Below are 280,000 nucleotides of genomic sequence, written 5' to 3' on the forward strand. Positions count from 1 at the left end.
CCAACACACACTCACACTCACACACACACTCCATCACACCCCCTGCAATCTTTACTTGGCTCTCCAGTTGTCTTCTGCCCCCCTATATATAGCTGCTTTCACCCCCAACTGCCACAGAGCAGAAAGACATTTTAGTAAACGTCATATCTAGGTCTGCTACTACATGCACATAGGATCCATAAAACCCAGCGATTAACAGCCTTCTTGAGAATCACATTACCCCTGTGAAGTCATGTATGTAATGTATGTATGGCCCATTTTATTCTCTATTATATGTGACACATCGTCATGGACCACTTACAATGCAACACCTCCACGCCTAGTTAGACAATATGATGGAAGGGGGGGGGGGGGGCGGGGCAAAGAAGGAAAGCTTGCTAACCACTTCCACTATTTTCAGTTTGCGCTGAATTGACATTGCTTTAAAAAATAAAAAATAAATAAACAATCAACTCTTATTTTTATCTCCCTCCATTTGAGATGTTTAGACTACTTTCTTTTAGTGCATGGGAAGTGACGTAGCATGTTTCAGACAGAGGCCGCAAGACGCAGACACATTCCTTTAAAACAAACAGCTTCCCGCTGGGCATGCCAAGACAAATAAATAATTTCCCCCTCACCAGATTACAACAATTGTCCCCCAGTGAATGGGGGGTCCGCCGGGGCAGGCGAGGACTGGGGGGCTGCTGAATGAGCACTTTATTGGGGGGAGTAAAAGCAGCTGAAAGGCCTCAAAGCGCCTGTTGTGGTGGAACTCCTCACAGGGCCTGGGAGAGAGACCGAGAGAGACCGAGAGAGAGAGAGAGAGAGAGAGAGATGCTGTGGGATTGTCTAACTTTGCTTTTCCTTTGGAGAGGCCCTTGATGGTGAGGAGGGTGATCTGAGAGCGCCTGCATCTAGGGGAATGTCAGCTGTAGGCAGCGCGGCCGTAAAAGGTCAAATCAATACAGCTGAGAGGAGGCCGATGGCAACAACACTGTAATGGTGTGTGTGTGTGTGTGTGTGTGTGTGTGTGTGTGTGTGTGTGTGTGTGTGTGTGTGTGTGTGTGGGGGCGTGTGTGTGTGTGTGTGTGTGTGTGTGTGTGTGTGTGTGTGGGTGTGTGTGTGGGGGCGTGAGGAAAATCATCAGACACGGAGCCGCATCTGAAAAAAGTGGTAGAAGGTGTTTGGGGTGAAGAGGAAAAGAGTCGCAAACCCCCCCAACCACCACCACCACCACCACCACCACCACACGATATATCTGGACCTGTGGTCACTTCAGGAGGAGGGAATGGTTTCGAAAGTGTATGTCTGGAATGTCACCGAACATTCTGTACGCGGAAAGGTCCTGGAGACCTTCTGGGAGAAAGTGACCCCTGAAGACCCAGCCGTTCCGCTGCTCTGCTCGAGACCCAGATAGGCCCACTGGGGGAGATGTCCACAACTCACCCCAACCCGCCAGTGACCTATAGCCCGTCGCGCATTCTTTATGTACCCATGAAAGTGACCTGCCAGCCCCTCCAGCTCTGCTGCTATCTCACCCAGGCACTCTGGGGAGTATGAAATGGCTGCACTATAAACACCGAGCCTTTACATCTCACTGGCCACAACGGCAGCAAAACTAAATGAATTATGCGATAGGACAAGATGAGATACATACAGTATACAGTTTACACACGGGCATTCCTCTACAGGCCATGGCTACGCATCTGGGTTTCTGTCTTTCCTTACTGTTTTGAGGAGAGATGCCTCTGCATTCTGTCTGCTATCGTGACCACACAGCCCATTCACTAAACCATTCCAAGACTATGGCTATGGGATATAGTATCCTTCCATCTTAACATCCGTATGTGAATCTTTACACAGCTTACACGGCTTCATACCTGTGTCATTAGCAATGTAAATACTGTGGAGAATAAACGAGCGCTGTGGCTGGCTGGTCCCAGCCCAGGATAGTGCAAGCTTCAACAGTCATTGCATATGGCTGATGCAGGTGGCCCTTCAGACATACAAATCCAGACTAGAATGTGGTGAAATAAATAAACCATCTGTCTGTAGGGACCCTCAGACCTTACATCACCATATGTGATTTTAATGCCCCTCTAAGACCAGCTCCAAATATTTGCATTCAGCCTGTATAATACAGCTACTGTGCCCAACTAATGTTCTACCTTCATTTTCAGACTTAAATGTCTTTGTTTGTTCTCTTGTATGCCTGTCTTAACTCTATTTGCCCATTATCTTGTCTTATTTTACTATTATCTTGCTTTAAAGGTCAAGTATGTTATTAACATCACATTATCACATTAGTGCCTCTTTATTATCTCACCAGAAAGGCACAGTAGTATTATCATCATGTACTATCATCATGTTCATTTTGAGCTAATCTTAACTTGGCCCTGTGCTAACTCCCAGCAGGGAGAGTTTTTTTTCTCTGGAGCTTGTAAGAGCTAATGGCAGCTCAAGCTGTCTAGCGGCTGGACTGATGATATACGGATGTGACACAGGTAAGGCAGAGCTTCGGCTCATTCTGTGTGTGTGTGTGTGTGTGTGTGTGTGTGTGTGTGTGTGTGTGTGTGTGTGTGTGACAGGAGGGGGGTTTACAGTATTTCAGCCATGATTAACATGTCCTCCCGCGCCTCCCACGCAATCCGCCCGCTCCATGTGTGTGTGATGGCGAATGGCACAACACCAGGGATGAGGTGAGTGCACTCTGTAAAGCTTTATGAAAGTCTATGAGACAAGTCTGAGCTCTGGAACCCATCCACTGGCATATGGTAGCAGCATCGTCCACACCATGTTTCTTTTTTTCCTACTCTCTCTTTCTTTCTCTCTCTTTCTCTCTCTCTTTCTCTCTCTCTCATTCAACAAGTTCAGTGGTGAGGGAGTAACGAGTCTGGGCAAATTACAACCCTCCTTAGCATTATTCATCGAATCCGACTTGAGCGCAGTGGAAGGATACGGTCATGACGTCCCCCGGCTATCCATTACATCATGGCCCAGATTACGGAGGGGAGGCGAGGAGGCCACGACTTCCTCGAGAGGCTCGCTCCCCGAAGACGGCGGGGGATTTTTTTTTGTGGCCCCTCGCTGGACTCACTGCGGTCACCCCCCTCTCGTCTCCCTCTCCCTCTGCCGTCTCCGTGTCTGAGCTGTGGCTCTGCGCTCGCCCCGCACTGTGCGCCCTTTTGTCTCCAGCTCTGAGCGAGCATCCAAAGGGGGGATGGGGGGGGGGGGGGGTGTGAGAGTATGGAGAGGAGGAGGATGGGTGTGTGTGTGTGTGTGTGTGTGTGTGTGTGTGTGTGTGAAGTGTGTGTGTGTGGGGGGGGGGGGGGGGGGGGCGGTGAACAAAGGACAAATCAGGGGTCTATTCCAGGGACAAATAAGCTCAGTGGAGGTGACGGGAGCCAGCATGAAAGTGGAAGGCTGTTTGAGAAACAGAGACAGAGGGGGGGAGAGAGAGAGAGAGAGAGAGAGAGAGAGAGAGAGAGAGAGAAGGGAGAGAGAGAGAGGGAGAGAGAGAAAGAGAGAGAGGGAGAGAGAAAGAGAGGAAGCGAGAGAGAGCAAAATAACTAAGGGAAAGCGAGAGAGCAAGAAAGAGAGAGGGAGAGAGAGCGAGGGAGAGAGAGAGCAAGAGAGCGAGAGAGAAAGCAAGCAATGGAGAGAAAGAGAGAGAAAGAGCGAGGGAGAGAAAGAGAGAGAGAGAGACACACTGGTGCTCTTGCCTGGGTCAGTCAAAGAGGCTATGAGTCAGTCAGAGAGGCCAACCTGCTTCCTTCCCACAAGATGTGTCCAATCCAAATACAAAGTTCATCAATGTGAGCCACTGTGGGTCTCCTCTCCTGTGCAGTGGAAGGAGCTGATGGAGCCAGCCAGAGAAGAGCCACCTGGCAACTCCCCTCCCCTGACCCGCTGATGGTGTTCTGTTCCACACAGTGACCTTATGCCTTAAGCTGCTGCAAAAGAAGGCTGTTGTTTTGATGAAATATAATTGAATTTGAATATATATATATATATATTTTTTTTTAGATCGACTTTTAATGTCTAGGTCAGTCTTCTATCCAGATTGTATTGTGTGTGGGTTGGGGAATGGAACGCATTGTATGTGTGAAGCAATTTACTTTGCATGCGGTCTGCAAAATCAATACAACCTTCAAAACAAGAAACAAAACAGACCAGCGTTCTTGGAGACAGAAATCCCTCCATACTCATTCACACACATCAACCCTCACCTTCGATTGCATCTAGTCCTCAGCCTCTTTCAATTTAATCTACATTTCCGCCAAATGTCAGCTCCTGTCTATATTGCCATTTGGAATTCACAGACATTTGCTGCTCTCTCTCTCTCTTTCACCCTCTCTCTTTCTTGCCCGGTCCTCATTCAGATGTGATATTTCATTCCCTGGCAAAGCGCAAAGACCCCCACACCCAAGTCCCCAGCCCCCCAGCCAGTATACCCCAGCCCTCCACTCTACCCCTCTCTCTCTCTCTCTCTCTCATTTCCTCCTGTCTCTCTCTGCCTCTTATCACGACTGGCTTTCATCTGCACATCCCCAGCCCTTGTGTCAGTAATCCAGCGGGGTGCTAAACAGGGGACAAGTCACGCTTCAGTGACACCAGCAAGCCCTGTCAACTCCTCTTCCTGAAAAAACACACACAGCCACACATACACACACACAGGGAAATACACGCATGTGTGCGCTAACATACACACTCACACACACACACACACGCATACGCATACAGATCATGCAAATCTCTTCGGGCTAGATATCAGTCACAGGAAAGGGAACTTGGCAAGCTTAGTTAAGCCTCGTTAGAAGTATTCCACTGATACGCTGCCCTTAGCTGCCTTTGAACATCATACACCAAGGAAGCTATAAACACATAGAAGCTAATATATTTACTTAACCTATTTCTTTTTCTCAGACTGGAGCATACTGTGCATTCCTCATCCCCCCAGCCAAGAGACGGAGAAGTTGATACAGGATATCACCCAATGCATGCATATACAAGTCAGTCGAGAGAGAAAACAGCTCATAACACCCTGTGTGTGCAAGGCAACACACATCTGCCACTTGACTGAGTGCACAGTGCCAGCTCCACTGAACACCTTGGCTAGAGGCAGTTCACGCATCAAACTCATTTGCAAGTCTCCACCTGTGAGAGAGACGCATGGATGCTTTCATGAGCGAAATCACAGTAGTAGCATGATATCAGTGACACACACACACACACACACTCGCAGTTTTCCCCGAGTGGAGACATGGAGGATATGAAGATGGATGGTTGATTGGAAAGACAGATCGAGGAAGCAGCAGCATCAGCAGCAGCAGTAGCAGCAGCAGTGCATGTCAGGTTGGAGACTGGACATGGTCTATCTGCAGCCTCAGTCTCTGTCCCACTGGAGACTCAGAAAGGCCTGCAGTGGTTTGTTCCAGCTACTTGCAAAAATTATTTCTCCATGTGATGAGTCGCTAAAATCAAATCTATCTTTGTCTTTCTGTGTTGTTGAATAAGCACAGCACAACTGACGGGTCTGTCTGACAAGAAATCAAGGTGGACACAAATTTGAGGATGTCACCAGCTCAGTGATGTTCAAGGCTCTGGAGTCCATTTCTGCATGAAAGAATGGGAGCACTGTGAGGAGCACTCTGGGGTTAGAGAGGCCAGAGAGACATCTGAGGATGGTCTCCATTTTCCCCCTCTCTTTCCATCAGGAATGCCTCGCCCTGACGCCGGAAACAGCGGGACATCCTGACGCCTGATTGATGACCGAGACAGGTCGGATGGACAGCGCGTTCCTTCCCCCCCCACAGACATTCTCCCAGCTCGAAACGTGTCGCAGGACTGCATCCATCCATCGCCACCCAGGGCAGCATTCATCATGTGACCCCCTCCACTGACAGCGTGTCAAGCGATCAGTAATGCATGTCTCATGCGTGGACGTCCGTGCTGTCACACGACACCTATCCCCCATACATCTCTAAAAACGGTGCTGGCGACACTTAACCAGGCATTGACCTTTGACCCCTGCCTACCCGTACACATGGAAGAAAAACAGATTACCTAAAACACAATTCAACTCCCCACACTGGCACACTCCGCTTAGGCCCATTATTGATGGCTGGACTTTGCCGGCAACATATTGCCTTTTAAACTCGACTGTCACTGTGAATGAATGATTTGGTTCATTTCTAAAAGAAATCGTCTCCTCCACCATCTCCATGGTAACACAAAAACACAACGCCCCGCACGGTACAGTGCCAGTTTACGACACACCAACTTGTGCCCCGAAAAACAAACACAAATTCTGTTGGGGCCAATGCCACAGCCTTCCAAAATCTCTGGTTAAAATTAGAGAGTTCAGGTGCAGGTCTGGACCATTCCATTTCTGACCCCTTTCCCCTCCCACTATTCTCTGGCTGTAACTCTTTTACAGATCACCACCCCTGACCAGTGTGACCAAAGGGCTGGTCCATTGTGAGTCGTGTGAGAGACCCACAACCCCCCCCCCCCCCCCCCCCCCCACAGAGACACCCTCTCACCGGAGACCTGCTGCTACGGCCACAGGCGACACTAAATCACCTGCTGCCGAACAGGGAGAAAATCTGCTCCGATCGGGCCTCATTCATCATACGGATGCAGCTACAGGCCAAGGGTCGAAGGTCAACCAGGCTGGTCAGCTGGCAAGCAGGAGGAGACCAGCCAGCCTGCATCTGAGAGCCAGAACAAGAGAAAGCTGGGAGAGTGAGAGTGTGAGTCCAATCAAATCGAAAGGACACAAAGCTCTGAATGGACATTTAAGTGATGCTATGATTTGTCCATTACACCAGTGTTTCTTAACAGGTGGGTCGGGTCCCAAAAGTGGGTCACGGAACCATTCTGGGTGGGTCGTGGAGCTTGTGGGTAAAAAAAATAAATAAATAATCACCCATTTTAAGTGCTACTTTGTCAGATCTACAGTACTATCTATATATGTACTATAATGGCAAACATCAGCATGTTCTAAACAAGTAGGCCTACAGGCACTTTGCGTGTCTTACCATGTTAGCTCACCTTATCTGTTGGCTTGAACACTAAAAAAAAAAATATATGGGTCGCGACTTAATGAACATGGGAAATTGTGGGTCCCAAAGCCAGACCAGTTAAGAACTACTGCATTACACCACTTCAGTTCGCCTAAGCAGATGCGCTATTAGAGTGTTTGAGATCTGGAGGAGATCCATTTGCCATTGCGAAATAAATTACAATGCCATTACATTTAATGCACCTGCACGAAACACACAGTGCAATCATCCATGAGGATGAATATGTGTTTGTGGGAAGGTGCAGGGGGAAAGTACTTGGCTCAATGGCTCCCTCAAGATCACTGTCTGAGTTAGTCAGACACAAAAGAAAATCAGGAAACTTTCTTCACCGAAGTTGAGTCAAGGTAAGAGAGCATTATGTAGCCACCACTGAGAGTTGCATTCTCACACAGCTCTGACTAGAGCTGCTCTATTCATGTTCTCCTCCTCTTCAGATCTTCTCTTTTTTTTCTTTCAATACTTTGCCTTGATTTGAGACAACAGGCGGCCGCGTTTGTGGAAAAGAAGATCCTTGATGAGTCTGTCTGAGCGCTGAGCCGAGAGCGCAAGAAGAGCAAACATCTGCGGGGGAGAGCAACGGCAAGGCCTCCTGACCGCACACCACGCAGCACAGCCAGGACTAAGACACAGCGCCGTGCCGTGAGCTGAAAGTAAACAATACGCCAATCACCGCATATTCTCCTCCCATATCCTGGTGTCAATCACAAGTTCAGGTATCCCGCATTATCTCAGAGGACGTATTTGGCATAGGAACAACAGGGATCAATCCCAGGATTAATCCTCCTAAGAGGTCTTTGCATTTTGAGACACCAAATGGACCATTGTTCAGAACCCGCAATGCAAACCAGAACCTCCAACTACCTCTTAGTGTCAGTGTCTTAAGCACAATAGTTTTAGTTTGCATCCCTCTGCTCAGAAGGGGGGAAAAAATCTCTTCAAAGCCCTATTTTACGATTTACTGTTCCTTCCATTGCTGTTTTTCATTTTGGCTCCTGAGGGGGTTGAAGATATCGTTATGTGTTTCCATACAATAAACTAGCTAGTGGCAGCCCTGCAGGCTCAGCCGCTCCCTGGGGGCTTTGTGCCTGCTGCATATTTTCATAACCCATGCATGGTGCTTAAACACATAAATACAAACACTTATTCTTTATTAAGTGCATGCTGTGAATATGTACATGGGCACAAGAAAAGGGTTAAACTAAGAACACATATGGTCCAATGTGCGTACTTAACCACTCTGTTGTTGGAGGAGAAAAAACAACCTCTTCAGAAGAAAGGAAATGAAAAAAATGAATCTTGTTTGTCTTCTGTATTCAAATGTATTTTTATCTACTGCAGCTTGATATCTCAGGTCCATTTATCATAATCAATCAATAATCCACATATTTGCTAAAGGGAGATATATGACATGAATTACACCATCACCGATGTGTTCTATATACATTACAGTGCTGCATATTTTAGCACTCAGTCTATACCTGCCCATGAATAACCTATTTGTTTCCATGGAAACATTCACCGTATGGATGGGAAGCATGAGAAATTGAAACGTGTCTGAGGTATTGACTTCCTGTGGCAGTGGCTGCAAAAATATGAAACGGTATTAGCACACTGTAGCTGAGAGAGAGGAAACTGGAGGTGAGGGTGTGTTCTTACTCTCCACTCATTTTAGTGTTCGTGTTTATATGTAAATTGTTGAACATAAACATACAGTAGTACTGAGAATCTTTTTTTCTTAATCTTTTCGGTGTGCAGCCATACTGGTAGTATAATGAAAATAATACAACTAAAGCTTTTGTAAACTCCAATATGATTTTATTGTTTTGACCTAATTTCCCTTTAAGAGGAACACATGCTCCACGTTGTATGTATGTACCACATAAAATTTGCTGGCTCCAGTATAGTACATATGTTCCTGTATGTTCCTGTTAAAGCACCGCTCTTGTTCCATGCTCTCAGGCTAATGAGCTTTATCCACCCCCCCCCCCCACACACACCCTCCTATGGAACTCTCCACCACACAGATCTGGGCAGCAGCCAACCGAGGCGGAGGTGGGGGGAGACAGACGTGCGGTGGGCTTCCTGGTGCTGACAGATGCGCACAGAGTTGTCTAACGCAGCCCTCATCAGCGATGAGATTAGAGAGCTGAGACAGTGTGCATAATTATCACTACATGAACCAGCGCAAATGAGCTGGGAGATGTCAAAAGTGACCACAAAACTGACATGTTATGGAGAGTGTTGTGTAGAGATCTTTTTTTCTCGCTTCTTTTCCATCCTCGTATATTTTGCACTTTCAAAAGTTATTTTTGTGGAAATATTAGAAGCAAATGAAATTGCTACGTGGCAAGTTTGAATGGCAAGGCATATATTTACTCGCAGACACCTAGAGACAGTGTCAGGCCGACCTGTGCAGACATTTTCATTTTCATTCCGCACTTCTGAGGAGACAAAAAAAAAACCTCGACCTGTTCTGCAGCTGACTAAGGCTTTCTGCAGCTGCGGCTCCCACACATCTGTAAATGTTACCGGTCCAACATGATCCCCACTGCTAGCAGTGTGAGCACATTCAAGCCCACATTTGAGGGCACTTGTAAGAGAAGACCTCGGAAAAATCCACAGGGTTGGCTGTAGATCCTTCCTGCTCCACACAATTACCATAAAATCACAACAAAGTTTCGAAAAGAAACCCCCCACAAAGCTCAACAGAAACTGGCCCATGGTGTTGGCCTCCATTTCATTCATTTATTAAACAACAGGCCTCTGAAATTGTTTCAGTGTCTCTCTCTCTCTCTCTCTTGTAACATACTGCAAGGGCCAGTTCTTGAGCTGCTGCCACTCCATTACAAAGCTACCATCCCTGCGCCTCTCTCCACCTGGTGCGTAATTCCCACAAAGGGATGCCTATGCTATGTGCGCGTGTGTAAGAGCCGAGGCAGGCGGCAGCGGCAGGCCCGAGGGTGGCTCTCTCTCTGTAATTACAGTAGCAGCTCTCCTGCAATGGTAAGACGCCAGAGCAATTTCCCCTCTGCTCCTCCGTAGGAAGCGAGGCCCCTTAAAGGCCGCTGCATATTTGAAGCGGCACACAGAGAGCGAGCCTTCCAGAGACTCTCACTTGTGCCAAAGACCCACGCTGTGAAGGTTAGAGTTGCATAATGCATGTAAAGGAGAGAAATGGGGGAGAGAAAACCCCTGTCTCATTCACCGCCAGTTCTACATGGGAAATCATATCCCATTTAATTGACTACCACTGGCATCTTTGCAGCTCCGTGCTTTGAAAATCTCTTTTTTTTTGGTCGCTCACTGTTCTTCTTTAGAAAATATACACCCATCAATCTAATGCATGGGGGGAACTAAATTATAATGTAGAGTTTGGCTGACTTGACAGTGCGAGACTTTATAGACATGAAGTGCTGACAAAAGGTGGCAATGGAGGGCATCGGTCCCTCTCGTGTTGTCCATCTTCAAAGCAGTCAAGACAGTGAATCACCGGGGGTGACGACGCACACCCCACACAGACATGCAGAGTGTAAACCTAGAACCTGAGGTCTGCGCGGGCCAGCAAGAGGCTAAAGCCTTGTCCGGGAAGGGGCTGGCAAATTTATTGTGCCCTAACTACCCCCCCACCCCCTCAGACATACACACACACAAGTTAATATATGGTCACCTCTTGTGGCCAGGAGGAATGCATTCTGCCAAATGCTATGCCTCATTTAAAAAGGACAAAGACAAACTTGTGAGCCAGCCCAAGAACAATCTGCAGCCTATTTATTTACCACTGAAGCCTGTATAGACTGCATGGTCGCATTACGGATTGGTGAGCCGAGTTGTTTTTGCAACTTGGCTCACCATGCACGCCAGTGTTTTAATGTCGACAACATGTAATCTTCTCTGATTATGAAGCATTACACTATAACACTGCGTTTCATGAAGATTTACCAAAATGATAAGGCAACAATGATAAAAAAAAATTTTTGCTCTCTCGCAACCAGGCTCAGTGAACATGCACAGTTGTTCAGCACTGAGAAAGTGGAGAGCGTTTGCAGTATTCTTAAGCACTAAGCTTTTTGAAAATGTGATCCATCCCCTTGTGCAATAAGTGGTCACTGCATGATTGTAATGGTGGAATTGTTTGTGCTACCAGGGTAACAACAGTAAAACTTTTTCCACAAAATGTGGAGAAGACAAAACAAAAAGTTATATGATATTAAATCTACACAAATAATATTTCTTCCTGGTGAAGTTTCTTCTTTTCCCAGAATGTTTACCAAGACACACCATGACAAGTAATACCTCATAAATTCAATTTTCCACTTCTGATAGAATAATTCACGAGTTAATGCTCTCCCAGGCGAAGCACAAATTAAAATTTATTGAGAAAAACCTCAGCCAAGATATTTTATTCAGGAAAATGCTTATGTGCCACTAATAGAATTACAGTGTGGAATATCACCTTCTGCAGTTACTATGACGACACCATATTGCTTTTGCGCTCGAGCTTATTAAAGGATGACAGCTGCGAATCAGACTTGTCTGTATGTGCTATTGATTTCTGCACTCAAAGATAAGCATCGTTATCATCATCAGATCTGAAAGAAATGAAACAGTGTTGAAGTTAGGAAAGAAATACAAGTAGCAAGACTAAATGAAATCTAGTTTCTGTTCATTTCATGCATGAGATTCTCAGTTATTGCACCTGATCTTAAATGGTGCCCTGGAGTGAGGGGAGAGTGTGTGGGAGGCGGGTGAGGTGGGACTGCTGGATTGTATGAAAGTGCTCCCAGGTGAAATCAGATCTGTTTAATTGACCTTCGAGGTCGGCGCTGGAATGCCTTAGTCGAAGACTCAGTGGGCGATGTCAGCGCCAATTAGCCGTAGAACAAGCAAACACGGCGAAGTGGAAGTTCGACACGGGGACATCTGACTATAGAGCTCGGCCATTCAGCGTGAGCGGATGAAGCCCTGTGGTCTTGTTCCCGATGTCCATCCTTCACAATGCAGGCAGTCTCTCAAGGAGAGAATAAGGCACCGGGAGATGCTTACCATCCCCGTCTCATGGCAACAGCCTGAATCCGGGCCTGTCAAAATAGCCAGCTCTTAGAGCCACTCAGTAATTTAGCCTTTTAACTGCACAGCTGAGGTTTGGTCCGTGATGAAGGAAACTTCATGGTGGCGAGCAGGAACTAAAACATGGAAACCTACAGACCATTACTTTGTGTATCCCGCCACGCCGCAAAGCTGCGTTCACACAGACCACGGCTTTCAGGCTGCAGGGAGGAGGGCTGGGAGTCAGGGGGAGGCTTAGAGATGGCGCACATGTTGCACAATCTCCCTCTCTCGCTCCAGAGCGGCCTCAAATATGTACAGAGGCTACGCTATTCAAACTGCTCGTTTCAGGGGCCGTCCTGCCAATGACAACAGAACGGTGTAAATGGAAGACACATACTGTATGTGAATGTGAGTTGGCTAAAACTTCATTGTCAAAACAAGAGATGTTTGACAGGTCAAAAGGATGCAGCTTTTTTAGAGGAAAAGGGCCATCATTTAAAATATACAATAAGGGTACACAATTTAGCATTAGTTAAGTTTTAGTGAAGCATTAACAAACACTTAATTCATCAATATTAAGTATGTTTTCAACATTACTTAACGATTAACAAATATCCTTTTCCTCATTAATAGAGTCTTATTTAGTATGTGTTATCAGTGTTTTCCTTCGTTATAAATAATGAGTTCCTAATGTACACATACTGAACTCATGATGAATTCATAAGGTACAAGCCGTAAACTAACTTATAATTCTTAATGTTTACATACATGATGAATTCATAATGAACTAGAGATTATATGTTATTTTAGGTGAATACCTCATTTATTTCATTGGCAATTCAATGTTATTCAGACTTCATCAATGCTCGAATTATGTGGGAGCCAGAGGGAGCCGAGCTCCCATAGAGTGAGGACTGGCTCCCATGAAAGCAACAAAGTCAAAAATCTGAGGGGATCTCTCATATCTGAAGGTGTCTGGCATTGTAATTTAATCTTAAACAACCACTCATTATCCATCCCTGTGCGATCTCTTACCATTAAAGACGTGAAATTAAAATATAGGCTAGGGACGTAGACCTACAGTACCGTACGCTCTTGAACGCAGCATGACTGCATTTCACCACCACACCACTAGACTATATGAGCAAACCGTATACGATCGATTTGACAGCACTCGCAAGTCTGAAGAAGTCACCCTGCTTTGATGCGAGTGTTTTTGTCTATTTACATAGGTGTTAATTGGGCTAGCCTACATGGTTTGATACGTGCTGAAAAGTCCTGTTTGCTGTTGAACTTGCGCTTCACCTCCACCTTTTATGTTGATTGACAAAGCCATAAATTATGGCCCATAATGCAGTCTACTTCAATGATTGTGTGAACTGATCTGTAGCTATCCTCTGCCTTTAAGAGCTCCGGAAAGCAGTGTTGGGAAAGTTCACTTTCTACGTGAACTAGTTCAAAGTTCAGTTCACACATTTTAAAATTAACTAGTTCAGTTCATAGTTCATAATTCAAAACTCCGGGTTCGCTAACTACGTTGTTGGTGCTTTGTTTTATGTGTAGGGACCCTGAGCAAGCTACTGACGAGTTTTCATGCTGTTTTGAGGGAAGTATTTCGCTCAAGGCCCTTAGCTAATCCACTATTTGCTATTTGGGGCGATAGCATATACCAGAGCAAGCTCTGATCATGAAAAAATACAGTCTCCACGGCTTATTTGATGTGTTTTAATGCAGAAAAACACCCCTTGGGTCAATTTTTGCTGGAATTACAGTACACTTTAAGTAATGTTGAAAAGTGAATTGTAATAATGAAATAAGTGTTTGTTAATGCTTAACTAATACTTAACTAATGTTAAATTGTGTACCCTTATTGTAAAATTGTCGGAATAAAAAAGACTACCACTACCAGCATCTGTATCTGTTAGTGTTTACACACTGAATAGTTGGAAAAGAAACAGAACATGGTATTTCCTCTTTATTTACCTTTGCAAACCTACAAAATAACTCCAAGATGCACTGACTCTCATGGCTTTCAAGGAGAACATTTAGCGGCAGTAAATTTGTGGTTCTATCGCCAGGACTTCAAGGCTTTGCTGCTCATTGAGGACATCTCTGAGAGGCACTAAAACAAGGTCTCTTCAAGTTGAATCCTGCTGGAAGCAGGACAGCGAGCGTGGTGCCTCTGCTTTGTGTGTGTGTGTGTGTGTGTTAGGCTGGAGTGGAGTAAGGGGGGGCACCGTGGAGCCGCTGAGATAAGAATGCACGGCACGGCAGCGATGGACTCACCTCGCCTGTCATCGCACAGCCCCCCTGTCTCGGCTAAGGCCCATCTGACCGCTCTGACTTTCAATTATTTTCCCACCGTCCACTGCATCTCTCCTTGGGCCTGCCAATCAACCCAGTCTGGGGTGAATGCCTGGGCATTGCGCTTTTTGCTAACTTTCTCCCCCCCCTCATCCTGTCTCAGATTCTGTAGATCTCACGTCATCTCAGAATCAAAGCAAAAGCCTCACGTGGTCAACATTGTGTCTGGGAGAGATAATCGTAGCAGAGCTTGGGAGGTCACCAAGGGCCACGATCTTACCTTTGTGAATTGCATCAAGAGATTTAGCCAAGCGAGCTCGCCTGAGATTAAGTCTTTGTGTACCACGGGGCAGCACGACTTTCATCACCTCGCACGTTCATTTTACGCAGTCGCCAACAATGGCTTCTCTATATTCTGAGCTGTTTACCCTCGGGCTGAGAAAGTGTGGCGAGAATTTATCAGGTATCCTTTTTAGATCCATTTATCTCCTCAGCTCCCCCCTTCCCCGCAAAATAAAAGCCAGACAGAGGAAGACGGCTTTACCGGAGTCATCCGTGTGTAACTGACAAGTACAACAGTCCCCCCTGATCCCATCGCTGGCTGATTCGGAGACGCCTGCTAAGTCCATTAGAGTTCCAGACTGCGCCATTGACATGCCGGCCAGGTATTGTGAGAGAGATGAATAGGGATGGTGGTCGACTTGTTTCTTCTTTTTATTTCCGCCGTAACATCTAGAAAGTGAGGCCCGGTGAGACCCTCACAAAGGGCCCAGTGTCAGGGTGCCAGACGAGAGCAGGAAAGGGAGCGCGCACACAGACACGCACACACACACACACACACACACACACACACACACACACACACAGACACACACACACACACACACACACACACACACACACACACACACACACACAGACACGCACACACACACACGCACACACACACACACACACACAGACACGCACACACACACACGCACACACACACACACGCACACACACACACACACGCACACACACACACGCACACACACACACACACACACATGCGCGCACACACACGCACACACACACACACATGCGCACACACACACATGCGCACACACACATACGCAGGCAGGCATGTCGAATGAACGCACAGGCCAGACACATCTGGAGCCACACGCTTGCCAAGGCTCCTTTCCTCATCAGCTCATTTACTCAACACATTACATACAACAACAGCAACAACAAGGCATTACATTGCATAAAGCAAGTTTAAAGTATAATTAAGAATCACTCATTCAATCGTCAATTCATATCAATTAGATTAAACAATCATCATTCAAGTCAAACAGTCCATCAAAACTTGGTTAAAGGTAAACTATTATGTCATTCTTGTTGATGGCTTCATTTATATAGTTTAGTGACAGAATTTGAAACCAGGCTTTTCCTAATGGGCTCGTTTCAGAATGACCTTTGACCCTGCACTATGAGGCTCACTGTCACTCCACACGGCCTCCAGTCAGCCGAGGAAGAGGTGAGAAACTGATATTTATGGTTTCCCCTTCACTTACAATCAACTCCATGTGGGGACTGGCAGTGCTTTTTTTTCTTCATCGTTCTCTCTCACTCTCTTTCTCCTACCCTCTCTTTATCTCTCTCTCTCTCCCTCCCTCTCTTTATCTGTAGAGTACCAGGAGCTTTGCAATCAAGAGTGGCTCGTCATGAGCGTGGAGGAGCATGCTCTGATTGAGAAGCTCCAGACCATCATTCCTGCCTTATCCTGTTCCGGAGATGACATGTAATACAGATCAGATGGATCACCGTGGGCCTCCGCGGTCCCACGCGTCAAATAACCGTCATCGCCTGTGTCCCGAGATATCCCTCGCCAAACAATCACCTGCCTTGCAAAAGCGTTTATGCCCCTTGGAAATGCACTATAAATCACAATGCTGAAGATATGATTCTCCGACATGCATTTCGAGCCACCTTTACAGCGACACCATGCCCCCTCTCATCTTCTCCTCACTATCTTTTTATGAGCAGCGGGGGAGGGGGGCGGGGTTTCTATAAGGGTCGGCCAGACTCATTTATGAGGAAACAGTGCCTGACATATACAGCAAAGCCAGAATACAAGCCAACAGTCTGCAGTGTGCTACGATAAGGGCGCTTGAACTCACTGCTTACTATCAGGTACTATCAGAAGCGACCACATTTCCTATGACAATTAAGTCGGCTTGCTCTTATTTCCTGTTTATCTGGGTTACTGTTACACATCCATGATGTGGTGAGGGGGAGGACTGAGACAGTGAGAGGGAACAATGAAGCGCAACAGAGAAGGCAGAGCGAGAGTCTTCACATTATTCATGCCATCCGTTCACATATTTATGACTAGGGGGCTTTTTTAAATAATCAAAATTACAGCAAGTAGTAACTGTGACACTAAAGAGAGGGAAAACATTAGCTGATAAGCTACATATTGAACAGCACAGTTCTTCTGCACATAGTTTTCAACACCCACTCGGTTGGCCTGCTATCAGCTGTCCTTGAGTTGTCCTTTTACAATGAAAAATGCAGACTTATTATATCACTTCAAATGTCTTCTCTCGGCAGCTACAGGGCCTTCATGTCTCTCCTACCGTGTAATGTAACCGAGAGTTCTGTAAATATTTTGCCAGGGGAATGATAAAAGAGCACCCGGGAGAAAAGGTCAATTTCTCTCCCTTTAATTCACACCGTGCCATTACCTAGTCTCTGTAGCTATTTCTGAGTTTTCACACTGTTTGTGCAAATGAAGCAGCTTACCTTGACATCTCAAGGGAACCGTCTTCACTGTTTTGAATTACAAAGCTCTTTTTTTCCCCATCTCGCCTGTGAGCGCTTAGGCTTCTTTTCTGATCTTCACTATGGGCCTGTTCGACCAGCATCCAATTAGCCCACTGAATAGGAGCCAGTCACATATGGAGAAGAGTATTGTGCTCAGGCAACGTACTGTATGTTCTACGCTTTACATTGTTGTGAAGGAATTTGTCCTGGTTGGTTGCAACTGCTTATACTAAAGTTGCTGGGGTACATGAAGGACACATCCCTCTGATGTAGCGTCACTGTGGACGAGTTCCATAGAAATCCATCCAGTCTCTCACGACAGTTTTCGCATGGTACACCATTTTGTTTGACTTTTTTTTTTTTTTTTTACTGTCGTTCAATGACGTGCCTGCCAACTACCTTCAGAGAGGACGCTGACAAGACAATAGGCAATTACTCGAACACAGTTGAGACATTAGTCTGTAATGTTCCCCACAAATCACTCCACGCGGAGGAAATAAGCGGAGAGCAAGCGCAGATGTGATATACCACCGTGCCGTGCCACGCCGTCTCTCTGCTGTTTGAGAAAATCCGTAATTTGTTTACGGACTTCATCATGAGTCTGTTTACACCACAGGGCTTGGCATCGCAATCGCAAGGATCGCACAGGTATACAACCCTCAGGGAGGTAAACATAAAGCTGTGCTTATTTGACCAAGATGAAAAGCAGCCTCTGCTTTTGAATCCCTCCCTCAGTTGCTCAAGTGTGTGGAGGTATGGAATTAACATGTCTTCGGGCTACCTCTGACATTGACTACCCCATTCAGTGGGGACGCATTATAGCGGCAGGAAGAAAGTTCCTTTAGGCAAGTCATTTAATAGGACACTTGATTGTTGAAACCATTACCAGTTGAAGTCTAGTCTAGAGAAGCTTGGAAACTCTCTGGTGGCTCTGTGCAGTCGATTGCAATTACCAGAGTGACCTCGCGCCTTAACAATGTGAGATTCCCCGAGATTTATGTGTATACTTAAGAAAGTGGGTGGAAAGTTCTGCCTGGGTGAGCAGTGATAAGAATCTCAGTCAGCTCCACACTTGTCAACATATATCCAGTCACCCTTGATCTGCAAGACATATATCACTCACACGCACACAGTGTCTGACGATGGCCGTTTCAGAAGATATTTAGATGGTCCATTTTTAAAGTTACTACATGCCTGTAGATATAGGCAACCAGACATGACATGCAGCATTACAAGCAGGTCAAACTGGTGTTTTAACCTTCTCAAAAAATAAATATAAGAAAAACAAATAGTTGAGTTCATTCATAAAAATACCAAAGTGGAAAGGGATGGTCGTTTTTGGCTGCAGCACATGCTAGTCCATTGGCAAATGCTCATCTATTCACATCCAGATAAAGGAGAGCTGGCCAATTTTAAAATTAGTCCATGTCTGCCAAAAACAAGAGGTGAGGGGGTGGTGAGAGGTGAAGACTTTCCTGTTGTTATGGCGAAGGCAAGAATCCATGTCTTGGCTAAATCTTATTTGGTCTGTGACCACCGCTACCCCTACCACTCGGGCCTTAAAGGTTGCAAGTGAGAGGCTCTTCCTCTCCGGGTTAACGGCACCAGACACCACAAGGCCACACCGGGCTGCCAGCAACATGCTGGGATGCGAGCAATGAAGCTGGTCTGCCCTCTATGCGTCATCGCCTGGTCATTAAACCCGAGACCAAACACAGTTCCGCAGCTTGCACAGTCATTTAGGACAAGTGCTGCCCCAAGCCAAATATGTCATGCGATCCAATTACGCCAGAGTGTGTGCAGGATAACATCTGAGGACTGGGGGGGGGGGGGGGGGGGGGCTCCACTCGTGCTGACAGACACCTACCATCTCGGCACATTAACTGGCCCTCTTTCATTTTTAATTGCAGTTACCTGGCTGCCATAAAGTACAAAGACCCCATGAGTGAGGGGAGCTACGGCAGGCAACGTAACCGAGACAGTAGCCATGATTTACAATGCTCTGCCTTGCCATGTTTACTTCCTCAGTGCTGGATCCTCTAATGTTTACAGCTAACAGTGTCTAAAATGTTTATGTGATATCTAGGTGTTTTGAACAGAGGATGATGTCAGAATTCTGAACAATGGAATGCAGTCTTTCCAGTGCTGTTTGTCTTAGCCGCACGCTAGGCTACACAATGCTAATGATTGTTCGGTGGAATGAAAAGAAGCTGGCGCTCTGTGGCATTAAGCTGGCACTTGATTCTGTGGCAGAGTGCCACACTTCTAAAGAGAGAAGGGGGGGGAGTCTCAGGCAAACTCTGGTAGCCTACAACAAACTGGCAAGGGAAGGGAGCATGCTCGCTTGCATACTTTCCTGTCCAAAGTCACCGGTCGATAAGAGAATGGGAGGGTAGGGAGATTAATTGAACTGCGCTATCGTCGGAGGATGATTCCTATTCTTCTTGGATGCTGAGGGAGGGCTGCGGGACAAGGTGGTTTATACACTTCTCTTCCCAGTAATTGGCTGCCAGAAGTGCTCGATTCTGCTACGTTGAAGCTCCTGTTCGCTGGCTCACATAACTTTGGCCCGTGCCAGATCACAGTAGCACGCGTTCAGGCAGTCATTGGTATTCAGTGTCATTAGACTGCTGTCATGGGTCAGATACACAAACGCTGGCTGGTTTTCTTACTCGCTCTATCCAAGTCCTTGACTTTGGAAAAGCAAATTCGAAAATCATTTTCTCTCAACTATATTGCTTACTTATGAACTGAGATCTCACAGAGCAGCCAAAAGCCAGGTGCTTGGCTGCTCTGCTCGGCATTGTTTACTGAAGAGACCAGGAGCGAAAATAGCTCCTCAGCTTACTGAGCCTGAAATTCGGGTGTCTCCACCTTGACCTGTTCTGTCAATAACTCTCGTTGTCTGTGATCCACATAGTTGACCCCTGATGACATAGCAGTGGAGACACCACCGCTTGGAGACACCACCCGCTTTTGTTTATGGAAAACTTTTTTCTTCCACATGGGACCCTCTGCAGACAGACAGCCATCACATTTTTTTGTCTTTTAACAGTGTTTATTCTCCTGACCCCAGCGGTTTTTGGCCATTCCATTAGGATCAGCTTACAGAGACTGGGCCAAGGCCGCCAGTGGAGAGCTTGACTTTAAAGTCCAGGAGGTGAGGGATCAATTCCTGCGGCTAAAACAGACTATCAGTCAATCAGGCGACACTGTAATGCTCCTGAGAGGAGAAAAAAATGTCTTTAGGGGTCAAAAACACACACCTTCATTAAATATCCTTTTGACAATGCCAAATATCCAGGTTTTGCAAGCAAAAAAATTGGAATGCAATGTTTTACATCACGGAACGGAGACTTGAGTGATATAAAGTTGCCTATATATCTTCACGTCCTTTGAGTCGACTTTGAGACACACATATATAATAGATTGTGCCAGAGTTCTCCCATTTAACATAATAATGAGGTGCAGCTGAAAGGAACAAGTGTCTCTGTGCATTAACCTTTCCATGCTTCAGCAACTTAATGGATGTTCATTATTGTGCTATAAGCTATGTCCAGTCAATCTCAATCTCCAACAGCTAACCCTCCTCCCTCTCTCTTTTTCTTTCACTCTCTCTCTCTCTCTCTCTCTATCTCTGCCTCTCTGCTTCAGTGCAACCTATTATTAAATGCTTCTTTCCCTGATTTCCATGGAAACTCCAGAGTAATGCATCATCCAATTTAGAGGAACGACGAAGGACGCTATTTCTCCTGTTTGAGATTCAAGTTTGTGCCTCTAAATGTACTTACAGCGGCCAGGGACAACAAAAGGAGAGTTGAAGTAAAGAGTTATGATGACTTCACCAACATCCTGCACCTCCTATCAGATGATGGTTAAATATTCATCTCTTAGTAGGAGACAGTGGCACACCGCTGTGGCACAAAGACTTAGGTTACAAACAGCTCTTTCACAAATGTCTTGACAAAGCACTGAGACTGTCTCACATTCCAGTCGTAGTTCTCAGTGCTAGTTCATCTCCCAGCCTGAGACATGTTTTTAATGAGTCTGAAGAATGGACTTGAGTTCAACTATGGAGATGAGAGGAATACTTACATGTATTACTTACTTATGGATAACCTATGGAGGAACAGCTGAGTGTGCAGAGTGCTGGTTAAAGATGTAAAAAGGAAGCTCCAGGGCTTCTATATAAGGTTTTTGAAAACCAGGACAAATGAATGTATATTTACACATACGCAAATCTGTGTGTGTGGGTGTATGGACGTGTGTATGAGTGTATTTGCGTGTGAGATGATGTGTGTAAGTAAGATTTCATACGTCTTAAATATATTCATACAGACTACAAAATAAAGGAAAATATAACATCATAATACCATCCTCCCCCCAGACTACTTTGGATATTCCCAGCCCCCCCCCCCCCCCCCCCCCCCATCCTTCAACTGTGGAGTGTAACCTGCAGGCTTGCCAAGGTAATTCAGGGTAATTCTGCAATGGAATACCTCTGAGTGCCTCCCCCCTCTCCACAGCAGCCTCTGAGGCCCATTGTTCCACATGTTATCTTAGGAAGCCCATAGGATAAGGGGCTGTCCATGGGTTTCCTCTCTGAATTTCACCCGTGCGTCTCATAGCTGGCGTTCAACGTTAAGCTCATTAAGAATTAAAAGGAAAACTAAATCTCCAACATATCTGGTTGCCGGAGGGACGCTGTGGAGAGGGGAGTGTGACCCCCTTCCCCTTCCCCCACCTCTTCTTCCTCCTCCTCCTTTTTCATAGCACACTTTTCCTTGACAGCTCGTTTTCTCGTTTAATCTTTACTTTTTTTTTTGCACGCACCCCCCTTCAATGCCTCTTCAACTCTTCTCACTCTTTGAGTGGCTGTTCTCCTAAGCTGGTTAAATATTTGCCCACTTAGCTGTGTGATTGGGCAGCAGTCAATGTTCGTTAAGTCGCTGGTCACATGAATGAAATGATTTCACTAAAGGTTAACCATGCACCTCCATCAACAGTGACAGGGCCAGTTTTGCTACTTACTAAACATTAAATAAAACCAAAAAGAGGAAAACACATTTTAAAAGGGAAAATTAATGAATATCTAAAGCAAACTTGTTCAAAATCAGACAAAGGTATGGCTAACAAAAAGTTCTCCATAGTATTTTATCAAAAGCACAGTGACAGTATGTGAGTGGGATAAAAATGACCCAGAAACTGCTCATGTCACCAAGAGATGACAGAACAGAACAGATGACAGAGGACAGAATGTCAATGGGGAGGTTTCTGTTGCTGTCCACATGTCAGTTAACCTTGCAATCAACATTTGGAGGATAAATTGTGAGGTTCAATACATTATAGAGGTTGGCTTGGACTCGACACACATCTATCTTCACCATTGTTTAACAAATGTTAGAGGTTTCTTCCTAATTTCAACCAAACCCATATACAAATGTTAAAGGAATCATCTAAAAACCACATAATTATATCTTTCCATTCATTTTGCCATTGACTCGGCTTGGCCTCAGCAATCGTATAGCCATCATCCCATCCCATCCCATCAATCAAGGCTTCATTGAGGTTTAATGGCGCTCGGCACGATAAAGCGACGGAGGATAGGGATGACATGCTCGCCTTGCAACGCTGGCCCCCACTTACAGAAGGCATGGGGATCATGGACGTTCCATCTCTCTGCACGTAAAGACCCAGAAGCTGTTGAGCTGTCTAAAAACCTTCATCTCCTCACTCGACCACCCACCCCCCACCCCACCCTAATCCCAACTCCAGACAGGCTCACGCCAGCTCAGCAACTGCCCCTGCCCGAATTCAGCCCTGCAGCCGAAAATAAACCTGGACTCGCGTGGAATGGACCTTCCTCAAATTCATGTGTGTCAGTGGGTGAGGTAGAAAATGGAATGAACGTTCTCCAGTGTCCAAACACCAACAGAACATGAGAGCCTCACTTCAACAAAGAGCAATATCTCACTTGACATTTCCATCTTGTCGTTTTTTTTTCGCCCCCCACTTCACCCCAGCACAACTGAGATAGACTACAGTTTGTGACTTCAAAAGACTGCTATCATCCGAGCAGGCCGATACACCACTGAACCCGACAAAAAAAGAGAGAGCCCACAAATGCCTACGAGGCCCCACAAATCAGGCGAACAGGATCCATTAACATGTCTACATGCTCCCAGTGCTCCCCGCTTCACTACATTTTACACACGAGCCCCAGAAGTCCGTCTGGGAGAGGCGCTGGCTAGCGGTGACCTTTCTGGTGCTCGTTTTCCAATTAAAAAAAAGAAAGCCGCCGTTCAATTCCCACTGTTTACACTGCATGCAGAAGTGGCTCGGCACAAGCCCCAAGCTCCATCTTCTGCAGCGCCGCGGCCCCTGGCCAGATTAAATGGATAAGGCTACAAGTCTGTTTATTTGCCATAGATTTTTATTTACAGGCCACGCTTAGCCCCGGATTCAATATAGCTGGGGCTTCATGCTCGGAATCCTTATGAGCCTGGTCCCGGCAGCAGCTACTCTTCGGCTTTGGCTGCGACTGATTGGGCCCCTCACAGAAACACAAGGCTACACGGATCCGTGCCTTGATCTGCGTCTAAACATCACTAAACAACGTTCTGGCGCTATCTGCCCATTCTTTTCAGGATTTCGAGGTCCACTGCTTAAATGTGCCATCACAAGCTTTTGTTGTATTTCATATTCAGAAAAAAAAGTCTTACCAGTTTAAAGAGATTAAACATCTACAATATTTGACCTAGGTCTGGACATTATCCTGCCGCTCCACATGTCACCAGATCCTCCACATGGCATATATTAAGCTGTGTGCTCATCTCGGCATCCTCGCACGCCATAATGCCACGGCCATTCATCCGCACTATCACTACTGTCACTGCCACATTGCGTGCGCAGGGCCAAACCAAAGTCTTCACAAAGCCACAGAGCACTGGGTGCACTGCGGAAAAAAAGTTGAACATCAGAATTCTTTTGTACTGCATGTAAACCTAAACTGGAACAAGGTATTTGACTTGAAGGACTTTTACCAAAACTAACAGCTGAGATTTTGAGGTGAGTTTAGATTTAATTGTATTGTAGATTTGACTGTACATTATTAAAACATAGAATTAAGTCAAATATTATTTTACGGTGAATTCAAACCATTATTTTTTTTATAAACGCAAAAGTCGGAATTGGGGTCACTGTACACAGCAACAAATGCAGCAGTTCAGATTTAAGACAATTCTTTTTTTTCTATTCAATTTCCTCAATTCAGTTGCAGCAGAGACACAAATTACCCCTTCACCTCCAATTGCACACAACATTCGTCATCCCACCCCACCCAAAAAAAAAAAATCAATACAGGATATTAAAGTCACGTGCGTCGGCAGCGTTGACCCGACCTTAATGAAAATGTACCTTTTTATATGCAGATGAGGCTCATCAGCGCGCTCGTGGGTCGGCTGGCAGCTCTGGCCGTGCAGACTGGGTGCTGCTTCCCCTGAGAACTGAGGCAGATGTCACGGGAGGCACCTGCTTGGGCTAAGTCTCCTCTCAGCTTTAGACCCACGGGGTCATCCAACCCCCTTTACCCCAAAATAAACTGCAGACGCGGCCCCCGCATCCTGTGCTCTCGTGCCAAATGGGTGCTTGTTTGGTGCTGGAGGAGTGCCACAGAGAAAGAGAGAAAAAGAGAGAGAGGGAGAGAGAGAGATAGAAAAAGAGAGAGATGAAGATGGTAGATTGCTTTGTGGCTGGTCAATTGTAATTCGAATGCGGCGAGTGCATCTGTGTTGTACAAATTAAAGCTGCAGGGGCTTAAACGAAGACCCTGATTCCACAGTGACAAATTCTGGCGTATTTAGTGAGATGTAGTTAAGAAATCTAAGGAGCTTACTGTATCTAACAAACAGTTTATGTGGGGGGGCGGGGGCGGAGAGGGGGGGGGTTCTGGTGGTGAATGGCATTGCTTTCTGAAGACACCATGGCAAGCCATCTGTCTGGAAGTTTCCCGGCGGGCTGGAATCTGCTGGTGCTGGGGTTGAGTGACAGCTCCGTAATCCAATCCCTGCTGTTCCCGTGGCGGGGTGCGCACATCCCGTTGGTGGAGCTGGGGGAAATTACCCGGCTCATCACCTTGAGGGTCGTCTCACCCCTAGCATGACAAGGGCATGATGCTGGCAGGCCTGCTCTCCACAGTGGCTCTTTAATTGAGGGAGTGAATAAAACAGAGGGCAGAGGTTCAGCCCTTAATGAAAATCAGCAGCTTTAGGATACAGCTTTTCAGCAAAGCTTAGAGAGTAGTGGAGCTTTATTCTTTCTCTCTCTCTCTTTCTCTCTTGCCACAGATTTATCCACAATGACCTTCATCTTTTTGTACTCAGTGGAGGGGAAAGAAATGGGGTGAATTTTCGGACAAACTCAGAACTACTGGACACTCTTTATTTTTTGCTTACCAAGCACATATAGTTTAGAGATGTTTTAGCGCACAATGCTGTCTGTAAGTTCCAATTTGCGGTTTTAAATCATTCATCTCTGATTTCCCGGAATTGTTTCTTCCTTTTGTCTCTCAGCTTTTTTGCTTAGTGGTGGTGGTGTGTGTGTGCTGCCAGATTTTTGATGCTTCCGCTGTTTATGAATTATAATTTGTGACCACAAGGCAAAGCAAGGCATAAACCATCCAATCTGCTCCACCACAAACAAAACAAAAAAAACCCATTCAAATGATAAAACATCAAGCTCAGTCATTCATAAACCTCAGCTTTGATTTCTGCTTTTTGGAGGCAAAGCAACAGAGTGAGCACTGATTCAGTCAATAACTCTGAAGGATGTTGACTTTCGGTTATCCTGCATGCTAGAGGGAACATATCCCCAGCGTCTGAACACACACTGATATAGTCAGTTAAGTGAGCTACGATGGCCTCACTCAACACAATCCACCATTTCCTCTCTCCACACCGTAGAGTCGACTGTGGAAAAAAAATTCACAGTCCCAGAAGCCCGGGCAGTAAGAGGAGAAGGCACACCATGTTCCACGGCGGAGTTTCCACAGAGCAACTGAGGCACTTCATTTGAAAGAGGCATGTCATGTTTCTCAGCTAGCGCACGCAGCAGCAGCCGGTACTCCTCGGTAATTTCTTTCACAGGAACCAACACTGTCCCAATAGGAGGAGGTCTGGAATCATGACCAAGTAATAATTATTTTAACTTCAGGTCCTGCCACGATGTTAGGAACATAGAGGGAGTGGAACTATCATGTTAGATGGAGTCATATGCATTAAGATGTTTCAGAAACTGAACATAAGCTGTTGTGCCGATGGCTGAACTATGTAAATAAAAGAGCAGAAACAGGAAGATCAATGCAACAATTCTCTGCAACCTCCCTCATAATAAACCATGCAAAATCTTCTCACTCCTTGACAGCGTTTTCGGTTCGAGATTCAGGTCAGGTATGTGTCTAGATAGCAGCCATCGCTACAATCTGGCCCAGCAGATGGCAATTTGTTGAGACAAATAAACTGCCGAGACCCCTGCCTATATGGGGAAGGGGAAGCATGACAAACAAGCCACATCAAAGTGTTATGCAATTGATGTCCCTCTTAGGGCTGATAATGACTAGACCTGGGCCTCCTGCACTCTCCCATGTTTCCTGAAGCGCTCATCTGTGATCACGCCCAGTGATGGATGGCCTTGCCCCCCCCATCAAACAAGCTCACCTCTAGCTCTTAAAGTTGTACTATAAATCCGTTCAAGAATGCGGGAGAGACTGTCTTCATTTCCTTGGCAGTTATTCAGCCATGTTCTGTTTGTGAGTTTACTAATGCAACTAGCCATACTGACTCTGCAAGGTTATTGTTATTTTTTTTATCTGATATAAAATAACCCAAGCGGTATTAAACTATTTCTTTCCATGTGGAGTGGGTTGAGAAGAGAACTCTGTGGGGGTCCCCCCCCCCCCGATTACACAACACACACCTACTCTTCACACTAAACGCCAGTAAAAGTCTGTATGTATATATAGGCCTCTTTCATTTTGTGCAAGAAGCAGGGCTGAGCGCACCCCGGGGCGCCAGACATACTGCGCCTCTGTCTGAACGCTCTCCTCAGGGCATGACTATGTCATCCCGCTGTCTGACTCACCCCAGCTCAGAGACGGTGCCACTGATGTGGGAAACAACACAACAGGCATCCCACAGGCAAGGGCTTGAGTAAACTTCTCCATCTGATACAGTTGACAGTTTGTTTTTACTCAGCAGCTACTGGTGATTCCCCAAGATTCTCAAGTTCAATCACACCATCATCATCCTTAATTACTGTACATTGAATACTGCTACTTGTGCATTTTCTCTTTATTACTCTACAAATCGTCTGAGCCAAGCAATTTGTTGTTCAATGGTCCCTTTATTCCCTCACCCATTAATTATCAGCAATTACACATGATTTATATTTTATTTTATCTTCAGGTTTGTTTCTATTTTTCTCATGCGGTCATTATCAGGCCTGGCGATCGCGTCCATCAGTTCATAGGGAGCCACACGTCAGCACTTTTTCTTCTTTTCTTTCCAAGGAGAGCGGCTGAATTCTAATAAAGCGCTATCGCGGAGCCACAGGGGGAGTTTGTTATCTGAAGGAGCCCAGCTTGTAGAGCTGCCAGGGGTTCCTTTCTCTCCGCAGCGGCAAGCACACCGCACCGGATTTGCGTCTTTGTTCGGAGGTGTCCATCCAAGACTCATAAAAAAGACTTCCATTGGGTGTATCTCTCTCTCTCTCGCTCTCTCAAGCGATCGTAAGATTTAATATTAGGTTGCCACAGGAACAGAAGACACCACAAGCTTTGTAGGTTAGGGGTTATTGCACATTAAATTGGAGGTAACCCTATGAATCCAAATCAGAAGGTACTGGTTATTATTTTAATGTGACAAACACGTTGGTAATAACTATCCTTGTCGCTTTGGGGTCGTCTCTGGGTCAGATTGACACCAGATCACCAGATCAACCTGCTTTTTTTTTGTGGGGGGGGGGGGGTTGCAATCGAGACTCGAGAAATCAACCGTGACAGCTGCAATGAGTAAGGCCTGTTCCTTGGCCTCATTAAAATGAATGAGTCTCTAAAATGTGGTTATCTGTAGGCCTAGGAAGGCTAAATTGATTGCGGGTGATTAAGAAATGAAAGGTACAAATGACGAGACTGGCATGTGTGGCAGTGACGGACAGACAGAAGGGAGTTTTTCGGAACCTCAGGGGACCGCTGCAGATTTGCGACAATTCTGCTCCATGATTGCCTGAGTACAATGGGTAAAAAGGGTGGCAGCAATTCAATTTTGACCAATTTAAGGTCTTGGCTGACATGATACGGGGTGACTGTCTTTTATTCAGGCGCTGCATGGTCGGAGGGCAGCCATGTCAAATGGATTGTGCTTCCTTTGTCTGAAGACGTTTTCATCACACAGCGTCCGTCATATACCCGTCTTACAATGGTGTCGGTCCCTCCAGCTCTCTCCCCTTATTTATAGCCCATGCACAGAGCCACCACCCCGCCACACTGGGCAATCCTTCAACCGTCGTCCGAGAGACGTTAACAGGCTTATAAGGGTTTTATGGCCTCTGTCACATCATTAAGTTTTTAATCACACACCACATTCTGGCAATCAGTCATTCACGCGACCATACATTTAGTGATGTCTTCATAAGGCCAAATTATTATATAGGGTATGCATGTTCTCAAATACTGATTTATGACCCTTTGCCTGAGAGTAAATTAGAATAAATATGACTATTCCTTGCAGGTACCTTGCAGGTTTCTTGAATTTCCCCTTGGGGATCAATAAAGTATCTATCTATCTATCTATCTATCTAGGTACTGTTACATAGGAAGAAACCTTAGAACTGGAACCTATGACATGGTATGGTACACTTCCATGTTCCACTTACATTCAGATACTTGAGATAAAACATGATAGGGCTGTCTACTCTAAATCACTGCAAACTCTAAAACCCAAAAGCATACTTGATTTAAAGAATAAAAATGGATTAAACATTTACAGTCCAAACACAGCAGGTTGCCAGCTGATAACAGGACTTGAGGGATTATTCCATCTGTACACATCTTCCAATTGCATCTGTCAAGTAAATCTGAGTGTCTGGAGAAGCCTGCTTTGTGGTGATTATGAAGCACAAAAAATGTAACAGCTCCATCTTGTTTTGGTTTAACAGAGTTAGATCATTCAAAAAGACATGACAATCCATGAGTCAGACAAAACTGATATATTATTACAAAGCATCAAAGTAAGCCATTTGTCTAAGTTATGAGTTTGGTGGCAGCTTTTCAATCATTTATCTCTAGTTTTTTACCCACACGACTGGGAACAAATCATGCCCAAAATGGTACGCTTTCTATCTAAAATCCATTGAGTATAAACTATCGTTCCGCTCAACTGGAAGTATATTCTGGCCATAATTAGTCTGTCTGGAAACAATTTACAGGTTGCTGTAACACTGCCACAGCACTCTCTGCAGACGTGAAATAACTGAAAATAAGATAATGGTGTAAGTGGCTTGCGGTAATCCATTTCAGCACCTCCTGTGCAGTTCATTCTCTCCTTGGTGTGGGCAGACTGTACGTGGATGTGTTCCCAACATTGCAGGTTAAAACCCATTAATTTCCTGTTTGGTAGTTAAACTAAGAGAAAACTACACACAACACTTAGCTGTTAAGAGCCAAAAATAAATCTGCTCAGGTAATGATATTTAGTCTAGTAGTCTGTTGTATCTTGTGTTTTGTATCACAAACAGTATTAGAAAGAGGCTTCTTGTAATCTGTGGCCTCTACAGTAATACTTAAAGACTTTCTATTATACACACAGGCAGCATGTTTTTTACCCGTATGCAGTAAAAGTACTAAATTTAGAAATCTTGGAGGAAACTGATTAAGGCCTCTGATCAGAACATTCTTCAGACAGCCTCCATCATGGAAACAAACCAGAGACTCTGGCAAATAAGCAAAGTCCAAGACACAGAGTGAAACTCTTACAGTAATCTGTGTGTATGGTTTGTGTGAGTCAGACTTTTCCACAAAGCCGAATTCAGGGCAGTACAGGCTGCGCCCGTGAACTCTTAACTGCTTCTACACATTTCTGTTCCTCTGAAGCCTCTTCCCTTTTTTGATTTTGCCTTGTCATGAGGCACCCTTACCTCCTCCTGGTCATCCGTGTGGAGTTAGCTGGTTTCTACATTAACACACACATGTTCGCCCACAGAGCTTCGAGGACCCGTGAAGGAAGCCAAAGCTCCCCATGGGGATAGCCCTCATCCCCAGATTTCCTCTCAGGTCACAGCCTGAAGATCACTCTTCACCCCAACACATGCTGATTAAGGACTAATGGACTTCAGGAAGGGGATGCCCCAACACACTGTCGACCTAAGCATCCAACACGCAACAGTGGAAATGTAACTGATCCCTGCATACCTTTGCTTTGATTCATTACACAGATTACTCATCTGCTTGAACCCTCAAGAGAATGCCCTACTTTGGGGAGGTGGTTATCTGGGAGGCAAAGAGAGGCAAAGAGAGACAGCAGGCAAAGAGGGACCGCAGCGTGCCAGGGAGCTTGGCCAGGGACTGTTACACCTGCATTTGCACTCAGTACTCTTGCACGACTGTGACCAATCAGAGTGAGTATCATGAGGTTGATGGGGTGTGAGAGAGGAAGCAGGTGCCACAGATACCAGGCTCAGTTGACCTCCAGTCAGATAACTCCAAGATACTCTCACTGGCAGGAGCACAGCAAGAGCATGACAGACATGGACAAGGAGAGCATTCCGTGACTCCCACTACAAATACGACGACCAAATGGCAACAACATTTAAATGATAGAACAATACCAAGTGCAAGGTTTGCCAAAGGGTTTTTGACTCATTCAGACTGTAATCATTGACATTTCCTCAAACAGCCAGGAGAAATGCACCTAACTATAAAACAAATCTGAAAGTGCAACAGTCTCTGTGCTCCACAGAATGCTAATGTAAAGTAAGCAGCTACAAAATCAGATATGGGCTTAAAATTAGATCTTTAAAGCAACACTGTGGAAAAAAAATAATATGCCCCCATGCCCCTTGGCATCAATATTCAATGCCTTTTAGTACAACAACGGTACCCAGTTAGTCAAAAATCGACTGAAAGGTTCATGATCCAACCCAATCAACAATGTTACATAGTGCAATATTGTGCATTGGCAATGTGTTACTTATCCATATCCTAAGTCTATGTAGCATCAGTTACTTTTTAAGTAAAAGAACTGCATTGTGCTTTAAAGTTCCAAGCGGAGGGTCCACCGGAGAGAGAGAGGGTTGTTGGCACGAGGTGAGTCATGGTGCTTTATCTGAATGGAGCTACTGTGTGGACGCCGAGTCTCGTCCTGCAGATGTGGAAGTAGGCTTTCCCACAGGGCATCCAGCCCATTTTCCAGTCAAGGTCCTCCAGAGAGGAAGGGCCGACTGGTGCCCTCTTCACATCGAGGCCCTTATCGCCGTCTGATCGCTGTCTGAGCCCAGCGTGACAGTCAGGCAAATTGGCTGCGCCACTGTTGTTTTCCATATATCACTCTCAGTACTGAACCAGTCATTCATCATTCAAGATCATCATCTGATACTGAAATGAGCAATGTGGATTATTTATTTTAGCTGTCAGGTAATCATCACCCTTACAGGACATACACTCAAATGATCTATTTATAGATAGCCCTTCCAGAAACTGAAATCCATAGTTGAGGAAAACGTGTCCCAAATATCTCTTTGTCTGGCATTTTTGGAAATTGTCTAAGACTGATGAGATAAAAGGTTTGTAATCTGCAGTCTATTGCAATTCAATATTCAAATATACAGGAACGGGAGATTAATGTAACCTGATTTCTGGATTGTCCTACATACATAGACCATTTAAATATCTGTAATGTCATGAGGTTTTCTGGCTACATACTCCATAACTTTCTCTCAAAGCACAATTATGCAACTTCTAATTCTTGCATAATTGACAAGCTTTATTATGCAACATGATCATATCCTGACCACGACTTCTATGTACTATGTATATGCACAACTCCAGGAAAATTAAATCAAAGGAGTTGCTGTTATGCATACAAACTAACTAAACACATCTGATTCAATACAAATGAAAGAAGTTGAAGATCTTTGAAAAAGTGTTCAATTGTAGGTTACATAAACTGTTCCCAGGCAAGGGTGGTAAAGACTGATATAAGGTACAGGTTTTTTGTATAATCAGTTTTTCATTTGTGTATTACAGTGACAGCTCTATGAAAAAGATGGAAATGTCTGTCATTCAGTGCCAATGGAGAATAGAGAGAATGTTCCTTGTCTTCAGCGCACACTGAAGTCATTCACTGTGAAAGTGCATCTGCAGGCTGTTTCACATTCAGGCCTTTCTCTGTCCCAGCATGCAAAGGGGGGACTATTTTGATTAGTGCCCACTGTTACGCTTCCATCAGGAATGTGACATTGGACGGATGAATGAGGAGGAAGTGCCGACGCGGGCTTAATCCCAGCGCAGTGGCTACTTCCCCACTCCACCAAAGCCAGGGTCAAGGGGGATACAAAAACCAGATGGCCCACTGTGTCTCAGGCATTCCAGGTGGGGGAGTATGGTCAAAGCCCTCCCCTCCCTACCCAACGCCTCCTCTCCTCTCCCCTGCCTCCCCATGTTCAATTAGCAGGGCCACCATGCCGTGCAGCTGTGCAGACACTATTTCATTCATCAACAGGACACTCCGCGGGCCAATTTCCCACTGTACAGCTCATTAAAAGCACAGGGTTAATATGATGGGCAAGGGAGTGGGCAGCTAACGAACAAAATGACCAGACTGAGAGTCAATGATCTCTTTTCCCCCCTTTCTCCGAAATTGGAATCTAAATGGTGTGATATTGAAAAAAGAGAGGGGTCACTCTCACACAAAAAAAGGAGTGTGCAGCTACTGGCACCAAAGACGCTACTGCAGCTGGTTGAAGACCAAGACCCCGCCTGACTGCACTTTAAAGCAATTCTATAAAAAAAGGTGATAATTATGATGCATGATCCAGTGGGCCTCAGAAGCACTCTTGCGGGCATTCAGATCCTTGGCTGGGGTCAGCGCTGTGGGAAAATTGTTCGGCAGCATGTGAAAATGGCAGGATAATGATGTAAATAATTGGGCAAAGGTGGGCAACACGAGAGGGCTTTTTCAATTTGGCTGGTGATCTGCCGCAGCTGGACTCCTGAGAAGCAGCCCCTCATCATTTCCAGCCTGGCCAGGCTGCGCTCCGCGTGAGGGGTTGGGGTGCCGGTGGGAGCAGCGGGCAGATTATGGCGTTTGCCTCATAATTATATATTGAACTCGCCCCAGGGAATGACCCAGTTTCATTGTAGTTTACAGTGAGGCTCTGGGTCTCCAGTACTGAGTGAGTACCCCCCCGCCCCACACCCCTCTCCTCCTTCTAGTCCCTCCGCACACCCAGAGCAGCAGCTGCCTGTGGCGTGGGTCTGGCCCAGTCGTGGCCCAGGTGTGGCAGATTCAGCCCAGATCAGGGCCACGTCCCCCCACCCGCCTGCACACTGCTTTTGGAGCCATTCGTCCATCACTACTACACGCAGCTCACACAAAAGCATGGCTCGCAGGGCACATTATATCCCCCGAAGGCTTCCAAGTGGCCCGTGGCGTGCCACTGGGGTCCATCATGTTAGGCGTTGAGGAGGTGCTAAGAGCGCAAGCTTGGGTCAGTCGCTGGGAATGACCTGGTTCCAGTGTCCAGGGCAGAGCTGTGATTGAGTGAGCGCTGATTTCGCTAAGTGCCTTCCTTCAAGACAGGCTCATAATATCAATGCACATGTACAAGTAATCACCGACCCCATACAGAGAAGAACATATGCAAGGGCACAGACTCAGCAGACTTTAATACAATACTTTAATACACAGACTCAGTAGCAATTAATACAAACCTGCTACCGTAAATAGTGGGGCTTCTTTACAAGTGTGTGCCAGCAGATTGGGCTGAACTGTTGGCTAGTCAGGGTAGTAGGCTGTGAGGCCTTAGTATCAGTAGCAGTGAAAGACAGATTGCTTTGGGGGAATAGCACATAGGCAAGGGGGGAAGCCTCCAGAGCATGTCTGGGAGGTTAAAGGCCTGGACAAATGGGTCCCATGGCAAGAGCTGCTTGTGGGCTGCTAGATGTCTGTTTGTTTGAGTAAGAGAATTTCCACATGTGGCACCTCTAAGACCTGCACCCAAACCACTGAGGAGACCTGCCTCCCAAGGGCATAAGGACCAAGGCGGTAGAGGACCAAGGCGGTAGAAGGCCGAGGCAGTAGTGGGCGGAGGCAATGGAGAGTTTCATTCTATAAACATTTTGAGCTATTTTATACTGCCTAATGAAAATGTCACAATGCATACTTCAGTCGGTGAATTGCATGGTGTGAAAGTTCAATTTTCAAAACTTAACAGTCATAAAGTAGCATAAAGGTCTTTCCAAATGTTAAGTCTTTCTTCTTTTTTTCCCTTCATTTGCCAGCAATCCATCACATCTGTGTGGAGAGCAGGATAAGTTGGGATTTCTTGAGCATGCTGAAAAGTGATATTCTTTGTTGACAGTGTCTGGAAAAATGACAGCACCCACGCTCTCTCTCTCCCATTTCCCAATGCTCCAGGCATGAATCAAGCCTGTGATGTACCCCACACTTACACGGTACCACACCAAGGGAAAAATAATGTAATTGTTCCAATATGGTCCAACAAGGAGCTCTCAAAGAAGGATGGGAGAACAAAGAAAGACATTCTCACTGGAACCAAGCCAGAGCAATGAGTATGTGGTACACGTCTTCGGAAAAAAGCGAACAATTTGCAAAGGCCAGAACAACGCTCTGCGATAGCTCAAATCCTATTAGCCATGGGTCCATGACTTACAATTGGAGGGGGTCATGTTATTCTTTCCTCTGATCAAGGTCAACGTCTGTCAACACTATTGTTCCACAGATGGTACTGCCCTCTGCTGCATTAGAGCTGACAGTGACAGGACAACACTTTGCTGGATCGCTGATGACCGTGGAGAGGAGAGTGGCTACTGTAGCAGATTAGCTGGAGGAAGAGTGTGCATATAATGGGCTTTGTGCACTAGCTTACTTGAAGTCGGCAAACTAGTTTCCTGTTCGTTGACATGGCTGCCAACAAGCACCATAAAGAGGAGTGCTTCACTTGTACCCCAACGTGAGCTCACCGAAAATCCTTCCCTCCTTATTTTGTGCAGCCACTGCACGTAGGCTGGTGTTTTTAGTAAAAAGGTGGAAGCTAAAATCGCTTTTATAATGACAGAGGCACACAGCAATGCTCCTTAGAGCCGCGCACTAAAAAAAAACTCACATACATTGTATTTCTTACGTTTTGGTACAATTAAAGCATTCATCTTCAGGTGCTTGTTGACAGTCATGTCGAAGAACAGGAAACTGGTTTGCCGACTTCAAGTAAGCTAGTGAACAGAGCCCATAGCAATGTTAATGGAGAGGATTGGGACATGTACACATGGGGTACTTCTGCGATACATCCTGTGTCCGCACAGGAGAATCAGTGTGTTATGGTGCTCTAAATATTTCCCCAAAGTATGCATGACTGATGATCTGGTTTTCCTCATTTCTGACTTAATCTGGAAAGTACTATATTCATCTTAATTTCATATTATGAAAAATATATATTTCTCATCTTAATCTAATTAATCATATATAAAAAAGGAATAATTAAAATGAAGAATTGCAAAGGCATGCAATTAGTTGTTTGCTCTAAAGAAACAAGTGTCTTCATGGAAATACTTCATAGCCATGACGTGGAAGGCTGTCCCAAAGGCACGCTAAATCAAGGTTCACCTTTACGCTGAATATAACCGGAACAATTTTTGGTTGTGGAAGTAGCGTCTTCTTCCAACTCTCATGTATCTCGTACCATGCATTGACACAGGCTCCTTGTTCCTTGACACTGATTCTTTGTTCCTTGACTATATTTTTAAGTTCTGCCAAAGCTCCAAGCAGACTTAGAATAAAGCACGCACGCACAAATGCAAACTTTTCTGAAACATAAACGTCGATGATACATGATGTCCTCTGCTGTCCAAACGCTTGGAGAACCTTTTACCCTAAGAACTTTTCTGATGTGTTCTATTACTCAGTGTTTCACTTTTGAAGACTTTTACATAACATGTGAGAGTGCATGAGTGCCACAGGGTGGCTTGGGACTAGGGTCAACTGTTTTCCTCATTCCCAGACCAGGCCCAAAACTGTAGATTAATGCCTGGACTGTTCCCTTACAGCGCACACACTCCACACATGAGGTGCACCCATGTAGTGCAACCGGAGTTAGAACCTAGGCACTAAGTGTATCTGTGTGTGTGTGTGTGTGTGTCTGGTGCGCTGGCGGGAGTGGGAGAGGGAGGCCAGGTGATTTACTCAGCTCCCCAGTCTCCAGGCTGATGGCTCCAACAGACCTCCGCTGGGCATGACTCCAGTCGTCCACCCACACATTCCCCAAGAGCAGCGACAAGCAGCAGACTCTGACCAGGACTTTCGCTTACAGTGGCCAAGAACAAAGAATCTGTGTGTGGGGGTCTCTCTCTCTGTATGTATGTGTGTGTGTGTGTGTGTGTGTGTTTCTATATATATGCTGTACACATCTGTAAGAGTGGATAAATTGTCTAAGCCAAATTGTCCCCGTAACAAGACACGCGATATCTATCAGCAAGTGAAGACACACACTCCATATAAATGGGATGATTCTTCACTTTCATACCTCCACAAAACATTAAACACAGAAAGGACATATTGCCTATAAAAATCTATATAGACTCCCAACATCTCATATGGCTGATGACGTACCGTCTACCAATGCAATGTAGGGTCATTCGAACAAGTCCTGCTGTCTGGTGTCCGCTGCAAGATAATGACCCAATCCCCAACTGCCCTTGCGGTTCCATCAGGTTGTGCGTATGGTGTCACTGAGACCGAGAGGGTTCATTCCAGACACCAGCCCTCTCCATGACCCCCGACAGCCCCCAACCCTACCCCTCAAAAAAACACCCCCAGCTGACCAGCTCCGGCTTTGTCTCACGTTCACGAGGTCAGGACATCCCATCGCCCACACACACACACACACACACACACACAAAACATCCCCACACAGCTGCTTGTGGAAGCGTTCCAACAGAGGCACCCCCACTCCCATTGCTGGAACACAGAGACAAAAGACGGCGGCTCCCACACGCCAGCATCTGGTGGACGGAGCGAAGGTGCCCCGAACACAGACACGTGGCGTCCATGCTCCCCGGATGAATTACAACACCAGCTTGCTTTTTTTCTCTCTCTCTCAGCTTTTGAGCCATCACTCCGCTGGCTCCTCATCAGTCAATACGGTGACCACACGCTGTAATTACACAGCAGTAATGTCAATGCGCCTCGCCTGGCCACGTTCATTTCAATCACCTACTCACACATGCATAAATCTATTTGATTATTAACACTTGACTTTCTTGACTGTTCAGTTGTTTGATGCACATTTAAATTATGTCTACATGAACAACCTCAATTTTTGCCCTAACTAGATAAATGGCTTGTCTTGGCTTCTTTTCTTTTTTTCTTTTCTTTTTTTTTTGAGGAAGAGGAAGGGTAGCATGGCAACAACAAAGTGACCCAGCTGGAGTGTTCCATGCTCCAGATTTGTAAAGCTTTTAAAGGAGCCACCCTGGAGCTATAGCCCACTGCTCAGACAAAAGAGCACAGGACAGGGGGAGAAAAAAGCCAGGCGAGGTTCAGAAGCCATTTCGCTCAAGCGTGCGCAGCACAGCCGACAGTCTCGCGGCTAACACTAATGAATGCCGCAGGTCTGGGGAAGGTTGGAGTTCCCTGCTGTTAAAGGAAATGCAACTGCAAAAGAATCTAATGACTCATTTGGTGCATAGAAAACTTTGCATGAAATCAAGTGCCCTCTCTTAACTGGACCAGAGAAGCTGACATCTTTTTAAAACTACCAGTAAACCTCCAAAAAACCAGGATGTACACAAAAAAATTCAATAAAAAGAGTTAGGGTCAAGGTTTCTTTCTTTGTGACCATGCTCAGGTTGTCTGGCTTGAGATGTATATAACATTACAGCTAACTTAGGAAAAAGCAAAACCACTGGTTGTTTCAGTGAAACCCCCTAAGGGCTTCATAATCAGAGAACAGATCTCTTTTCTTTACGTATCCATACTGAACCCAAAATATTAGACACACAAGCTGAAATGAATGCTGTGGAATATTACAATTAGTTATTACACGTATTACATTACAATCCCAACAACTATACACTTAGTAAGAGTCTAATATAATATCTACTACTGAATATAAATTTGTAGTTGAACAAGGCAAGGATTCTCATTTTTTTCCGATTGTTGAGATCATGAAGCCCATGTGTAATGTAATGTGGGGTGCACCTTTATGAAGCCAGTAGCTTCATGCTCATGCATGTATTTTGAATACAAACACTGCTGAGAGGAACATAAGGGTGTCATTAGAGTTGAATTGCATTTGCAGCTCAGTTGAACCTCTCCGTGTGGACTTAGCCAACCAGACGGCTATTAACCTACCAGCCTCACCTTTCCTTGAAGAAACTGGGGCAGATATTAGATATCATTTCACCCAACGATGGATCATGTTCAGGCCTCGGGTGGAATACGCACACACACACACACACACAGCACTGACCCCACAGGCTATGAAAACACATGACTTCATTCTTTATTTGCATGCCTAGGGGTCATTAAAACACTTATCTGATCATAACGACCTGGGTGAAATATCTTCCGAATAGAGCAATGGCAATTTCTCCCAATTTAGGAGTGCTGCTGGGCTACTGGATGGCAGCACCCCAGCCATGCCGGATGATAAAGACTGTTTCCAGACGCAGCACCACATCGAGAAAAAGGGGGTGCAGCCATGATAAATGGATCCAATTAAATAAATTATGTGATTTAGATTTATGGATGCAAAACCAGGAGGTTCCGAGCACAGAGGCAAGGTTTTTCTGCAGACAGAACTTCAAACAGTCTCTAGGAGGGAAAGGGGGGGGGGCAGATTAATCTGACGTCGACTAACCCCACTCTGCAAACGTTTCTCCCATGACCTAACTTCGCATCGAGATCAGAGAACAAGGCCAAAACGCAGCAGTTGAAAGCCCATTTCAGTCCAGGCGGAACACTGATGCTGCAGACATCAGACCCATTTACCCACTTAACATTCTGATACACCACCAACCAAATAGGAAGGGAGACATATCAGTAATTTGCAGGAGTACAACATAATGAACATGACAAGCTACAACTAAAATATTCTCTCCTTACTGATTATATCATAAATAGGATGGGAAATAGTCCATGTGTGAAAGCCATTCAAGTCAGTGAACTTTTTCTTCCCTGCTTTAACTTGAGTCTGATTAAAAAAACAGAGCACCATTGGACGAGTCATGGACAGCTGTGAGGTCATACGCATCTTTTGCAAAGCGGATGCGGTATTTCAGTCCCGTCGGGACTCCCAGGGGTAAAAAAAAAGAATGCGGGTTAAAGAGTGAGTCGGAGCAGGGGATCCATCACGTCGCTTTGGGCCAACCCTCCCCCAAAACAGAAGCCCCCCATTGTAACGGATGACTGCATGTGGCACCAATTTAGAGTTAAACAGGAGAAGCCAGGAGAGAGGGAAGTGGATGGGGAGGGGGGTGTTGGTGAAGGATGGCATGGCCATGTGTGAATGAGGAGACCACGGATGAACACCACTTCTGAAAACAACTTGGACACAGAGAATCCCTCAATGTGTTTGTCTGTGCTGTGACCATTGCTGTAGATTTGGACAAAGTGTGGCTTGAGGCTACTCTACACTATACTGTATGACTGAATCCCACTGACTGACCTTCCGCGCAGCCTTCATCGTAATATGTCAACGACACCTGTTTAGGAGAAAGCCACATTGACTGTGGTCGTCTGGGACACAAACACTAAACTTGAACCCAGGTGACTTTAGGATTTGAATTTCATGAAGACTCCTCCGGATTTTTCTTTGTAATTGATATTAATGGCACAATGTTTACTGATTCTGAACATAAGCCCTCAGATAATAACAAATCCACCCAGAGCGAGCAGATGCTGATGAAAGCACAAATTACACCCTCTCAAAATGAAAAATAAACCACACTGATTAATGGTGGACTTTTTGGTATACTGCCGTACTTTTTCTCCCAGCATTATTTTTTCTGCCAACTTGACTTGTAATTGTTCCCAGATACTCAGTTATCAAACCTGGTTTGCTTTCCACAATGGGACTTTATGGCTCTTCTGACCAAAAGCCTCCCACTCACGCTGGCCAGCTGATACAGAGGCCCTTTCAGAGGGCCCTCAGGGATATGCCATTAGTTATCATAGTTGCTCCACGCTACACAAGGGTTTTTTGGAGAAGAATGTCTTTTGGTTTTGTTGACATGGCCAAAATGTGTCCAGACGAAGCCAAAATGCAGTTAGTGCCGCTGTTTTGGGTCACCGCAAGGGATTTCCAAACACAATGCATGCATCCCATCCACTGCATTTGGAATGGATCAAATGATCAAAACGATAGCTTTTCCTAAATCCTTCACTATGTGGAGTGCGTATGTTTAAGAAAAGTTAAACACATGGCAGTCTTGACCTCTGCGATCTGAAGCTTGCCACAGGGATCACACAGATGAGAACTGATGACATAACAGTTGGTGACCCCTGACAAGCACTGTATGTTTTCACAGGGCTATGTGCCAGGCCAGAGTCATTTCATTAGCTTGCTAGCTATTCATCACAGCTCCCTCTCCACCTCACAGTGATCTCTGCAGCGTGTCAGAATAAATTCACTAGAAATTAAAGGAAGAGGAAAATTAAAGATCACTGTTATGACGTTTGCATTACCAGTCACAAGTGACTGAGAGAAACAAATATCAAATGTGACTATAAAGTTTGGCACTGTCCTGTTTTATTTAAAAAAAAAAAAAAAAACAGCTGGCAAGTAGCCCGACATAATTAATTTCTTCAGAACTAAAAAGAACTAACTTAGTACTATTTTTTAGCCATGTGAGATCTATACGGACACATCACTCCAACATACACTACATGCATCCTCACTCATGTATTCTCAGCTGCTGGAAAATGAGCTGCTAAAAATAGAGTAAAATTTGCCATTTGATGGTAACAAAGCACAGGAACAAAGTTTGCACAATCATATGTTTTTGTCGTCCGGCTCTTCTACTGCTCATGTTTTTTTTCCTCTGCACCATCTCTCTTATCCCTCCCTTTCCTCTCTTTAGTAAGAGAGAAGGGGATTAGGGATGTCATGTCTACATTTGTTCTCTATTTCTCAATTTATTTCTTCTTTCATTCCCCAACCACACCTCAAAAATCCCCTCCTACATGTCTGAATGGTATAAATGGTGCTAATAAAAAGTTGATCCTAAAAAACAAAATCCCTTCCTGCTTCAGCCTCCCACTCTTCAGGAGCTGACAGTAGGAGCACTCACGTCTCCCACCACAACCCAGTTTTACGCCAAGCTTCGCTTACGTCATGTGATGGTGTGCTCAGGTGTGTTCTCATCAGTCGAACATCCACCCTTCAATACTGCCATAAGTGCCATAACAATAACTATAATCTTCACTGCTTGCAAAACAGTCATCCTGTAAACTATTAAAGACGACCAGTTCTGAGCTTTGAGCTTCTTTCAGCATGGACATTAATAATACCATCAAAAGCAAAAGAAGTATTCAGTTGCGTTATTTTTTTTTTTTTTCTGTTGAGAATATCTGAAAATTCTACTAGGAAAGCCAAGACATTCATCAAAAAGAATGGACCACAAGCCACAGCAGTGAAGCACACGTCTCAACAATGAAAAACTTCAGCATACTTCTTTTTTTATAGGTATATACTACTGTACTCTCAGCAGCCACAGTGACATCATCTTTGGCACGACTGACACAATCATTCTGATTCAGTGATGAAATCTGGCCTTTATCAAACCTGTGTTGGTCCGCCAGATCATTCACTATGTCCAGCCATACATCACTACCATACCAAAGGATGCCTAGGAGGAATCCTGGGGCAATGAAGGTACTTCCCCCCTTTGTCTAGCCACATGGAAAAATCTACATGTACCCCTCAAAAATCTACTTTGGCTCCATTCAAAAGGAACAGGCTTGTATCTATCTCATGAGACAAACTCACATACATACAGTATCCTTCTACAACTTATCTTACGACCTCAAATATCATTAACCAGTTAAGTAAATACAGCATGTCCAGGAATAACATAAAACAGAGATTATCTCTACACAATAGTTCCCATAGGGAAGATACAGAGTGTACTATAGCAGGTAACTGATCCCCTGAAACGGCATTCACATACTTATACATCATACTCAACCATAAAGCACCAACATCTGCGCTACAGAGCTGGCTACCCAAGCCAGGCCGAACCAGACATGTCATAAAATAATGTTGAATATGCGCCATAATGAAAACCATATTACAGTTTCTCGTGCACGCGCACGCACGCGCGCACACACACACGCGCACGCACGCACACACACACACACACACACACACACACACGCGCACGCACACGCACACACACACACACACACACACGTATAAGTGCTCTGAATAAATGACTCCCCCCATACACCTTTTGTGCCAATGATGGAATTGGGGAGGGTGGGGATGTGTGTGTGTGTGTGTGGGGGGGGGGGGGGTTTTCTGTTAATTTAGAGTCAGACATTTTGCGCCTGTCCACATCAGGGCTGCTCCATCAGCGAGAACATAAGCCCTCGAAAGAAAACAGTAGCGGCTGACAAGAAAAACACGGCCCCGGCCTGCTTCCTCACAGGAGCACACTGGACCTGGAAAGAAAATAAAGCCTCCATCTCCACTGTATGTTTGTGTGTGTGTGGGGGTGGGGGTGGGGGTGGGGGGGGGGGGGGGGGGGGGGGGGGGGGCTCTTTCTACATCCAACTACACAGACCCACTGACAGAAAGTACAGAAAGCTGTTATGGTTAGGACGCTCAGGCCTCTCTTACAACTGTGAAGATTGTAGAGAACAACCCTTGCATTGGTCAGTTCAAGGCCAGACACTCTTAGTCTTATATCCATCGTCTCCATGACGCATGATTATGTAGGTCTATTTCGTTCACCTGAAAATAAATTGTGTGTTCAGGTACATATGTCTCTGAATGGCAGAGTAATTCATGTAAGGATAAGAGGCCTTAAGCAGGGTTCCCACTGTAAGTCAAATGTAAAATTTCATGACTTTTCCCTGACTTTCACTGACAAAAAAAATCTGAATTTCCTGACCTGTAATGAATGGTACAATATATTGACCAAAGATTTCAGAGCAGTCGCGTAGCGTTCAACAATCTCTTACTTTTTTAGAGCAGAAGATAAATAAACAAAGTTGGGCTAACCACAGCCACTCAAGCAAGCAGTAAAGCTAACACCCAGGCAGATACGCACCAATTATGCAGAGAAAAATATTTGTATTACCGCTATTAAACTGCTACAACAGAATTCCCTGATATTTGCCCTAAATATGATAAAAGTCTTCCCTGACTTTCCTTGTCTGGAATAGACTTTATCAAAATTCCATGGTATTCCAAAAAATTCCATGTCCCGTGGGAACCCTGCTTAAGGTAACCAACAGCTCAAAAAGGGGAGATAAGTGAAGGCTTTTTCTTCTTTTACAAGGCAGCTTTGACCTTTAATTAAGGTCAAAGGCCACTACAGGTGAAGCATCTCAAAACATGTACAGGTACAGACCACGTCTTAGCTTGACAACTTGTGAAACTGTGAAAAAAGGCAGACACCGACATTAAACTTGTCCCTTCACTTCTTCTGGGCATATGCACTTAGGCGGTCATCTTCTTTGTGTTCCTTCCCATGTCATCATCTGTCACATGTTTTGTCCCCTGTAATAATGCTGCTGACTACACTTGTATTTGTGACAAAAATACATACATTCTGACAATATTAAACTCCATAAACTCGATAAACTCCAATACTTCATTGTTTTATTAAATTCACATTTCCCTGTATTCCTTTCTAAGGATTCTGATTCACAAAACTCCAAGATGATAAATGGGACATCTTTTGCCAGGAGAACCATAAAAGCCATTCTTTCACTGCTCGATTCTAAAACTGCTCAAATTGATTCTAAATTTAAATGCATTGTACTCTTGTACAAAAAAAAAACTCATACATATGAATCTCCTGCATTTCCCTTTTGAGCAGAATTGTTCTGTGCCATGTTCCTGGACACCTGGAGAAGAGCAGGGAATGGGAGGCGAGATAGCAGATTTATTCTCTGGGGAATGAAGCTGGAATCAGCTCGGCTGACATATTACCTGCAACCTGAAGAGACATGAAAGAATGGGACTCACAGAGGACACACCAGTTCTGCTACCGGGAAGAGGGGCCAAGCTGGTATCCACTTTGCCTACAGTACATCTGGTTTTAATCTGTGACCAGTCATCATGATGCCCGTGGTCCGACAGAAGGCAACACGGTACAAAGAGCTATACTATGACAGCTCATGGAAATAAGCCAGGTAGATATTAAATGTCATCAGAGACACAACTGTGTCAAAATCTCTCAGACTGCTGAATGCTGTTTTTCCTTGCCCTTGTTGGTGCCCCCCCAATCCCAATCTCCCCCCACCTTTCTTATGCAGCCCTTGCCACTTAATCTACTAAACCCCTCTTCTACTGCACTTTTTACCTCCCCCCCCCCCCCATAAATGCACAAATAGGCTGACACCAGACATAATTTCACTGCATTTCTTACTTCCAGTAACTATATGCATGTGACAATAAACTTCCTTGTATCCTTGTATCCTTGTATGTATAAGCCAGCACAGCATTTCCTTTTTGGTGACAGAACAACCACAATAACCATGAGTGTCATTAAATGCAGCAGTAAAAAAACTCTAGTCTTAAGTTAAGTTAGATGCTTAACAAACATGCAAACAATATTTAAAACAATAACATAGTTGGTGCTGATCAAACCTAACTGACATCTTTTGGTGATATGGTATTGGATTGGATTATCATGCTAAAGGGCCGTTCATACCAAGAACGATAACGATAACGGCAAAAAAAACTATATTTCTAGCTAATATGAATGACTACGTCCACACATAAACTATAACAATAACAATATGAAGAACAATATTGTTGGTCATCACTTTCAGAGAACTATACGAAAGCGAACGAAAAGCTGACAGCCAATCAGAATCCATCAAATTTTAGCCATTACATTCATTAACACGAGGAGAGACTTTCCTTATCGTTGATCAGTGTGGAAGCTTTTATCATTATGTTCTTTTTTATGTATTTCCTAATTTATTTTAACTGTAGCCCTTTTTGTTTTGTGCCTTTCTGTATTTATTTATTGCACTTTATTGTGAAGCACTTTGGTGCGGCTAAGCCGTCTGTAAATGCGCTATATAAGTAAAATTGACATTGACATTGACATTATAGCTATAACTATCTTCATAGTTATCGTTCCTGGAGTGAATGACCCTTAATAAATGCTTTTTGCTCAGCAACCTGTCCCTGACTACTGGACTACACAGCGCACAGCCTGCACAGATAGTGGGAGATAATATATACTGGTAATGGCAGATGTCCTTCACATTGCCACATATCATCAATATGAATTTGAAGAGTACACCCAACTAGTTGCCTATTTAAATAGAACTCAAAAAGCAGTGTGTTTATGTATAGTGTGAGCATAATCATCAACGGATTTGTTTGACAGTTTGACACAAAACTGCACAAATAAGTCTCCTCACCTGCCAGTCATCCTTCCTCAAATACACATGCCCTGGCTGGCTAGAGATGCCTCCCTATCTGACTGGAAGGATACGTGTTGTCCACAACATTTGGTTTGTTTTTGCTGAAATACAAAGCCTTGGCAATCATTGGGGGATTTAGTTTCACCAGAGCATAAATGGTAATGATAGGTGTCTAAAAGTGGGGAGAATTCAACCATATTACAAATGTACAATCAACGTATTGTAAGTGTAAGGGATCTTGCCATTGCTGAATTGTCTTACAGTTTTGAAAGGTTAATAGGGAACACAGTTAAAGAGTACATTTGTACAGTTTATTTTTTCTGCACCATGGGCCTATACAGAGTGTAATGGCTAATTGCAATGGTGAGGAATTGGGGGGTTTCCTTCCTTGGAAAATTAGTGTGTAAAGACCTATTCATACTTTACAGCTAAATTGTAGAAAAACATTCCTGCTACGTCCAACCACCCCAGTTAACACATTTTGAGTATATTTCAATAAATCATTTTCGAAGTCTATACCCAAATGGGATAAGCTGGTCTAGACGTCACATGCAATGTGCCACGTGTCAACACCTCCAAAGCGATTTCTAAATATACCCACAATGTGAGGAATGTCTTGACTTTGGATATTCTCGGAGGAAAGTTGAATGATTGTCATAATGGTTTCCTAGTTTATAGAAGCACACCAGATTATCATTGTTTATTTATAGAGCAACATACTGTACAGTGAGCCAGCAATTAAAGCTGTCAGTTTAAGTTCACAAGTTCTCTTTGTTCTCATGTCGGAATGTCTTCACATGGTTTCTTTTCACTGGTGACAAGCCAGTATGTCCTTAATGTCATCTTTTACAACTCTCATATATCTGGGTTTCAACTGGACTAAAGGATGTTCCCAAAGACCTGCCTCCTTATCTTTTCATTAACAGCATCCCAATTACTGTCAGAACATTTTTTACAGTCCGCCTCACACCTAATGCCTTGCCATTTACAGTGATCAGATCACTTCACTTATATCCCTTTGGTCTCATAGCTGTTCTGGTTCAAGTTCTGCCTGTGAAAAGAAAGAATCAAAGAAATCCCAACTAAAGCACAGTCCTCATGAATCGTAACTCCTCAGCAATGTTCCATAGTCTTGAGAGGCATGCTGCAATATATTGCCGCAGGGCTAAAAATACTGCTACACAGCATAAAGTAGGAAATCTAGCCCAACAACGACACCAAATCCCTTGCTCAGTTCCATGAATTGTGGTGCAACACATCAAAACTGTCCCATGATTCACTTTTTTTTCCTCCCAGAGTTGCATGACAACTTTTTCCAAGCAAAACAAGAAAACGCTGGTGTCATGCAGCCGATCTCACACCCATAGTAGACACTACCAGATGGGGTTTCAAAAACATGAGCTGTTTCCCTGCCTCTGAAAGCAACTCCATAAATTGGGCCTTACGCAAAGTTTAACGGCCAACAACTTTACGAACCACCATGAATTTGATTCAAATCCCAATTCGTGTGATTGATGTTCCCTTTAAGAAGTCTCATCCACTTCTGCTGTGTCCACACATGAAAAGACCCATGCTGCTAAGGGCAAGCCATGGGATGACCACAAAGTCATTACACAGGGCACAAGTCACGGCTCATGTGTGCAAGTTACGCAAGATATGTTGTGCAAAGCAAATAATCAGAAAAAACAGATCAGAAACCACAAAAACGTAACATGTTAACAGTGAAGAAAAAGTTTCTTAATTGGTGAATTATTTCACATCTCTGCTGCTCTCACAGAAGAAAGACAGTATCATAGGCAGATACTTTTTAAAGCACTGGCTCCTGCAGGATATTTCCCCAGAGACGGACTACATATGGAGCGGAGACTAGTAGCTGGCACCTCTACCATCAATCAACTTCTGGCCTATGCTGGTCCTTTCCCCTGAGCAGAGCTCACCCAGCAGGAGTCCAGCTCTCGCGGCTCAGCGTTCAGCTCTCCTCATCTCACACCAACACCACCCACCACCACCTGCCCTCCCCAATTATGAGAGAGAGAGAGAGAGAGAAAGTGAAGAAGGTGATGATAGAAAAAGTTGTTTTGAAGTGAGCCTCCTTCCACCACTGCTGGGGAGTCACGGGGTGGATAACCAGAATGGATGAAGCCGGTGTGTGGCCACGGATGTTCTACCTTTAAAGCTCCAAACATGCCCTGGTGAATAAAGAACTGAAGAAGGTATATTTCTAATAGCTGTATTTCTAATAGTGGACACAAAGTATCTCCCTTATAGAAAAAGTGAGGCCTCAAAAATAGTAGATCAAGTAAGAGCAATGGACTTTATGCCAAGCATCACAAAGCTAAACCGGAAAACAGGTCTAATCACATCCACTTGTCAAGCAATAAAAAGACTGTATAAATAAGCGATATACAATAGGTGTATAGGCTTCAAACAATGGTATCTGTTTGGATCACTCTTTAAAGGAACCGTATGTAAGAAATGTATTTCAATTAATCATAAAATGGCCCTGAAATGTCACTAGACATTAAGAAACCATGTTCATTTCAAATACTTATATCACTGACAACAGTAGTCCGGCCAGGATATTGTCATTTAAAAAGTGAAGTTGCAGCCCTCAACTGATGTTGATGTTGTGTTTTGTCATGTCATGTTGTGTTTTGGCCTGATGCGCCACCCTCCACCTATCTACTAATCACGAAGACAGTAGTGTTTCGGCATCCGGGTTGGTAACCTCAAGTCAGGGGGGAGGGAGAGGGGATACACCACTCTACAGTACTTTGAAAGTGATTGCAGTACCAGTTTTGGCCACAATCTTACATATGGTTCCTTTAAGTAGGATACTCAAATTAGTTTTGTTTTGTAAGTTTTGTAGTTTTGTAACTCTTTATGTGATTTTGTACAAAACAATAACATACAGATGATAAAAAGGAATTTGTCAGAATCAGCGTTATCACTCGACAAGCAGATACAATTAGACCTGTTTTCTGGTTTAGCCTTGATCCACTGTTTTTGAGGCCTCACTTTTTCTGTAAGGGAGATACTTTGTGTGTGTGTGTGTGTGAGTGTGAGAGAGAGAGAGAGAGAGAGAGAGAGAGAGAGAGAGAGAGAGAGAGAACTGCCTCAATAAAATCTCAATACTTAAAAGGCATCCTGGAGTGAAATATATAGCCCAGTGTCAGAAAGCTCAGTTTCAGTCCCTGGTCAAAGGTCACCCAACAGGATACCGACCCAATCACACAGCTAAAAGAACCCAAGAATTGGTGAGGAACAAATTGGACTATTCTGAAGCGCCCTTCTATGAGTCCAGACCTAAATCTCACCAACTAAAAAAGCTAAAACATACAGTCTGCCTTCAAATTTGAGACAGCTGGAGTTGTTCACTCAGGTAGAGTGGACAAAACGATCTGCTAACAGATGCAGACATCTCATTCAGAGCAACAGAAAGCATTTGCTGGAAGTGATTTGAATTGAGCATTTGTTGGAAGGTTGTGCAACACACTATGAGGCAAAGGGTACATTTTTGTCAATGCCATTTTCATTTGTAATATACCGTAATTTAAAATATTCTGTTGAATGAAGAGTCAAAACATGGATAAACATTGACGAATGGCAATTAGCATACTTTTGTCAGTTCCAAATCACTTCAAAGAATCTAGCAGGAAACATACATATTCCTCAAATATATCATTAAATCCTCAAATCAAACTACACACCGTAAACACCGTAAAGTGTTCATATTACAGTCATTCTAAACTTTATTAAGTGAGAGAAGACTGTGTTAATACAACTTATAGCAGCATCAGATTCGCTCAATATGTCGTTCTAGACTCACCATCAAACACTCCTTTATTATCACAAAATACAACATTAATAAAGCTTAATTTTTGCATCAGCCCCCCCCCCCCCCCCCCCCACCATCTCTGACCCTTGGCTAACCTCTAACCAGCTGCTCCGATTGGCCAAGAAATGTGTTGACAAATCATTTATTGACCTTTAAATCAGAGGCAAAGCACAGCAGGGCAAGCCAGCCCAGTGCTCCTCTCATTTCCGTCTCTGAGGAAGCGACGAGTGCACACTCCGCACTCAAACAGGTCTGCCGGCTTTACAACTCATCCCTCATGAGTTCACTGCATTACAGTGTGCACACAGCACAAGCGCAGACAGTCTGGCCAGTGTGTCTTCATCAGTTTGCTCCACACATGGGAGCAGAGAAGATGCATTGTGCTGTTTTTCCATGCGTGCATTCCTGCAGTGAGCATCATACCTTCCTGTACATTTAAGCTTTTTGCTACACTTCAAACAGCATGCAAGACTCTCCCACTGAACGCAATTCCATTAAAGCGTGTGGCATGGTTCCATGACTCTGTCAAGCACACAGCGTGTGAAGTGCAACATTGCTCCTTCAGTGCTCTGGCTGAGAGCTCAGCCTTCAGGACTTGATGCAAGCTCCTCCAAGTGGCGATAGCAAGAGTTGCAGTCCATTTTACAATCTATAGCACAGCAGTAAAGAAACAGGCCCTTTCCGAAACTAGTCATTCCGCCCTCTCCCTAGCCAATTGCACTCCATTTACACGTTTACGTGGAGGATCCGCCATACCAAGGGCCATCCGAAACTAATAACTGTTAAGTGGTAGTTTGTTATAAACCCTCCTGAGTCGAGTGAACACCGATGGTGACTTGTCGAAGGTGTGCATCATTTAATGCGGTACATCATGGAGAATGCTTCATACAAATTTGAGTTCCATGTGAGTACACCTGTAAAGAAATCCATGGTTACATCAGAACTCTGGTTCCGCAAGGCAGAATGAAGTTCATCCCAAAGCTGAGTGCGGTATGCCCTACGCGCTAATCAAGGGAACTTCATTTAGCTGTGAGGGTTATTCCCACCCGAGTGCATTCTGTCACTGAGGGGGAGTGTTTCGGAAACAAACCCACAGTTTAAAAGCGCTCTGTTAACCTCAAGGCTCTCTGGCAGTGAATCAGTGATTAGTTCTGTGATGATCGACCTGAGATGTGGTGAAGTGGGGCGGTAGGAAGACACTGGAGTGGTCATGGGAATCGGTTCCCCTTTTGACCTTAGTAGGTATGTTCAGGGTGTGCTGTGTAGGCTTTAACAGGCAGCCGCAAATGGCTCACAATGGTCAAACCTAATCATGGAGGAACATCCATCGCCCAGTTTTCATCATGTTCTGATGAGTGCCATCCTACACTCTGCCACAGTGACAGACTGAATGTTAGTAGGATGGAGGCAGTGGCAGTGCAATCATGAGTGGGAACCTCCAGGTCTGGCCACCCCAACCCCCCCTCCCCACACACACACACACACACTCCCCCTAATGAGGACCCAGACGCTTGAGTCACCACATGTGCACAGCGACCACATAAGATTATGGCCCCAAAACTTCTCTGGGAAACACAGGCAGGAGGAACTTTAATGTGCTTCGAGGAACCACATTAAAATTACTTAATGGCCTCTGCAGAGGATGTACGCTTTTACCAGCATGAGTCATTATCTCTTCAGAATCCTCCTAATGGAATGAGAATCCTCTCAATGGAAACTACAGACAAGATGGCCAGCTACAACAGACAATCTATGTTCTTATTCTAACGCCAATGGGTGATTATTAATTTTGTCATCTTGTACTATTGATTTAACAGATCAACTTATGAAAACAAACTTTATATTACTCTTGTTGCCACATAACTATTGCTACAAGTACAACAAAGCAACATCCTGAATAACGTGTATCATGCTGATATTCATATTCTTCTAGTCCTTACAGAGGTGTATGGTCATACATAGTCACTTCATGTATTGACAGTAAATTGCAACAGGAATGTTGTTTCATTCATTTGAATGGAGAATTTCATTCCTCTAGTTGTCCTAAAAAAACACACACACACGTTTGTGCAGAACCCTGGCTCTGTAAATGGGAAACACAGTGGCTCAAATCGATCCATAAACTATTCCAGCCAACAAATCTTTTGCCAGTCATGGACTGCATCTTTAAAGCCAGCTGTGAACCAGGGAGCAGCCAGTGTCCAGTCAGACCGGTAATCACTTGACTTAGAATGGGAAATGCACTGGCCATGAAACTGGACCACTCACTGGCTACATTCAGTGTCTGGCGCACAGTGATTACCTAGAACATCAGGCCATGGTTCACAACACCTTTCAAGTTAGAGCTGTACAGAGGGGGGGTTTAGTTTCCAAGGAAGGCTGTTATTTGCCTCTTGTTTTGTCACCAACACCATTAAGCTGTGATCAAAGTAGCCATGGAAAGCAGAGCTTGTAAACACACTGGACTCCCACAGTGTGTGTGACGTGCAGCATTTCGGCTATGCTCTCGGTGGGCCCAGTTTCCCCCTACACAGCGCCATTTCGACTCTACACTCACAGTTTCCCACACGTCTGGTAGGTCGACTTAAGTGCTTACGGAAACCATTTAGAGCACTGGCGGCATTGAGAGTATGCTCATCCTCGGTCCCGCGGAACGCTGAGAAACACTGAGGAACACTGACGCAGACAATGTCGATCCTCCATCCAAGACAAACTTTTTGAATGGGAACTTGGGACCGGAGCTGCTGCCAGCAGACTCATGGCGGCCCCCGCAGCTCGACAAATCTGCCTCTCCGGCTGGCGAAATAAATCTGCTTGTCTGTCCTCCTGGGGGGGTGGGGGGGGGGGGGGGGGCGATGTGTTTACACTGGGCGAGAGATGGGAGGCGTAGATGGACAGGGGTGTAGTTGTGTGCCCCCACGAAGGAAACCCGAGAACACCCCTTCGTGAGGGCGGCATCGTAGGGGGCTCAGAGGCCGGGAGGAAGTGGGAGCGTGACTGGGACGAGAGGCGCCAAGCACAGAGGAAGTGAGACGGGGACCTCCGTAGATAATCAAGCCAAGGTTATGCTGGTTCATCTGATCCACATGAACCTAATTCATTACCTTTAAACTGGACAAAAAGCAGAACACAGGAGCTATTAAATCCATTACGGGTCAGTGGTAGACACTCTTAAGTTTCACTCATGAGTAACTGACTTGTTGGCCAAAACTTGGTATCATGGTTTTGCGTAAATATACACGCCACTTCAAAAAAAGCCAACTGGCGTGTTATGTGCACGCATTTTGAGCTATGTCAACGCCGCGTAAACATACATGCCACTTATCGTCTCACTTCTGCGTGTCTGTTAACGCCAAGTTTATGGCGCCCTCTAGGGTTAGGGTTATGGTTAGGGTATGGCGTTGATAAACACGGCAAAATGCTATTATGCGTTAGATAACACGCTAGTGGCCACTGGCGTGTCATACATACGCAGTTCATGATATCAGTCTGTGTTGGCTAATGATTCAATACAAATAATTATCGGTAATCATGATCATCATTTCACAGAATGGTCAGGGTGGTCTTGGTTTGGCCACTTACAAGGTGGCACATGCAGATGCATATCCATAAAATATGTCTAGTTATAGCCTCACTAGATGTCTGCCATGCCAGTATCTCAAAGACAAACATTAATAGGTTTAGTGTGCTTAAAATGCACTTTGCAGGATACTTCAACAGATTACTCCATTTAGTATAAATGTTTTGGGAAAGGAACGGTCACCTCTCAACTTTCACCTACTCCAAGAGGGCACCTCCATTCAAAGTGACTTTGATCAAATCAATGTTAACAACAGCGTCACTATGTGCAGACAACAGGGAATACCTACATTGTTCTAGAGGGAGAGGCCCAGAATGTAAAGAGTGAACCCTCACCCTTTTCTCAACTGGATAATTATGGTTGATTTGGACAACAATACCTTTACTGTACACCACCGGCACATTCCCATGAATTCTGAATACATTGCCATGACACATCAAGCACAAGCAATGTCATCATTGAAATGAAATACTTTTGCTCCACTATATCATGGCCAAAACTATAGTCACATAAAGGACACTAAGTATAAGTATAAGTACTGTATACTCTTTTGATCCCGTGAGGGAAATTTGTTCTCTGCATTTATCCCAATCCGTGAATTAGTGAAACACACTCAGCACATAGTGCACACACTAATCCTGGCGCAGTGAGCTGCCTGCAACAACAGCGGCACTCGGGGAGCAGTGAGGGGTTAGGTGCCTTGCTCAAGGTCACTTCAGCCGTGCCTACTGGTCAGGGTTCAAACCGGCAACCCTCCGGTTACAAGTCCAAAGCGCTAACCAGTAGGCCACGGCTGCCCCACTACATTAACTTCACAGTGGGGTGTTTGGAAAGATGTGGTTATCCATCAACCACCCCCCCCCCAAAAAAGTCTCTGGTCTCATACAGCACTGTGCTGTTGTTTTCCACCACACCCTACTGAAAAGCCTTTTAACTGCTCCACACAAAGCTGCAAATTTCCTTCTCATGTGGTGAACACACCTGACTGCACTTACCGACAATCCCTTAGAGTCTCCCATTGTTGTCAGCTAAAATCACTGCCCAAGGCGCATGACATAATCTTCCCCTCCAAAAAAAGAAGATGAAGGGAAAGCAAGAACGGCCGGGACATGGAACGGGGCTCAAACGAGGACAGGTGAAATATGGCCATCTTCGTCTCGCAAGATGAGAAACCTGCACTTTGTTTGGGAGGTTTGAATTATAACTCCCAAAACATTTGGATAGCGTTGGTGGATGCGGAACCCAAAACACAGCAATGAAATATCGCCTGCAAAGTGGATAAGAAGCCTTGTCTCACACTACTACTGCCACATAGATTATGGTCATATATCAGAGAACATCAATCCTTCTTATACTTCAAGCAGATCACTATCCTTAGCTATCCCTCTTTTCACAGTGTATTGAGGACACAGACCATTGCTGTCTGTGTATGTGTGTGTGTGTGTGTGTTCGTCCAAACAGCGGCCCCTTTTTCTCAGCAGAAGACCCTCTACTCCCACACAGGCGCTCCAGTACTCTCTAATAGGACGGCACACACTGGGGGAAGCCCTCTGGAGGAACAACTCTTCCCTTTTGTTAATCCGTTGAATTAGACGCTGTCTGTCCGCTGCGATACACGGCTCCTGCAATCTGCCCCGGAGGAAGAAACCCTCTGACCACGAGCCAGACGTGAATACAGGGGCCCTGTGGCCTGTTCTCTTACGCCCCTTATCTCCGCAGCAACCCTGCCCCTCCCATTCAATTTAGGCCTTTTATCATCAAGCTCAAATCTGCAGAGGCTATGTGCTTCGGGGCAAAGCGCATTGTTGGCACAAGAACAAATTATCTGACACACTTTTAAGAGTTTTAAGAGCATTCGTACAAATGACTGCTTGTTTCTAAAAGAACAAAAAAAGTGTACAATTTACTTGACTTAAACCCTTTTGCTCTTTAGGGAGCATAGGTCATTAATGAACTTCATCCAGGTGGTTCGGTGTTGGGCGATCTTCTCTGCTTCCTTCCAAGATGATGTTGCTTTCTTGAGTTCTGCCTCAACAGACCTTTTCTAGCGGTTTCTTGGTCTTCCTGGGTTTCTTTTCCCTTGTGGGCTCCAGGTGTCAATTTGTTCTTGTTGTGTGGTTTGCCAGAGCTCTTCATGGTGTGATGGTGTTTGGCCAATACATTTCCACGATGTGTTGTAAACGTGTCGTAACTATGTGTCGTAACTACATCTGTTAGTTTGGAGCTTGTGTTTGATGATGCTTTTGTGGTTCTCCAAGTGTCTGCCCCATATAATAAAACTGATTTAACATTGGAGTTGAAGATGCAGAGTTTTGTATTTGTGGTGATATATTTTGCGTTCCATATTGGCTTCAGTATTAGAAAGGCTGACCTTGCCTTCCCTACTCCTGCTTTTATGTCTGTCACTACCTCCATCCTTCCCAACAACACTTCCTAACAGTGGCGCAAAAAGTGGGTATGTGCTATATGCGGCGCATAGGGGCGAACAGGTAGGCCTACGAGTAGTGAGTTGCCGTCTATGGAAAAAGATGGATACAGCAAAAAAAGCTGTTGGCGGCTAAAAATAGAAAAAGAAAGAGGGAAAAGGAGATGGCATGTCAAGGGATGCGACAGCAGTTAAATAAGTGGATGTTGAAAGGCAACAGGTAGGGTTTAAAGTGTGACGTTTGTGCTTGGAGGCTTGCAAATATTCATATTATCAGACTAACTAGCGTTTGCTAAGCATATGCCGATTGAAACATAGCCTATTCCGTTCAGATAGCTACTTGGCTACCATGCTCATTCTGCACTTTTAACCACAAACTGCAAACAGAAATGTCACACGAGCAACAACTCAATTCTTCATCAAGTTAAAACATCAAATTGGCAGCATTTATTTAAAAAAAATAAAATATATATATTTTGGGGGGGGGGGGGGGGGGGGCACCAAAATTGTTGTTGCATACATTTTATTTTATTGATGTGTCCTGTGGTGGCTGCAATTCTGGCAAGTTTTGTGAGTTTGGTCTGCATTTCTGTTTCGGTGTGTAAAGAGGACTATGTCGTCGGCGAAATCCAGATCTTCTACAGTAAGTGGGGCCACATTGTCCACTGAATAGGTTTTGTTCAGATTTGGTTGTCGTAAGTAGTACAATTTACAGCTAAGCTAAATTCTTCAACAAGATTCCTTTTTATGTAAAACACAGGGTGGTCCAGTGTAATTGTTGGTGCAGGTGGAGTTAACTGAAAGCCCTTCTTCTTGGAGGTATCCCTAGCGTAGCTAAACCATTTTCCTCCCACTGTTTTCCGTGCCAGTGCTTAAGAAAGCAGAGCCAGGGCTATTCTGGTCACTTATTGAAGTGGTCGTACAAAGCGCTCTTACAGCGGGCTTATGCAGAATTACCTACTATACCTTCATAGATGTGAGGTCATGAGCTACCATTCTGAGACTCTTCTGAGAAGAGGTTTTCTCATCTGAGCCTCATCTGTGCTTGTCATTGGCTCTCTCCTGACAGACCTCCCTTGAAACATAAAGAGTTTGTGTCTACTTTAAGTGAATACAATATGCACAGAGACCGTCATTATTATCTCACTGTATCGACAGGTCAATAATAAGGTCAGTCAGTTTTTAGTCAGACACCATTACTCATCTCTTCCCATAGAACCCAAGTTACCATGAAACATTAACATTAACAACCATTTGTAAAGTCATCTTTTTACCATAAGCAGGCTCATTTGGAAGTTGCATAACTGCCCCCCCCCCCTATTTTCCAGATATTATTCATCAAAATCAAACAGTCCATTTGGGAGAAATTTTATTTCCATTCCGAAGTAGATGTCTTTAGAGACTCTGTGATTCAGGTGGGCGGACAGACAGACAGGCTTCTGCAGAGGACGGATGCCCCGAGGCAAAGCTGACCCATAGTGTAAGTAATGTAGAAAAATGGGAAATCTTAGTCCATTAAGGGTGAAGTCAACAAGAGAGCCTTTTAGGTTGAGATGATTTCAAATATGTTTTACGCCACTACTTTCCCTGAAGAGATCACAAACACACACACACACACACACACAAAGGGAAAGGGGAGACACACAAGAGACACAAGAGACACACAAGAGACAGGGGCCACACACTCTTTCTCTCTCTATTCCTCTCTTTCTGCAGGTTTCTGTAATAGCCATCATGTCAGGATTATGAGGAGGAGCCTTCCAAGGCCACCCTTTGTTTCCTGAGAGGCAAGGCCAGGAAGGGAGCACCACTGTGTGGGCATACGAGGAAGAGCAGAGATGCTCAGATTAAAGGAGGAAGACACGAGGAGGAAGTGCTCTTGTGGGAGTTTGTGTCTGTACTGTGGATTTGTGTGCAGGCAGTGATTTGATGAAATGAGCAGATGACAAATCTGAGCATATCTAAAACTGATCGGCTGATTGGAGAAGGGATGTGTGTGTGTGTGAGAGAGAGAAAGCGAGAGAAAAGAGAGAGCAAGAGAGAAAAGACAGCGAGCGACCAATATTGCCATCATTTCACTTACAACAAGAATACAATGCTCATTTCCACACCCATTTTCTTTCAGAGACAGAGAGAGAGCACCCCCTTGTGGTGGTTTTGAATGTGGTCAAATTCTGCAATGACATTCTATCTGTGAACAGCACACATAAGAGGGAGACACTGATTTACCTTTAACATAACTTCTTTAATTGTTTTGCATCCACTTGCCACTTGTCATTGTACATTTCTAATAATGGATTGGAACAAGAACATTTCAATATTTCAAAGCCAAATGTATAAATGGTTCTTGATGAATCCACTTGGTCAAAAACAGATTTGCTTAAAAAAACTTTAAAGAAGAAATTTCTGTAGATGACAAGTTATTACAATCACAATGACAAAGTTAGTAGCTCACATACATTACTTTGATAGTCCATCAAATGTTACTGGCTTTTCCCCAAAAACTATATAGCAACAATGAACAGGACAATCTGCAGAATGGTAGCCAAGTTACAGATGGGCTGGTACTGAGCAATAGAACTGGAAGAAGTCGTATTTTGTCTCATGTCAGCAGTCAGATACTGTAAACCCCTCTGGTGAAAACTGTCCACAAATCTCAAATGCAACAGCCTAGTTTTGAATCTGGAATAAGTCATTAAGTGAAGAGATGTAAGCAGGTGTCATGTAGTTGTTAGCAGACCTGAAGAATGTTAAAGGGATACTAAGAATACTATGACACATGCTAATGCAAAGTTGAATGTACGCTAAATAACTGATTAGCAATATTCCTATACAAAAACTGCAAGCCAGCTAGCATTGTACTATGGGTGAGTGTATTCAATATGGGGTGAAAGAAACTCAGGAATGGTCAAGCTGCAAAACATCCTGTCTCATTTGTTAAACCTCAGCATATAAACCATATGAAATCTCTTTTACTCTGTCCTAACACACCAGAGAGACAGATGCCACACAGGAGAAGAGGAAGGTCACTTTAAAATAGTATAAATATCTGAAATGGCATATCATACAGTGTCTAAGTGTATCTAAGAGGCAAATTATGTGCCCCAAGCTGAAGAGTGGCCTATACCAAATTAAGGGTTTAGGTTTATTACAACAGCTACTTATGAGAGGCAAACAAGTCGTGTCTACATGCAAAAAAGGCTAACCTGCAACAACTTCCAAGCATCTAGCCTAGCCTTGCTAGCATCACCAAAAGGTTCACATCAGGTTCACAACTCAGTGGCTAACTGTATTTACAAAAGACTGCTTTCGGAATCTCATTAGGGCAAAATAATAAAGCTGTTTGACATAGGAAGTTGTTTTTCTCTCTCAATCCATTAAACCAGAACGCACTCAAATAAATCTGGAGCATGAGAGGAAGAAGACAACAGAGACACATTTATCTATAAAAACGTAGTGTTGGATTATGCAATAGGGAATGTGCTAGAAAATGTTCACTGAAGCCCAAACATATTTTGAAACCATCCCAACTTGATATATGTATGCATTATTTAGTCATAGAATCTATAATTACATTATAGATATATATAAAATTCATATTTATGTTATACTCACAGCTCACACCAAAAACTGTGTGACTGCATAATATTTATATTTATACATAAATGAGCAATATAAACACACACACGCACACACTAATACTGCCATATCTATACTGCAATCAGTAATAAAAAAATTAAAAAAAAGGAATAAAAAAAATAATCAAATGTATGGTCTACACAAGTAAACCAATTATTTACAATATGCAATTCCTACTGAAACTTCTCATGCACAGAGAGATTTCAATATCCATCGAGACTGGTTTGAAAATAGGCTGGGTCAACATGTACTGTATAAGGTTAATCTCAAAAAGTGTATGGAATGCCAAGATGAGCACAACCTCCGGAAAACAAACAAGTGAAACAAAATGTCCCAGTATGGAAGACAGTTCAGCCCTTTTGAGAAATGGCTTGTTGCTCATTATGGAGGTTGTCCCAAAATTCTACAGATTACACTGGCTATGTACTGCCATGTACAAGGTCACACAATATTCACACCTCTAAATCTATTGTGATCCCAAAGATATGTCTTCATGCTTCTCAAGAGGGGAAAAAATGTTTTTTTTTTCTTTTACACTGCAAAAAACCAAGAGCAGTACTTCTTCACGGTTTCACGGAACACTACATCTGAAGGGATATCTCTTTTACGTTCGCAGGAAAACATTCATAGATTATAGTATAACCACTTGCGACTAAAATTCAGGAGTCTATTAGTCCAAAAATAGATCAAACTTTCTTTTTTTTTCTTTCTTGTTTTTCTGGAGTGACGTCTATGAGAAGGCCCAAGCAGCACAACAGCAGCAGAACACCCAAAACAGGAGAACATCACACACAACTAATCACTGGCCCTTAAACAGCGGCAGAAAAACAATCACGCTTAATACCAATGTCCCTCACAAATTTAAACTAATAAAGAACCATACCCATCAACATATATATTCCTTCTGTCAAAACCTGACTGTCTTGCCATCGTAAATGTCCATGTTTTTGTCTGACTGGCAGGGAGCTGAATAATGGATTTAAGACACAGAGAAGTTTAAGTCAACAGTTGATGTGTGTGAACTTTCTCTTGAGGCAGTTGTCTTTTGTCTTGAGCAGAAACAAACATAGAGACAACCAACTCCCCCATTCAGGTCAGTGAGGAACCCTGATCTGCTGCTAACTAGAATGTATCTTCCACAGATCCAATATGCAAACCAAGCAAAAAGGGCACCCGAAAAACAACTGGTACTGTAATACAGAGAAGCCAAAAAGAGCTCACACAGACGCAGACACGCATGTACACATCACATTCTCCCTAACTTTTTTATATACCTAAAATGTCTGCACTCGGGACCTTATGGAATTCAAGCAATGTCCACCACTACATATAATAATAACCAATAAACACAGGAGTCCAGATCATAGGCACACAAAGCTAAGGAGGAATGTCAGAAGACTTCAATGCATACAGTTTGCCACAGACTAGCAGTTAAGATTATGTAGCAGATTAGAGGTGCGAAAGGCCAATCATGGGCAACCGCTTATTGTTATTGTAACTCCACGTCTGTCTATGCAAAAATGCACTCAGGTTAAAGAAAATTTAAATGTAGCATGGCTACAGAAGCCAAGATATTGAAGACACTAAATAGAGGAGTGGGGGGGGTACTGCAGTCTGCTGAAGGAAAGTCTTCAAATTCCGTAAAAGGCAGTGTGCCTCTCAAACATGGCACAGGCGATAAGGAAAGTTCTGTACATTACAATCACAGCTGACAGCTAGCCACCTCTACGAGCGTGCAGAGGAGAGGGTCCCTTATGGCGGCCGGCCTTCTGGAGTCGGAGAGACCCGTACTCACCCTGACCAGAGCGGGGAAAAAAAAAAAAAAAAAGTAAAACGCACCATTTGTGGGGCCACATTTCGGCTACCACTTCAGAGCACGGATTAGCAGTGTCCAAATTTACTCTTCTTTTTACTGTTCGTGACGATCTGCTGAACAGCGCCAAACTCCAAGGGGCATTGGCCCGCCCCAATGCTCGAAAGATCAGACGGGAACTCCGACCGCGTGTGGAATGGCTGAAAGCTCAGGCAAAGCTTCTGGAATCGAGGCACCAGGATAGAGAAGGAAGGAAGTGGGTGGTAGTGGTCAGTGGGGGAGTGTTTGGGTGCTACACCTACAGACCAGTCAGGTCCACTATGGCCTTGATGAAGATGGTGTCGTCGCGGATGTAGGAGTTCTTGGAGTCGAGCTTCGAGAGGGGGCAGAAAAGCGGGCAGCCACTGGCGATGTTCATGTCGCTGACGGGGCGCTGGAAGGACGAGGAGGAGATGTCGGGCCGGAAGGCGTCGATGATATGCTCGCGGTTGTTCTGGTCCAGCAGCATGAGCGTCACCTGGGAGGTAGACCAACAACAGGCTTTGAGATTTGAGATCCGGAAGACGTTTATGTTTATTCATTTAGCAGACGCTTTTATCCAAAGCGAGTTACACATGTCAATTATATTACAAGGGCCATTTTCCCCAGAGCAACTCAGGATTAGATGCCTTGCTCAAGGGCACAATGGTGGAAGTCGGGAATTGAGCCCACTGCTCAGGCTACTGCATGCCAGTCCAGCTTCTTAGCTACTACACTACCACCGCCTCATCTGAGAACATCGGAGATCTCAGGGCACTCACCTAGTTCGGTGACCTCACATAGCCAAGGACATACAAGCAACACCCAAAATATACAGTATCCACCTAAGACTAAAAATGACTGTGCTTCCCATTGGCCCTTGTGCAGTTGTAGCTTCGCTTTCGTTTTGCTGTGAGACACCGCCGAATGTGGGTAACCAAGTCTCTTAATACTGATCTTGGTGCAGCAGTGTCAAGGAAGGCTTGGCACTTACTAGGACAGTCACTTTTTTCAAAAGTCAAGTTTGAATGGAATCAAACAAACAACCCCGATCGGGCTTGCAATGAACAGACATTTTTGCAATTTATGAAATTCTGCAGTGTTTGAGGAATAGGAGTGTCATGATTTCGTTTTTAATTTTTGTGACTTTTATTTTTAAATTACATCTCAATCACGAACTTCGAACTCAAAGGTAGAATCGGCGATGTAGCCACACCCCCAATGTCACATCCAGCATGTGTGCCAAGACGCCAAGACGTAAAAACACACACACACACACACACACACACACACACACACACACACACACAGAACTGCGGGGTCAACACTCCTCTAATTTTAGGCTGCAGGCAGTTAAAAATATACATCAACCGACCGAAATCGAAGCCCCTCTTGCTGCTCTGAAATCACCGGTGTGGAAGTATTTTGCCGTTCATTCACGTCAATTAACACTAACTTAGCCTACTCAACTTAGCAAGTAAAAAGATTATCTAGTTACGGTCCAAAATTACTTCAAGGCTTAAAATGCACATTGATAAGTACATATTCCATGAACACTAACCTTGGGTCTCGTCGGAGTGTGCTGAATCAAATTATCATTCAGTGTTGTTTCATTTCACTATGTTCATGTCTTAATGTTCTGCTGTTCGGGGGGGGGGCTTGCTTAAATTTGTGAATTAAAAAGTTTTAAAAAATGTTATCCGGTGTGTTTCGTGTCTTTTGTTGGGAAAACTATGTGTTTATTTGTTCTGACAGTCATTCAGCTATTTGTATCATGTCAATGAAGAATGGAGAAATGGAGAATTACACAAAGTTATTCATAACTAACAAAGTATAACAAACAATAACAGCTAAACAGCTACATTGAATTGTTTTTACCTGGATTTTCAACGTTTTTATTACCTCTATAGCTATATTTAATTATTGTTAACTTAACTCATGAGAGCATCATGTTTAGTTGATACTAGTCAGTGTTTCCCACAGAACTGAATTCTATTTGTGGTGGTAGGTTTGCAGAATTAACTTGAATGCAACAGTTGTTAGCAAATTAGCGCAGCATGGTTATGATGCTAACCAGATTTAAGTACAATTTAGTACAACCTGGAAAATCATTGTGTGGTGGTCAATGTTTATATTGTGGTGGGCCGTCACAAATAAGTCAATGTATGGGAAACACTGCTAGTAGATGGTTTAGCTCGAAGAGGCCTATTTTGCCTGTAGAAGTTATTGAGACAACTAATTGAAGACAGCTGACATATCAAATTTGTAAATTAAATAGTTTTAAAAATTAAAAATGTAAAAATGTATTTTGTTGAGAAAACTATGTGTTTATTTAGTATGTGTCATTCAACAAAAGTAAAGTTAAGTAATAAACAAATAAACAATAAACAAAAGTAAAGTTAAGTACTAAAGCAAACAAACCCCCAGAGGTGGAAGTTTTACAGCATTTAGTTTTCCCCCATGTTTGAAATAGTAGAAATATAAATAAAAAAAAAAAAGTGTGCATACTTAATTTTAGTAGTTCATGTCAGAATCTACATTTTCGGTGTCCCTTAAACTTCCCATTTCTCTGTCTTTAGAATATATCATAAACAAATGCAGTCATAAAACTATTACCAGTATCATTTATGTGAAGATGCAAACTACTGTCCACCATGTGACAGACTCTGATTTTCTAATGTGCTCATGTACAGTTATGGCTTACTTACTTTCTGGTTGAAGGGCCACTTAAGCAGGGCATCACTGTGTCCCCTCATCACCACGAAGAACAAAGACAAGTGAGTGCCACGTCCCGTTCCGTCCCCATTCAGGTAGATGCGGAGACACATCTTGTAGCCATATTTACTAGTGTAGAAGGCTGAAAAACAACAAACAAACACAAACATGCTCAGAGGGGTATTTCACAAAACCTAGATAAGGGATTAAGCTGGGATTTTTAGGTTATCCTGGATGAATTTAGCCCTGACTTGGTTTCACAAAAGAGATGGCACATAAGTTACCATGGCCAGGCTAACAGCCAAGGTAAGTTAATTCTAATGGTAATTATGTCGTCTTATTGGTTCTGCTAGCTGTCATTCACATCAGACCTCCATGCTAATTTTTAAGGAGCTTTATTCCATTTATAAACTATTTGCTAAATGTATTTGCTCGCAAAACAAAACAGATTGTCTGCCTACTACCATATGGTTATTATTTTAATTGTGATAGCCTTATAATTATTAACATAGGTTATAGGTACTCATTGTTTGCTTATTTTATTGATAGACATTTGATGAATAGCCTAGGGCCTACTGTAGTTGATTGGGAGTGGAGGGGCAAGTTTTCGAAGGTATTTTCAACTACAATATTAATATTGGTATATCATATATGTGCATATTTGCAGTGGCAAGCGCTTTCTTATTGACGTTGCGTTCCGAGACAAGGAAGCACTCACACGTGGGTGCATACGTAAATTTACATTCAGTTGGTCTACCACGCCTACTCCTGCTGTTGTACAGAAATAGCCATGATTCCCCATTCCAAAAAGGACAACTTTACTTAATTGTTAGTCTGTCAAAAGCCATTGTTCACTTTGTGTGAATGACGCTATTTTCCGCGTCTTTTTTATTCCAACCGTGGGCACTTTGGAGCAGAAACGAGAACGCGCACACATCCTGAATTACTTACACCTGGCTTGACATAGTCGCTCCTACTCATCCTGGATTGGCATTAGTGAAACGAGTTGAGCTAGGATGACCAGACAACGCTATGTCAAACCTCGCTTTATCACTTATCTTGGATGTCTTAATTCTGCCTTTGTGAAACAGAACCTGTTTCTGCTAAATATTACACAAACAGTCAAGGAATAGGCCGATCTTATCTATAGTATATCTCATCTAATTGGCTATTACGTTATCTATTCAAACAGAAAACAGCAAAGGTGACTGGAGCTTTTGTTGTGCAAGTTTTGGGTTGGGTTTTCTGAAGCGCATCCACACTCAGTGGAATTCTACTCAAGCTATTTACCCATGAAGTCTCTGTTACGACCCCCTGTACCCCTTCAGGCCTGACATGGCCATTGCATGGGCAATGCAGCCCTAGCTTGCCCAAATTAGCTAATCATACACACCTGGTGAAGGTGTGTGGGTATTTAAGGGGTTGTTCTCTCTTGATTTGGGCACTTTTCTGTTAGGCACATTCTGTTGCAGGCACCTCTGGGTTATCGCTCTCCCACTAGCACTTTCTTTCTATCTTGGAACATCATACTGACTTTGGCATACACGCACCCACATTAACACACTTGCATACATGCTTTTACTTTCCCCTAGACATTTTTTGGTAATGGTTATTTATTGCTTTTGGTTACTTTTAAATAAATACTTTATTGGTTAAAGTTATCGCTGTTGTCCCGACTCCCTCTTTACTGTATGTTGCGGCTTAGAGCCGGGTCGTAACATCTCTTAGACCCTTTAGTCCCGTCAAAAGGTGCTACAATCGTTTAAATAATTCATTATGGGGACAACTTGTCAGGGAAACTCACCGGGGGAGAACATTGCAGGAGCTCTGCCGGCCACAGCATCGGCCCTTTTCTTACTGAAGTCCGAGATCTTCCACACAAAGACGCCGTCATAAGTGGCCGCCGACATTTCCTTCATCTTTCCCTCCATCTCCACGATGGAGAGATCCCTCAGACCCACCGTCCGCTCCAACTGACGCACCTGGGGAAAACCAAAACATGGCATTTCAAGCCAACAGCAGAGAGCTTGAAAAGTTAGCCTGGTCCATCCATAGGGTCCATCTAATAGCACTACAGGTAACAAAGAAGCACTTATGTATGTAAGAGATAATGAGGAAAGGAAAGGAAAGTCGTTAAGATGCAGGTTCAATGAGATAATAAAAATAACATTAAAAAGGTTTACATGGACATTAAAACGTGCAAAAGCTACATTTAGTGTTTTTAATATCAAAATGACAGGAGGCAGATTTCCAAGGCAAAAAATGAAATTGAAGATGAAGTGGGAGCAGTTAACATGGGAATGGATGACCTTGTAAATGTTGAACTTCCTTCCACTGACACACGTGGTCTGTTCACCTTGTTGCTGAGTATCTCAATCTTGTCCTGGTCCAGGCGGTGCTGGCGGTTGTAGGCCTCCATGGTGGCGGACGAGCGCTCCATCTCACGGTTGAGCACACACACGATGTTCTCGAACGTGCCCACCTTCAGTTCCAGCTCCTGGCAGCGGCGCCCGAGCTCGGCCACCTTGGTCTTCTCGTTGTGCAGCTGCAGCTCCAGTGCGGCGCCCACGCCGGTGGGCAGTGGCGTGAAGGAGGTGGACAGCGTGGGCGTGGGAAGAGGGAGGGTTAGGGGTGCGCAGGCGCCCTGCACGGGAGCCCCCGCACCCAGCTGGCCCATCTTCTGCTCCAGGTCCTGCAGCGCCTGGTGCAGCTCGTGGATCTTGTGGCTGGCCAGCTCCAGGCTCTGGGGCTGCAAACTCTCCAAGTTCACCTTGATGCCCATGATGAAGTGCAGCAGCAGGTTCAGGTGCTCGTAGGAGCAGGCGCGCTCGTGTTCCTGGATCTTCTCTTTCTCCACCTGATAGGGGACGGGCGCACAGACACGCACACACGCATGCAAACACACACAAACCAGGCATTAACTTATACAAAACATGATAAGAATGCAGACCCCCCCTAAACACTACTGAGACACAAGCAATGACACACTAAGGGCGTTTTCACACAGACAGCCTTTAGTTTGTTTTAAACAAACTCGAGTATGTTTGAGCCTTTGTTTCAGTTTGTTTGTGTTGGTCGGAATGCAACAATCGCACTCGGGTGTGCACCAAATTGATCAGTCCGAGACCTCCAAAAAGAGGTGGTCTCGGTCCGCACCATCTAACGAACTCTGGTGCGGTCCTGCTGGTGAGAAAGCCAACCTAAAACAAACAGGTCCAACGGTCTAGTTGTAGTGAATTATGGGAGTTAAGATCACTGGGTCGTTGGTAAAATTAGGTACATTTAATTTCCTATTCACTTCCTAAATAAATGGCATGCACAATTGGTCCTAACAACGTGAAACATGGGACAAACGTGGATGCATGAGGAGATACAAACAATGCTTCATACATGTATGGTCGGCTGAGTAAATCAGATTATTTTCTAGCTGCAGTCACGACTCATTTCCAAACTCCACAATTTGCCAAGTCACAGATGCCAACAATGAGCCAAGATCACCCCGCAAAACTGTCACTCCAGTGTGTAGCTTGAAATAGCCGGAAGAAAAAACTGAGGAAGCTGTCTGCTCAATTCCCACACAGTTTGGTCCGCCTAGAAACAATGCGTGTGTGAAACCGAACCGGACCAAAGTTTGTTTGCAACATCGTACCAATTTATTGCCTGCTGCGGACCAAACAACCGAACTATAGGTCTGAAAATGCCCTAAATGTGGTGTGTTCGCCTTGTTGCTGTACTGCAATGTGATACAAACATACCTTTAAACAAATTGCAAGTAATGCAATTTGAAAATCGAATGAAATATGCATGTGTTGCTACCCTTAACATTTTAACATAACTAGACATGTGTTAAATTGTACAGCATACAGTGCATCCATTTAAGAAACAAAACAAGAATCTGGAAAAAATCACTCACTGACATATCGCAGCCCACCACATGAAATCTGCAGGGTGCTCTAAATTTAGTACAGAGCTTGATGTGGTCCACATACTGTCAGGAGAAGGGAAAATGAAAAAGACTAAAACATCAAACAATGCACATGTCATTCCAAGACCAGCCAATGAGGCGAAAAGCACTTTTAAATCACACACATAAAAAAAAAATACATTATTACTTAAGCAAAGCTAATTACGTAGCCAAATTCCCGCTCAATAATGCACTTGACTTCCTTGAAATGGAGAATGGGGGGGGGGGGGGGGGGGGGGGGGGAGATGCATGCAACCAGCCTTGAATTTCCAGTTGTAATCCTTCACATTTCCATCAAGCTGGTAGAGGCACTGGGCGTTATGCTGGCCATCTGCTGAGCCACTTTCTGCCCTGGCAGCATTGCTACCTCTGGCACAATGCATTGTCTCATCTACTTAAGTACTGCGAGAGCTTAAATACACCACTCTGATTAGGCATCTTAAAAGCTAGCTAATTTAAGGACAGCACATCCATGTACCTTCTGTTCTGTCAATGATGCAGATCAACAGTGGAGGGGGGGGGGGGGTAGACTTCAACTTACTGACCTTTTCTCTGGGAATTTTTTTCTTGGCACATCCTTCACATATCATTGGGTATTTTGGACATATTTCATCATGAGCCTACAAATATCAAGACAGAAACAAGTGATTGATTATGCTATGTGTCTGTACAATTATCTATTTAGTTTATTCAACAGAATATAATAACACATATTATTCATTGTGGCTTCAAGTAGAAACGTATGGTAAATACTGGTTGAGTTCAAGAAATACTCTGATTAAATGCATGCTCGTACATTTTGAACAAATGGCCATTACCTTGATATCTTTAAACTGAAAAGGTTCTTTGCAGTATTTGCAATTCAATGTTCTTTCCGGGCATTCTCGTTCATTGTGCCGTTCCAACTCATTAGCCCGGAGAAGTTCTTTACAGGAGGGACATGAGATGATCATATAGTCACACTTTCCTTCGTGGGTAAGCTACAAAAATACAAATTGACAAAGAAATCTTCAAACTTTATTTACAATATTTTAAGACTGCAATATAATATAGTGGATAAACCATATCTAAGACAGATTAGAGGTTCATAGTTGTTCTACCTACATTTAGTATACCCTTAACATAATATTCAGTTGTTAAAACTGCAGTTGGCAAGTCTGACAGATTGAGGGGACTTAGCCAAAATGTTGAATGTCCCTCCCCCACTACCACCAAGCACCCTCTCATCGAGTTTGTGCTCGTCAGTGCGCACCAGACTGCACCAGACTTGACAGTCAGATCTCACACACCCCTGCTCTGACTGGACCAGAAGAACCGGGAGCTGTGGATTTTTGCAAAACAAATAACAGGCTCTAGGTGGAGGTAGAAGTGTGGGTTTTTTCTAAAACCGGCTGATTTATGTTGTTCTGTCGGAGCATAATGTCGGTTTCAGTGAATATGATCAAAAAAACTTGCCAACTGCAGCTTTAAGATGACTTTTTATGTTAAATTAACATACAAGTGAAGTGTTAAATTAAGCGTTAGAAACTAAGCTGTTAAAAGAGCAATGAAGAGAAATTCAGAAATTCAAGGATCAATAGGTAAAGAAGGAAATATCTGCTGGAATATAATATTCCATTATTATATTATTATTTCAAATGTCAATAACAGCTCATGAAAAAGCTCTTTACCTCGTATTCTTTAATGCTGCCCGTCCAAGAACAGCCTTCATTAGGACAAACAGCTGCTAGAGCCTCTACCTCTCTTCTTGCTGCGTTGTCAGGAAAAGCCTGAGATTAAAAATAAAACAAAACAAACAAAAAACATATTGCTTATTCTTAAAGACATTCAATGTGGCTTCACTGTGATTGACTACATAGTTAGTCGACAAATTCCTCCATTAATATGTTATCTAAAATACATTGAGTGAATTACTTAACTACTGGTTAAAAAGCAACAACAATGTCAGTAATAATTAGGCTACTGTAACAATTTATCCCAACATTTTAGGAAGTCACCAAAACTGATCCATGTAATACATACTATTAAAGTCAGCTGAAGCATACGACAAGTTGATGAGTGAGTGAACTGAAATCGAGTTAACGTTACTTACACAGCCTTGTTTTAGAATGGATGTTGGTTCCTCAAATATCTCTTCTTTAATACAAGCACTGCATTTCTGTGGTCCAGAACTGTGAAGTCAGACATAACCACAGTCAGCCTCTTTAAAATTACTGACTAACACTAGCATTAAATCCGCCGATATAATTGCATCATGACTTACTAATAGTCAAGGACATGATTTATATTTCCACTGCCTTCATCATGTAGATGTAATACAGTTGCATTACGGCAACAGTGAGAATTGCATCGGGTCACACACCAAAGGGTAGCAATAAGGCAAGAAGGCTGGATAGCAACACATGACAGATTTCAGCCAACAAGCACGCACTGATTTCATTCGTTGGGATCTGGTGTCTTTTGAAACTGAAAGGAAAATTGAAGCAGTACACAAAGGAAAGGGATGCATTCGGAAAATACAGATTGTTTCTTTGCCTGTTCAGATCAAATATGTTGTCCTCGACGTGTAATGCCAACGCAGCTTCATTATATGTAAAGCTAAATGATAACCAGCTAACAAATGTTAGCCAACAGGCTTGGGTTAGCCCGTAAATACTAGCCCACTAGCTAGTAACATTAGCTAATAGCATCTTGCCTCAGGAACGGCGCTTACCTCACAGTTTTGTTAAAACAGTATGAACAGAAACGATGACCACATTGGGCTTGGAAAGGCCTTCTTAAAATTTTCTGACAAATATTACACAAATGTTTGTCCTCAAGCTTGTTGGCCAGTATTTTCTTAGGGAATCCGGGTTTGTTGCCTTCTAATGAAGATGGTGGTGATGGTTCCTGTGCAGCCATTATTCCCGCACGGACATGTGACCTGGCTTTCTGCTATGGATAAGGGCGAGTGATTGAAGCTTTATCCATAGCTTTCACTTATTCTGAAGTGAACAGCAGTTGGAAGAAGGAACAAATCTGCAAGGGGAAAAGACACAGTTTTATATTAAATGTGATTAGGGTTTTATGAGACAAGAAGTAGGTTACCAGCCCTTTCAGTCAGTAGAGTCACTACAAAAACATGTCAACAGTGTTTACAAGTTTATACACTGATTCAGAGCCATAGAAAAATATTTTTTTATCTACCGCGCTGCACTGATTATATTCCCTCTACATTTCAAAGAAATATACCAATCAAATGCCAGTTGTCATTCTCACGTTCATTCAATGGAGTGTAAAGTGCATCATTATAATACGCCCACACTAATAAACACGACACTATCTACTGTAAGATGTGGACTACTTTATAATACCTGACTGTTAGCCATAATAATGTCTATCTGTAGGCCTACCTATCAAGACTAATGTCTTGTGCATCATAAAGTTAAGGTGTGAAGCTGCAACAAGTAGGCCTAAGCCAAGGGACAATTTGTCCCAATTTTCCTCTCATTCAAAATAAGACAATATCCAATATCAGACATTTAGGCCTAGGCTACTTGGGGGGCTGTTAATTGCCATTACACAACACTGTAAAGGAAGGGTGAAACATAAAGCCTCAAAACCCCACCAGCCAAAATTAACTTCTTGCCATCAATTTCCTGAGTTTGTCCACCTTTTCAGTCACATGATCCTATTTGTCAATTAACTCTAAAGTAGTTTTTTTTTTTTTTTTAAAGAGAAATGCTTGCAATTTAAGGATTTTGTGAGACAAACAATACAGAGAAATGAAAGGACGCATCCGTCCTCTTATCTGGAATGCTGAAATTACTTCTTTAAAGAATGACTATTATAATAAATTCTTAACCTGTCCTCTGATTAAAAGCACAGAATCAGCAACACACTTTCTTTTTCCTGTACCTTGTTAGTCACATTATATTGCGCATGTTATATTTTCAAACCAAATAAGTAAAGTCCGCTTATTATCATATCCACAAATTGTGATTCTCAAGGACTCACTCACATTCCTCTAACTTCAGCAAAGATTGTTAAGGCGGAGCAAGATACTTCGTCGTAGTTCATGTCTATGGGCGCGAAATGGGGATCGAATCCTGTCTGCATAAAGAGGCGTGTCGATGACGTATTGACGAGCGTACGTTGCAACCGGCCAACAGCAGCTGCATAAATAACCGGCGCACACCTGATATAAGGTTGATTTTCTCCAGACTGGAATGCTCAAAAATGCTACAAATGTACCTGAAATGTTCAGAAGGGTTTGAGGATCATGAAAACGTGCCCGAAATTCACATTCCTAACTCTATAGAACCAAGACCTTAGCATATGTGGTGAAATTCTGAGCTATGCCCATAGACTTCAATGGAGCAGTCGCTGCCTCTGCTCTGCATAAAGGGGGATTTTGACCCCCCCCTCGTGCGATCCGGGTTCCCGGAAGTGGCTCCTGATGAAACATCTTGCTCCGCCTTAACAATCTTTGACTTCAGGACACTGACAGCTGCAGACCCTGCCATGCCCCCACTCCCCAAGGGCTACCAAAAAAACACACAATAAACACAAAATTAAATGAAATCTACTCTGAATAGTGGAAAAGTACAGTTGATTTAGAACTTTGCCATATATAAAATACTGTGTGGCGGCCCACTATCCGACTGTGACTGTATGGACCAGGTGAAATCAGAGTAGGCAAAAGTTGCTGTGCGTCCAGAAAAAGGAAATGTGGGCGGGGTTTACTTATCCTCGCGGAAGTTGTCAGCTGTTCTCGCGGTAACTGTAGAGAACGCGCCAAATTCCGACTTCTTTGCATGAGGACTGTCAACAACAAGTGAACTGAAAATGGATATAACATTTGGGGATTTTATTTAGCCACAGAAAACAGTGGGCTTTTTGCAAATATGTTCTTCGGAAATAGGGAGCAGTCATTCAAAACAGTTCCCACAACGCAAAGCAAAAACCGAAACGAGGTTTAAACGGTTTTCTTTTGTGCTGTTGTCGCAAGAAAGTTGACCACCACAGGTAACTTAGAGCTAGCTTAGCTATTTAACTTTAACGTTACTGTCAAAAGTGTGATATCTACCTCACGTTATCTTCCCTACGTTACCTACCAATTTAGATAGTAATTGTTCTGTCGGATAGATAGAATTATAATAGTACTTATCTAGGAGTCGACTTCGCCTAAGTTTCTCCAAGATGGTTCTACAAAACAGTGGAAGATTCAAAGCTGACAGAGGAGGAGGAGGGGACCAGGAAAACCAACAGTAAGTTCCCTTGCCAGTTACTGCTGATAATGTTACCCTTTGTTGATATTTTTGTTGTAATAATGACCATGAACCATTTGTAATCGTACATTGTTCCTTGTGTCTCCAAGGGATGACATGTCCGGGCAGTCAGCGGCCAAGCGGCTGGAGCGCAGTCAGTTCACTGATGAGATGGATGCACGCTTCGGCTTCGAAAGGATGAAAGATCCCGGGGAGAAAACGGGCTGGTTGATGAATATGCACCCGGTATGTATGTGCTCATTTCATGCGCAGCCCGATGTTTCCTCTATGTAATCATTTATGATGTCCTTGTGCTGGATATATACCGTAGGCCTACTACAAATAAGCATTATGAAAGGGCTCAGTGTATTGACCTCTGATGTTCATGGGGTTGTCTGTGATCATATAGACAGAAATACTGGATGATGACAAAAGGCTGATAAGTGCTGTGGACTATTACTTCATCCAGGACGATGGAAGAAGGTTTAAGGTGAGTCTATTGATGTTAAGTCCGTGCTTAGTGAGTATCCTGGAAGATATTAAAACACAAATCCTGTTTTGATATAAGCATCATATAACCAAACATTACTCCTCCTTGCAGGTGGCACTTCCATTTAAGCCATACTTCTATGTTGCTACCAGAAAGGTATGTCTGGAAATCAACAAAATATTTTGTCAGTGCATCACCCTGAACTGGTATGATGATAGGTTTGTGATTTTTGTTGCAGAATTGTGAGCGAGAGGTCATTTCATTCCTGTCAAAGAAGTTTCAGGGGAAAGTGGCTAAGCTGGAAGTCTGCCCCAAAGAAGACCTGGACCTGGTAAGATAGTCACAGTATTAGTACTCATAGTAGTCATAGCACTCATAGTTGTCATAGTACTCATCGGCGTATTGGGAGTTATTAGGGTAAAAGGGTGTAAAATTCTGATAATGTTGCACAATATGCATTTCTGTTTCAAAGCTGTTTTAATAGTTTGACAATCTCTTCCCATTGTTTTCCTGTAACTATAACATATATAACTATTTCTTTATTTCATATATATGAATGCCTTGTAATTAACAGGCTTCTCATTAATACTCATTGTCCATGTCCTGTAGTACCACTTCACATGCAGTAATAAGATCTCTTTGATTTTGTTTGTTGCACTTTGTAGGCAAACCATCTGGTTGGACTTAAAAGAAATTATGTCAAGCTGTCCTTCAACACAGTAGACGATCTGATCAAGGTCAAACGAGAGATTGCCCCAGCTGTTCGTAAGAACCGAGAAAGAGAGAAGTCCAATGAGACCTATACAAGCATGCTGTCCAGGTAGGCTACAGTTAATACTTTTTCATACCACTGTTCAGGGGCCGTATTCACAAAGAATTTTAAGGCTAAAAGTAGCTCCTAAGTGGCGAATTTAGGAGCAACTCCTAAAAATAATGGGCGTGTCACTCCTAACTTTAGGACTCCTAATTTTTTTCACTAAAAGTAATTCACGAAGAATTTTAGACCTACTGTAAAAGTAGCACTTAAGTCTGGGACAGCTTAAAAGAAGTCGAGAGGACTCCTAACTCACTAAGACCTATTCACAAACAGCTTTTTGTGGCATTTCACGTTGCGATGTTTTGAAATGCGTCGCCTATGCGGCAACAGGAGCTTCCAATCGCGAGGGAACAATTTTGCATTCATAAAAGGGATGCAATAACCCCACTAACAACAACCAAAACTACTCATTGTTAACATGTAAATTAAATGTAACGTTTCATTGTTAATCAAATTAAAATGGTCTCCTCTTTGCAAACCTAGGCATAGCCTATGGTGACAGATTCATTTAATAATGTTGCAAAGGTACTGCATCAATCCTTAGGCCTATGTTTCATTAGGCTACTAGGCTATTTGTTTTCCCTTACTCTTTATTCATTTAGGCTAGGCCTTTTTATTCAGTTATTCATCATCTTCCGTCCTTCGCACTAGGCCTACTTGTGTAGCGCACGCATTCTCAGACCTGTCACCTGTCACTCATCATCGTAAGGGAGGTGTTTGGAATCATTCCTGCGTTACAATCATCAGCCAATCAAGGTGGCCACTTCAGTGAAGCTCGTGCATGAGTAATGACGTCATCCATAGCAACGAAGACTCACTCTTAGTTTAGGAGTTGTCATTTTTCCTTACTAAGAGTAGGTCTGAAATGCTTTGTGAATAACTTTTAAGAGAAAACTCCTAGCTAAAATCTTTTAGTGTGATTTAGGAGTACTCCTAGTGGGAAGATAAAAGGCTTTGTGAATACGGTCCCAGGAATGCTGTTTTAGCTACTAGTGACTTAAGCGGTTTGAAGGCTCAATAGACATCATTCACTGAAGACAGAAACTGACAGCTTAAATCTTTGGCCATGGACAGTTAAACATTCTGCTTACTTCTTTCTATGCTTTTGTCCATATACGTTTGGAAGTTTAGAGGAGCTTTTCTTTTGATGGTCTGTAATTTGCCAGTTATGTATCTGGGAAAAGTGATATTGGTATGTTTCTTTTGATTGTCAGTGCATTGGTTGGAGGAAATGTCACAGCAGGGGATGAGGACGGACCGTCCAAGAAGATGGCAGATCAGTTGGATAACATAGTGGACATGAGAGAATATGACGTGCCCTACCATGTCCGCTTGTCCATTGACCTGCAAATCCATGTGGTAAAGACTTCAGTACATTTACTGCAAAGTGAGTTGTACTGTAATCATGTGTTATATTACTGATGCCCTCTAATTGCCATTTCTGTTTTTGTCCCAAGGCTCACTGGTACAACGTCCGATATCGTGGCAGTGCCTATCCTCCTGAGATTGTACGAAGGGATGACCTTGTGGAGCGACCGGTGAGTAGGAATAATTACCCGCTCTTTCCCCCCTGTTGGCATAAGTTGGTGTCATTCGCAAACATAACTGCAAACATAAAACTGAGTTGTAGTCAACACTTTTTGACATTTCCCATTTTATCCAGTTAGAAGTTTTGCACTGCTGTGAATTCACACATTGAGTTGTTTTATGCAGGATCCAGTTGTGCTGGCTTTTGATATAGAGACGACCAAGCTGCCCCTCAAGTTCCCTGATGCAGAGTCGGACCAAATCATGATGATCTCATATATGATTGATGGACAGGTTAGCGCATTGTTTTTACATGCTTATGTTGGATGTGACATGATGCTGACTGATGTGATTTTTCACATAGATTGTTGTTTCTCGAGGTCACCGAGTACTGTCAGTACAAAACAGCCAACAGCTAGAGAAGCCAGGTAGCTGCAGTGCTACATTCTGGGAGCATGATTTTAAAGATGCCTCCGGAGTGTACCACTGTAGCTAGACTCCAGCTGGAGTTCTCTTTAATGATTTCACTGTTAACCATGTCCTCTCACTTTTTAGGGCTTTCTCATTACAAACAGAGAAATTGTCTCTGAGGACATTGAGGATTTTGAGTTTACCCCCAAACCAGAGTACGAGGGACCGTTTACAGTGTTCAATGAGCCAGATGAGGTAAGTTGTTGAGGTGTGCCTTTTGGACCTGTGCGGCTCTTTGAGGTAAACGCTGACTAAAAGCTGTCTTTGAGCTTTGGTCTAAAAGCAGCTGATCTTTGTTTCAGGCTTCGCTTATCCAGAGGTGGTTTGAACACGTCCACGAGACGCAGCCCAACATCTTTGTCACATACAATGGGGACTTCTTTGACTGGTGAGCCGGACATGCCCACCTTGTTTTGTACATTGTTTTGATGGGTTTTTTTTTTCTCTCTTTTCTATAATGTTAATTTCTGATTTTTGCCTCTGAATACTTTCAGGCCCTTTGTGGAGACACGGGCGGCGCAGCATGGCCTGAGCATGCACAAGGAGATTGGCTTTCAGAAGGACAGCCAGGGGGAGTACAAGTCCAGTCAGGCCATTCACATGGACTGTCTCAGGTGAGCGATCCCACATATAAGCCATTTGTCATCTTTGGATCCCTCAATGCAGGGCTGTACAGTGCTACATGTAGCACATGCTACAGAAAATATCAGTCTGTGCTATGGATGATTCACTAGATAAGTGTAAAGGTTGTATCAGCGATTGCAGGCCCAAAAAAGGCCCAAATATACAGTAAATGATCACATTCTTTCCTAACGATCCGCTAGCTGCCTACCCCATAAGCAGGTCGTCAAAAAAATGCGTCTCTGTAGGCAGCCTAGGCTTGGCAACCACTCAAAAGCAAAATAAAGTGTTTCAACCAATAACCGATGAGATGCGCGTTTAGGAGTGTTTCAATTGCACTGGAGGGAGGGGGAGGGAGTAGCGAGCTAGCTCTCTGTTTTGTTTGAACATCAACAGAAGTGACGTTACCCCGCTATCGCTGATACAACCTTTAATGGGAACTTAATGGAATGCATTTTTGTATTTTTGTGTTCATATCTATGGTAGCACACATAAAGGCTTTTTGGTTTAAGTAATCCATGCAAGATTTGTTTTTCCCCATATCAGAAACCAGTCAGTCTTGAACATGAGATTCACACATTCTGAAGTGTAAACAATCCCTCTGCGCTCTACTCAGGTGGGTGAAGAGAGACAGCTACCTGCCAGTGGGGAGTCACAACCTGAAGGCAGCGGCAAAGGCCAAGCTGAGCTACGACCCGGTGGAGCTGGACCCAGAGGAGATGTGTCGCATGGCCACGGAGGAGCCACAGGTGTGCTGACCGCGCCCTCACAAAATCACACAATGAGAGCGCTTGCTGCAAAACATACACAAGCAAAACCTGAATTTCCATTATCATAATAATGTTACGTATGATTAAAACGTTTTCTGGAAAGACAAGCTGTGAGCGTATCCTGGAAAATTCTGTAATAGTGCAGTACAAGGTCTGCTTCGACTCTGTTATACTCTGAGGTATTTTGAAGTTTAATAAGCTTAAAGCAACACCAAAGAGTTTTTTTATATCTTAAAATAATGTTTCCAAAATCGTTTCAGTGGTTCATCAACTCGTAACAGGGTGAACGGCAATTCTGCATTCGCTTAGTGGCCCTCTATCGGCTATAACCGCACTATGTTTGCCAGATTGGGTAGCGGATCTGTAGTTCGATGGAATGAGACCTAATTAGAAACTACAAATTTGACTTGCATCTGATGTCGCAATACATCGTACTTTTATAAGTCATGCAAAATATTCTACCTTGTCTGTGGACATTGTTATTTGCAAAGCCGGTGCTGGATAAACAAATAGCGTGCGTGCGACAGAGGGAAAGTTCTTTGGTGTTGCTTTAATGCAGTTTACACTGACTGATATTTACATGGACAGATATTTACATTGGTTGGTCGGTCGGTCGGTTGGTTGGTTGGTTGATTGATTTATTTATTTACAATTTAACACTACAAAGACTGGAAACCACATGAGTTCTAAAATGAAGTAAATCCTTCTTCCCACAGACCCTGGCCACTTACTCGGTGTCCGACGCCGTGGCCACATATTACCTCTACATGAAGTACGTCCATCCCTTCATCTTCGCTTTGTGCACCATCATTCCAATGGAGCCGGACGAGGTAACCAGGACACACTGCCTGACTAAGCACTCCCTTAACTGAAGCCCCCCCCCCCCCCCCCCCACACACACACACACACACACACACACACACATACACAGAGAGAGCATAATCCAGTTAAGTGCCACAGACAGCATTTTTTTAAACACCAGTGAGTAATTTAATTGATATAACCCATATGGGGAGAATGCATCAGTGTTGAGTGTCCATTAGCATGTCTGGGTGAGTTCCATTTGTCTTTTGAATCAAGAGGGTGTAATTCACACAATCATTGACTGTCTTGACTGTGTGTGTGTGTGTGTGTGTGTGTGTGTGTGTGTGTTTACAGGTTTTACGTAAAGGCTCTGGCACGTTGTGTGAGGCTCTACTGATGGTCCAGGCCTTCCATGCCAACATAGTCTTCCCCAACAAGCAGGAGCAGGTGTTTAACAAGATGACCAGTGATGGTCACGTGATGGACTCTGAGACCTATGTGGGCGGCCACGTGGAGGCCCTGGAGTCCGGGGTCTTCCGCAGTGACATCCCCTGCCGCTTCAAAATGGTACGGCCCACATAGTTTTTGCAAGACAGATTTTCCTACATGATTTCATGCTGTGGTCATATATGTGTTTTTAATGTAGTTCATTTTACAAAATTTGTCTAATTTTTATCTTTGTTGCTTTCTTTTGGTTTTTATTATTTTTGTTTTTTTCAAATGGACAGAACCCTGCAGCATTTGACTTCCTCCTTCAGAGGGTTGAGAGAACTATGCGTCATGCCATTGAGGAAGAGGAGAATATTCCGCTGGAACAAGTCACTAACTTCAATGAGGTCACACATGCTACCTTGATCACCTCATAGTTGACTTGATCTTCTGTTCTGATCCTCTAATCACTGATATTTAAACTGTGACCATTATCTTTATTCCATTTATGGCCACAGTAACAGTCATACATATTGCTGCTGGTTATAACATGCAATATGGTCTTTAGAGGACTAAAAGCAATGTAGTAGTGGATGTTATTCGTACATTACTGGTGCATTACTTTAACAGTGAAGAAGATATTAATCCCCTGGCTTCTACAGGTGTGTGATGAGATCAAAAAGAAGCTGATCTCGCTGAAGGAGGTGCCCAACAGGATTGAATGTCCTCTCATCTACCATCTTGACGTGGGGGCTATGTACCCCAACATCATCCTGACAAATCGCCTGCAGGTTAGCACCACAGTCATAAACTTTGCAGTCATAAACAAATTAGAAAAAGCACAAATCATCATATGAAAGTTTTTAATGTGGCTTGAGAACTTTGCTTTTCTGCGATGGTGTCTGAGTTAATATGAGTGTGTGTTAATATGAGTGAGTGTGTGTGTTAATATGAGTGTGTGTTAATATCACGGAGTTAAGATCAGTGTGTGTGTATTTGTTTCTCTTGTTTCTTTTCTCTTTACTCCTCCTCTCCATCAGCCCTCTGCCATGGTGGATGAGGCCATCTGCGCTGCCTGTGACTTTAACAAACCAGGGGCTAACTGCCAGAGGAGGATGACCTGGCACTGGAGAGGGGAGATCAGTGAGTGATTTATGTCCAGGCAGACCCAGACCCAGACCCATGTTAATAACCACTGGAAAATGAGTTTTGAATTATTGAGATCTCCTAAAGGGTTTAATGATTTAGGACTGCTGCCTTATCCAATGGTTGGTATGATTGTGTAAAGGCGGCAATGCTCTGTAGGGACTGAAGACTTGCACGGGCGTCATTGAGTGATGATTACATGTGCAAAACAATGTATTAAGTGCAACAGATCAGGTTTTGATGATTATGCGTTCAATGTGTTTACGACGTACAGGTAAATCATTTGTTAGATGAGAAACTGAAGGTCTTCGTCAGCCTTTCTCAAACTGACCTGAGGCCCAGTCATGGCAGACTTTGGGGTCATAGGGCCCACCTACACAAACCCAATGAACATGAACACAATTATTATTGTTATGCTATATCGTTATACATGCACTTCAAAGCTGTCAATATTTAAAGTGTTAACATTGTTCACAAAAAGTTTGTGAAAACATGCACATCAGAGGACTGCTTTACTAATGTAAAATATAATTACTAAAATAAATTATTATTTTTATGAGAATTAGTTCTCAAAACAACAGCAATTATATGGGTGCCATTGTTTTGGGATTTTTCCCTAATGCAAGCATCATACATGGTAGGCAAATGGAATAAATAGAATATTGACATGCTTTTTAATGAAATTTCATTCGAAGGCATGAATGTACAGTAAGGATTCAGGAAACGCAATACCAGCTATTGTGTATGGTAAATGGCGGAGCAGATAGGCGTAAATCACTGATCTGGAGATCTTTAACAGGAAGACTAATTATGCTAATTAACAAAATTGACTAATTATGCTAATAAACAAAATTGTCTATACAATACTTAATGCTAGACAGACTATTATATTGTCTCTGCTCTGTTTTTATGAAAGTTGCAAGAATCCACATTATTCTATTAAATGTTACATAATTAAATAGCCTTCCAACAGGTTGACGCGGAGCTTTGATACCAACATCGAGTGGTTTCAGTTTCTCTCGCGCAGACACGTACACGCATGCATTGAATGAGCGCTCATACCACCGCTTAACTGTATGCCTCTATGGTTGGCGACACCAAATTAGCAAGTCTTTCCCATAGTTTGAGAAACGCTTGTCTACGTGAATCTGTTTTCAGATTTGAGATTTTTCAAAGTACATTATTTGACCATCTCAAATTGCTTAGCAGTCCACCAAATACGAAGGAGCCCTAACCTTCTTATTCATGACCTGGGATGTGCAAATGTGGGTCTTATCAGACCTTACTAGACAGTTTCTGTAACAAGTTTTCCTTTCACCAACTACTTAGGTGTAGACATAGTCCTTTCTTGGTGTTTCAGCTGGGGGGGAAAATCAGCTCCTACGTTTTTGCTTGTTTTGTTCAGTGCCAGCGAGTCGCAGTGAGTTTCATCGCATCCAGCAGCAGCTGGAGTCCGAGAAGTTTCCTCCTTTCTTCCCCAACGGTCGCCCGCGGGCCTTCCACCAGCTCGACCGAGAGGAACAGGCTCGTCACGAGAAGAAACGTCTTGCCGGTGAGTAGCGCATCTCACACTTCCTTTGTACTCTTCTCCACTGTTCCAACTCCGTGGTACATCCAAGGCTGATTAAGTGATTAAGCGCTGCTATTAGTGTTAATAATACATGGCGTATGTCTCCTCCTCATGTCATCTTTGCTTCTATTATTGCTCACATGTGGAAGGTGATCAAGTCAGGCAGTTGGAGTTGAATAGATGGAGATTGTTTCGATTCGAAACGTGATTGTAAATAAATGTTCTAGATGCACGTGTGCATGATTGATTTGTCCTTGTCTGCGGTTTGTCTCTAGATTACTGTAGGAAGGCTTATAAGAAGGTGCATGTCACAAAGCTGGAGGCAAGAGTCACCACAATCTGCCAGAGGGAGAACTCTTTCTATGTGGACACTGTCCGAGCCTTCAGAGATCGCCGTTATGAGTTCAAGGGCTTACACAAGGTAGCCTTTATTACAGCACATCTGGGTTGACCGTGAAGCCTTTTCATGCGTAAGACTATCAGGTCTTTGCTCTCATCCTTGCAGACACCATACTGCTTTCAAAACAGATATACTCTTAAGATCTAAGTTGTTAAACACTTAACAAGTTATTCTCAAATTGTTTTTGTCTTCTCTGCATTGTCATACAAGATAATTAATGGTATTGATGGGGAACATTGTAGCTCAGTCATCCTCATCAGATGTTAAGCTGTCACTTGTCTCTCATGACTCTCTTTCTAGGTGTGGAAGAAGAAGCTGTCTCAGGCTCAGGACGCAGGCGATGCCGCCGAGGTGAAGCGCTGTAAGAACATGGAGATCCTGTACGAGTCTCTGCAGCTGGCCCACAAGTGCATCCTCAACTCCTTCTATGGCTATGTCATGAGGAAAGGGTATGAATGAATGAACGCACACACACACAAACACACACACACACACATATATACACATGCACATCTACAGACACAGACACAGATATGTATATGTATATGTATATGTATGTGTGTGTGTGTGTGTGTGTGTGTGTGTGTGTGTGTATATATATATATATATATATATATATATATATATATATATATATATATATATATATATATATATATATATATATATATATATATATATATATATATACACATATACATATACATATACATACACACATACATATACATTCACATGCTGTGAATTATAACACGGCCTCAGTTTCATGCGTGTCTGTAACCAATAGAATCTCATGACTTGGTCCTCTGTGCTCTCTAGAGCTCGCTGGTACTCCATGGAAATGGCAGGAATTGTGTGCTATACTGGGGCCAACATCATCACCCAAGCCAGGGAGCTCATTGAACAAATTGGGTAAGATGTTGGTCCAATGTGGCTCAAGAGCACCATGCTCAGGATGCTCAGTGGTCCTAAAATACTTACTTTACGGCCCGTTTCCCGCTCATTGTTGTCTTGACATCTTGACACTCCGTTCTGCTTGGTTCTGCAGGAGGCCTTTGGAGTTGGACACGGATGGAATTTGGTGTGTTCTACCCAACTCTTTTCCTGAGAACTTTGTCATCAAATCAACCCATGAGAAGAAGCCCAAAGTCACCATCTCCTACCCGGGAGCCATGCTTAACATCATGGTTAAGGTAACCTGACCTATATCATCGATAATGTTTTGGTTTGACAAAGCAGAGACTTTTGTTTTGAGTTTTATTAGTACTACAGGTGTTAATGTTTTTGTAATGATTGTTTTTGTTTTGTTTTGTTTTGTTTAATATAGGAGGGCTTTACCAATCACCAGTACCAGGAGCTGGTGGATCCGGCCAACCTGACCTACGAGACGCGCGCTGAGAACAGCATCTTCTTTGAGGTGGACGGGCCTTACCTGGCCATGATACTGCCCGCCTCCAAAGAAGAGGGCAAGAAACTGAAGAAGAGGTAAGACTGAAGAAATAAACAAAATTAATTTAGTGTTTATATACAGGCTATCCCATGAGCCTCCGCATGGATGGCAAAGTGTTATTAACACCTAGCGATATCAATGGCTGTCCATACAGTAACTCTGGTTAGATGGTGTTCCCATTTATTGCGTATTTTAGTCTTGACATAAAACAAACCCGGTGCTGGTGGTGATATTAAATAGTGCTGTATTGCTGTAAGTGCGTGCTGTAGTGTGATGGCGGCATATTGTTGGCAGTGACTACGGTAATAACCGTATCTCCCCGCCATCCACACCTTCTGCAATTAACCTTCCAGCACTGTTCATATACGCGTGTTAACCCACATGACCAACACCCAGTGCATTACACCCCCCAGGCTAAAAGAAGTAAAACCAATAAACCCACAAATAAAGGTGACTATATATATGTCCTACAGTTTATTATGATAGGGATTCATGTTACTACCTGTCACTGTGTCTGTTTGTGTAGAGGGATCTCTTAAAATGTGAAGTGATCCATTTCTCATCAGATAAACTCAAGTGACAAACTTCTTGGCAAATAAACTTGGCACACCTTACATGTTCTTTCAGTAGAGTTCCTCCTTGAGCTGACGTCTCCCTGTATTCCAGGATAACGGGGTGTTAAGCCCCCTACTGCTTTAGGGAATCAGAGATGCTTGCCATGAAATCGTGCCTTTAACAGCTCATGCTGCATCACCTGCATCTCTCCTCCACAGGTACGCTGTGTTTAATGAGGACGGCTCTCTGGCTGAGCTGAAGGGCTTTGAGGTGAAGCGTAGGGGAGAGCTGCAGCTCATCAAGATCTTCCAGTCCTCTGTGTTCGAGGCCTTCCTCAAGGGCACCACGCTGGAGGAGGTCTACGCCTCAGTGGCCAAAGTGGCCGACTACTGGCTGGACGTTCTCTACAGCAAGGTGCGTTTTCTACGCTTTACTATCATATGGTGTTTGGTGGTGAATTATCATAATATTCAGTGTTTCCCACAGAATTAAATTCTATTTGTGGTTGTAGGTTTGCAGAATTAACTTGAATGCAACAGTTTTTCACACATTAGCGCAGTGTGGTTATGATGCTAACCAGATTTAAGCACAATTTAGTAGAACCAGTAAAAATCATTGTGTGGTGGTCAGTGTTGATATTGTGGTGGGCCGTCACAAATAAGTCAATGTATGGGAAACACTGATATTATTCATAATGTCTCCACAATTCTTAATATGCTGTTCTCTCATTAATACATGATTGTAGTCTTCCTTGTCCTAGATAGATGCAGTGATGAATCATGTTAGTTCCTCATTCATCAGTATGCCCCTGTGGTCCTTACCCCTGCCCTCCTGTAGGCTGCCAACATGCCGGACACTGAGCTGTTCGAGCTGATCGCTGAGAACCGCTCCATGTCTCGTAAGCTGGAGGACTACGGCGAGCAGAAGTCCACCTCCATCAGCACGGCCAAGCGCCTGGCGGAGTTTCTGGGGGACCAAATGGTGAAGGACGCGGGGCTGAGTTGCCGCTACGTTATCTCACGCAAACCCGAAGGCTCGCCCGTCACTGAGAGGTAGATGAAACCTCTGGTTAACAGACTGGATTATTCCAACAACGAACTGAAAACACACACGCATTATGATTAATTAAATAATTACACCAAGGCTACACTGGGTGCGCAGCTGAAGCGCTCCGTTTGCAGGGCATAAAAATAGTTTTAGAAGGCTAAAGGTCTCATTTTTTTTGAACGTACGTGCCACCATCACGTATGGTGTAGCCAGTTCCATTGATTACAGTGGAAGCTAATTGTTGCAGCAGACAAAACCCAAACGGAACGCTTCAGTTACGTGCCCGGTGGAACCTCCCTGTTTAATCTTCTTTGAAACATTACAGAAACTGAGTTCAGCTGCGATCTGCGATCAGACAGGACGTGGTTTTTACCGCTTTTTTTTTTTTTTATTGTTTCGTATTGGCAGCAAGCGGTTTGCGCACTGCTAATTCACCCAGACCACTTCACGTTCTTTTTGCCTGCTGTACCTCGCGTTTTTATGAAAACATAGTGCGCCTCGCGATTTATAAGCGGCAAAGCGTGTCCTGTCTGATCGCCCCCTTAGATAGTCTTTTTTTTTTTTTTTTTTCAGACTACGAACTGTTCTGCAATTCTTTCTTCTGTCTTTTCCTGCAGGGCCATACCTTTGGCTATCTTCCAGGCAGAACCTTCAGTCAAAAAGCATTTCCTGCGCAAATGGCTGAAGATGCCCAGTCTTCACGAACTGGACATCAGAACAGTGAGTTATGGCATATCTTCCACAAGTTACTAGTCTAGGCTGTCTGCAAAGCTACAAGACAAAAATGTGATTATGTTAACAAACTAGTATAAGTAAAGTTGGAACATTGTATATGTACAGTATATGTATATATATCCTGTAGCAATCAGTTCAGATATATAGCTTTATGGAAGGTACAGTGGGCAGTGCTTCGAATTGGCCAGCTTCACTCGCGGTCCGCGCGTGGGATCACGCGGTATCACGCGACTTTAATTTGTATTTTTCCAGTGAGACGCTGCAACAACCCAAACAACCGGTAGATGGCTCAAGTGAGCAGGGTGTCTCGTAAAAAGAAATGGAGCCTGGAAAACCCTACACAGACTTCACTACAGACTTTAGCAGACTGGTTTAGAAATAATGTAATAGCCAGAAATATGCCTGCCCTAATAAAGAAATATTTGGTTAACTGCGAGTGAATCCCGTTTGCAGCCGTAGAGACGCAGGACAAATTAAACATTCTGGTTTTCTCCGAGTGCAACGATGATAGACAGACATCATTTGGACAAAATATAGAGTATTAACCTCTGTTGCTCAGCCAAATGCCTTCCTGTTACGTCCTGTTATCACGGAGTTAGGCCTACAGGTGATAAACGATTTTTGATGGTCACAAGTTTACTTCATTAGGGACTGTTCGTTATTTATTTAAGGGGCTACCGGAGGAGTTTGGGGAGCATTAGTCCAAAAAGACGTGACCCTCCCTCGCCAGCAATACATTTTTCTATGACCCTCCAAAGTGATTATGAAAAAATCACTGTCAACTTTTTCCGGGTTTATCGCCTACTGTATTTTAACGTTTTCTCATATTTGGCCATGAGCCGTTTATCATAGGCTATCACGAAACCAAACTACAAAGGCGAACACTTTAACAGGGGGAATTAATTGGGCATGAATCATGCTGAACGCTATTTCGCTACCTTAGAATAATAAGGTTCTATCTGCGTTTTGAGTAGGTACAACCGGGACGATTGAAACGGGGACGAATGAAACATTCCGGTTTTCTCCGAGTGCAACGATGATAGACAGTCATCATTTGGACAAAACATGGAGCATATTAACCTCCGTTGCTCAGCCAAATGCCTTCCTGTTACGTCCTGGTATCACGGAGTTACGAGCGATAAACGATTTTTGATGGTCACAAGTTTACTTCATTAGCGGTTTATTTTTTTGGATTATTAAATAGTGTTTTTCATTTAAAGGTTTGACTTCGTGCTTATTCAGTAGAGCATTTAGTGCTCTCCCCAATCCCAGACGTTCACATTGCATGTTTGTTTGTAATGGATGCAACCGCGAGATAGGCTATGCGTTTGACAATAAGTTGTTAACAGAACCAAGACATATAGCCCAGCAGCAATCTAGGGACTGATCGTTATTTATTGAAGGGGCCACCGGAGGAATTTTGAGTGCTTCAGTTGGAAGTTGCATGACCCTCACTTGCCTGCTAGAAATTGTTCAATGACCCTCCGACAGAATTGTTAAAAAAAGACATGACCCTCCCCTGCCAATTGTCTTCCGCCCGCGCCACAACCACACACTTTGTGATAACATTCTTAAATCAATCTTTCCCGTGAGCTTGCATGCTACCAGTCCTTCCTTTTCAAATGTCTTGCGCTTGTTTGCACAATTTCACAAATAATCATATGTGAATAATAGTATGACAAATAATCCCTGTGCACGGGGACCGAAACAATGCATGGCAACTTTTTCCGTGTTTATCACGTATTTTAACTTTCCCCGCTGTCTTGCCGTTTTAATGTTTTCCCGAAGAATATCCTATATTTTAATACTCTCATAACAGCCCTGCCATCGGGCCTGTCTCTGTGTTGCCCTGTTGCTACCCCTTGCCCTTCCAACGAAACAGATGTCTTCAAATCATCGTTTTCCTTGCTTGAAGGCGAACTTAGAGTGATGTTAACCTATTTAAGTTTAACGGCGCATTGCCGTGAGAGCACGATTCATTGGCGCTTGCATGTTCGGCCTTATGTCTACGTGCGCACCTGAGGCTACTCAGCTGCAAGAGAAATAATTTCCCCTCTTTGTATGTTCACTGCAAGTTGGCCTACCATAACTTACCAACTCTGCACTGTAGACTGGCTATTTATATTTTTCTGTGAAATAAGCAAATGTATTTGTTCAACCTTATGAAGCAGAATTACGCATAGGCTACTTGGAACATAATACATTTGACAAAGGACAGATGAATGTTGCTAGTGACAAAATATTAACTTTCAGTGTTTTACGATGTCTTTGTCATGGGGAAGTGTTTTTCCCCATGCATTTATTCTAGGTTACTGTCAGTGACTGCCGTGAGAGAAGCGGGTTCTGTGTTTCGTTCATGTCAGTGACTGACGCGAGAGAAGCGGGGTCTGTGTTGTGTTGCGTTGCGTTAATTTATTTTCATTGGGCATACCGTGCCGTGCCGTCCACAGCTCTTCAGTTCTGACAAAGCCAAAATTACTCCTTTTGAAACAATGAGTGCAGAAAGGGGGGGGGGGGGGGTCCCAAGCAGCTTTCAGCCATAAGGCTACTTTGAGAACATTTCAATTCACCCGACACTAATATTCAAAATGTTGAAAACTATTTCGGCATAGCCTATAAAGCAGTTTAATTACATGGAATGTTAGTTGTAAACAAACGAGCTACTTGGTGAGGCTTGGCCTCACAGATGCGCTCGTGCCTTAGATGGCAGGAAAAATCTTCACGATAGGCCTATTAACTAACCACCCGATTCACGTTGGCTGGGGGGAAGGGGGCCATCAGACAATTGTGCCCAGTTAATCCGCCCCTGCCCCCAAAAAATCACACCTTCCCACCTCTGGCAGCTTAAAAGAAGTCAAGAGGACTCCTTACTCACAGACCTATTCACAAACCTGCGGTTTTGAAATCCTATGCAGCTACAGGAGCTTCCAATCGCGAGGAAGCAATTTTGCATTGTAGGCATAACTAACATGCAATAACGCCGCCAACAACAACCAAAACTAGGCTAATCATTGTCAACATGTAAATTAAATGTAACATTATTGTGAATCAAATTAAAATGTTCTCTTTTGCAAACGTAGGCATAGTAACAGAATAATTTAATAATGTTACAAGATACTACATCAATCCGTATGTTTCATTGGGCTACTAGGCTATGTGTTTTGCCTTGATTCATTTAGGCTAGGCCTTTTTATTCAGGGGCCATATTCACAAATAATTTTAAGGCTAAAAGTAGCTCCTAACTGGCGAATTTAGGAGCAACTCCTAAAAATAATGGGCGTGTCACTCCTAACTTTAGGACTCCTAATTTTTTCACAAAAAGTAATTCACAAAGCATTTTAGACCTAAAAGTAGCACCTAAGTCTGGGACAGCTTAAGTCGAGAGGACTCCTAACTCACTAAGACCTATTCATAAACAGCTTTTTTGTGGCATTTTACGTTGCGATGTTTTGAAATAGCCTATGCGCAACAGGAGCTTCCAATTGCGAGGGAACAATTTTGCATTCATAAAAGGGATGCAATAACGCCACCACCAACAACACAAACTACTCATTGTTAACATGGAAATGAAATGTAACGTTTCATTGTGAATCAAATTAAAATGTTCTCCTCTTTGCAAATGTAGCCTAGGGATATGGTGACCGATTCATTTAATAATGTTGCAAAGGTAGGCTACTGCATCAATCCATAGGCCTATGTTTCATTAGGCTACTAAGCTATTTGTTTTGCCTTACTCTTTATTCATTTAGGCTAGGCCTTTTTATTCAGTTATTAATCATCTTCCGTCCTTCACACTACTTGTGTAGCGCACGCATTCTCCGACCTGTCACCTGTCAGTCATCATCGGAAGAGAGGTGTTTGGAATTCCCGCGTTACAATCGTCAGCCAATCAAGGTGGTCACTTCAGTCAAGCTCGTGCATGAGTAATGACGTCATCCATAGCCACGAAGACTCACTCCTAGTTTAGGAGTTGTCTGAAAGGCTTTGTGAATAACTTTTAAGAGAAAACTCCAATCTAAAATCTTTAAGTGCGATTTAGGAGTAGCCTACTCCTAGTAGTAAGATAAAAGCCTTTGTGAATAGCCTACGGCCCCAGTTATTCATCATCTTCCGTCCTTGTGTAGCGCACGCATTCTGAGACCTGTCACTCATCATCGTAAGGGAGGTGTTTGGAATCATGCCCGCGTTACAATCATCAGCCAATCAGCCAATCAAGGTGGTCACGCTTGCCCATTTACCCAAATGAATGGTCGAATATTACTGATGATCATTGTTATTTAAGAACATGCAGTGTGCGTAGGGTACCAAAAACATCTTGCTCGTAAAAAAGCATCATAACGCACATTCTGGCGGGTCTGTTATATACTGTAGGCTGCGCAAACCACATGACTTTATTTTGGGCAAGCCTGCATTCATTCATTCATTCAACCTTTATTTATTCTCGGAGGGTCATTGAGGGAAGCCCTCATTTTCAATGAAGCCGAAATTACAGAAGCGAAGCAAAGCGCTCCACAAACAAGACAACATTCGAGGCCTTCTGTTGAAGAATTTTATATAAAGCCTGCGCTGACAGTAATCCTCCTGCCCCTGATAGGCCTACCACAGCTGTGGATAGTGTGGAATGTTCAAGTAATAACACAATCCAATGTGTGTCTCAATTGTCCCCCGCTGACCACCTCACACATTTCTCTAGATTTTGCAACGAACTTACATGACATAATGCCATAAAATATGCCAGTTTTAGGACACAGAATAATGTTTGTAATGATACCAGGTAGGCCAGGTATTGTCGAAGGTGCATGGTGAAGTGAGATTCTTACTTTGGAAAACAAACATTTGCCGATATCATCGCCGATCATCAGAATATTGCAATAGATTCTGTGTTCTGGACTGCAGGTAACTTGTTAAGCCAGTGGTTATCAAACTTTTATTTCATTCCCCACTTTGATCAAGGGGCATGACTGATGATAGTGGAGATAACGTGTTATCCCGAGGCTTTTGCAAGTCAGCATCTTCGACGGTAGTCTATTAAAAATTTAAAAAAAAGTTTTCGATGTCCCAAACGGAGAGCCGTACTTTATTGTTTTTAACGATCTCTATGCTACTCACAAAAATGTAGGCATGGGGACATGATGAAGTAGGTTATCCAACTGTCGTGTGTTAAATTATTGTGATTACGAGCCAGTGGTTTTCAAACATTATGTGTGACTCAGACATCTAACTAAATGCAACAGGCTCATATCGTCCTCGCATTCGCAAAATGAGGACCAGTGTTTTGTCAAATTGCAAATAGCTATTCGTTTTAACTATTTTTTTTTTATGATAGTATAAAGTGCTTTTTGTATAGGCTACTATCTTAATATTGGAATATGGGGAGGGAAGTGGCGCGTCTGCAGTCAGCCAAATATGAATGTAATTCTGCGGCATAAAGCAGATGTAATTGTTTATCGTACAGAAAAATAAAAATGACATGTCAAGCAGTCAATTGACTACATTGCAGTCAAGAAGTAGGGCAAATTAATTTACGAAACCAAAACGTGGGTCATAGTTGTCTAAGCCTCTATTGCGTAGCCTGTTAAAAACGTCGCCAGATAGTATTAAATCGGCAACAACATTGTTTTCTGCAGAAGCCTACCTAAGGCTACAGATTAATTCTGAACAGTTATTTCTCTACTGGCTCAATTATCACACCACTGTTTTGATTTGCGTAGTTGCGTTAACCCCAACACTGACAATAATGTAGACAGCAAATTTCGATTTCGATTTTCGTGTAGTCAAGCCTTAAGCCATACCCAAGTAGCCTAAATCGAGGTAATGTTTAATTATGCATGATTTATTTTGTTATTGAATTCGTAGGCTGGGATTACTCTCGGCAACAATTATGTAAGGGACGGCAGGCAGAGCGATGTACAGTGGCAGAGCGACGCACAGTGGCTGAAAGTGGTACTAAAGCTTCTCGCAGCTTCACGCCGCGTAATGCGCGAATGAAGTGGTCATTTGAAAGCGATGCCCACTGTATGTGCTTTTAACTACATACATACACTTTTTTGAAAGGATGTCTTTGCATTAATACCCACAGAACAACCGTGCCTTTGTAACCTTCCCCTTGCGTCTCCTAATCGCTCGCAGATCCTTGACTGGAACTACTACATTGAGCGTCTGGGCAGTGCCATCCAGAAGATCATCACCATCCCGGCGGCACTGCAGCAGGTGAAGAATCCGGTGCCCAGGGTGCGCCACCCCGACTGGCTGCACAAGAAGCTGCTGGAGAAGAACGACATCTTCAAGCAGAAGAAGATCAGCGAGCTCTTCACCAGCGAGGGAAAGAGACAGGTACCCAATCAGTGCTTATCTCTCATTTGTGTCACACAAATGCACAATCATTTTTATTTATTTATTTATTGCTCTAGAGAAGTGGTTCTTAACTGGTCTGGCTTTGGGACCCACAATTTCCCGTGTTCATTAAGTCACGACCCATATATCTTTTTACTGATCAAGCCATAGACTGTATACAGTATATAGAGCAGTCTATGGATCAAGCCAACAGATGCGGTGAGCGAAATGCCTGTATGCCTACTTGTTTGGAACATGCTGATGTTTGGCATTACATTTGTGAAGTACTTGACAGGTTTGTCAGGTTGACAGGTGTTCTTTGTTATGAGGCATTTTCTCAAGTTTCCAGCAATTGTGAACATGGCACACTGGGGTTTCTGCACCATTTTGTCTCAATTAAGTCTATTTGAAATGGGCGATCTCGTCTTTTTTTTTTTACCACAAGCTCCGTGACCCACTTTTGGGTCCCAACCCACCAGTTAAGAACCACTGCTCTAGAGGGGTCGCCAAAAGTTTTAGAGGGACAACATATGATTTGCAAAGGCTGCCATTGACCTAATTCCTTTGGTGTTTACACAGCCTACCTATAAGAGAAGACATTTTCTGCCTTTGCTTACAATGCCCATCTCACAACATTTCAAAACCAAATTCCGCCGATTAGAGAGAAGGAGGTCGCGAGACTTGGCCCATGTTTTGTGGGGGGTCGCCAGACAAAAAGCTGCTCTTGAGCATACCACTGCTCTAGAGCATACATCTGTTTGTTATGAGGCCCTGACCACTCCCTCCCCCACACCCTGCTGTCTCAGGTGGCCCAGACGCTGGAGGCCGGGGAGGCCGCTGACATTGAGGACTTTGGGAAGCCCCCGCGACCGCTGCAGCCGGCCATCCTCATCAGCACCAAGCGCAAGCGCGTGTCCCAGGGGGAGGAGAGCCAGGCCGAATCCCAGGAGCTGGAGCTCACGCAGTCCTGGAGGGAGATCCTCGGCCCGCCGCCCCCCAAGGGACCATCAAAGGTGAGGGGGACACCCATGTGGTGAACAGGCTGCTTCCCAGCACCCTGGGCCATCTCGTGTGTATGTAGCATGCAGATAAGATGTATATCAGTATACCGGTATTAGAGTGTTTGCCTTTGTTGTGGATTGCTTTTGTTACTTTGGGAAACTCTTGTCTAAATACATATTCCAGCCTTACTGAAATCAATGCCATTTTGGTCCCCAGTGAAAGTTTATACTCGCTTTCATCCACAAATGGGCCCTGTTGTTTTTAGATCAGAGGTTTCCTTTAAGATTACAGATTCTTGGAGTTCTGATAGGAAATCAGAGAGTTGTTATGCCTCCAATGTAATACACTCGTCACAGTGATGTTAGTGTGAAGTTGTCTGTCAGTCTATTCTACCATTGAGAATAGTGTAAAATTGTGGCAGAATGCTGGTTGCTTGATTGTGTCTGTGTGTGTGTGTGTGTGTGTGTGTGTGTGTGTGTGTGTGTGTGTGTGTGATGATTCAGGAGGAGCTGCTGGTGTGGCTGCGCTACCATAAGAAGAAGTGGGAGCTGCAGCTGCGCCAGAGGAAGGAGCGGCGTAAGAAGCGGCGCCTGGTGGACGGCGAGGCCCAGCCTGCAGGGGGCGGCGTGATCCGCGACGGCCCCACCACCGCGCTGGGCAACTTCCTGCGCAAGACGGCCCGCAGCATGCTGGACATGCCCTGGCAGATCATACAGGTCAGACAGAGCAGTCATGCATGCATACATACAGTACATACACACACACACACACACACACACACACACACACACACACACACACACACACACACACACACACACACACAACCAGTCAAAAGTTTGGGGTCACTTAGAAATTTCCATTCCATTATAGACAGAATATCAGTTAAATTGTTTTTTAAATCAGGACAGCAGTTTTCAGATTACAATATGTCCTTACATAATTGCAAAAGGGTTCTCAATTGTTGTAGAAAGAAATGGATGATCTTTAATACAATATCTACATTGCCCATTATCAGCAACCATTCATCCAATGGTCCAAAGGCATATTCTGTTTACTAATCTGAAATCATTTTAAAAGGCTAACTGAAAAAACATTGGAGAACTGTTTTACAATTATGTAAACATCTGTGTTTTCTCTCCTTTTAGATTGCAGAGACCAGTCACCCAGGCCTGTTTAAGCTGTGGGCAGTGATAGGCAGTGACCTCCACTGCATGAAGCTCACCATCCCCAGAGTCTTCTATGTCAACCAGAAGATCCCAAAGCAAGACGAGGGACCCACATACAGAAAGGTTTGCCTTCCCTTAAAGCTGGAATAAATAAATGTAGCCTCTGTGTATGGATAAGCAAAAGATGGTGTATCCATTGTGAAAATAAAAAATAAGTGAATGTTCGTGAACTGTTTCTGAACTGCCGTTTTGCAGGTGAACCGAATTCTCCCCCGCTCCAATGTGGTGTACTACCTCTACCAGTACACAGTCCCTGAGGACATGTACCAAGAGCACATCAACGAGATCAACGCCGACCTCTCCGCTCCTGACATCGAGGGAGTGTATGAGACTCAGGTACAGTGCTCTGTACTGTTGTGCAGATGAGTAGAGAGAGGCACGTCGGTTCAGATTATACAGCTACATGGACCGGTGGGCACACTGGAACCTCAGCTGGGCTAGTCATTTGTAAACTTGTAGACAGGCTCTAAACCAGTGGTCTCCAGCAGATAGTGTAGGTAGGCAGCGTGTGTGTGTGTGTGCTTGTGTTTTTGTGTGTGTGTGCTTGTGTGTGTGTGTGTGTGATCTGCGGTGCAAGCCTATCAGTCGGTAAAAGATGCAATGCCATTTTCCACAGCAGTCTACAAACAGAGAAGGTAAATTACCTTAAAGTTCAGTCTGCTGCTTTTGGGTGGAAATCAGCTATCTGAAGACATGCTGCTACTCCTATAAATATACAGTATATACATTGGTAGCTCTCGGCCACGTTCATTTAGTCAAAGTAGCTCACAGAGGAAATATGGTTGGACACCCCTGCTCTAGACATTGTAATGTTAAAATAATACCAGCTTTACATGCGTTGTTTAATCTGTCATGTGGTAATTGTGGACAGTATGTGAGCCATGTAGACCTGTCACCTTGTCAGTGACTCTTCCCACAGTATTTGGATCTTGTTTTCCTTGCCTGCCTTTCGAATCCAAATAAAAGCATTTAAATGTGGACAGTTGGTTTTGCTTTAGTCTGACCGTTTCCGTTCCTCAGGTTCCTCTGCTGTTCCGAGCGCTGGTGCAGCTGGGCTGTATGTGCATGGTCAACAAGCAGGCCGTGCGTGACCTTGCCGGCCGAGAGGCTGACACTTTTGACCTTGAGCACCTGGAGATGAGATCACTGGCTCAGTTCAGCTACCTGGAACCTGGTAAGGGATTGCACACAGTCGTATTGTATTGTTAGCACATTTTGTGAAATTGCTTTCTTGACTGTTCGATGTGAAATACTTCCAAGTTTATTATTACTTTTATCTTGCTTACATGCTTTTTGTTGTTGTTCTGAAGTGTTTTTCCTCTGTGGATTATTTTGCAAGGAGTATTGTAAAGTACTAGCTGTAAAGGAGTATTGTAAAGTACTAGCTGTAAAGGAGTATTGTAAAGTGCTAAATGTAAAGGAGTATTGTAAAGTACTAGCTGTAAAGGAGTATTGTAAAGTGCTAAATGTAAAGGAGTATTGTAAAGTACTAGATGTATTTGCTGAAATGGCCTCTCTGCTGATATGTGCTCCTCTAGGCAGTGTGCGTCACATCTACCTGTATCACCACAGCCAAGGACACAAGGCGCTGTTTGGCCTCTTTATTCCGTCTCAGCGCAAGGCCAGCGTGTTTGTGCTCGACACGGTGAGGGGACATCTCTCTTCTGCTCTCTCTCTCTCCCTGAGCTTCACAAAGCCACGCAAAACAAGTGTCTCAAACGTTCTGTCTCAAAAGTGTCTTTACAGGGTGTACTGAATGTTATGTAGCTGACAACAATAAGTTGAAAAGAAGGTTTCTTTTTATTAGATAAGTTTGTTTCTTTATATCTCAACAACAGCAGCTTAATCCTACTTAACATCTTGAAGGTTGGAGATTTCTTCAGTGATTTGGTGTGGTAATATGATGTGCTTGGTGGGAGCACCTTTATGCATTTTGAATTCCTACCATTTTTTCTGGAGGTCCAGTTTTTCTTCTCTATTTGGCACGGAAAATTTGCGTTTACATGCATTGCAGAGAGTCTGCACCCCTGAAGATGCATTTCCTGATAGGATATCTGTCTTTTACTCATCTCTGTCTGTGTCCACTCCTCGGCTCGTCGGCTCCAGGTGCGCAGTAACCAGATGCCCAACCTGAGCACCCTGTACGGGGCAGAGCGCACAGCTTTGCTGGAGAAGACCAGCGAGGACCTGCTGCCCCCCGAGAAGCACCAGTTTGAGGTGCGGGCCGAGAACGACGCCAAGGCCATTTACAGAGCTGTGCAGCGCATCCTCCTCAACTACAAGGTACCCACCATCACTCTTATGCTTTTCCTAATATACTGTATATACAACATATGATGTACATAGATATTATTCCTGTCGGACCTGACTATTGATATAAAAGCATAGAGAGTGGGATAAAAATAAAGGATTCATTTTTGGATGCTGGAACACTGTCTGTGTGTGTGTGTTCGTGTGTGCGCGTGTGTGTGTGTGTTCGTGTGTTCGTGTGTGTGTAGGAGGAGCGCCGTGGCCCCACTCTGATCGCGGTGCAGTCCAACTGGGAGCTGCGGCGTCTGGCGGCAGGCATGGCGGTGCTGGAGGAGTTTCCGGTGGTGCCGGTGCACGTGGTGGACGAGATCAACTACAGCGTGCTGGACTGGCAGCGCCACGGTGCCCGCCGCATGGTCCGACACTACCTCAACCTGGACAGCTGCCTCTCGCAGGCCTTCGACATGGCCAGGTGGGCACCCCCTCCGCCCTCGTCCTAACGTTATGCTGGCTTTGTGTCATGCCTCTTTCACTTTCACTTTCAGCCATGCAGTTTTGTAGCCAACCAGATGTAGGGCAGTCGTTTGGGAAATACATATACATTTATTCATTTAGCAGACGCTTTTATGCAAAGCGACTTACATATGTCAATTACATTATAAGATCCATTGTGCCCAGAGTGTCTTGCTCAAGGAAGCTGGGAATTGAACCCACAACTTTTCTGGCTACTGCATGCTAGCCCAGGTCCTTAACCACTAGGCTACCACCGCCCAAAATACTTACAGAATGATCGTGATGTACTTCTGGTATGAGAAATGGTTGTTTATGTGCAATCAGAGCAGGTCTAGTGCCTGCTCCCTAATTCTGAACACAGTGACAGCTTCACAGTAAATATCACGAAGTTCTTAAAGGCAACTTGCAAATATCATGAAAAGGCAAGTTGCAACTTCTCAATTAAAGCACATTTGTTTATCTGTATGCTTCCCACCAACTTACCTGAGTCTTATTCTCCCTTCTCCAGGTACTACCACCTGCCTGTAGGTAACCTGCCTCAGGACGTGTCCATCTTCGGCTCGGACCTGTTCCTGGCGCGCCACCTGCGCAAGCACAACCACCTGCTGTGGCTCTCACCCACTGCCAGGCCCGACCTGGGGGGCAAGGAGGCGGACGACAGCAGGCTGGTGATGGAGAGCGATGACCGCGCTTCGGTGGAGATCAACAGCCAGGGCTGCTACTCCACAGGTGACCCACAGGGCTACTGTTTATACTGTTTCATGCACTACATGCGGCCCTTTTCATTTAGAGGCAGGCTGTAGGCAGAGCTAGTGTCTTAGATATTCAAATAGCCACTTAATAGCTTCTTTGGTTATATGGTTCCACTTGTGTTTTTGTAGAAAGGGTCTGTGGACATCTTTTCTTGTTTAGCTGAAATCGAAGAATTAAAATGTTTGTAAAAAATGAAAGTTGAAATGACTGAATCGGCATCAATTGTAATTGGGACACATATTCTCCCTGTTGGAGCACTTGTATTTGTTTGGCCACTGAGTGGGAAAGGCCCTCTTACACTCCTAATTCTAAGCTAACTTCAAATTGCCCATGATCTCCAACAGTGTGTGTGGAGCTAGACATCCAGAGTCTGGCGGTCAACACCATTCTGCAGTCCCAACACGTCAACGACATGGAGGGCGGCGCCAGCATGGGCGTCAGCTTTGACGTCATCCAGCACGCCTCCCTGGAGGAGATGATGACGGGCAACCAGGCCGCCACCGCTGTGGCCAGCTACGACGAGACGGCGCTCTGCTCCAACACATTCAGGTTGCCCCCCTCCCCCCCCCCCCCATGAGCTCATTCTCTCATTCTCATTCATTTATATTGTTACTTTTGCAGTGATCGTTTCATATTGGGCCCTCTAAATGGGCTACGGTCTGTCTCTCTTTGGTGTCTTCCAAACGTTGACAGGATCCTGAAGAGCATGGTTGTTGGCTGGGTGCGCGAGATCACACAGTACCACAACGTCTACGCCGATAACCAGGTGATGCACTTCTACCGCTGGCTGCGATCACCCAGCTCTCTGCTCTACGACCCAGCCCTGCACCGCACCCTGAACAATATGATGAAGAAGATCTTCTTGCAGTGAGTGCACACACAGTCTAATCCAGAACCTTCCCAACTTATAACACAATTCATTTTCATGCTGTCCCATCCTGTCCACTCTCCTGGAAAGTTCATGGAAGAAGGTGACGTAACATTTGCTAAAATGCAGTGATGACTAATACTGATAAAAAGCACTATGAAGGTATCTATCGTGCTGTTAGTGTGCCTGTGTGAATTTATCTCCAGGATGGGTTTGTAAGAAACTGTAACTGGCACTGTTCTTCTGTAGATTGGTTGCTGAGTTTAAACGGCTTGGCTCCTCTGTCGTCTACGGGAACTTCAATCGAATCATCCTCTGCACCAAAAAACGACGCATTGACGACGCAATCGCTTATGTCGAGTACATCACTAACAGGTCTGAAGTCCCAACAGCCCATTTCTAGATCTTTGTGGTGTAAAAAGAGGTAAAGATGTTAGGAGTTAAATGTGTTGCTCTGTTTCTCTGGCCCGTCTGAAACGTCAGCATCCACTCCCGGGAGATCTTCCACTCCCTCTCGCTCACCTTCTCACGCTGCTGGGAGTTCCTGCTGTGGATGGACCCAGCCAATCACGGAGGGGTGAAGGGCAAGCTGCCCTCCAGCATCCTCTGTGGAGAGGTAGATATTCACACTCCAAATGTTGCATCTACACAAGCAAACATAGGACTGTGTAGTCTATTAGATAGATAGAGATAGAGAGATAGATAGATACTTGCACCTCAGTGGTGTTATGTGAACTACCATCCAAACGTGTGTGTGTGTGTGTGTGTGTGTGTCTTTGCAGAATGATGGTGGTAAGAAGAAAAAGGAAAAGGGCGAGGGGTCAGAGGAGGAAGGCAGTGAGGATGAGGATGAGGACGAAGAAGAGGTGGGTGATGGTGAAGAGGATGTTGAAGACCTGATTGAGAGCAACTGGAACATCATGCAGTATCTCCCCCAAACGGCGTCCTGTCAGAAGTACTACCTGATGATCATCTCGGGTAATGTCTCAACTCTCACTGCTGTTGACAAGAATTTAATTTCACGCTCTTCTCATCTTTGGCTTTGATCTTTCATTTAGCCAATCCAAGTGTCCGTTATTCGTAACTGTGCATTTTAGAATACGTAAAGAATTTAGTGAGCTTGACCTTGTAAAAAATGTAATTGATCTTGTAAATGACCATGAAATAGTTTTTTAAGTAACAACATTTACGGTTGGTTGGTTCAGTTAACTTTTCAGTTTTTGTTCATTTGTCATTTTTTTGTGTAGGTTTCTCTATCCCTGATATGTAATAAACAATTTGGCCTTTTACACTGATTTGTGATTTGTTCTCTGTAGCCTATATTGCAGCTGTCTATCACAGCATGAGGGAGGAGCTACGGCGCAATGCTCCAGGAGCCACGCCCATCAAGAGGCGGGGCGGAAGCCAGGCCTCTCAGCAGGCAGCAGGGGACAGCAACTCCCTACCTGGTCAGTCAGGGTCCTCATCATTCACCAATACTTTACATATGGTCCATACTCATACACACATTTAATTTGATCAGAGCACCTAGATTTAGACACAGCATAAAACTTAACAAGTATTTTCTTTTTATTTGTTGGTGAACAGTACAATTTGATATTTCTATAACTGATGTATGTATGAATTGATATAGGAAGTGTTAGTGTATGTATGTATGTATGTATGTATGTATGTATGTATGTATGTATGTATGTATGTATGTATGTATGTATGTATGTATGTATGTATGTATGTATGTATGTATGTATGTATGTATGTATGTATGTATGTATGTATGTATGTATGTATGTATGTATGTATGTATGTATGTATGTATGTATGTATGTATGTATGTATGTATGTATGTATGTATGTATGTATGTATGTATGTATGTATGTATGTATGTATGTATGTATGTATGTATGTAGCAAGTCAGTGCGTGATGGTGAAAGTTGGTGTTAATTAAGCCTGTAATAATCCCTCTCTCTGAACTCCCCCCACAGGCATGATCAGCTTCTCTCAAGAGTACGTCTCAGGCGAGCTGACCCAGAACTTCTTCACCATCACCCAGAAGATCCAGAAGAAGGTGATGGGCACGCGCAACATGACCCTGCCCTCCGAGATGTTCCCCGCCCTGCCCGGCTCCCACCTGCCCCTCAACAACCCTGCTCTGGAGTTCATCAAATACGTCTGCCAGGTGAGCACCTGACATGTAAACATACTGCATGCATACATGTACGTCATACACCTATAATGGGGACAGTGGTAGCATAGCAGCTAAGGAGCTGGGCTAGCAAGCAGTAGCCTGAAAAGTTGAGGGTACAATTCCTGGTTGCCATAGTTATGCCCTTGGGTCAGGCACTTAACCTTGAGTTGCTCTGGGGAAACCAGCCCTTGTAAGAATTGACATGTCCATGTCAAGTCGCTTTGGATAAAAGAGTCGGCCAAAATGAGGAAGTAAAAGTAAGTACATCCTCTGAGGATGCACCTCTGAAGAGATCCAGCCCCTTTTTTACAGTAATGCCGTAGGAATTTTAGGATGGGACTAAAGTTGCAAATCCACAAGCAGCCAGGCAGCTACAATGCTACACTCTGGGGGCATGAACATGGGGGCTCATGAACATGCCCAAGAGTGTAGAGCTGTACCTTGAGTAACAGAGATCTATGTGAAAAATGGCAGGATTTCCCCTTTAAATATGTCTAAAACAGGAGTGAAGATGCTGTTTTTAAGCATAAAGAGTAAGCATCTTATATCTGGTGCTCAGGTGATAGATGCTCTAAGAGTATGATGTTTCTGTGGGCGTGGCTCTGGGTTATACTGAAGTGCGTTGTCCTCTCAGGTGCTGTCGTTGGATGGCAACATCGTGAACCAGGTGAACAAGCTGAAGCGAGACCTGCTGAGGCTGGTGGACGTGGGCGAGTTCTCAGACGACGCCCAGTTCCGTGACCCATGCCACTCGTACGTCCTGCCAGAGGTCATCTGCCACCACTGCAACTTCTGCCGTGACCTTGACCTGTGCAAGGACCCTTCCATGGCACAGGTCAGTATATTGTGTGTTTTGCCCTTTACTCTGTTTAAGGTACAGAAAACTACCACCAGGAATAACTGAAAGGTGGGACAGTCTTTGAAGGCCAAGCAGAAAATATACCTACATAGAAACAAAATGAATTTTGTGTGTGTGGGGGGGTGTTTTTATAAGACAGGTGACATTAGTTCACTGTCACAAACCTGTAACATATGCAGCCAAATGCATATGTTTGCCACAAGGAGTCCCCAAACCTCAGAGACTGAATGTAAATATTACTGAAATCTGGAAAATACTACCATTTCAGAGAAAGCCCATCTCAGTAGCCACCAATTTCAGAACAGTGAAAGTTGGTGAGCTTTGGAAGAGCGACATGCAAACAGCATGATGAATTTGAACACTATTTAATGGGAAGGGCAGCAATACAGAAACTGCATCTGTTTAATCATATTAGTCATATTTTTAGAGTTTTTTTATGAGCAGGTATTTGTATTTGAGGACTTTTAGATGTTGTTGCAGTTGTTTATGGAGTTCTTCCATGGTAAAAAGGCAGTCTGGAGTGTCTTTGGGAGTGTTATCGATCGTTTCCATACCATAAAGGGAAAAAATCTATCTAACTAATCCTACTGCATCTAAAAATCTATCTAACTAATCCTACTGTATCTAAAAATCTAATTTCCACTCTGTAGGATGGCACTGTTCTGCCACAGTGGTTCTGCTCCAACTGCCAGGCCCAGTACGAGACGGACTCCATAGAGATGGAGCTGGTGGAGGCCCTACAGAAGAAACTGATGAGCTTCACCCTGCAGGACCTGGTAAGAGACTCACACAGACGATGCCCAATATGATCTCCGCACACTGCTGTCTCTACTTATAACCACAGTGTCCAATTCCCAATGATCACTCTCTCAACCTCTGTCTTTTTATCAGGAGTGTGCTAAATGCAAAGGAGTGAAGGAGGCCAACATGCCTCTGTACTGTCGCTGTGCTGGCGATTTCAACCTGACTTTCACAACCAAGGTCAGTGGCATAATGCATCAAACATCTAGAACTTAAAACGTATCCAACGTCTTAAGTGCGTCTAACATCTAACACTTAAGGCGTCTACCATTTTATCATCAAAAATCTCCCACATTCTTTGGCTGTCTTGTTGATTCCTTTGCTTCCTCCCCATCTAGAGCTTGTCCGAGCAGATAAGAGTGTTCCGGAACATTGCGGGTTATTACAAGATGGGCTTCCTGCAGGAGACCATCGACTGGCTGCTTCTCATGAGCCCCCAGTTGGCCTAATGTGACAAAATCCCTATTAATAGAAACTGATGGTGATGGATGTCTGGGTGTGCACGTCGGTGTTCTGCAGATGTTATTGTTCCGCAGGCTGTAAATATCACAACATGGAGAAATTGTACATAATGCATGACCGAGGGAAGCATTGAAAAGCATTTGAAGTTAAAACATGAAAACACTTTTATTATGAGGATCTCTAAAATGAATAATGGACATTTTTGCAAGGTGTGTTTTGGTAATAAATTGTTTTATATTTATAAGCATGTACAGTGACAATCTCTTCCCACTGGTGTTGTCGTCTTGTATGTCTGCAAAACCGTAATACATTTTGATTGTCTTATTGATCGCCTGGTGAGTGGTCCCCATTAGCAGCAACAAGACAAAATTACGGGTAATTGGTCTCTAATGTTCCTCTGTAGTCTCCTGAATCAGCAGCTGGCAGTTTTTATAAGGTCATCGGTGCTCTTGTTAGGTTTGTTGCTTATTGCTTAATCATCAGCATACAATCTGTTTGGACCAACACATTTTTCCCAATTGCAGCACAGCAGTTGATGTGATCATAGACTGATTACCTAGCCCTCACAGACCACATATGTCTGTCTACTTTAGTCCCTCAAAAGCTTGTTACAGTGCCTATAAAAAGTATCCCCCCCCCCCCCCCCCCCCACAGGATATTTTCCATTTCATTGCTTTTATTTAAATGGACAAGATTTTTGGACAAGAAGACCCTCTTTCATATTCAAGTGAAAATAGATTTCTGCAAGTAATGTCAATTAATCTTATGTAAAATAAGTGGTTGCATAAATATTCCCCCCCCCCCCCCCCCCCTTAAAGTGACTAACATAATTCAACAGTGGTTCAAGTGATTGCAGTTTAAGGACACCTAGGCTAGGTCCAGTAACTGGTTAATCAGTATTGCTGGCTACAATTAGACAAAAGAACACTTGTAGTAACTCTGAGAAAAGGTTATTGAAAAGTATAAGTTTGGACGGATACAAAAAAAAAATTCCCCTGGAGTTCAGTGAAATCCATTATTAAGAAATGGAAGCAATGTGGCATGTGTAAATCTGCTTAGCCCTTAAAGGTGTGGGTTTTTAAACATTCTAACATAAAATTCAATTCTGCAACAATTGACGGTTCTAAAATTCTATGTTGAATTCAATGAACTCAGATATTCTTTAGAACCTTCATTTTCCAACATTCCTTAAAGCAGACTGCCCCACAAACTGAGTGACTGTAAGAAGACTATTGAGGGAGGCCACCAAGACACCTATGGTAACTCTGAAAGAGTTAAAAGCCTCAGCAGCTGAGATGGGAGAGACTGCTTACAACAACTTTTGCCAGCGTTCTTCACAGTCAAAGCTTCATGGGAGAATGGCAAAGCTCTCCAAAGTCAAAAGGAAGGTTCTTTGGTCTGATTAGACCAAAATGTAACTTTTCATGCCATCAGACTAGATGCAATGTTTAACGGACACCAAACAATGCACATAACTGCAAACACCCCAACCCTACTGTGAAGCGTGATTGTGGTAGCAGCAGGCCCTGGAAGGCTTGTCAAGGTAAAGACTGAAATGACTGCAGCAAAATATATGGAAATTCTGGAGGACAATCTGATTCAGTCTGCAAGAGAACTACAACTTGGGAGAAGATTTATTTTCCAGCAAGACAATGACCTGAGGCGTGAAGGCTACTCAGAAATGGTTTAAAGGCAACCAGATGAATGTTCTTGAGTGCCCAAGACCTCGATCCAATAGAGAATTTGTGTCTGGACTTGAAAAGGGTTGATCATGTTCAATCGCCGTGCAATGTGACAGAGTTTGAGCAGTTTTGCAAAGAAGAATGGGAGTAAAATTGCAGTATCCAGATGTGCAAGCCTAATTAAGACCTATCCACAGGCTCCTTGCTGTGATTGTGACCAAAGGTGTGTCTACTAAATACTGACTTGAAGGGGGTGAATATTTATGCAATCACTTATTATGCATTATATATTTTTAATTAATTAAAATTAATTACTTTGTAGAAATCTGGTTTCACTTTCACATTTTTTGTAAATTTGTCAAAAAAGCCAAATTATATTGACCAGGATTCCATTTATAAAAGCAATAAAAGGGGAAATATCCAAGGGGGTGAATACTTTTTTATAGACACAGTATATCATTGGATCCTGGAAGTGCAGATCACTGATAATGGGAACGCCGAGCATTTCAACATACATCCTCGCTGAACGTGGCTGGTTAAAGGCAACCCCGTCCTGAGTCCATCTCCTCTCATTACACTAACCTCATTATCCCACCCACAGCTGGACCCATCCTCTGATTCATAAGGCTCCTGGTCGACTGATGTGTCTTCCTGTGGCCTCATAATACAATTTCACTCCTTGAAGTTTACGGGTTAATTCGATCAAGTGCTTCGGAAAGTCAGGCTTGACTTACTTTCCCGATCACAGCATCATTTAGTTGTTCCTGTTAAGTTCTGTTTGTCATTGAGCGCCCATGCTGGTCACATCAATTTCCCGGACAGTGTTCTTTTCAGTTCCAGACAATTATTAATCTGTAACTGACAAGTGGATTTTTCCTCCCAATCACCAAAAGGATAGATCCATTAAATTTAAAAAAAATTGGTGTCAGGTTGCTGTCTGAAGTGCTTCATCCATTGTGTCAGAGAAGAAGGTTGAGTGTGAACCTGCTAGCACTCTTCCCCACAATCTTGTTATGGAAGCTATTTTGTGGGGAGAATAATGACCACATTGTATTTGTTAGATGGAGCCCTTCTCCCCTGGGAACCCTCACTCCTGTCTTCCAGCAAAATTACATCAATTGGTATCGGAGATGGAATGGTTCTTGGAAATGATGAGATGTATAATTGTTACAACCACACTTTAACTTTTGGTTTGCACATGCATGTGAATCGGCTACAGAGATAAACCAGAACATATACAAATCAACCTCAACCAATGAAAAGAAACTACAGTTTGGACACAAAACAATAGAATTCACACTCTGTACTGTAATATGTATATTACTATGTTATATGCGGAGCTATGTTTGCATCACTGACAAGCAGAGCCAGCAGTAATACTGAATAATTCTGCTTCTGTTTTTTTTCCCCCTGCCAAATATCAAAGACATTGAATACAGACTTGACTAAAGTAAGCTATCTATAGACCCTTTCAACAATAAAAACAAAAACAATGCTTGAACGTTCTATTTGGTTCCCAATCTACTTCTTCTGCATTAAAGGTCCAGTATGTAGGAAATAATGGAAAATAAACTGTAACCATTCCAAAAATGATCACCATTATGTTGTCAGAGAGTGAGGAAACACGATGAATTGAAGTAATGGCTTATTTGACAACATTACTCTAACCCGTGAAACCCCGTAAAACCCATGAAATAAAATCAGTTACGGGGCGGAATCTCTTGGAATTTTCGTTTATGTTTTGAACGATTAATTCTAGAATAGCGTATTAATTAATGGGCTAGCGCGTCCTCCTATTTGGGTTGCCAAATTAGCAAAGGCCAACTGTCAACAGCTGTCAGTTGTAGTCATGAACGCCTACAAGAGGCAGGCAAATTTCCAAAATTAAAACAAGAAACAAATTAAGTGGACATCGGAGGAGCTTCCTGAAATGGTGACGTCTTCGTCAAACGAAGAATATCAAGTCTGACGCAGAGCTGGCCATATTTCTCCACAACAGGTAGCCTATGCTAAACTTCATCTGCATCGCTAACTTCAGCTACATATGTTACGTTGGTTAGAGAGGTATTTTTTGTTTTCACTGTTTCCGTAATGTGTAGCTGGGTCATGGTTGGAGAAACGTTAAAGCAGCTGCAGGTCAACTAACGTTAGCTAAGTCTTCATTACATCTGGCAACCCAGAAGAGGCTCGCGTCTGGTAGTCTTGAGAACGTTCACCAGTGTTTTGATTTTGGCCAACAGAACGTTAGGTAACAATCCTACAAATTGCACCTTTAAGATAACATATGGAATGTTAAAACGGAAGTCTTGTGGGGCCAACTATGATGCTGATAATGGAACTCTCTTGAAAGGGTCTATACTTAAAGCTTGGTATGTGCACTGCAGTTAGGGAATTTGTCTCTTGAAGGCTTCTAGTTAAGGTTGAGGTTACAGATTTGTCCATTGGAGTGATGGTTGTATTCCCTGTCTCAGACCCTATGGCTATATGTGGCTTGACATTTCTTCACTTCTGAAGCAAGAGTGCCACCAATTCGAGCACAGTCACTGTCCTGCTCTAAGGCTGAGTGCTTTCCTGTAGTGTGCTTGTGGCCAAGGGGTGAGAGAGTGAGCCGTCCATCATAGTGGCACCCCATCTGAGAGGTCTGAGTGCGTAGAGCCATAACTTGTGAGGGTGAGGTCTGTAACAATGATGTGTTCGACGGGCTCATCAGAGGACTGAAAAAAATAACAAAGTAAAAATGACAATCACATCGTAGGTTAATTAAAAAGCAGCACAACATAGAGAAGTGATGGTATCTTTCAACATAATCTCATTCAGCATTTTCAACTTTACGTTGTCAAATTTCCTCTCGCTGTAAATCTCATTTTTGTCAATGAAGGTCAGCATGATCCAGTCACAGATGATGGAACACTGAAGGAAAAAAAACGTATTTAAAAGTTTAATTGATTATTATTCTAATAGGATGCTTGATTAGAAATTCGATTAGAACTCATGTGCCACTTACAATTCCAACTGATGTCATGGCCGTTACTGCGTTGATGATGGTTGGGACAATGTTGAATTTTCCAGCCTATGAAGCATATCAGTTAAAAGTTGTTTTTTGTCTGTCTGTACGGACTAAAATCAAAGTTTTACCTGGTACTACTCACATGTCCATGGACAATGATGTCCAGTCGAATCCCGAAGGCCTTGATGAGTGTTCTGTACTCTTCACCATTCTTGCTGTAATACTTGGCAAATCTGGGGAGCATTCACATCCAGATAGCATCCAGACAGAGCACATTGCATCCTAACGTGTGCATTACAGCTAATGTACCGGTATGTAAATTCAACACTTGCAAGTCAAATAAAATGTCTACACTGATGAGACCACATTATGTGACCATTTTTGTACATTTATGGTATTGGTTCATTTTCATTATTGATGGTTGATATTTGGTATTGACATTATTGTTATTATTACTATCCTTAATGTAGCCTCACCAACTTTCTATAACTGAAGAAGCCTCTAAACGCCACTAATTCAAATAATTTTGCTTCAAAATCCTCTTAGTACCATTTTCTTCGTGGTCTGAAATATTGATTTGTAGGCAAAAACCTATAATGCCTGATAAAAAATGCTCATTTAAAAGAAAAGCGGTCAGATACAGTAGATTTAGAGGGTTTTGCATCTGAACTCTTCAACTGTTACCTGTTACTTTTAACTACTGTTTTGAAATATTTGTAAATCGCTTTGGACAAAAGTGTCTGTTAAATTACATAACGTAAACATAAACACATAAACATTTTCCATTATTTTCATTCTGAACTTGAACCCTGTGGTCCAGTATTCAGTCCAGTTTAGAAGAAGAATGGGCAGTGGTGTGGTCTGCTAGTAAACACTCACCTATAATTGTAGCCTGAGTGCAGGCTCTTGCGCGTGTCCAGTCTCCTGAATGAGTAAGTGGGCACACACGCTAAAGGGTCCACATCAAAATTACATTTCCAGTTAATGAAGACTCCAATCACGCCTCCCTGGCAGGGCAAAAAAAAGTTATGTTCTGGTCATGTGTTCAATAATAAATTAGATGTACCATAACAATGTTTTGTTACAATATGTATTACAATATGAATTACAACGTGATACACTATATTACAATATGTATTACAGTATGTGTTAGCACAAAGAAACACTTACGGTTCTGCATAATTCACTGAATTTCTCCCTGATTTGCTCTGCGATGTAACCCAGCCGGAAGACCGGGCAGTAGCGGTGAGTCTCTTCGTTGTAATGGCACCGGGGCATGTATTTCACCTTTCTCCCAGGTCTGGTGTTTCCCCTAACCAGGAAAATGAAAATAAATGTTATTTATCTATCGTCATCTTCTGTAAGGTTAAGTTCATATTCAAAAATGGAAATGGGTGACCTTAACACTTTGAATTTCGGAAAGTGTATGGTATTTTTGATATATATTGAAAAGTTGACAGCTTCTGCCAATGGTGGTTCTCTGTTGAGAAGAGAAACACAATTAGAATGTCAGTGAAAGCACTCAGCAATATGAGTCCACTACAAAAAGCATCAGCTGACTGACTCTCAGTGCACAAGAGAAATCAAATAAGTTCTACACATCACCTAACAGCCGCAAAGGCTTCAATAGGACACCAAGACTGGATCTCACATGTCTTGAAGGTGTGATTGTAGTACTGCACACAACGTCCGGTTTGCTGTCCTTCAGGAACACAGTCAGTCAACAAAGAATTCAGAACAGTATTAAATGCCAGTTTTATTTAGCAGTTAGCAACCTTTCACCTACCATTGCCATCAAGGTTTATTTCCCCAGCAACACAGTCAGAATCTTTTGTGCAATTTGCTTTGAAAACGCGGTAGTCCTGTAGATGGAAAAAATAGAATGGGGTATAAAACAGAACTTAAGGGGCATTCTGCAAGCTATAAGCTCTGAAATGTGTAACATCCTTTACCAGTATTATTCCCCTTGATAATGCTGTAGAATGTGCTATTAAATTCAGGCATTTATAGCTACAAAATATACAGTATTTTAGTGTACAATAGCATAATTGTCTGTACTAAACTATTGTATAGTTTAAGTTATTCATGATGAAAATATCAGAATATTACAGTAGTGCATTGATACTAATTCATGTTCAATTCATTTTGTCAACCAACCAATTCATACTATTTTTCCTGAAATTTAAGATGTTGGGGAATATGAAATGAAACCATTTATTCTCTATAGTCATACTAATCAAATGTTTACCTCTGCACACGTGCCCTGTTTCTGGTCATGAGTGACCTCACGCCTCAAGATGGTGCTAATAACATCTCCACCCTGCAAAAAATCAACCAGCCAAATCAACCACATGCCCAGTACGGACATTTATCATTTCTCCATCACTTTTCTCACCTCACCAACACTTTTCCATCCCGTTTCCATATTAGAAGCACATTTATTATAATAACATTGGCTTTTGGATTTCCATATCGGTAATTGTAACCAGAGCAACAGTGGCACATTAATAAACCATAAAATCGTGAAGCCATTTTACACTTCAGTCATTGCTGTATGTGACACACCTCAAAGATGTAGTAGATCTGTACATTTCATAGAGATTATTTGATGTAGTGTATGTGCCCATTCAGATGGGCATAATGGTTGCACTTCTACTATGGAAATAAAGGCAACTGCAAATGGCTCTCCTTCAGATACATATTGTTTACCTCAGAAGGATGGACATATTCCACCATGTCCAGCACATTGTCCCCCTGCAGGGCCACGCCTCTCATCATGGTGTAGATGGAGCTCTCAGGTCTGGTCTCAATGTCCTGGTACGCCTTCTGACTTATGAACACATACCTGAGGGGACATTACACCCAGTGCACACAATAATAATAATAATAATAATAATAATAATACAATTATTTAAACAAAGTTTAAAAAAAGATTCATGACATGTCTCCATTTTCTCACTCTGAACTCATCATCAGCCAAACATCAAAATACTTTCCTGTATGTTTCATCAAATCTATTCGGTTAATTTTTTCACTTAATGTATGGCAGTATTGGTGACCAGACCCATGTTATGTTCCGGACTTTTCTGGCACATCCATGCATTTCCTTCACCTGACTTTCCCCCATTATTTTTTAGCCTTTTTTGCACAATTAGGAAAATACAAATTGTATCCATTTATCATAATACACAATAAGAAAAATGATGATCACAGTGATCAAGATTAGCCTGATATTGAACATTCCATTTACCATCCAAGACAATATGGTCACATATTTTGTTCACAATCATTGCATAATTCTCTGCTCAGTATTTTACAATCAATTGAATTCGTAGTCAGTCTCCGTTCAAAAACCCATTTCTCAGTCAACTGCAATATGTAGGCCTAATGTAATGTAGGTAATGTACACCACAAATTAAACCAAGTGCATTGTCAAAAGAGCATCATACACATTTAGCTGAAAACTGTTATCATGTGAAGGAAATACCTATAGCCTTATTTGTTTGTTTGTGTGTAAGTTTGCCAATTTTGATATGAAAAAATAAATAAATACAAGTAGGCTATTATTACATATAGCCTGTACTGTAGATGAGAGGCATCTTGTTGCAATGACTTTGGCCAATGATGGAAGAAATCTGTTATAAAGTTATAAAAGCCATAGATGAAGTTACATTTGCTCCGATATATTTTCAATCATTTTGCAAGAATAACTTACCAAATGAAGTATGTGATCACTAGAAACTGGACTCCTCGGTATATAACTCCAAGTTTTCTGTTTCTCACCACCATTACCTTAGGTGTCTCATAGTCCCAGAAGCCAAGAAAATATTCCTTGAGGAAGTCTTTGACACCCATTTTAATTTATATTTCAGTCTTCCCTGAAGGATGCACTGTCTTGTGGATGAAAATTAATCGGACACTGACATCTCACTCTCTCTATCTCCCACATACACGCGCAAACGCGCGCAAGCACGCACTCGCACTCATCATCACTTGATCTAAATCCAAAATGTAACTTTATATCCAAATTAAATGTAACTGAATTCTACATGTGCTACAATGTAATGGAGATTTTAATGACATGAAAACGATTCAGAACATGTATATACAATCGTTCACCAAAATAAAACATTTTATCAGGCATATATGCGGCCACCGCGCAGAAAACTGAGGTCCTATTACGTAGGACACAACAGACACGTGTGTTGCTTACTCTTGAGCAAGCAAGTGGACATGCACCTTTGCCTGTTCGTGGATTTTACACTTTTTTGATTGAAATCCCCTGGTTTGACATCTGACAATGGGTGGATTGCAAAAGAAAAAGGTAGTAGAACAACCCATATACATCAGACAACGAATGCAACCTATAAGAAATTGGATTTATGTTGTACACCAACCTTAGCATGGATGCTACTGTAAATTAGACTGCTAAACTAACGCTAGCTAGTCGAACTTTTTTAGCGTAGTTGGATAAAAATCTTGAAATCTTGGCCTTTTTTTGCACAACCAGAAGGTCCACACTGTTATGTTTATAATATGCACTGCTAATTTGAGTAACATTTATGTTAGTCGTTGACAATCCAATCCTAGTCCATTTCGAATTTTGACTTTCTTTACTACGTAATTTAGCATGGTTTCTGCTAGCTCTAGTTAGTTGTTTACTACTACAATCGATAGTCACTTGTTACTACCTGTTTTTTTTATTACATTACTTCACACTTTTTCCACTGTGTAAATTACTCATTATAATGATCTTTCGACAACAGAGTTATGTTACTTACTTGGTAAATTGGCAGGACCACAAGTTTTATTAGCCATGTGACATGGTGTGTAGCAGTTACATGCACTCACTTAAGCTGTCTAGTCTAGTGTACCTTACTCTAATGAGTGCAACAGGAGCATCCAAAGTATTTTTTTGTCATTTGATTTTTATTTATCAAACTAATACAAATGAAGACTTTTCAGTAACATTTGTACTTGACTTAGTATTATTATGTGCTATTCTAGTAGGCTAAAAACTGCCCTTTGTCATTTATAAAAAAAGTTGTTGCTTGATATTTAAGGCAGTAGATATGGTCCTGTTTGATCTGTGATATGTATTTTTTTTGTGTGTGGCTAAGCATAATTTATTTTGACTTATACAGTACGAGAGTGGGTCAGCCACAAATTACATCACCAGAAACAAGGCCCGAAAGAAGCTACAGCTGAGCCTGGCAGATTTCAGGTAGTGAAACCATTCCTGGGATAACTGTTTCTTGCATGAATTTGACAACCTGCTCAAAATTATCCGTAGTTATTTTAACCATATCCGTGTGAACACTGTTCTTGTCACAGATGAAGCTCCTGTTTAAACAGGAGACTACTTTATAGTTCAGTGTCTAAAGGACTGAAATAGTTTGTTTACCCTATCTGCAGGCGTTTGTGCATTTTGAAAGGAATCTACCCTCATGAACCAAAACACAAGAAGAAGGTCAACAAGGGTTCCACAGCCCCTCGGACCTTCTATCTTCTGAAAGACATCCGCTTTCTCCTGCATGAGCCCATTGTGGGGAGATTCAGAGAGTATAAGGTAGGTTCCTCATCCATTTCAGTATGTAATAGTTCATTACATGTACTGCAATACTCTGTCAGCAGGGAGAATGAAAGTGCATTAACTCTGGCTTTGTGCCTTGGTCAGATTGAGTATTTCTAATGTTAGCCAACTCCGCTTATTTTCCTGATGAAAAGGAACACTTGCTTTGACATAGAGCTCAGGCTCTAGCATCTCGACTTAATGGATTTCATCACCTTGAAATTAGATACATTAAGTTTATGTATTTTTGAATGCAACTGGAATAATGTAATTGGCACTATTTTGTTGCAGCGTTTCATCTGTCTACAGTATTAAATGGGAATGTGTTTGGCCCATTGCATGAGTTTTTCATGCTCCATAGGAGAATGGGAGCATAAATAGAAAGTGCTGTAAATAACACAAAGTTGGTCGTCTGTGTGTCGTGCAGGTGTTTGTACGGAAGCTCCGCAAAGCTTACGGAAAAGCAGAATGGACTGGGGTGCAGAGGTTAAGGGACAACAAGCCAAGCTACAAATTGGACCACATTGTGAAGGAGAGGTGAGAACCGGGTGCATTTTCACTATTCCTCCAGTAGATGGCGAGGTATAGCTCCAAATAATATCACTGACGTCTGTTCACACCTCCGGTCTCAGGTACCCCACGTTCATTGATGCTGTGCGCGATGTTGACGATGCCCTTGCCATGTGCTTCCTCTTCTCCACCTTTGCCCGCACGGGCAAATGCCATGTCCAGACCATCCAGCTGTGCCGGCGCCTGACCGTGGAGTGGATGAACTACATCATCACCTCTCGCGCTCTGCGGAAGGTAGGAGACACACACAGCTGGTTTGAGGTTGCTAGGCTACGAAAGCCCAGGAAGTACTAAAAGTGCCTACTGCCATTCTGCTGCTGTTATGATTGTAGTTTTGAACAGCTTGGTCTCAGACTGCTCTAGATACTCTGAAATAAGTCTTGTGTCTGCCCATCAGGTCTTTCTCTCCATCAAGGGGATTTACTACCAGGCTGAGGTTCTGGGACAGACGGTGACCTGGCTCGTGCCCTATCAGTTTGCTCATGACGTAAGTATGGCATCGTCTGTCATGTCGACTTCTAGCAGCGCAGCTTTTAACATAATCAGTGAGATCATGTTTCGTATCTAATGTGTTTTCTCTGTTTACAGTAGAATATGGTGTTATACTTTCAATTGAAATGTCATTATGCAGAAGACCCTTTGTCCAGTGTTTTTCATTTGTTGAGTTTACAGTTGTCAGTGCAATTTGATGTTGAGAGCGGAATGTGTTGAGTGCAGAATCTGTGTTCCAGAATCACTTCCAAGTGTTTTGAATCTCAATGCTGCCTTGCACATGCACGCATGGAAAGTTCTGGACAGCATGGATGTTTAGTTTTTCTTATTATAATACTTTCTAGTCCACTGCATTAACAGTTGGTGCCCTTCTGTTGTAGTGGTCAGAAAAGGATTCCTGATGGTGATATGTACATCACTCTGGCCCTTGCCTACTAGTGGATGCATAATGTGTAACATTTGCCTATGCATAGTAAATATTCCTTCTGCAACCTAAAGACATGTTTGTTAATTATGTGGGTGACGATACTGGAGAAATATTGCTGATATTTGAACTCAACAGCCAAACAAATAGACCCTCCCTTCAGTGCCCCATGGGTTGGGGGTGCTAACTAATGGTACCTGTGTCTGATTGGCTGCAATAGTATTGTGCATATACTTCGTTTGTTTTCAGATTACAGAGCCAAGGTTGTGTAGGACAACCAGAGTTTTTTGCAGTGTTCCCACAGAACCACTCTCCAGCAGATTGCGAGGAGATAATTGTTCAATTTGGCAAATAGTGTATTGGCTAAGAATCACTTACTTAGTCCTTAAAGTCTATTAGCCCATGTATAATTCACATATTACGGAGAACTGCCTTTACAGTCCAGTCCTTGTGGCTATTAGCAAAGCTGACCTGCTGAAATAATGGCAGCATTGATTGCATTGTGTGCAACCCCAGTGGATCTGTGCCGTGTGCATACATAAATATGGAGTGCAGGTAAAGTATGTGTGGCAGCTTGTTTTGGCTTAACCAATGCTGAGTTAGAGATAATTGAGTCGATGTGCGATCTTGACTGACATGTTGACAGAAGGTTATCTTTTCAGATTAGACTTTTTTTGGGGGGGGGCCAACAAATAGGGGTACTTATCTTCTTTGAAAAGGAAGATATCTTTCTACCTCAGCGGGTTGGTAAATGGTTAAGAGAAGATTTGTTTGCGTGGTGGTTAAAAAGTTTTAAGCAGGGCCTTACGCTGTGAGCTGGAGCAGATAACAATACATCTAGGTTCATTGGCCACTGCCTGCTCGATTCCCAGAGAAAGTAAGCCAGTAAGTATAAAACTGTGGCCTCGAAAGGCGTTTGATTATGATGTTGAAATGCATAGCGTTTTATTAGAACACCTACTCCTCTTCCATTAGGTTGGAGGTTTGATCTGTTAGCGGGTGCAAGTTGCATTGTGCGGTCAGCATTGATCTCAAGTCTGAGACTTACTGCAGTGCTGATAGAAATAATGGGATAAGGAATCTAGTGCTAATAACCAATTAATTTGCTCTTGTTTGACTTCATTTTTGCAGCACCCCACTGATGTGGACTACAGAGTAATGGCCACCTTCACAGAGCTTTACACAACCATCATGGGCTTTGTCAACTACCGTCTATACCAGACTCTCAATCTTACATACCCTCCCAAGGTACCTACTCAACTTAAGCTTTTCCTCTTGACACAACATACTGTATTGTCGTATTACAGCAGTAGAATATTGTGGCAGCGATTGAATTGCTTTGCTTTCAACAGCTGGACATTAAATCTGAAGCAGGCCTGAAAGCAGAGCACGAGGAAGGCTATGCCATGGACTCTGAAAGCTATATGGAGGTATACATCAGTCTTTCTCTGAACACATTTATCTCATAATGTCCCATAAACATTTCTTTGAGTGAAGGAGACTGTATTGTACGTTACTTTTGTTGCTCTTGCCATACTCTAATGCTAGTGTTGTTATCCATGATGTAGAGGGCACCTTGATTGTGGACGAAACATTAAGTATTCATTGGAAGATGTGGTGTGTGTCAAATTCATAGTTGGTGTTGTAACCAGAGGGCGGGATCAGACGTGACTAGCTCCTTATAATATCGGAGCACCTCTCAGGTAATCAGACAACAACTGCAGTGAGTTGGGAGAGAGAAAGCAAGAACACATAGGCTACTACTGGCCAAATCCTCTCCAATTGTTAGAATTGGACTCTGGGCGTTTGGGAACAGCTGAGGGAGGAGGCTACTTGAAACTGTGAGTTTCGGTCGGTGTGAGCGAGCGGACTTTCAGTTGACAGTAATTAACACCCTTTTGAACAATCTAAGCTGTGCGAACGTCAGAGGGCGGTCTACGCTGATGCATCATTAGTGAGACAGGAGGACAGCTGCAGGCAATTCCTAGCAGAATAAAAATAGTGGCGTCTGCTGAAGCGGCAGCATAAGCGGCAGCCCTCGTTGTAGCCAGCCACGGTTAAGACGGACACGGTCAAGACAAGCAAGTTTACCTGTGCAAGTTCACCGAGCACAGGCACCGACAAAGGCAAAAATGTGCCGTTCCACCATATCTGTTATCACCGGCCATCGCAGAAAACGGCATCATGCCAAAAGGGGCAGAAATCGCCTTCACCTCCAGCAACTTAAACGGTCCCCACCTACAGAAACCTCCTTCTCCATGGGCTTGTGGAACTGTCAATCCGCAGTCAACAAAACCGACTTCATAGCTGGCTATGCCAACCACCTTTCATTGGAACTCCTTGCTCTCACTGAGACTTGGATCAAACCAGAGAACACTGCCACCCCGGCTGCACTCTCCACTAACCTTACACTATCCCACACCCCTCGCCTATCTGGACGAGGGGGCGGGACGGACCTGCTGATCTCCAACAAATGGAAATTCACCCCGCTACTGCCTTCAAACAAATATGTCTCATTCGAATTCCATGCCATCACAGTGATCGCCCCAGCAAAACTCTACGTGCTGGTCATCTACCGCCCTCCAGGCCAACTACGCGACTTTATTGACGAACTTGACACTCTGCTATCCTCCATCCCTGAGCATGACTGTCCGCTTCTTGTTCTCGGTGATATGAACATCCACTTAGATGCCCCAGGCTCAGCGGACTTTTTGGCCCTGGTCCATTCCTTTGACCTCGAACTGGTTCAAAGCCCACCGACTCACAAAGCTGGCAAAGAGCTTGACTTGATCTTCACTCGGAACTGCAGCACAGACACCCTCATGGTGACGCCTCTCCATCTTTCTGACCACTTCTTCATCCAGTTCAACGTCAGCCTGTCAGAACAGCCTCCGGCTCCTCAGCCGATGGTCACGTTCCGCCGCAACATCCGGAACCTGTCTCCAACGCACTTCTCCTCTGTGGTTGCCTCCGGTCTACCTCCACTCAACACCTTCTCCTCTCTGGAGGTTAATGAAGCCACTGACTCGCTCTGCTCCACACTGACCTCGTGTCTAGACGAGCTGTGCCCTCTTACCACAAGGCCAGCTCGATCTAAACATTCTCATCCATGGCTAAATGATACCCTCCGATCGCAGCGCACCAAACTCAGAGCCGCGGAGAGGAAATGGCACAAATCCAAACTAGCTGACGACCTCAAAAACTACCAGACACTCCTGACCTCCTTCTCAGCCAGCATCACTGCTGCTAAGACTGCTTTCTACAATGACAAAATCAACAGCGCTACAGACACTCGAAAACTTTTCTCAACCTTCAAATCGCTACTCAACCCTCAGCTGCCTCCTCCTCCATCCAGCCTTACTGCAGATACCCTCGCCTCATTTTTTACAAACAAAGTGGCGGCAATCAGCAGTCAATTCTCTACATGCCCACTCAACGCATCTGACTCAGATACCGCACTCCTACAACCTCTAGGGACTGCTGGAACATCTTTTTCAGCATTCATGCCTCTCTCCGAGAGTGAAGTGTCCAGACTCCTGACATGCAGCCGTCCTACCACATGCTCGCTGGACCCTATACCTACGAGCCTACTTCAGTCCATCAGCCCGACCATCGCTCCAGCTATCACACATGTGATCAATGCCTCGCTAACCTCCGGCACATTTCCAACAGCGTTCAAAATGGCCCGGGTAACACCGTTACTTAAGAAAGCTTCTCTCAACCCTGCTCAAGTCGAGAACTACCGCCCTGTCTCACTACTGCCTTTCCTATCCAAAGGCATTGAACGAGCAGTCTCCAAACAGGTCTCTGACTTCCTTTCACAGAACAACCTTCTGGATCCAAATCAGTCTGGGTTCAAAAGCGGCCACTCTACCGAAACGGCTCTGCTGTCTGTAACAGAAGCCTTAAAAGAAGCCAGGGCGACCGCTCTGTCATCAGTACTCATTCTGCTTGACTTATCGGCTGCCTTTGACACGGTTAATCACCGTATCCTTCTCTCTATACTCGCTGACATGGGAATCTCCGGTTCTGCTCTCTCCTGGTTTGAATCCTACCTCACAGGACGCTCGTTTAACGTATCATGGCTTGGTCAGCTATCCGCACCTCACCATCTCACCACAGGGGTCCCCCAGGGCTCAGTGCTGGGCCCCCTCCTCTTTGCTATCTACACCACCTCCTTGGGACAGATTATCCGTTCGCACGGCTTCTCATACCACTGACGACCCCCTGGTTTCAGCACGGATCTCGGATTGCCTTTCAGACATAGCTACATGGATGAAGGCACACCACCTCCAGCTGAACCTCTCAAAGACTGAACTGCTGGTCATCCCAGCTAAACCTACCATACACCACGACATCAACATCAAATTTGACTCCCTGTCTGTTTCACCGACCAGGACTGCAAGAAATCTAGGAGTTGTTCTTGACAACCAACTAAACTTCTCAGATCATGTTGCCACAGTCGCCCGGTCATGCCGTTTTGCACTCTACAACATACGGAAAATCAGGACTTACTTGACTCAAGATGCTACCCAACTTCTGGTTCAGGCAATAGTCATCTCACGACTCGACTACTGCAATGCCCTCCTGACAGGTCTCCCAGCCTGCGCAGTGAAACCACTTCAGATGATCCAGAACGCGGCGGCGCGCCTGGTCTACAACCAACCCAAAAGGGCACATGTTACCCCGCTGCTCATCCAGCTACACTGGCTACCTATGGCGGCCCGCATCAAATTCAAGTCTCTAACGCTTGCCTACAAAGTAGTCTCCGGTTCTGCTCCCACCTACTTGAATGCCCTCATACAGACTTACACTACCTCCAGACCGCTGCGCTCCTCTGACGAACGACGTCTAGCTCTACCACCGGTACGCTCAAGCCAATCCAAACTTTTCTCATCTGTTGTTCCTCGTTGGTGGAACACACTGCCAGTTCCTACAAGGGCAGGGACATCCTTTTCCACTTTCAAAAAACTCCTGAAGACCCAGCTCTTTAGAGAACATCTACTCTCATAGCAACACTTACAACAAGTCTTACTGATCCTAGCACTCACCAGCCGTTTTAAACTGACAAGTAACTGTTAAAAACAGCACTCACCGACGCACTTATTCTTACTGTACTCTAATGTTTTTTTTAAACTGTCCTAAAATTGTGAGAATTGTTCAAAAAACGTACTGTTTACCATGTTGTTAGTCGCTTTGGTTAAAAAGCGTCAGCCAAATGTAATGTAATGTAATGTAACCAGACAGCTGTTATGTTCTCATTTGAATGAGTCACTAATACAATGTCTGGAATCAACACACATAGAAAACCTTGTTCTAAACTTGCTGTGTTATTAATTTATAGGTAAGCGAAGGCATTAGATGGATCAGAAATATCCTGTCTTGGCGTGAACTTTGAGTGTAAACGTTTGTTCCGTTTTGTCCTCAGAAACTGTCGGCCTTGAGTGCCAGCTTGGCTCGAGTGGTCAACACGGCAGAGGAAGAAGAAGCTGAGGCTGACCACTTTCCTGCGGAAGGGGTAAATATTCACATAACTTTCACACAGTAGACTACATGAAGAGTTCAGATGCAAAACCCTCTAAATCAATCTTTTACTTTTAAATGAGCATTTTTTAAATCAGGCTCCTATAGGTTTTTGCCTACAAATCAATATTTCAGACTAGGAAGAGAGTGGTATTTAGGGGGTTTTGAAGCTAAATTATTTGATAAACGTATACTGTGTGTGGAGAGCATTCACTCACCATTGTTATCTCATTTTTGACGGAGGTGGCGTTAAAAGGCTTTTGCATCTGAACTCTTCATATGCAATCACATACAGTTAAGCCTCTAATTATGTATACCTATACCGCATTTGTATTTGATACCATTTTTTTTCACCATTCACCAAGAAAGCAAAGAAATGCTTCCCCCCTTTATATCTCCAGCACAATCTTTATGTTGATATTCTTAGCATGGCCATATTTTTATTCTCAACGGTAACCAGCTGGTATGATAGCTGTGCAATATGTGTGTTAAGAAAAAACTCCCTCCTGGTGACTTAAGAGGCGTGCTGGTAAGGGATACTAGCATCCATGAGCTCTAGCTCCCTTGCTAGTGCACTCACGTCCCAATCCCAAGGCGCTACAAATCACGAGACGGCTGCAGAGGTGAGCCGGTCAAACATAATGCAATTACATATAGATTGAAGTGTTTGAGGATATGACTTGATGTGTAATTTGTAAACATTAAAATAGTCTTCAATTAGGTTTTTTTTTTTTTTTTTTTAAAGTATATTTTTTGGGCTTTTTATGCCTTTAATTAGATAGGATAGTGGAGATTGACAGGAAGTGAATGGGAGAGAGAGTTGGGGTGGGATCCGGAAAGGACCACGGGGCGGGAATCGAACCCGGGTCGCCGGTGTACGGTGCAGGTGCCCCAGCCAGTCGCGCCACAGCTGGGGCCTACAATTAGGTTTGAGGCAATGTTGGATCCAAAGTGTGTTTACTTATGGGAAGAAAGTTTGTTTTGTGATAGTTTGTGTGGGTTGTAAGGTGTGTACAGGGTTACAGCAATAGAATACAATAGGTACATTCCATCATAATTTGGCTCATTCTCAATCTAGTCAAGTTTATTTATATTGCGCATTTCATACACAGAAGTCATTCAATGTGCTTAACATAAAAAAAAGCAAACAGTAATAACAAATAAAAGCATAGAAGGGCAATATAGTCAAAGAATAGTTAAAAAGGTAAAGATTATAATAAAAATAAAACATAAAACGCACAAGTTAAAATAATTTAAAAATGAAGAATAATTAATAACACAAAAAAAAGCAAAAGCATTAAAAAAAGTAACACAAAACAAGGCAGATTCAGAATTTGTAACTCAGCGCAGTTAGCGGAAAGCATCTGAGAACAGTTTGGTCTTCAGCCTAGATTTAAAACCTTTTTAATGTCATCCGAAAGTTGGTTCCAGAGCTGAGCCGCATACTAGCAGCTAAAAGCTGCTTCACCGTGTTTAGTTCTAACAGCAGGTTTTACTAACAGGTTTTTCAGCTGGGACCTGAGAGGACGAGAAGGTGTGTACTGCTGAAGCATATCTGATAGGTATTTAGGTCCTGCTCCATTTACTGATTTATAAACAAGCAGTAGTGCTTTAAAGTCAATTCTGTGAGTTACTGGAAGCCAGTGCAGGGACTTAAGAATTGGAGTAATATGGTCAGTTCATTTAGTTTTTGTGAGAATCCTAGCTGCTGCATTTTGTAATACCTGAAGCTGTTTGATAGTCTTTTTAGGAAAGCCTGTGAACAGTCCATTGCAATAATCAACCCTGCTGGAGATAAATGCATAAATGAGTTTTTCTGAATCATGTTTTGACATCAGCCCTCTAAGTTTGGCAACATTTTTGAGGTGGTAAAAAGCTGATTTAGTTATCGCTTTCATGTGGCTGTTGAAATTTAGATCACCAAGATTTTTAACAGTATCCTTTGCTTTCAACCCTTTTGTGTCAAGAAGAGTGGCAACCCCAAGTATTTCCTCCTTTTTACGAAATATAATTACTTCAGTTTTTTCTTTGTTCAGCTGAAAACAATTTTGAGACATCCAGGTGTTGATTTGTTCTATACACTGACACATAGATCAAAGAGGACAATAGTCATATGGTGACAGAGCTAAGTAAATTTATGTGTCATCTGCATAGCTATGATATGAAATCAAATTATTTTGGATGATTTGTCCAAGTGGGTAGCCTGACGTCACCATTCGCAGTGATCAGTCCAAGGGCTTTCCCTCTGCATGCAATAGGATATCACTACAACTCATGAGTCCCATGCATTTTCCAACCAGCGGAGCTAGTTGGCTAGTTCAAACTTAAAAAAAGCTTAACTTGTCACGCTGTTCGCCAACAGCAACATCCATCTTCTTTGTTTTCAAGTAGAAGGGAATTCACGCTGAACCGTTGCAACTCTGACATCAATCATTATGTTAAGCCTGCCTACAGACTCTCTACACGATGTGATTGGCCTTATCGAAGTTTAATTTTTCAGACCGAAGTAATCAAAATACCCATTTGATGCTAGGAAGGTGGTTAGTTGTAGCCTAGAAATCTAGACGCACCCTAGCGACGGCAAATTAATTTGCTCAGCCTGTACGTCTAGTATCAAACCATAGGGATTTCTATTGGTTGACGCCGTGGACGTTATCCAATCACAGCGCTCTATTTTGTTAGAGAGTCTTAAGGCGGGCTTAACAGGATAACGACAGTCCTGCGACGGTGAACAACAAGGAAGGTGGCTATGGCAAAAGAAGAGCGGTTGTTTGAATCGCCGTTGGCGTCAACTTTGGAGGAGTTGGACTTCTTTTTTTTTTTTTTTGAAAGTTGAGCAACACAATGCACTTAAGTCATTCCTTTCGAAGAAGGATGTATTTGCCGTTTTGCCGACCGGATACAGATATGGTCGTAGCGCTGGCCTATTGCATGCCTAGGTAGTTTGAAAGACAATTCTCTGCCCGCCCCTTGGATTAAGCGAGGTGAATGGTTCGATTCCAGACTATACATTTCAATGATATAGGATGGCCCGCCAGGCTAGGTTAGTTGATGAAAGACTACTTTTTCAATAATTTTGCCAATACAAAGTAGATTGGATATGGGCCTGTAATTGTTTAGCATGGACATATCTGGTACAAATACTCCTGAGTGCTGACTTTTTGGAATGTAGCACAAGTTGCTTGAATTTCTTGTAATTTTGATAAAGTGACAGTCTGGCAGCAGATTTGAAGACCTATTGAGAGAGCATTGGTAAAGGCCGGAGACTGGTGTACAGCTTCTCGTATAGAAGATTTAATGATGCACTCCAGCCATTGATAAACCCTAAACACTCATCATAGTTCAAGAAAGATACATATTCACTTTTGTTTTTGTTTGCAAAAAGATTCCATCATGGCCTTGAAACAACTTGCATGCATCTCTACTCCGTCTGCCTTCTCTCTGATCTCTGATGTGAGACGTCTGGCGTTGTCATTCACACTGTCCGCTTATTGGTCCACCATCTTGGTGGCTGAATGAACTGTAATACGAGTGGGGTTTCCATACTGTATTCTCAGAGAGAAAATTAATGGAAAGGAACCAGGTCATTAGTTTTGCCCTCTCTGGGGGAATAATTCAGAGCTTACCATGCTTCATTCAGTAATAGGCATTGCCATTCAAAATATTATTTGCATAACACAGACAGGCACATTATTTATACAGGGCACTCACTGGAGTTAGAGGTCAGCAAAGTTCAGATCAAACAAGACTTGGTTGTTCTACTTGGTAAATGTGTGGACGATGACGGTACCCTCTAATTGCCTCCACCAGTGTATCAGTAGGTAACAAACAAGCTCTTTGCCAACAGTTTGACACCTTATGAGAGGTGTGTTGAACAAGAGGGTGCGTTGTCATGGTTTCCCGTTGAAGGTGTGAAGCAAACAGTGTGATGCAAGCAGGCGGGGTGTCATACCCTCACCTCTCTGGCTCTGCTTTACCTTTCTTTCCTTTCATGTGAATGTGTTGTTAAATCTCCATGCTGTTTGTTTCCAGGAGGACGTGGCTGACTTGGAGGCTCGGGAGAAGGAGCAGAAGGAGCAGGATGCCCAGAAGCGTCTCTTCGAGGGGCTGAAGTTCTACCTCAACAGGGAGGTGCCCCGCGAGTCCTTGGCCTTTGTCATCAGGTGAGCTGGGTGTCTGCACGGAGACTAGCGACTATGGGGCTAGACCAGTGTCTCAGTCCTGTCTCTTCCTAAGGCACACGTCATCTAAATCTGTACATCTTCCCACACACAACTGCAGATCTCCACTGGAAATAAAAATATATGATCTGAATAATTATCATTCCATCGGTTAAAGGTTTTGTAAATGTAAAATGTAAAAATGTACAGTAAATGTAAAATGGCGGTTCCTGGTATGCTTCATAAAAATGCTCCTTCCTTAAAGAACTTGGATATTTACAGAGCAAATATAGTGAAGTGGTTTCTTATCTAGTTTTGCTCAGATTAAGGAACTTTGTTCCTCGCTCCCTAACCCTAACCTCCAAATGTTCATTCATATTGTTGGCTGTGTTGACCCATCATGAGTCAGTTTCCCAGTGAGCGGTGGAACACATAGATTGTGCATAGTAGTGCTAATTAGCGCTTCTGTCATCCCCCCCCTCTCTCAGGTGTTTCGGTGGCCAGGTGTCATGGGACAAGTCTCTGTGTATCGGTGGCACGTATGAGGTCACAGACGAGACCATAACGCATCACATCGTGGACAGGCCAAGCATAGATAAACAGTACATCAACAGGTAAGTGGCGACTACTCTCCTCCTGCTGCTCTGGAATGATGTACGGAACAAGCACTGTGTTTGTGGCTCTTGTTTTTAGCTTGCTGTTATGTCTTCATGATGTCTGCTTGCGGTTATGCCTCTATGACGACATTGAAATGGCTTTAGGCGTTCAAAGTTTTGTTGGAATGTCTGTTCTGTGTGCTGCTTAACGCTGCTCGTGTCTGCAGATGTTCCAATAGTTTTCTTGTTCTTGGGGTTGCTGGGGGGGTGGGGGGGGGGGGTGGTTGTGTCTTGTTTTCTGCCCCACTTTGCTCAGAGGGGTGACCAGGCCAACAGTGGCCTTCTGTGAGACACCCAAGTCTCAATGGCCCCCTATTATGGTGGGCTTCCTGTGGGAGGAGGTGCGTGTGGGCGGAGGTGGGGGAGGGTGATGCCGGCAGACACACATGATGGATCCTCAGCCCCCCCCTCTCTCTCTAGCTCTGCTTTACATAGCAGTGGGACAGAACAGCCTTTATTCCAATAGAAACCACCCCCACACTGACATGCATGTGTAACTATATACAGCATTCACCTGCACATGTAAATGTTGTTTTCACAAAGCTATTATTTCTCTACCTGCATGTATTCTGCGAGCAGTTCATGTGCAAAGCTTAAGATATTAATTCTGAAAATGCTTAATTGTGTCTTTAGTGTGGAGGAGTCTATACTAAAATGCATACAACTCTCATTGGCAGTTAAGGGAAGTTCCACTATCTTCATACAAGTCCTGAGCTCACCAGGTCAAAACTTTCTCTGTCGACAGGTACTACATCCAGCCCCAGTGGGTGTACGACTCCATCAATGGCAAAGTTAAACTCCCGGTTGAGGACTACTTCCTGGGAGTCAACCTGCCCCCTCACCTCTCCCCCTTCGTGGAGGAGAAGGAGGGTGACTACGTCCCTCCAGAGAAACTGAAACTCATGGCTCTTCAGCGCGGGGAGCAACCAGGTAACATCCACCCTTCTACTCCTCCCCAGACTCAGAGATCTGTTGTTGTTGTTGTTGTTGTTGTTGTTGTTATTATTATTATTATTATTATTATTATTATTATTATTATTATTATTATTATGGTGAAATTATTAACCACTGAAAGCTTAGATCGGCTCAGTTAGTGCAGATTTCTTGATTTGTTTTTAACACACTAACTCTATTTGTACCCTGTACTGGCAGAAGGGGAGGAAGAAGAGGATGAGGATGACGAGGAGGATGATGAAGACGACGACGAAGAAGAAGAAGAAGAAGAAGAAATGGATGAGGAGGAGGCTGAAGAGGAGAGCAACCTGAAGAAAATAGAACATCAGCGTGGCCAGGGCAAGGTAAGAGATGACCCTCCCTGCTGGTCCTTGGACTCATTGAAGCATTCATAATCTGAATGCTTGTAAGTCGGCTTGTCTGCCCTTGCGTAACTGCTGTTAGGTGTTAACGTGTGCCTGTCCTCACCAGGTGCCCTCCGTGAAGGTGACCCCTGGCAAGGTCAAGCATGAGGACAGGAAGCGCACGGAGCAGGAGGAGCAGGCCGAGGAGAAGCGACTGGCCATCATGATGATGAAGAAGAAGGAGAAGTACCTCTACGACAAGATCATGTTCGGCAAGAAGAGGAAAGTCAGAGAGGTGAGTGCAGTAGCATCCTGCGATTACCAACTGAGGTGTGGTGGCACCTTTTCAAATGGATCAAAAACACAAAATAGACAGTGCATAACATGGTGTTCTTCTCCTCAAGAAGCTACAGTGGCTTGCAAAAGTACCCAACCCCCTTGAAATGCATCACCAGAACAGTATTTATTCCTACAGAAGCCACCCCACACTGATATGCATGTTTAACTATCTACAGCACTCACTGTTGTCTGACTTTATATACAGCACATGTAAATGTTGTTGTTTTCACTAAGTTATTATTTCACAACTTGCAAATGTTCTGTGAGTAGTGCATCTGCACAGCTTAAATCCAACTAAGAGGCTATGGGGCAACAGTGCAGGATCATTATCCATCAACCAAGTTGATGAATTGGGCGAAACACTTTAAAACAGTGTGCAAAGCTGATAATGTCTGGCATCAAATCCCTGCTGAAAAAAACAGCCTGACCAGCTTAACACTTTGAGTGCCAAAAACACAATATTGCATTTTTTGTTCCCATGCGTTGAGTGCCAAAAACGCAATATTGACGGTTGCCGCTGTGGGTCGAATCAGTGACTCATGCACGTCAGGTCAAAACCAGGCCATTTTCGTGGGTTTATCACTAGGTGGCAGTATCGCTAGGTCACTTCCCGGAAACTTTACACTTCAGGCAACACTTCATATTCATGAAAGACGCTATATCTCCATTTCTAGAAAGAAAAAAACAGGGAATTTGATGAAAACTAGCCACTGTTTAGGTTGGGATTTCTTAGGAACAAGGCATGTTGAAATAACAGGCATATAGAAATAAATGGTACTAAATTGTACCCACTGAGAGCTTAAAGTATCACCTTTCAAACGAGCCATAGTATGTGTCCATAGCTATTACATAGAATACGCTGTGGCTCTACAAAAATCTAGATTGCTGGCACTCTGAGCCAAAGCAGCGCGGCATTCAAAGTGTTAATTAAGGTGCTTTGCTGGTTGACCAGCTTGTTTTACCAGCCTATGATGGTTTTCAGCAGCTTAATTCAACTGCTTAATTCATATGAATTTTTGCAACAGACAATAATTGCAACAGACAAGCAAGTTTTAGCCTTCAGAAATGTACTAAGTAATAAATGTTTACAATGAAAACTCTGATTGGGCAAATATTTTTAGAAACTGTGATGATTTGCAGAGGGTTTGAATACTTTTGCAAGACACTTTATATTTAAATGCTCTTAAATTGTTTGCTTTTGGTAAATTCTGAATTGGCTACAATTTTTGCTTCCCTCCAGGCGAACAAACTGACTGCGAAGAGGAAGGCCCACGACGATGCCACCAAAACAGACAAAAAGCAGAAGAAAGCAAAAAAGACGCAGTGAGCACACACTGACACCATCACTAAGGACTGGTTTTATTTGTATTAAAAAATATGTTGCCAGAAGCAATGTTACAATTGTTTGATCTGTCATTATATGACTGATTCATTGAAAGAATCAGTGAGGAAGTTATCCACTTCATTCAAATCCCTATCATCATGTCAGTCTGATCGGATGTTTGACCAGCAGTAAAATACATGCCTTTGCTCTCAGTACCATTATATTATGACATTTAATCCAATGTTGTAGATTGTGATCTATATGTGAAGTAAAGTTTTTTTGTCAACTTTTTGTCTGTGCACGGTTATTAGAATTCAATGTTATGGGAGTTTTGTACAATGAAATACCAAAAATAAAGAGCAATTTTATTGTTAATCATGCATTAGATTTCAAGTGGGACCTTTACTGACTGCTTTTACAGTTAAATAATTGACCAGCTTTGGAGTGGGGCCAAGCTTCTTTTTCCCCTACAACAGAAAGGCCCCAGGCCCGAGTTTCTCACGCACACTGGTTTAGTAGATTGAAATGGACGAGATCGACCACTAAGGTTTCACTTCCCTCGCCCCAAGCCAACTGACACCCTTCAGTCCTTCATCTGGCTGCGGTGTCTAGTAGACCGGGACACACCGCCCACCCGTTGGCTGCTTTGCATCTTTAATGCCCCCCCCCCCCGAACTCCGCTGTAGTAGCCCTGGGTTCTCTTCTCACTGCCGCACAAGCTCTTGGCATTTAAAAGGCCACCCAGAGTGGACAGGGCGTTGGAGCTTCGGCACAGGAAGGGTGTGATGTTCAGCTGAGTGGGCAGCCGTGACGAGTTTTCCACTGAGCACGTGTGTGTGTGTGTGTGTGGACATGAACGGCCGTGACCCCTACGGGGTAGGTGGTCGTGACGAGTGTCCGTCCTTCGCCCCTGGCTGCTTCTGATCTCTGGTGGGCAGGGGGCCAGGCGAGTCATGCCCCGAGCGGCTCAATCTCCTCTTTCACGGGCCGCCGCGGCCGATCAGCATTCTTCTCGTGCCCGCCCCAGTCCTCGGCTCGGCCTGGCACTGCGCGCTAGAGGCAGCGGGGTGAGTCCCGACCAACAAAGAACCGAGTGTTGGGCACGCAGGGCACTGCAGGGAAGGGTGGGAGGAAGAGCATAATCCATTACTTGATACCTCCGTGCCCGAGGAGACTAGAGCTAGAGGCCCAGAGAAACTGTCTGGAGCAAAGGCTGCTCAGCAGCAAACAACAGATGTATGCAGCTTTGCCTCCGACTTGTCTTAGTGCTTTGTTTACCGAGTTAGTGAGCCTCACTCAACGACTTGAACCACTTCAAAAATCACATCATTTTAATTTGCAGCGCAATAGGAATGGCATGATGGTATTCTATTATAGTATAGATTTTATATGGTATGTCAATATGGTATGCTTTTTATGCTCTCTCGGAGAACCCATATGTGAGACTTAAAATGGACACATATTGACATTGGAAATTATTTCTCCCAGCTTCCTTGATATTTTAATTTTTAGAAACTTTTTGAACTAGTATGCTTTCCAGCCCTGTAATGTAACAGTACAGTGCATATCAAGTGTACAGTCAGCGTGAGGCTATTGGGGGAAGTGCAGAGCCCAGTCCAAACGACACAATCCCAGCCTTTGTTTGCTGTGTTCCCCAAGACATTATGCACTTGCATTATACCCATTTACAGTCCCCATCTATCGACTTTCAGCCTATCTCTGCTCAATGGATGTCTGTGTGTGGAGATCTGTACAAAACAGGCTATGCCTTCACTCTCTCCCTCCCTCCCTCCCTCCCTCTTTACTTCTCACTTTCTCTCCATCTCGCTCATGCTCCCTCCCGTTGTAGTCCAAGTCACACCCACTTGTAGGCTGCCTGGTGCTTTGTCTCATCGAGGCTGCTGCTTGACGTCAGCGATGACAGAGCGAGCCTCTGTTTCTGCTTGGTTGTCTTTTCCAGAGTGTGCACCCTTGCTGCTCGGAGAGGCGGGGGTTTTGAAGGCATCAGGTGAGCTGAGCGGGAGAGAGAGAGAGAGAGAGAGGAGTAGAAGGAGGGAGGGAGGGAGAGAAACCCATCGTGGACACAGCAGAGTTGGGCTGCAGGAATACCATAGATAAGGGCTTGGCTAGTCCTTCTGGCATTGGGGTCAGGTCAGTGGCATGGCAATCAAGGATGTGATGATGGTCTGGGATGGTCAGAGTGAGAGCCTCTGTGAAGCCGGAAGGGAAGCTAAACATTTGGACTGATCTAAAGCAATCATGCCCCTCTGATAACAAACTCAACAGGAAGCGGCCAGTCTGCAGAGCCCTCCGCCTAATCCGCAGAAGAAGATCTGCTGATCTATGCAAAAGGTAAAGTATACTACACTACAGTACTTCATTGTATTATCTATTATGATTAGGACTTTTTTTCATTATCTAGTGGATAATACAAATGCACTGAAAGTGGATCTCTAATCTCTCTTAGGCCATAAGGCAGCATATCAAATATATATATATATATATATATATATATATATATATATATATATATATATATATATATGTATATATATATATATCACATTACATCTGAAAGATTATTTAGAATGTAAAAAAGATTTTACAGGTGCATCTCAAAAGATTAGAAAATGGAGGAAAAATCCATTGCTTTTACCAGACTAAGGAAACCATTGCCAGTGTTTTGACTTAATTAGTGGATTAGAACTCTTCTCAGGTCGACATTTTCTGTATCATAAATTCTTTATTCTTTTTTTGGACCTGCATATAATGATTGTTTTTAACTAGATACATATGGATATGTGAATATGTTATTTTAATTATTTGAAAATCAAATTTGACATATGGGGTGAGGTTTTATCCTGTAGTCATAATTTTAAAAGAGGATAAAGTTATTAATGTATTTAGAATTTTAATATGATGTTTAACACATTTAATGGCCTAAAATCTTATAGCTAAAGGGCTTTTATTTGCAAAAAAAAGTTCCAGTCTTTCAATGGTTTATAGGATCAAAGAAGATACTCTTTTTTACGGTGGAGTGTTACTGTACACTGCCTTGTCAAAAGTCACGCACGCTAATACTGTATATCTTTGGACCACCTTTAGGTTTTTATTGTAATGCCATTTCCTGTGGCATTTTTTCGACAACTTTACACAATGGCACAACAATCATTTCCACCCAGAGCTGTGTTCATTTTTTCCAAGATCTTATATTGACAACAGGGTCAAATCACTCCATCTTCTCCAGCATGTCCCACTTAGGTTTAGGATCCTGTGGTGGCCATTTCATGCATAAAATGACTCTATGCATCCTGAACTGCAATTTTACATGGTCACAGTTTTAACCCGAATAATCCTGCACTGTCATCCTTGAATATGCCTGTGCCATCAGGGAGATTAATTGATGGAATAAACTGGCCATTCAGTACATTCAGATAGTCCGCTATCTTCATCCTTTTTGCTGTAAATTACTTAGCCTAGACCTGATCAGTTAAAGCCACCACATATCATTTGCTTATTCCATTCCAAATAGCAGGAATAATCAGAGTGTAGAATCAGATGGTGTAGTGGAAAGATCTTGGTTTTGTGTGCTCATCTTCATACAGTTTACTACAGGATCACAGCGTTATTATTTTTCCCCCTCAATGTTTGAGAGCTGCAACAATATAATTTACAACCTGACACTTTAGTGTACTTTGTGAACAATGAAATGTTCTCTCACTCAAGTGAACAATGAAATGTTCTCTCAAGTTCATAGTTCAAGCTTTAATATGCTTGTGTCAAAGCCTGGTGTCTTGCAAAAATCTGAGAAAATTGACTTGATTCATCTGTTGCCAACACACTTCTATCTCCTTGGAGTGCATTTGAAAAGCACCGTCATCGGGCGCCTACGGAAATGACCAGGCTCTAATCAGCAAACCTAAGGGAACCCTCAAGTTCCACAGCTCATGTTGTGCTCCTCTCAGGAGGATAGGCAACCAAATCTTATCTGATGAGGCACAGTCAGAAACAACACAGCTCAGACAGTGCAAGATTTTACCACATTCATATGTACACATCATATTGCACATTTCAGATAAGATCTGTATAAGGCCTACAGCAAATCAAAAGCATATTTTACTTTTGTATCTCTATGATAAAAATTCCCAAATGAAAATATGTATCTATAACATAATAACAAATAAAACAAACATGACAGGCGCCAAATCTAGATTGGACATAGGTTTAAAGAGAATAAAATAAAATGGCTGTTGAAATAAAAACACAATAAAAGAACAACATCGGAATTGCAGTGAACCTGACCAAAAAACCTCTTGGTCAGTTAAACATTTGATTTGGTTATGTTATTTCCAATCCAGTATTTTACAGTCAAAGATCAAAAGAGACAGTAAATGGTCATGACCAGTGCAGCAGATACATTGGTGGCATGTAATGATAAAATGACCACAATATATAACATGATATTGCATGTTATATCCTTGACCATTAAAATATTTTTTTATCTGTGCTGTCACGTTTGGAGATATGATGCAAAATACCTAATTTGATTATATGGCAGAAAGTGAAATGGCTGCCATTGGGCACCACAAGACGTATAGTTGTTTTATACTGTGCTATTGTGACATTAATCTATGACCTAGGGGTAGACATTACTTTTGGCATAAGAGGCATCATGCAAAATAAATATTCAGCTATGGAGGAAAGTTGAATGGCTGGTTTGGCCATCATGAGAGGTTTTTGCAATGGCTCCATTTCTGAAAATGTTTGGGGCCCCAAAGTGTACACATCTACTCACAAGTATTCCAATGTATACTGGACGTGAAGATTTATCTCAAATGTGGCGCATAGGCCTTTTAAAAGTTTAAGGAAGTGCTAATGTGCTACCTTACTTGAATTGACGCCCTTTGTCAATAGACCACAACACCAACAAAGAGTTGTAATTACATTTCAAAAGGATACTCTTTGGGACAATCTAAAGGCATATATAAATATGGATAGTGTGCATTCCAGTTCCAGATATAGCTACAGAGAAGAAAGACTTCAAACAAACGTGTCATATACAAATATAAATATCATTTTCGTAAAGGGCACACATATCATCTCATAATAACATAATGCAATTCTTGGTGTCTTGGGTCTTCTTGTATATTGCAGCATCCTGATAGAAGAGCCAGAGGTGGATTTAAATTTTACAACATCCTCATCAGGAACATGATAGTCAGTCAGATATGCTCTTGAGTTGTGATGGAGATGGTTAACTATACTGCATGACTTTTTTATGCTAAATCAGCTATCAGCTCTCCTGCTGTGGGTTTCTGATTACAGACAGCTGGGGGCACCGGCTGAGTTCAAACAGGATCACTTGCAGTGGTGATGCATTATTCATCCCATGAACAGACATGTGATGTTTCCAGGCATAGTTTCACCATATCATGAGATAAGATTAGAGTAGATAGCATTAGCATTTAACTCATATCCCTAGATGAATGGGTGCTGACATTTCAGGTGTTTGGTTAGCAAACTGAATTGTGTCCAAAGATCCATATGCAGCTATCTCTTACCAGGCGACTTAAAGTGTTACATATCACCTTCCTGAAAGGATTCATAAAAATACCTTCAGAGCTTTTCGGCTCAGACCATGCAATGGCAGTGAAAAAAGTAGAGATGCCATTGACATGATGTGAAGAGGCAGGTGTACACATCAATCCAAACCCCTGTTGGAGATTCACATGACAGCACAGCAGTCTCAGTAATTGGGCACAAGAGGAAATGATGACGTTAATGTATTATAATGATGAAGAATGCCATGCAGCACTTGCTTGCTCATCCTTGCACAAACATGAAACTATGAGGTCAGTGTTACACTAGCTAAACAAAGCTGGACTGAGTAGTAGAGTCAAGGACTTATGGGAGGACCTAGGCTGCTCAATATTTTCCATAATGTCTGCATTGTTCTCACTGATCTATAAAGTGTTCTTTGATCAGTGATTGTTCTGGTAATTATGATGTCAGAAATCTTAAGCGAAAACAAATCCTTATTTAGAACATTGGAACCTCTTCAATAAACTGCTTTAACAAACTGCAACAAAGCTGGTTGTGATTATGATTTGTAGGCTACAACAAATAAAAATAAAAGTTACTTGGGAACAACAGCTTGTATTATGGTTACGGAAAACTGCATTTGTAAGTACCGGTATGCTACATGTATTATACAAGCGCAGCTTCATCCTCAACCATTTTTTTAAATGTATATCCACAGTTTGTGGAATTATTGTAAAACATCTTTATCTCTTTTTCTCAGCTACCTCCTTTGATGATACCATGGTTGTCAAGCAGGGGAGGCAGTGGAGGTCTATTTGCAAAGGCCTTGTACTGGGTACCCTCCTAACCAGCTGCATGATCCTGTTCTACTGTCTGTCATCACCGCAGATTCAGTTCAACCTACCTGAGTGAGTCTGACCTTGTAAGAACAAAGGCAATGTTAAACTGGCAGCCAAATCAGATTACTTTCTCAAATCAAATCCTTTAAAATGAATGACTGTATACTCTCAGTTATTTGAGCCAGACTATCACCAATCTGTGTCAGTTGCTAACATTGTATACTATAGGCGTGAGTATTAAAGCAATGAATCAATCCGCATTTTTCATCAAAAGTCAGATTTAATGTAGTTCTCACTGTCAAGACTTTCAAAATAACCTGTATGGGTTGGCAACCTGAACAAGGCCTAATATTTTAGATGCTAATTTGATAGCATTTAAAATAAAAAATAAAAAATGTTTTTGTTGTGTTTCTTATTATAATGGAATATACAATAGTAATATTGTTTAACATACCTATTTAAAAATGAGGGAAATATAGGTCTACATTAATCAAATACAGTTTATATGCACCAGTTTATATTTGAGCATTTGTTGAAGGAATTTAATTCTTTTTTTTTTTTTGCAGACTGCCTGTGCCTTATTCTTGTGCACACCGTCCAGCACACACTGCTTCCAACACAAACACCTCTGAGCATGGCCAGGACCAGACACCCTGTGTTCCCAAGGTGGACATCATGTTCATGAAGACTCACAAGACAGCCAGTAGCACATTCCTCAACATCCTCTTCCGTTTTGGCGAGAAACATCGGCTCAAGTTTGCCTTCCCAAGTAGCAGGAACGACTTCTCCTACCCGTCCTCCTTCCATCGCTCCCAGGTGAAGGACTACAGGCCGGGCATGTGCTTTAACATCATGTGCAACCACATGCGTTTCAATGCGACCGAGGTGGCCAAGGTACTGCCCTCTGACACCATGTACATCACAATCCTGCGAGATCCAGCAGAACTTTTTGAGTCCTCATTTCACTACTTCCACAACTTGGTGCCTCTGACCTGGAAGATCCCAGGGGAGGACAAGTTTGCTGAATTCCTCAAAGACCCGAAATACTACTATGACTCGAATGGCTACAACTCATTCTACCTCAAGAACTTGCTGTTCTTCGACTTAGGACAGGACAACAATTTGGAGCCGAGTGACCCGAGGATTGAGGTGAGCATCCAGGCCATCGCCAAGCGCTTCCGGCTGGTGATGCTGGTGGAGCACTTTGAGGAGTCCCTCATCTTGCTTAAGGATGCCCTCTGCTGGGAGATGGATGATCTGCTCTTTTTCAAACTGAACGCCCGCAAAGACTCGACCGTGTCGAAGATGACTAGAGAGCTGAGAGCCAGGGCTCTTGAGTGGAACGCCGCCGACTGGAAGCTGTATCAGCACTTCAATACCACCTTTTGGAGGAAGGTCGATGCCTACGGGCAGGAGCAGATGGCACGAGACGTGGCTGAGCTCCGGCGGCGGAACGCAGAGATGGCGGGCATTTGTATCGAGGGTGGCCAGGCCGTGGATGCAGGGAGCATCGAGGAGACCGCAATGCAGCCCTGGCAGCCCATTGGTGAGAAGTCCATCATGGGTTACAATCTGAAAAAAAATATGGGCAAAATACATCGCAAACTGTGTCGCAAGATGCTCACGCCAGAGCTGCAGTACCTCTCTGACCTAGGGGTGAACCTGTGGATCACCAAACTGTGGGGTTACATAAGGGAAGTCATTAACTGGTGAATCGCACTAGTCCTTAAAGAAGGGACTAAAAGTCACCAAAGAGGACAAGTCATGGTTTATTTAATAAGTAAGTCCGTAATACTGGCATATGGTGCTCTTTTTGTCTGTTCCACTAGCTCATTAGTTCTAATGCTCTGTTTCTTTGAGTTTATAGGCCTGAAACAGACCATTTTAAATATTTAGATGCAAAATGTCATTTATTTTGTATCACTAAAAAGCACATTCCTGTTTGTGTTATCTGATGTAAGGGATAGTTTCACACACTGATGGTGGAGGCCAGTTTGCAATTTGGAATTTGAGATGAATCGGTGTGTGAGGTAAGTACATCATCATGATTACAAAGACAAATTCATATATTCATTTACAGAAAACCATGAATCATGAATCACTAACAAAATGGACACTTGTCAAGGTTTTTAATGAGTCAAAATTGTTCTGGACTATTTGGTTCATTTCCAATTGTCACTGTGGAAAAGCTTTCAAACTTAGTGAGATAAGTACTGCAACGGCAGCCTACTACTGGAAAGCAAAAGCATTACAGCCTACGTGTGGTTGAGGACCAACATATGATTCACCAGGTGTACTTCACCAAGTTTGTCCTGTTTGATGTATTCTTTACCTATGATAAAATAAACTCATCTGTTCTGTGTTGTTTTACTCTTGGTAAGATTGTCATCAACATTAACTGATTTGGGACGCTTTAGATGGCATTGTTTGACATACTTCTTAGAACTGAGTTACAACCAAAGAATGTCATTACAGGCAACATTATGCTACTGGTGGGATTAAGTACCATAAAGACAACCAAGGCCTTTGGCTGCATGGACATCCTCATTTGACATTCCCAGATACACCAGTTAGTTGTTCCGACCGTAGAGGTGTGCAATGCTCGTCAAAAGTCAAACGAGTAAATGTATTAAAATATATTTTTGTCAGTCTACACTGAACATTTCAGTGAAGCGCAAGTTTTGGGAGAGATGTGTCAAGACAACACAGTTCGGCCTCAGCAGTCTTGAGCTTGGGAACCTCGGATTTAGATAATGCACAGACTGCACAAACAGTCCTTTCTGTACCCTTGTAAAGTTGAAAAGTAGTGATTAACTTTGACATAGCGAGCTTGCCCCCAAGGCTATTGCCATATGTTATTTCTTTGTAAATGCCTATTCTGTTCTTACTCGTTACTTACATTCGTTATTTTGGTCCATATGTTTACACTCGTTATCACCCAAAAATAGACCCTAGGTTGTTCTTAGAACAGACTTGTCCGTTAACAGTGAGAAAAGATAGGTTGTCTGATGGAAACTCACCATCTCAGAATCAGGATGAAGATCTGGAACGAATACCAACAGTTTGTTCAGATTAACCCCTCACCTGAAGAGCAGACATTGTCTAAAGTTTGACAGTTTTTTAAACTTTTAAAGTACAGTTTAAACCTTTTTTTTTTTTTTTATCTCAAAACTGCAGCTAGGTGCCACATTTCTGCTTGTGTCATTGGATAGATCATATGGGTGCTCTACCACTTCAGCCAACTGATGGTGATGTTGACCTTTGACCCCCATGAGCACCCAAACAGTGCATTTAGCCTATGTAGTCAGGGGCGCCTGCAGGAATTAATGCTATGGTACGCACACCCATCACCCCCCCCCCCAAAAAAAAAAAAAAAAAACGTTCACGCGTGGACAGTATTTTTCCTTTAGGTTTGTGCATACATAGCATAACAACATCCACATGCAATAATGCAACAACGTCTACAATTACCTATTCATTTGGGCAACTTTATACATCCCTATACAGGCTCAAGCTACCTTTAGTTGTGTTATAGCTACTGTAACGTCTGGCTTTAAACAGCTGTAATGCAGTCGTTCTGACAAGCACACCATTTGCTTAGCCAACCTTGTTCTTGCCCATCTTGAATAGCTCCTCTAGCTTTGCTGCCTCCATCCTTTCTGTTTTTGTTGTTTAAACTTGTGATATCCATGATGAGTATTGAGTTAGTGAATTAGCTCAACATTGTGTGCTGATAACCATATAGAAAGCCAAGTAAAAGAAAACAAGTAGCCTATGCGTGCCTGCGTGCGTATTCTCTCCTGCTCAAACATGTGTGCGCGTTAATTTTGATAAGTGTTCACTAACTTTACTTAATAGAAAATTGTAAATAGCCTGATGGCATGCAACTAATGGGATACTGTGCATAGTTGGAAAGGTATGGTAGGCCAATATGGTGTGAATATACACACACACAAGGTAAATTTTCTCTCGTTGTTGAGTGATGGTACGCACAGTGCGTACGGACGTACACCTGCAGGCGCGCCTGTACTGTATGTAGTAACTGCGGCTATCTTATCCTAAGAGAAATCATAGTGCAGAAAATAATAAATAGATAATGGAGAGATAATAGATATTAAGATTTAGGTCAGGAGGTTCCATGATTTTCTTTGTACCGGTACATCTTTCCATATTCTTGGATAGTTTGTGTCTGAATGCAAATTTGTGGTCCCAAAGGTTAGAAACCAAGACCATCTGCCAGAATATTTGACCCCTTAGCTCAAATCTGCACGGAGGTTCCATCATTTTGGTTTGCAATATGTCATGTGTACATACTAAAGATTTATTAGCAGCAGAAATCTTTTTAGAACCATATGAGCATATGAATTTTAGGTTCATATGTCTTGGTTGAATAGGTTGCACATGCTAAATCCAAGGAAGACTACAGGATATCTGCATCAGGGTTACATAACAATAATGGGCCCAAGTTGCAGAGCACTATATGCTCCATCATCACATGATCAAGACATGAAACCTATAGCAGTTTTGAGATGAAAGCGTTTGAAATTGCATGTTGCCATCAATGCCTAAAACTTGCATGTCCTGGTCGGCAGGTGAGGGATTTATCTGAACTATTTGACTACTAGATGACACGGTTAATTTTAGTGACCATGAATTTTCAGTGTTTGGTATGTCTCTGGGCCCATTCTAAAAAAGGTTGCTATTAAATAGTAAGCCTATTAGTGTTCCGCTTCATGTATATAGATCAAACCTAGTCCTAATCTAAAAGCTTTTTTTCAGTGGAGATTTTCCATGGACTATCTTTATACAGGAAACCAGCCCTAAGTGTCTAATGGCCAAAGATGAAAAAAATGTAAGATTATGAAAGCTGTTTCATCATGGGGGTCAATGACTTGCTAGAAAACTAAAATCATTCCAGTGTTATTTGACAAATAGTGATATTTTATTCCAAGACTGACAAGGAGATTATTACTGATCCACCAAAATGCCAATCCTCAGGCACACAACTAAGAATTGGTTTGATATTTACATATGGTGATTATGCCACAAAATATGAGAAAAACTATACAGCTCTGAGAGGAAAATGTCCAACAAGCAAGTTTAAGAAATAGGTATTCAAAATAATGTACTTTAGAAACTCACCACCAGTATTCTACACAGCAATTATTCTTTATCAGAAACAAAACAGTCCATCCTACAGCTATGTGACAGTTGCCACAAACTGAATTAGACTGCAAAAGCATAGGTGTTTCTTTAATATGGGAGATTGTGCATTAAAATAAATTTGGATAAAATCGTAATCCCTCTACTGAGTCATCCCGGCACAAATGTCCCATCTTTTCAGCCAGCAGTAGTCTCTCCTTAGATAGAAGTACAGACAGCCCTAAAAGTTTGGCAAACTCTTCAGCGGTCAGAGAACCCTTGTCCGACACATTATCCAGAGCTGAAGCGATCATCTCCTCTTCACTATGGGACTGAAGCTGCACCACCATGACGCCACTGTCAAAGACTCGCAGCCTCAAAGGCAGTTTCAGTGACTCAAACATCTTACAAGCGTTTACTAAGTCCTCAGGAGACAGAAGCTCCATCCCTCTGGCCCTGTTCACAAGGCAGTACACCTCCGTCAGAGCCATCATGCCGCCACGCTCTTCCAGAGGGGCCTGCAGCATGTCACCCAGCTGTTTCGCCAGCTGCATATGATAATGTGTCCCTGAACCGTGGGTCTCTCTAGTTACAGGGTTGGCTATGCCCATGCTGAGCAAGTATGACTTGAAACGGATGGTTTCATCTTCTGTGATGTCCCCTTGCTTGTCTTTGATTTTATTGGCGATGGATCTTGACAGTTCTACCATCTCTTTGGCTTTCACCATGAGCTTACTGAGGTCCTCAAATGCCTCCGATATGCTCTTGTCTGTCTCTTTGCGTTTCTCCTCCAATTTTCTCTCAATGCCTACTATTCCAACTGCACGGGTTCTTCCTGTCTTAGATCCTGTTGCTGTAGGCATGGGTTCAGAGGCTGGTGTGTTCTCCCATCTCTTTTGTGTCATCTCCTCTGTCAGTCTCCGGTAGAACTCAATCTGCCCGTGTTCCTTGAAGGACAACTTGATGTGGGAGAACTTGCTGTGCTGGTATGGACCAGGCTCCTTGTTCGAAGGGTTTGGGTGCAAATGAATAACTATCTTTGCGCTCTTTCCAATCCCAGCTGCTTGTTCTTCGAAAAATATAACCTGAGAGAGAGGTATGGAAATGCAGCACTCGTGATTCTTCTGATCCCTCCATATCAGCCGATGGGTAGTTAGCAAGACTATCCCCAGGTCCATTTTTGCCTTTTCATCTCCATCATACAGTCTGATACCTCTTTGCTGAATCACCAACGTTTCATTTATTTCCAATAAACCATTAGACCACGTAAAACGATCCATTTCGTCGATTTCGCTGAGTAATTTGCGAACTTGCTGCTGCACGCCTTATGGATCAACAATATTTACTTCCTGTATGCTGTTCTACCAAACTCTTCCTGTCATGGAAAAACCAAAGGTGACGTCCATCATGTAGTCTTTCATGGATTCGCATGAATTGGTTTAGACGGTAAACGAACTACAATAACCATCAGCAACCCCTTGGGGCGTTATAACTGGCGGATGGGACTTTAGCAGAGCTTGGCAAAACAGCTGGATTTATTTGAGCAGCATTTTAATACTCAAGCTTGAATGTTGATTCATCCTCTCATGTAACGACTTCCGAGAGTACACAGTGTTTTTTTTGGTTGCAGAGTTTACGTCTATGACTGGACATAATGCTTTGAGAAAATATGTCAAGCTAGCTGGCCAATGCTCTCTGTCCATTTAGGCTGGCTGGCTAGCTGGCTAGCGTTAGCTGTCTTCTCTTGGAAATAACGTTATTTTAAGAGGAACTTCAAGCGATTTGGATTATTTTATTATTTATACATTCATTGAACATTGCATTTTTCTTTGGGACTAAAGGTTCCTGCTGTGTACCGTTAATCCCTTTCGATCCTCCAAAGGTGCCGTCAGGTTAGCAATCGTAGATCAACGCTACTTTGACGTTTTGTGGAACTAACGTTATAACGTTAACGTTAACTTTTTAAACCGGTGTCTCATCGGAGACCGTCGTATAGCGATCAAATTGAATGTCATGGTTTCCAGGAACCATGTCTTGTAAATCCAAAGTTGCTCCGAGTGTTGACTTCGATCACAGTTGCTCGGACAGTGTCGAATACCTGACACTAAACTTTGGTCCTTTTGAAACTGTCCATCGTTGGAGACGACTTCCACCCTGCGACGAATTTGTCGGGGCAAGGTAACTGAATGGCTTGCACTAGTATTTCCAAACCCTTTGATGTTGTTTGTACTACAATATATAATGGTTAAAACATGAACTACAGGCCAAAATTTCAGGAGATTTTCCAACAAGAAGTGCCATTGATGCTCTTAGGCCTACTTATTGTTGACATACTCAAGACACAACATTGCAATGTTATTGTCGCTTACAGACGCAGTAAGCATACAGTGGTGGCATACAGGGACGCTATCTACGTATTTGGAGGAGATAATGGGTATGTCTTACGCTTTTTCTGTTTTCTATACTATACAATGTACAAGTTACTTTATGTTCACTTTATTATGTATGGACAATTGCAGAAAAAACATGCTGAATGACCTGTTACGTTTCGACGTGAAAGACTGCTCATGGTGCAGGTAAGGCATGTTGCAGGTGTGGTCTCTCTACAGGTTATGGACAAACAGTGCATCTTAATACACTCAGAATGTGGATGCCTTGTGGCCCTCAGCTTTGTGATGTGTTGTTCTAAAGACCCCTGTCTATCTCGTAACAGGGCTTTTACCACTGGCACCCCACCTGCACCAAGATATCACCATTCTGCTGTGGTTTATGGAAGCAGTATGTTTGTTTTTGGTAAGGAATGGTTGACCTCATTCTGTACCTTGTGATTAATTTTGGTGGTAGCATCACTTCTATTCAATGAATTATATAAAAGATAGGTCAAGCCACTTGTGTGTGCCTCTCTAAAACCTTAGCACGAGTGATTCTACAGTATGTTAATAACTCCAGTAGTAGCCATAGGCCTAGTTTGTCACCTGAAGTGAAAAAGAAGTGAGACTGGGTGATTGACAGTGTTGCTGACACATGACTTCAAATATGGAACTGTGTTGTGTGACCTCTAAGGTGGCTACACTGGCGACATTTATTCCAACTCCAACCTGAAAAACAAAAATGACCTCTTTGAGTACAAATTTGCCACTGGGCAGTGGACAGAATGGAAGGTGGAAGGCAGGTAATAAAATCTTGCTTATTTGTCATATTTGTACTCTTGTGAGTATTGAAGCAATTGTAGAATGGTAAATAATAATAAACAAAAATAATTGTTGGCAGTGCAAAGCATTTATTGTGACTGTATAAATTGTATTTGCAGTCATCCAGGCTTGGAGCAAGGGGCTTAGCAGCATCAAATAATTGTTTTGATTTTACCTCATTCTTACTTTTTTTAAAAATCAGATTGGTCGCGAGGTCAGCGCATGGTGCTACAGTGTATAATGACAAACTCTGGATTTTTGCTGGATATGATGGCAACGCCAGGTGAGTGAGAGCGCTCACTTATTGTACATACTGTATATGCATGTACATGGTGCTTCCATGCATCTTGAAAATAAAGCAGCTGTAATACATGGGAAATAACACCTTTTTGCCTTTTCTTTTCTTAATACAGATTGAATGATATGTGGACTATTGGTCTGCAAGACCGAGATCAGGCTTGCTGGGTAGAGGTGAGTGTTTCTTTGGTTCCTTTGGTTTGTAGCGTCTGCTAATGCTAATAAGTTATGTGCATTATTGTGCCACTTTACTCTGAGTTTACCCCTCTGGATAAACATTCAGGTCAGTCAGGTTTTAGATGTTACTTGCGTTCTCCTGCAGCTGATGCAGTTCTGCTGCTGTGTTGACAGATTGAACAGAGTGGAGAGATCCCCCCCTCCTGCTGTAACTTCCCCGTGGCTGTGTGCCAAGACAAGATGTTTGTCTTCTCAGGACAGAGTGGAGCCAAGATCACCAACAACCTCTTCCAGTTTGAGTTCAATGGTCACATGTAAGTGAGACAAGGATATGGCATGACTTTGTATTCACTGCGCCTCCTACTTTCTATGTCCCACTGGTATACACATACATACACATTTTCATTCATTCATTCATTGTTATGGATTTTCATTCATTCATTCATTCATTCATTCATTCATTCAATCAATCAATCAATCAATCAATCATTCATGTCCCACTTGTGCAGATGGACTCGCATTCCTACTGAGCACTTGCTCCGGGGCTCCCCTCCTCCCCCGCAGAGGCGCTACGGCCACACCATGGTGGCCTTCGACCGCCACTTGTACGTGTTTGGAGGGGCGGCGGACAACACCCTGCCCAACGAGCTGCACTGCTACGACGTGGACTCGCAGACATGGGAGGTCATCCAGCCCAGCACTGATAGCGAGGTGCGGTAACGTGGATACTCTCAAGTGCACTTTTGAAGGGTGCTGAGAAAGCACTGAGGAGGTGACGCCACACTCTGAGAAAATTGGCTCTGAGTGGGTGCTTTCCAGGGCTATTTTAGAAACCCTGTTGTAGACAGAAAGGGGCTCGTTGCACTGAAGAGCATTTGCAGAGGAGCCTTTAAATCTCATTCTCTCATTCCGTGGTCTCTCAGAAGCAAACAACCATCTGTAAAAATGCCAATCTTCCTTTGGTCTCACAGATGCCGAGTGGCAGGCTCTTCCATGCAGCAGCTGTTATCCACGATGCCATGTACATTTTTGGAGGGACAGTAGACAACAATGTGCGCAGCGGAGAGATGTACAGATTCCAGGTTGGCTCCTTAGAATTGAAAGAATCTTAAAATGAAAAGTTATATAATGTAGCAATATGTTGATAATCATGAATCACTGCTTGTCCAGACTGTGGTGGTGTCAGTCTCCTTTGGTGTCATTCATTTACTCTCCTTTGCAGTTCTCGTGCTACCCCAAATGCACCCTCCATGAAGACTACGGCAAACTGTGGGAGAATCGTCAGTTTTGTGATGTGGAGTTCATCTTGGGAGAGGTGAGTTCCAGGCTTACAGTACTGCTCAGGTGATGTTGAAAGAGCCTGCTCAAAGCCTTACTAATGACTGCCGTTTGATCTTGTTCTCCTGACTGCAGAGAGAGGAGAAAGTTTGGGGTCACATTGCCATAGTGACAGCACGGTGCCAGTGGCTGAAGAAGAAAATCCTTCAAGCAAGGGATCGTCAGAAACAGGTGTGTGTGTGTTTGTGCGTGCGTGCGTGTGTGACAAAATAAAGCTCAAAACCCTTTGACAAGGAGGGACAGGACTGAAAAACTGAACTCTCATATTCAGGTTCTCAGTTTAGATTCACTGTCACCCTATGCTATGTAAGGGATAATGTATAGAACGCCGGTCATTATTGGGAAAATAAGTCCTGACAGTTCTTTAGAACACAGTTGATCAACTGTCTGCCTTCACTTTTGAATGAAAATTCATTGCCATTGACAGTGGTCATTATTTGGAGGTCCTTAGACAAAAATAATGACCGGTAGAACTTTGGGAAATCCCATTCAAATCAATGGAGCGTTCTACTTGCATTGTGAAGAGCCGTATAATAAGTACACATACATACTGTACACCAGCAAGTGAATTGCAACTGAATAGTGCTTTGGCGAATCAAGTCTTTTCTTTTAATATACCTTTCACCACTATGTTCAATAGTACTCATGGCCATATTGCTGTGTCCTGCTGTTGTGTAGAAATGCAAGCAGGAGGTTGCTGAGGAAGGAGAAGAGGCGGCGGCAGCAGCAGCAGCAGCAGCAGGTGGTGGTGGTGGTGTCCAGAAGGCCAGTCCAGCCAGCAGCACCTCCAGCAGCAGCAGCACCATTACCAGCTGCACCACCCGCGCCTCTGGGTCTCCACCGCTGCTGGAGGTCTGCATCCGCGAGGCCGAGGCCCAGCCGTTTGAGGTGCTCATGCAGTTCCTGTACACGGACAAGATCCAGTATCCACGCAGAGGTCAGGCTCACCGCAGGACTCATGTTCTGTCATATAATATTTCTAAATGCCCATTGGTCAGCTTTGTGTATTTGGACAGCCGCAGAAGGAACCAATCACAGAACTGAGGGGGGACAGCAAGTTAACCACGAGTTGCTCTGGGGACAGTGGCCCTTGTAATCTAATTTGGATAAAAGCGTCTGCTAAATACATAATGTAAATGTCTTGTTGTGTTTGCCTCCCTCGTTTGCTCACAGGTCATGTGCAGGACGTGCTATTGATAATGGACGTGTACAAACTGGCCCTGAGCTTTAAGCTTTCCCGGCTGGAGCAGCTGTGTGTGCAGTACATCGAGGCCTCGGTGGATCTGCAGAACGTCCTGAGCGTGTGCGAGAACGCTAACAAGCTGCAGCTGGACCAGCTCAAGGTAGGGCCAGAACAGCAGGGGAACAACCCAGCACATATTTAAAATAGAACTGCTGACTGGAACATGGCTGCTCATTTGTCATTTTCTTGTTTTTTTACCCTCTCTCTCTTTCTCTCTCTATCTCTTTCCTCTTACCCCCCCCCCCCCCCCCCCCCCCCCCCCTTTTCTCCATCGCTTCCTTTTTATTCCTTTATCCAGGAGCACTGCCTTAATTTTGTGGTGAAGGAGTCACACTTTAACCAGGTCATCATGACCAAAGAGTTTGAACATTTGTCCACTCCGCTCATAGTGGAAATTGTGCGCAGGAAACAGCAGCCACCTCCCAGAATCTACTCAGACCAGCCTGTGGATATAGGTAATGAAGGCCCACTGGTGGTCCATAAAGGTATTGCAAGTGTTTTCAATTATATACTTTGAATGTTGGAATCACTATGTTTTTCCTCAAACCTTACAACCATGGTCCTCAGGTTCCTGTTTAGTTTGAATGGTGGTTCATGGGTCACAATCAGTTGAAAATCCCTGCTGTACATAGATTAAGCTTTGTCCTCAACTAGAAATGTTTTATTTGTGTTTCAGTAGAGATCTCTATTAAAGTTCTCTTTAACTCAAGGGACTAGGCTTAATGGAGCAATCGGGCAATTTTTCACACGGATCTTCGTTTCTCGAGCTCACCGAGTGTCGGTACGAGAAAACCCTGAAAACAATCAATTTTACCTAGTTCGAGTTGCTACAGCCAACTAAAGCAGCCATACAGCTACAGCACTATACTCTGGGGGCATGAACATGGAGGCTAGCACCATAGCTGCCTGAAAGCCCTAACTGTTGTCTGCAGCAACTCACTCGAGCTTGGTAAAACTGATTGTTTACGTTTTTTTTCCGTACCTGCACCACTCGATGACCTTGAGAAACTGAGAACTATGTGAAAAATCGCCGAATTACTCCTTTAATCTGTGTATGAGAAACCCACCTATAATGTTTGTGTATAATCTAGTGATGACCACTGAATGCTGTGCTGTTTTGTCTGGCTCAGGCACATCCCTCGTGCAGGACATGAAAGCCTATCTGGAAGGAGCTGGACGAGACTTCTGTGACATCATCCTGCTCTTGGACGGGCATCCGCGTCCAGCACACAAAGCCATTCTTGCGGCTCGCTCCAGGTAGCACCCAGCTATGTGTCAAACGCCTAAGTTGTGTTTTAGCTATAAAAAGTAGTTTCAATTTTAATTCTGTGTTCACTCACAAAAATAGAAAAAAGCAATGAATGTATGAAATGGATCTCACCCCCATATTTGTTTTGGGTCTAAGAAGATTGTATTTGTTCTTTGCTGTATTGAGTGATGGATTGAATGGATTTTTCGACAGCTACTTTGAGGCCATGTTCCGCTCCTTCATGCCTGAGGATGGCCAAGTGAACATCTCTATCGGGGAGATGGTTCCCAGCAAGCAGGCCTTTGAGTCCATGCTGCGTTACATCTACTACGGAGACGTCAACATGCCACCCGAAGACTCGCTGTATCCCATCATGCAGTTCACTGTGCAGTTTAGATACCAGCAGGGTAGTTGTAGGTTTTGTGTAGTTTTCTGTTGTCTAGAAAACAACTTGCTTATGTCATTGTTCATATGTTTTGCTGTTTTTTATTTTTATTTTGTTTGTTTGTATGTGTGTATAAGTAGTGTCAATGCACATCACATGCATTCTAACTATACAATGTCACTGTACTGGAAGAGTGCACCCTTAACTTGAGTACAGCTACCTGTTTGCAGCACCATATTACTATGGGTTCTCCAACAACAGACTGCAGGCCTACTGCAAGCAGAACCTGGAAATGAACGTCACGGTGGAGAACGTGCTACAGGTCAGAGTTCTGTTCCACTCAACTGGCACCAGTCCGCCTCTTGAACACACCCCATCGCTTCCTCCCTCATTCCTGTTGAGAATCTTCTTAATTAAGCTTGTTAATGTTATTAATCACATTTTGTTTATGATATTATTATTGATATTGTTATTATTACTGTTATTATTACGCTTAATGTAGGCTTCTCGACGTTAACTATTATTTTAAACTAATAAAGTAGTGTTTATATACAATGAATCGCTTTGGACAAGTATCTTCCAAATACCATAAACATAAATATAAACATTTATATTTTTAGTGTGACCTTTTTTTAGTGTGAAAGACTCTTAAATGAATGATATGTACTTCTCAGTAGTCCTTGTAGAGAAGAGCATTTGTCTAATTCGTACAAATCACATGTTCACATCTTGTCCTTGTGCTTGTGTCTGGGGGGGGGTCCAGATCCTGGAGGCTGCCGATAAGACTCAGGCGCTGGACATGAAGAAGCACTGCCTGCACATCATTGTCCATCAGTTCATCAAGGTGGGTACGCTGTTGTCCGGAGCGCTGGGCGTCTGCTGGCTCACACCGGAAGGCTGAGCTGCATATCACTGACCCACAGCACAGAGCATGCTCACTGAAGACCAGAGGAGAGGAGAGGCTTAACCCCAAGGCGTGCGGTTTCTTGGCCGTGTGCCAAAGGAACATCCCATCCGGCCTGTGCTGTTTGAATAACCACTGGAGACTTAATTTGCCCATTAGGGATTTAGTTTAGCCCATGACTTCTCCAGTGAGCAGAGATTGGTCATGTGCACTCATTGATCTTTGCACTATCATTACTTTTGAGTAGAAAGCTTCGGAAGGCAATTCCTCTTTTTTTGATTTATTTAAAGTATGAGTTCTTCTCCCTGCATGATTTTTGTCTTGGGCTTGTTTTGTGCCTCGTTTCTGACCTCCATTCTGTTGTTGTGTTTGTTCCTTTGCCTCCTCTCCCTTTCTCTGGCAGGTGTCTAAGCTGCCCAACCTGCGCTCTCTGAGTCAGGTCCTGCTGCTGGACATCATCGACTCGCTGGCCTCCCACATATCGGACAAACAGTGTGCCGAGATGAGCTCCGACATTTAGACACGGATCCCGCTCCTTCCTCGCTACTCCATCCCATTAGCCAACTTTTTTTTTTTTTTTTAACGCTACAATGTTCTTAAGAGCCCTTTGTTTCCTCCTCCTCTTTGGCATGTGTGTTTTCGTTTCTGCTCCTCAAGCGCCACCTGCTGGCTCGTGTCATAACAGGCTGCCTGTCGGCTGGTGCTCTTGACAGAGATATGTGAGCCTGGTGAGAACCAAAAGCGCGTGGAGGCGGTGGAGGCTGTGGGAGAGCGGAGCAGCCACCGTCCCACTCACTGGGCAGCACTGAGGACGGGTAGACCAGGCAGAGCTGACGCCCCCCGGTGGTAAAACTCTGTAAAGAGACATTTCCGACATTTCCTTGTATTTGTTCACTTTCAGGCTTTTCAAGTGTTATCTACCATAACTGTAATTAAAGGCTAGAACGGGATTCTGTGAAATCGCAGGTGGTTGTTGTAAAGAAAGCTTCAGGACCTGTGGTGTAGTACTAAGGACATCACGTAAAGAGTGCTTCTCAATACGTCCATGCTTACTACAGTATGCATTGTATTTCAGTGTTCCTTGTGCATTTTTATTTGTCAATAACGTTAAGTATGGTGAAGAAAGACTGGGAAAGAAAAGGCATTTGGATGCATACAATACTCAGTGATATGCTCAGAGAGCACTTAGTGCCTTTAGCGTCACTCCACCGTTAAGAGGCTGTTTTACTTTCCAAAAGCAAAAATGATGTACTGTATTTGTTATGGAAAAGTCATGGTTCATATGCTTTATTTTCAGAAAAGCTGAATATTACCTAGTAGCTATGCCATATAGTGTATTTATTTGAATCCATGTACAAGTCTCTGAATCCATGTACAAGTCTCTCATTGATATAAACTTTTATGTTTTGGTGTCATGCTACAGTACAATTTTACACTTTGTCTTGCTCTGTAATGTCAGATATCTAAAGGCAAAAGTATCCTGAAGTTGGATTTTTTTTAACATGTAAATTTAACCTGTGAATACACAGTAAATGTAAATATAATCACTTGTGTGTTGACGGCTTATAAACCAATGTACAGCTTTGCTACCGTTTATTTGTTTTGTAGTAAAATCGGCTCCATTATTGTTCATGTTACAGAACTGTGTACAGTATATGATATATGCGTGCTCAATGCCTTAATAAACCATTACTGTCACCGTCACTAGACTTGCTTCTGACTTCTTCACCATATGTGTGGTATGGATTGTTTTAAATTTCTGCCAGCAATGTCCATAAAATGTTTTTTTATGGCATTTTCTCACTTATGGAAGCTCTTTATTAAGCTTGTCGCAATGTTTACTTCATCAAGTGAGGGGTAGGTCCAGAGAGTTTTTTTTTTAGTGAAAGTCATTCAGGGATGCTTATTTGAATCAATCTGCTTTCAAAAGTTCCATCACTCCTTTGCAGTCTCACTCTTTCTTTTACGTCACCTAGGCTGTCCAGTGTCCACCATCACATGACCTCCCTCCCTGTGGTGAAACCTAAGAGATGAAAAGGTGCTTGACTTTGGCCTCCAGCACAATGGCCCTTATTCTGCCTGAGATGGACACTCCAGCCAGGGCTGCAACTGGACCCTGACCACACAGGGAGCCTACTCTTCTCTCTCAGAGGCAAAAGGGTATGAAACACTCATGTCACAGCTTCCCACCAATACTGAGGCCACAGGATGCAGAGGTCTTGTGTGGCTGATGTAGAGACTGACCTATTAAGATACAAAGATCAATTACAAGGTGTCTGTTTTGGGGCATTATGACCATGTGACCTATTTTCACAGCTGAGAATGGGGAATGGCTTTCTTTCCTGACTACACTCTCTACATTGTCATCTTCATCTCTACTACTGTAGTCTCGACTAGCACACCAAAAATAGCAACGGATTTTTCTATAAGGTTAAACAATGACAGTGTGTAATTGAAGGATTGTGTGTGTGCTTGTGTGTGTGTGTAACTGGAGGATGGCATGTGTGTGTGTGTAACTGAAGGATGGCGTGTGTGTGTGTGTGTGTGTGTGTGTGTCTATGGAGGTTGCAAAGAGAGCTGTAGGGGCTGATTTTAGCCTCTAAATTGAAGGAGACCTTTAAGCTTCAGTTGTTAATCCTTGGCCTTTACCTGCGTAAATTACACCTATCTGTCCACAGGTTGAGTTAACTTAGATATGGGAGAGATAATGCAGCACAATGTGGCTTTCAGTTCACCTGAGTGATAAGTCATGGTGATGAAGGTAATGGAAATGTGTGCTGAAGCACCTCACTTAATGCACATTTTGCTTCAAACTATACAATGCATCATTCATGTCTGTTCTTTAGATTCAGAAGTTGTTTTAGTCTTAAGATTTGTTGGTAAAATTGTGCAAAGCAATGCAAAAAAAAAAGAGAATCATTTGTTCAAATGATTTCTTACTAGCCACTTTTGTTGTAATTGGGACGTGCCTTGGAACCAGGGCAGAGTGCTCTGGAGTCCCAGATGCATATTTTCACTGTGATTAAAGTGTGCATTTGTTGAGGTAGAGAGCATCTAGTCGGGGGAGTGCAAAAGCTCCCATCTTCTTCCCTTTTGTTAGCTCTATTTGTAATCTTATAAATAATGGATGTACTTGTAATGGAGAATGAACGATGGGGAGTCAAGTTAAGGATAAATATCAAGATGCTGTTATGTGTCTTTTGAATGCGTGTCTGTTTACCGGGGGAAATCAAACCACCATTCACTGAGGCAGACAGAGTAGCTGGCCAAGTGTCAAAGGTTTTGTGGGGGCCTAGTGCTGTTGAAGCACAAGCTGCCATTCAGATGGATGCGACACCTGAGCCTACTGGCAAGCCAATAGGCTTTCTGCAGATCCCTTCTGAAATGAATGGAGGGAGACATTGGGGACCAAGCTTCCCACAGGCCAGTCTCTTGGGTCGTCCGTATGCTTCGAAAAGCACTAAAGAAGAGGACAATGGCACCTGCTCAAAAAGAAAGAGCAAAGCTCTTTTGAAAGACGCTTTGAAGGACTTTGTAGTCTTTTCTCCGCCTTGCTCTCCCCTTTTTTTTTTTTGGAGTTTGCCCCTCCAAGCCCAGCGTACTCGTATTTCCCTCCTTGGAGACTCAGCGTGCACACACAGGTCAGCTCAGCGCTGGACATATCCACTTTCATGTCCAAAAGAGTGCCCATTGTTTGCCCCTGATGATATTTATCGGTGAGACAAAAACCGAACGCCTGTTGAAATGCCTCCAGGGCCTTGGATTATGTGGCGGCTATCAAGTGCATCTTTATTAAAAGTTGGTACGAGGAGGGCCAAGCTGGGACGGGCTAAGGCAACAGACATGTAGAAGGGAGGGACCATTTGGGGGGCCATGTTAACTCCTGTTGGGACGGAGAGAGAAGAGAGAGGCCACTGTGGAGAGAGAGAGACTAAGACGAGAGAGGTGTAGAGGAAAGGATGGTGTTTCTAACCACCAAGCTCGTGGAGAGGGTGTCCCTCTTTGTGTCTTTCGGGGGCCTGGTGACGTCGTTCGTCACGTTCTTCCTGCCCCTGTGGACGACGATGAACTCGGACCTGAATGAGATGGAGAACTGGTACGAAGGGCTGTGGCACCTGTGCATCTTCACCGAGGAGGTGGGCCTGCACTGCAAGGCCTATGAGTCCACGCTGGCGCTGACCGCCGACAAGCTGGCGTCGCGGGTGCTCATGTTCATCTCCGTGGGGACTGGGCTGCTCGGGGTGCTGGTGGCGTTCTTTGGGCTAGAGGGGGTGGGCGTCGGGCAACGGCGGCGGCTGAAGAGGGGGCTACTCATCGCAGGAGGCGTCCTCTCCTGGGTGTCGGGTCTGACCACCCTGGCGCCAGTTTCCCTGGTGGCCTACGTGACTGTGGTAGAGTTCTGGGACGAGAAGATTCCCGATGTGGTGCCACGCTGGGAGTTTGGAGAGGCCATGTTTTCCGGGTGGATCGCGGGACTCCTTCTGGTGGTCGGTGGCTCTTTCTTGTTCGTGGCTGTGTGTATGGGGGATTATGAGGCCCACCAGGCTAAAGATTTAGCCTTCTTCAAGGACACCCCAAGGTCACGGCACTACCTAAAGACAGAGGTCCTATAACTTTATTCTCTGCTGTTGAAGAGCCGGGCGTGATAACTATCAGAGCTTTAAGTGGGTCAGTTGCCAAGGTCAGTTGCAGGAGACTTGGAAAGGTCACCTCTGAGTCTATCTAGCTTTCAGTATTTCAGTGCCAAGAAAAAATGCAATGTTTGAATGTAAAAAAAACCCCCACAAAATTCAATTTTATGGCAAATCTGTAGTTTTACCACTGTTGAATGGGCACACACAGGTAATTTTCATCTGACCTTTTAACAGTGTAATTTGAAGCTTGCTGAGCGTTGAGTTATTTCAAAGTCACTCCTAGGAAATCTGCGTCAATTGCAAATTTGGGAGCGATCAGCATGATGATCTCTCTGCACCATCATCTGCCTATATGAGATTATTTTCTCCCTCCTCTGGCTCTAATCTAGATTTATGTCCTGAGTGTCACATTGAGTGTTATGTTCTACTTGCACACCCATTAAAATGAAGTCATTCTGAATTTTAAAATACTTTGGGATACGTTTTCTTTTTTCTTTTTTAATGCAGCAATGCCTGTTCTATCTGAGTGTAAATGTACAGTAATTTCCTGTGTATTAGTCACATTGTGTATAAACCGCAGGACAGTGTTTTATGCAGTGAAAAAAATATACAACCCCAAAACAGAAAAAGTTGGGACATTGTGTAAAATGCAAATAAAAACAGAATGTCATAATATACAAGTCTCGTAAACCCATATATAGTAGCAAAAAGGACATAGACAACATATCAAATGTTGAAAATGAAAATTTGGACTATTTCATGGAAAGTATATGTTAATTTTGTATTTGATGCCAGCAACATGTTTCAAAAAAAGTTGGGACAGGAGCATGTTTACCACCGTGCTGCTTCACCTCATTTAACACAATTCTGTAAATGTTTAGGAACTGAGGAGACCATTTGCTACAGTTTTGATAATGAAATGTTCTCCCACTACTCCCCGATATAGGATTTCAGTTGCTTTAACAGTATGGGGTATTCTAAGTCATGTTTTTCATTCCATTACGCACCTAATTTGACAAATCTGGACTGCAGACAGGCCATCTTAGCACCTGAACTCTTCCTCTATGGAGAAATACTATTTAAATATGTGCAGAATTCATTTTGGCATTGTTTTCCTGAAATATTCAAGGTCGTCCCTGAAAAAGACATTGCCTGGATGGCAGTATATGTTGCTCAAAACCTGTATACATCATTCAGAATTGATTGTGCTTTGGCAAATGTGCAAGATGCCCATGCTGTAGGCATTATTGCTCCTCCTTAGATGTTGGGTTTCGAACTGAGCACTAAAACAAGTTGGATAGGTTGGATACTTGGATAGGCCCTCTCCTCTTTAGCCCAGATGAGTCCATGATTTCCAAAAAGAATGGCAAACTTTGATTGGTCTAACAACAGGACCTTTTTCCATGTTACCTCAGTCCATTTTAAACAAGCTCAGGCCCAGATAAGAGGGTGGTATTTTCTGTATCATGTCTCAATACAATTTTAGCTGTTACATTTTGGTTGCAGTTTTTGAATTGAGTATCAAACTGGGCACATAGACAATGGTTATCAGAAGTTTTCCTGAGCCCATACAATGACCGGTCTGGAGACAGGTCTGGTGTTGATGCAATGCCATCTGTGGTCCAAAAGACCACGGCCATCTAATTTGTTTTTCAGCTATTTCCCCTGTTTGCAAAGATTTCTCTGGATTCTCTGAATGTTTTAATAATATTATGTCCTGTAGATGATGAACTTCCTAAATACGTCACAATTTCATGTTAAGAAGCATTAAAATGACATTGTGTCATTATTTGTGCACACAGGTTTACACAGAGTGATGAATACCGCTACATCTTTACTTCTAAGAGACCCTGCCTCTCTGGGATGCTCTTTTTCATACCCAATCGTGTTGCCAGTTACCCTTTTGAAACATTCTTCCTTTTGTTTTCTTTATCATTACACAACTTTTCCAGCATTTTGTTACCCCCGTCCCAACTTTTTTTGAAAGATGTTGCTGGTATCAAATTCAAAATTAACATAATATTTTCCATGAAATAGTCAAATTTGTCATTTTCAACATTTGATATGTTGTCTATGTCCTTTTTGCAACTAAATATGAGTTTAAGAGATTCACAGATTATTGGGGGCCAAGCAGCGAAGCTGCGAAGGCACCCATTGTGTTTCTACGTTTTTCTATTATTGGGGTCCGAGCAGCGTAGCTGCAGTAAAAGTCATACTGCAGCCTAAACCGTAACTCCAAAACTCTTCAAATTTTCAGGTATGGTTACCAGTACCCCCCTCTACCCATAACCCAAAATTTGGGGTACTGCACCCAAAGGTGGCGCTATTGGGAAAAAAAAGTTAATTATGCTAATTTCTCCTTACCAGATTGACCTAGACTCAAAATTCTTTCATAATATTAATCTCTAAACTTTTTGGCCCTGGTCTTATGGTCTAAAAATGTTTACTTTTGACACAATTTCATGGAAAAGCCAAACATTATAAAAAGTTTCACATTCTTCAAAAATAATCAAATCTTCACCAAAATTCTCACAGACAATGTTTAGACCAAGCCTCACAAAAGTTATCAGTCTCAGAATTTTGATATTTTGTTCCATTTCAGAGATATAGGCCAATAAAGTTAGACCACTTAGGCCATTTTTCCTAGATCACCTATATTCCTATAAACATAAGTCCTAGAAACTTCACATTTTCAAGTATTGTTACCAGTACCCCCCCACTACCCATAACCCAAAATTTGGGTACTGCACCCAAAGGTGGCGCTCTTGTCAAAAATGCTTATTTCTCCTTACCAGATTGACCTAGACTCAAAATTCTTTCATCATATTAATCTCTACATTTAGATGCATCTTTTTCACCCTGGTCTTATGCTCTAAAAATTTTTACTTTTGCCACAATTTCAGAGAAAAGCCAAACATCATAAAAAGTTTCACAGGCTTCAAAAATTATCAAATCTTCACCAAAATTCTCACAGACAATGTCTAGACAAAGCCTCACAAAAGTTATGAAAATAATTTGGATATGTTGTTCCATTTCAGAGATATAGACCAATAAAGTTCGACCACTCAGCCCATTTCTCCTATATCACCTATATTCCTATATGAGTACATTTTTTTCCTTGGAGAACAACCATACAACCATCATTATGTGGATACCATTAACAGTGCACATTTTCAGGTCTGTACTCTTTTTTATAAAGCCCTTAATTCTATTGTCAAATGTATGCTAGGAATTTTCTTGATGTTGTGTGTTTGCCAACACATTTTCACCATGTGAATGTGACTGCCAAATATGTAGGATTGTCAGTGGCTCAGTGGGATAATGCCTAGTGCTGGTGTTTGTTAGGTTGAGAGTTCGAATCCCCGGTAGTGCTTTAGGCTCTAGCTCGAATACTATTGGTTATTGAAGATTCACACCATTGAACAGCACCTGAATGACATCAGGCAATCAACATACACAGTCATTAGTTGCTAAGAATCAGAATGCCGAGACACTCTGACATTTAGAGGAACTTCTTTGTTTACTATTTTTCCTTCATCATTAAGTGATATTTTTATATTTCATCCATTAGTGTTCTTCTCTACAAATGTCTAATTGCCCCAGAATTTCAAAAAGATTTCAGGTGTACTCTTTCAGGAAAGCCCTTCATTTTATTGTCAAATGTATGCTTGGAGTTTTTCTTGTGTGTTTACCAACACACATTTTCACCATGTGAATGTGACAGCCCAATGTGTATGATTGTTAGTGGCTCAGTGGGATAATGCCTTGTACTGGAGTTTCTTAGGTTGAGTGTTCAAATCCCTGTTAGAGCTTTAGGATTTGTCATTTAAGATTCACACCATTGAACAGCACCTGAATGACATCAGCCAATCAACATTCACACTCATCAGTTGCCAAGAATCAGAATGCCGAGACACTCTGACATTTTGGGGAACTTCTTTGTTTACTATTTTTCCTTCATCATTACGTCTATCATATTTATATGTCATCCATTAGTGTTTTTCTCTACAAATGTCTAATTGTCCCAGAATTTCAAAAAGTTTTCAGGTGTACTCTTTCAGGAAAGCCCTTCATTTTATTGTCAAATGTATGCTTGGAGTTTTTCTTGTGTGTTTACCAACACACATTTTCACCATGTGAATGTGCCCAATGTGATGATTGTTAGTTGCTCAGTGGGATAATGCCTTGTACTGGTGTTTCTTGGTTGAGTGTTCGAATCCCCGTTAGAGCTTTAGGATTTGTCATTTAAGATTCACACCATTGAACAGCACCTGAATGACATCAGTCAATCAACATTCACGCTCATCAGTTACCAAGAATCAGAATGCCAGGACTCTCTATTACATTTAGGGGAACTTCTTTGTTTACTATTTTTCCTTCATTACATCTATCATATTGATATTTCATCCATTAGTGTTCATCTCTACAAATGTCTAATTGCCCCAGAATTTCAAAAGGTTTTCAGGTGTACTCTTTTAGGGAAGCCCTTCATTTTATTGTCAAATGTATGCTTGGAGTTTTTCTTGTTGTGTGTTTACCAATACACATTTTCACAATGTGAATGTGACTGGCCAACATGTAGGATTGACAGTGGCTCAGTGGGATAATGCCTAAAAAAATTATTATTATTATATTGTTTCTCATTTTCGAATGTACACTTAAATCTCCTCAAGTCCTTGAGGCGAAAGTGCTGTGGAGAAATTACAGGATTGTTTGGCTCTGCCACCTAACCACGCCCAGTTTACCTGCTGGAAAACCCTGTAGCTCCGGAGCAGGGGCTCAGACCAGGATAAATTGTTTGCTCACCCTCAGTTCACTCTTTTGGTCATCTCAACCCAGCACTCCAGTGTGTCCTGCTTTGTGTGCGTCTTTGAGTTAACGTAAGTCATCATTTTAATGACCCTCACTATGACTTTTGTGATGTTTATCCGTTTGTAGAGTAGCTCTGCCATCATGTGTAAAGTTAAGGTCTTTGTTTGTTGGTTTGGTGTGTTGGAGTCGCATGTGAGAGATGATTAGATGATATTGGTTGACTTGGGATGTCAAGTATTGTTTAGTTGTACCTTATATGATTACAGTTTATTGTTGTGAGTTGGGATCTGTACTGATTTACCCCATTTCACTGATTACTCCATTTTCTGTTTGTTTCCTCTTGATGCAGCACACATACAAGTAAATAACAAAAGAACAGATGAATTGAAACTCAAAACAAGTTCACTTGTGTTGCACCGAAACCTGCCATCTCCGTGTCATCACTCCATACCATTTAGCCTTCTGACTGAGGCTCTGCCTGCTCGCCACACACTCGCTCTACCTCGACCCAAATCGCCCCCTACAGTTCCTTCAGTTGGGTTGTGGAGGTTAGCATACTAGAATAGAATACTGTTAAGAATACTGTTGGGTTGTGGAGGTTAGCACACACTAACGTTACAGCTACTTGTCAGGACTTGTCGTGCAAGGCAAGTATAACTGCATAATTATAGGCTGTTCATCTTATTGACTCCAACACAGAACCCACCCCCACCCCCCTTCACCTACCACCACAAATACAATTCCATTCTGTGGGAAACACTGCCTTCCATTATCAGACCCTTCATCTTATCCATGACAAATGCATAGTCCTGTAGAATAGAGTATTGTTAGAATACTATTGAGTTGTGGAGATTAGCGCACTAGAATACTACTGTTAGAATACTGTTGGGTTGTGGAGGTTAGCACACTAGAATAGGGTATTGTTAGAATACTATTAGGTTGTGGAGGTTCGCACACTATAACGTTACAGCACAGGGTAATCCTAATTTTATGCATCAAATTTATTCCAATCCAACTCAAAAGTTTTGAACACCACAAAGTGAAGGTTTTATCCAGATCAAAACCAAGAATAGATTATGTGATCTAATCCAATTTCAGGATCCTTGTTTCCTTTTGAACAAGCTATTTTAAAGATTTGATCCAATCCGATAGCCGAAATCCGGTAACTGAAATCCGATAACCGAAATCCGATCACGTTTCTTTTGAACAATTGGGCCCAAACAATCAAAGCATATGTAAAACTAAAAAGCTATGCTACCTCATGTTCGTTTTGCTCGGACCCCGTAAATCACTGCTTGCGGTTATATTCAATTCTTGGTTTTGATCTGGATAAAACCTTCACTTTGTGTTGTTCAAAACTTTTGAGTTGGATTGGAATAAATTTGATGCATAAAATTAGGATTACTCTGTGCTGTAACGTTATAGTGTGCTAACCTCCACAACCCAACAGTATTCTAACAGTAGTATTCTAGTGCGCTAATCTCCACAACTCAATAGTATTCTAACAATACTCTATTCTACAGGACTATGCATTTGTCATGGATAAGATGAAGGGTCTGATAATGGAAGGCAGTGTTTCCCACAGAATGGAATTGTATTTGTACTAGTCCTGACAAGTAGCTGTAATGTTATAGTGTGCTAACCTCCACAACCCAACCAGTGGCGCAAAAAGGACTAACAGGCTAGAGTAGGCACCCTATGTCATAAGATTCAATCATAGAATTTTGACATAGAAAAGGGAGTGGGGGCGCCTTGAGCCTGAGTTTTCGTCTATGGAAAAAGATGGATACAGCAAAAAAACTGTCGGGGGCTAAACATAAAAAAAGAAAGAGGGAAAATGAGATGGCATGTCAAGGGATGCGACAGTAGTTAAATAAGTGGATGGTGAAAAGCAACAGATAGGATTTAAAGTGTGACGTCTGTGCTTGGAGGCTTGCAATGTTAACAGACTAACTAGCGTATGCTAAGCATATGTCGATTGAAACATAACCTATTCCATTAAGATAGCTAGGTGGCTACCATGCTCATACTGCACTTTTAATGGCAAACTGCAAACAAAAATGTCACACTAGCAACAACTCATTACATGTTTCCATTTCCTAACAATCCTAATATTAATAGCTTAATATTGTGCTGATAATGTGGCAAACAAAGGCTAGAGTTGGATTAGCCTTATCCTTTGTGAGCAACAGCTGGCAAAAGGACATTACAAGAACCGTTTAGACTCTCTTGAAGTGACAATGCACCATTTAACAATACTTCAAGTTCAAATTTGCAGAATTTATTAAAAAATAGTGTAAATTATTGGCCTTTTGTTTTACTTTAGTTGTTTGTGTGTTTTTATTTTGTTTTTTTTTGGCGGGGGGCTGGGGGGGGCGCCAATTTGCTGTTGCATACCCCTCAAAAAATGGGTAGCTGCGCCCTTGAACCCAACAGTATTCTTAACAGTATTCTATTCTAGTATGCTAACCTCCACAACCCAACTGTAAGAACCGATGTGGGTCGAGGTAGAGTGAGTGTGTGGCTAGCAGGCAGAGCCTCGGTCAGAAGGCTCAATGGTATGGAATGATGACACGGAGATGGCAGGTTTCGGTGCAACACAAGTGAACTTTTTTGGAGTTTCAATTCATCTCTTCTTTTGTTCTTTACTTGTATGTGTGCTGCATCAAAGAGGAAACAAACAGAAAATGGAGTAATCACTGAAATGGGGTAAATCAGTACAGATCCCAACTCACAAACAAACCAATTGACATTTGAACAATAAACTGAAATCATATGGTTATATAAGGTACAACTAAACAATACTTGACATCCCAAGTCAACCAACATCACCTAATCATCTCACATGGGACTCCAACACACCAAACCAACAAACAAAGACTTTAACTTTACACATGATGGCAGAGCTACTCTACAAACTGATAAACATCACAAAAGTCATAGTGAGGGTCATTAAAGTGATGACTTACGTTAACTCAAAGACGCACACAGAGCAGGACACACTGGAGTGCTGGGTTGAGATGAACAAAAGAGTGAACTGAGGGCGAGCAAACAATTTATCCTGGTCTGAGCCCCTGCTCCGGAGCTACAGGGTTTCCCAGCAGGTAAACTGGGCGTGGTTAGGTGGCAGAGCCAAACAATCCTGCAATTTCTCCACAGCACTTTCACCTCAAGCCCTCCTTACACTGACAGACTTTGGAAAGATTTGCAAAGATTTGGAAAAGATTTTTGAAAGACTACAGTCTCAGACCCTCTCACATCTAAAGACAAGTAGTAGTTTTAAGTCACAGACTATGATTTTGCAATGACTAGGGATCTTGCAGGGTCACTATTTACAAGACTGCAACACGATTCCTTTAAATTATTACCCATCGTGGAATAGATAAACAGGAACTGAAAATTATAGCCTACTAAACTCAAAGTCGTATTTTCGTGTTTCTGCAGCATTGTTTCATGCGTGACATCCTTAACCGATATAGAGTTGTTCTGTCAAGTGGAAGAGCCGACTAAATATGTATAAGAAATGACAAATATTATAAGAATAACAAATAATTATAGGCTACAGCTGTGTCGGAGTCAATAAGATAAACAGCCTATAATTATACAGTTATACTTGCCTTGCACTACAAGTCCATATTGACAAGTAGCTGTAATGTTATAGTGTGTTAACCTCCACAACCCAACAGCATTCTATTCTAGTATGCTAACCTCCACAACCCAACAGCATTCGAACACTAATGCTTCAAGTGGGATTTGAACTCTTAACCTAAGGATCCCCAGTACAAGGCATTATCCCACTGAGCCACTGTCAATCCTACCTGTTGGCCAGTCACATTCACATGGTGGAAATGTGTATTGGTAAACACACAACAAGAAAAACTCCAAGCATGCATTTTTACAATAAAATGAAGGGCTTTCCTAAAAGAGTACACCTGAAAACTTTTTGAAATTCTGGGGCAATTAGACATTTGTAGAGATGAACACTAATGGATGAAATATAAATATGATAGACGTAATGATGAAGGAAAAATAGTAAACAAAGAAGTTCCCCTAAATGTAATAGAGAGTCCCGTCATTCTGATTCTTGGCAACTGATGAGTGAATGTTGATTGGCTGATGTCATTCAGGTGCTGTTCAATGGTGTGAATCTTAAATGACCAATAGCATGTGCACATTGCTCCTAAAGCTGTAATAGGGATTTGAACTCTCAACCTAACAAACACCAGCACTAGGCATTATCCCACTGAGCCACTGACAGTGATAGACATTACACAGTCACTTTCACATGGTGAAAATGTGTGTTGATAAACACACAAGAAAAACTCCAAGCATACATTTGACAATAAAATGAAGGGCTTTCCTGAAAGAGTACACCTGAAAACTTTTTGAAATTCTGGGGCAATTAGACATTTGTAGAGAAGAACACTAATGGATGACATATAAATATGATAGACTTAATGATGAAGGAAAAATAGTAAACAAAGAAGTTCCCCTAAATGTAATAGAGAGTCCCGGCATTCTGATTCTTGGCAACTGATGAGTGTGAATGTTGATTGGCTGATGTCATTCAGGTGCTGTTCAATGGTGTGAATCTTAAATGACCAATAGTGCACATTGCTCCTAAAGCTCTACCAGGATTCAAACTCTCAACCTAACAAACACCAGCACTAGGCATTATCCCACTGAGCCACTGACGATCCTAAATATTGGGTAGTCACATTCACATGGTGAAAATGTGTGTAGGCAAACACACACCATCAAGAAAATTCCTAGCATACATTTGACAATAGAATTAAGGGCTTTATAAAAAAGAGTACAGATCTGAAAATGTGTACTGTTAATGGTATCGACCTAATGATGGTTGTATGGTTGTTATCCAAGAAAAAAAAATACTCATATAGAAATATAGGTGATATAGGATAAATGGGCTGAGTGGTCGAACTTTATTGGCCTATATCTCTGAAATGGAACAACATATCCAAATTATTTTCATAACTTTTGTGAGGCTTTGTCTAAACATTGTCTGTGAGAATTTTGGTGAAGATTTAATAATTTTTGAAGCCTGTGAAATGTTATGATGTTTGGCTTTTATCTGAAATTGTGGCAAAAGTAAACATTTTTAGAGCATAAGACCAGGATGAAAAAGATGCATCTGAATGTAGAGATTAATAAGATGAAACAATTTTGAGTCTAGGTCAATCTGGTAAGGAGAAATAAGCGTTTTTGACAAGAGCGCCACCTTTGGGTGCAGTACCTCAAATTTTGGGTTATGGGTAGTGGGGGGGTACTGGTAATATTATGAAAGAATTTTGAGTCTAGGTCAATCTGGTAAGGAGAAATAAGCATAATTAACTTTTTTTTCCAATAGCGCCACCTTTGGGTGCAGTACCCCAAATTTTGGGTTATGGGTAGAGGGGGGGTACTGGTAACCATACCTGAAAATTTGAAGAGTTTTGGAGTTACGGTTTAGGCTGCAGTATGACTTTTACAGAATTTTGGCAAAAAATGAACGGTACAAAAAATGAACGGTACAGAAACAATAGGGGTCCTGCAGCTACTCTGCTTGGACCCCTAATAAGTGTGCTGCTTTCAGCAAGCACACTTAATAAAACTTAAGAAGAACAATAAGTGTGCTCCTTTGCAAGCACACTTAACTAATTGCCTCTATGTTTCAGGTTTTGCCTTTTGGGTAATGAGGTGCCCCTGCGAGAAATTGAAGCACAGAATCTGCTTCATTCCATGAAGTAGTGAGATTATTCTCTTTCAGCATCCCAGTATTGATCTTGAAATGACAAACAGCCTATCTGCCTCATTAATGTTTAACACATTTCCTGAGAGTAGAGCTAAGTGTTAATATCAGATATTGACTCTATTCTGGGGGGGTCCTACAGGAGAGAAAACAACACTGCAGGGTGTTGACTGAAATTTAGCAAAGCTGTTACTCTCAATAAATTATTCAGTCAAAACTGACCTTTCTATTAGTTTAATTAAACTGAAAAATATGAAGGGCCTGTATAGATGTGGCATTATATGAAATGTGTTCCTCTGAAAGTGAGATCATCAGTTATAGCTTGCTCCTCTATGCTACAAGGATCTCGGTGACTTTATTTTATCTTTTATCTGCATTTCCTTTGACAACCAGCAGAGGGCCCAGTGAGTACTGTATGCAGACTTAGCTGCAGCAGAGAAAAAAAATGGCAACACATTTTTGTAGGGATTTGTTTGTAATCTTTGCTTGTAGTGCAGTAGGCTAGGTGTTTGCAGTCAGCTCATGCTCCCCACTCTAACCTGATAGAGTCATTGGGAAAGAGAAGCACATCTCAGAGGTGCCTTGACGGTACAGGGGACTAGATGATATGATGATCACTGTGACAACCACTGGGTCTTAAGATTAAATTGTAAAAAAGTGACAGTGCTAAACATAAAACACTCTGCATATATATATATATATATATATATATATATATGGTTTCACTATAAAAAATATTCACCTTTTAGGCATTCATGCAGAGTGTTTCACATGACCCTGCTGCTGTGGCAGTGAATGACAATGTGATTTAATTGATCCAAATTACAGTCTCAATCTCATCACCATTGATTGAGCATGACATGCATATGAAAAGTGAAACCAGACCTTGGTTGGTTGGTTGGTTGATCACTGACCTCTCTCAGAGTCAGTGATCTGAATATTAAGCTAGTCAGTGTATCAGCTCACTGGACTCTCTGAGGTCAAACCTGAGGACCGGTTACTGTGGGCAGACTGCTTACTGACCAACAGACTTGTGGGTGATCAGACCGCAGGATGGGACAAGACACTCATTTAGGGTGACACACACAGACAGCTGAGAAAATGAAGGGGTACAGCACAGCTTTTCAGGGATTGAAACAAACTCGGAGAAAGGGAGAGGGGGATAAAAGTAGTGTAGAAACAATGTGAGATGAGGAGGAGAGAGAAAGTGAGATCTAAACTGTGAGAAAAAAAAGTGAAGGAGTTGCATTTGTGTGTGTGTGTATGTGTGTGTGTGTGTGTGTGTGTGTGGGGGGGGGGGGGGGGGGGGGGGGAGAGACTGAACAAAATACCACAAAGACCGAAACCGGGAGAGAGGTGAGAGAAAGATAGAGAGAGAAAGGAGAGGGGAGGGGAAAGTGGGGCGCTCTGTGAATTCATGCTGTGTTAGCATCCCCTAAGCAACTCCATCAATACTGCATACAGCTGAGAAACTGGCAAGGATCCCTGGTGCTGCATTGGCAGCCTACGATAGCGGGAGGCAGAGAGAGTGGAGGAGAGAGAGAGAGAGGGATAGAGAGAGAGAGGAAGAGGGAGCTTACAGTATTGCCACTGAGTGCTGCTTGCTGCTGCTGCTGTGCTGTGCTGTGCTGTGCGCTGCACTGAGGAGCTTTCTCACTGGGACTCAGCCCCGTGTGTGGAACTACTGCATCTGCTGCAGTCAGGGAGAAACAGACAGGGGAGGGAAAGGAGGAAAAAAGAGTGAGTGAGAAAGAGGAAGAACACAGAGAGCAGGAGGAAGACGTGGGTCGTGGGAGTAGTCTGTGGGAAGGAGCCAGTTCTGCCGGGGGCAGGGATTGTTTCTTGAGGGGGTATCTGTGCTAGTATGTTAGCGCACTCTGCAGGGTTGGCTAAACACCGGGGACTGTAACAGCACCTCAGTGCACCTGCTTCAGACAGGCTTCGGGTGAGTACCTCTCTCTTCTCTCTCCCTTCTCTCTCTTTCTCTCTCTCTTTTCTTTCAGTTTCTTTTGGTGTGGAGGGGATTATGATGATGAATAATTTAAAATGCTTGCTCATAAACTTGCTGGGTGGTGTTTAGTTGAGTTGTCAGGAGCTGTAATTGCTGTGTCTGTGGTATGCGGTGTTAGACATCCCACACTGGTCTGTCAAGGAAGTTGCCTTGGTACATAGCTGAGTTGGGAAGTGACATTTAGAATAGAAGTTAAAGTTAATGGGACATATCAAGACAAATGACACAAATTGCTTTGTTTTCATACATTTACTTACAAATTAACAAAACTGCATTTTAACAAAAAAAAAAAAAATAACTTTGCATTGAACACATGTATGCAAACACACACACAGAGAGAGAGAGAGAAGGTTTTGCCATTTGCAATTGAAAGGTTTAAATAGGTGTACATAGAACAAGGAAAACAGAGTGCTATCCATCTTCATCAGAATGTGCAAGCAATGAATCCACACTCTTTCTATTATTGACTAATAGAGGTCAGAGTCATTACCTGGCATGATGTCATTCATTTGCCGCTCATACTTGCTCCTGTTGATTGTAAATGTTGTGAGTTAAGCTTGATCATTTATGTGTGTGACACTGATCTGGATGCCTCTAGGCATTGCCAGCAGTTACCAGTGGACTACAGCAACAATGTCTACATGGCTTGAAATACACTGCATTAGAAGCAATTTTGTAGTGTTGGACATTTTATCTTAAAATACACAGCACAATGCAAGCAGATGATTGTGATTTGCTGTTCTCTCTTTACTTTGAGGTCATGGTGTATGCTCACTGGTCTTAGGTGTTAACCATATATGATCTTCGTAGTGGTTTAATATATAGATGGATCACCACACTTGCTTGTGGCCTCCCGTACCCACGACTCCACCACCAGTTAGCCAGTGAATTCAATAACAAGCTCAACCACATGAACTTTAGTGCCCTTAGCACGATGGAAAAACAGCTTGTGACTCCATCCATTCCCTTCAGAAATGAAATTCCCCTCTCAGAGCTGCTGATCTGAAGCTGACAATAATGGTTCCTCACCTATGCACAGTTCTTAGTTAGGTTAAGTGAGGTTATGGTGTAAAAGTGTGATTGACGCAAGTTCACATTTGAGACGTAATGTATTCACTGATCATGTGAAGTTGGGAATGTTGGGGATTGTGGCTTAGTGAAACTAAAACAATGAGAGGTCCTCTGCAGTCTGGCATTACTTTGGGAGAACATGCAACCAAGCATGTAGACATGTAGACAAGTAACCCTAGTACAATAACCAGGCCAAATTGTTTCTTTCTATTCTGGAGTGTATAGTGCGGAAATCTGATTAGCTGTAATCCAATGTTTATTGTGCATTTGCAATGGAAGGCTGACAATATAAAGTCAGTCCAAAGCCTCTTTCCATGCTGTGAATTACAACCTGGTATGATTTTTCACTTTGCCTATTCAAAATCCTCTGTGTGTTTGGCTAAAGTATGAATTTCTGAGTGAAATAATTGAACAATAATTGCTCAATAATATGAACAATAATTGCTCAATAATATGAACAATAATTGCTCAATAATATGAACAATGATTGCTCAATAATATGAACAATTAGCTACCTCTATAGATTATGTTGGCACAGCAATAAAGGGACATCCACAGCTGCTTTTTGGAAAAGATACTGCCAGCAGTTTTAGTGAACTTAAAAAATAAAAGCCCTCGTCAACTTTTCAAGAAAACAATGTGAACACAGCCTTAAGCAGTTCCCTTCATACGACACTCTGCCAAGAAATATCTGAGGTTTGACAACAAGAGAGGTGTACTGCTGGAGTCAGTACCTCGGGGTAAACTCCACATGTTGTGCAAACAGTTATGGGATGACAATTCAACAAACATGAAGAAAGAGATGCAGTTAAGAAGACGTGGGGGACACAACAGGGGGGGCGTGGCTTTAGGTTGGGTGACAATAGGGGATGAATTGTGTGGGGGGTGAGGGTGAGTGTAGAGCATTTACCTCTTGGGAATGTCTCCCCTTATCACATCTGGATCAAAGCAGTTGGCCTAATATTTAACCAGCGTCTCGTTCAGGTGTCGGAAGATCGAGATAGGCCAACACATTACGCTAACACAGTTCAGTGGTTGGAACCATTGAGGCTTTGGTATTTGCTTCTCCCTTAGGGCATAGATCATTGTGTGCCATTCAGGTAACCCCAACCCCTCCCCCCCCATTGTGTGATATCTGTTTCTACGTGTACCATACAGCAGACATTGCTGAAAGAGGGCAGCTTTGGTCAGTTATCTCTTAGTAGCTCTGTTAGCCACCCTTATCTTGACCTCTGCACGTGTTTAGCAACAATCCTTAGCATGTCCCAATTACCAAGCATGTCATTATCTCTATCTGCTGTTCAACAAAGCACTAACCCGTGCATAGCCACTTGTTTCCTGGGTCCAAAGTCCATGCTTATACAGTACAAAGATGAGGCTGCAATTCTCTTTTGGTCCTTGTCTCATATGACACAGTGCTTCGGCCCTGCTCTGAGTGTAATGACATTTTGCTCCTCTACTTGTCACACAGAAATGGGATGAGGAAAGGAGATATGTGGGCTTCCCTACGTACATCAGCACATTATATAGATTAGGTCATAGGGAGGTTGTTTGTGCATATCTACCTAAATTAGCCTGGAATTTGTAACAGCTCCAAATGTAAAACATTCACTGTTAATCCTTGAAAAGACCTCACACTGCGTCTTCTTCTTATCCTGTTTTTGACCAATGCCAGGTGTTGTCTGAACACTTGCTTTGCCTCTTATCCCCCCCCCCTCAGCAGCCATTGAGCTCTGTTTCCTACCTACCACTCAGTTTCAAATCCAGAGACCACATCAGTCTGCTACACATTCATGGTTAATTCCTCAGTGTACATTCCGGTAAACTGCAGTACATTTGCGGGAAAGTTAGCGAGGCTGACGGCTTGTTTGCTTGAAAGGGTATTAGCCCAGCTTGGGGACGGGCCCAACAGGGAGAGACTGGGGGTAGGGGTGGGGTAGGGTGCATGGTGGTGTGTGTTTGTGTGTGTGGGGGGGGATCTGCGTCATACAGTATGTTGTGAAGACTAAATCTGCTTAGCCTACTTTGAGTTGGAGTAAAATATCTTTAGCTTGCTAGAACCCCAGGAAGACCATCCAATATGGTATTCAGTGAAAAGTGTAATGATTAAAAGTGGTACTATCGAGAGAATAGAAGGCTTACGGTGCTTCTATTGTACATTTTTCAGTGACACTAGAGCCTTGTAGCTACTGTAATGTTTCATTGTACCCAATAAGGTAAATCAGACCTTAGCACAGCAGGAAAAGGATGCAGGCACAGAGCTGCAGTTGCTATGGAGATGTTATGAATTGTGCACGAAAGACTGGGATGCCCTTCTTTTTGCCAAGGGTAGAGTCTTTTTTGTTCTAATGTTTGTTGGAACATGTTGGAATGCATTCTATTTTATTTATTATTCCATCAAATACACTCAACCTTGTTGGGCTGTTTATACAAATGATGCACTATGTGGTCAGAAACTGTGAAGTCAGAAAGTGTAAGACATTACACATTTTTTCAGAAATAAAATGATTTTGATTTCAATGGCAAAATAATAACTAGCAGTATGCTTGTTAGATGTTAACATGTGTCCAGAAGGTGACCAGTGAGAAGAGCATTAGACATGACCAGCAGCACAGAGAGCGCCTAATTTAACAGATGGGGCAGGATTCTTCATGGTTTTGTTTAGTCCAAGAGCACATTGTTGACCACTCCTTCATTGAGCCCGGTTCTTGTGTTTCTCTCTCTCTCTCTCTCTCTCTCTCTCTCTCTCTCTCTCTCTCTTTTTTTCTCTTCTCTTTCACTTCAGGAGAACTCTGGTGTGATCAGAATATTAATGGACCTTTTGTGTCCTGTCTTAGCCAAAAGAAGTTGCCTGACAAATCAAACACTTGCACTTAATGTGGTACACCTACTGGACTGTCAGTGCTTGGTTCCATTTTGTTCGTTCCCATTCGTGTCTGTCATGAAATATCAGAGCAGTGGCATTCTGATGCGAAATACCTTAGCAGCCACTAAAAGGTTTCTTAGCATGGCTATGGAGATTTCTTTTCCACGTTTCTGTAACGTGGGTGAACTTTTCAGGGGAATTGTGGAAGCCTGGTGTCAGGAAGTTAATGGGTGTCTTAATGATGTTAATATGTAACTGCTATTCAGCTGCCGCATGGAAAAAACACAGCCTATTAGCATTGTTGTTCTCACTCAAAGAGATGTATACATGCACACAAACACATAAACACATGCAAACACAAAGAGGGGCACTTACAGTACGATACCAACATAGCTCACAACACACACACACACACACACACACACACACACACACACACACACACACACACACACTGACATGTGAAAAGGCATTTTTCACCCAGTAGGACATTAGGCCTGCTAGGTCTGTCCAGGACTCCCTGAGTCACTCTGACACATTGCTTCCCGGAAATGGTTGCTAAGATATTGGGATACAAGGGGATACAATTCTGGCACACGACTGTGGATTTCTTTCTTCAGTCCCATTACCAGGACACCTTATTTACCCCCTCGCCCACCCCCTGTCTACCTCATCCCTTGTGTAGCCCCTGTGATGTGTACTTCTTTGACCATCAGCAGCCTGTGGGGTTTAGGCATTCAAATGAGGTTCAAATGAGGACCCAGATGAACTAACTAACTTCAAAAGTTGTCACCAAGGAAAGTCTTGTGGAGGGGAAAACGGCAATGTTCTACTGTGGTAAAAGAAGCCTTGTCAAGGCTATTGAAATGGTTGCAGTGCTGAGTCTGAGGTCTCCCCTGAAATCCGCCGGCCTGTCAGCTCTGTCTCCTCCGGTCCCCCTGACGCAGCTCTAACTTGATGGGATTAAGTCCTTGATATGAAACAGAGCAACGAGGCTGCCAGTGTCGGCCCAGCCGATGTCATTATAAGCGTGTGATTTCCAGCGACACTTAGGCTGATACAAGACCTTTTTAGGACCCTGCGTGGTGTATTTGGGAGACATTGTGTGGTATAGAGGAGGCCTTCAGGGTCTAATATTCGCTGCAGATTATCCAGATACAGGGTTACATTGCTGTGCTTAATTTCACAAATTTGCAATGGGTCTGCATTTTTTTTGAATGGCTATCCTCAGTTAGATCTCTGTGTGAACTGACTCGCTCTTTCTCCTGGTGTCTCTCTGCACATATAGACTACTCTCAGTACTATGCATTCATTATTCATTAGCAGAAAATATCTCCATGGCAGAGCATGTCTTTTCACTCGCACTGAAACTCGAATCAGCTTGACATCATAATTCCTTTTTTCACATTCATATACCAACCGCCACCTTTGGTCTGCCACTTCCAGTACGATGGATCAGCCGGTTAAAAAGTCACAAGGGTGCCATGATGCACATCTCCAGCACAGTTCTGGGTGTCAGAGCGGACTCCAGTCCAGAGTAGATTTCGATGGCTGCTTGTTGGGAAATACTGACCTTGTGACATGTTTCAGCAGAATGTCAGTCATACTAAGGTGTTGTATCCCACCCCAGGGGAAAGAGCACTGCGTCAATATTTACAGTCAGATGCATCACGTTTTTGTATTATGTATGCACAACAGAAGAAGATTGCTCACAATCAAGGGTCTTTTGTTCTAAGTGTTTAAACACAAACATTTAAGACTCATGACACTAGATCTCTGCTGTTGCTATACAAGTAAGAAATGTGTTATTAACATGCCCCTGGGCTTTACTATTGTAGCGATGAATGAATAAATAAATAGATAAAAGTCATAGTTCTCTGGCTGCTGCTTTGTTGACAGGACTGCTGTTGCATTCTGTGGGTGAATGTAAACATCTTTTTTTCCTCTGATGGTGTTTACCTAAACAGAGTGGTGTGAGTGGAGTTCAAATAAAAACAAACATGTTCTACGCTGCATTTACTCTCCACAATAAAACACACACACATCCACAAACAAGTCTGTTGTTATCTTATCTACATTTGTATATGATCTGTTTGCATTATCATTTAGTGGTAGTTGCACTTCATGAGCGAGCAATTCTGTGAGAGCTGTAGCTTCCCTCTTTCCCTGGTGTGCAGATGAGCACTCGGCAGAGGGCCAGCGTTGCGTGGCCCATTCGGCTGTCACAACAGTTTGTCTGTTGTCTGTTCCCCTGCAGGCGATGCGGAGCGACTGATGCCTGCAATGGCAGACCTGGACCTGCAGGCCCTGATACCACCACCCCTCCAGCTCTCCAGCCAGCGCCAACACCAACACCCCCAGGCCCAGGGGCCCAACCCGAGCATCTGACCCAGCCCGACCTTCTCCTCTGGCCTTCCTCCTGGCTTCACTCTGGGCCCACCATGGGAGGATGCCTCTCCAAACCCAAACCAGGTGACCCTCCAGCACCCTCACACACCCTCACCCACACACACCCATGACCCCCCCCCCCCCCCACACACACACACCTCCAGAAACCTACCCCCTTTTCAAATCCTGTAATAATTGGCACTTGTTCGGCCCAAACTATATATAGGTCACAGAAATGACTTGCCTGACAGCCTTTTGTAGCATGGGCGTTTGGTGAGGGAGGAATTTTAATGCTCTCTAGTGCAACTGCATTCAAGAGGATTACATGGTTAACATATGAGTATGGTTTCAGATATTGCACAATGCAATTGCTGTTGCTCCTTTGATGGCTGAGAAGAAAGGGGGCCAGTGGCGGTCAGTCGTGCAGGCGGGCAGGCCTAGAGCTGGGCTGCTCAATGCAGAGGCTGTTCTGCTATGGCTGTTGGTGTGGGCTTTTGGAGAGCAGAACAGCGGCATAGCAGTCTTGTCACACAGTGGGAGTGGGATGGGATCTTTTCCTTTTTAAGACCAGTGGCTGTGCTGTTCTGTGCTGCGCAGTGCGTTTTTGATTTTTGCCAAAAAGGCTCTTAAGAGACATACACTGTGAGAAGCCAGCGGTGGAGAGTTGTGATGTTAGTCAAAGTGGATCGGGGGGAAATGGTGTATGCCACACTGTTTAGTTTTACCTCACTACATATAGACACCCATGATCACACAGGGGAGATGTGAACATGTTTGTGTAGTTGTTCAACCTGTAAATTGCAGAGGTTACCTGTCAACCATAATTACACCCCACCACAGTGAGGTATGTGGACCACAGGGACATTCAACTTTGACATGTTAAAAAAAGTGCTCTATAGTGAGGTATATGTTTCTGAAGAGAAAATGCCACAACACACAGCAGGGTCCAAAATATGAGGTTGGACAGGAGATTTGTAAGCATATGCTACAGCTGTCACAGTTCACAAATTCCTAAATAGTGTTTGTGTATGAGGACGTCCTAATCGCTACAGGTCATCCACTAAACCACAAGAGGTGCAAATTAGCAAGGATGTAGATGTGTAATAGTAACATAGCATCTTACATTCAGGTACCATAAATGCTGAGATATTTGGGATGCAACTGACATTGTTTGTTTGAGGGCAATTCCACGCAAAACTGTCACATCCATAACGCCAACACAATGCCATGGTATTTAGTTGGCGTTATGGACGTGACAGTTTTGCGTGGAATTGCCCTTGACAGTTTTTTAACTAACTTCCCCCTAGACTATAACAGCGATGACAGCATGCGTGGCAACACGGTGGCCTGTCAGTCCTGATACAGCGCTCGTACCTTCTTACATAACAACCAAGCCTCAGCGTGACTCTGACATTTAGCATGGCAATTTGCTGTTATGAACTGCTAGAATGGGAGCTATCCTATTTGTGTTTTGCTCATTTTTAGGGTGTAATTTAGCAACTTGATGTTTTGTACATGTTCTGTGTGACAGCTCTGCTGTAATGCACTGCTGGAACCTGTCATGTTGTTTTTGTTGTGGCATAGTCTTGAGGCCTGAGTTTGCACACATTTTAGGACCATATATTAACTAGCCTATAGCAATGTCATGATCATTCTCTTATACATAGGGTTTACATTGCAATAATAGCAAGGATATAGAGCTGATTATTGGCATGAATTGACATGATGGATTTTTGAGCCAATGTTAAACTATTTTGGTGCATTATTTTAAAACAATTGCATTTAGTTCAAAATAAAAGGCAACTAGAGATTAACTTCAATGTTTTACTTTGATAAAAGTAAGTGATTCTATATAAGTGAATATACTGATTAATATATTCTATCTAGGATGTTTATTGATCCAGTCACACAAATTGGTAAACTGGACATTTAGATTGCATTGGATATAAAATATTTCATTAAAAATGGAAGGTAGAGTATTTTGAGTGATTTAGTCTATTTATTATTTCACAAGTAAAACAAATAATATCTGAATTGTGTGCTATTAACTGAATACAAATATGATTAATGAAGTGAATGGTGTTGGTGAATAATGGTTGTGAGTGTGATATGCTTACTGCTGCCAGATGATTGTTTTGTGAAGCATGCCTAATAGAAACTGCTATAATTACAGGGAAACACTAATGAGTCTAGTTCACCTCCTGTGTCGGTAGACAGAGATTATAATCTGAGAACTGTATCCCGTGGTAGCAATCCACTTCCCTGAATAAACTCACCGGTTCTAAAGCAGACTGGAAAATACTGTAGTTAATAAGCTCTCAAAATGCTATGTTTGTTCAAATCCAGAGTGTATTATTGGATTGTGTCGTCTAGCAAGTAAGTAAAAAGAGATTGAGATCTGTGAGGCTGTGGGACTGCTGTCTGGTGAAACAGAATTTGAGAATTGATTTGAGATCAATGAACTCATAAATAAATATCAATGTTTCTGAGATTGGTTGTGAGATGCCAACATTGTTGTCACCCTGTCTTTTCTGGAAACGATTTTGGCACAGACTTGGAAACTGTCGTGTCTACGTTTTGCAGTGGATACTTCTCTTCTTAGACACCCACACCCCCTAAACCCGCCGCCCACACACACATACACACACACACACACACACACACACCCTAACCCACACCCCTGTACCAAATGTTAGTCCAGTCAAACACAGATCTACCATTGGGCCCTGGATGGCGCGTTTTCTTTCCTGTTTCCTTGCCTGCATCTACAGTCACTTATGATTTTCCATTCATTTTAATTAAGAGTCGCACAGCAGGCTGAAATTCCAGCCAGATTAAGTCGTAAGAAGCGGACGGTCAGCACATTTTTCCGGCTGAGGAGAGTTCTCCTCTCCTGGCTTCCGAGTGAAAAAATGGTTACACAACCACTTTTTCAGATGATCAAAATCCTGCAAGAGACGAGCGTGGCAAAGAAAAGAGCAAAAGAACAGGACAACGGTCCCGCAAAAATGTCACACAAATGAGGACACAGAAAGGCTTTGTCTTGGGTCTCTATAATAGCCTTCTCTTGATCCATGTTTTCAAATGGGTATTTTACAGCACTCATTTCTAAACCCTGACCGACTCAAAGAACGAGATTGTTCAGTTCAGGCAGTTCTCTGTAGTCAGTGCTGCTTTTGACTGTTAATGGACCCTCAACCACACCAAATGAATGAGTACTAATAGCCTGATGTATTATTTATCCTGTGTTGTGCATCTAATTCATCAAGTGGATGGCACGACAATGCTCTCACATGGATAAATGTCGTACATAAGTGTTGATTGAACACATTGTATTGGATGTTGTGTAACAAATTAATAATGCTTCTGTTGGAGGGGCCAATATTGGCACATGCTCCATATGTATGAGCCTGTCTCGGCTATCTCTTGTTGGCTTGACTTCAATGATTAATTGGATTGATTTTCCAGTCAGGAAACATGCAGACTCTCAGGAAGTACATTTTATGTGATGGGCATACAATATTAATGTCATTCTTATTATTATTATTATATCTAACAGATTAATTTAATATAATTTTACGACAATGAATTTTGCATATAACATCATTCTTGCTTGGTCAAGTGTACATAACCGCTCCATGATGGCAACATTGCTAGATGTTTCAAAATGTAACAAATAACATGACATGTAGATGGTACTTGCTTGGCAAGAAGCCTTTTATGCATATTATAGGGCCATGTGACAGATCTCAATCAGGATATAACCGTATTGGTGGAATGTCATGATAGCCCAAAGTAGAAAGTCATGTGCTTCTTAATGTTTGTGTAAAGTATGGAAAGAGAGAAGAAGGGAAGACTTGAATTCTTAAAAACCTCTTAAAACTAATTAACTCATATTAGCATATGTCATCAGTGAAAAACAACACACTCAGTTTTCAGTGGGAACTATTGCTTCCTTAAACACTATTCCTCCCAAAACTAAGCCATATTGTCTGTGGCTGATGGTCAGATGCATTATCTCTATTGTTTTATTCCAGTAAAGATTTAAACTAGACATGGCTGTCATATCTAGTTCTTGGTATTTCTTTCTTCGTGAGATTGCCTGATGGCCTTGGCCTGTCTCACCAGGAAATTAGACTTAACACAACACTGACAGCCTATAACCCCAACTCAAAACATGATTGAATCATCAAAACCTTTCCCAGCATTTCAAATAACCTTGCACCTTCCCAGAATTGATGAAAGGGTAGGGGATACTGCTGGGAAAGGTGTACATACACACACACACACACACACACACACACACACACACACACACACACATACGCACACATACGCATATGTATACATACATATTGTATATGTGTTCAGTTTTTACACAGATAGATTACAATTCCCAAAGATCTTCAAACTTATTTAGAGACGGTAAGACAGGAAAGATAAATAACAAATGCAAACCAACCAGCCTGCAAACAAACAGTCCATTGAGGTAAGGTGTGTGTTGTGTCCCTTACCTTTGCCTGCAGTAGAGGTCAAGGTGGAGCTCACCCTGCTGGACAAAGAGAAAGAGGCCGACGTGATGTCTCCCAACGGGAAGGCCAGCCCCTTCTCCGACTGCCGACCCAACGGCGCCCTGGGTCACTGCTCCGATGAGGACGCAGCGGCCACCTACAGGACCTCCCACAAGCCCCGGGACTACGTGGAGGCTGCCGTGTGTCATGTGAAGGACCTAGAGAATGGACAGTAAGGCCTGTGGCGTGTGGTGCCATACATGAGTATTGTGTTGCCGGATGTCATTAAGCAAATGCATACACAGATGCATAAGAATGAATTTGGTGTGTTGTTATCCAAAATTATTATTTTATTAACTATTTACCAAACTGTTTCTACTGTGAGAGAAAGTATGAACAAATTAACCAACTTTTTTAATTGTTTGAAATAGTTTAGAATTCAGTCATTTTTTACTTGTTCAGATGAGCTGCCTACCAGTAATTTTTATACATTTTATTCATATTGCACATAGCAGTCACGACGTCACTAAATATTTGGTAATGGACATTATACAACATTATTCTGAACAGCCTAGAGGACGCCATCTTGATTAATTCTGTGATCCACAACTAATATTTAAGGTCTTGACACTTCCACAGGATGCGAGAGGTAGACCTGGGGACAGGCAGGGCTTTGCTCATCAAGGAGCACGGAGAGTTCTCTGCCATTGCACACAAATGCCCACACTATGGGGCACCATTGGTCAAAGGTGAGGAGCTCTGTCCTGTTAGCCAGATGGTGTTACACAGCTCATTAGGGACTTTTCTTCTGTGGGAGTCACCTTTGTAGTGTATTATGTAAGCCATTTTCTCTCCCAGCTCCAAGACATACAGTACAGTGTTTAACATTCAGTTGTGTTATGGCATATTGTATTATTTACAGTGGCGGACAGAGTACAACTCTTCATTACTTGAGTAAAAGTACAGATACGCTTTGCTAAATTTTACTCAAGTACAAGTAAAAGTATAACAGTCAGATGTCTACTTAAGTAAAAGTACTGAAGTACTTGTTTTTAAAAGTACTTGAGTATCAAGAGTACAAGAGTAGCCTACATTTTCTAAATATTGCATTGCTACTGCCACAGTGCTTACATTTATGTACAGAAACGTCCTACATGGAGTTATGAAAAATGTTAATGTTAATACCTTGGAGAATGTAAAATGAATTGGAAGTAAAATCAAGTCATTTTCATCTTTTTACCATGTTGCCAGGGATGGGCAGTATTTCTAATACATGTATTTAAAATACGTATTTCAAATACAAAATACTATTTTGTAATTGAAACACTTGAAGCGAAAACTATCATTAACTTGTTCAGAAAATTGTTAGGCGAGGTGGGGCCACAGGTTGGCACATTTCCGGGATGGACCTGCTGCGTTTTCATCCATTGTTTCATCCATGGTTTCGTCTCTTATCTAAATCTGACCATGGAGTTGACTTTGGCGGAAAGCTGAAGGTGATTGCTGATAGGCTGTCCCAATCAGTGGCGCCTGCACAATACAATCACGTTTGAGAGGGAAACAACAAATTTAGGATTTCCGAGATTTTTCTTTTTTCCTTTTTTTTAGAAGTAGTAACGGGTACTCACGGTTATGCATAGAAATGTAGTCGAGTAAAGAGTACAATATTTGCCTCTCAAATGTACTTGAGTAAAGTCATGAGTACTCCCCAAAAATGATACTCAAGTAAAGTACAGATCCCTCAAAGTTGTACTCAAGTACTGTACTCAAGTAAATGTACTCTGTTACTGTCCGGCTCTGATTATTTGTATTATTTATTTTTACTTAGCAGACATTTTAGCAAAGAGCAAATACATGTATTACATACATTTACATTTGTATTACATACATTTACATTTATTAATTTATTTAGTGTATCTGCATAATGAAGTAGTCCAGAGGTGTGGACTCGAGTCACATGACGAGTCAGACTCGAGTCATGATTTTCATGACTTCAGACTCGACTTGACAAAATTAGAAATGACTTGTAACTCGACTTGGACTTCCATGCTATTGACTCGAGACTCGGCTCTGACTTTGCCCCTTTGACTTGTAATGACTTGACTTGCGGCATGCGTAAAATTGATTGTATAAAAACAACTATTTTCTGCCCATACCAACTTTAGCCTCAAGTTCATCGTTAATGTTACACCTGCATTGCAACGTTATTTTGCATGGAATGCAGGTCTCTTATCTATTGTGAGAAGGGATGAACATCACTGAACATGCTACCATTTTCCGTCTGACTTGGATCATGTGATATTGTGATGGATCCTCTGATCCCTTTGATGTGGTTCTATGGGTTCGATATAGCCTAAACAATTTAATTTGCTCCACGGAGCTAACCGAAACGATCAACAAATCATCATCAATGACTGATGGCATTTCAAGCTTACACCCATCAGCGTTGTGTTTTGCAACATTAAATATCAAGCTTTCATTTGCGGTTTTCTATCGCTCATTTGCACGTCAGTGGGGGCCGTATATTCTGTACTGGAGCATGTGCTTGCTGCTGAGAAGGTCTCACGCACAAAGGTTAGAAGGAGGATGGCTTTGCATTTTCTACCAAAATACTTTAAAGGTGTGTATTTTTGTAGTTTAAAAATACTGCCAAATATTCTTGGTAAAACCAATAGCAGAGGTGAACAAAGTAGCCTACAATTCCTTTACTTAAGTGAAAGTACAGATACACCTTGTCAAATATTACTAATAAAAAAATTGAGTTGAAGTAGAGAACTATACTGTTTTTAAACATATGCAAATGACTGGTATAACAAATGACTAGACAGTTTTATATTGTAAAAAAGGGGCGGGGGCATTTACGTTCAGTTGTGAAGACCAATACTCTACATAGCCTACATAACATGTGCTGCTGGCTGCACTGCATTCTAAGCCATTCTAACATTTTGAATAACAAAACAGCTATGGGGTGTGTAACATAGAATGGCTTAGAATGCAGTGCAGCCAGCAACATATTTGGGGACATTGAGCACAAGGCTCCAGGCATCTTGAGGGAGAATGCACTGTAGGCTTAGTTCTTGACGGACCAGTTGCTGAGATAGTTTCGATCGTCAAAAGGTCAGAATCGCCAAGCATCTTGTAGGGGCTGTTTTTTAAGAATAGCCTAGAGATTGTCTGTGCTGTGGCGAGTGAGACAAGGTAGGCTCACTGGCGCCTTAATGCAGGGGCTTACCTGGGCTTCAGCCCAGGGGCCTCGACCAATGAGGGGCCTCCTAATAATAATAATGACAATCAATAATATTAAACGGCCGTGTCCGTATTTGCGGCGTCAGTCATAGCCTACTCTGGAGCTAGCCTAATTGAGCACATCGCACTGCTCTACAATGACATCCATGCAGAGGCCCCCTTTGTCTTCTCTTCTAAAGTGTAACAAAATGTAACAAAACTTAATAAATTCCAACGGGTGTGTAGAGGAGCTAGAGGAGAGGCTGAAACTGACTGACAAACTTACAAACTCTGGAGATAACTGGGTAGGCTAGGATTGAAGCAACATAAACGAATGACGTGGATTCCTGTAACTGTCCATGAAAACAGCAGGTAAATATCGTAGCAAATAGCCTGGCAATGAAAGGGCTTTAAAAGGATGTATCACTTGTCTCACTGGAGTGAACGCAGAACATGGGCTGTTGCGCAAAGAAATTAATTAGTGATCAGCATCTCCGTTCACCAAAAGCAAAGTTTGTGCTAACCCATTCGCACAAATAATAGCCTATGTTATGCTTTCTCCATTGTTAACGTGAGATTTGTCTCCATGTAGGGTAGTATAGTGATAATGCATAGGGTAGCCAATGTTCACGTCACATGAGCCAGCTGCTTGGTCTGTAGGCTAAAAGTATTTATGTCCCTTCCAAGCTGCGTTAAAATGGTGTGTTAAGTGGACAGAATTTCAAAGAACCTCCTGGGGAACACCCCGACACGACAAACACATGCACTTTTGAAAAGCTTGAAACGTCCATGTAGCCTAACGCATCTTTTAACTTAGCCAGCCAGTGTTGTAAGAGTTCAACGCTTGTTTTCGTGCAGTAGGCTAGCCTTTTTGATAAGCGATGTCAGGGATAGGCTGACGTGATTAAGGAGAGCTTTCTGTTGCTGTTTATGTAAAGGTTTTACATAGGCTCAATAATGATAGGCTACACTGCATGTTATAGGCTAAATTAACCAAAAGCGCACGTTATGTAAATAGGCGGGTCAGATCGCAAGCCGGGTATCATTTAATCATGATTATGGGGCTTAAAAACATATCGCCCAGGGGCCTCAGGTGGTATTAAGGCGCCCCTGGGTAGGCTATGTGTTGCGTGATATCTCTGCACCCACTTCGCCCCAATATACTGTAGTCTCAAGTCAATATATCTGCCTAAATCGCCTCGTCTTCTTAATCTGCATTGCCAGTTGTAGCCTACTCGTTGTGAATACCAGGCCACAAGTAATTAGGGATTTTTTTATTGGCTCACTTTGCTGACACTCACTAACAATGCAATGAGAGATTCCATTCACTAAGCTATAAGACAATGCATGTAAAGAGACAAAAATGCTTTTGCTCACTTATCTAACTCTAGGGGAGACGGTGAATAGGCTAACCCAATTCCACACCATATACATATCACATACTTAGGCTATCACATACATATTCCATACCACATACATATCGCATACATACTGTATCACATACATATTCCATACCACGTACATATCGCACGTTCGATTTATCGAACTCTGAGAAACACGGTGAATGAGCTAGTCCCCAAAAGTCGGTGTGTTCCTTTAAAGTTGCTTCATTAGCATGAAAGTCGGGACATAGTAGGCTATTACATAGTGAACTCATTAGAATAAAAAATCCTGTATTCACTCTTACTTTTCCTCAGTAAGAGAACAAAGGATAGCATATTTTGTTTGTCTTTGGGCGTGTGCTTATATACTGAGCCCCTAAGGGCGTGAGCAAAACAAATCTAAAGTTTAGTTTCATTTGCTAAAGTTTAGTTTCATTTGCTCAGCAAACTTTCATTTGCTCACGCGAAACTTTCATGCGCACATGAAAGTTTCGTGTACTAATGATCTCTAGGTACGCAAAAATAACATAACAAAATAAAGACAACATAAGTAGGCTATGTGATACATATTGTTACATAGGTTGTTACACTGTACTTCATTATGTAGATACACTGGAAGAGCATCTACGTTCCAGTAGTCCTGCTAAATGTGTTCTAAGTTGTTAACTCTACAAGGGACCAGTCTCACCACAAGTGTTACTATTTCCTCCAGGTGTCCTATCCAAAGGGCACGTTCGGTGTCCGTGGCACGGTGCGTGTTTCAACATCGCCACGGGGGACATTGAGGACTTCCCAGGCCTTGACAGCTTACCCACCTTTCAGGTGACACTCCTCTGTTTCCATGTCTCCCCCTGAAGTGTGTGTGCAGTCCTCTCAGTACTGGGGAACTAAAGATAGCTCCGTGCCCTTGTCTCTCTGTTTGGTTCAGGTCAGAGTTGAAAAGGACAGGGTGATCATTCGAGCAAACAAGCAGGTAACACATTCTTCTTCTGTGCTAGCAGTATTGTGTGTTAAGGTAGTGTAAGGCTGTAAGCTACCTTCAGTCACTTGAATTTCCCCTTGGGGATCAATAAAGTATCTATCTATCTATCTATCTATCTATCTATCTAGTCAGAGGGTTTTGTAGAGTTGTCTCATTAACTTTGTGTGAACACTCCCTGCCCAGGCTCTTCAGACACAAAGGCGGACAAAGGCCATGTCAAAATGTTCAGCTGTCATCAACTCGAACACAGGCTTCAGCCATGTTCTTATCATTGGAGCAGGTGAGAGGCCTTTGAGAAGTATATGTCCACAACATAAATGGGCCACAACTGGTGTGTGGCCTTAATCCCCCCCCCCCCCCCCCCCCACCCGCCATATAATTACATTAAATCAACCTGAATGCAACTCAAACCGTGAATATTAATAAGACAAAATAATACCTTAAAGACACCAAATGTATTATGCGTCCTCAGGATGGCAGCCCTGAGTCCATGTACCACACACACACACACACACACACACACAGACACACAAGCACAGACACACACACACAGGTATGCACACACACAGACACACAGGTATGCACACACATACACACACACACACAGTAGACATGTAGGCATATGTATGTACGCACGCACATGCACACACACACACACACACACACACACACACACACACATAAACACACACACACACACACATAAATACACACAAACACACAAACACAGATACGCACACACGCACACACCCACACACATAAACACATACACACACATTGTCTTGTCTTTACCGTGGGATAGTGAGAAACGTAATTTCGATCTCTTTGTATGTCTGGGCATGTGAAGAAATTGACAATAAAGCAGACTTTGACTTTGACTTTGACACATACAGTAAGCAAACACACACACACACACACACACACACACACAAAAGTAAACGCACATAAGCACACACTCATTTACATACACAAAGGTTGCAAGAATAGTAGGAGATGGAGACAAATTGGCAAGCGTGATTTATTTTTGCAGAGAGAATGTGCAGGACTGAGTGGCGGTCATATTTATACTTTGCGGTACATTTAGTTTGAACACTGAACTGTAGGCTAAACATTTGCCAATAAGCCTAGGTTCGGTTGTGTGACATTTCAGGCCACTCATGTCATTTAGTAGGTGAAATAAATCAGCTGATATAAGTTTAAAACTGCTATTTGGTTAGCATTAGCATTAACCACTTTCTTGTGATGGTGTGTGAGTCTACGCAACAGTCTCTGCATTTAATGGTGTACACTTTGGTCTCTGCTATTCCTTCTCCATTCTGTTCAGTCCTAGACAAACCCTCTCCGTGTTCTGTCAATCATCTTGACTCTCAGACTGATTTAAGACATGAGAGGTATAACCATTATGACTGAGCTCAGCTCGCCTGGTTGTATTGGCCAATGAGAGGAGAGCTTATGTATCAATCCTATGCGACTGTCAGCTCCAACAGCGTTTCCCCCATTCACAGGCCCAACTGGACTGGTCTGTGCTGAGACATTACGACAGGAGGGCTTCACCGATCGCATCGTCATGTGCACAGTGGACAAGCACCTGCCCTATGACAGACCAAAACTGAGTAAGGTTTGTACAAACATTTACCACTCACTTGAGGGACAACAGAAGTTCTATTGCAGTCTGGAGGATACTCAAAGTTGCTACTGTACATGTGTGGTGCAGTGACCAATATCCAACTTGATTCATAGAACCAGAGCATATTTATGGCCTGTGCTGGGAAACGGTGGCAATTAAACAACATGAAGAACCAATCCAATAATACCACTAATCAATCCCATCTTATTTATGAAAATGAACTATTCAAACATAAAAGGGCCCATTTTCCTATACGTTTCCTAATACTAGACTAGAAACGTTTTTTCAATGGAAATGTCCATTGAAGATCTCTTTTAGTCCATGACTAGTCCTAATCAGTGTGGGGAAACTGGCCCATAGAGTTGATGCCCAACAGGATACATATCTGATCTGATTCAATTTCAGCTTGGCATCAGAGCAGTGACTCAACTCATTGGGCAAAATCTGGCTTGGCAAAATTCACTTTGCCTGGGCTAATTCAATACATTATGAAATAATAAATGAACATATCACATATACAAGGGATCTAAAGTGACACCATAAGTTAAAAACAGGATGGTTTTGACACATAAGCCGAGCAGTTTTTTATTTATTTATTAGTCAGAAGTCATTAGCTCTATTTGATGCTTATAACATGCCTGTTCCCAGTCCCTGGAGAGCACGGCAGAACAGCTCAGGCTCCGCTCCACTGAGTTCCTGCAGACCCATGATATTGAGTTGCTCACAGAGAAGGAGGTAAGTCCCCAAACATCATCTATGTATCTCATATAGTTGCATACATCAATCATTTGCTGAGATCTTACATGTGAGATGGCGTGTTGATATTATAACCCCTTGATATATCCCAAAGGATCATTGTGCATCCTGTATTGACATGCACAGTATATATACATACTGACCAATGGATATGATCAGTATCAGTATTTTTTACTTCCAAAGACCTGAGGCCTACATCACTTATCTAGAGATATTAATATTACCGGTACTTTAGGCCTCCAGACTTACATCAGCAAAAATCAATGATTTTGTAACTGAAAATATCTGCTGGTATTACTTATGCCCACCTTAACAACATTAAATAATATGCCTTCAGCGTATGAGGGCTAACACGCGCAGATTAAGAGCTATTATTGATCGCCCAGAGTAGACTGTTTATTATTATTATTTATTATTATTATTATTATTATTATTATTATTATTATTTATTAAGGAACTCTGATATCACTCTCCTCTACTTTTCAACGTTCATCTCATGGCATGTTTGTTGTTTGGACATCTCAGGTTGTGTCTGTGGATGTGAAGATGAAGACTGTGACTTTTCAAGATGGCTTCAAGATGGAGTACAGAAAGCTGCTTATTGCTACAGGAAGCAAGTAAGGGTCTCCAGAGGACTTCTGACTTCCTGTTCCATTAGCCATCTCAGGGTACATTGTACTGGTCTAGATAATCTACTGACCAGTTTGGATATAATATTGAAAATCAGTATTTGGATGTACTGTATTCTGTAACAACACGTACTTCCAACACATTAATGTAGTAAGTATTGGAAAGGTATTTTTTAAAGAATGAGGAGTTTCTGAAGTTTATTATGTTTCATTCTGACATATTCAGGAATATCTAATTGAGTACTTAAATATAGTACGAGAATAAGAGGCTGATTACTCCTTTTATTGTGTCAGATGAGCATATATTAGCATGTTATGCTAATATACTAGTCTGCAGATAGTCATGGGATAATATGATTATGTAGGACTGGGAAAGTTCAGGGTTGTTTTCCAGATTTTATGTCATGGGCCAGGTGTCTGGTGTGACTGGTATTGCATTGATCCAAAATAATATTTTTGTTAGTGAAGGGAAGTTTGCTCAGAGTTTGATTAATTGGGTCGAGATTTCTTTGGAGTCTTTCTCTATCTTTTAACACTTCCACAGGTCTTTCATTTCTCTCTCTTCCTGCACACACTCTCCTCTAATGAGGTGGCTATGCATTGTCCTCTAAGTCATAGTGGGCCACAGCTAGAGAGCTTTATTACAGTCATTGACTTGATTCCTCGGCTCCGCGATCATCATTTCAGAAGTCTAATTGGCTCAGTGAACAGGATTTGGACAGCTTATACAACTCTTACCAGTTTTCTCATTTTAGGATGTTGCCTTCTCTGGTGATCTGCGCATACATCTTGTTTCCTCACAGCCTGCATCTGTCAACAATCCCATTTCATTTGCTATTATGTTCTGTAAAGGGCCAAGCCACTAAACTACAAAGGAAAGGAAGTAGAGAATGTGTTCCACCTCCGGAGCCCAGAGGATGCGAACCACATAGCTCGGCTAGCCAGCAATAAAAACGCTGTCATCGTGGGAACATCCTTCGTAGGTCAGTGTTATGAGCTCGATGGTGTTTTAAGCTCCCCTCGTCAACTTCAAGGTAGCGCTGCGACCGTCAACTTCAAGGCACCTAACCTTAACCTTGAACCTAACCCTAACCCTTGCCTAACCCTAGTGCCTTCCATGCAGCGCTGCCTGGAAGACGATCTTGGGGGCTTAAAACACCAATCACCGTGTTATGATGACTGAATGTGATATTATATGAGGGAGTTATTCTAATATTTTATGTGCATAAACATGACACATAATACATAAATACATAAATTATTTTGGAAGAAATTCCTTATTATGTTGGATAATTTAACTATCGGCACATATTATATGCCCAAGCTAACATGCAGGTAAGACTCCTCTAACATGCAGGTTGCACTCCTGTATACTGCTCCCTTATGGACTAAGTTTAAAAAGGCAAGCATGCAGAACCTTAAGGTTGCTTATAATGACTATGAGGATACTGCTCAACAAACCCAGGTGCTCTAGTGCAAGTGACCTGTTTTATAATGCAGGGGTCAGCACCTTCCAGGCATTATTGAGGAGTCTGATCTACAAATTCATATGTCGCCTGAACGTCTCCCAGAACAGCATTGTTATGCTGTTGGCAAATCCTAGGTTTAGTGCCATACGATACCAATCATCACTATGGAAACATTGGTATAAGTATCTTTTTATAGAAATGCAGTATTGTTTTTTATTTTTATTTCTCTGTATATGTATATCCTTGCCTTTTTAATGTAAGTTGTATGTCTTGTCTGTGTCTTCTGAATGGACCTTGAGTCTGGCAATAAAGTTGTTGATGATGATATCTATCTATGATTTACATGATAACTGTGTGATATTGTGGTGTGATGTAGGTATGGAAGTGGCTGCAGCCCTCACAGACAAGGCCCATTCAGTGTCAATCATTGGAATAGAAGCAGTCCCCTTCCGGAATGCTCTTGGAGAGAAAGTGGGCAAGGCCATGATGAAGGTATAGCTTTAATATAAATAGACAACCATCTAAAGTCGATTTTCTGAAGGTGTCTCAAACACTCTGCCCTGAGAGATGCCATTTTTTAACATCCCTTCTTTAATTCCTCTTTCTGCAGCTCTTTGAGACCAACAGGGTCAAGTTCTACATGTTGAATGAGGTGTCAGAGATGCGTGGCCATCATGGACAGGTACCCATAAAGTGAGAGACCCGGCTTGGTATTAGGAAGCCTGAACCTATAACAAAGGGGGCGATTTACTACATTATTTGACTGTTAATATCCAACTACCAAGAACCCTTGCTAAGGTCTGTAAAATACCTTCCGGACAATTAGCAGCAGTAAAAGAACCATTCAGCTCTTAAATAAAATGTGGGAAATTCTAACATACAAGCTACAGTACCCTCCAGAATTATTGGCACCCCATGCTAAAGTTGACTAAAATCTGGTATAAAAATAATCTGTTGGTGATTTATTGTAATCTCACAATGAAAACAAATAGGAAAAATCCAACCCTGAAGGGAGGCAAAAAAAAATTTCAGAAAAAGGAAAATATCATAAAGAAATAAATATTTTTAACAAAAACATGTTGCTCACAATTATTGACACCCCATAGAGTTGGAGAATATAAAAGCAAGAAATTTAAGACTGTTGGCCTTTACAAAATCTCCCCAGATCGTCCAGATTCCTAGGTCCACACATGTGCATTCTCCTCTTTGACTTACCCCACTGTTTTTTCTATGGAGTTTAAATCAGGGGACTGAGATGGCCGAAGCTTCAGTAAACCATATTTGTTTTGATCTGGACATTTGTTGTGGTTCATTGACCTGATATATGATCCAATCATGACCAACGTTTAGTATCTTGGCAGAGCGCAATTTTCATGTCATCTGACAATAGACCACACTTCCAGATAAAGTCACTGTACCATTCGGTAACTCCTGCCATTTACATTGGTAATTAAATGACTTGACAGGCGTTTACCTAGCATGCCCTCTAAATAAGCTATTAGCAGTGAGGTCACTTTTGAAGATTGTTTGGGGGGCTTAGTGACCCCAAGATGACACCTTTATCTGTAACTCTCTGTCTGTAACTATGGAATCTTACAATCTTCCATACTGTACGTGGGGGCGAGATAACCATGGGTCTTTGTCCAAGCATGTTTGTTACATTTCCAGTTGGTTAGAACCTTTTAATCATTGTTTTAACTGTAAATATGGGCATTTTCAACAAAGTACCTAGTTTTTATAGACATTCACTGACTTACAGATGTCAGCACACTTTCTTTTTATTTAAATTTAGTGTATTCTCCTGTCTTTCTGATGCTGAAAAATGACAAGAGGATTTAGCCTCTGTGTCACTTTATTTTCATACCTTAGTGAAAAACAAAGTAATGAACTACCTCTGAAAGTTCACAGACAATCTGATTAACTTAACAAAGTTAAAATTATATAGGGAAATGCTTCTGTTTTGTATGTAAGATTTTCTAGGGGTGCCAATAATTGTGAGCAACGTGTTTTCGTTAAAAATATTCTTTATTAGATTTTTCTTTTTTCTCAGAATACATTTTTTTCCCTTCATGGGTGGAATTTTCCTTGTTGTTTTCATTGTGAGAGTACAATGAATCATCAAAAGATTATCTTTTATGCCAGTTTTTAGTCAACATTACCAAAGGTGCCAATAATTCTGGAGGGTACTGTACAGTATATAGAACTTTTTCTAAAACGGCTTGCCCTGGTGTAGCCACCATCCAGCGACCTACACGATCACTGATTGAGAATTTAAGCCCAGACACTTTTGTATTGATAGTACTACAATGTGTAGCCTGGAGTTATTTGGCAATACTGAATTCCTTAAAAAATATGTAAATGATTCACTGGAGACCAGGGCGCCTCCAGCTGCTGTAGGCAGAATATAACATATACTTAGTCTATTTGCATTTCATGTTGATTTTGATACACATTTGTGTGTGTTTGTGTGTATGTTTATGTGTTTTCTCACGCAGTTAAAAGAAGTTGTCCTCAAAAGTGGCAAGGTCTTAAGAGCTGATGTGTGTGTCATTGGTGCCGGTGAGCTCAACAGCTAATTTACTATTTACCCTTTCAATATGTTCCTAGAGAGTTTCCGGTTGAAATGTTCAAAACCAACGCAGATACTTGAAATGAAAATTAATCTGACTTTAGCGTAATGCTCTACAAAATGTTGACTTTAAAACCTGTTTTTTTTTTGCTTGTCCCCAAGTTACTATTAGCTCAATGTTGTTTTCTGTGTCACCGGAAATTTCTTAGGAATGCACCTGTTTGTTTATGCAGTTGAAAGGGTCTATATGAACTGTTATAAAACGTGGTCACATATCGTCACAGGTTCTGGTCCAGCCACAGCGTTCCTGAAACAAAGTGGTGTGCACATGGACTCAAAGGGCTTTATCCCTGTCAACAAGGTACTGAAGATCCACTCAGTAATGCCACACCAAACACTTTTATCTAGCTTTTCACAGAATTTAATGCTTTTCATACTCATATTAAAGTCAGGTCAAGTCACTTTATTTACATACATAGCACATTTAAAACAACAGGAGTTGACCCAAAGTGCTTTACAGTTGAGGCATTAAGAATTGACAATACAGGAATACATTTGAGGAGCAAGGAGATGATCGGGTAATCAAGTGCTACACCTTAATTTCATCTGTGATCACACTGTGCATGTGATTGTGTTTCTTCTACAGAGGCTACAAACCAACGTGGAAGGAGTGTTTGCGGGGGGAGACGTGGTCACTTTCCCTCTCTCCCTGCGCAATAACAAAAAGGTGAACATCCCTCACTGGCAAATGGCCCATGTACATGGTGAGTCTTGATTATCAATAACTCAATATCTTAGCTTGGTTATCTAAGATATTGAGTGTTGTCTTTTTGCATGGGGGGCGGGGGGTCTGAAAAATACATAAATGGTCAATAAATTGTCACTCTGTATTGCACACTCCCTCTGTGCTTTCTTATGGTAAATGACAAAATGCTAAATGACGTAAATGCTTCTCAAAAGGGCGGGTGGCAGCTCTCAACATGATAGGAAGACCCACAGAGGTGAAGACAGTGCCTTACTTTTGGACTGCCATGTTTGGGAAGAGCATACGCTATGCAGGTAAAGCTGTTGGCCTAACACAAATAGCATGTCCACTATTTCTATATTCTTCAGACAGCTATGCTGTGCAGGAACATGGTGTGCAATATTTTCTTTTTTACAATAAAATGGACTGCTCATAAGCCAGTCTGAATTGAATTGTGCTAAGAAGACAAATTAATTCATGCTGACAGCCATTTTCTGTTCACAGGAAAGGGAGCTAATTTAGTATTTTAGTGTGGTCCATGGTGCAACATGTGTGCAATTCAAAGCTATAGCTAAAAATATCTTTGAACAGAGCACGAGGCACAAATATGTTCATAATTTCAAGTCTCCTCTCATTTGTTGTCAAGGATACGGAGATGGGTTTGATGATGTCGTCATCCAGGGAGATTTGGACGACCTGAGATTTGTTGCATTTTACACAAAGTGAGTCCTCATTTCAAAGCACATGAGTATGTTTCTGTGGACATATATGCTCTAGGTATTTTATATCTCTTCTGTATCGTTTATTCACACCAAATTAATGTAATCTTTGACATCTCAGTGTCATTCTTCAATGCCAGCTCATATTCAGAGGAAGCAATTAATAACACTGTAGTCTATGAGGAAGTAAGAGCTGCTGGCCCATGTTTCTGCTTGCAGGAGTGAAGAGGTGGTGGCTGTGGCAAGCATGAACTATGACCCCATTGTGTCGCGAGTGGCCGAGGTGTTTGGCACGGGAAAGACGATTAAGAAACGTGACGTGGAGTAAGTGACATTCCTTTACATAAACGTGGTCCCACGGCAGGGACAAGAGAGACAATGAATGTTTTATGTTTGGAATGGTTTCCCCACACACAACATTGAACAGTGTGACTGAATGTTGCAAACACGACACGCAGCAGAAGCTATATGTGGACTTATCTTCCGAACTGGAGATGTATTTTAAGAGAAAACTTAATGACTCATATCAGAGAAACCATTGTCTTCTAGTAAGTAGTTCACACAGGCAAGAACAATAGTGTTTTTTTTTTTTTTTTACCAAATACAGAAAATAAATTTGGTTACTATTGCATCATTTTACAATTTTTTTTTTTGTAGCTTACTTTTGTACTTACTAATGAGGACCAAATATACCATTTGTCATGTCACAGTCACAATCCTCTTTGACTCAACACAGAGATTGTAGTCCACCTCTACCCCTAACATCTTTTGCATACAAAATAGCCACCTTTTGACATAATACTTTCCAGGCTATTATCCTACATACTGCGTCATATTTATGTCTATCACCATTTCTCTATTTCAGAACAGGGGACATGTCTTGGTTAATCGACAAAGGCTCACAGTGAAGTTCTCATTGCCTTTAAAAACACAAGGCTACCAGTGACAGCTGAAAAGTTCAAGGGTGTGGGAAGACTGGGGGGGTACCCAAGAGACACTCGAGGTGCCTAATGAACAAGCGGCTTGGCTGGAGGCAGAGGAGAGCGGATAGCGGAGTGTCGGTGTGCTCCAGCCCAGGGACGTCATCTCAATGAGGGCCCCTCTGCTCCCCCCCCCCCCACACACACACACACTGCGCTGTACATACTCATCTGCTTAAGGACTTCACACTCCACAATGAGCCATACATGAATTTGGAGCTAGATATTGGTACGGTCCTGATTTTCTCACATTTGTGTGCCGGCAGAGCAGAGCAATACGACTAAGTGTGGAGGCATTGCTTGTGCATGATGTAACTACCTGTACACTTTTTTGTTTATATAAGGGTCGGATAAGGGTATTTTTTTGTACATGCCACTTGTGTATAGCTGTAACCTAATTGCATTGCATCGTAACTGGACCATACAATTTCTACTGACCTTTTGAGATTTTGTTTTCTCTTTTCTTTCGTTTTTTGTTTCTTACTTGTCAGACCTAGGCCCATTTGTGTTTATCAGCCTAGTGGACTGTGCAGAAAGTAAGGGCCCGATGCATTCAGTTTCACATGCACAACTTTCATACAGCCAAGTGACTTGCATAGATGCCATAATGTCCTCCTAATTCTAGATGCCAATTGAATGCCCCCCACCCTTCCCCCACAAAATAGCATGGGAGCCACACAAGTGGTAATATTGCTAGCATAATGTTCCTTCATGGAATACAATGTACCTCTTGCTAATGGTAACCTTTGTTGCCTTGCTAGTAAATTGCACAAAAAAAACAGAATACTCAAAGATACATTCTTATCAATAATAATGTTAGTGTAATAGAATTACATAGGCTTGTACTTCTTTAATTGATTGTTTTCTAGATGGTATGCAATAATGCCTGAATGCTATTTTTGGTAGATGATGCCTCCTATGGACACTCTTTGGTACTAACTCAGGGAGCTGAGGTTTGTGGCCTGGTCATATCGGGATTGGTCCTATTGCAAAACAAAATAAATTTGTTGCTTCTATTTTCTACCAGACATCTGGTCACTACATTTGCAACAGTCTGTTTGGATTTCTTTACTTTTAAGAGCAAATATGAATTGTTATAGGTATGAATGACTTTTTACTAGAACAGTGTGCAAGGGTAGACTGTTCTGCTTTGGTCTGTGATGAAGAACTTATGGACAGGCACATGAAATAGTGGCTGCCTTGAAATAGTGAACGTCTTGAAATAGTGAACAGTTCTGGGACATATTACGAACATTACTTTTTAGGTGGAGTTATGCTTAAAAACTATTTAAAAAAACTATTTAACAGCCTAATGTGTCTAATTACAGCTAATGGATTCAAAGGTGCATTTTACTTACTGTAAAAGGGACATTATAGTAATACATGCACAACGCATTCAGTTATCACAGGTGAAGGAACACATAATTTGAAATATTTATTTACTATTCCATTAACAAGTAGTCCATACACAAAACAATTACATAGCAGTCTGACATTAACATAGCCTTTGACAAAGCGACAACACCAGATCAGTCAGTTGTGGAAGACATGTTGGCAAACACCTACAGAAATCACATTATATTGTATAAAATACATCTGAATCATAATCAAAAATACACATTTGTACCTTTCAAGAAATTATAAACGTTCTGAAATCACTGAGGGCTTCATAAAATCAGCAACAGCACCAATACAAAGATCAAATGAGATGTCTGAGTAATTGTGCAGAGAAACAGAGTGTTAAATAAACATTCACAGGAGTTTGATTTGGAAACTTCAGGTAATTTCTTTTTAAAAACAGTATCCCAAAAGAACCCCAGGAACCCCTTAAGCTTGAAGTAAAGTGAAAGAACGATAAACAAAGTGTAGGCCTACATGGCATAGAGGAGCAGGTTTAAAACGGCATAAAACACTCACAGAAAAGAACTGGGATGCTGTATGAGGTCAAGACATATGTACTTCAACAGAAAATGGAGTAAAAATGAACAGATATTGAAACTTTAAAATGGAGGATACTTGACAACTAACACTGATATTATTATTATATTTCTACTGATAGCACGAGTTTCATCAGCATTTATGATTCAGACATAGCAAGATTTGAATAGCATTTAGAATAGCAGAAAGTTACCAATATGCATAATTTATTTGGACAGATTATTTTCATTTTGATCAGTCTATCCTGGATAAGGATGGGAACTGATAACGTTTATAGTCCTTAGGCCTATATGACTAAAGAAAATACTTGTTTCCAAAACGGCAGTAATGCTTTCACACACACACACCTACACACACTCAAAAATGCACACAGACACACACACACACACACAATCAAATAAAACAAACAACAAAAGAGACCATGAATGCACCTCAACTAGAAAAAAGGCAGTTAAAGGTTATTGAGGGAGAAAAAAAATAAACATTGCGGCTTCATCTTATGTAAACAGTCCTGTGCGCACTTTCAGATTTAAATACATAAAAAAAACATACAGAATCTCAGAAAATGGCAGATTCTAAAACTCAAACTCTGTGAGGTCCTATTGTATGTACAATCACATTTGCTTATTCATTCACATTATGCAAAGAAAGGCACTGGGGGGGGGGGGTTAGAGCCAGATCTAGTCTCTGGCTTGGGTGAGGGACTTAAACCTATGGAGTGACCACAACCTCATAGATTAAATATAAATATAAATATAGTATAGGTAGAGAATTAAGAGTGTGTAATGTGAGGAGGGATAATTCCCATGTGCTTTTGGCTTAATGACAGTACACAGTACATGTCACGTATGTGGATACTGCATTGGCTGAGATAATTGTTTGTTTTCTGCATACTTCAAGTCCTCTCCACTTTTTGCTTGCTGGTTTGTTTTTGGAGTGTGAAATGCCCACCGATAAATTGCCACATCAATGACCACACACACTGAAGCTTAAGATCAGAAGTCATATTCCGCAGCACACTCTTGGAGGAACTCCTCGTACAGTCTCTGCTGTTTTGTGTATGAGAGAGAGAAAGAGAAAGAGAGAGAGAGAGAGAGAGAGAATGTTAATTCACATGAAAAATTAAATTAACATGTCATATCATATAACTCCAGTTTTACAGCTTTAATTTCCCCTTCCAGTTTTCTCTTACCTTTTTGGCTTTGACTATCTCTCGGACAAACTCACTATACTCTGCCAGGGTCTTCTTCTCCTTTTTGGTGAGAGTCTTGCTCCCCTGGCTAAAGAGCACAGGTCAGCAATCAATCACACGCAAAATGTCATCAGGGCTCGCTGCATGTTTAAGCAGAAGGTGGCCTCATCTCTGACTATTTTTACTTACCGGCCAAAATACTTGGCAAGGAATAGGAGGAAGTAGCTGAACACTCCAAGTAAGATTACAAATAATATTTGCCCATCCTCTGGTATCCAGTCCCACAATAGAGCCATGATTCCCTGTGGAGAGACAGATAGAGCCATGTTGACACCAAACATTGACTTTACGAGCAGAGAACAGGTGTGTTCAAAATGTGAAGCAGTGATGATCTAAAGTAACATCAATCTGGGTTTCCATTCAACTTCTTAATGCGCATGTTGACGATTCAAATAAGAAATTCGGACTGGAAACACTTGAAATTGGGATTTAATCTAATGCAAATTAGAAGTCCATCGGCTAGAGGGAGGTGGATATACTCTCAATTTGTAGTGAGTATAATGAGACTAAGGTTGATGGAAATGAGTTTATTTGCATACATTTGCATCCAATGAATTCTTACGTGTTACCTTACCTATCTTATGCTTATCCAACAGCTGTTCACAACTCCTCCCTTAGTTAAAGAGACAGCAGATGGAATCGCATGCACAAGTGCCTTTTTTTTAGCCAAATGTTCATAAATGCACTTACAATATGCTAACAAGCTGATTGAAAACCCAGCTACTAAGACTCCTCGACACTGGACACTGTTCCTCGCAACTCTGGCATTGCTTCCAACATTCCAAACATAGAACACATAGAGTGGCTGTTGGGGGGGGGGGGGGGGGGGCGGCTGTTTATGTGTGTGTGACGTCAAAAACGGTAACTACGAGTACAACGATCTGGTACGAGTTCACGGGTAGTATGTTACGGGTTTGACTGCCATGCCAGGCCACTTTCACGGGTAGAAGACTGTGAAAACACAGGTTACGGGTTGCCTGGAATGACCCATAACATCCTACCACAATGACACAACATCCGGCAGCTGTTGGGTATTGCATTCTATTGGCATTAGCTGACATTTGTTTGTTGGGGTGACGCACAGTGAAGTAGCCTACGGTCAGCGACTCAACATCGGGAGTGAAGAACACAGGAAGTGACATACTGTCGAGAGGAAGAGGGCGGTCGCAAACCCCTCTCCCACCAGGCTGTCCAGCTCCTCCCTGGTGAAGGTGTTGACCACGAAGCTGAGGATGAAGAGGGCGGGCAGCAGGAGACCCATCAGACCGCACATGAAGGAGTGGAACCTGGAGCTGTTGTTGTACCTCACGTTCTCTCTGCAGCGGCAGCACAAACATGCGGTGTTGAGCGTCCGTGTGGAGGGACAAATCAAAAAGATACAACTCATATACAGTAAAAACTTTCACTGAGGGGTGAAATTTAGCATCTGCTGCTGCTCGGCAACTTGAGAACATTATTAATTATATGCAGGCTATGGCCTTTATACGGGCCACACAAAGTGACTAACAATCAATACATGAGCAGTAAGGCAGAAAATTGCTTGGCTGTAATTGATGGAAAAGAGCGAGTAGAATAAAGTTTGCTAAACTGCAGTCATCTGGGACACAAGCATTTTATTTTAGTCAAAGTACAAAGGGAAGGATCTTCAGTGCAATTTCATATTAAAGCTGACAGCTGTGAGAGCAGGCAGCAAGACCAGCACACTAGACAGTAAGTATTGACGTTACCAGCCAAAGCTGAGTCAGGTGATTGCAGGTAAACATGTGACTCTGCGCCTACTGCACCTGTCATCTGCCAGTTTGTTGGTGATTGTACTGCATATGAGGTCGCAGTCCTTCTCGAGCTGGTCAAGGGTCTTCTGGACGGCTTGGTTGATGGTCTTCTCTATGGTCTGACACACCTCATCAATCTGATTGATGCACCTGCTCGGCTGAAAGGAAAAAAAAAACAGGGGCGAGCGCAGAGCTTAGCGACCTGCATATACACAGTAGCTCACACTGTTCTATGCGTCAGTCTGCTGGAAAGGCAGGGTATCAACAAAGTGCATAATTTAAATTCAATTTGGTTTCTCAAAGAGCCGCTGCATGGAATATTAGATTACATCTGCTCTGCAAATGAACAGCAATGTGAAGCTTGTGAATATGAGTAGGAATCCTCCTCAGGCACTCAGGACTAGTTTCCTTTGCTTGGGAGACTCACTCGTCAGATGGGTTTCAGATGGGCTTCACCAAAACACATTCATTTTAAAACACATATGTTACTAACTTTGTTGGTTTGTTCTTAATTTCAAAGGGAAATTATTTAAAACTGACAATGATGATCAAGAGATCAAGAGGGCTGTGTGCAAGTAGGTTACCTCCCCTGACATATTTCTCTACATATTTTAACCATGTGCTCTAGCTGTTTGTAGTTGAAGTTCTTCAAACAATATCTGATCGAAATAATATTTTAGATTTGATGATCTAAAATGTCAAAATATTTCATAAACAACACGATGATTCTTATCTGTGCAAAAGTTTGGAAATGCAGACACATAAAAGAGGCCAGCAAATGCTTGTCAATAAACACAGACACTAGATATACCGAGGCAAAACTGAAATCTCAAGCATTCTTCAAGTAACGGGCAACCTTGGAACATTTCCACTGTTTTATCGTCTTTTGCATAATATGCTTTCTTTGCTTGTTGTGAACACAATGTCAATATGAAAAAACAAAAAGACAACTTGTCTTTTCTAAAAGAAAGAAAAAAAAAAAAAACGAAACAACAACGGAAAGCTGGGTTGTCCCTCAACCTGACCCAGCACTGCAGGATGGTCCAAGGATTAGCCATGCCTGCATGTGTCACTGATGGACGCAGCCAATCACCACCCCTTGTCTGAATCCAGCAGCCTGCAGGTGCAGTGCGTCTCTGGATGCCCGCTTGTACCGACTGATTCATCCTAAACCTGAAACACAAAACCGCTAATGCTCCCCTCCAAACCCTGTACTGTCTATATACAGACACATGTATTATTAAATGCAGGCCACCAGTGGGGTGTTGAGTGATATATCTGGTAAAAACAGAATCACACATGCAGTATATGTGTCTTTCAAAATAACATTGACATGTTATGGAATAATTGTTAGCTAGAGAAGAATCAATTAGATAATTGCTTATTTAGACTATGCCCTTATTCAGAATAAGGCAATCAGGAAATACTGTTTACATGGCAGCGTCTTATTTGGAATACTGTCTTAATCGGGTTAATATTAATGTCCATGTAAACATACTCATTGACCCCATTGAATCAGATTTGAAGAAGTCAGTGAATACCAGGGGTCAGGCCTGACACACAAGCCTACATTTTGAAGGTGTCTGATGCTGAGCCCCTGCACATACTTAGCAGGCGCCAGTCCTTTTTGCACATATCCTCACTACACTTTTCTTGTTCTTAATTTAAAGTAAAACACATTTTCACTGCAAAGAACATACTAATAGGGATGTAACGGTATGAAAATTAAACATCACGCTTATAGTGACCAAAATTATCAGGGTTTTCGGTATTATCGCGGTATAAAAAGACGCAGAGTGGCTACATAATACAGTACACGTTTTACGGTGAAAATGTTCCGCCTTTTAAAGTCAGGTGTAACCTAATCCGAATCGAAGTTAAATCCATCAATTAGACAACAGAATCAGTAGGGTACCATTTTTTTTCATTGTGTCAAAAGCAGGCTTGGATGAAGCTGGGAAGGATTAAACACACGGTGTCCACACCGTGGTAATCAACTGCTATAATTATGATATTTGAAATGAAAACGGTAATTGTTATCGTCAACATTTTTATCGCGGTTTATCATTATACCGGTAATCATTACATCCCTACATACTAATAAGACAGGAAATTGCAAACAGAGTTTTCTTTTTTTCTGTCAGTAGGTTGAAGCTACGTCAGCCACTTGTCAGATGGCAGAATGAGGTAGTCCTAAACCCAATAACAGAATATAGCATAGTCTGACCATTTCATGGCTATAATGTTTAACGTGTTTGGTTCACCTTGACGTACACAAGGCTTCATTTAATTTTACTTTATTAAGATTTATATGACTTCAATTGCCAATGTTAGTTAGATAGGCTGATCTATGTTCATAAATGTACATTTCCCTTCAATTTGGAAGTTTCAGAGGTACTTGAAAAGTGGAGCAAATCACTAGGAAACTACAGGGGAGCTACAAGGAAACGACTTCAGTTGAGACAACCCCGCTACATAACAAATCCTAATTTAACCACTGAATGTCAGGGATTTTATCAATTCAGTGTGACTATTTGCTAAGATATAATGTGGTCAAACGATGTTCTGGTGCTCTAAATGTAGTGTACAGTTCTTTAGTTAAAGTACTTCAGTTACAGTTACAGAAATAGGCCACTTCTCATGGCTTGTTCACCCTGTACACAATGAAAATGCTTTTGTTGTGGAGGCAAAGGACTATCAACAGGCAAAAACTATCTCCAAAGTGCTCTATTTACTGACAAGGTAATGTTTCACGATTCTCGGAAGATGTCTTCGGGTCGACTTGATTGCTGGTTCTCTCGGTAGCAACCCGCTATGGCCATGCTTTATGGCTATGCTCGGTGAACGATTCCCTTATTACAAGTTACATGTGTAAACCGATGGCTGTTACTATTGACAGAGGGCTGTAGACAGAGCAGGTATTTCCTGTTGCTGGCTCACCTTCTGGGGATTGGGGATAAAGATGGTGGGCATCTCAAAGCCACACTTATTGAGTCCCGGGCGGCGACACAGCTCCTGAACGATCTGCATCATCACTCTCTGTGGAAAGACAAAGATGGATAAACCGAGGAATGATAGATAGGCTGGCTGACAGATGAACAGACGCATGCATGTTTGGATGATCCAGTAGGATGATAAAATGGAATACAACTTTGGGGTTCAGACTAACAATGGATTCTTGTGAGTAAAGCTTATGTTCTACTTAAAAAGGTACACATGCAACTACTCATAGTTTAGTTTGAAGTGTCAATGCACATTGCTTTCCTTGAAAGCTGGATTCCCATGACTTTCATAAAACAAGCATTAACTGTTGTATTGTGTTACTGTAGTTACTGTGTATTGTAGTTACTGTAATGGAATCTGATTTCATGCACATTACACGTTATATATTGCTACTCATTATGGATAAATAACTGGAGTGTATATTAGTCGAGCTGAGGCTGAGTATAGCTTAATATAAATAAGTCCTGATAGGGCTAAATGAGCAAAGATAAGAAAATTGAGTGGATGTTGTCATTAAAACGCTTTTAACAAATAAAACTGTCATGCATTATGATTATAACAAGCATGAGAAGGAGAGGACTGCGCACCTGTCTGTCCGTCTCTTTGCCGGCCTCGTCCGCCTTGCTGAGGTAAAAGCGCAGCTTGTCTGCGGACGTCTCACTCAGCTTCTCCACGATGTTGAGCGTTCGCTTGCACAGCGCCTGCCCCATGGGATCAAAAAACACGAAGATCAAGTCCGCCTGTTGCCCTGGTTGTGAAACATACACACACACACACACACACACACACACACACACACACACACACACACACACACACACACACACACACACACACACACACACACACACACACACACACACACACACACACACACACACACACACCCTTAATAGCTCAGACCACTGCACCAAACCAAACTCTACATGATAAATTGCAGACCTACTTCTTGGGACAGTTGAAAATCTTTTTTTTACATTAGGGGTATCACTTTACTGAATCTTCACCCTAATTATTTTATTAGAGGAGCATATAAAATGGATACCAAATGTGTACTGTATAAAAGATTAAAAATATGTAATTTTTTAATAAATATATAAAATATAAGTCAAACTAAGTTGAAACTTTAAGCAGTCTCTTACCAAACGATGTGATGGCATTGTTGACGTCGAAAGGATAGATCATGTCTCCGTCCACCAGGCCGGGAGTGTCCACGAAAGTGACCAGACTAAACTTCTTCTGCTTGGAGGTGGAGATTTCGGCCGAGAGGTAATCCGTGACACCTAAAATACAGAACTAGGTCCATACATAAAGGTGCTCCCTCATAAGGCTGCAAAGCACTGACTGATTAATCACTTATTAAGCAGAGGAATTGATGCAGTCTTCTCCCCCAGCATCTGCCTTGTGCATACCAGTCCCGATTGGGCTGATCACTGCACTTGAGGAAGTCCGTAATCAATGCAACAATCTTTAATTGCACAACACAATCATTGTTTCACAAGAAACACCTTACGGGACACATACACACACAGAATCGGTCGTTGTGAAAAGGCTGTTGGTTCGAGTCTCCTTCCTAAAAGCTGCAACCCCAAGACTTCTCCCGAGTCCCTCATGCCTCAGCAGACGTCCACTGCTCCTCGCGCAAAACCCCCGTCGAACGTTGTCCGTTGTCATGGTCACCCACAACAGCTCTTCAACTGGCAGCTTTAGGACGGACACACATAAAGCTAGCCAGTGAAGAACGACTGTGAAGCAACGCACTGCAAACTTACCCCCCGACTTCTAAACCAATCCCCAGCCATTCAAAACAGGCTGTGGACAAGCGGTCAACTGAAAACACTAAGCAAAGTGTTTCCACCCCAACCCCCCCAAAACCCTCCCATCAAACGGCAACAAGGGTCTTCTGTAGGTGGTGCTGCTGGTGGTGGTGGGGGTCTCGGGAGCACCGGGGGTGGGCATGCGGGAAGATGAGGTGACACTGCAACTCTTTCATCACACGGAGGCAGGTGTTCAAAGACCCGGCACAAACCGATTCCTTGTGCTTTCATGCACTCCGATCTCATTGGCATTCACGCCGCGCCACTCTCCAACGACACATCTCCCATGCCAGTCCATCAATCTCTCTTCCCGTGCCCGCCGTCTGACATCCTAGCCGTCGCTATCAGGTACGCAGCATGCCCACCAATGCAACAGACCAGCCTGCAAAACACTGACAGCCAAAAACAAACCCAACCATTCTGACTTAGCGCAAGGCCGCGTTTATATTGCAAACCCTTGCTAAGGGTTTGACCGGCACAGCTTGTCCACTGCAGACATGGGGTGTGGGGATCTGACCAGGGTCAGTTTTGTTCCCCCTGCAGCTTATTCCAGTGCATATTAAAATAGCCTGCCAGATAGATTTAGCCAGACAGGATGGAAAGCCAGCGCATGCTAAACCGTGTGCGTGGGATTCTATGATCGCCACCAAGCCAGTAAGCCATCTGAAAGGTGAAAAGGTAATTAAGAGCGATCCTCGTCCCTCGCTGGCACTGACTGCCCCGGCTTGGGTGACTGGAGATGAGTGGCGGGGGTGTATCCAGTGCCCCGTGGAAAAGGCCAAGGGCCAGCCGACGAGACGGGCAGCATCTCCCAAATCAGGACGGGAGTCATGGAGTGATGGTGCCTTGGCTTGACGGATCCTGGACGCAACCCTGAACTTCGGCCCGGCCACACCCTGAAACTATGCGTCATCCATAGTGTCCCATGCACCAGCGCAAGAGGGTGTGCTCGCCCACCCACGCATGCACGCACGCAACGCACGCACGCAATGCACGCTTGTCGCATCACCAAGCCTCCTGCCAGAAACACGCCCCAACAATCCATCAGTTGCAGGAGAATCGAGAGCACCCGTTTGCCGGCAACCCAAAATAACCAGTGACGACGGCATCAAATGCGCTTCATATAGCGGGTCATTTGAAACCGAAGATAGTGATGAGTCACCCTCAGGCAGAGACAAGAGAGACGTGCAGCTAGGTGTGTATGTATGTATGTGTGTGTGTGTGTGTGTGTGTGTGTGTGTGTGTGTGGGGGGGGGGGGGGGCAGAGAGTGAGAGAATGTACCTGCGTGGACGAATATGCGTGTGTGTCTGTGTGTGTATCAATATCCGAGACATCTCCTGTCCTGCCCTTTCCGTCCATGTTGCTGCAGCAGTGGCGCGGAGGTCTTTAAGACGGCCCCCTCTAATGGATGTGACATTTCTGCCGACGGAGCTCGCTCGCTCTCGCTCGCTCTCTCTCCTCCCCCCCCCCCCGACTGAACTGCACTGCTGTCAATGGGAGCATGACTCACTCCCTCACTGCGCCGAGACAATCCATACGCACGGCATGTCAGCCTACACATCAACCCGACGCACACACGCCACGACTGCAGCTTTGGCCACACACACAGTCGGACTCGGACGGTCTCACACCCGCCGTGACGCAGACACACCTTGCGCGCCGCAGCCGGCCCAGATGTGGCACGGCGCCCGCGCCCCTGACCTTCTTGGCTATGACGGGCGTGTCACCACCACCCATCTGCTCGTGGAGTCCCAGGGTGCCTATGCAACCGAACCCTCTCAATGCCGCGGACACAACATAAACCAGGACAGGGAAAGGCAGTGCGGTGCTACTGTTAAGCAATATGAGCGCAATTGTATACCACAGGCTATGACTCAGAGATATTCGTCATGACAAACACCTCAACATCAAGCTGAAGCACAGGGGACTATGACAAACACACAAATCTTTATTTGGAATCATCTAAGCAGATATAGGGATATGGATATTGTGCTCTGAACGAAGGTCCCTCTCTGAAGCATATTTCCACATAACGTGAAAATCTCGTTTTTTACGTTTATGCACACATCCAAAAAACTGTCTATGTTAAATCATTTGCCTCCATGCAAAGTACAAGATAGCCAGCTGAGCAAGGCACTGAGAAAGCCACCTCGGAATCTACAAGTGCCCCAGAGAGACACACAGAGAGCCTGGGAACCAAGGACTAGCCCTGAAACCATGTCCCAAAATGATCACATGAATCCCTACCTTTAAACTCCAGCAGGGGTCGGAAATGGGGGTAGAGGTGTAGTGTTGCATTGCCCTGTAAGGAGAAAGAAGAAAGAGACGCATGAGAGACAAGCCCAAAAGCTTCACGCAAACAGAAAATAACAGAGAGGGAGAGAGGACAAAAAGGATTATAAGCAACGTAGAGAGAGAAATTGCTAACAGCCGATAAGACAAGCAGGCCCTAATAAATGGAGCGTCTGCTCTGTCTCTCCATCTCTCTCTCACTCTGCTCCTCTCCCTCTCTCCTGTAGTCGAAGCGACACTCTCTCTCTCTCTGCCAGGGGCTTTTCTGCGGCTCACAGTTCCGCCAGGCGTCGACTCTAAGCCCTTCCTGTATATAGCAGATAATCCGTCGACTCCAGGTCCTTCCCTCTAATTCATCTTCATCTTCATTCACCTTCTAAGACAGACAGAGATTGAGACAGAGGGATGAATAGAGAGAAGGAGAAAGAAAAGAGAGAGAGAGAGAGAGAGAGAGGAAGAAGGAGCAGCAGCAGCATCCTCCTGATGGAGCTCCGCTCTCCAGCCTCGCTCAAGCCCACACTCAGGCTCTCAGTCGACGGCTACTCACACCCTCAGAATCAGCACTAGCGCTGGTGCTCACTCGCACGTGCGCGCGCACACACGCTCACACACACACACACACACACACTCTCTCTCTCTCTCTCACACACAATCACACACACACACACTCTCTCTCTCTCTCTCTCACACACACAATCACACTTCTGTCTTTCTGCCACTACTATGCCTAATATATAATACATACTGGAGCAACACCATCATTTGTTTTGCTATTCTGTCTCTCTTACTTCCCCATAAAAAACCTAAAACCTTAAAAAACCTGTAAAGTTACATGCGCTCTTTACAAGCAATGCCTGCATAACCTCTGCAGTTACCAATATATATAAAAAGTGTCCTTAAGGGGTGATGCTGCAGTAAGCTTAAGACCTGCTTTGGGCATGGCCATTCACGTTTTAACTAGTTGCTTGCCGTTTCACTTGCCACAACAGCATTACTTGTCGACTGCACTTCATGTAATGACTAGAACAATGCAAGCCTGTCCTCCTGAATATTTTATGGAGATGATTTGTGGTTGTAAAACCACATTCCATTCAGCTAGTCACGTTTATAGTGCTATGATTAGCATACAAGGTGTATAACACAGACCCATGTGTAAAACTGACTTGAAACGTCGACAATCATACATGGTGGTACAAACCCTCTATCAAACTCTTACCGTTAAAGACTCTCTTTTTCGTCCACTTGTTATAAAGGTAAACCCTTGCGTTTCAATAGCCACTCCTGTTTTCTGAATGTGCTCCTCCACATACCTAGAACATGAAGAATTTCAAAAGGTAAGGTACGGCCTTGTGCATGCTCTAGGTGTTCAGTCTGTAAAACACACACACACACGCACACACACACACACACTGATTTGCATTCAGACATACATTTTATCACTGGGGAAATCACAGTCTGATGAGTAATCACCCTGCATCGATTCTGAAGCTCCTCCAGCAGGAAAAAGCCAGACATGGCAGATTCCAAGCCACGCAGCAATCTGCATGCAGCAGGGAACTGCCACAGACTTGCAGCTTTCCACTAACATCTATATGAGCACTCATAGTATCCATGAATACTCAACTGACTCACAACACATTCACTCTAGATATGTCTTCTTGATAGTCTACTAGACTTTGTTATACATACATATACACACTGTCTACTAGCAAGTCACTAAACAGAATGAAACAACAACAAAAAATAACGGCTCCATTACTAGCAACAAAGTGAATAGAAGGTTAAATCATACAGCACATCACTACATTACCATATTATTTACTCTTCAAGCATGGGGTGTTCCTCGGGAATCATGCTGTTGCTAAACTGTTGATGGTAAAAGAGGACCACTAGCCCAATGGGGTCATTACACCCCAAGTTCTGAAATTCCCCAATATAGTAACAGATCCACTACCGCGTGCAAATGATCCCTAAGCTTTCTTCTACTACTGAAATGTGGTGACAAGCCTAGTCATGGGTCTTCCCTATGGCTTGCTGCGATGTACACTGTGGGGGCAGTGGTAGCATGGTGTCTAAGGAGCTGGGCTAGCGTGCAGTAGCCAGAAAAGTTGCGGGTTCAGTTCCTGGCTACCACTGTTGTGCCCTTCAGAAAAGCACTTAACCCCGAGTTGCTCTGGGAGAATAACCCTTGTGAATTGACATAATTGTGTTAGTCGCTTTGGATAAAAAGTGCCTGCTACTAAATGCAACTGAAGACATTCTTTAGAGGGTTATTACCAGTTGATAAAGGAACTCTTTCCTGCCGAATGGTTCCCCATTATCATCACTATGATTTTCTTCCGTGGAGGCAGCAGCAAGAGACCCAGACCAGTCGCAATTTTCACCAGCCCTGTAGAAACACCACCACATATCATCAATATATCCATACACACACACACACACACACACACACAAAGGTGACCATATCACACCAGAAACCAAACAAATGCTGATACTGTGTTGCAAGGCTATGTGAAAAGCATCTCAAATACCTTTCAACGTAATTGTCTATTGTTTCATGTATGTCAATACAAAACAGTTAGATTCTAGGTGTTTGAAATGTGTTCCACCAATAGGTACACCATGTGACTTGGATTATTGAAACAGAACTGTGAAACAACTTGGCATATTGAAACAGAACTGTGAAACAACTTGGATTATTGAAATAGAACTGTGAAACAACTTGGATTATTGAAATAGAATTGTGAAACAACTTGCAGAATCAGTTTTCGGTTGTTTCAGGATTCCTATCTGTCCATCTGTGAGCCATGCTGGTTCACTTGACCAGGTACGACAGAACAGTGGGTCGGGTCAGTCAGTGTCCCACGCAAGCTGACTTAGACAGTAAGAGTTTCCGTCTACCACTTCACTATCTGATTAAGACACTATACTTAGAGAGCAGACAGTCAGGACTCCATTACAGTGGTGGCATTAGTGGTGCTTAAGGGAAATGTCCTTCCACTTAGACCAAGGTGATCCAATGAACTACAAATAACAAGCTAATCTGTCACAATGCCCTATTCTTTAAGCAAGTAGTAGCCTAGCTCCACTCAACATGTGCTTAAGAGGATACGGTTAGTTAACCTGCTGCATTACACAAAACAAAACAAATCATCCACCATTACAATTAACACATCAAGGGTGGTAATTGTTATGCTGTACAAAAACGAATTATGCAGCCTTGATACAGCCACTTGAATACTGTACATCACTTTAACACTGTGCTTTCACAGGGTTCGAGTCGAGATATGAGTGTAAGTGAATATTGGGTCTTTGAAGAGTGGTACAGTTTGAAAACTTTGGATTAGTTTAAAACTGACTGTTTTAGCACACCATCATCTGAAACTAAGTGGGGACTTCTGGGACACATGTCAGAAGACAATGAACTCTGATTTACAAAAAAGGTTTGCCTCACCAAATGAGGGTATTCCTTAAGTGTTTGAAATCCCTAAGCAAAAAAAGCAACATCTGTTTAGTATAAGATAAATCTTGTTTGGTTGCAGTTTAAGGCTAGGCCTAATCCTGACTGAGGCTTCATCAGACCGGTTGGTAAACAGCTGTGGGATTTGTTGGATAAACTGAGAGGATGACATCATGAAACTTTGCTGTCGCACAAATGACATTGGGCGGGTAGGCTACATAAAAGCAACTGAATGGAGAGGTACAGCATTCAGACGCAGAAAACAAGTCTTAATCTTGATGATAAGAAGCAACGTTGGAAAGTGACACAAGACATAGAAAGTTGGTCTTGTAGGCCTATGCTTGTTTCCTCCATTAGAACCTTTGAACATGGCTACCACCTATAGCCTACGTTATCTCTTAGGCTATTATTCAATGAATATGGCTGTTTCAGAACTAATGCACAAGGTGTTGTTATGAATAAACCTGCCAATCACAACAGTAACGTTACTTCTGGGTACAGTAGCATTAGCCAGTGAAACCGGTTACAATATTTGTTTCCACACACGTTTACAGTAAATGGGTATCGTATATAACCTTACTCTAACTTCTTCGTTGTGGAGCTCGCTACTTTGTTGCATAACAGACCACGGTTCTGTGTAGCCTGGGCCAATCGTGTTAGAAATATAGCAATAAGTCTTTACCGTTGTCGTTGTCGATATACAAATTGTGACATTGTTTCAAAATTCGTTCGCTTGGTGTAGTTATAGCCGATTCCAATGGGTTCGCGACCGAGCGGGGCTTTCTACCGCCCGACATGTTGAGAGGTTAACGGAATCACTCGTTTTCACGTCAGATAAAGGGGGGCCGTTAAAAGTGTTGCACCACTTTTGTCACAGAGGCATTTCTTGCCTCCATGTGGCCACCACTTGAAACTACACTATTTGGATGTGTGTAGGTCTACCAACCATATAGAAAGCTAGATACCGCATTGACTGTCGAGTTCTAGGTGCCATCAGAGAAATTGTCTAAGTGGCATCGTAAACGCGGCCGCCATATTGGTGGGGGGAGTACCTTTATTGTCTGTGGGCAACATTTGCAGGCAATCACCTGTCTGATTTCCAGTCAGAGTCACGTGCTCCTCCATTGGCCTCCAGTGCTGCCAGTGGGCTACTCCAGTGATTGCTGCCCCCACCAAAATAACGTCGCTATTTACGTACGTTCTGGAGCCCAATGCGGTATCTAGGCCTATCTATGCCGGTCTCGCCCTCACATTTCCACTTGATCCGATGGCCCTCTCTCTCCAGTCTCATTCATGGCTGTTTGTTTTGGTTTTTAAGAAGCCTAAGTAGCCTATAGGTCTTTCCAGCAGCTTAACCTGACTGACTTGCATAGGGGGGCCTATGTGTAATTTGGGGGCTTGTGGGATTCGCATGTTAATTTTTGGAGAGTATTATATCTTTGTTCTAGGGGTTCTTAAGAGTAAAAAAAAAACATGTCTCCTTTTCTTTGAAGGTTTTGAAGGACCCAAATCAAAGGTCAAATTCAGAAAAGGTCTAATTTGGTGTTTTGTCCATAAACCTCACATTGCTGGGATTATAGCATAGGGTTTGGTGCCAAAAAGCAAAGATATTCTACAAGGTAGTGTGCAAAAATGGACCACATAAACAATACAACATTATAAAACATTTTTAGGCTGATGATTGATCTCTTTAACAAGACATTGTGCCTAAAATGCTCAAAATTGTCCGCTTAAAAAATAATACTTCAATATCAATACTATCAATTCATGCCTATTTGTGTGCTTGAGTGTAGGCCTAGCCTGTTCTGCCAGTTCTTTTCTACACCCATTCAGAGCACAAAGTGCAGAGAGAAGTGCAAAATGCAGATTAATAGACTTTTACATAGCTAGTACCAGCTGAAGTCTGTAAAGCCTTCCGTAGCCTATGTAAGTGTGAAGAAAAGAAAGGGTAAAAGGATCAGACAAACAGACAGGTGAGTGTGTGTGTAAGAGAGAGAACTTAGAGAAAGAGAGACACTAGCAGTGACAGTTGGCTGTTGATAGCTGGCAGAATTTAGAATATCGAATAACACATAGTGCTCTGTTCTTCATGGTTGGTGATATTAGTGACCTTCTAGCCTTCTACATTTGAACAAGCACATTTTCATAGTTCATGGTGGCACAGTCTAGTTAGGTTATATTCTGAGGTGTGTCTTTCTGTTAGTCAGGTGATGGCACACATATTCTCTACAGCAAAATAAACAGATTTTGGGCTATGTATCCAGTGCCAGATATGTGTGGACTGGTGAATGACCCTATGACATATGCCAAATTTCTTGTTTTTGTCCATGAGAGAGTATGGAGATGGTGATCACAGATCACAGAACGATTACAACGTTACAGTGCAGTTATATTACAACAGAACAAAGCAGTTTGGCACAGGAACTGCTACAAATCCACCTGTAACAGTGAGCATCTGCAGCATGCTAAGAATCATGTTAAGCAGGCACGACTCAGTGGCTTCAGAAAAGACGTGGTAGACCATCTTCTGAACCTGCAGCAACACCTGCAACTGCATCAGGGACTTTGTACACTTGTTCAGCAGCAGCTGCCAGCATAAATGCTTCTTCTGTCAGAAGCAGACAAAAGAGCGTCTTCATGAGGTGTCCTCTTTCAATGCAGGCAACCAACCAAGAAATTTAAGTAATATTTTGAAGTCAATAACTTTTTACAGGTAGCCAGTGTAAAGATGCTAGGATGGGGGAAATAATATGTTCATATTTTTTGTGTGTGTGAGCAGCTGCATTTTGTATAAGCTGTTTAGACAGGTATTATTACAGCCAGCGTATAGAGCATTGCAATAGTCTATCCTTGAGGTGACAAAAGCATGGATTAATTTCTCAGCATTTGGTAAGGATAAGGACTTCCTTATCTTGGAAATGTTCCTTAAATGGTAAAATGACGTTTTGGCGATCTGTTTTATGTGATTATTTAGTGCTAGGTCCTTGTCAATTATAACTCCTAGGTTTTTAACACTTGTGGATGAGGTCAGTGGAAGATCACTATATAGCCTGTGATGTGGATCATCTTTTTAGAACCTAAAACCATGACTTCTGTTTTATCTGAGTTCAAAAGCAGGAAATGATTCGTTATCCATGTCTTTATATCTCTTATACATGTGTCAAGTTTGGCTAACGGGGTTAATTCATCAGGTTTTATGGAGAGTTATAGTTGTGTATCATCTGCATATCATCTGTGTATCATCAAGCCTAAGTAGTATGTCATGGTCTGGTGTCAAAGGGAGCGCTGAGGTCCAGGAGGACCAGCATTGCTACAAGGCTAGGTTTTTTGAGGGAGGGCTTAATAACAGATGTCTTAAACGACTGCGGTACATGCCCTGATAGCATTGAATTATTTATAATCTAGAGCAAAACATTATCCAGGAAGGGGAGTGCAGTCTTAAGAAGGTGAGTAGGAATAGGGTCTAGTAGACTAGTTGCAGATTTTGATGAGGAAATTGTGGGGGTGAGATCTAATATGTTTTGTATATGTAAATGAATTAAATGTTGTTCGAGGTCTCATCTGTGATTCTGTTATGTTTTCGCTATCTTTCAGCAATGGAGTATGTCTATTTGGTGAAACTGATTGGTTATTGATCTTATCTCTAATTGGTTGACATACAATCATAGTCTTGACATACAATCATACTGTTGAAAATAACTGTTTTGTGAACTCTATTCAACATAGCCAATGATTTATGCGAAATGTATGGTGTTAATTACAGTGAAAATAGGGTTGAAACAGGTAAAAAAGAGACATAATTTTTCTCCATGTTCAATGACCCCTAAAGACAGTCCAACCACTCTCCAAAAATTAACATTTCAAACCCACAGAAACCACATAGGCCCCCTGACTAAGATAGGCCTGTGGATAATCAACCCTGGAGATAAATGCATTTTGAGTTTTTCTAAATCATATTTTGACATCAGCCCTCTAAGTTTGCCAATATTTTTGAGGTGGTAAAAAGCTGATTTAGTTATCGCTTTCATGTGGCTGTTGACATTTAGATCACTGCAATTAATTAACCACATTTTTTAACAGTATCCTTTAATTGCCTTCAACCCTTTTGTGTCAAGGAGTGTAGGAAAGTTTTTTCCTCCTTTTTACCAAATATAATTAGGCTACTTCAGTTTTTTTTTGTTCAGAAAAAAATGGAAAATCATTGTGTGGTGGTCAAAGTTGATATTGTGGTGGGCCGCCACAAATAAGTCAATGTATGTACTGGTGTTATTTGAACTTCTACTGATAATGTTAGAAAAGAAAGACTGTCTTGCTTTCCATATTTCAGAGTTATATGTGCGGAGCATCTCTTTATGGATTTCATAGTGGATCTGAAGTTTGTATTTACGCCATTTTCTTTCAGTCTAGTTCCTACACTCTCTTTTTAGGAGTTTAACCGCTGGATTTTGCCTCCATGCTTCCTGTTTGTCCTTAACTTTTTTGAATTGTAATGGAGCAATATCATCCATAATGTTCGCCATTTTTGCATTGTGTAATCGAATAAGTCTTCAAATGAGTCTGACAGTTGACTTGATGTCTGTGAAAGTGCTTTCTCAAAGACAGCACTTGTCTGATCATTTATGATTCTCCTATTTACCATCATAGCTCTGTTTTGAGTGTGTGGGGACATAGACACATCAAAAAACACACAGAAATGATTGGATAACGCCAGGTCTTTAACAGCTGTAGAGACATTGAGACCCTTTGTGATAAGGTCGAGGGTATGGCCGAGAGAGTGTGTCGGCCCCTGTACAAGCTGTGTTAGGGAGAAAATATTGATTAGTGCAATTAATTCCTTGGCATAATTTTTTTCAGGATTATCCACATGCAAGTTTAGATCCCCTGATATAATAAGACAGTCAAACTCTATGCAAATGACTGATGCAGTTCACCTAGTTCTTCAAGAAAAACTTTAGCTGAATGTTTTGGAGGCCTATAAATTGTTAGTAATGAAATCTGAGGAGAAGACTTAATGCGTGCACACATATTTAAATGAAGTAAAGTCACCGAATGATGACTGATTGCACTGAAAAGACGTCTTGAAAATTGTCGCTATCCCCCACCTCTTTCATTTACTCTGGTAGCACTCAAAAAAACTGAAATTTGGGGGAACTGATTCGATGAGACTAGGAACACTGTTTGCTTGATCTAACCATGTCTCAGTTAAAAGTAATCCAAAGTCATTAATTAAGAATGATTTGTTTGAAAGAGATCTGATATTTAGGAGTGGTGGTTTTGCTGTACTGTAAGTGACTAACTGAAATATGATCCACAGGGGAAATCTGAGGTTGTTGTGGTACGGGTAGGAGATTTGACTGGTTTACCCTGTAAGCTCGATGCACTTGTCTTCTATTACTTGTCAATACAGGAATAGAGAATGTCATGGGCTTACTGGGTCCCGGCATGTTCTCAAAACTACTGTCAGTACCATTTATATGGCAGGGACCCTGTGAATATCATATAATTGTCCCCTGCAGCTGCCATCAGTATTTTCCACTGCACATTCCGTGCCGGCTGAGAAAATGAACTAAGAGGTTGCTGCTGCTTAAGAGATCTTTCTGAACGGGGGCGAGGTGGTAGAGGTGCCCTGCGCTTCTTTGGTGCTAAAGATCTTGGGCTAGTAAAACACTGCATGGCTACTGGTTAGGGATGTAACGGTATGAAATTTCAAAGTGTGTTCAATATGTTCAGAAAGCACTGCTAGGCCTACACAAGCTGAAATAGTTTCAAAAAGTTTGACAGTGTTTACTATGTTGCAAAACTATGCAAAACCAAAAAAGTCAACCAACCAAAAATCAAAAGTTAACCGGGGACGCTGGAACTCATTTTCACCTGGGGGTGCTCATAGTTGTTACTGAGTAGATGTGATCCATTTATTCTGGTACATTTTAAGGTGGCCTATTGCTACTGGAGAAGGGCATATTTTCATTCACATTCATAGGCCTACATCCTGACTGCCGAAATGAACTTTGTGACTACATGATACAGTGCACGTTTTGCGGTGAAAATGAAAATGTTTAAAATGCCTTTTAAAAAGCAGGTGTAGCCTAATGCGAATCTCAGTTAAATCCATCAATTAGACATCAGAATCAGTAGGGTACCAGTTTTGTTTTATTGTACCAGGCCTACTGTATGTCAAAAGCAGGCTTGGATGAAGCTGGAAAGGATTAAACACACGGTTTCCACACCGTGGTAATCAACCGTGATAATCATGATATTTGAAATGAAAACGGTAATTATCGTCAACATTTTTATCGCAGTTTACCATTATCCCTACTACTGGTACAGTAGTCTCTCCATTCTTGCAGGGAACATCATGTGCTTGGGTGGGGATGGTGATGGGTATTTAGGGGATCCTGTGGAGTTTGATTGGGTGGTGGGATGATAGGGTGGGGATAGTGATGGGAGATTAGGGGGGTTTGTGTGGCCTGGGGAGTTTGATTGGGTGTGGATGGTGATGGGAAATCTAGGAGGTTGGGGTTGAATATTGATCCAGAGTCTACATCTGCCTGCTGAGGTTCTGGGAAGTTTGTTGCAGACGCTCCGCTTTCAGCATGTATTCCAGTAGTGTATTCTATGTTGTTGTGTCTTTGTGGTGACAAGGAGTTAACGGAGGTGGTATTGGTAGGAGTGGTGGTTACAACATGACCCTTCCTTTCTGATAGCCTCTAAGTAGTTTTGATAGGTGCTATCTCCTCATGCTCATTACATCCATTTGTTTGCTGAGATTCTAGGGAGTTTGACGCCAGTGATTGACTTTGAGTTATTTCAGCGGCACCCATCTTAACTTGTCCAGTGAACATGGCTGGGCATTGTTGAGCAGCTTGTTTGTTTCTCCAAGGTCTGCATTTCAGTGGAGGCTAGCGGGTGGTTACCAGAGGGCCCCACAGCAGGGGGGTTGGGCATATCTCTGTTTCAGCCAGTGCAGAGTGTTTTGGTTTAGCTGAGTTGTTGATGTCATCAGCTTGTTCCGTCTGCATGGCTACTGAGCGCTTATCAGAGGCTCGGCTCAAGGTTGGCAGAAAAAATGTTGGGTGCAGGAGAGAGAAGTGATAGTTTTCGGTTAAGATCTTGGTCCCAGTCCAACTCAGCTTTGTGCTATTTGGTCTGAAATATTCCCTGCGATTTCAGAAAAAGTTAAAATTGTCAATAAAAGCCATCCCAGCTGAAAAGCATGTTTTTGCGAGCCAGGTGTTTAAACTGAATAGTCTGGTAAATACAAAGCTTCCCTTTGCTGGGAGTGGGCCACTGATGAAAATTTGTATTCCAAGCTCATATAGGACCGAGAAAAGTTCCTTTAAATCTTCTTGGACATACAGCTGTTCTTTGTAAATGTCATTTGCTCCAACATGCACAATGATGCGCTTGATAGTTGCATATTTTGACACCAGTTCTGTAAGTTTGTTTTTTGTGTCAGTCAGACTTAAGGATTTGGGAAACAACATACAATCATCCATTCCCTGTTTAAAAGTCTCACAGCAGAGTCGCCTAGAACGAGGGTTGTGGGATGAATAGGTGCCGAGTGCTGCTTCTTGCCTGTGCCCATCTTTCTATTGTTGTGGTTAGATCACTGCCTGCTTTGGGTCTGTTCCCTGGGAAATTCCTCTCTTACGCTCTGGAGGAATTCAAATCTGTTCCATAGTTTTAGGGGCTGTGGGTTTCCCTTAGGACCACAAGCCCTGTAGTAGTCTGCTGATCTGTCTGAGGTCTGAAGTTAACATCTGAGTTTACTGGTGTTGAGGTAATTACAGTTCTTGTATTATTTCTTTTTGTTTTTTGGTCTGGCACCTTGCCTGTGCCAAGGCTCTGTACCCACATTTTCCTTTGTGAGGTTAATGCATTCGTCTGCTCTAATAGCAGTGATATTAGACTGCTTGGTTACATTTTGGGTATTTCCAGTAATTGCTGTACTCACTTCATGAGATGTCTCTCGCAGTTCATCCGTCTTTGATGGAAGGGCTATGCATCTTTGATTCCAAAGTGGAAATCCTCTGTTCTAGCTCAGTACATTTTCGGCATGATCTCCTGGGTCTGGCCGGAGGAGCGCATTTAGTTTCATTCCAACTTCAAGGTGACTTGCCGTTCAGTTTTTGCTCACTGACTTAGCTAGCTCATGGAAAGTAAAAAAGTTTCAGATTTAACTGGTTTCATTGTCTTTGCTAATCTAGCTTGTAAATGAAATAAAAGAATGAAAAAGAGTAATTGCTAAAAGGATAGGTAAAGCAGGAACAGTGTGAAATGTGTGCTACGAGCTTGAGTAGGAGGAGGAACTTTAGTATAGTATAACTCAATAGTATATAGGCCTTAGCTAAACCAAACACGTTTACGTGTATTGCTGGGTGTATTTTTTAATTTATATTTTTGTTTAACACTTCCCTTAAATGTATGCCCTAACTGCAGTTACGGGACAAAATATTATTTTTATTATTTATATGAAGTAAAATGCAGCAAAGTGCAGTAGGCCTATGTAGCATACTTTTTCCAAAATATTGTATTTTCTGTATATTAAAGCTGTAGTTGGCAAGACTTGAGGGAACTTGTTTTAATGTTTGCAACTCTCATGCCCCTCCCCCACTACCACCGAGCACCCTCTCATCGAGTTTGTGCTCGTCAGTGCGCACCAAACTGCACCAGACTGTGATTGACAGTCAGATCTCACACAGCCCTGCTCTTATTGGACCAGAAGAACCGGGAGCTGTGGATTTTTGCAAAACAAATAACAGGCTCTAGGTGGAGGTAGAAGTGTTTTTTTTTCTAAAACCGGCTGATTTATGTTGTTCTTTCGGAGCATAGTGTCGATTTCAATGAATATGATAAAAAAAATCACTCGAACACTCGAAGTACAGTTTAGCCTGGGTGAACCCAGACAAACTTGTTAAAATTTGAACTGATCATAGACATACTATGCAGATGACCCTAGGGGAAATTTTCTTTCCATATAATTTGCAATTTGTATGCTGTTTAAGTTTGGCTCAGACTCAGAACAAGAGATTGATTGTGTTGTTCTGTACATAAAAGAGGCACAGCTAGACTTTTTTTCTCACAACACTCAAATATTAGTAGGCTACAAAAGGAAAATTCATGAAAAATGAAAAAGTCCAAAGAAAATGGAGATATGATGGAGACGGAGCCTTTGCTCAGAGATATCAAAGAAAAGCATGTGCAAGTTGAGGTAAGCCAAATTTCATCAAATTTACTACAACATAATCCATATTTTCTATATGATATACTGATGAGATAGCATGAGACCTATTATTATTGGCTGATGTAAAGGAGACATTTCCTTGACATCACAATGTTATGGTTATTTTATATTTCCATCAATAGTCAACTCATCTTTATACCTGCAGTTGTACTCCACATTGGTCTTTGAATCCATGATTTGTTACATTCCATCATACAACCCCAAAACAGAAAAAGTTGGGACGTTGTGTAAAATGCAAATAAAAACATAATGTGATAATATACAAGTCTCATAAACCCATATTTAGCAGCAGAAGGGACATAGACAACATATCAAATGTTGGAAATGAAAATTTGACTATTTCATGGAAAATATATGTTCATTTTGAATTTGATGCCAGCAACATGCTTCAAAAAAAGTTGGGGCGGGAGCATGCTTCACTGCCTAACCTCTTCATTTAACAACATTCTGTAAATGTTTAGGAACACTGAGGAGACCATTTGCTAGAGTTTTGAGAATGAAGTGTTGTCCCATTTCTTCCCAATAGAGGATTTTAGTTGCTCAACAGTATGGGGTATTTGGCTTAGTCATGTTTTTCATTCCATTATGCACCTAATTTGACAAATGTGGACTGCAGACAGGCCATCTTAGCACCTGGACTCTTCCTCTATGGAGAAATACTATTTAAATATGTGCAGAATTCATTTAGGCATTGTTTTCCTGAAATATTCAAGGTTTTCCCTGGAAAAGACATTGCCTGGATGGCAGTATATGTTGCTCAAAACCTGTATCATTCAGAATTGATTGTGCTTTGCTGAATGTGCAAGATGCCCATGCTGTAGGCATTATTGCTCCTCCACACCGTCATAGATGTTGGGTTTCGATCTGAGCACTAAAACAAGTTGGATAGGTTGGATACTTGGATAGGCCCTCTCCTCTTTAGCCCAGATGAGTCCATGATTTCCAAATAGAATGGCAAATGTTGATTGGTCTAACCACAGGACCTTTTTCCATATACCTCTTTTCCATATTTCCATATATTTTAAACAAGCTCAGGCCCAGATAAGACGGTGGTATTTTCTGTATCATGTCTCAATACAATTTTAGCCATTACAATTTTGGCTGCAGTTTTTGAATTGAGTATCAAACTGTACACATAGACAATGGTTATCAGATGTTTTCCTGAGCCCATGCAATGACAGGTCAGGAAACAGGTCTGGTGTTGATGCAGTGCCTGTAAATGATTCACAATTTCATTTTAAGAAGCATTAAAATGATATTGTTTCATCATTTGTGCACACAGGTTTGCACAGAGTGATGAACACCCCTACATCTTTACTTTGCAGACACAGACGCAAGACCATATCATAGCCTTAAGAGACCCTGCCTCTCTGGGATGCTCTTTTTCATACCCAATCGTGTTGCCAGTTACCCTAATTAATTGTGAAACATCCATTTTCATGTTTCCAGCATTTTGTTACCCCTGTCCCAACTTTTTTTGAAACATGTTGCTGGTATCAAATTCAAAATTAACATATATTTTCCATGACAGAGTCAAATTTGCCATTTTCAACATTTGATATGTTGTCTGTGTCCTTTTTGCAACTAAATATGAGTTGAAGAGATTTGCAGATTATTACATTCTGTTTTTATTCACATTTTACACAACGTCCCAACTTTTTTTCTGTTTTGGGGTTGTAGATTGCTCAGAAATAATAAAGGTCTATGTTACACCCTAGATTGCAAATTGTATGGCAATTGTATCTTGATCATCAAATATTTCCTACCTACTATCATATAGGCCAATCCTCTCGTGGTGAGAGGTATTTCCCTGACCACTGCATTTGCTTAAATGTATGTTAGTATTGACTTACAGGAACTTGTATTATGATCACTGCACTTAAAAACAAGCCGTCAGTGTTGCATGAACTTTGTCTTGGGATTGAATCATTCTCTTCTGTTTAGTCTCTTAGCAGAACACTGGTTTTGGCTGCCTGTGCTTCTTGCATCGGAGGGACATTTCAATATGGATTTAACATCTCTGTTGTAAATGCACCCACTAAGGTAAATATGTTTGGGATATCATTTTAACTGAGATTGCTATGGTTAATATTTTCTCTGTCATTTCCTGATCAAATCAAAATTCCTTATAATTGAAAATGATTGGATATCGTAATCATTATATCATATGGTACATACATCATGCATCAAACATATATCATATTGTGAATGATCACATATGATATATCACATATACTGTACACTGTAGGTCTTGAAGCCAGCCTGGTCTCAGCACATGCTCTGCAGATAGCCACTCCATCAATACCCATGCCTCCTGTGGCCTACCCTCTAATGCATGTCCAATACCCATGCCTCCTGTGGCCTACCCTCTAATGCATGTGCAATACCCATGCCTCCTGTGGCCTACCCTCTAATGCATGTCCAATACCCATGCCTCCTGTGGCCTACCCTCTAATGCATGTGCAATACCCATGCCTCCTGTGGCCTACCCTCTAATGCATGTCCAATACCCATGCGTCCTGTGGCCTACCCTCTAATGCATGTCCAATACCCATGCCTCCTGTGGCCTACCCTCTAATGCATGTCCAATACCCATGCGTCCTGTGGCCTACCCTCTAATGCATGTCCAATACCCATCCCTGGAATGTCTCAGAAGGAGCTCCACCATTCCTATAGGGCAATTCACACAACCCTAATGTCCATAGTGTGACTCCCCGTGCCTGACTTGGCCAATAGCGACGAAGTCCAAGCACATCCTTAACCATAATAACAGCCTTCGTCACAGACTGTCACATGAAGTAGACCTGTTGAAGGTCAGACTTTGCTTAGTCACAGGGAAGAGGCGCGTGACGCACAACTGTGCTAACAGCAATTCATGGTCTGATGTATGGACTTTGGTGTTCTCTTATCCAATGACCCCCTTGTCTGTCTCTGGTTCCTCAGTATGTGATGACATTTATCAACCAGACATGGATGGAGCGATACGACACGGAGATATCAGAGCAGCGGCTGACACTCCTCTGGTCCGTCATTGTATCTATTTTTACCATTGGTGGACTTGTGGGCTCGTATGTTGGTGGAGCATTGTCGATCAAGTATGGAAGGTATTGCACAGTCATGTTTTATTCCTCTTTCATAATGACCTTGATGAGGACATCTAGGCTACCATATGTAATAGGCTACAAATCAGACACATAAGATGTAGCTGCTGTAATCTAACATTTGAATTGCCATAAAAAGAATGTCACACTAAGGTCTGTTTATTACAGTATTCTCCTACAGGTAAAGCCAACTAGCTAATACGTATCATTCACTTTTATTCAATCAGTTTGGTTGCTCTTAGGAATTGTAGCTCAGTTTGACAGCAGGGCAGGTACATACTGCATGAGTGTCATGAGCAAGTTAAATCCATGGTGTTGGATTCAAAATATTATTTTGTCCACAGAAAACACATTAGTGGGTGAATGAATTTGAAATTAATTTTTGACTGAACTTGGTAATGAGTGGCAAATTATCAAAGTAGTCCTTGTGATACTGCTTCTCATACTCACTTTGTTCTGTTATTGTTTTATTATAGGAAAGGGACATTGATGATGAACAACATATTTGCTTTGCTTGCAGCTTTTTTCATGGGAATAAGCCAGACTACACATTTGTTTGAATTGCTTATCATTGGACGTTTTCTAATTGGCATAAATGCAGGTAATTATTCAGACAAATTCAAAAAGGTTTGTCTTCACCAATGCAAAATATTTTTGGAAGATAACAAAGGCTGAAGGAAAAGTTTTGGAGTTTTCAGGAATTGGCTATTCTTGAGTCTGTCCCTCTGATGTACAGGCATTGGTTCATGTGTCCAGTCCCTCTACCTGGGAGAGATTGCCCCTCGTGCACTGCGTGGAGCCATGGCCATGGGCACCTCCGTATTCATCACAGGGGGCATTTTTGTGGGTCAGGTGGTCGGACTGCGGTAAGTAAGGACCAAGGGGTTAACTGACCTCTTGGATTTGGTAAAAGCCAGTCACACTGAATTGACTCATGGACTGATACACAAGACTGATAAGAACAGCCCACAAAAACATACTGCAAAAACATCCTTTGTGCATTCCCCCATGTGAAATACATCACCCATGCATGACCAGGCAACGGTTCTGTTTTTAATCTACCTCACTAACATCAGCTGACTCTTGTTGCAGTGAATTATTGGGGGGAGAGGAGTACTGGCCCCTCCTGTTGTCCACCACCTGCATCCCAGCAGCAATGCAGCTCCTTCTTCTGCCCTGGTTTCCAGAAAGTCCCCGTTATCTACTGATAGACAAAGGGGACGAGCGTGCGTGCGACGAGGGTAAGGGAAGCTATTTCTATACTGAGTCTTCTGTGTGACCAGTCACTGCACGTGGAGTTCCTTGTGGTCGTGTGTACGCTGTCTAGAATGCGGTCTAGTTTGAGTTTTTATAAGTGAATGAGCCATTGCAGTAAGCATGGTTTTGTGTCAAAGTGCTCAGAACAGTAAACACATTTTCATTCCTGGAACATAAGTGAAGAGAATCTAGTGAATAAGAACTCATGAGCCGTGGAATGTCTGCCATCTTGTGTTTCTGAACAGCACTGAAACAGCTTCATGGTGCAGATCAATACCACGGAGAGAAGGCAGACATTGAGAGGGAGAGACTTGATGCTCTTGGAGTCAAACCTAAGAAGCCCTGGGAACTGTTCCTGGATCAGAGTCTCCGCTGGCAGCTCCTCACAATCATTATCCTAAACATGTTCCAACAGCTCAATGGCATCAATGCGGTGCGGTTCAGACATATCAGACTCAGTATTATAACCAAGACAATGGTGTTGAGACATAATTTAAGTCATTGTGTACAGGCCTACTGTAATAAATCAAATTTTCATGTTAATAAAATGTCACAGTACTTAGTCCTGAAATCGTATCTGTTGTATATATGACTGCATATAAATATCTGTTGTAAATAAATAACTGTGTCTAAATCACTAAACAGGACATCACTGGGGTCAATGATAAATATAATAATGTCTCACAACTATGTAAGAATGGAATGCAGCTCATACAGCAATATGTCTTGTCTTTAATGTAATTATTTTATTGTGATTTCCTGTTCCAGATCTATTTCTATGCAGATTATGTGTTTTCCCAATCAGGAATTCCAGAAAATAAGATACCTTATGTGACACTTGGCGCTGGATTATGCGAGCTTTTTACTGCTCTTACCTGTGTAAGTCAACTTATTTTAGTAATCTAACAATGTTAGTTAGTATGTTGCCGAGAAGATTGTTTGTTGTGTAGTGACACAGCTTCTCTGACATTAACTGTGACAAAATCTCAGACTTAAAAAGAGACGATTATGGAAGGGTGAGTACATGAAGGGGGAAAGTGGTAAGAAGGAGGAGATTAGTTTCACCTGTCCCTTGGGAAATGTGGAATTCAGTTGGCCAACCATGAGATCAGATGACAGATGCCAAAGGAAGATAAACGTGACAATCATGAGTGATTCATGTTCCACAGTAATGTACCATGAAGTAACTGTTGCTTGTCCTCAGTAATAAGCATAATTTCTTGAATTTCCCCTGGGGATCAATAAAGCTTCTTTCCCGAGGTCTCAGAACGGCCCATGGATTTATCAAAGTGGAGGTAGACTGGTAAGAAGGGTGTCACTTGCGCTCAAGCCTTTTCGGTGCTCACAGTCCAGGACCAAAGGGTCAGAGAGACTGGCTGGGCTACTTCAAAGAGACTAGACCCAGGGATGACCGGAGCACTCAGAACTTTTGAACTTGTTTTATTGTGGTGCACAATCGACTGACGTTTCGACGCACTGCCTCTTCCTCAGAGTCAAGAGGACTCTGGAGGTAGACTGGCACGAGCGGGTGGCCAGCAGGACTGTCATGTGACATGATATGAGCTGTTGTGTCTTCCAGGGTCTGCTGATTGAATCTCTGGGCAGGAGAGCACTCATCATCGGGGGATACTCACTGATGGCCCTCTGGTGCTTCTGCTTCACTCTGGCTCTGACTTTCCAGGTGAGTCATTTCACACTTACGGCTCTGTGTTAAAAGAAAGATTTTGAAAGAGACAGAGAGATTTGCTCAGCATGAATAAACTACCAGCATTTGCTGTATTGGCGAGACCCATAATTAATCATCAGTATCAGTGATGGAGTTATTTTACAATCTTGAGTCCTTCTCCAGTTCTCTCTCTCTCTCTCTCTCTCTCTCTCTCTATCTCTGTGTATGTGTGTGTGTGTGTGTGTGTGTGTGTGTGGCAAACCATGAGCAATGGAATCCTAAATGCTGGATAATTCTTTTCTCTTCTCAGGATGTCAGCCCATGGGTGCCGTATCTCAGTATGATCTGTGTCTTCGCTTTCATCCTCAGCTTTGGCTTGGGACCAGGTGCAGTCATGCACTAAAATACACTTTAAGTGTTTTTTCTCTTAGTACAAAAAGTGTACTAGATTTAGTTCAGCCACTGACCTCACTTTAAGTGCATTTTAAAATACAGTAAAATCAACATTTTTCAGTTAGTTCAACATCAGAATATAAGCACAACATGTTTTAGCCTAAATGGCAATCCCAAAACAAAAACATAATGCTTAGATAATGCATGTAATTTAAGGACACCAAATGTGAATATTGCCGTATCTCTGATTTAGGTGGCGTCACCAACATTTTAACTACAGAGCTGTTTACCCAAACCGCACGCCCTGCTGCCTATATGATCGGACTGTCTGTCAACTGGCTCAGCTTCTTTATCATTGGAATGGCTTTCCCATTCATTGTGGTAGGTGCATACAGGGCAGGTGTTTCTGGTCATTGTGTTGCCTTCATGGTTTCTGTATTTGGCCTGAACTGAAGAGAGACTTACAGTAAATATCACTATGATCACAGGTCTGATTTGATCAGCCAAGTCAAATCACAACCTCACATGTGACAAAGTGTTCATATCCTTAGAAAAAAAGACCTCAACGATATACATATTGCTCAAAATATTTGATTTGAGAAAACAGCTTGTGATTTTTTTAAAGTCTAACTGATATAACTGAATTAAGGATTGTCATGCATCATTATGGTAATCGTAATGTTTAATCTGTTCTTTTGTTAACCAAATAGCTAATAGGCTTCTATGCTTTTCTTCCAGAGTGGGCTAAAGCAGTACTGCTTCCTGGTGTTCTTGGCCGTCTGTGCTATGGTGGCCATCTACATATTCCTTGTAGTTCCAGAAACCAAGAGCAAAACTTTTCTGGAGATTCATGCTGCGTTCCAGTCCAAGGGTAAGAAAGGTGCGGACGGGCTTGGAGCATCACTATTGTCAACTTCTTTGTAAAATTAGCAATTTCACTCATTGCAAAGGGGACTCACAATTATGTAACCAATGTCTTTACTTGTGCGTAGGCCTACTTGTTTGGTTATCGTAAAAAGTTAGTTTTTTCATGTGATCAAGAAATAAAGACATGAACACTGAGAATGTCCTTTTTTAATGAATGGTTTATGGTTCTGTAAGGAATTACAGCTCCCATGATATACAATAGGAGATCTGCCATTACAAAATCACTTGCTACATATAACAGTGTGTACTGCTAGTATTACAGTCCAGATCCTGTTGTGACATACTGTAGCCATACCAGGAACCAGTTTTGCTAATGGCAAACCAAAAAAGCGAGTCGAGGCGAGTTGAGCAAATACCACGCAGTGAAAAAATGACTTTAGAAACCTTGGTAACAATCAGTAGCAATCTACCTACAGTTGACAGTTATAGGGCCTTATTTTAGCAATCTAAACCCATGGTCTTGGGTGGTTTTGTTATCAAACGTCGGGTGGATGGCGCAACAAGGTGTTCCTATGTTTCTTAATCAGTCATGGGTATGTTTTGGGCATAACATCAGCGCAACTTCAAACAACGCATCAGTATTTTTATAGTCAGCAGCACATTTGCACAAACTCATTTAGCCTATTATTTGAACTCATTGGCTAAGTGAAACTAACTTCACCATGGTGTCATAGTCAAAGACAAAACAGTTACAGGTATACAGTTAACAGTTACACATATAAACAGTTAATTACTTTCACTATTGACTGACAATGGGTTACCATCGAAAACAGAGCCTGGAAAAAGCAACACTTACCCTAATAATGTTTGAATGACTGAATCCAATAACAAAATCACAAATCCAATAATTTTTTCAATACATTATTGTAGTTTTGGTTGGTGATACACCTCTGTCTTTCTTATAACACTTACATCTATTCATTATGTTTACATTTATTTTAATATAAACCTGAATACCATTTATACTATTATTGATACTGTTTTGAGGTAAATATTTCCTTGGATGGATTTTCCAGGGTAGTGTACGGATCTTTCCGTGCACTGGTATATACCCAACCACTTGCCACACCACCAGAGAACGGGAGGGGCAGTAGTCTACACCTTAAACTCACAAAATCACAAAATTGGCAGTGAAACTACTGAGACAATGACTTTCAATAACCTTATGTACATGATAAACAGGGTTGGGTCAGATTACTTTGAAATGTAATCCATTACTGACAAATTACATGGCAATTTTTGTAATCAGTAACGTAATCAGTTGGATTACCAAAAACATGTAACATAATCTGATTACTTTAGGATTACTTTTAGATTACTTAAATAAATATGTCCCTTAAGTAAAAGACACCACCACTGAATCGATGAAAGAATTCTCCTTCTATTTTTCTCTTTATTATTTCATTACATCTAAGAAATCTCTTTGCTCTGAGTAAAGCATTCCTGTGTGAATAACTGATCTTTTCCTTCAAAAATCTTAATGTAGCCCCTTGTTTTAGTGTTACCATTTACTTTAAGGTCACCAGGTCCCATTGTCTGAAAAACACCCAAAACTAATACATTTCTATAGCTATTCTCCACTTTGGGGGTGGTGTTTTGGTGGTTGAAATTTTCACCCCATCCCAAAATTGATCACTTAGTCATCATGGATGTGATCATGGATCACTATTCTCCAAACATGCACAACTCAGCTTAACCTTTATAAGGGCACACCTGGACAATGAATTTAGCTTTCGCTGGATTTTTTTGACCCAGGGACATGGCCTGAGATTGAATAACACCATGTCCATTTCAATTGTGGGGGTGAGAAAATTATTCCTTTGGGATGTTTTTCAACCAGGGGGGCCTGGTGACAAAGTAAACGGTAACACTAAAACAAGAGGCTATATTAAGATTAAAAGATCAGGCAGTGTGCCGAGAGACCTGCCCCAATAGTAAATAAGTTAGTGAGTAAGTATAGATACTCTTTTGATCCCGTGAGGGAAATTTGGTCTCCCAATCCGTGAATTAGGAAGCACACAGAGCACACAGTACACAGTGAGGTGAAGCACACACCAACCCGGAGCAGTGAGCTGTCTGCTACAGTGGCGCTTGGGGATCAGTGAGGGGTTAGGTGCCTTACTCAAGAGCACTTCAGCCGTGGATGTGGGCATGGGAGAGCCCACATTTTTTCTACTGGTCGGGGATCGAACCGGCAAGCCCGAAGCTTGTCAAATTAAAAGATAGCTAGGCTATCATCATAAAAAAGTTGCATTATTTGCATGATAAAATGTAATCAGGTAATCCCCAATGATGTAACTGTAATCTGATACACCATTTTTTTTATTGTAATCTGGGCTGATTATAGTTACTTGATTTTTGTAATCTGATTACGTAATCCAGATTACATGTAATCCGTTACTACCCAACCCTGATGATAAACCTATTTATATATTATTTACAGTAGGTGTGGCAAATCTGATGGAGTTTATATGTAAGCTAAGTGACAGGTTCTCAGATTACATTTTGGTGTAATTGAATTTCAAGTGTTTTTATGTACAAGGTATACAAGGATACAAGGAAGTTTATTGCCACATGCATATAGTTACTGGAAGTAAGAAATGCAGTGAAATTATGTCTGGTGTCAGCCTATTTGTGCAAAGGGGGGGGGGGGGGGGTAAAAAGTGCAGTAGAAGAGGGGTTTAGTAGATTAAGTGGCAAGGGCTGCATAAGAAAGGTGGGGGAGGATTGGAATGGGGGGGGGGCACCAACAAGGAGCACCCAAGAGCAACAGGGGCAAGGAAAAACTCCCTTACCAAGGAAGAAACCTTGGGCAGATCCATGGCTCAAGGGGCTAACCCAACTGCCAGGGGTCTTGGTGTGTGTGTTGGGGGGATGACAGGGGAGAGATGGGATAGTGTGCTGTGTATGTGGGGAGAGGGCAGTGTGCAATATGTGTGTTGGAGAAGCTTCCGCATGAGACAATGTGCTGTGTATTGGGGGGGGGGGGGGGACTTACTATTTCAAGCAGAGTAATGTATGTATGATGTATGTGAGTGATGAAGATGTGTGTGTGGGCGGGAGGGGAGTGTAGCAGTGACTGTGTGTGTGTGTAGTGTGTGTGTGGGTAGGTGGGGGCAGTGTGCTGTAAGTATGTAGAGGATGTGTGTTGGAGAAGATCCTGAAGACAATGTGCTGTGTATGTAGGGAGGGGGGGCAGTGTGCAGCAAGTAGAGGAGGCTTACTGTAGCAAGCAGTGTGCTGTATGTATGTGAGGTGATGACAGTGATGATGTAAGTGTGTGTGTTTTTTGTGTGTGTGTTGGGGATGGGGGTGGGGGTTGCAGAAAGGCTAGGCAATCAAGGACATGGGTAGATGGAGGAGAAATCAAAATAATAAATAAAAAGTTCTGTGGAGATGTGCAAAAGTTGGAGAAAGTCAGATATGTGTGTGTGTGTGTGTGTGTGTGTGTGTTTTGACGTGTGATGAAATAAGAAAATAAATAACAGGTCTGTAGCATAGGGTGAGGGATGTACACGTGTACATGTACATGTTGGTTTCATATTGGGAAAAAATATTTATTATCATTCACTACGTATGTTAACAGTGGACTCGTGTTGAAAGTATCCTACACTAAAGAAAATTACAGTAAAATGAAAAGGAAATAAAATGGAAGCAAACATCTTTTTGTTCAAGAAAAACATGGACAAAGTAAGGTATTTTTGAGTATATTCATAACAACTAGATGTAGCCTACCTTATAGCGGATCGCCACTCAGTCCCGTATATCCTCTCCGTGAAAATAAATCACGCTTGTCAATTTGTCTTCAACAGCTCCACCCCCTGCTCTTGCAACTTTTGTGTATGCTTGTATGTGTGTGTGTGTGTGTGTGCATGCGTTTGTGCCTGTGTGTACAGTATGTGTGAGTGTGGGTGTTCATGTGTGTGTGTGTGTGTGTGTGTGTGTGTATGTGTGTGTGTGCGTGCGTGCGTGTAAATTTGCTGTTTGTAAGCAAAAAAAGTAAAAGTAAAAAAGTGTTTACAGGGTTGTACATTTGTTTTAGATTGTCATTTTGTTTTATAACATGTAATTGTGTGCTTGTAAATTGTAAAGCTGCTCCCATAAACGTAAAAATGTTTTCCACCGTAATAATTAAGCATAATAATGATCCAAGAGTTTCTATTAGAAAGTTAAGCCTTCTCTTGCATTGAGTTCCTACTGTGGGGGGCTGTAGTAACACAAGTAAGTAAAACCAAATGAAGCAGCTGGTGGATGGATGGTTACATTCTTACGGATGTACTCCTGCACTGTGCCAGTCACAACTGCTGTTTGTCTTGATGTGCATGAGCCTGGTACATTCTTTTGGGTTTAGATTCCCAACTTCCCTCTGATTTCAGCTACCATGGGCTGCTTGCACTGGAGGCTCGTTTCAGTATGGATATAATAGCAGTTGTAAATTCACCCTACAGTAGGGTAAGGATGTGTAAAATGCTTGTCATAATTTCCACATGGAAATACAATTGGTTTTCATTGAAATTCTTGATTACAGTGCCTATAAAAAATATTCACCCACTCACTTAATTTGGCCTTTTTTTACAATCATTTACAAAAATCCCTCTTTAATGTCGAAGTGAAAGCAAATTTCTACAAAGTAATGTTAATTAACACACCCATCAGCCTGTAGATGGTGGTGTTGAGTAATGGGTTGAGTAAATGGTGTCCTGCTAATGACATCCCAATATAACCTTATGGTCACCAAGATAAAGGTTAGTTCTAAAGTAACTCATGTTCAAATAACTTTTCCTTAACGACTCATAATGATATCCCAATTTACTTTCTTGATGTTCATGGTTACTGTATTTTGAAGTTTATATTTATATGTTAAACCAAGATCACTATAAGGAGATGTAGATAGATGAATTATGTAGGCCTATGCCTTGAAGCAAATGTGGCATTTGGCTGTTTACTTGTTGGCTGTTTTAACCCAGTGTCAAAATAGTCAATGGTGGATGACTCTTGACTTGACTGTTGATTATTCTATGAGGGGAAAATAATTTGACAGTGTTGTTAAATAATGGCTTTGTAGGAATATCATCTTTATTATTATTAATAATAATATATTTCTTTAGTTCACAGAGTGATAGGCCTAATATGCACAGCTAACATTGATAGCAACAACCTACAAAAACCCACTAAATCCTTTGACTTTAATATGTACTGCAGCGAGTTATTAGGGGGGGGGGGCGGGGGTACTGGCCCCTCCTGATCTCCTCCACCTGCATCCCAGCAGCAATGCAGCTTCTTCTGCTCTGGTTTCCCCGTTACCTACTAATAGATAAAAAGGACGAGTGTGCGTGTGACAAGGATAAGGAAAGCTATACTGATACTTCTGTGTAACCAGTTAGTGCACAAACAGCACTCTGTGCTGGTACACCTGTAGAAATATTAGAGGTATTGATTAACAGAGAGAAAACTGAGTCTTAAATGTTGAAAATGTTACAAGTGTAAGAGACCAGTATCTGCACCCACAGTTCCTTGCAACTGTACATTGTCTAGAATGCCAGTCAATTATTCTTTTTAATGTGACAATGTTTCATCTGGGCCATTGTGTCAGCATGGTTTTCTGACAGAGTATTCAAAACAATTCTGGGAACATAAGGCCTGTTGTACTACTACTTTTACACTAGTAGTGCTATTGAAACTGATTAACAGAGAGCAAGCTGGGTCTCAAATGCTCACGAGCCTTGGAATGTCTGCGGAACTCATGAGCCGTGGAATGTCTGCCATCTTGTGTTTCTGAACAGCACTGAAACAGCTTCATGGTGCAGATCAATACCACGGATAGAAAGCAGACATTGAGAGGGAGAGACTTGATGCTCTTGGAGTCAAACCTAAGAAGCCCTGGGAACTGTTCCTGGATCAGAGTCTCTGATCCAGGAACTTGCAAGATCTCTTGCAAGTCTTCACAATCATTATCCTACTGTAAACTTTTTCCAGCAGCTCAATGGCATTATCTGTCATGTTAATAAAATATATACTGATCATAAAAATGGCAGTCAGATGAAGAATGAGTGTGTGGATGCAGCTTGTAGGACCATACTTTATATCTCTGCTCCTAATGTCATCCTTTTTATTGTGCTTTTATTTCCCCAGATACATTTTTATGCAGATTACGTGTTCTCTGTGTCAGAAATTCCAGAAAATAAGATACCATATGTGACACTTGGCAGTGGATTATGTGAACTCTTCACTGCTTCCATCTGTCTAGGTCCACTTGATTATATTTGATCAGGCTTATGTTTGTCCGGTGGAGGGTCATTTATACCCATGACCACGTATTAACTGTAGTGTTCAATAGGCAAAGATCATGCTTTAATCTTAAAGAAGAATGAAGAAGAATTCCCATGTATAGCCCGCCCCCATGTATTAACCTCATAGTTGAAGAAGTTGTACAAAATCAAAAGACACCCTCAAGAGTCTTTTTACTGTACCATAACATAACGTTTTCTAAATAATTTTGATGGCACATAATCTCATAGGAACTCAGGGGTCCTGATGGGCATAGAAAGGACAGTGCACAAGCAGGAGGAATGTTATGTCTGCTCAGTTTGTCAGCAGGAATGTCAAGTATATGGTTGTGTCTTCCAGGGTCTGCTGATTGAATCTCTGGGCAGGAGAACACTCATCATTGGGGGATACTCACTGATGGCCCTCTGGTGCTTCTGCTTGACGCTGTGACTGTCTCACATGCTTCATGTGAATAGCTTTACAACTCTCTGGTGAAAGGAGGACCAGCTCCTTGACCTTGAGTATAATTAATAACCCCACTTGTGTTTTGTTGTTTTTTCTTTTGCGAGAACTATATATAATTTGTCAGGATCACTAGTGATAAATACCTTACTGTGTTTTCACAGTGTAGTGCAGCAGTTCAGAGGTGTATATCTCAAACCATCAATAATCTTGCAGACCTACTGTGTGTGTGTGTGTGTGTGTGTGTGTGTGTGTGTGTGTGTGTGTGTGTGTGTGTGTGTGTATGGGGCGGGGGGGGGGGCATGAGTAATGGGATCCTAAATGCTGGATAATTCTTTTGTCTCCTCAGGATGTCAGTCCATGGATACTGTATCTCAGTATGATCTGTGTCTTTGCTTTTGTCCTCAGCTTTGGCTTGGGACCAGGTAGACAGTATGCGTGGGCATATGCAGTAAAACCTTTTGTGAACCAATGTTTTTCAAACATCCCGCCTTTTGGCGCATTGTCCAACCCACACGTTAACTTAGCAAAATGTGGAAAAAAGTGACGTGGTATGCAGGGCTTCCCATCAGCTCTCTTCCAGACCCCATTTGAAAGGATACAGCCATCACGGCACCAGGTTTTCCATTCTCCCTGAGTGGCAAATATTTGTAAAGCAATTAAGTCTTGTGGGAGAGAAGTGGTTAATACAGGACATGTTTTTGTCACATCGAGGGTCAGAGCGGCTGCGGCCTTGGCAGCAGCATCAGCCTTCGCATTACCCAAAGACAGGATAAGCAGAGGAGTGTCATGCAATGTTCATTTCTGCACAGATGACAAGCAAACATGATGTGAACTAACTGGATAGATAGAGGGAACTAGGCTATTATCAGATAAATGTTTGCCAATATTTGCATAGCCTGGTTACAGACACAGAGTTGAGAGATGCAAGTCAGCAGATCAGCTATTATTATTTGTTGACATCAAACCAGAAGAGGAACACAATAAGTTTATCCAACGGCTGTTCCCACAGTTCACTCGCATGGAGTTTTTGTCTTCTGCGGTCTGCTTCATCTGGTCATCAACAATATAACTCTCACTAAACTTGATTCAAGGGGGAGGCGAGGGGCCCTGATTTATTTTGCGGGGGCCCTACATAATGTGCGTAGTGTGCGTATAGGGCAGTCTGGCTCTGGTATAGTTGAACAACAACCCATTGGTACATTGAACAATTGTGAAGCCAGTAATTATGGCATGATCAATATGTTCTAAAATTGTAAAAGTAACAGAAAACATCTTAATAACGTAGGAACTTCCCAAGTGGTACAAACCCACCCATTCTCTAAACCAATTGGGAGAATTCAGGGACCATGACTAAATAAATAAATAAATAAAAATTTGTTGCACATGAATGAAATATCTGCAATTAGTCCAGCATTTATCTTTCAGTTTACAAAACTGATTCATGATGTGATTACCCAATTTGATCAAGTAATTCCGATAAAAATGTTAAGTTAAGTTTATATGAAATATTCATGTAATTTCAGGTGGCATGTACTGAAAGTAAGCATTCAGATGTACTTTGTATTGCAACATCAATGTTAAAGGAAGATAACTTTGATGCTGAATGTTAGTATTCACAAAGCATGGTTCGTCTCAAAGCATAACATAAGATACAACTAGGCTCCAAATTCTGGTCTCTAAACTTAACACTCCTTAAGAAAACGTTTGCCAACACCGTTAGCTGCTGTTATGATCTCAGTGTTCATCTGGCAAAGGCTCATGGGAATATAGCCAATGCATCAGATTTTAGTCACTAGTGACTAAAGGCTTGACACCACACCAAACCACACATCACATCTTCCAAAGGGGATCTTCAACCCTGTGTAGCCCTCACAACTTGCAACAGAGTTTGGCATTCAACACATCTTCATCAGACTCTATTGAAACTGACATTTGCACTCAAGGTCAGTTCAACTTGAATGGCCCCGTGACTCTGCATGCCACAGTGTGTGGTAGCACCTCCAGTGGGAAGGGAAGATGACTTTAAACTGCATTCTAACAGCTCTCTGTCTGATCCAGGCACACATATGGATTGAAATGGTAAAATTGTTATCTTATTGGACTGTGTTTCAAAAATCAACACTGATGCTTGTGCCTTCTTCAGTGTGTCCGATGTGAATAGTCAAGTTGTATTTTTACACATTTCTCTAGTTCAAGTATGATAGAAACGACTGTTGGGCGCAACTGGCTGGGTCACCTGCATCGTACGCCGGCGACCCGGGTTCAATTCTCGCCCCGTGGTCCTTTACGGATACCACCCCTGACTCTCTCTAACCCTCGCTTCCTGTCATTCTCCACTGCCCTGTCTTTAAAAGGCCAAAAAAGAAATAACAAATATCTGGAATTATGCGATGATCAAACTATGGAACCTCTGCATGCTGGAGCCATGCCAGGCTCCTGTATGTCTGATAAAACGTCATGTGACTTTGGATTAGTCTGTTCATTAACACTAACTTATTGCCCTGTGAAGGGCACAGAGTTAGTCCCATTTTGATGCTTTAATTCAAACCCAAATTATTTCAGTTTCAATTATTTCGCACCTTTTTTCACACTTGTTCTCAACGAAGGGTCGAATTTGACGCCTGCGAAGCTTTGAGAACGAGGGAGCCTTCAACAGCTGTGGAGCGTGGTGTGCACCAGCAGGTTCATTAAGGGGTTCCTCCGACTAGAGTTTTCTGCCATCGGACATACAAAACAAACACTAAAGTGCAGTCATACTTCCTGAGACTAATGACCCAGGACTATTACACTTGTGTATGATCACATTACATGCTGTCTTTAACGGGGATACTGGGGTCGCTGTGTGGTCTCGAGTTTGGAATAGCATCTGTGCATGTTTTCTGACGCACGCACTGTGTGAAACACTTGTTCAATTTCTAGTAGGTATACTATGCCTATTTACCCACATCAAAATAAAAGCATAGCCTATGAACTATGACTCCATGATCGATGACTATAGCATACCTCTGAAAAGTATTCCGTATGTGGAGTTTTCTAGCCGGCTTTATGGACTTCTGTTAATGTGAAACGTATTTCTTACATCGATGAGGGTTTATACTGCATGCCCCCAAAGAGGCTTAGGGGCTCTGCAGGTCACTTGACTTGAGAAACAATGGGGTCTTTGTAATCAAAGCAAGCTAATTATGAATCATAAAACATAAGGTCAATGGGATAGGATGTTTCTCGGAAAAATCTTATTTGAGTGTCAAGATCCACATGGGCTCATTGTTACTTGTAGACAGGAGGAGAGAGAGAGAGAGAGAGAGAGAGAGAGAGAGAAAGAGAGAGGGAGGGTGTGAGATGTCTGCTAAGATTAGCTACCTAAATTAACTGTAATGACTATTAGGCTATGCGCCCCTTCTTTCAGCAGCCCTCCATTTGCTGACAGGTAGCCTAGTCAAATGAAGTTAGAATTCGTGCGGTATAGGCCTTTTGAACTAATTTAATTGATATTAAATTGATTATTATAAAACTTCGAGCCTCATTTTAATGAGGCAATCTTGAAATGTGTACCAGTGAAGAATCACCGGGTGTGCCCAAGGTAATTCTGTTTCTTGTTTGTTTGTTTCAGCACAGTATTTTACAGTCTTAAACTTTATAGTATCAGACAGTGATACTGCCCCGGTCTATTGGTGGAGCAGCATTCTCATTCTGTGATTGCAGAAGAAGAGACTTAACGCTGGTTAGAAAGCAGAAGAAATGCTATTTTATGCCTCTTAAAAAGTCGGACCTTGAGCCAAACAAGTAGTTGTATTATCCTCTGCGTAAAAGTTGTGCATCGTGACCTTGCGCAAGTCTTTGAAGATGTGCCACTAGTATATCTTAGACATTTTAGAAAAACAGCACACACGCACTTATTGAAAATGACAAGGGATAATGGAGATATCATGGAGTCACTCCCTTTGTTGAAAGACAGACATGAGCAAATTAAGGTAGGTGTAAGTGGGCAACATAGTGTATAGTCTAAATGTAGTCATATAACGGTATCATGTCGATGCATAAAGTTGTAGCCTACTCAACATTTTTTGTCTATAGCCTCCAGAATATGCACGATATCACATGTAAAGCCTTAAATGTCTTTTTGTAAGATAATTGTACATACCGTAGGTTATAATTTGCTCTCTAAAGATGTCATGACTTCTGTTCAGTCTCCGCTCTGCCCTGTGCATTCCTTTGATTTTAGCTTCCAAGCAAAACGTTGCTGTTGGCTGTTTGGGCAGCTTGCATAGGCGGGACGTTTCAGTATGGATATAATGTATCTGTTATAAATGCTCCGACAAAGGTAATGTATTATATTTTGCTTGTAGCTTTCAATATGACACAATTTCACTTGAGTCAATTACCTTCAAATTCGTGCACCACTGAGGATAATGTTATAAAACCGCTTCAAATATCAAATAGGCTATCAGGGATTCCTTTGATAAAGTTCTCCTTACTCATAATAGGATTACAGTTTTCATTGTGTTCCTAAAATGTCACATCATCTTGGAAAGCCGCCTGTGACAGTCACATGCAATACTTGAGGTCAGCCAGTGTTTAGTCATGGTACAGAGGTGTAACCCAAAACAGCCAAAGCTTCCTAATTCCTAATTGCAAGATACCTGCTAATCGTCATGCCACCCCCCCTCTCTCTCTTTCTCTCTCTCTCTCTTTCTCTTTCTCTCTCTTCCTTCCCCCACTCATTATCAGGCTGTACAGTCGTTCATGAATGAAACATGGATGGAGCGATACCAAACTGCCATATCAGAGCAGAAGCTTACTCTCTTGTGGTCAGTCACTGTGTCTATTTTCACAATCGGAGGGCTTGTCGGTTCATTGGTCGGTGGGACATTGGCAATTAAGTGTGGGAGGTAACTATGATTTAATGTTATTTTCTGACCAAACATTTTATAACCAATGTAGGGTCATGTAAACAGGCATTGAGTGCACCTGTGGATGGATAGATCTTTCATAATAATCTGCCAGTTCCACTCAATGGAGGGATTTTAGCTTCCAAGCAAAACGTTGCTGTTGGCTGTTTGGGCAGCTTGCATCGGCGGGACGTTTCAGTATGGATATAATGTATCTGTTATAAATGCTCCGACAAAGGTAATGTATTATATTTTGCTTGTAGCTTTCAATATGACACAATTTCACTTGAGTCAATTACCTTCAAATTCGTGCACCACTGAGGATAATGTTATAAAACCGCTTCAAATATCAAATAGGCTATCAGGGATTCCTTTGATAAAGTTCTCCTTACTTTATGGTCCTAATTAGACAATTCATCCTCTAGGTCAGTGTTTCCCAAAGTGTGGGCTGCGTCAAGGCATTGTAGGTGGGCCACGAGACGTAGCCTAAATTACTTTATTAAAACCAGTGCTGCCGATCCGACCACGCACATCATGCACATTTGACACCATGCATCTCCACTCATGCAGCACTTCATTGGGAACGCATCTTGAGCACACGAGAGACAGAGAACTTGTGGCAGGTTCCAGCTGCCTTGTCATTATTTATTTCTATATGTGGGCCACAGAAGAGTTTTAGAATTTAAATTGGGCCTCAGCAGTTTTAAATTGGGAAACCTCTGCTCTAGGTACCCAAATGAATGGCCCTATGACGTTGAGAGGGGAGAAAAATGAGGAGAGAGAAAAAAGCCCACATAGGGTAAAACAGAATAATAATTGAAAGAAAATGGCTATAAATTCCACATAAACAAAAAAAACACCATGGAATCAAGAGCAATGTGCAGGATGTAACAATCCCAGTCTGTCATTGCATTGGTGTAGACATATTGCACACACAGCACTGATATTAAAATAGATGGTACACTACTTACTCACTATTCACTCCATCTGTCTGTTCATCTGCAACTGAGGGAGATGTGTTGGCCCAGTGGGGACACTTGACTTCTTCTTCAGTGATGAAGAGAATATAATTTGTGTGACCACCATTGTCCTCACACCACCGGGAATGTATTCAGCAGTCTGTGAAAGTATCTAGTCTAAGAGAAACAGCTGTTATATACGGTTGCAGGTTGGTTGCTTTCACCTCATTTATGAAAGCTAGACATTCCGACTTGGCTTCTTGCAGTAGAAGCAGGCAGGTTAGCTCTTTCCTAGACCATGACAGACAAGTCTTTTAGACCCATTCCTTTGTCCACTCCTGGGTAGGTCAACGTTTGACCCAAGTCGCCAGGCACAGACCTGTCTGTGTGAGTGAGCATGTCAGGTAAAAAAGACCGTTCATGTTTCTCTCACTCACGCTCTGTTGTCTTTAGCTCCACTTGCCACTACTCAAGCTGAATTCAATTGCATTCTCAATCTCTTTCTCCCTAAGTACTGTAGCCTTTTAGTCAGCCCTGTGTTTCTTCAGGTCCAACTAACGTTTTCACCTGTGAAGTCATGACTTTTTATTTTTCCTCACCAACATCAGACATCATGTGACAAAGTGAAAGAAGCACTAGTCAGGATTAAAGCAAACAGATCAGTGACAAATGGCAAAACAGACCTAGATGATAAGTAGCCTAATGTCATACATATTTTTGGGGGGGAGAAAATGAGTAAAATAACCAACTCACTTAGACAGGGGCTGAGTGGGAGAGTGAGTATTACCGGAATATTACCAGGAAGCTTCTGTGCCACTGATACCAATTGGGAATGGGGGGTGTTGATAGAAGTGTGACCCAACTTGGCCTGATTCCTATTGTAATGGGTGGGTGTCTACTTGAAACATATCCTGGCAGCTCATCTAAAATCCTCAGTAGTCCCATCTCATACCTGCATGTCAGGTATAGTTGTTTCCACATTATGAACCAGGGCTGAGGGGAGGGGCTTCGGGAAGTGAGTGAGGAGTTGCGATCGCACAGTCCAGGCTGTTGGAGGGTGCAGCAAAGAATTGATACAAAAAGCAATATTGTGCGCTTTTTAAGCTCACAGTAATCAGTCTGGCCTCAAAATGTTACTGGCCGACTGGGAATTCTCCCAATCCTCCCGGTTACCACTCCACTACAGCACTCAGATCACTTGTATTTGATAATGATCTCAGACCACACTTTTTTTCTCCCTTTACAGGAAAGGGACACTGTTAATCAACAATGTCTTTGCTATACTGGCCGCTTTTCTTATGGGTATAAGCAGTCCTACTGGTTTGTTTGAACTGCTCATAGTTGGACGTTTTCTAACAGGTGTAAATGCAGGTAAACCATCTAAGTGATTCAACATGGAAATTACATTTGACTATTCAAAAAGCAGAATGTTAAGACTCAGATTATTAGTTTTTCAATCATTTTAATAACTCTCAGCCTTTCAGTATTAACAAAAAAAATTGGATTTCGGGCAAAATATGTACAGCAGGAATGCTGTTAATTATGCCAAAACACAAACGTAGTTGTAAATAGCTGTGGTGCTATCCTGCTTTGCTTTGTATGTGTTGCAATGAACAATCACATGAGCAAGATAAAGGAATTAATTTCTGGGTCTGTAATTGGCAGGTATTAGTTTATGTGTGCAGCCCCTCTACCTGGGTGAGATTGCCCCACGGGCACTGCGTGGAGCCATGGCCATGGGCACGTCAATATTCATCACAGGGGGCATCTTCACCGGACAGGTGGTGGGACTGAAGTAAGTCGGGTGATAGTGGAAAAAGGAATACTTTTTTCCTGATTATCATATGAAGTAACATGTCAGAACAATATTAAAAATGATATTATTCAATTCATATTGTTTTATTATTATGTGATCTGTGTGAATAATGTCTAGCCATATAGATGTGCAGATGAGATGTCTCTGATATCCCTATACAGTATTGGCCTTCATTCATTTATACATCAGTAAACAGTATAACACACACACACACACACACACACACACACACACACACACACACACACACACACACACACACACACACACACACACACACACACACACACACATATAGGCACACTGTAACTTCAGCTGACTTTTTTTTTAGAGAGTTGCTTGGGAGAGACGGGTACTGGCCCATCTTGTTGTCCACCACCTGCGTCCCAGCAGCAATTCAGCTGGTCATTCTGCCCTGGTTTCCAGAAAGTCCCCGTTACCTACTGATTGACAAAGGAGATGAACGTGCGTGCAATAAAGGTAAGTGATGGTTGAAATGTTTTTGCAGGGTCCAAATATTCCGCATCTAGAATGATATCTGGTGAGTTTATAAGTTTATAACATTCTCATGCATTTACATTTTTGTTTGCATCTGCATCCAATTTGTTTTGTCAGAACATTTCATCCTAATTGACATTTAAGATAAAAAGAAAAGTCCATTGCTGGAGATGTACAGTAAAACCATATTCTTCCATTTCACTAGTCTCTTCAACTAAAGATATAGTGACAGAAGAACAAAGCAGGAGTAAAAAAGGAGAATAAAATCAAATGAGTTTTTAGGGTTTGGGATTGGACATGAGTGGTGGGTCTTTAACAGTTTCTCAGAGATTCAGAGGGATTCAGTCAATTGTATCGACATGTATAAGATTTGAAGACAGTTAAAGAGTGGTTTTAGTCTTGAATAAAATAGGCTCAGCTAAATTGAAATGATGCCAGTGTAAAGTCTTAACCCAGCGAAGTAGAACAAAAAAAATGTGGCCAAAAAAGAACTTGTGAGCTGAGGAATGTGCCATGTCTTGTGCTTTTTCACAGCACTGAAACAGCTTCATGGTGCAGATAAATACCATGGAGAGAAGGCAGACATTGAAAGAGAGAGAGTTAATGCTATTGGAATCAAACCTAAGAAGCCCTGGGAACTCTTCTCTGACCAGAGCCTCCGATGGCAGCTCGTCACCATTATTTTCATTAACATTTTCCAGCAGCTCAATGGCATCAACGCTGTATGACTCTGTCCAGTAATGTTTGTTGTAATTTTGCTTGTCCAACATAGTGGCATGGTCTTTGACCACAACTAGTCACATCATTGCTGTTTGTTTTATTTACTCAGATGAAAGATCAGTGTGTTGTTAAAATGTATTGGTTACTGACAGTTCATGATTATTTAAAGGTCCCCAATATTGGCCTGGACAACTAGTGTCCACTGCACAGATGATGAAATATAAATATCATACTAACATAATTTTTAGTTGGCATGTTACAGGATCCTAATCATTTGCAGGTTTCAAAGCAAATGGAAACAGTTTATGAAATATTAAATATAATAGATAAAAAGCTGTTGATCATATTCAGATAGCCTTAGGTAGGCCCCATTTCCCCCATTTGTTCACTGCCCATTAGTTATCACTATACAGTACCACTGTTTCCGGTAGATGGTCATTATTAATGTTTTATTATCATCATTGTATTTCAAATAATTAAAATAGTATATTGTTATTCACAGATCTATTTCTATGCAGATTATGTCTTCACCGAGGCAGGAATTCCACAGCAAAGGATACCATATGTGACATTAGGTACCGGGGCTTGTGAGTGTATGACTGCCCTCACCTGTGTAAGTTGACTTGGATTGGACTAATTTGAAATGCTTACAAACGTAATCTTCTAAAATGTAAATGATTAACCTCACATCCAGTGGAGCGATTTTAGACAATTGCAGATTCATCTAGAATAGCCCCGAGCATGTTCTGTAGCTACACTATAACTTGTCCTAGCTCTGAAAACATGACCACACTCGAGCACAAAATGAGCACAGTGTACTGTCTGCAGACCACATGGGGTGAAGATTCTTCAAAAGTCTTGATGTGAGAAGGAAGGAAATGACTTGATCAGGAGGCATATTATTTCTTCACTGATAGTCGGCTGGAATGTCATGTGATGCATGATGCATTGTGTCTGCCCCCCCAGGGCATGTTGATTGAATCGCTGGGGAGGAGAGCTCTTATCATCGGAGGATACTCACTCATGGCCGTCTGGTGTATCTGCTTCACACTCACGCTCACCTTTCAAGTAAAGCATTTCACAGTGTTTTCTACATTGCAAAGCTTGCCAGAATAAGATTAGTTTTTGGAAGGTTCCGGAGCACAGTGAAATTCCAGATGATTAATTGCAGAGAGCAACCGGGATTTGCCCAGAGCTGAATAGGCCTAATCTATTTGGTAATGGAGAAAAAATGAAATCAAAATAGGCCGCAATAAAAATGCTTTCGAATGTAAAAAAATATGCTATTAGTACTATTAAAATTATATAAAATTGTTTGATTTTTAACAGACAATGCCCACGTTTGGGTTGAACTCTGCCCATTGCTGGCCCACCCCTAAGACAGTCGGCTATGATTAAGTACCTTCTGTTTTCCCATTGGTGACTGCAATAATTTGTCAGTATCAGTGGTGATGGATTGTAGTATAGCAGCCTTGCTCTGAAGTCCAGTGTTTGTGTGTGTGGCAAACCATAATGGAATCCTAAATGCTGGATAATTCTTTTGTCTCCTCAGGATGTCAGCCCATGGGTGCCGTATCTCAGTATGATCTGTGTCTTCGCTTTCATCCTCAGCTTTGGCTTGGGACCAGGTGCAGTCATGCACTAAAATACACTTTAAGTGTTTTTTCTCTTAGTACAAAAAGTGTACTAGGTTTATGATCTTAGTTCAGCCACTGACCTCACTGAAAGTGGAAACATTTTTACTTTATATATCATGTTGCAGAGGATAAAAGTATTAATGTTCCTGTCTTAGGTGGCGTCACAAACATATTGGCCGCCGAGCTCTTCACGCAAACTGGGCGTCCTGCTGCCTACATGATCGGCGGCTCTGTTAATTGGCTGAGCTTTTTCTTAATTGGCATGGCATTCCCATTTATTGTGGTAAGTGGTGGTATGATGATAACTACTGTGGAAGAAATTTTGCTTAAAGATCTATAAATACTGAGAGTCTGAGATAAGGTTTTGTCTTTCTCATTTCATTAATCTCTGCAGAGAGGTCTCATATGCATCAGGCAAACAGGATAAAGAAACAAAGTCTGTGCACCAAAGAGACAATCAGTGTTTCTCACACACACATTTATACCTGGCATCATATCATAGTATCATTGCATCATTGTATCATTACACCTCCCTGCACACACACATGCCTGTATCAATACAGATCCAAGGACATTGAAACTGGGTTAAGAACATTTCTATCGTCATACAACACATGATTTGCCATCTGCACACCAACCAGAACAGAAATATCAAATGAAAAGCACTTTAAGAACTAGGTTAGTCTCCAACGGAAGAATGAATTCAAAAGGCAATAGAAGTATCAATTATAAGGAACATTATGAACTAGGTTAAGCTTTAACAGAAGAGTTCTTTCAAAAGTTTAAGATCTTACACTTACAGAAACACAAGTATCAAAGCAAAAACAACACAAGGTTAAAGTCCATCTTTGTCATTTCCCCGTCACACTACCAGAGCGCAAAATGCTGAAGACACAAGTAAAATGGTTTGTCGTGTTTGTCAGCATCTTGGTGATTCTACATATTAACTATTCTAGTCTTTTCACACTTTCATTTTCAGAATGGGCTCAAGCAGTACTGCTTCCTCGTTTTCTTGGTCGTCTGTGTCATGGTGGCGACCTTTATATTCCTCATAGTTCCAGAAACCAAGAATAAAACCTTTCTGCAGATTCATGCAGAGTTCCAGTCCAGGGGTAAGAAGAGGATAAGCAAAGTAGATGGGGCTGACGGGCCAGGAACAACTCTGTTGTCGACCTCTCTGTGAGGAGAACTACCATTCTGATGCAGCCTAACATGCGTCTCTGGTGTTTACTTGAAAACTTAACAAAGTCGTGTTAATGCAAAAAGATCATATACTGATAAAAGGAATAATTTCCTTGTCATAATCTTACTAACTCAAATCATCAGCTAACAGACATAAAATACAACAAAGGATTACTTTTCTTCTGGAAAAGGATGACATTTAGTTTGGACATTAGTGTTGAGGCTAAGATGTCTCTTGTCTTTTTTATAATATCTTCTGTTTGTAATGATCTCTACGGTATTTGTATGATGTATGACAAAGATTTTTAAAAAAGAGACCACATTCACTTTAGATGCAGTTATATTCTCAGTCACAGATTATAACCATATTCCCATATAACAGTGGAGGAAAATGACAATAAAAGCAATGTTTTCATAAAGATGTGACCTAGGCTATTTAATCATTTCAGTTTCACAGCCTCCAGATGGTTATTGCTTGGGTCATTCTAACTAACCGCTGGTCATTCAGACACTGCCTAAATTCATGTTCATGAAATAAATTGTTCATGATTTGGAAATAGGTAATTCGCCTTATTCACCCGGCCGCCAGAATGAGGCTACAGGGTACACTTGCCATTACACCTCAGTGCAGCAGATGGTGGTAATGCACTCTGTTTGCAAACTGCTAAACCGAACTGCCTTTTTCACCAAAAAAAGAAGATGGGTTCTTCTTCTTCAGTGGGTTTTTTTGGCACTTTGCAAACGGAGTGCATTACCTCCACCATCTGCTGGACTTAGGTGTAATGGCAAGTGTACCCTGTAGCCTCGCTCTGGCTGCCGGGTGAATAAGGCGAATTGCGGCTTGTTTTAAACCAGGGGTAGACAAACTCTTTGGCTTAAGGGCAAAATTGGGTTTTAAGTAAAGGAAACAAGTAAAGGAAGTAAAGGAAACAAGTTTGCTATTAAGTGCTTAATTCAATTTTAATGGGAACAGTATTGTTGGACACCATTGTTTTTGCCAGTGCATCAAAGTTTGGTGTCATTTTAATTTTGGCAATTCATAGGACAGAGCTCGAGTGTTCATCAGTGAGCTGGACTCTGTGGATTTTATTGTTGATAAACAATAAAAGAAAATGAAATGAATACCCACCTCTGCTTTAAACCCTGGTGGTCTAAAAACAGTTCAGTAAAACCAAGGGATGTGACTTTTAATGTTGTGGCTGAGAGAAGGAGGTTGTCACCCAGGATTTTACGGTACAAGGCCCCATCCATCTTTCCCTCGATGCGGTGAAGTTGACCTGTCCACCTAGCAGGTGTTCAATGGCAAAATTCAGACAGCTTCAAACCTCACCCAGCTTCTTGCCAATGGTTTTGTAACCTATTTCGGCTGATGACATCTCACATCACCCTATTGCTTGACACCTGGTCTGGACATCGTTTAGGCTGGACTATCACTGCAATACGGTGAATAAAGATCAACAGTCTTCAGAGATCTCCTGTCTGCATTGTCTCCTTCGGACGCTTTGTTCCAGAGTGCTAATTAGTAAGTAGTTAAGTGACAAATTGTTCAGTGGATTCGAAGTGGACCGGTTTTTCCACGACACGGCCTTGTGCAGGTCTACAATCTTGTCCTTGATATCCTAGACAGCTCTTTGGTCTTGCCTATGGTTGGAGTCTGATTGATTGATTCTGTGGACAGGTGTCTTTTATACAGGTAACAAGTTGAGAAAGGTGTCTTTTGTAGCCTACCGGTAGGCTAATGAGTTGAGATTAGGAATAAAGCGAGTAAAACTTTCTTAAAATGAGAGGGTTAATCTGGGAGCCAGAATTCTTTATAGGCTAGGGGATCAAATAGGCTACATTTTTGGATCTTTTTTAATCTGATTTTCTGGATTTTCTTTTTGATATTTTGTCTCTAGTTAAACCTACCATTAAAAATATAGACCGTTCATTTTTTTTGTCAGTGGGCAAACTTACAAAATCAGTAGGCTAGGCTAAGGGATCAAATATTTATTTTCTCCACTGTCATCAGAAATATTATTTCACAGCTCTGTAACATGCAGGCAGAAAACAGCTCGCAGAAAAGCCTGCAGACAGCCTAATAAGGAATTGTAAAATTTGCACTCGATTACTTTCGACTTCCTAGATCTGTGCTCCGAACAGCACCCATAGACAGTCAAAGAAAGGCAGTACCAGAGCCCGTCAGACACATAGACAGTAAAAGAAAGGTCAGACATTCTCTGGCAGCACCCATAGATAGGCAGCACCGTGATTTTAGCGAAAATAGCATACCGGATATATCCGATTGTTAGCAAAGGCAGACAAAAGTTTGCATTCTTTTCAAAATAATAGTCCTGCTAACCACATCGGGTTGAATGGAGAAGTTCGGAATAATAAAACAGATTTTGATTTGACATAAACCTATGTGACATAAATCATTTATTAGAGAAGGATTGGTTAAATGTTACAAAATAACAATTTAGTAGATAATACATTTAATATGTTTTTCTTCAGACTGATAGTAACAGGCTTAATAATATAGGTGGTGAGGAGATTGGCATATGTGTAATCCTATATATATTTTGTTCTTCACGTTTGCATGAAAACAAAATATATGCATGTTTGCATGAGTCTCACAACATGCTTTATGAAAATACATTTGTTTAACTTAAAGTGGAAATGAAGCAGTGAGAACTGTGACCATTTTTTGGTTTCATTTTTGAAGATACATGGATTTTCATTAACCTTGAAATTCAAGTATTTTACTGGAAAATGACATCAAAGATTGTTAAGGCATACAGGGATCATCATGTGCCAACCGCGTCATACACCTATGATATTCAAATGCTGTTGGTAAAGAAATAAAATAATTGTAGCCTACACCTACTGTATGAAAGGGTGTTAAAATGACATTTTCACAATAAAGGTGCTCTGTGTTGGGAAACATCACTTCTGTTGATACTCAAACAAAACAGAGAGCTACCCCTTCCCTTCCGTGCAACTGAAACTCTCCTGAATGCGCATCTCCTCAGTGATTGGCTGGAACAGTTTGTTATGTTTTATGTTCCGGGCTGGACCAGGCTGTTTTTGTTAGATAGATAGATAGATAGATAGATAGATAGATAGATAGATAGATACTTTATTAATCCCCAGGGGAAATTGTTTGTTGCCGTTTCTGGAGCCTGGGCTGTCCACAGAGGCCGCGTTTTTTTACAGTGTATGCAGGGGACAGGCAGCTATCGGATGGTGAGGTGATGTTTACTGTATGTGACAAAAAATGTTTTAGCTTAGAAACCTCGTAACATCGCTTAAGAAAATATATGATTTGTGTAACTTAATATGTCTATGCGGCGTACAGGGGTTGGCATGTGCCAACCAAGCCCTTTATCACAGGCCAAATTGTGATTGGCACGTGCCAACAGAGGCCTTTGCATGCACACATAAGGAGAATAGATTCCACAAAATACCATTTGACTTTCTTTCTTTCTGTCTGTCTGTCTCTCTATTTGAATACTCTTGGCAGCCATTAGAGGACTGTGCCTGCGCCAGTGTACAAACATCATCAACATAAGCATCAACCATCCATCTCACCCTGTGTGAATACTGTATATTCCCTGCATCCTGCACAATAATTAACAATGCATTGTACTGTTTTATTAAAGTCATGTGATTTATTTTATTTGCATGCTGTAACGTGTCTGTTTGCATACGTAATATGTCATCACAGCTTTTTTAACATTGTTTTAGTGCATGTGTGTTGCAAATAGTCAATACTGATAATCCACAGTATTCAAGGGAGCCACATTGAACATTAAGCACAGACAATAAATAACAATAAAACATCAAACATTCAACAACATTGAACTCGTAGAGAAACAGAACATAAACAACAACAACGACAACACAGCAATGGTGGCATGCAATCATCAGTCCAATAGCTAAGATAAATCAATACATAATTTGCCTGTGTCTGATCTATTTAGTGCCCTATGAGGTTGGAGATGCTTTTAACATCACATCCAGTAAATTTCCTGCCCATTCTAGTCACCTTGTCCAGCATGTTTTTGTTTTGTTTTTTTCGTAACCTGGGTTTATTATAGTTACTTGATTTTTGTATTACGTGAGATGTAATCCATTACCCAACCCTGGTTGTGGGGATGTCATTTCACCCCATGTTGAGGTGGCACAAGACTATGATTTCTCAGCTCAACAATTTGAATGTCATGATATCATACAAGCTCAGCTGGCCATGGGAACCCAGGTATCCTTGTAGGCTAGTGCCAAGGGCTGAGCTGGCCAATTTTATTTATTGACTTTGTTTATCCCTCTTTTTCTAAAATAAACTTTATGTTGAATTCAGTGCCTTTGACACTGAGCTCATTTGGAGGGATTTTTTTAAGAGACTTTTGTTTCGCAAATTTGTCTCGGCCGGAAGTCTTATTTTCGCTGGAACTACTCTGAGCGCATTGACAGGTAGAACTCCGATTCAGGCAAAACTCGTCATGGCTGGTAGAAAAGCAGTAGAAGTATATCTTGATTTATTGTCGCAGCCATGTAGAGCCGTGCAAATATTTCTTAGGAGCACAAAAATACCTCACACGGTGAAATTAGTTGCAATCCGAAAAGGTGAGTACAACCGATAACCAACACAGTAGGAGAACTCCGTTCTCTCTTTGATCTAGTTTGTTCATCGTTCAAGAGGGTATGCGAGGTCACGTCCATTTAAGACGCAGAGGTTCACTGTTGCAGCGCAGTTATTTGCTGCATTGAATCTGAAGGGAATACGTATGCTACAGGTAGTCACAACGGAACATGACATTTCTTGAGGACGTGACCTCTGAACTTTCCCCTAGATGCACTGTTAAGATGTAGCCAGAGCCCGTCTACGTCTAGACATTCTCTGATGTAGCCGATGTAGCCTTGACTGACAAACTAATTGACGTAGCCTAGTATTGTTGGAAGTTAACAAAATAAATGGCTCGAAGTCTAGCCTAGCTGACATGTTCAGATGTTGACGTTAGTAAATATCAAGTAAATCAATTCCTTTGGTTGTCAACAAGTTAATGAATATTAATGCATTGCCTGAGGTCAACACAGAGACTAAATTTCTTCACCAAATTGTGTGGTAATTTAGGAGAAAACAGGACCCCCGAGTTTACCGGACTAAATCCAATGCAGAAGGTGCCCGTCATGGTTGATAATGGATTTGTTCTGACAGAGAGGTAAAACATCAAATGCAAAAAGCTGTGTCCGCATTATGAACGTAAGAAATAACACTAAACCTGCTCTTTCAGTGATGCCATTCTGAAGTATCTTGCTACCAAATACGATGTCCCTGATCACTGGTACCCACGTCACGCAGAGAGGAGGGCGAAGGTCAATGAGTACACTGCTTGGCATCATACCAACACCCGTCCACATGCGGCTAAAGTTTTCATTCTTGAGGTGAGATTTGGTTCAGTGATGCCCTCCACATGTTAGCAATTTCATGACAACATATTTGAGCTGTGTTAGTGCCTGTGCTCTTTCATGGTTGCAATCTTATTTCTTATTTCATTGCTCATATTTGTTCTCTGGTCCTATTCATTCTGGAGTGCACTGGAATACTGAAATAGGTTATGTATTATGTTTCAACTCCCGTCAACATCAAGTGCAAATACTGACATAAAGAACGGGGCACCTGTGGTTTTAGCGATCAAATAACATTGATTCAATATCACATGTTGCTGTTTAATTACAGCTACATTAAAATGGCATGTTTGTTGGTTTGTATAGGTGCTGTTGCCTCGTATGATGGGACAACCCATAGAGCCTGAAAAGGTACAGAAAGCTTTGGTTGAGCTCAGTGGCACGCTAGATAAGCTGGAAGGCATGTTCCTGAAAAGGCAACCCTTTTTGTGTGGAGATGACATCAGCCTGGCTGACCTGCTGGCCATCTGTGAAATCATGCAGGTAATCAATTCACAGAGGACCAGCAAGATGGATAAGGATGCGTCACATCTTTTCTATGTTCAGAATTGTAGTCGGGTGTGCTATGTGAATTATGCATTGTATAGAATGTCATTTATATTTTAATTACTCATTACTACATTGAAATCATGACATATTGTAGGGATTAAAATTACATGTTAGGATAAAAAAACATAATAGGTCATTTTTTTTAATTATCTGAAATGACACCATGTAGTGAGTTTGTTGTGACTTAACTTGGGAATCCTTGCTGTTATCGATTTCAGCCCCTGGGGGGTGGCAGAGACATCCTGCAGGATCGACCCAAACTGTTGAGCTGGAGGAGCAGAGTCCAGTCAGCCCTGAAAGACTCTTTCGACGAGGCGCACACAGTCCTGTACCGCTTGCGGGACAAGTCCAAAGCGAAATTATGAGCACCAGCAGTGATGCATTGACGAGTCTAGAGTCAATTTAAGCTCTGACGAAGCAGGTGTGCCATGCACGATCAAACTAAATGATTTATGCTTGAACTCGGTGGGTGAGTTCTGAAACACTAGGCTTTTTGAGTTGTGTCTGCGAGTTCCATGATCGATACTACAGATAATTTAGACATGCCACATACATCTAGTGCAGCAAATCGTCCCCTTAGAATTATAAGGTGACATTTTTGTCAAAATTGAGTTATTGACATTCTTATTATGTGACAACTTAAGATGAGGTGAGATGTTTCTTGCAGTTGTATGCATTTTTCACAATAGAACTATATCTAAAGAGCTTTGTTCTGCTTAACCAAAGATCCTTGATTACTAGCTCCGCTTTAACCCTCTTTGGCTTAATAGTATAACTTAATGGAATTCTAAGACTTTGATGCTCAATAACTTAGAACGTAGATAGAACCTTATAATTCCAAGGGGACAAAAGTTCTTTGTTATTGGATTTCAGTCTTCAATTTTTCTTTTGCTCTGTACTGTCTTTGGATGCAGACATTTCCCTGATTTGATACAATATAAAACGATTAACAGATCATAAATATGTCCATATATTGAGATGTGCCTTTGAAAAACATTTGATTCTCATTGATTCTTAATGCATTAATACCATCATTCTGTACCATCTGGATGTATGGATTTTTACATACACGACATACTACTGTCATACATATCACTTATTGTAGTGGGCCTGGATTAAATTAAAACACGCTTAAATCACAAATGAAAGTTTATTATAAAACCTGAATCGGAAAGAAAAGGCTACATATAAAGGCTACAGTTATTCAGAAACAGAAAATATATACAAATGTCAACATAATTGGAATGATGATAGACAAACACACACAATCCAGTGTTTGGCATTAGCTTTTCAGGTATCCTTTCTTTGCCGTTTGGCTGGTTGTTGCTGCACTTCCTCCTCATTGGCATCCGCCTGTCTGCGCCTCCTGCTTGAGGAGGGCTGCGACGGAGGTGGGGGTGAGGGGGGAGGTGGGGGTGAGGGGGGAGGTGGGGGTGAGGGGGGAGGTGGGGCCTGGGCCTTTAGGGAGAGAACTCAAGTCAGGTCACTTTATAATCAGAAAGTAAATAAATGTATAAATGCTAATACGAAACTACCACTACTTGGATGCAAACTGAAAAAAAAAAAAACATGCCTTTGGATGTAATTTGTGGTTTTTAAATGTTTTGATTAACACGTGGGAATAAATCATTTATTTTCTCAATGTCTTTAGTCTCTTACCTCAGCATCACTCGCACCTTCAGGATACATGATCTGGTTGGCCAGGTTTTTCATCGCATCGTCCTGTAGAAACGAAACACAGATATGAACCAAGTTGTAAAAGGTCATCAGAGAATCAGACTTGCATTCCGTTACCACGGCGGAGCTTCTCTCCAACATGCACACTCGTATGAAATATTCAAACCTGCAGCCACGGATGCTCCAGCGCTTGTTCAATGGTCAACCGTTGCTTGGGGTCAACAACAAGGAGCTTCTTCACAAGGTTCCTTGCTAAAAATGCAATGACATTTTATGATGTTCAGGATGTGAACACAGCCATTTATATCTAATTGCTATACCAAAAGAGAAAAATGAAACCACCTAGCCAAAATGTTTACCTGTGGACGAGACATTCTCCCACTTAGACTGGATGAACCTGTAATGTCCCTGAGTGATTTGCTCTCTGACAGGAAGATCGCTAATGTCGGGATGGAAGGGCTGGTACCCACCTAAGCTGTAGGGGAATAAAGAAAAACAACAACATACATACCGTCATCTGCATGTATATTGACTTCTGTTATTCAGCAATATGCAAATTTGCTAATGCGTGTTTAACAGAAAAATGACTTCTGCTTGTTGAACCTGAGCTGTGGGTGCAACGAAAAGTACAGTACCTACCAGACGAACAGGAGCACCCCTAGACTCCAGCAGTCCACTGCACTTGTGTAGCCGTCAGTGTTGGCACTGAGGAAGACCTCGGGGGCCAGGTAGTGGGGCGTTCCGCACAGCGTTTTCATCAGAGACGACTCCTCCAAGATCTTCGACTGGTTGAAATCTGTGATCTAAAGCACAACAAACAAACCACCACGTCTCAGTTTTCAAAAAGGGGATTGAAATAGAAAATTGTAAAAAGTAAAGAAAGTTAAAAAAGAAAGAAGGAAAGGAAAAAATAAAAAGTAACTAGGTTTTACTTTGATCAGACACTGGTCCTCTCTGGATGAAAGGAGAATATTTTCCGGTTTGAGGTCTCGATGTATTATGTCATTCTGGTGGAGATACTGAAAAGAAAATATTACCAGATCATCAGAGTGCAGGACAGGTCCAAACAAATATGAAATAAACAAAACTAAAAAGCATAGACAAATAAATAATGAATTAATCAATCCATACCTGCACTCCTTTCAGCATTTGAAAAAAGTACAGCTTGGCTACATCTTCCTTAAGCTGACCTTGGGTTTTGATTCTGTCCAGAAGCTCTCCACCCCGCATCCTGAAAGAGAAGACAATACCAGTGGCCAGGAGTGCAGCAGAAAACCTCTGCAGAAGTGACCAAGGCCGCCATCGCCCACACACACGGGCAAAGTCGCGCTCCGCTATCATGGTTTGGAGTCAGATCAAAAAAGGTGCAGATATGCTTTGAATTTCGACAAAGCTCATTTTTTTTTCCAGCTCAAGCCTAAGGAAACTCTGGCATTCACTGCAACATAGATCTGTTTTGTAGTGCATGGTGACTTATAGAACAAAGGGGGGGGGGGGGGGCACTCTGTACGACATGCAAATGTCACTGACATCTTTTACCATCAACACAGAATGAGCTCGACTGAAGAAAAAGGTTTCAGTCAGCTTTCATCTTTTCATACAGAGGTCATAAAGAGGTTTGTGATCTCCTTACTTCAGGGGTGGCTGTACTTTCAGATACGCCCACAACGCAGAGCAGCACAGAATCACATATTTGTCCTGTGCTTACTCTAGGCTTCAGGTGCCTCCTTCAGTTATCTGATCTACTGTGCTTGTATAAGTTTACTCATTCAAATGGTGATAATAGAAATGTTATACTCACAGCTCCAACACAATGTAATATGATTCTTCTGTTTGGAAAAAGGCCTCTGTTTTTATGAGACAAGGCTGGAAATAGAAACCAAGTATTTCAAACACATTCAGATAGCCAAGCTTAAATTCATTTTCCTAATTAAGACACATGCTTACATGATCAATTCTTTTCAAGATTTCAATCTCTCGTTCAGCATTCCGCGTTGCTGTCTAAAAGTATGCACACAGATTAAAAATTGAATTTTCAAAAGTGGAAAAATTGTAATATGAGCATGAAGAAAATTACCTGATTATTCAGTAAACTGACTTACCCCGATGGATGGAAAGTTCTGCTTGTTGATAGTTTTCACCGCAACTTTTTTACATGTATCCCGCTCAAAAGCCAGTTTGACTTCTCCACAAACGCCTCTGCAGACAAGGAAACAATTGCACTGAACATACTGCTCTAAAAGTTTCAAGCCCACTCCTTAAAACTGTAGGAGGAAAACCCTGATAACAATGTAATACATGTAATGGTTATGAAGTATACTTACACACCAATCTTTCGTGACATCAGGTATTTTGCCTTAAATTCGCTGGGAAGGTTTTCCTGTTCATCTGCAGTTAAATCAATGAAGACAAAGACTGGAGAGAGACACAAAAAGTACTCACTCACTGAAAACATGCAGTATAAGCAGTTCATTTAAAAGGGGTAAAATAAAAGTGATATTTTTTTGTTTGGGCCAACCACCAAACAAACAATTACATTAGGCTGACGCATTTTTAGCCAAAGCGACTTACAACATGGTAAACAGTTTAAAGCTTTTAAAAACAATTCTCTCTTTTTTTATACAGTCAAGTGTCAGTTCTAGTCAGGTGATAAGTGCTAGAATTAGCAAGGCTAGTTGTAAGTAGTGCAATGATTCAATCATGGCACCAGCTCAAAAACTTGTACTTGTATGCCTACACGAAAACAAATAGATGGTGTTTGATGCAATGAAATGAATGCATATGACTTCATTAAAGTTCAGTCCTCTTCCCAAGAGACTTTTATGCATGGTACTGTTGGTGTACCAATCAGAGCACCATCATCCCTGAGGAAAACTGCATCCTTCATGGACAAGGCCATGATTAATTGTGGCTGTTGGAAGTTGACTAAAACATGAGGGAGGTGTTCTCATCTGTAACTTCATTTTGCCTGTAGGCATTAGTTTACACTGTCCACTGAGGCGGAAAAATCTAGACAGTTTGATATACAATTTGTTTACCACAACAGCAAACTTACAGAGAAACTCAGGGGGGAAAAACTTTAAAGTCACTTTGAAGAGTTATCAGGATGTTGTGTTTGTAAGAGAACCACTTATGTAAGTGTTGTGGTTAAAACGTAACAATTGACACAGATGAAGTTTCCTATTCTCTCAGATGGTTTATAACACACCTTTATGACCCTGTCCAGCCAAGGATATCTCTGCATTATTGGCTAAAGGAATTTTTTTCCCGTTGCCAATTTCAACACCATCAACAAACGTTCCATTGGCACTAGTGTCCTCAATGAATACAATGTTGTTCTCCTGTGAAATGAAAGGAAAAACATTTTTTATCCAGGCAGAGGGCAACCATATACATGTCCAATGACTGCCAATGTTTGAGAACCATAAAGACCAACCCTGAATATGCGAAAATGCCGTTTACTGTAAGATTGCACCCATAGGCTCTTCTTGGCAGCATCAGTGAATGTATAACTGCACCGTCTGTCTCTTCCAAACGTATATTCATCGTCAAAACAATCTGTAAACAATTATGAAGTAATTCCCAACTAAATAACAATATGGTGCAACACAACTCCACAAAGCAAAACAGAAACACATACTATCCATGTGAATCCAACATACACTGACCTTGCTCTTCTGAAAAGGGATTATTTACATAATTACAGTCTATGTTCAAAATTTGGAGAATAGGCCAAGGAAGCAAGCTGGATTGCTAACTTGGTAGGCCAGCTCAGGCAATAACAATGTTCTTTTTGCCATGACCAATTAACTTTAATTGTATTTGAGTTCAATAATGAAGTACAGTAAATGGAAATAAAAAAATATGATCTCTTTAGTATGTAACAAACACATGGAACATATGACACTGAACTGCAACCAATTGAAAATAACTCCATTTGCAAGTGTGTGGGAGAAATTTGGGCACATTCAAATGGCATTAAAACTCTAAAAGTCCTCTCTAGAGTCAGTGATTTGGTTTGGAGGCTGACTCACTCTCTTTGAAGACATAAAGGGCTCATTATAAGCTTACAAAAACTCAGATTCATATAAATTATACACTAGAACTAATAGACTGCACTAAATCCTATACACTGTATCTTTTAATGTTCTGCAAATTGTTTAGACACATTGACAAAACCCTTATTCAAATGGCTGTGTTTAATCCTCTGCTATGGTAAACTAATGAAGAAATGTGTTTTGAATATAGAGTGTATATATCATCCATTTTGGAAGAATTTACACAGAAACACCTGGTAGCTGTTGTGCATTTTAATCTTTCATTGCCACTTTTGGTTTTTAGAATACTTACAGAAATATGCTGGGTCAGTAAAGTGCATAGTATACCTGTATCTGCTATACAATCCAATAGCCAGGACTAATTAAGCAGAGTCAAATACAACCCCATGAGGCTATAGGCAATCTTTTTGCCACTCTATTTTTATTCCTGATGGTAATGTATCCAGTGGTGGTGAGGAGTCCGTGTGAGAGCTCTTACTGTGCACTCTGAAGCCAGACACCATGGGCAACAGCCGGCCCCATGGCTCAAGTTCTGGCTCCTCCTCGGGGATGGAGGCGAGGTCTCGCACTGGGATGGTGTCCACAGAGCTGACCGTGCCCGAGCCAGAGGACGACTGGCTGCCAGAGGTTGGAGCAGATGAGGAGCTTGAGCCACTCTGTGACTGGGGCTGGGACTGCGTCTGAGACTGGGTCTGGGACTGAGAGGGGGTCTCCTTATCAGGTTCCTGAGACATGCTGCTGCTCTATTGTACTGAATGAAGGGAGAAGGGAGACAGGGTACTTTTAAGGTCAGAGGACAGGTCCTCTTTTCAAGACGTGGGAAGGACAATTTAGATTAAAAAGTGGACAGCCTACATATGCACTTGCCCAGAAATGATGAGCTCAGAAAATAAGACTTCTGCGTGTCCTTTTGTCCAGCTACTGGTTAATCTTCAAGTCTAACGTTGAAGTTACAAAAACTTCCGCAGTTGGAATGCTTTTCAAAGCATTGCAACATTTCGAGCATTTAGAAACCATTTGAGGTACCGCAGCTGGTTATTGTTGACATTATGCTCACTCCTTCAGACCAAAACATCTTCCTAATCCTACACATCATAACAAATCTGTGATCGTATCAGCGTTTCATTAAGAGGAACACTGCATCGTCTGCTCGTTTGTTATTACTGAATAAATATTTAGTAATCCAAGCTAAAGACACATAACATTAATAACGTTGCAGCAAAACTTTGCTAAAAGACGCAGACGAAGGTTTGCATGGTTTGACAATGTATGCAACTAGACTGTTACACCACTTGCAGAAAACAATTAAGAGTGTACGACAGGTTACGTATCTTGCTTTGTTATGAATGAATATTTAATGGAACTTACCTGATTTCAAGGAAATGTATGTAGCTACACGTGCCAAATTTACCGGGCTTATCCTGGACATGCCTCAACACAGCAGCATCATACGTATTACAAACGTAGCCAATCAAATGGGGAGAATGACATTCTGGGAAAGTAGTTCTAGTTCCTAGTTCACAGCAGGCTGTGTATTTGTATCTGTATCATTTAAACGTAGCGCGGCAGGCGTCTCGATGTGATGATTACAGTTAATTCATACATTAATAAAATGAAAAGATACGCAAAATGTTTAAGGAAAACAGTGATTGTACCGGATGTGTACATTCCTGGGTATCCTAAGTCCCTCAGACAGACAAAACAACAGACATTCTTGCAGTGTGTGTGTAGTAGTACCATACTTATTGCATGGACAATTTTGTGTGATATTGTTAATGTTAATTAAAGGTAAACCCACATTGATTCACATTCAAACAACACAGGCTGCTGTTATTACCGCTAAGCAAAAGCCCGAAGTAAATTTATTTTGAAGCGTACATTTTCTCGGTCAGAGGAAGTAGGAAGTAAGATAAAAATCTACACGCGGAAATGTTATGGAATTTTCTATCGACTGATGCCGACTGTCAAAAGTAGGCTTAATCATGTTGACACAACATAAACTGCGCCAGTTGTGTTGCCTTTACTGGCTTCAGTATGCAAGGAAGGTATATGGAAACGGACAAAGGGTTTTAAATCCTACACGATACTTCGGATCTCTGGTCACCTTCAGCTCAAACGTCGTCGGACACGGAAGATATATTGGCAACCTATTACATCATGACATTGGAAGTCAAACAGTGACATACGTTCATCTGGCGACTAAAAGACTGTATACAAACTCTGTGAATCGAAAATGTTGGAGCTGCGGTTCGTCAGCCCCTTCATTCTTTTGCCCGTCTTGCAAACTCGTGCAGCCTCCTGCAGATAGAACCTCTTATTTTGACATCATGGACTGGTGAGATCCTACCCCATTTGTATTCACTTTAAAAATAAACGTACTCTATTATGAGGGCTATACTGAAAACCAACAGCAAGACGTGTTAATATTGGTGGTTGGCCATTCTTTTGGTATGCCATCACAGAAATGATCTAGGATACATTTTCACTTGTGCCCTAAACCTGTAGGTTACTGCACATTATTTGTGGCCTATGTCTAAAAGTATAGTGTTGTCGCTTTAGTGAGGTGTGTAATCCCAGTGGTAATGCAACTTGTTTGTGCTTTTGCTCAGGTCTGACCTACTCCTACTTTGTCACAATTTGTTGGTCCCATCTTTTGCACTGTGGATAGATTCCCTAACCAGTAGGGAGTGAAAGTAATCTCATCGCCATCTAGTGGTTGCGTTCCTAGAGTTTAGCGGAGTGGATGGGATTTTTTTTTTTTTTCAGAAAAAATATATCTCGGTGCACATTTTGATCAGGCCCGGATCTAGGCTGCTCAGATTGGGGCGGGGGGGGAATAGAAATTTGGGGTGGGCACAATGAATACACAAGTTTCACCTACAAATGCCTTACTTTTCACCTCAAAACCCGTATCTAATAGTAAACATGACATATTACATAGAACTGTTTAATCATAGACCTGATTTTAATATTTACAGATATCTAGGCTATATTTAACATTTATTTTCTATGTGGCCTGTTATGAAATCATGTAATGAACAATTAAAGCACAGTTCAGCTTTAAGAAACTCAAATAGTCTACATGCATGCTTAGCATTTTGTCATCATTAAGGCTACTTTGACAAACTCTTAGTCTGCTGATTTTAATATTTACAGATATCTAGGCGATATTTGTAACATTTATTTTGTATTTGGCCTGTTATGAAATCATGTATTGGACAATTTAAACACACTGTGAAACCTGAAGCCCAAAGTTGGAGACATGCATTTAGACATTGCTGCAAATGTAAAACCGGATTACTCTGGAATGGCTAACTGTACAGGGGAATGCTTTACATCTTTTTATTCGGTAAGGTCTGCTATTTCTTCTAATATATGGTTTGTCATGTGTTCGGGAAAAATTCGTGAAGTATTCCACCGAGATGAATGGGTAGGGAGATGGGCGCAGAATGTAACATGATAAATTAAAGTTACTTTTCTCGCGAACCGTTTACCACAACTTGCGGCCAACATAGTTTAAAAGCTGAGAAAAAGCTCTTTCGTGTGATGTGATACATGTAATATCTTTGCGAAGAGTAGGCTATCGGAGTATAGGCTATTTCAGCAAAGAAGGCGTGAATTTGGACGCACTTTCTTTCTTGCCGTGCGCTGTCACATTCTCCACTGAGTAAAAGACATAGGCTAAATTAATTTGCGTTATGAATGGTAAGCTTAATCAGGCCATAGGCTAAATACAACTCGCTAGTCGCAAAGCAGAATATAGAAAGAAATGGGCACCAAGGCCACAGTGGCCTGTGAACCTCTGATTTTCAAAGAGACATCACGGCCAACGCAAGGGGCAACGACGTGGCCGCAGTAAAATTCCCACCCTGCTTATAACACAGTTGAATGAATGACCAATGTTAACAAACTAACTGGCTAGATCATCTTAGAAAGCTAACATGCACATTAGCTAAAAACAAACCTTATTCAAACGAGAATAATACAAAAAAGGTCTTTATTTAAACCAGCAACAAGAATCTATATTACATCTAGTAGCCTATAACCTTTATGGAAATATAGCTAAGCCCTCTCTAGTATGAAACAGCAAGTGATGCACTCAGTGTGGAATGGTAGGGGAACGTGTCGCTGCTGCCCAGGTAGCTTATTTATACTGTAACAAACTGCACAGTTTGTCTTAGAATGGTTTTTATTGGTTACGCACCAAAACACACGAATGCATAATGCCGGGCCAGACCTGGCCCTTATGCTCCAGCACTAAACATCTATGTGAGGCTTTATCTACAACACACACTAGTTAGACCCGGTTATGAACACTGTAATCAACTATAAACATAAACACGACAGTCAGGACGCACAACATTGGTAACTTGCATGGTTAACATTAACATTCAACATAACACATCAACCGAACAGCATCATGGGAGCAGAGTCATGAACAGCTAGGCTCAGATCATTACACAGCCCCCCCGAGACTTAGTCCATGTCCCCTTGACTCAAGTCTTACCCTACGTCAGTCCATGAGCCTGGCTGGGACGCGACGCTGGCGTTGTGGGCGCCCCGCTGTCGCGGCGGTGACTTCCGGTGAAGGCTGCACGGTGACCGGTGTTAGAGCCACAGCTCCATTGTCACCAAGTTCCACAGAGTCAGTGTCAAAGTCTCCACGACCCTCAGCTGAGGCCAGGGGTCGATACGGGGCCAGTCGATCACGGTGGAGAGCCACAACTCTCCGACGCTTAATCAGTCTCACACGATAGACCACATCTGACAGCTTCTCTAAGACATCGCACGGCCCGACCCACTGGCTAGTGAGTTTCGGGGAAATGCCTTTCTTTCTCTCCGGGCAGTACACCCACACTTTATCGCAGGGCTGGAACTCCTGGCCGCGACAGCGCGTATCGTAAGCTCGCTTTTGACGTATTCCAGCTTCACTCATAGCCTGCCGGGCCAACTCGTGTACTCCCTTCAGTCTCTCGCGTAGCTGCTTGTAGTATTCCAGCCCTGGCTTACCTCCAATCTCCGCTTCCGGAGGCGAACCGAACACCAAGTCCACCGGCGTGCGTAGCTCTCGCCCGAACATCAGAGCTGCCGGTGTGCATTTCGTTGACTCTTGCACCGCTGTGCGATATGCCCAGAGCACCTGGGGCAAGTGTAAGTCCCAGTCCTTTTGTCGGCGGTCGGCCAATATGGCCAGCTGCACTGCTAGCGTCCGGTTAAACCGTTCCACCAGCCCGTAGCTTTGTGGATGCAGAGGTGTTGTTCTCGTTTTCCGGATGCCCATGCGCTGGCAAACCTCCGCAAACACCTCTGCCTCGAAATTCCACCCTTGGTCGCTGTGGAGCTCTTCCGGTGCCCCGAACCGGCAGAACATCTCAGTGACCAGTCTGTCCGCTGTCGTGTGGGCGCTCTGATCTGGCACCGCATACGCCTCCGGCCACTTAGTGAAATGGTCCATGGCCACGAGCACGTAGTGATTTCCCCGCTTTGTGACTGGCAGTGGGCCCATGACATCGACGGCTACCCGCTCCATGGGAGCCCCGACTGCGTATTGCTGCAGCGGAGCGTGCGAGCGTCGCGTGGGGCCCTTCTTCGCTGTACAGGCGTCACAGCAGTGAACATGCAGTTCAACGTCCAGCCTGCATCCCGGCCAATAGAAGTGGCCTCTCAGCCGACGAAGAGTCTTTGCAATGCCGAAATGAGCCGCCTCCACTGCCCCATGCACATGTTCCAGTACACAGGCTCGTAATCCAGCAGGAACCAGCAACTGGAAAATGTCAGATTGTCTATCGGGAGCTCGCCAGTGTCTATACAACAGTCCTTGACGTGCTACTATTCCCGGCCACTGTGAATAAATCGCTTTGGTCTCTGGATCGAGTGCTGATACGTCAGTCCATGGCGGTCGCTGACCGGCTTCGATCCATGACCACACTCGGCCGAGCGTGGCGTCTTCCGATTGCGCCTTCCGGATCTCCTCCGCTCTGCAGTGCTGCGTTGTGGTGTTGGGCTGCGGTGCGTTGGCTCCGGTCTCTCGATCACTGTAGCTGGTAGCGGAAGGCGGCGAGACGACCTCGGGGTGCTGCTGGCGAGCGTTGACTCTCTCGCTGGCGTGAAGCTGGCGTGCGGTGGCTCTCTTGATGGCGCGGCGCTGGCGAGCGTTGAGTCTCTCGCTGGCGTGCTGCTGACGAGCGTTGGCTCCCTCACTGGTGTGCTGTTGGCGAGCGTTGACCCTCTCGTTGGCGCGACGCTGGCTAGCGTTGAAAACAGCGACTCTCTCTCTCTCTGCCAGCGGTGATGCAGCCTGTAGCCGACGAGCGGGCTCCGGTTGAGCCGCGGCCAGGCTCCTCTCCTCCCTCCGGTGGCAGTGTTGGCACTGGTCTGCTGCACACGGACGCCTGGACAGGGCGTCCGCGTTGCCGTGAAGGCGACCCGCCCGGTGTCGAATCTCCATGTCATAGTCCTGGAGCGCCTCCAACCAGCGAGCCAGCTGGCCCTCTGGTTCTTTGAAGTTCAGCAGCCAGGTGAGTGACGCGTGGTCCGTTCTCAGCAGGAACCGTTTGCCGTAGAGGTAGGTTCGGAAATGGTGCACTGCCACCACCACAGCCAACAGTTCTCTGCGTGTCACGCAGTAATTCTTCTCCGCTCGGTCCAGTGAGCGGCTGAAGTATGCGACCACTTGCTCGCCCTGCTCGCCTGTCGGTCGTTTGGCGACTTTGTTTTGTTTTCGTTTTGGAGACTCAGCAAGCGGACCTGGATGAGACCTGTTGTTTTCGCGGGCTTGAGTTTCGCGGGCTTGTGTGGGGAGGGGCGGAGTCTGGTATGACGAGTACTCTTTGCGAGTTCGCTTCCTGCGGACTTGTGTGGAGCGAGTTGGAGAGTTCTTCGTTGCGCCAGTTCTCCGCACTTCATGCTCTGTTTTCCCCGCCGTGTGCAACACTACGCTGCTCGTCCCCAAGTGTAGTGTGAACCGGGAAATGTCCACCACAGCCCCCCATTTCTCTAGCACGTCCAGGCCGAGAATGCAATCTTCCTGAATGCTAGCCAACCAAAGCCGGCGGCTCGCCGTCTCACCGTTGATGCACATGCACACCACTTTTTGTCCATACAGTTCCGCTCGCTCTCCGATAACTGTTGTGATGCGCGTTTTGGTCTTTTCCCAGCCTCTGGGTCTGGCTACCAGCGTGCCGGGTAAGAGACCGGGGCGCACAAGCGAGATGGTGGAGCCAGTATCGATCAAGGCGCGACACCGAGTCCCATCTAGTGTGCAGTCCACATACAGTCCTCTGGTTTGGCCGAGCCGGCCCAGCCGTATGCAATCCATAGCCCCTCCCGCCGTGCCACCTTCTTTTAGTAACTGGGGCGCGAGCGTGAGGGGTGCCGGGGCTGGGCAGTACCTGTGGCATCCGTCTCCGCTGGCCGGCCTCTTCCACTCGCGTGGGCGGCGTTGTGGTGGCTGTGCCGTGGTCTGCCGCGTCACCTCCAGTTCCTCCCCGTCTTCCTCCATCGATGTCTGGCGTACGCAATGCCTCGACTCTGTTGTGCGGAAGATGTTTTCCACCCGTTCGGCTTCCGCGAGGGCCGCGGACAGCGAGCTGGGGGCGCTCAGGCGAAGGTGTTCTTTTAGCCGCTCTGGGTGGATGCCTCGCACGAACGCTTCCAGTGCCATCTCTTCATGTAGACCCTGGCTGTACGTTGGGTAGCCCCGCCGGGCATACAGCTGCAGGTCAGCCGCGAACTTGCCCAGTCTCTCGTCCTTGTGCCGCCGTCTGGAAGCGAGTTGTTCTCTGGCATCGCTGATGAAGATTCTCTGGCTGAATCGTCGTTGCAGAGCTGCTTCGATTGCGGTCCAGCTTACTTGCTCCGCCGGTGGCAGGTCTTCTAATACTTGTAGCGCTTCCCCCTCCAGAGCCAACGCCACCTGTACACCCGTTCTCTCCGCCGACCAGCCATTCAGCTCGGCTGCCAGCCGGACCTGTACCAGGTATGTCGCCAGTGGCCTTTCGCCATAGTAGTGGGGCAACTTTACGCTGGGGCGCCCTTCTACCGCCGCCGACGCACCGGGGACCGTCCGGTTTCCATCGCTCCCGTGTGGAGCGGGTTCAAGTGCCGGGATGCTGCCATCAGCCCGGTTCGTTCCCTCCTGTGGCCGGAGGCGGGTCTCTTCGTCACGGTCACGCTACAGGCTGGCTCCGTCTGCTGGGCCCAGCAGGTGGCCATGGGCGAGCGCGCTGTCGAAGAGCCATCTTGGCAGGAAACTCATCATCGCCAGGGCATCAGTTGCAGCTTTCTCCTCCCGTCCAGTAGGGGTCGTCATCCCACTTCTGACACCAATGTAACAAACTGCACAGTTTGTCTTAGAATGTTTTTTATTGGTTACGCACCAAAACACACGAACGCATAATGCCGGGCCAGACCTGGCCCTTATGCTCCAGCACTAAACATCTATGTGAGGCTGTATCTACAACACACACTAGTTAGACCCGGTTATGAACACTGTAATCAACTATAAACATAAACACGACAGTCAGGACGCACAACATTGGTAACTTGCATGGTTAACATTAACATTCAACATAACACATCAACCGAACAGCATCATGGGAGCAGAGTCATGAACAGCTAGGCTCAGATCATTACAATACTATCCAACCAGCAAATCAGCACTCTCGAAATTCAGACGGGACGAATTAGAAAAGTGTGATTGGCAGATTCAATAGCTGTCAATTAAAATTGACCAATTAAGTGGGGCATTGCCCCTCCCAGCCCTATTCTAGATCCGGCCATGATTGGGATCTTAATTTAAGGCCTTCCATATGTTAGGCACTGGGGTCACCTCTATTGCTTTAAGTGGTCATACCTTATTTTTAGGATCAGTTGAATTGTTTTGAGTTTTTGTCGTAACACGGTGATAAGGAACTACAGCTGCATGTGACGTCACATGTTTGGGCGCTTAATCTCTAACTGATCAATACGGCAATTTGCTTAACTGGCTTAACATATTGTAATAACGGAACGTGATGTAAACCGCGTGGTGATAACCTTTTGTCTGGATAACTGGTGTTGTGCTTCTACTCACATGAAGAGCTGGCTGTAAGTGTTAAGTGTCAATGCTAACCAGGCTAATAAACAAACCATGCTACCGTGAGTAACGTCGAAGGGTAAAGTCACGTGACTTCTTTTGTAGTTCGTTTATGAAACAAAAGGAGCAATTTCGATTTTCTTAAATAAGGCAAAATAGGGTCTGACATTTTCACAGTTAGAAGATTATTAGTGTATAGACACTGAAAAATATTTTTGGTGGATAACATCGCTGATTTGGCTTCACAATATTTTTTTTAAAAATAGGTCTATGGGACTTAACATTGGAGCTGCTCTTCGATAGGAACGCAACCACTTGGGGCGCTGGTTTTCACTTTCCCTCCCTAGATGCGATGCAAGCATGAAGGGACAGACAGAATATTTTTAGATTAGCAATTCTAAAGATTATTTTTTCAATCTGTAGGTACTAGTAGGTAGACATTCATTTTATTGATTTATTTGAAAGGTCTTAAAAACACATAACTGTGTTTTATGCAATGGCAGTGCCTAAGAATATTTAAATTGATGAAGTGCATAATGGGTAGTTGAATTGTTATTTGATCTATATATAGTCCCTTTTCACTTCCTCTATTTTACACAATTATATGAATCGAGAAATTTGGGACAATCTTCTTCTGTTTCCCTCTTAAGTGAACAGACATTTGCTCTGGATACCCAACGGCTCCAGCGAACATACTTACATCTTCAGCGCTCTCTCCATCCTGACAACTTTACCCGGAGGACATCGGTATTAGGCCTATTTTTGGAATTTGTAATACTAACTGCATCAATGTATGCTATGTAGTAATATTTTGTTTTAGGATTTTGTTTGTACATAAAACTATGTTACTAACATACAGCAAATAGCAAAGTTGCTATATATCCATAATTCCTATTTTAATGTTTCATTTGATGATGATCTGGTGGCTGGTAGCTGTCTACAGGCATAACTGACATCTTCCTAATGACATCCACTCTACCATTTCTCTGCACAATGCTGCTTAACAGTACACTGCAGCCAGATGGAATAGAGAAGGCTGCTCAATTGCCACCAAAGCTTTTCCACCGCTGCATACAGATGATTGTATTAATTAGTACCACTGGCTATCCGTTATTTAGACACCTTCTGGAGTAGAGGAGCTACTGGACTAGTGGAGCTTAAGGCTATAAATCAGCTGCACAAGGTTACCGGAATGTTCTCATGGAGCACGTTGCTCCCCATAAGGAAGGGTTGACAGCAGAGCTCCAATAGCATCCACTGGAGGTTATTGATTCGCTTTTTAAAATTTGACAAGCCTGACAGCTGAAAATACACACTGTCTACGAGCGTTTTTTTTGCCCCATTTTTCCCACATTATTCCACCTGCCACATATCCCTCACACTCTTGTCCCTTGGCAGTCTGAAGTCTTACCACCATTATAAAAAGTGGCAAGATCTGTTAAAATATCCAATTATCGGCATCGCTCTGGATGCCTCCACTCCTCCAGCAGTTCCCTCGTAGGCATATTCAAAAACAAAGGTGCCAAAGACAAGGAGACATAATAATATGAAATAACTCCCCATGACCCTGTTACACAAGGAAATGAGTCGGTGAACGAGCACTTATCTATTTGCTCCTGTTTTACCCTTTTGTAGTTGACCCATTCTACTCTTTATGACTATATTGTATAATATATGTATATAATATGTGTTATATTTTGTAGATTTTTAGTGGTATAAAATATAAGAAAATAAAACTTATGAAAGTGTTTTTTTGTTTCTTTTCCTTTTACCTTCCAGAAAGAGCAAGAATATTCAGCTGAACAGTCAGCATTCGTAAACAAAGCCTATAGGATTCTTCTAAAGCCTTTGAGTCGTGGGCTGTATATGGTAAGCATGATCTTTAATTATCTATTCACACACACAACATGAGTTTTAATATCTTTACTTCACACATTTTTGCTGTACAGACTGAAAACAAGATTTATCTTTAGGCTGTTATTAGTCTGTGGTCTGTTATTAAGCCGCTAGTGATTGATTTCAGCTGGAACTCAAGGGCATGCACCTGGAGGAGGGGACCGACCTCAGCGCTGACCCCCAGCTGCTCATGGAAGTCATGGAGATCAACGAGTCTCTGGCCGAGACTCGGAGCCAGGATGAGGTCGACTCAATCGGCCGCTCAATGAGAGGTAGGAAGACAGCAGCCAGTCCACAACTGAAACAACATGTCGGTGCCTGTTTGGGGAATAATATAAGCGGCCATGCATTTTTATTGCTTGTTTCTTTCCAGAGAGACTGAAAGACTTGATGGGGCAAATAAACACGGCACTGAATGAAGGTAATGTGTCTTGCAACAACATTTACCTTCCCTTCTTTGCTCTCTGCTCTGACAGTTCAGTTTCCCGACGAGCCTGCTGTGAAGCCATAACGACAGCATTTTTCTTTTTTCTTTTTCTTCTTTTTTTCATGCTCTTACTGCAAGATGTTTTCATGCCTCCCCCTTCTCTTTTTCACAGGAGACCTTCAATCAGCCAAAGCACTTCTCGCCCAAATGAAATACTTTGCGAACATTGAAGAAAAAGTGAAAGACAAGCTTTCTGAACTCGCAGAGAGTGCTTAGGTACCAGATGAGTACCTACCATTTTTATGGGTTCACATACAGTATGTCCTGTGATATTTAAATACAACTTTAAAAAGCACATTTTACAACTAGTTTTGTATTTATTTTGGTAAATGTTGAATAAGAAATAAATTATGCATTCACTTTTAGTTTAATTGAATTGAATTTTTTATATATTTCAATATTATTTCTGTATTGATGATCGGGCTTGCCCCTCATCGTATCAACTCCTGTAATGTATCATATTTATCTTTTAGAAATTATATATCAGTTTATGGAAACTACTTTACTTTCTAGCAAATCAAATCATTGCCATCTACTAGCTGGAGTCACATCTCGGCTGTTATTGAATTGTGTGGATAAAATGATCTCATTACAAGTTGTACCACTGGTCAAAATGAAGGATGGACCCAATTATTTGGCAATTTAATCACCAGCAAAGGTTTTTATTATTTTTCATGATTTGTCTGTCTGAAAACACATTTGGTGAGTTTGGTGAGTGTTCCATAACCCAACTGTAGAGGGAAGCATGTTCCGTTAAAAACCTGAAAACGTAACGGTGGGAAGGATATTGCTCTGCAGCATTAGATGATAAGGAGATCTAAGTGTCACAAATGCATGCCATACACATGTGATAGGCATGATGACGGGCTCAAATGTGTGAAATATAATTTCATTTCTTCCCCAGAGATTACAATCTCTTAATCACAACATCTTTAAAGCAAGAAGGGTTGGGGGCAGGGGCTCTCCCTGCAACAGAAGAGAGAATATTATTTTACTCTCATGTTGCTGCTTGTATCTTGTAAGTGTTTTCAACGGATTTGAGACATTTTTCTTCCATATCGCACTGTGCCCCTTATAAAGACTATCCCCATTCATTCAATACTGTCCTTATGATGTAAGGGGTAACACACACACACACACACACACACACACACACACACACACACACACACACACACACACACACCGTGATTGTGAGAATTGTGAGACATCATGGGGAGGTGTTGCTGACAGAAGAAAATGGAGAAAGCAAGAGACTGCAACTTATGCTGGAGGAGGTTGGCTGTCATTCAGATGCAAAGGTGAAGAAGCAGAAAAAAAATCCATATCACACCAGGGGAGTGTGTGTTTTTATACCTCCCCTCAGAGACCTTGGGAAGAAATCCTGCTTTAACAAGAGCTGACTGGTTGTTTATTAAGTCAGGAACAACAATGTCACGCATTCAAGTTTCCACTGTGGAGAAGTCATTTCCTTAATACATGTGGAAGGAGAGTGAATTAAACGGGCCCACCCACTGCAGTGGAGAGAGGGGGAGAAAAACTCGCAGTGCTATTTATTATTCATCGCCCTAATCGGAAGGCATCTACGGTGCCTCCAAATTAATGAGAAAATGTGATCGACCAAGTCTGAGGCCACTGCTGTCTCGGAGGACTCCTAGAAATTGAGTTTGAAAGGGAAGGAAAGAGAAAGGGGGCAGGAGGAGTAGAGGTGGGGGGTAGAGGTGGGGTGGTAACAGCAGCTCAGGAGCTGGAGCTCACTGGAGAAATTGACTTGGATGGTGGCGGTAGAGAAATGAGCTGGGAACATGTGGTTTCAGATTAAGCAAGGTACTGTGGGCTCGTTTCAGTCAAAGACCAATGGCCCATAGCTTCCCCCCGATTTTCTCTTTCAGTTGGCAGTGCTCTACCTGGACACTGTGGGAATTATTAAGAACGGGAGAAAGTATTTTCTATATCACATTCTGCATAAAGATCTATGGAGAGAGTTGCAGATAGTGAAAGGTTACTGATATGGATAAGGTCTATTTTTTTTTCTGGATGTTGCACTGTTAATAGGGAGCTGGCAGAACCTGATAGCCTTCCTGTTAACGTTCCCACCTGCTGTCATTTTGAATTTAGTCAATTAAATTCAACCTTCTAAGCTGTAACTCATCTCTGTATAAAGATGTCTGGTTCTTACCAGGCATACAAAGCATACATTTGTTGCAAATGAATGCCGAATCTCTCTCTGCACTGTCCTGTCACAATAAAAAAAAGGCAAAACAAATTGTGGTGGAGGGTTTTGGATGTTGTGATGTCCTCCAAAAAAGTCTTGGAAACCCTGTAAGGGGACATGGCATCCAGTCCATGAGATACCAAGACATCATAAATCAAAATCTAGCCTTATCTGCTAAGGAAGCAAAACTGGGTCATCATCGGATCTTCCAGCAGGACAATTATCCAAAACATGCCCATTAATAGACTTTTGCAGGATATGTGACATCCACATTTATTTGACTGTAGCTGAATCTTGATTTCCTCCCCCACAGACTCACTGACTTTGATGCGTGTTCCTGCTAACTTCGTGGGCCCTTAGGGCTTTTTCCCACTATGAAATTGTGAGGTGCAGAAGGGCTTGCACGCACCCTTTCTCTGCCCGTAAGTCAGCATCTATGCAGACTTTATCTTTGGGAATCCTCAATAATTCATAACGTTGTGACGTGAAACACAGTGTTAGGCTGGAAGCTTGAAAAAACATTAGTAAACAATTGCCATCCAATGGAAACGGAAACGTCTGCTGCACGTTGCACTTTTACACATTCCTTTGGTCAGCCACGGTTTTAGCGCTGGGATCCAGGAGAATGCCATTTATGTCCACAAGGAGAACACTATGTAAGGCACTATGACTACCATGCTTTGTCATCCAGACAAGGCCACACATCCCACAGCAGCCAGTAGAGTGAAGCAGAAGGTCATGGACTTGGGTTATTTGCCAGGAAGTGTTTTTCCTTGAGCAGTCTCTTGCTTCTACTTCAATAAGGAAAAAAAATGACAAAGTCAGAAACTGATGTGTTGAAAGTGTTCTTCATACTTTCCAGTCTTCTTCAGAGAGTGTACCCTGTAATAGTGTACTCCTTGAAATTCAGAAACTATTCATGTCAGATGGTCTGATGAGTTTCACATTGATTCTCTGTTATTTATCCCATTATACAATAACATATTAAGGTTCAATTTCTTTAGCTATGAGGTTAATACACAGGGGCAGTTAATATGGTATAAATATGGTTTTGTTTCTTTGAACTTGCATAAAACACTGTCCTATGGTTTATACACAGTGTGGCTAATACACAGGAAATTACTGTAGGCCTATTTTGATGCCACGTATTCAGGAGGGAACAAGATTTAGACTGAATAGAATTGAGAAGATTTCTTTCCTTCTTGCCTTGAGAATTACACCAGGGCTGTATATTTTAAAATAAAACCAAGCTGAACTACATATATAAGTGATGGACTTCAGACATTACTTCATGATTCCAATATGAAAGCTGCATATAATATTATGGTCTTTGTTCAAGTATGTCATACCAGCTGGGGATCCTCCTTACCTTTTGAGATATGTGAGATTAATACTGTACAAGTCTAAATGCAGTAAAACTGGCTCCTTTTTCTTTCAGCTACGGTCTGCCGGAATTCCCAAAGGTATAAATCTCCCTGAAGCAGCTCTTGCAGACTTTAAATATCAGATCTGCCCAGAGACTTTCTTCCAGGGAAAAGCTTGCTTCAGCATCACTGGGTGTCTGCCATTTTGTCGGGGGGGGGGGAATCGTCCTGTCCTCGTCACGACTTACAGAGCGCCTCACGATTATTAATTCCTCCCAGTTTCCCCCTCCAGAACATGTAATCCCTCTTCAAACATGTGCCATTAAGATGCAAGCCAATTCATTACCTAACTGAAAATCTTGCGCTTGTTTCCATCACAGAGTGGATTACTGCAAGTAGGCCACAAGGAGTTCTACAGAAAGCGTCTGTCTCAGTATGACGTCTGACTCCAGACTCTACATGTTTCACTGCAAACACAAGAGAATGCTCGGGCAGTGGCAGTTCCTTCAGTCCATCTCTTTTTTTATATTTCATAACTTTTTCTATTTTCTTTTTTTAAAAATGAAATTATTACAAAGTGACACCCTACTATGCAGGCTCCAAGAGCGCCTAGAATGAAATTCAAACCGGTCAATAGAATCCTGAAGCAGATTAGTTGTGTACGGAAATCGATTGCAAAAATCAAGATGGCTGAGAGAGCTCTGTTGTGCTCTGCTTGCAGCGTGAGCATCAGATAGCTGGAAACGTGACAAAAAACATCCCCACCGCCGTTGTGCACCTTCCCCATGGGAAAGGAGGCTCAGATTTTAATTAAAGATTGGCAGAGCAGCGGGATCAGGAACATCACAGGGAATCCTCTGCCTCAGCCCAAGCTTTTGAAACGTCAGGAGGTATTGTATGAAGGAATTTTTTTCAACACCTCAGGGTTTTTTTGTGTGTGTGTGTTTTTTTATTTATTTGATTTATTTATTGGAAGTGTTTGAACGTCATAAGCAACCGTCAAAAACACTACACACAGGAGAGTTATGTGGGAGGCATCTGGATAGTTGAAGGCTGGAAATGAATATCACCCATCTGTGCTAGCCAATGCTATTAACATAATTCACCATGGCTTCTTTAGTTCCAGGTTTGGTGGTCTGTATTTTGATTCATTCATCACTATAGTCACTCATACAGACACACACACACACACACACACACAGATGTCTGGATTGCACTTTATTTCCCTTTAGACCAGGCTTTGGTTTGGCTTTAAAGTGTCTGGGAGGCTGGTGAACACCTATTATTCACTTGCAACTAGTTATTGCTTCAGTGCTGCACTGAATAATGACAGTGACCAGTGATGTGGATTCTTGGTGTGAATCAGTGGACTGTGATGAAATTTGGTCTATAAAAGTGGAACCGCATCCAGTCCACAACAGACTGGAAGAGCACACAGGGAATTTATGATCATTCCAATAAACGTCAGGTCAAGAGAGCAAACGGTGAGAGTGTTTGATTTTGTGAGGTGCAGCCTGATGCTGATGGTATGGCCCACTCAGATTGTGAAATCACTTGAAACTCTATTTGACTTTCACACAGAGCCTCTCCTATTTAACATTCTCCATCCACGCAGGTGTAGCAAAACAGCCATGCTCTTGAAAGTTATTTTGTTCATTTGCAAACCCAGAGCGCCCTCCAGTAAACAATCCTCAGCTCTGGCATTTGTGTTATTTGGTGCTGATAATGGTGGGATAATGATGCTTCTATCCATGTGTGTGTGAGTGTCGGAGGGGGTGTCTGTGTGTGCATTCGTCTGTGTGTGTGTGTGTGTGTGTGTGTCTCTGCAGGTTTTAACAGTACTGTAACCTTTTTCTGCAGTCCCTGTTTCCATGCCAACGCAGACTTCAGCTGCAACTTTACAGCGCAATAAACACAAAAGGCTGATAATAGATTTCATATTCATCACACCTCCATTGATCTAGCCTCGCTTCAGCACAGATATGGGCGTTTTTGTGAATGCAGAGCAGTTGCTGGAAACAGACAAATCCATCGTTGCGCATTGCAGCTTTCAATGGCCAGCACTAAGGCCTTCATCAAAGAAGATGTGGTTTGTATCTCAACTGTTCCTGTCCATTAAAAAATGTAATGTCTCAATCAATTTATTTAATTTGAATGAAATTAGACTGTCACCGTTAGACCTTATATCAACATTACATGTTAGATTATTTCTATTAAAATATTTGTTTTGTTAAAGACTTTAGGGAGGATATTGAATTTGTGTATTGCAGCAGGAAGGGAAAAAGAAAACCCCTAAGGCTTTTCTGCTGTCACGTTGCGGTTATTGCATTTGACTGGACAGTGACCACATAACTCAGTCCTGTCAACACTTAAATTGAAGCTTACACCAAGTTGTTTTCTGCCACTGACCTGTGCTCACCAAGGCTGGGTGGCTCATGAAATGCCACCGGTCCACCTCGAGCAATGTGTTTCTTCTCTTTGAAGTTTTAAGACCACGCTTTTTTTTTTATTCCTGCTGTTGCCTCCAGTTATGTGGAGTTTTGATAGCTGGGATGGCCAGCCCGTGAGTGATGAGACTCTTGATGATATATGATACTCGCCCTCAGATCCTTGCCAATCACAGCTGTAGCGCGAAACATATCCTTTTCAGTTGATGTCAGCTAGAGCCCATCCATCTTTGATCCTGTGTCTGTAATTTGGCAAGGACTGTTCTTTTGATTAATTTCTCTCGCTGTGCCGGTTCTTGGAGCTTAAAGATCAGCTGGTGACAGATTGATGAGACTCGCATCCTTACCTTAACACCCATAACTGTGCAATTATATGACCGTATCAAAGAGTTATGAGAGACATACTCTTCACTAAATATAATGATGGGAATATCATTTTCCATTAATATTCTATGTTGGAGACTGTCAACCCCCTAGTGTATGTCAACAGTCTGTTCAGTCCCTGGGGGTATAAAGTTGTGAGGCTACAATACTCACACAGTTGCTGTGGTCCAACAACTCAGTTGCCACATACATACATTTGTCACCCATTAGGCTATTAAAACAAATCAAAGGGCGTCATATCTGCATCTGCAACTAAATGTTTCAGTTGCATTCACTTTCAGTAGATTAGGATTAGAACTGATTTTTAAATTAGGAGTTAAATTAGACTTTAATGTGCTTGAGAGGCAATTTGTGTTACAGTGCACCAAGCATCTATGGCAATGGATTACTCTGACACAGACATAAACACATCAATAAATAGAATAAGTGTAAAACTAGTAAGTAACCTACACATAGCAAATAAATGGTGAATAAAAGTGAATATGTATACATGAATTACACTTCTACACTGTACAGTACAATTGTCTTCTGGGATGATTGCTAGTATTCCATACGACTGGTCATTTCTCACCTATGAGAGAACTAAAAAAGACAATGCAGAGACGGGCTGGAAAAATATAGGGATCTGATCTCTGCTGTGAAGTCACACTGACACGTCTATGCGGTGACATTATCATTTGGCATATGCACTGTGTAATTTCCTTCTTCAGCACCTCTTAGTATGTGGTAATGTACATCGTCGACCTCCGGGCAGTGAATCCAGTTAGAGGGGGACTCTTCTGTGAAATTGGTTTGTCAGGCGAGAGCATGCTCTGTTGAAGTGGTAGTAGTAAGTAGTATAAGATCGGTGTAGCCCAAGAAAAAAAAAAAAACTAGCCTGACTAAATAAATGGATGAGCGTGGCTTTCCAGACGACTCAGCAGTTAAGTCTGAATTGCTCTGTGTGTTCCACGAATTACGCTTTATCCTATGTGGGCTGTAAGTGGCATCTTGCAGCAGGGCCTCAGTAGAAATGCAATTTTCAATTTTCCTCAGCAGATGGTCTCATCGGACACATGATGCCTTCTATCTAAGAAGCTGCCCCCCCCCCCCCCCCCCGATTGGCTCTGCAGGGAGCTCAACAACATCTCAATCTGTACGCCTGATAGGCAAGGAGACGGATACAGTTCTCCACCGTGCTTTCATTACATTTTTTCAGTCGTACCCCGCCATTGACACAATCAGATATCTAAAGTAGCTGTATTAGGTTGTGCTTTTTTTGTAAAAAGGCATGTAATACTCTGTTTAACACTGACGTCCTTTAGTCATAATCTTGTAATACTATCTGCATCACCCATCCTGCACTGGTATAACTGATTTGCATGGCAGTGAGACATCATAACGTCACCATTCAAAACAGTTACCCAGAGCAAGACAAATTTCACCTCTTTTGGAGCCCCATGTATCACACTAAAATGTAGCCTCAAGAAGACACAAACACAGTCAGAGCAGTGAGCAATTTTCTTTAAAACAACATTTTTTCCCCTGCCGTCAGCATATTTGGAACACCTTTCACCCTCAGTTATTTGTCAGGGACCCTGACAGAGCCCTTAAGTTGCTGCCACAGAAGTTGCTTAGCTGCGGGCTTCTGGGGAGCGTAATTAAAATGAATCCTGTCCAGTGCGTCCACTTTCTGCTCCAGGGGGCACTGGGCGGCGGCGGCAGCGCGCTCTTGGACGGAGGCAAACAGATGTAACGGTCGAGCTGCGGTGAGCGACGCACATGGCAGCTTGCCGGTGCTGTAGCGAAGGCAAATCCTGCACATGCTTGGCCTGGCCAGGGCTTAAAGAAGCGAAGAGGCTTCATTAAGTTATGGACATGATGGTCAAAATCCCTTTTTTCCCCTCCTCCTCTTTCTCTGCTGCTGCCCAAACCTTTCCCATCCTGCTCGACACTCTACTGCTGTAGGAGTGCGGCAGAGCAACCGGCTTTTGGGTCAAGATAATGCAAGAAATATGTCAAATTTGCAACCTTATAAAAATATCCCTGGGTCTCCAACAGGACAGAGGTTATGACTAAAATTGAGGAGGCATACTTAAAATCCATTACATGCCTGTTTTGACATTAATGAATTCTGTGTGTGTCTTTAAGATTCTGCAGAGTTGTGCTGCTTTCTGCATCAGCCTTCTCAGGGGGGGGGGGGGGGGGGGGGGGGGTTCAGTGACTTCTCCTGGCATAAATCAGTGCCTTCAGTACAATGGCAAGAATTGCAAAAGGGCACGGAACTCAGAACTACATCCAAATTGAACAATGAAATATTTATCAAGGTTGAGTGTGGTCTATTTACGAGCCTGCTCGAGTTTTCAATTTGCTCTGGTTCTAAACTGCAGAGAGAAAGTACCTAAACTTGTGCTGTGTCCTTGGGTTCTCTTGCTCTTTGTTAACAATCACATTCCGTGGGTGAGGATGGAGGGGAACAGATGTTTGTACAGTCACATTTCCTCTCAAGTGTGGCCATCCTTGGCTGTAGCCTGTGTTGCATTGGCTATGAATAGACACTTGAGTCTGTACAGTACACCATAAAGATGTTAGGACTTGAGGAAGCCTCTAAGCCATGCCAGTGTTTCCCACTCTAAGGTATAGTATATAGGAAGTCTCATATAATGTAATGGGTTGTCAGGAAAATAAAACTCATTATCTTTCTCTGTTCTGTCCATGAAAAAGATTTGATCTGCGCAAGATTTTGGCTTGATTTGTCGGCTTAGAGGAGTTTTCCTATTTTTTGTTAATTAAGAAAAAATGGAGCTCTGCAATGTTAGACAAATCTAATAAGACGTATTCTCAGTACTGATCCCTCGGCAGAATGGAAAGTAAATGTTTTTACAAAAGAGCATGATGTGTTTGTCCGAGGTACCCCAATTTTCGGCACTGAAATCTTCAATCACTGTTAAGGATTAGGGAGGATGATGAAAGGCTCCATTTCATTCCAATGTAAAAACCATCCCCACACAAATATCCCCAAAGGGGTGTGGTGGGATGTGTCTGTTTATGTATGTGAATAATGTGTGTGTGTGTGTGGTGCTTGGGGTAATCAAGGCATCAGACTCAACTCTTCTCCCTCCAACCCAGATGAAGTGACAATCAGCCTGCCAATGAAACTGGAGCCCCGCTGTTGTCAAACAATCCTCGAAGAGCGAGTCGGCGCGCTGGCCTCCGGGGACCACCTTCAGCTAATCGCGGCAAATGGGGAATGAAAACGCTGTGACACGCGGTGACTGGCCGCCTCCCCCAGCGTCTCCACCCCCCCCACACACACGCATCCCCTCCCACACATAAATCATTCACCAGCCACCAGAACAGCGACAGGGGACACTGGGTGTGGAGGATAGGGAGATGGGTGTGTGTGTGTGTGTGTGCCTGTGTGTGTGTGTGCATTTGTGTTTCCAGTCCAAACTTGAGATATCGGCCACTTGCTGACAGTATCACAAACCTGGGAATCCAATGAAAACTAATCATTCTGGTGTTTGGGAGTCTTGGACATGTGTACCAAAAACTGGTGGACTGCAACTGTGTGGACTAAGCAAGCCAAATACAAAAAGTACTGCTCCATTTATGCAATAATTGGTAGTGTATCTATTTAGAATCATGCCATGTTTGCCCATAACCATTAGTGCAGAAAGGATGAATCGCATAAAGCATTCTGTGTTTGATCTGTGTTAAGGTCCAAATAAAAGCATTCAAATGTGTGTGTATGTGTTTGGGGGGTAGGTTGCGGGTATAGCTCTGGTAATAATCATCCTGACTGTCACTCTGCGTTGGCTTCCGATTTCGGCAGTGCAGGTGTCTCCATGCTCTCCTGCCTCATCCAGGCTGCTTAATGGGGTTCACCCAGAGACCTGGGCCTGTCGACAGCACCTCCTCATCAGCCACTTCCACTCGCTGCTCTGCGCTGTGCTGAGGCTCTTCAGATGGCTAGGTGGCCCCTGACAGCCCTCCTTCTGAAGCCTCCACCACACTTATTAACACGAGTGACTCATCAGGAACGGAAATAAGACTTTTGGGGGCCTGCAACGAGGCAAATTGCTGGCACGAGGCACTATTTGAAAAAAAAAAAACGCCTTAGCAAGGATTTCTGCAGCTCTCCAGTGCACCACCTCATCCACCAACCCCCCACCCGCCCCAAACCCTCAGCAGAACCAACAAAAGCATGTAAGCAAGGCAAATTATCAAGATAAGTATCAGCTACCTTTCCACATTAAGGCCTGATTGTGTTCCCTTTAAATTGTAGAGTTTGTCTCATTTAACTCAAAAGCATAATTGGTCCCTTTGTGAGTGTGAAGCAATAAATTGGAGGCATAAAGTTTTTGTTTATGGTGAGCCCTATGAAGAAGAAAATAAGTGGCAACTAAGAATCTGGGCTAATTGATCACAGGGCAATTCCACGGAAAATTGACTTTTTGTCACATCCATAACGCCAGTGAAATGCCTTGGCATTTGTATGATGTGAATGATAACATTAATTTTTTGTGCATTTTTTCTCATGTACATTCTTCAGCAAATGCTCAAATTTCATGTAATCATTCACATCATACCATACCATCACATTTTATTGGCGTTATGGATTTTACAAAAAATTTAATTTTTCATGGAATTGCCCCACATCATTTTGGATGATTCCGTATATGTTGAGTGGGTTGATATAGATGATTGTGTACGTTCATCAAGAGTGAGCGAGTATCTCATTAGTCTTTGCAGCCACCCATAGAAAAGACAGAAGGTCTTTGTAAAGAAAGTAACTCTCTGCAGTGTAGATCTCTCTAAAAGTTCCCCATGGATCATTTTCTTCACTAATAGCCCTCTTCAAATATAATTGAAAAGTGTTGAGTATTAAGAGTTCAAAGGAACTACAGTACTACATCACAAAATTGGAAATATCTCCGGAGTATTATGATGACCCTAATGTGAAATCGCAAAGTATCAGAGTTCCCAGAATTCTGCAAAATTATGATTAATCCCAGCCGGCACACGACCGACCTTCAACGTTGAAATATAGGGGAAATAACGTCAGTTGTTGCGTCAATGTTGAAACAATGTTGAAACAATGTTTAATGCTAAATGGTTGTAAAAGGGTATGTAGACAAACATTGAAACAACGTTGGTTGTAAAAAGGTCAAGAAAATCAATGTTGAATTATAGGTGAAATAATGTCAGTTGTTGTGTCAATGTTGAAACACTGTTTTAATGCTAATTGTAAAATGTTGACAAATGGTTGTAAAATAAGAAATCAAGGAAATCAGCACCAATGTTGAAATGGCGGATGTTGAAATAATGTTGCGATATCAACGTTGATTCAATTTGCAAATCCAACACATAATTCAACGTTGATTCACCCGTTATAACGTTTTTTTTTTAAACGTTTATAACGTTTATTCACCGTTAAATCAATGTTGAAATGCCAGCAGGGATGATAAACAATTGCCACGTCTATTGTTCTGTGAATGTTCTGCTGGGTAACCTCCTTAAAATCCATTTTCTCTTGATCCCTCCTCTGTAGCCCGGAACACTTGTGCAGGCTTTCTCATACCCAAGCCCATACCAATCATGGGAACCTGTGGAGGACAAATGAAAAAAAAAACACACCGGAATTCTGATCCTCCACTGCTCTATGAATGACTTATACGAAAGGTTAAACAGGTTGAGTATGGGAATGTGAGTTTGTGAGGAAATGTGTGTAGTGCGTGTGTGTGTGTGTGTGTGTGTGTGTGTGTGTGTATGTGTGTGTGTGTGTGTGTCTGTGTGTGTCAGCCGGAGTGGGATCAGCACCTCGCCCCTTAAACTTCCTAATGTCAGGGGAGCATGCTCACTCCGGACACCCCATTTTAATTTAATGTGTCGTAAAGCCATGGAAATCCTGCCTCTGTTGTTGGATCATTAGAGGAAGGACCGGCTACATTCCATCCCAGGCACATTGGCACAGGCACATTCCCACTGTCAGAACCTGTGTGGAAATCCAGCGAAAAGAAAGGCAGACCCTAGCTGCAGCACTAGGGTCCCCTGCTCCGAGGAGCTTTCTGTCTGTTTGCTGAATACAAAATAGATAGAAAGAGCGAGAGAGTGAGAGAGAGAGTAAGAACAAAGAGTGATAAAAGGGAGAAGAACCCCCCTGATCTCATTTTAAAACTTTAAGGGAAGATCATCCAGCAGCCATGCCTCAGACATAATTAAATTGGCATGTCATATTTCATTGCATTACAGAGTTGAGTTTGCATGCTAATGAGTGAAGGATCCTTCTGTAAAGCTTCTGCCCCTTCCCCCTTTTTTTCCTCAACACACATTTTGCAGTGACTGGTGACACTAAAAAAAAAAAAAAATCCAGAGAATTCCCAAAATCCTCACTGTGTCTGCCTGATCACACACATTGGATTTGTCTTCATTTGTGAATGTTTTACTCCCTTTTACCCTTTAAGTGTTAACAGGGAAAAAACAGCTAAATCAATTATGTCTAAATAATGAGCAATGCAATCAGCGGGAGCTACCTCCATTCACCAGCCGAGGGTTGGGGGGTCTGTGAGTCTCACGGTGTACTCGGATCAAAGTCACACACAGACCAGATGGAGGAGGAGGAAAACAATACAAATCCTAGCCGCGCTGACGTCAGGACGTCACGTCACTGCCATTTGTTTTTCTGTTTTTTTTTTGAGCAAGTAAGTTGACCAGGTAAACAGTCTTTATTCACCTTTTTTCCCGGTAATGGGTTGCATGTTGATAGCCACATGCATCATGTTTGCAGAATTGAAGCTTCCCATATCCCATTTTTCGGACAAAATGAGAATCTTTACGGCAGACATCACACAGAGGTGCTTCTATCATCACCACAGCAGGCCTCTTTCATATCCATGAGATGGGGGAAATCAAAGGGAAAGCACGCCACACGCACAGCATCAATGACTTCCTTTATAAACCATGGAATTCAAGTTTTTTTTATTCTCTCTCTGTCTATGATAGCTTTCTGCTAATTGAATTTGATCTGGTATTCAGTGTTTCTGGCCACGTTTTTGAACAGAGTGAGAATCACATAACCAAATGTTGACCGTGCGCGCGTGGCGGAGCGGCGGTGTCATCATCATCACCGACTGACCATCGGTCAACCTTTTATCACTTTGAATAAAAGCGTTTGTTACCAGTATCAGGCAGTAATCAGATGCCAAGGCCAAATTGAGAGGAGTGGAGAGGATGACCCCCCTGTTGACAGTGTCACTACTTTTTCTGTAGCTAGCAGAGAGCATCTACAACCCGAACAATAGCGAAGTGCACAGGGGGAGCTGCTGTTTCACTGTTGCGATGCCTGCGGCAGAATGAGCTGCTTGGTGGGGTGTGCACGAGTTAAAAGTAAACAGGAAACTGTGTGTGGGAAGAGGAACAGAGGGAGGAAGGAAGACCCTGGACTGGGACACACACATCAGGGGAAACATGTGCCTGTGTGCAATTGCCTGGAAGGGGCATTCTCAGCCATAGCGAAGAGAGAGAGCGAGAGAAAGAGAGTGAGAACTGTAGATGGGGAGTGATAGAGTGAGAGGACCAGAATGGACAGAGAGATAGAGAGAGAGAGAAGAGGGAAAGGGAGAGGAAACATGAGAGGAGAGTGAGAGGATAAATAAGAAGAACAAGTGAGAAGGGATGGAGCAAGTGAGAAGGAAAGATAGAGTTGGATATGAAAAGAGAGCAAGGATAGAGTGAATGCAAAAGATGAGAAGAAAAAGAGTGCCTGAGGGAAAGAGAGGGGGGGGCAAAGAGAAAGGTGAAAAATCGATCTACAGTGCCATCCAATGTGCCAAGGGATAATCACTTTGCTGGTGTAGACAAGCTGATAAAACTTCATGCATGGCTCCACACGCTGTCAGGGGCGGCGAGCCGGAAGGCCGACG

At 42.6% G+C, this 280,000-nt stretch overlaps 15 protein-coding genes and 1 long non-coding RNA gene across 27 annotated transcripts in view; 9 read left to right on the top strand and 7 right to left on the bottom strand.

Annotated features, from left to right (window-relative positions):
* The window catches only part of tnc (tenascin C), a 69,972-nt gene extending 45,248 nt beyond the window's left edge, over positions 1–24,724 (bottom strand). The window contains exon 1 of the mRNA XM_042101569.1: positions 24,651–24,724. The gene's annotated coding sequence lies outside the window, so the exon portion shown is untranslated. The remainder of the gene's footprint in view (positions 1–24,650) is intronic.
* Positions 24,725–58,199: 33,475 nt separating this feature from the next.
* Positions 58,200–71,134, bottom strand: traf2a (Tnf receptor-associated factor 2a). The gene is made up of 10 exons (XM_042099949.1): positions 70,838–71,134; positions 70,217–70,295; positions 69,795–69,893; positions 68,943–69,104; positions 68,670–68,744; positions 68,074–68,148; positions 66,517–67,017; positions 65,965–66,142; positions 64,154–64,302; positions 58,200–61,944 (listed from the first exon to the last, which is right to left on the bottom strand). The coding sequence occupies exons 1-10, from the start codon at positions 71,023–71,025 to the stop codon at positions 61,726–61,728; spliced, it is 1,725 nt and encodes a 574-aa protein (XP_041955883.1). The 5' UTR covers positions 71,026–71,134; the 3' UTR covers positions 58,200–61,725.
* Positions 71,135–72,905: 1,771 nt separating this feature from the next.
* On the top strand, positions 72,906–103,702 carry pole (polymerase (DNA directed), epsilon). The gene is made up of 48 exons (XM_042099947.1): positions 72,906–73,373; positions 73,484–73,619; positions 73,783–73,863; positions 73,975–74,019; positions 74,102–74,194; positions 74,529–74,683; positions 75,895–76,039; positions 76,138–76,218; positions 76,394–76,501; positions 76,763–76,873; positions 76,981–77,066; positions 77,173–77,292; positions 77,916–78,048; positions 78,786–78,899; positions 79,228–79,440; positions 79,602–79,709; positions 79,965–80,093; positions 80,343–80,445; positions 81,854–82,000; positions 82,294–82,439; positions 82,719–82,867; positions 83,238–83,330; positions 83,467–83,611; positions 83,746–83,903; positions 84,642–84,837; positions 85,261–85,475; positions 86,088–86,190; positions 92,335–92,538; positions 93,345–93,551; positions 94,044–94,256; positions 94,689–94,832; positions 94,965–95,105; positions 95,790–95,943; positions 96,308–96,414; positions 96,876–97,052; positions 97,268–97,491; positions 98,041–98,261; positions 98,630–98,834; positions 98,979–99,152; positions 99,403–99,528; positions 99,637–99,769; positions 99,936–100,131; positions 100,470–100,601; positions 101,137–101,330; positions 101,974–102,174; positions 102,849–102,974; positions 103,090–103,179; positions 103,338–103,702. The coding sequence occupies exons 1-48, from the start codon at positions 73,306–73,308 to the stop codon at positions 103,446–103,448; spliced, it is 6,861 nt and encodes a 2,286-aa protein (XP_041955881.1). The 5' UTR covers positions 72,906–73,305; the 3' UTR covers positions 103,449–103,702.
* Positions 103,703–107,503: 3,801 nt separating this feature from the next.
* Positions 107,504–112,066, bottom strand: p2rx2 (purinergic receptor P2X, ligand-gated ion channel, 2). Its single transcript, XM_042099950.1, has 12 exons — positions 111,866–112,066; positions 110,860–110,995; positions 110,399–110,470; positions 109,937–110,012; positions 109,756–109,852; positions 109,550–109,630; positions 109,321–109,462; positions 109,030–109,157; positions 108,293–108,383; positions 108,148–108,213; positions 107,976–108,053; positions 107,504–107,857 (listed from the first exon to the last, which is right to left on the bottom strand). Exons 1-12 carry the CDS (start codon positions 112,003–112,005, stop codon positions 107,759–107,761), a joined length of 1,206 nt encoding a protein of 401 aa, XP_041955884.1. The 5' UTR covers positions 112,006–112,066; the 3' UTR covers positions 107,504–107,758.
* Positions 112,067–112,317: 251 nt separating this feature from the next.
* pes (pescadillo) lies at positions 112,318–128,888 on the top strand. Its single transcript, XM_042099948.1, has 15 exons — positions 112,318–112,474; positions 113,295–113,374; positions 113,566–113,719; positions 114,150–114,259; positions 114,355–114,526; positions 114,690–114,779; positions 116,340–116,456; positions 116,561–116,638; positions 120,637–120,726; positions 124,764–124,894; positions 125,380–125,505; positions 126,293–126,477; positions 126,700–126,845; positions 126,973–127,140; positions 128,425–128,888. Exons 1-15 carry the CDS (start codon positions 112,451–112,453, stop codon positions 128,509–128,511), a joined length of 1,758 nt encoding a protein of 585 aa, XP_041955882.1. The 5' UTR covers positions 112,318–112,450; the 3' UTR covers positions 128,512–128,888.
* Positions 128,889–130,483: 1,595 nt separating this feature from the next.
* Positions 130,484–137,258, top strand: gal3st1a (galactose-3-O-sulfotransferase 1a). Of its 3 annotated transcripts, none has more exons than XM_042102191.1 (3): positions 130,484–130,860; positions 134,810–134,957; positions 135,455–137,258. In XM_042102191.1, exons 2-3 carry the CDS (start codon positions 134,830–134,832, stop codon positions 136,599–136,601), a joined length of 1,275 nt encoding a protein of 424 aa, XP_041958125.1. In that variant the 5' UTR covers positions 130,484–130,860; positions 134,810–134,829; the 3' UTR covers positions 136,602–137,258. The 3 variants fall into 3 exon arrangements, with proteins under 3 accessions (XP_041958125.1, XP_041958123.1, XP_041958124.1); XM_042102189.1 differs by lacking the exon at positions 130,484–130,860 and adding an exon at positions 134,366–134,701; XM_042102190.1 differs by lacking the exon at positions 130,484–130,860 and adding an exon at positions 134,366–134,691.
* A 2,550-nt stretch (positions 137,259–139,808) lies between these two features.
* Positions 139,809–141,472, bottom strand: vps36 (vacuolar protein sorting 36 homolog). The gene has a single exon (XM_042101189.1). It carries the CDS (start codon positions 141,308–141,310, stop codon positions 140,162–140,164), a length of 1,149 nt encoding a protein of 382 aa, XP_041957123.1. The 5' UTR covers positions 141,311–141,472; the 3' UTR covers positions 139,809–140,161.
* Positions 141,473–141,533: 61 nt separating this feature from the next.
* Positions 141,534–150,518, top strand: lztr1 (leucine-zipper-like transcription regulator 1). Of its 4 annotated transcripts, none has more exons than XM_042101184.1 (20): positions 141,534–142,208; positions 142,402–142,464; positions 142,550–142,606; positions 142,744–142,823; positions 143,094–143,202; positions 143,424–143,504; positions 143,635–143,692; positions 143,870–144,009; positions 144,205–144,406; positions 144,667–144,777; positions 144,918–145,010; positions 145,109–145,204; positions 145,712–145,970; positions 146,207–146,376; positions 146,575–146,761; positions 147,407–147,533; positions 147,712–147,888; positions 148,127–148,232; positions 148,674–148,754; positions 149,218–150,518. In XM_042101184.1, the coding sequence occupies exons 1-20, from the start codon at positions 142,039–142,041 to the stop codon at positions 149,332–149,334; spliced, it is 2,484 nt and encodes an 827-aa protein (XP_041957118.1). In that variant the 5' UTR covers positions 141,534–142,038; the 3' UTR covers positions 149,335–150,518. The 4 variants fall into 4 exon arrangements, with proteins under 4 accessions (XP_041957118.1, XP_041957121.1, XP_041957119.1 ...); XM_042101187.1 differs by having other exon boundaries at positions 141,535–142,208; positions 146,575–146,731; XM_042101185.1 differs by having other exon boundaries at positions 141,536–142,208; positions 147,739–147,888.
* A 1,923-nt stretch (positions 150,519–152,441) lies between these two features.
* Positions 152,442–153,797, top strand: cldn26 (claudin 26). Its single transcript, XM_042101190.1, has one exon. It carries the CDS (start codon positions 152,774–152,776, stop codon positions 153,425–153,427), a length of 654 nt encoding a protein of 217 aa, XP_041957124.1. The 5' UTR covers positions 152,442–152,773; the 3' UTR covers positions 153,428–153,797.
* An 11,661-nt stretch (positions 153,798–165,458) lies between these two features.
* Positions 165,459–192,955, top strand: LOC121715511 (apoptosis-inducing factor 3). 2 transcript variants are annotated; one of them, XM_042101309.1, is made up of 20 exons: positions 165,459–165,954; positions 172,215–172,429; positions 176,872–177,088; positions 177,496–177,605; positions 182,176–182,285; positions 182,392–182,436; positions 182,629–182,725; positions 183,951–184,063; positions 184,721–184,807; positions 185,354–185,445; positions 186,310–186,440; positions 187,303–187,418; positions 187,537–187,608; positions 189,422–189,485; positions 189,780–189,856; positions 190,142–190,259; positions 190,456–190,554; positions 190,887–190,962; positions 191,179–191,283; positions 191,825–192,955. In XM_042101309.1, the coding sequence occupies exons 2-20, from the start codon at positions 172,399–172,401 to the stop codon at positions 191,865–191,867; spliced, it is 1,803 nt and encodes a 600-aa protein (XP_041957243.1). In that variant the 5' UTR covers positions 165,459–165,954; positions 172,215–172,398; the 3' UTR covers positions 191,868–192,955. The 2 variants fall into 2 exon arrangements, with proteins under 2 accessions (XP_041957243.1, XP_041957244.1); XM_042101310.1 differs by having other exon boundaries at positions 176,875–177,088.
* A 406-nt stretch (positions 192,956–193,361) lies between these two features.
* On the bottom strand, positions 193,362–208,502 carry si:dkey-98f17.5 (uncharacterized protein LOC569123 homolog). Its single transcript, XM_042101311.1, has 12 exons — positions 208,157–208,502; positions 206,292–206,403; positions 205,231–205,324; positions 203,970–204,024; positions 201,047–201,187; positions 200,492–200,652; positions 199,842–199,940; positions 196,914–197,059; positions 196,274–196,445; positions 195,259–195,371; positions 195,070–195,157; positions 193,362–194,926 (listed from the first exon to the last, which is right to left on the bottom strand). The coding sequence occupies exons 1-12, from the start codon at positions 208,269–208,271 to the stop codon at positions 194,873–194,875; spliced, it is 1,350 nt and encodes a 449-aa protein (XP_041957245.1). The 5' UTR covers positions 208,272–208,502; the 3' UTR covers positions 193,362–194,872.
* A 7,793-nt stretch (positions 208,503–216,295) lies between these two features.
* On the top strand, positions 216,296–242,893 carry slc2a11b (solute carrier family 2 member 11b). 5 transcript variants are annotated; one of them, XM_042101821.1, is made up of 13 exons: positions 216,296–216,685; positions 218,663–218,761; positions 219,662–219,822; positions 220,296–220,420; positions 220,556–220,685; positions 220,912–221,060; positions 221,322–221,509; positions 221,845–221,955; positions 222,656–222,757; positions 223,053–223,128; positions 223,389–223,516; positions 223,874–224,006; positions 229,846–229,954. In XM_042101821.1, the coding sequence occupies exons 1-13, from the start codon at positions 216,602–216,604 to the stop codon at positions 229,884–229,886; spliced, it is 1,527 nt and encodes a 508-aa protein (XP_041957755.1). In that variant the 5' UTR covers positions 216,296–216,601; the 3' UTR covers positions 229,887–229,954. The 5 variants fall into 5 exon arrangements, with proteins under 5 accessions (XP_041957755.1, XP_041957753.1, XP_041957751.1 ...); XM_042101819.1 differs by lacking the exon at positions 229,846–229,954 and having other exon boundaries at positions 223,874–224,159; XM_042101817.1 differs by lacking the exons at positions 223,053–223,128; positions 223,389–223,516; positions 223,874–224,006; positions 229,846–229,954 and adding exons at positions 241,229–241,304; positions 241,469–241,596; positions 242,293–242,893 and having other exon boundaries at positions 216,297–216,685.
* LOC121715836 lies at positions 230,002–235,059 on the bottom strand. Its single transcript, XR_006033687.1, has 3 exons — positions 234,936–235,059; positions 230,585–231,424; positions 230,002–230,472 (listed from the first exon to the last, which is right to left on the bottom strand). It is a non-coding gene; the product is annotated as an uncharacterized LOC121715836 (long non-coding RNA).
* Positions 242,894–246,911: 4,018 nt separating the features above from the next.
* gstt2 (glutathione S-transferase theta 2) lies at positions 246,912–249,661 on the top strand. The gene is made up of 5 exons (XM_042101231.1): positions 246,912–247,100; positions 247,609–247,696; positions 247,769–247,919; positions 248,250–248,426; positions 248,711–249,661. The coding sequence occupies exons 1-5, from the start codon at positions 246,977–246,979 to the stop codon at positions 248,855–248,857; spliced, it is 687 nt and encodes a 228-aa protein (XP_041957165.1). The 5' UTR covers positions 246,912–246,976; the 3' UTR covers positions 248,858–249,661.
* Positions 249,629–255,988, bottom strand: chek2 (checkpoint kinase 2). The gene is made up of 15 exons (XM_042101227.1): positions 255,596–255,988; positions 254,706–254,978; positions 253,606–253,727; positions 253,378–253,510; positions 252,494–252,584; positions 252,272–252,368; positions 252,117–252,170; positions 251,971–252,035; positions 251,301–251,400; positions 251,102–251,188; positions 250,809–250,972; positions 250,529–250,644; positions 250,336–250,421; positions 250,152–250,214; positions 249,629–249,950 (listed from the first exon to the last, which is right to left on the bottom strand). Exons 2-15 carry the CDS (start codon positions 254,959–254,961, stop codon positions 249,783–249,785), a joined length of 1,602 nt encoding a protein of 533 aa, XP_041957161.1. The 5' UTR covers positions 254,962–254,978; positions 255,596–255,988; the 3' UTR covers positions 249,629–249,782.
* Positions 255,989–256,120: 132 nt separating this feature from the next.
* hscb (HscB mitochondrial iron-sulfur cluster cochaperone) lies at positions 256,121–266,057 on the top strand. 2 transcript variants are annotated; one of them, XM_042101229.1, is made up of 6 exons: positions 256,121–256,562; positions 263,954–264,050; positions 265,083–265,172; positions 265,327–265,471; positions 265,573–265,620; positions 265,799–266,057. In XM_042101229.1, the coding sequence occupies exons 1-6, from the start codon at positions 256,210–256,212 to the stop codon at positions 265,900–265,902; spliced, it is 837 nt and encodes a 278-aa protein (XP_041957163.1). In that variant the 5' UTR covers positions 256,121–256,209; the 3' UTR covers positions 265,903–266,057. The 2 variants fall into 2 exon arrangements, with proteins under 2 accessions (XP_041957163.1, XP_041957164.1); XM_042101230.1 differs by lacking the exon at positions 263,954–264,050 and having other exon boundaries at positions 256,435–256,562.
* The last annotated feature ends 13,943 nt before the right edge of the window (positions 266,058–280,000 follow it).

This window comes from Alosa sapidissima, chromosome 8 (assembly GCF_018492685.1).
Source record: "Alosa sapidissima isolate fAloSap1 chromosome 8, fAloSap1.pri, whole genome shotgun sequence".
NCBI classification, from domain to species: Eukaryota; Metazoa; Chordata; class Actinopteri; order Clupeiformes; family Clupeidae; genus Alosa; species Alosa sapidissima.

Coding starts and splice junctions, on each gene's coding strand:
- traf2a (XM_042099949.1), bottom strand. CDS start 71,025: ATGGCTGCACAGGAACCATCACCACCATCTTCATTAGAAGGCAACAAA. Junction 68,745..68,942: donor TTCAGTTTAAAGATATCAAG/GTAATGGCCATT, acceptor TGATATTTGTAG/GCTCATGATGAAATATGTCC. Junction 66,143..66,516: donor TTGAGATACTCAGCAACAAG/GTGAACAGACCA, acceptor GGTTTTCCCCAG/GTGCGTCAGTTGGAGCGGAC.
- hscb (XM_042101229.1), top strand. CDS start 256,210: ATGTTGACACAACATAAACTGCGCCAGTTGTGTTGCCTTTACTGGCTT. Junction 256,563..263,953: donor TATTTTGACATCATGGACTG/GTGAGATCCTAC, acceptor TTCCCTCTTAAG/TGAACAGACATTTGCTCTGG. Junction 265,472..265,572: donor AATCGGCCGCTCAATGAGAG/GTAGGAAGACAG, acceptor GTTTCTTTCCAG/AGAGACTGAAAGACTTGATG.
- lztr1 (XM_042101184.1), top strand. CDS start 142,039: ATGTCATGGTTTCCAGGAACCATGTCTTGTAAATCCAAAGTTGCTCCG. Junction 145,205..145,711: donor CAAGGGATCGTCAGAAACAG/GTGTGTGTGTGT, acceptor GCTGTTGTGTAG/AAATGCAAGCAGGAGGTTGC. Junction 147,534..147,711: donor ATTCTTGCGGCTCGCTCCAG/GTAGCACCCAGC, acceptor TGCTGTATTGAG/TGATGGATTGAATGGATTTT.
- cldn26 (XM_042101190.1), top strand. CDS start 152,774: ATGGTGTTTCTAACCACCAAGCTCGTGGAGAGGGTGTCCCTCTTTGTG.
- vps36 (XM_042101189.1), bottom strand. CDS start 141,310: ATGGATCGTTTTACGTGGTCTAATGGTTTATTGGAAATAAATGAAACG.
- slc2a11b (XM_042101817.1), top strand. CDS start 216,602: ATGAAAAAGTCCAAAGAAAATGGAGATATGATGGAGACGGAGCCTTTG. Junction 241,305..241,468: donor CAGCTTTGGCTTGGGACCAG/GTGCAGTCATGC, acceptor TTCCTGTCTTAG/GTGGCGTCACAAACATATTG. Junction 241,597..242,292: donor TGGCATTCCCATTTATTGTG/GTAAGTGGTGGT, acceptor TTTCATTTTCAG/AATGGGCTCAAGCAGTACTG.
- si:dkey-98f17.5 (XM_042101311.1), bottom strand. CDS start 208,271: ATGTCGGGCGGTAGAAAGCCCCGCTCGGTCGCGAACCCATTGGAATCG. Junction 196,446..196,913: donor AACAAACTGGCAGATGACAG/GTGCAGTAGGCG, acceptor CTGCCGCTGCAG/AGAGAACGTGAGGTACAACA. Junction 195,158..195,258: donor CTTGCCAAGTATTTTGGCCG/GTAAGTAAAAAT, acceptor TGTGCTCTTTAG/CCAGGGGAGCAAGACTCTCA.
- gstt2 (XM_042101231.1), top strand. CDS start 246,977: ATGGCTGGTAGAAAAGCAGTAGAAGTATATCTTGATTTATTGTCGCAG. Junction 247,920..248,249: donor CTAAAGTTTTCATTCTTGAG/GTGAGATTTGGT, acceptor TGGTTTGTATAG/GTGCTGTTGCCTCGTATGAT. Junction 248,427..248,710: donor CCATCTGTGAAATCATGCAG/GTAATCAATTCA, acceptor TATCGATTTCAG/CCCCTGGGGGGTGGCAGAGA.
- gal3st1a (XM_042102189.1), top strand. CDS start 134,611: ATGATTTGTAGGCTACAACAAATAAAAATAAAAGTTACTTGGGAACAA. Junction 134,702..134,809: donor AACTGCATTTGTAAGTACCG/GTATGCTACATG, acceptor TCTTTTTCTCAG/CTACCTCCTTTGATGATACC. Junction 134,958..135,454: donor ATTCAGTTCAACCTACCTGA/GTGAGTCTGACC, acceptor TTTTTTTTGCAG/ACTGCCTGTGCCTTATTCTT.
- LOC121715511 (XM_042101309.1), top strand. CDS start 172,399: ATGGGAGGATGCCTCTCCAAACCCAAACCAG. Junction 182,437..182,628: donor TCATTCGAGCAAACAAGCAG/GTAACACATTCT, acceptor CTCCCTGCCCAG/GCTCTTCAGACACAAAGGCG. Junction 187,419..187,536: donor TGGGCAAGGCCATGATGAAG/GTATAGCTTTAA, acceptor CTCTTTCTGCAG/CTCTTTGAGACCAACAGGGT.
- p2rx2 (XM_042099950.1), bottom strand. CDS start 112,005: ATGGGTGTCAAAGACTTCCTCAAGGAATATTTTCTTGGCTTCTGGGAC. Junction 108,214..108,292: donor ACATCATTGTCCATGGACAT/GTGAGTAGTACC, acceptor TATGCTTCATAG/GCTGGAAAATTCAACATTGT. Junction 107,858..107,975: donor GCGAGAGGAAATTTGACAAC/GTAAAGTTGAAA, acceptor TATTTTTTTCAG/TCCTCTGATGAGCCCGTCGA.
- pes (XM_042099948.1), top strand. CDS start 112,451: ATGGGTGGATTGCAAAAGAAAAAG. Junction 116,457..116,560: donor ATCTTACATACCCTCCCAAG/GTACCTACTCAA, acceptor TGCTTTCAACAG/CTGGACATTAAATCTGAAGC. Junction 124,895..125,379: donor TCCTTGGCCTTTGTCATCAG/GTGAGCTGGGTG, acceptor CCCCTCTCTCAG/GTGTTTCGGTGGCCAGGTGT.
- pole (XM_042099947.1), top strand. CDS start 73,306: ATGGTTCTACAAAACAGTGGAAGATTCAAAGCTGACAGAGGAGGAGGA. Junction 82,868..83,237: donor GGCTATGTCATGAGGAAAGG/GTATGAATGAAT, acceptor TGTGCTCTCTAG/AGCTCGCTGGTACTCCATGG. Junction 83,331..83,466: donor GAGCTCATTGAACAAATTGG/GTAAGATGTTGG, acceptor TTGGTTCTGCAG/GAGGCCTTTGGAGTTGGACA.
- chek2 (XM_042101227.1), bottom strand. CDS start 254,961: ATGTCTCAGGAACCTGATAAGGAGACCCCCTCTCAGTCCCAGACCCAG. Junction 252,369..252,493: donor ATGTCACGAAAGATTGGTGT/GTAAGTATACTT, acceptor CCTTGTCTGCAG/AGGCGTTTGTGGAGAAGTCA. Junction 250,645..250,808: donor GGGGTGCTCCTGTTCGTCTG/GTAGGTACTGTA, acceptor ATTCCCCTACAG/CTTAGGTGGGTACCAGCCCT.